Here is a 211266-nt window from a genome sequence, read left to right as displayed (position 1 = left end):
TCTACAGTTTCCAAGAAGTCATGTGTTTGCTACCTAAGCCACCCCCTGCAGATAAATTTCTTAGTAAGCCTTGTTAATTAATATAAAGGTTTAAAAAAATCTGACCTTGCTTATATTGCAGCTGAGTGGTGGGATAACAAGTAGAAAATGTTTTGTTCCATGTCAAAAGTCCTTCCCTGCATGCCCCAGTGTGGGCAGTTCTTTGTGCTATGAGGAAGGCGCGGGGGGGGGGGGGGAGTAAAAATGAAACAAGTTGTAAAAGAAACCTGATAGGCCGTAAACTCTAGATTAATGAAATTATTGTGGAAAGGAGAAAGACTCAGTTGGTCAGCAACCAGGTATTGGGATGATCACAGATGCCTGTGCGGTTAGGAGCGCAAGTAAGGGGGAGCTGTGCGTGCAAAATAGCCAGCCTTGCAGTTGAGATTACTGAGGTTTCACCCTGGTCAAGGAGGATCAATCCTCCTCCCTGTAAATCTCTGGCACTAGAAGGACTAGGGGCAGTGGTGAGCTGGAGCGGGTTCCCACAGGTTCCCAAGAACCGGTTGCTAAAATTAGACCTCTGTGGAGAACTGGTTGTTAAAGGGCCGGGGGGTGGGCAAAGAACTCTGGTCCACGGGCCGGACCATCCTGTTGCTCCCAGGATTCCCAGTTGGGGAGGCTGAGGCTCCCCCGGCCCTTTCCCTGCTTCCCCCCAGCTGCAGCATGGCCAGTTGCCGGCATCAGCTGGGCAGCTCAGCTGAGCTCCGGAGTCCTCTTGCTGCCGCTTTTTGAGAGGCCTGGCAAGGTGTGGGGGGGTTTCTGCTGCAAGCTCCAGGGCTGGCCAGAGGGGAGGGGGCAAGTGGGACCCCTGGCCCCAGGAGGATATCTCCCCCCAGCAGAGCTGCAGCATGGCCAGCAGCTGGGCAGCTCAGCTGAGCTCCTGAGTCATCCTGCTGCTTTGAGCTGTGGGCAAGGTAAGGGGGGAGGGGGCTGCAAGCTCTAGGGCTGCCAGGGGAAAAGTGGGGCAATTTGCCCCAGGCCCTGCAGGGACCCCCTGCCCCATGGGTATGTCTCCCCCCCCTGCTGAAATCAGAACTTTTTATAGGGAACCGGTTGTTAAGATTTTGGCAGCTCATCACTGACTAGGGGAGTATGTGAGAGGGAGTTGCGTGTGCCTGGGTCTGTTCTCTGAGGCTGTGATCTCTCCACTGATCCAGTTCTGCTAATTCAGGCTCTCTAGTGAGTGAGGTGTTCCCCTGTCTCCTTGCACCTTCCCCGGAGCAGCTGGACTGGCTGGAGCCCTGCTTGGCTCTCTCCCCAGAGGGGTACGTGCTGGCTATAAGGGTGCTGCAGGCAGCGCCTCGCACCCCCCAGTACCGTACACAGCGTCCGCTCTCAGCGCCCCCCTTATACAGCTTGTTCCAGCCCCTCTGTCAGCGTGAGAGCCGCGCCCCGGCCCCCGGCTCCCGCCCGCCTCCTTTTCGCGCCGTCTGAAAACTTTGGCGACGCTCCCCCGAGCGGCGGCCAGCGGTGCCGGGGCTGCAGCGCCCCGCGGTGACCGCCAGGGGGTGTCTGCCCGTCCCAGGCGCCGCAGGTCCCGGGCGTGTGTGGCTCTCGCGGCTCGGTGCACGCGGGGCTTTCCCGGGGGCCGGCGCGGCGCGTGGGTGGGAGCCGGGATCTCCGCTCCCCTCCCTGCACCCCAGCAGGAAGGAGCCTTGGAGAGCGCGGAGGCAGCGGGGCTCAGGGCTGGAAGGTAACTCCCCCCCCCCTGCGAATTGCTGTGCGATAGTGGGGCAGAAGTTGACAAAAGAGGAGGGGGGGATAGTTCTGCCGAGTGTGCAATGGGGTGTCCAGTCCCGGGGGCAGCTTTGCGGCTCCCAGTCCCTCTCCTCCTGCCTAACTTCCCTCCCGAAACGGCTCTGCTGCGTGATGGGCGAGAGGCGCTGGATCCTCGCTGCCCCCCAGCTGCGTTGCGGGTCCTGCGGGGCCGGACCTGAGGATGGGGTGGGCGATGCAAGCCGCGTGCTGCTGAAGCGTGGGCAGTAATGCACTGACTGGCTTCTGGTCCTGCTGCCGGGGGGGTGGGGGGGTTCTTGTGTGTAAAAGAGGAAAGTAACGTGGAGATTTCGCTTGATTTCTTTAGCCCCACCCTGTATTTAAAGAGACCCCCACTCCCCCCGACAGCTCCATTCCCACTAAATCCTGATTTTTCTTGGGGTGAGGGTGGGGGGTGACAAGGAAGGCTGCTCCAGCCGCTGGGCAACAACTGTCAAACATCTGGATTCGCAGCCCCTCCCTTCAATGCAGCGAAAGAGAATTTTTTTAATCGCTTTGCTCGTTTCCTTTGATGTTTTTCCTTTCTCTCCAGCAGCCCAAGCTAGCGAAACTATTAAACGGCAAATCTTTACCCTTATCCAAGCAAGTAGGGATCTGGGTGTCCTTTAAAGTCTCTGGCATTCGTAGTAAAAAGGGGGTGGGGGGAACCCACCAGAACAAAACAATGAATGGGCTTTTGTTTGCCTATTGTTTGAATCAGGGCCAGGCTGGGAGGCTGCGCTGGAGATTGGGAGCAAAAGGTTTGAAATAGCAAAAGCGAAATAACTAATTGGCTGTCCTTGGAACCCAAGGTATAATAGTAAATTATACTGAGGGCGATAAGCCAGTGGCAAAGCGTGTTTTCCTGCTCCCTGGATGCCATGGGAGTTTTTCTTGCTGTGCTGCTCAGCAGGGCAGGTCTTTTGTGTTGCTGAAGGATCATGACTCCTTCCTTCTGCGCCTGTGGGGAGTTTGCTTGGCTTCCCTTAGGGGAAGTGGCTGCCACTTTACTGCCTTCAGGAGATTGGGGGTTGGGGAATCAACTGGGTACATGGCTCGTGTGGGTTTGATCGATGCCTCTGAAAGCGAATGAAGTTGAAAATAAAAAACGGTCAACAAGTGTGTGCATCTGATCCTGTTGTTCCAGCCATGTGCAAAAAGGGGAGTGTCTGGTTCCACTCCAGGGGAGGATTTACAGGAAGACACAGTGGAATAAGAGAGCCAGGAGGAGGATAGCTAGCAAAGTGATCAGGTTTTTCCCCCCTCCGTGCTTAACCCTGGTTGGTGGTTTTCTCCCAGCCCTCTCTCCATGGATTGCTCTGAAATTGCAAGGCGGGAGTCTCAAATGAGTGAGCTCCTATTGTAGCTGCTCTGATGCTTTTGTGTTGACACTGACACTGAGAGGAAGGGAGTCCCAGAGCCAAAGCCTGGGGATTTGTGACCTACTTGTCACCCCCTCCTTGGCAGCTTTCAGGCACAACTCCTTACATCTTGAAGTTGCACAATACTTACTACCAGGGCTGAGTTTACTGCTTCAGCTTAGTCCAGACAGCCTGCCAAGTCTTACTCATTTGGAGACAGACTCCTTCTCCGAGTGGTGTTTTAAATGCTCTCTCAAGAAGAAAGATTTTTACTGAGTGATGGAATGAGGGATTTAAAACCTTCCTTATGAATCTTAGTGTGATGAGCCAGATGCGCAGGCTTTTTGGAGTCTGGATCACTAGCTGAGAGAGGAATAATCAGCATTTAATCCTGAATTCTATGGCCCAGTGGAGAGAGCAGGTTCAATCATCAGTTTTGATTATAAACCAGCCGGAAAAGTTCCTAATCAGATAATGATTGTTTGTATTCGGGTAGCACCCAAGATCAGGGCTCCATTGTGAAAAGCACGGTACAATCATTTCAATTTCTCAGTTTTTTTCATAATTCACAAATGCTTCTTAAGTTGGTTCTTGAATTTTAAAATAATTTTACCCACTTTTAAATGACATTTGAACAAAGGTGCTGCTGTTCCTGTTCACTGCTCTGGTAATAACTAAGCCTGTAGTAGCGTCTATTAGTATTAATAGAGCCCCAGGCACAGAGAGACTGAAGTGAGACTGCCGGTGTAGATGCTGTGCAGTGCAAGGAGCCAGCAGAGCCTAGAAGGGACCAGAGCTAGGTGGGGAGAGGGATAGGACAGCTGCCATGCGACGAGCAGCCTCTGCTGGCATGGCTCCTGTGAAGTCCTGACTGCAATTCACAGCTGCCCATCCCTGGTGACCACCTGCCTGTCCTCTGAGTGGGGCATAAAGAATCAGCTGGTGCTGGGAAGTGTCCTTTACACTTGGGTGCACAGTGTGGGTCATTTTAGCCCAGGATTATGAAAGCAGGCCAAGGGTAGCAATAAACAGCATGTTTCAAATAGTTCTAAGATACATCTCTAACCTAGTCACACCTTGGTAAAAATCACCAGCATAATTATAGCGTGGGGCAGAACTCGTCCTCTTGGTAGCAGAGGACGTTAATCTAACAGACAAAGGAAGAACAGGATCCAGTGGCTAGAAACTGAAATTCAGACTAGGAATAAGGTGCACATTTTTAACAGGGGGGTAATTAACTATTGGAATAATTTACTTAGAGAGGTAGTGGATTCTTCATCACCTAAAAGTTTTAAAATGAGGACTGGATGCCTTTCTAAAAGATTTGCTCGAGCTCATCCACAAGTTATTGGTCTTAATGCCGGAATCAGTGAGTGAAATTCTACGGACTGGTTAAAGCAGGAGGTTAGATTAGCTGGTCATAATGGTCCCCTCTTGCCTTAAAAGATGTCCCTCTCTACTGTAATAAGTTTTTTTTTTAAAAAGTAAAACCTTTTATTAACTTGTTTTGTTGTGTTCACAAACAAGTGAAGGTAGGCAAGTCCTAATGAGGTCTGTGACGTATCGGAATGAATATAAGCAGATATAAGGGTAGCGCAAACGCTAAATACTGAGAAAGTTGCAGTCCATTTGCGCCATCTCATGCAATACCTGGATCACTTTGAAATAACAAAAGAATTAAATTAATGTTTGTCATTATTGACCTGATACAGAATGGTCTAAATGTTAATAGTGAATAATCCAGATGTCTACCTTTTTCCTCACAAAAATACCTTATTGTATTCTTTCTTTCTGTCTTTCTGATCCAATAATCCAGCAAAACGCACTGGCAGTGTCATTGTTAAAGAGATACTGTCATCGGAAATGCGGTCAGTTTTTGGGGGAAAAAAAAGAGTTAAAAGATGTTTAAGCTGCTGGAATCCCCTGACCAATTGTGGTTTTGCATTCAAAAGTTCCCTTTTCTTTTTTTAAATAAATGTCCTCCTTTTCATGTTGCTGGGGGAAAAAGCCACACAAGCAACAAGGGGACATGACTGATGGAGGAATCAATGAAATGGTCAACACTCACAGCTGTCAAATACACAAAGGAAACAAACCCCTTAATAAACAGAAGTATGCATACTTCCACCTTTTCATGTTCTCTGTATGTATAAATATCCCCTGTCTGTGTGTTCCATCTTAAATAAATTTGTTAGTCTTGATACAGACTAACATGGCTGCTACTCTGAAACCTGAGAAATATTTTTGTGTCTCTGATTATGTTCATGTTTAGATGTTGTTTTTAACAGTAGCATTAAACACTTTTACTAGTATATGTGATATTTAAGTTGAAAGTGCTGCTTTAAAAATAAAAGTTGAAGAGTTACATTGTGTAACCTGAAATAAAAGAAATCCCCACACACTCCACTATCTCAGGCAATTAAACCCTCTCCATAGGAATGGACAGCTGCCTGTAAAGCCCCCATTGTGGATGAACTCTGAGTTTCAGAGAGGAGATCTTTAACATGGGTCTTGTAAAAAAACAATAGCGTAGACCTTATAACTCAAGGTAGCCAACATGTTTGTAAAGGCAGAAGTGGACATTTCACAAACATTTGTTCCAGGACACGTCTGCCTTTATGAACTCATAGTTACCTCAAGACACCTGACAATCCATTAACTCAACAGGAACAACTTCTAGTGTTGCTAAACTCTTAGTTCTTGTGCCAGTGTAAACCTAACTTGGCTTCTGAGTCTCATTGCCAGAATGAGAGCTATATCTTGCATACAGTGACCCAACCAAGTCCCACTTGGAGAGAAAACAGACTAGCAGGCAGAGCTGCTTTAAATCTCACAGAAGTATTTCTCCAAAATAGTAAATCTAATCTAACAGTCTCTAACAACAGTCTGTGGTCCCAGTGCTGCAGTCCATGCGCCGCCAACGTACCCATTGATTCAGTGAGGTTTCTGCCTAAGTAAATTTGGCAGGGTTGTACCCTGCAGTTTCTACAAAGTCCTTTGCATATTGCCTACTTTTCTGAGGCAAAAATACAGATGTCCTGCATAGTCTAAGTATAGATATATGTCCAGCATAAAGTCTAAGCATTTGAATATGAGTCCAGCATAAAGTCTAAGCACAGAGCTTTAGATATGTCCAGCATATATCTAAATATATAGATATGACCTGCATATATCTTGTATGGTACAATACACATGGGGAAATCTCAGGCACAGTTCAGTAAGGTACTTAAGCATGTGCTTATTTTTAAGCACATGAATAGTCTCATCGGATTGCTCATGTGCTTAAGTACTTTGCTGTTTTAAGGCTATAGAGCTGTTTAACAGTAGTTAATTAAAAAGAAAAAAAAATTATCATTTTAATCTGGAAAGGTTTTAATCTGCAGTGCATGTAATACTGAATTTTCCTTTGATCTTGCTGCTTTTAAGATGTGGTTCCTCGCTGCCATTCTGTCACACCTAGGCAGGCATAATCCTGTGCACAGAAGTGACACCCATCTTAATAGGCATTCTCTATCCAGAATTAAAGATTGAAATATTTTTTTTCAAAGCAGTGCATGTTTTTCATTAAGAGGAAGGGAAGATGAGTGACTAAACCCCTGCACTGCTTTGAAAATCTCCACAACTCTGCTCAGGTATGAAATAATAACAGCACTTCTGAACCTGACTGGCAGAAGATTTTAGATTTTTTCCCCTCCAGATTCTGTAAATTCATGGAAACTTTTAATTTTGTCCTGATTTTAATTTTCTTTTAGAACTGCATATTTAGAGATCTTTTGTTTTATAGTCAGAGGGGAAAAAATTGAGCAGATCTAAAAGCCATGTAGTCCTTACTTGAATACTGTGGCTGGGCTCTGAGGTCTCTTGAATGGCGAATAAGCTGACGGATGTTTGAAGACTATCATTTGTTTGATCTATGTAAGAAAAAAGGGGAGGGTGGGAGAGATTTGATTAGATTAGTGCCAATGTATGAACTGTTTAAAACTGCCATTGTCTTTATTTGTAAACTTGACAATATAAATAAAAACTTCCTTCTTAGGTGTTCTGTATTGGTGTAAACCAAAAATCCGTACCAATTGTTGAATGTAAACCATAGTAAATAGGGAGAAAACAACCCTAGAGATTACAGTGACAGGTGCATTTGAAAGTAGATGATCATAGCTGGAAACTAACCTTCTAGGTCAAAACCTCTGCTAGCCAATGCTCCTGAGCTTTTCTTAGCCCTGGTCTACACTGGGGGGTGGGGGTGGGAAGGAGGGATCGATCTATGTTATGCAACTTCAGCTACGTGAATAACGTAGCTGAAGTCGACGTACTTAGATCAACTTACCGTGTGTCTTCACGGTGGTGAGTCAACTGCTGCCGCTCCCCTGTCGACTCTACTTGCGCCTCTCGCAGCGCTGGAGTACAGGAGTCGACGGGAGAGCGCTCTGGGGTTGATTTATCATGTCTAGACTAGACACGATAAATCGGTCCCCGCTGGATTAATTGCTACCCACCAATCCGGTGGGCAGTGAAGATATACCCTTAATTTGTTTATGTTGTGCCCTTTTTAATCAATCAATTTAAGAAATTCTGGTACAGTGTCAGATCTTCTTATGTGACCTAGCTAAGATCTTGGTAACCCATACCAGAACTTTAGGAAGGGGTATTGTCTTCCTGACTCAGGCATGTGTGCCCCTGAGACTTCTTTTTTTATTAATGAAGAAATCCCTATATTTCTGAAAAGACCAAAATCAATGTAATGATAAAAGGCAACAATAAATAACTAAAAGCCATAAAACAGTTGATAGACCCAGTGAAATGGACATAAAACATTTTCCGAGCTCTGGGAGAGAATACAGGAGCGCTCTAAAAACTCTCCACCTATTTTTAGGGTAAATGTGTTAGGGCCAAATTTTCAAAAGAGCTCAGCTCCCACTGAGAGCAGTACGAACTGCTGCATGCTGAGTGCTTTTGAAATTCTGGCCTTTTCATTTTAGCTGCTGAAACAGAAGCTGAACTCTTGGAAAGCTAGCCCCAGGTATGGGGGCATGATATTTTTGAAAATCTGCCCCTAAACCTTTTACATTTTTTTTAAGCGGAAAATTGCTACTTTCTATCCAAGGGAGGAAAAAATTACCTTTAACGTCTAAGTGTTGTTGTTTTTTTAATGAAATGGTCAATAAACAGACTCTTCTCATTTCCATTTGAACTCTTTCCCGGGAACAGTTGGTGTAGTGCTTCTCTTTAGGAAATCTTTGATTCTTTGGAAGTATTTCTTCCTTTTTAGAGTGCTCTGTATGACCTCATTTCCTGAGTTGTCTATTGCCTTCTGCGTCTCTGCACCCAGACGTGTCCAGCTGCTCGATTTGCCAATGAAGTCAATTTTGGAATGTCTCTAACATAAGAAAGGCCGTACCGGGTCAGACCAAAGGTCCATCTAGCCCAGTATCTGTCTACCGACAGTGGCCCCCCCACCACCCAGAGAGAGAGTGAATAACACAGGCAATGATCAAGTGATCTCTCTCCTGCCATCCATCTCCATCCTCTGTGCATCTTGTATTCCAGGCAGCGTGAAGATTCTTGCTAAATAAATTGAAAGTCTGATGCAAGATCTTATGGGTTGTCACCACGATATTCACCTTCTCTCTAGGTTTGAGAATGGCCATGGGGAACCTAAGGTCTGTCCTTTCATTTAGACACTGCAGAGGAAATTGCCCACCCATTCTGCACAGGAGGTATCGTCGCTCTGGTTCATTTTGGCTTGTAGGAAGTGACAGTCTGGAGATGAGATTTTGGTGGAGGATAAGAATTTGATAGAAACGTCTTTGAGCCCAGATGATCATGACGATGAAGTTGTCAGTCTGTCTCTCCTTGTCTTTGTGCAGAACCTGTAAGCCGGGATAGAGTTTTGTTAAATGCCTTTTGTGGACTCCATTGTTGCTCTTCCATGACTCTAAATTTATTTATTCTGCATGAGACAGTTGTATTAATCATATTCGGAGAGTTGTGGTTTTCTCGCTTTTTAATGTCTTTGAGGCTTCTGGTTAATGAGTTCATTATCTGGCACTTTTATCACCACCTTTTTCCCCCTGTTAAAAAGTATGATATTAAGTAATATACTGTGGACATATAATATACACTATCCTATAACGGACTGATCAGATCCCAAACATGTCCCCTCCTCTCCTCCTCTCCCTCGGATGCTTGGAGTAAAGCATTTTCCATACCGTCTGCTCCCAGATCGTCAGTGGTTTCTTGCTCAGCGTGATGGTTGTGTTTTTCTTTTTGTCCCTCCCTCACCTTTGACCATGCTTCCAAGTGGTAATTGAAGCATTAATCTAATGTTTTTCTTCCCTTTGCTGCACACTCACATTCCTCTATAGAGGTTAATGGTGAAACTCCATTGGCATGAGCCAGGGCAGGATCAGCCTACTACAAATTTCCGGGCTGCCTTGATATTCTGAAAGTGAGAGAAATCTTCAATCAGCCGTTCAGAGCCTCACCCCAGTTTCTTTGGGTCACAAAGTCTGGCTTTAATTATTCTTCATGTGGGGACCAAGTGCCGAAGGCTGCACTATTGAAATCAGTGAGTGTTCTGGGTGCACAAGGAAGGCTGGATTAGACTCTTACACTTAACACTGTCTTAACTTGGCCATGTGAATGGCTTTTTCTTTCTAATATAGCAGTTTTTTAGAGCTCTCGGGCTGAACTGTTCTTTTTCAAACTTGTCTATTTTTTTACACTAAACATATTAAAAGTTTTTGATCAGGTCTCTGTTTATTGGTACCGAAAATCACTGGGCAGAAGTTAACCGAAACTTTAATAAAGCACAGATGGTTAACAGGATGAGGCATCTTATTGATTAGTCTCCACGGAGTTTGGTTACCAGCTATGGGAATTTATAGGTGTTAACTACAGGGGAGCATTCCGGGAACTCATTTAACTGAATGCTGTTGAAATTGAGTGGAGGGCAAGGAGAAAAATGAATATTTAATTGACTTTCAGGTCTGTTCCCTAGGGCCTAGTTCATCCCAAGATTGAGCTCCTGGAATGCTCCCCTGTAGTTAACAATTTAAGGCAAATCAAATAAATGTACTGTGTGTGTTTTCATGCCCAGAAATGTACACATGCCACTCCTGTTTGTTTCAACTGGAAATAAACATGAGTATTAGCAGGCAAGTTGGGATCCTGTGGGTTTAACATTTTTCACATGAATTTTTTTGTTGAAAATGGACCATTTTTTAAAACAAAATTATTCAGGAAAATTTGGCAACAATTTTCATTTGGGGGTGGAATTTGGAAATATTTGAATAGATTTAAAAAAAAATTACCTAAGCATTTACTGAAAATCAAGTTTTTAGTAAATAAACTTTCAATACTAATTTTAGCATTTTCAATAAAAAAATTACTATAAAATTTTGATAAAAATATTTTAAACCCCACAAACACCCCCCCTTTTTAAAAAAAAAAGAACCAAAAAACTATATTTCAGCCAGGGGTAGTGTTGTTTCTTCACTAAAAAGTGAGAAGAGGAAAATAAAAATATTTTACATGTTAGTTACCTAATTCTCCCGTATCTAGGCACCTATGAGAGCTCATTGGGACTTGGGTTTTTTTACCATGAAAATTTGTGATAGAAACTAAAATATTTGTTGCAGTTGCCTGAAAACCAAAAATAAAAAAAAGGATTTTTTTAAAAGAATTGTAATTTAAAAAAGTTTCAATGAAAAAATTCTGACCAGCTGTACCACTGATTGTTGTAATTGTACATGACATTAGAGTGAGCTTGTGCAAAAAGACAAAATAAAACTACAGCGGGAAGTAAGCTTCTGGGCCAGATTTTTCAATTCATGTACATTTGTGTAGTTCCACCAGTTCACACCGGCTGAGAACCTGCCTTTCTCTAGCTTTGTTTTGATAGGTCAGTGTCTCAAGTGTGGGCCTGTATGGAGTGTAATGGCAGGGCTTGGTTTGTAACATGGCTTGAGATACTATCCCTGTTTTAATTCCAGTCCATTGGAAAGATGAGCAGTGACGGCAGAGCTGCTTGATAGGATGGCATATGATCATGAGTTTCAGGAGATTCTTGTGGGGTCCTTTAGCCTCTCAGCAGACTCATTGTGTATTTGAACTTCTGTCTCTGAAGGCTCCAGCTCTGGGAGTTTTCAACAACTGGCTTGTAGCTTCTCTTACACTCTTACTGTCTAAACCCTTAGATACCTAGGAGAAAGGAAAGGTGAATAATTTCTTGTCTATATTCTCAAGCTGTTCTTGGATCGTTGTTACACAAAGAGATGCTGAATACCAAGCAGTAGAGCAGAACTTGCAGCACTGCCTCTGCCCATGTGGCCTGATGCTCGTTACTCTGATAAAACTCCCACTGATCTCAATGGAAGCTCTGTCTGAGTAGGGAATGGTTTGATTTGCTTAAAATACTTTTGTTACAGTCAACATACTGTTCAGTGATTAACACCCATTTCCAGATCTATTGATTACAAAGGATATCATGGCTAAGAACAGACTAAAGCATCATTTATAATTTTGTCCTTGGAACTAGTTCTTAAGTAATTGCCTTTAGTAAATCAATATTAACATGATGTATGTGCCTTTACATAAAAGATCAGGACTATTTAAGAGATGGTTCCTTCACCTCTGTATTTCCTATTACATCTTATCTTTCTCCATGTGGCTGTTTTTTAGCAGGCTGTATGCACTTTGGGGCAGGAACTGTCTATTTTTAGTGTATTGTCCAGCATTGAGCACATTTCCAGAGCTTGTATGAACAACAAGAATACTAGCATGAACAAATAAATCTTTACCTGCATGGTGCAAAAGAGGTATGAATATCTCTTAACACATTGCTAGTTAACAAGTGTTCAGATTTAAAATTTTGGGGCTATTTAAAAAAGCCGAAGAAAAGCTGTAGACAATGTCTCGTGATAGCAGATTTTAGAATCGAATGCAACATGGCAAAATGAATAACTACTCAGTGCTAACACTGTTGTTGACCATTTCCAGTGTCTGCATTTGTTTCACATGGGATGCATGTATTTAGGAGTGTGTGTTATTTTGGGGGTATGCCTGGCTTTCTGCATCTGATGCATATAATTGCATGTACCAGGCAAATCTTTCTGGAAATTGTATGTATGCGAAGACCACTGCACCCGATTTCTCCAAACTTGACTTCATGTTGCAGACTTGGCTCAAGGAAACGGTTAGATAGAGTCTGTCTTTCTTAAAGAGCTAATTGCGAATGACTGTATACTTTAAAGTGTTTTATTATTGTTTACATTTATGTATAAAAATACAGCCACTAATATTTTCCATTTCATAGAATTTTTACTTCCCTGTGTTTGAAAACCTTTTTGTGTTTATGCGTAAACCCTACTTACTATGATTGGACAAGAGCCATAAATGACATCACTGATATTTCTCCCCTTCCCTCCCCCCCCCATCACTTTGTCAACTTATATGGGGCAGGTGATTAACAATATACTAGACGTTATGAGATTGTGAAGATACAGACGAGACACTGTAACTCAGACATGTAGTGCTGATTACAGTACCTGGCCTCTGGCAACTGTGGGGAGAAGTATATTAGTGTTTAAGGAAGACAGCATTGTGATCTGGATTAGGAGTGAGACAGTTATCATTTGTTACTCATAATAGGCAGCCTCTTTTTTTGTCTGTGTGGTTTTTTTTTTGTTTGTTTTGTTTTGTTTGGTAAGTGTAGTGCTTCTGAGGGGACTGGATTGACCAGTTTGAATGGGGGAAATCCTCCATCCTCAACACACGGCAGAGTTGGTTTGAGTTTTCTCACACTGTCACTGTGCCTCAAAGGGACGAGATTCTAATGTTTGGCATGTCCTCGGAAACTGCTGAAAAAGGTGGCTGGTGCTAGTGATCATCTGCTAGAAACTAAACCAAAATCACCATCAACTTGCTGCATGTTGGTCACTGAACCCTGGCAAGATGCCATGGAAATGCTATGATAACTTTTTCAGCCACTACTGACCTGTGTCAAATTTGAACAGGTAACCTGTGGTTTAATGGTGGCTCTGTAGCCCATTATCAATTCCTTTTCCCACTAGTTCCTCCAGTAATATATATATATATATATAGAGAGAGAGAGAGAGAGAGAGAGAGTATGTAATATAGCTTGTGTTCTTGTAACAATCAGAAAAGACTCATGCAAAGATGCATCTTTTATAGTAGTTGTTTCAGGTTATCCCCCGGACAGTTACCCTCTGCAGGAAATCTCTGAATTGTGTAAGTCCTGAAATAGCTCTCTGCCATTGAATGGAGACTCAGATGTAGCATCATGCAGTATTCTTTCCATCCTTGCATCTCAGTAAAATTCTGTGATGCACCAAGTCATGACTCAAAACCAAAACCCTCTCATGGGATTGGCAATGGCACTTGCTCTCAAACTCTTTATCTTGGCAGTGCTGGTGAACTGGAGAATAAGTTGTATTGTGGTTTGGAGAACAGAATGCTACAGGAGTGTGGGGGAATCAGCTTTCACAGCAGAAGTACCTTAAAAGAAATTTGCAAAATCCTTGGGTAAGGAACTGTTTGAATTAAGCAGCAAAAGAAACCCACTAACACTCTTGGAAATGAAAAGTGACCAAGTGTAGATTTAATTTCGGAAAGGGCTGTTTGTTCTTACTGAAGGTTTTGGACAGGGGGGAAGATAGGCTGTTCTTCAGGTAGCAACGGGTTGGCTTAGTCATCTGGATATCAGGAGCCTGATGATTACAGTACTTAAAGCTCCTGTGGCCAGTCTGGTCTACCTGTTGCTGCTGCTGCTGATTCTGGTGCTCCTCCATTAGGAGGTGGTCATATGAAGGCAATGGCAAAGTGTACAGCACACTGGACTGGGGCTCAAGAGAGCTGGGTTCTGCTCCAGGCCTACAAGACACCTCACCTCTCTGTGCGTCAGTTTCTTCGTTTGTAAAATGGGACTAATGATACCGACCTCCTTTGTAAAGTGCTTTGAGATCCACTGATGAAAAGCCTAAGAGCTGGGTTTTGAGCATTCTTATCTATTATGCAGCACACTGTTAGTGTCCTGCAGGTGAAGGATGAGGTTTGGACACGGGCTCACCGTAGTCCCTCTCTTTTTCTCACCTGTTGGTAAGATATGCAGGGTCTTTAAAGCTGGAATAATCAAAATGCCGCAGTGAAACTAGAGAACAAAGATTTAGGTTTTTTTCTCCACTAGTAGATTAAAATTCCTCAAAGATAAATTGCAGCCTATTACAACAACTAACCCTAAGCCATAAATCAGGGGCGACTGATGGCTACAGTACCTTAAGGTGATGGTGACAGCTTTATTGTCTAATGGGATTATAAAGACAGTAACCATTATTCAAAAGCTGCTTAGTAGACAGTGGGGTACTGGCCGAACATGCTGTCATGCTGCATCTCTGAAGCTATAAAGACTTGTTACAATTTTTCTTCAAACTGTGAGGAAGCTGCCTTATTATTGCTATGGCGATGAGGCAGTGTTAAACTGATGGGAATGTCAATCTGAACTTTTTAAGTAATAAAAAGTAACTAAAGTTTATCTCAGAAGGACAGCAACTGAGTCCACTGACCTAGCATCCTTCCCAAAAGGGTCACAGGGGCCAATCTGATGAAACAGTCCACATTTATCAGTAGATAAGCACAGTTCAGAGCAGCTGCAAATATATTTATGTACTCTCCTTTGAAGGGAGCAGTATGAATGGTGGTAGGATGCCGCTTGTTATAATTGAGGGGGCATAATGGCAGAAAACTCTGGCTCTCATTGACACCAGATTATAATTGGGGCAGATGAAGTAACCAGCTGATTCAGATCTTCATACATGGCTAGGAGCATATGGTGAGAGAGTTTAGCTAAGTATGCTGGGCTGAATCAATTTGTACAGAGTATTAAAGCGAGTAAGATCTTGGTTACCTTGCCGTAAAGGCAGTGTAACTCCATGGAAGTATGCAGACTTCACACCCGTGCAACAGAAATCAGAATCTAGTGCAAGAGCTTTAACACAAAATGTGACAGGACTTCATTGTAAAGTTTCAGTCACACTATAGAGGGCCCAGATTCAGCCCTAGCATAAGCAGGTAGAACGCTGGTCAGTGAACAAGTGCCTGCTTGAATTTGGCTCAATAACTGTAATGGAACTCTCTGGGTTAGATTCTCATCTGCTGTAACTCTGCATAGCTCCATTGCAATTAGTGGAGCGGTTGTGTCAATTTATAACAGATGGGGATCAGCTCCTTACTCTTTTAAAAACAAACAAACCAAAAAAAACAGTTGAACCATCCCATGGTAAACTTGGGCCTGATTCAGCACTGTTGCTACATTTCTACCCCACTTCAACCCCAATGATTTCAATGTGGTGACAATGGCGTAAAACTGGAGTCACGCGGTAGTAAATCAGGGCCTTTATAGCTAGGAATAATTGAGACTGATTTTGCTGTCTCGTGTCTGTAAATGAGGAATTAATTCACTGATTTCAGTTTAATTTCACATGTGTAAGAGGAAAATCTGTCACAATTATGCTCATGGAACAAATGCTCTCCCTTCTCCTTTAAAACCTCCTTGAGGTTTGATTCTCCTCTCATCTATTGATACCAGTTGGAGAACAGAATCAGGCCCAAATTCTTTGTTCTGAAGAGTTTATGATGACCTTCCAGTGGTGTTGAGGGGTGTGTGTGTGTGTATAGAGGGGAGCAACACACGATTTCAAGTGAGGAACAAGCAGTAATAATAAAAATAACAATATTTAGCTCTGTTAGGAGCAGGTGAACTATTACAATTTTCCATAAGTGTTTATTAAAAGAAGTCCAAATACAAATGCAAAAAATATGTATTTGTTGCAGTTGCTCTGATCTGAGATCAGTGCCCCATGGAGTCCCTAGGCATTGTGCACACACCCATAGAGATCTACTTTACCCAAGAGAATGGTTTTGATTTGAAACTCTCCTCTCTTGAAAACACAGAGAAGGAGAGCGCTTCCTGACACATTTCTCCTTCAGTGATTTCTCTTCTAAAGTAAAGCGGCTAGGTAGAGGCTAGTCTCTACACACTGACCTTTCACTAACCTAGTGTCAGCTACACATCTGCTGTGACTGCATATGTGTAAGTACTTGCACCAGGGGACTGAGGGAAAATGACTCTGATGGGTTCCCCTCAGGGTGCCACCTGGAACTGGGGTACCACTGAGCCCACCTGACTCACCAGCCAGGGCTCCTTCTCACACTATACTGCTGTGACAAATTGCTAAGCTTTCCAAGCTTGTTTTTCCACCAGCATTCACACTGGAGGGACACACCCAGCTGTAGTAACATGCAAACAGGCTTTCTGACCAGGAAAGCTAAAGCTAAGGCACTTACCAGCTTCTCAGGCACACCCCTCCTCTGAAGGGTAAACCCAAAATTATCCCGCCTTGTGGTGCACAGGGAACTGTACAGCATAAGCTCATGAAATTTGCCTCCTCCCTCAATGTGGAGAGAGAGATGCAACAGCTTTTTGCCCCCTAGTTATTATTTTCACACACTGATTTTAGACAAAACAAAATAAGTTTATTAACTACCAAAGATAGATTTTAAGTGATCATGAGGGATAGCAAACAGATCAAAGCAGATTACCTAGCAAATACAACAAAAACGCAATCTAAGCTTAATATACTAAAGAAATTGAATATGTGTAGCAAATTTTCCCCCTAACTCTTGTTTTAGGCAGATTGCAGAGATTCTTGAAGGCAAGCTGCCCTTGCTTTCAGCTTAAAACTCCAGGGATTCCTTTTACAGGCTAGACATTTCTCTAACCTGGGTTCAGCCCTTCTCCCCCAGTTTAGCCCTTGTTTATCAGATGTGTTTAAGCTGTCATCTTGGGCGGGGAGCCAGTGAAGAAGAACCATGATGATGTCACTCACCTGCCTTAAAAAACTTTGGCGTAGGGCGGGAACCCTTTGTCTCCCAGTTTGATCCCCATGCCCAGTCAGTGGAAAAACAGTAGTATTCTAAGATGGAGTCCAGTACCAGGTGACTTGGTCACATGTCTCTGTAGGGCCATAGCAACCATGACTTGGAGGCAGCTTGTAGCATCCTCAGGAAGGCTCCCCAATGGGAGATTAGCATCTTCTAACACGTATTATTTTCCCTAATGGCCCTTCCCAGTTAGCCATCTAAACTGATTGCATTCTGGCTAGTGGGCGTTCCCCAGGTGTAAACACGTTTGTAATAGATACATAGACAATATTCCTAACTTCAGATACCAGAATGATACATGCATACAAGTAGGATAATCATATTCAATAAATTATAACCTTTTCAGTGACATCTCATATGCCTTATCTTGCACAAAGTACATCATAATTGTCATAATCATATCATATAACAATATATCTATGAAAAATATAGGGTGTAGTGTCACAGACTCCACTGATCAAATTAGAAACTGTGACGCTCTGTGATCTTTTAAAAATAAATAAATAAAACAAGTCCCACATTAATGCTTCACCTCTGAAAAAGCTCCCTGGAGTTTGGCAAGTGACTCATGTTCCATAAAAGAACTTGTTTACCATAAAATGAGAGAGAATGTGACTTTTTTAAAAAGATCTCACATTTTAGATCACATTTTTTTTTAAACAACAAATAGAGGAACAAAAGGACCTATTCACCTCATTATGTTGGTTTCACATTGAAGGAGGAATACCTAATCCCCTTCTGCTGTTGCGGTGGACTAGCAGTATGTGCTTCCATGTAGGATGTCTAGGAACTGGTCTTGGACCAGCCCTTTTATTCCCAGGGTCTCTGAGAGTGGTAATGTTGCGTAGGTCAAGAGTTCAGGCTTCACTAGTGGGAGACAAACTGCAGGGTTTGAAAACTGTGGAGACAGAGGTGTCTTGTGGTTAGACCTGGGGACTAAGCGTCCTGAAATGTGGGTTCTAAGCCCAAAACCGACATCATCTTGATGGTGACTAAGGGAACACCATTTAATGTATGTCTGTCTGAGTCACCCTTCTCTAAAATGGGCATAATAATAATTTCATCGCTATCTCATGTGGTCAGGATATCATGAAGTTCAATCAATGTTTCCCTTTGATATTGTTAGATGGAGGTGGTGTATTAGAATTATGCTGGTCAGAAGGCTGAAATTTGCTATATTAATTCCTGAACTGGTGGCCGAAAAATCATGATTAGTCTGAGGAAATAGTGATGGTTTTAAGATCTGATATTTTATGGATTACCAGGACTACAAATAAATGCTTTAGACTGTATCTTTGGATAGATGAGTGCTGTTTTTTTCATATTCGTTCATAGCCTTGGCAGACTATCTGATACTGGCCCATGAATTCACATCATTCTCATTCTTGACTCTTTCCCTGGTTTCTGTTATGGCATGAATTTAGTAGCCATTATCTCAAGAGTTATTAGAGCTAAAAATGAGATTTTATACTTTCTGAAACCTTGGGATCCCAGTTTTCAAATGGTACAAAGCATTCATCTCTGAAGTAGAGTGTTTCTTGAGATGTAAAAGCAGCAAAGAGTCCTGTGGCACCTTATAGACTAACAGACGTTTTGGAGCATGAGCTTTCGTGGGTGAATACCCACTTCGTCAGATGCATCTGACGAAGTGGGTATTCACCCACGAAAGCTCATGCTCCAGAACGTCTGTTAGTCTATAAGATGCCACAGGACTCTTTGCTGCTTTTATAGATCCAGACTAACACGGCTACCCCTCCGATACTTTTCTTGAGATGGGTAATCAGAATGATAGGATTCTGGATATTGCAGTCTGACTGAAATGCTTTCAGGACTGATAAACTTTATGAAGTCCTGGTTCTACACTGTTCATCAAAAAAGAAATGCTTTTGATTGTTGGAATGTCTTGTGCCTTTCAACAGGTTGAACCCCTTGTGGTTAGTTAAGTGGTAACATTGTTGGACTCTGAATGCAGTTCTCTTCATTTCCTCTCAGATGAAGGCCAGTGGTTGCAATATAAAACCTGTAAGTATTTATAAGGCAGCTGTCTCCTTTGTATATAAGCATTGTTGAGAGTGGGGTCGATTCAGTCAAGGAAAAAATTGGAGGGATAATCAAGATTTCATCTAGAGCATGGAGTATCTACAGAGGGGAAATAATAAGGTCTCAATAGATGGCACAAAAAGAAGGGACAAAATCTGTTTGAATTCCAAAAAGCATTTCAATTTGGTTTTATTAACAACTGTTTTGTGTGTTTTATCTGTCAACCTTCTCTTTCCCACAATCCTCTGAGCGGGTGCATGAGAAGTGGGTGGATGTTGGGTCCATCCTGCCAGCAGGACGGACCTGGTGGGCACAGGGGTCAAATTCATTGATATTGGTTAGACCCTTTGAGCAAGAAGGCCATCTGCTCCATATGCCAGAGTCCATACCAGCATGCCAGCTTTATGCATTTGTGCCAACAAAATCTGGATAGAGAAGACCTCTTGGATGGCCTGACAGGTGCTGGAGGGATGTCGTGGCTTCTGACCTCACCTGCCTCGGCCTTAATATAGAGCAGGCCTCCAAATTGGCAGGAGATTGGCCTCTCTGGAAACGGGGGATACAAAGTCTCCACTAGGAGGAGAATTAATGATTGTGAAAATAACAAGATATCAAGAAACCTGGGGCGTTCAAATGTCCACACTTAAAAACAAGATTGTGCTGGTCCCCAGAAATCTCCTTGCAGCCATACATGTCTGTGGACCACTCTGCTGCTGTGCCTTAGGCTGCCCTTGGCTTCAGTTACATAACATCTGTTAAACTCGTCATAAATCAGTTGTTATAAATAGTTGGGCTAACAGTATTGCTCTGTCTTTAAAGTGGTCATCTTGGCAGCCAGTAAAATTAGCACTCAGCAGAACATTGGTGGTGGTGATTTAGACTGGGAGTATAAGGTTCCAGATGCTTTCCTATTTGCACCAATTAGCGATATCTGCATTTTAGTCTTCTGTCTTTCTTTCATCTTTCTTTGGTGGGGGGCGGGAGGAGGAAGAGTCTAGCCTTATTAACATTGTGTACCTGTATGGTTAAATTATCCCCTAGCAGGTACAAAATCAAGATGTCCTCATAGATTCTGCAAGAGAAACATAATCTCTTGTAATTACTTTGCATACCAAGTGACTTTCCCTTCCCATAAACAAGCAACTTTGTTGTGTGTCTTTCTTCTCAAAGAGGTGGAAGGCCTGTGGACTTGAATCACAGGATCAAATAAGCTAGAGAGGGAATACACCGCTAAATAACCTTATCTATCCCCGGCCAGTGTAGAAGTGTTCTCTAAATTTATATTTTTTAGATCTTTGCCCAGTCAAACAATGGGGTGTCCACTACTTCCCTTGTGAGAGTGTTGAATACTTTAATAGGATTTTTGTAACTTCTGTATATTTAGGGATAGAAGCCTGAAGGTCGAAGTTTCAAACCCTGCTCGTGCCCTATAGGGGTTCTTAATGTGCGGGAAATATGGGCTAGCAATTAGAGCAGGGAGTTGAGCCTCTTGGCTTACATTCTTAGCTTAGCAGTGACTCTCTGGCCTTGAACGTGTCTCTTCGCCCCTGTGTGCTTCATTCAAAGGAGATACCAAACCAGGAGGCAGGAGACTTGGTATTTGGGTTCTGTGGCGTGTGTTATGCAAAAGGTCAGATTCAGTGGTTGCGATGGTCCCTACTGGCCTTGGAATCTATGAATCTCACCTTCAGGACGTTTTACTTAGAGCTATTGTAGAGTGGTGGTAGTACATCCTCCACCACGGCTCTTAACTGCCAGTGGATGGGCTTTTGCTTTACTGCAGAAGGTAGGACTGAACAAGCAAAACCTATTTAAGAAAGAAGAGCAATAAAGTAGAAATCCTGCTCCTTTAGTTCTTAAAGACAGAATCGTTACTTATTTGCATGTTTAGAGAAATGTTACTGGCTAGGGCTGAGATTGCAGCCTGTTGCGTGTGAGCTATAGTTCCTCTCTTACAGAGATAGGGGCCAGTTACCTACAAAGCAATGTAATATTAGTATTGTTATGTCCTATATTATTATGTCCTGTAATAATAGAAGATAGAATAAGGTCAATATATATTTATAGGCTGTGTTATATATAATATTAAAGCAATTTATGTTGTTACTATTGTTATCTTGTAATCTGTAATGTATAATACTCAATATAGTCCTGAGTTATCAAAAATATATGCATACAGTACCTCTGTGGTGCAATGGGGTTGCCTTATCTAGAAGAAATTTGTGCTGCTGACAAGCCCCTGCAGTTTTAATATGGGAATGGGTTTGGGTTCGAAAAGAGTTGGCCATCATGGTTGGAGAAAGAGGAGGGGACTGTTAAGTTTAGTGACATGCTGTTGCCCAGCTGAAATGACTTCAAGTCTGAATCAGCTAGCTAAATGAAATTTAAAAATTGTCGCTAGTAATTAATTCCACATATAACTAAGAAGTTAGTAGCAAATGCTATTTGGGATGTCTTTGTCAGTGAGTAAATATACAATACTGTTGTCCCAGTGTTGCTGCAAGAGCTGGGTATGTGTGGGCAAATAGGACATAAGGTGAGGAGGGAGTCCACTTTTGTGTAGTTTGACTTATCATTATGGGTGGTACCATCAGCTTGAGGTGCCAGATGGAGTTACATCCATTTACACCAGCTGAGGATCTGGTGCTGTGGCTCCAAGTTTATCAGGCCAGTTCCCACTGGACAGGTGTCCACATTGCATAAACAGCTTCCACCAGCAGTGCTAGTAGGTAACTTGGTTAATAATTTTGGCTAAAAAGCCAAAGATTGAATGGGCATGGATACATTATTCCTTTCTTGCTTGGGGGTGCCACACGCTGACGGTTGATTCACATTGGTAGAGTGACAAGGGATAACATGTGCCTTTGCTGTCCATCTTGTGGGCCAGATCCTCACCTGGTGCAAATCAGCATAGCTCTATTGACATTATTATTCTACTGTGATTCATCCCAGATTAGCACCGGGCCCTGGCTTGCTGTGTGCAAAACAAAGGACTGCAGTCTGAGTCTACCATTCTGGCATCTTGCACTAGCACTAAATTGGCTAATGCTCACGTACACAGGGCACAACCCTGCCCTGATTCTGGCACTGTTGGCCAATACGTGATGTATGTGATTGGCAGAGAAATAGAATCAGGGATCCAGCATGCTGATTTGGGACTTGCCTCCCCACTTTGCAACTCATTTGTATGGGAGTTAGAGCAGTGCTGTCCTAGACACACGCCGATCTAGCCACCCTCCGATTTCCTGAGCTGTTTGCAGATCTTTGTTCCTAAGGAGCTGGGTCTCAAGTGTTTTTATTGGAATCCATAAGAGGAAACTCTTTTGAAACAGGGAGGAGTTCATGGAGCAAGTACCTTTTCCATCGCAGTGAAGTCAGTGAGCAGCCCAAGCTTTTAGCTCTGAGGATTTATTTTGAAATGGCTCATCACAGCTTTTAATGTAGCCGAGTCAGCAGAGCAGGCTTCCATGCAACTTAGCGATATTTTGTACTGTGAGTGAACCAAGTAGCTGTGGACGTGCCAAAACAAGGCTGCAGACCAGCTTTTCATGAAGTTTGTTTCAAAGCCTACAATGCTGCCAGCTTTAAATCCCATGGTAGAGAAAGAAATATGGCAAAATATTGTTCTAGCTGGAAACCTGTACATCAGGCAAACAAGTGGGCTGTTGTGCGTCACTGGTGGGCTGCCAAAGCATGCCGCTCTGCTGTAAATTTCTTCATCCTGGTGTGCTTGATGCTTCCCAAAAGAGTATGAGCCTGAACCAAAGCCCATTGGTCCAATCACAGGCTTTCCACTGATGTCAGTGAGCTTTGGATCAGGCCCGGAATGAGCTGCACTTTTTAAGCTTGGCCCTTGGCTGTAACATAGGACAGTTGTAGTCTCGCTGGAAATAGGTTTGAATTACCACCAAGGAAAGGAAATTCTTTTCAGGCATTTAAGTAGCAAGCTGCTGGCACAGTTCCAAGAGTTTTCATTTCCATCTGCCTGCCCAGGCAACTGAGTGAAACTGTGACCGGTCTCAGTAGACCAGTGGTTCTCAACCTATTTACCACCGTGGGCTGCATATGCATCTCTCTGTGTGTTATATGGGCCATGTCCACACACGATATACAATACCTGTACATCTCCATGGGCTGCAGCCGTGTGCTGATTGGACCGCGGGCTGAGACAATTGACAGTGGGGAAAGGCCAACACAGCTCCTCTCGCGTGAGCTCTGAAGACACCACAGTGACGCATCTCCGAGCACGGTCAGGGAAGAAAAATGGGCTGTGCTAATGACCTGACAGTTACATTCAGTGAATCTAGTATTTAAATCACCACCAACTGTACTGATACACGTCAGAGGCTGCTCTTCAGAATGTTGAGCAGTGAATGCAGTAAGCAGAAATCTGAGAAAAATCAAAGTCGGTTGCTTCTCCACCCTAATGATTACATGTCTTGCTCTTCCCCAACGTGCTGTTGAATGTCATTGATGCTTTCTTTAGGGAGTTACAACAGAACCTTATTAATTAGTATTAATGATGAGGAGTCCAGTGCAAATTGCAATAGCTTTTAAATCAGAAAATTTTAAAAATTATCCTTTCTGTCACAGATACCATGCAAAAGTATATAGTATATACTATTTATGATTTAAAAAATCATAAGTTTAATGATTTCAGTTATTTAAACCTGACATTTCACTGTGTTGTAATTATAGGGGTCCTGACCCAATAAGGAGTTGTGGAAGGGTCACAAAGTTATTTGGGGGGGGGTGTTGCGGTACTGCTACCATTACTTCTGTGCTGCTGCTGGCAGCGGTGCTGCCTTCAGAACGGGGCAGTTGGAGAGTGGCGTCTGCTGGCGGGAGCCCAGCTCTGAAAGCAAAACCGCTGCCAGCAGCAGCACAGAAGTAAGATGGCATGATATAGTATTGCCACCGTAACTTCTGCGCTGGTGTCTGCAGAGCTGGGCCCTCAGTCAACAGCCGCCACTCTCCGGCCGCCCCGCTCTGAAGGCAGCAGTGAGAAGTAAGGGTGGCATGGTATGGTATTGCCACTCTTACTTCTGTGCTGCCCGGCCAACAGCTGCCGTTCTCCAGCCACCCAGCCCTGAAGGCAGCACAGAAGTAAGGGTGGCAATACTGCATCCCCCCTAAAATAACTTTGTGACCCCTCCATCAACTCCATTTTGGGTCAGGACCCCCTATTTGAGAAACGCTGGTCTTCCCTGTGAAATCTGTGTAGTATAGGGTAAAAGCACACACAAGACCAGATTTCACGGATGAGGGGGAGACCAGATTTCACAGTCCATGACACGTTTTTCATGGCCATGAATTTAGTAGCGCCCTAGTAATAGTATATCCTTTACATTTCTTTTGACAAGTGCAGTTTAGCGTTGATTTATTTTTTCTCACGCTTCATGCTAGACAAGTAGTTGGTTTGTAAAAGTAACTAAGTCTTAGGAGCATGAGTCCACACTACTGCACTTGGTTATGATGTCTTTATTGCTGGCTGGGTCTTCTGCAGAGATTGAAACTGGCACCTTTGGAACTGAAAGCATGTCAGAGCTCAAGGACTAGTTCGGAACTGTGGGAGGCAGTAGCGGACTCATAAACTGTTACACATGGTATAGCCACTCACGGGTGGGACAGAGAGCCTGTCCGTGCTAGCGTGGGTCATGCGAAGTGGGAGGTGACTGCATTGTTTGTGTATATGAGAATTATGAAGTGAAAGGAAAAGTAGTATGGTCAATAAATGCCACAGCGTCATCAGAACAGATCTGTTTCAACACCAACTCTTCAGAACGTTTTAGCTTCCCATTGTTGCTGCCAATGAAGGTGTTTGAAGCCACAGCCTGTCCTTGTTCTGGATGTAGAACTCCCAGTGAGGTTGCTGTTAGGTTTGCACGCAGACTGAGGACCTGATTCTCATAGACTTTAAGGTCAGAAGGGACCATTATGATCATCTAGTCTGACCTGCACAATGCAGGCCACAGAATCTCACCCATCCACTCCTGTAACAAACCCCTAACCTATGTCTGAGTTATTGAAGTCCTCAAATTGTGGTTTGAAGACCTCAAGCTGCAGAGACTCCTCCAGCAAGTGACCTGTGCCCTATGCTGCAGAGGAAGGTGAAAAAGCTCCAGGGCCTCTGCCAATCTTCCCTGGAGGAAAATTCCTTCCCGATCCCAAATATGGCGATCAGTTTAAACCCTGAGCATGTGGGCAAGACTCACCAGCCAGCACCCAGGAAAGAATTCTCTGTAGTAACTCAGATCCCATCCCATCTAACATCCCATCACAGACCACTGGGCATACTTACCTGCTGATAATCATTCTCCTCTCAGGTTAGTTTCATGCTGGTTCATTAACTTCAGTAGAGTTTACTTTTGATATAATGAGTGTGGGGGTAGCGTAATCCTTTGAGGTCCTCCCAGATCTTCTTGATTGGTTCTCAGTTTGAGGTGTAAGGACTTAAATGTCATTCATAGGGCAAACTCTAAAGAGTGTCATTCCCTCTTCAGTCTAGCGCTGCAACACTTTGGACTGGGCTACACTAGTGGGGAGGGTGGGGTGTGACACAGTTATGTGATTAATGGATTTGGTCATTTATTTTATTTTTCCACACATCTTCTTTATTTTTTTGAAGCAGGCAAGCAGTGCTTAATTAGTTACAAAATACACACAGCACTGCTATAACTAACTTTATAACAGTAGCATTATTTTGAACTTCTAATATATTTATATATTATTATGCCTGAGAGAGAGAGAAGTTGGCCAAACAACTCAAAACAAAACTTACAACTTAATTAACCCAACCTGGAAACCTAAACATTTTAGGCTTCCCACACTATCACCTAAAAACCTAAACATCTTAGCTTCCCACATTACCAGCTGCCAAGCTAACAAAATATTTCCAACAGTGGGGGCGGGCTGAAGTCGAAGTATCTTAATTCGACTTACCTGGCCGTCCTCACGGCGGCGAGTCAACTGCCGCAGCTCCCCCGTTGACTCCGCTTACTCCTCCTGCCACGATGGAGTATGGGCATCGATTTGCGGATCGATTTTTCGCGTCCAGACGAGACGCGGTAAATCGATCCCTGATACATCGAACACTACCCGCCGATCCGGCGGGTAGTACAGACGGATCCTTTGAGACCAGAGAGACAGACCCACCCCAATCTGTGGGAGAGAGAGGACAAAGTACATATTTCTCCACACACCCCACACCCACATCATGCCCCACCATCTCTCACTAATCTCTCCATTGAGAGCTGAAGTGGTTTCTCACTGAGGAGTGCACATCAGTTTCTGGGTCTCCAGGGAACTTGCACAGGTTAGCTGTGGGTAGGGCAGCGTGAGAACTGGTGTCTGCTAAGCAAAGCATGACAAGCAAACGGGGGCTTCTCCTGACTTGATCCTCCCTCCATGAATAAAGAGAAGGATTTGCTGATGCCTGACAGCAGCCCTTTCAGACTCTGCTCCCTCTTGCTCAGGGTCTGTGAGACCATCATTTCTCAGGCAAGGTAATACAGTAGCTGGTTTTTAAAGTTACGTTAAGCTTAAACCTCTGTTGCACTCCAGAGTTAGGCTTGTGTTTGAAGTGGTACTTCCATGGCTTGATTCCTATTGCAGTGTCCTTGTAACTACAGAATAATTGGCATTATCTGTGGAGTGAGAATCCCATTGCAGGTTTCCTAGCTCCTCTCCCTCTCCATGTTTGGTTTCTTTTATTCGGGAACTTTGTATTGGGGGCAGAGAGAAGTCCCATTAATTTGTATGATGAGTTCTTTTTGCTGTAGCCTAAGCAGCATCTTAATTAGGGTGTTCTATGGGATGGGTAGGGCAACTGCTGATGCCTAGCGAATAAATAATAATAATTATATGACACACCAGCTCTTCCCTAGCACTGGGTAGGCGTGGAGGGGTGTCTCCCAACTTCCAGATCTGAGTTCCTCACGCATGGCATCCTTATTATGGCTGGGACTTAATTGTGTCCTTGTTCCAATCGCTGAAGCACTGGGAGGGGGGTATGTGGGTAGAGCCACAGCTCTTGAGCAGAGGAGGTCTATGGTATTTTGCTGTGCACAATTAAATTCCTTACAATCACTATTAGAAAGGAGTAATACACAACATTTCTATTGAGAAGAGACTGGAAATAACTTTTTTAATTTGAGGGAATTTCCTTCTCATTTAGGTTCTGCCCTTCAGCTGACTTCTTTGCGCCAAATGCAAACGAGCTGCTTTCCCATATGTGCTCTCGGCAAGAGAGGTGTCATTCCTTTCCTCTCAGTAGTCTCAATCCACTATAAGAAGCCACATTTTATGACCAGACCCAGAGACCTTGGCTCCAGAAAATCTCTCACTAGAACAGAGCACTGACTGCTCCATGGCTGAGAGGATTATGAAAACCAGTCAAACAATTTTCTTGCACCACATTGGGTTGGGGGAAAGTAACAACTGCTTTGTGATTGATGTGAAAAGCAGGAAGAATTTTTTCGAGTGCTTAAGTAGTTTATTAATCATATGTGGTACAGATATTAAAAACAGGAGCCTGTTAATCTCCAGCATCCTGAGTGAGTGAGAACCACAACTTTCTGCATTAATCACAGAGCTGCCAAGGGATGCGAATGTGTGTGTAGGGGTGGCTGGGAGAGGGAAGTGGGTGGGAAATTGGAAACAATGCAAAGCTTTCCCTTTCATTCTCTTCCATTTGTCCAAGCTCTCCTCCCCCATCTGTTCAAATCTTTGGTTTCCCTCTCTTGACCATCCATCTCCCCACCTCATGGCAATTACTAGACAGTGCTGTTGGAGGGTATCCTGTCTCTGTTTGTCTGTCTGGTAATATGTATGCTTGTTAAGTCTGATTTTTCTTTGTAAACTGCTACAGCATAAAAGCCAAGGGGAAGGAAGATGAAAACCCCCCCACTCCACCCCAAGAAACTTGATTTCCTTACTGGCATTTATGCAATCATAGAGGTATAGAGAGAGGTCATGTAGGTTGTTCTGCCTGCAAATGCAAGATTGTTTTCTGTCAGTTATCTTCTAGTGCTTTGTATTGATAAGATACTGGCTACTTCAGGATCATTAATTGTATTTGATTTCAAAGGCAGTATGCATCCATTGGGGCAGAAATGGGTAATGGTTCCTTAGTTATCAATGCCAGGGGAATAATTAGGATTTTTTGTCTTGGGTAGTGTCAAAAGTTTTTGTGATCAGACACCTGCTATTAGACTGAACCTATCACAGAGCCAGACTGTTGTAAATTGTTAATGGTTCGTAGAGGGAGCTGTTCAGGCTGAGAAATCGACTGAGGCCTGTTGCCTCTGGAAACAAGGAAGAGCAGGGGGTCCACTGGAAAATGGACTGCAGTACACAGAGGACTGTATATGGGATTTATGATTTAAATCCATCTAGATTGTGAAGGCAGAGGGAATTAGCAGAAAGAAGCCTTTACAGCTGCAAGTCCATGGGAATTCTGCTGACCTTCCGGGCCAGGCAGCTGGGGAACCTGCACCCTATTCCAAGGAAGTATTTTTGGTAGCAGATCCTACATGCTGCTTTTGGCACTCTGTAGTATCACACCTCAGGGTATCATGAAGTTCTGCTTTTTAATTTTAATCTACCTAGTGCAGGTGCCAGCTGGTTTTTTTGGCTGAATTGCCAATTCAAAATCATTGTTAGGCCTGTGACTCATGATACAATCCTGAGCAGTAAAATGGAGCATTTGAGGTTGAATGCTCATATACCTGGGCTCTCCTTCCCTGAACAGATCGGGCAGCGCAGAGCAAGCATCCCAGGGCTAATGCGGCCTGGAAGTCAATGGGTGTTTTCTGCTGCATCATGCCCAAAGGTTGCAAAATCTGCATAGGACTGTTGATGAGATTACTCGGCAAAGAGGATATCCAGTAACAAGGCCGTCATAACAAGATTATCTTCTGAATAGATCATCCCTTGAAACAGGAAGTTCACTTGGCAACAGGACTGACTTCGCCACATAATAATGGCCTAGACTAGAGAGACAGCAGTACTAGTGCTCTGTGATGGAAGGAGACCAATCCAGCTTTTGTTTTTCTCACTCAGGCATAATCTTGTTCTCCATTTAGCAGTCTGGCTAGGATAAAAGATGCTGGCAGTCATGTTTGCTGGGCTTGAGGGTTGCTAGGAGAGAGTTGGGTATCTTATAGGTCAGGGGTCGGCAACCTTTCATAAGTGGTGTGCCAAGTCTTCATTTATTCACTCTGATTTAAGGTTTCGGGTGCCGGTAATACATTTTAATGTTTTTTAGGTCTCTCTCTGTAAGTCTAGGTATTATATAACTAAACTATTGTTGTATAGTAAAATAAACAAGGTTTTCAAAATGTTTAAGAAGCTTCTTTTAAAATTAAATTAAAATGTTGATCTTATGCTGCCGGCCCGCTCAGGCCGCTGCTGGTCTGGGGTTCTGTTCACCTAGGTCAGCAGTGGGCTGAGCGGGGCCTGCGGCCGGGACCCCGGCTGGCAAGGGTCCGGCAGCCAGAATCGCAGACCAGCAGCGGGCCATGCGGGGCCAGTGGCTAGGACCCCAGACCACCGCTCAGCCCACTGCTGCTCAGGGGTCCCGTCCGCCGGCTCCTGCCAGACGGGATCCCGGCTGCTCAGCCCGCTGCCTGTCTGGGGTCCCGGCCCTGCCCACATACAGTGGGTACCTACCTTCTCCCTGGTTCTGGCCCATTCTCTTCCTCTCTCTGCACTGAGCACAGGGCTGGGGGTGAAGGGTCTGGTCAGGAGCTAGAATGAGGGAGGGGGCTCAGGGTTGGGGCAAGAGGTTTGGGTGTGGGGGCACTTACCTGGGCAGCTCCCATCTGGTGTGAGGCGTGCAGGTGGGAATGTGTGGGGTGTGTGTGTGCAAGAGCTCCCATTTGGTGCTCAGGGTGGGGCTGTGGGGGGTGCAAGACTCCGGATGTGGGGGGTTCATGGGGGTGGGGATGGGTATGTGAGGGTGCAAGAGTCAGGGCAGAGGGCTGGGGGCATGTGAGGGGTGCAGGTGTCAGGGGCGGGGTGGGCTGGGTATGTGTGGGGTGCCAGAGTCAGGGCTGGGGTCGTGGGAGGCGGTGAAGGAGTCAAGCAGAGGGCTGAGTGTGTGTGAGGGGGGTACAGGGTTCAGGGCAGGGGCCTGGGGGGGGTGCGGTGCTGCGGGGCTCAGGGCAGAGGACTGGGTGTGGGGGGGGGTGGGGGTCAGGGCTCAGGGCAGAGGGCTGGGTGGGTGTGTGGCGGGGTCAGGGCTCAGGGCAGAGGCCCCCACACACACTCCTGCAGCCCCCAGCTGGCTCACCCACTCGGGGCCCCGCGGCGCACTGCATGAGCGCAACTAGCGCCCCCCGGCTGTGTCTGGAGGAGCCGCTCTGGGCGGCGCGTGACCCCGCGGTATGCGAGCTGCTTTCTCCAGGGCTCTCTGGCCACCACTGATTCCCACTCACCTGCACCTGCTACGTGCTCAGTGCCGCCGGGCCGCGGGGCTCTCCGCTCCTCCCAACTCACGAACAGCAGATACCGGTCCCTGGCCGCGGCCGGGTGCCTCCTCCTGGAGACGCTCAGCAGCTGGTGCTGCTGCCGCCGCCGGCCTCTCCCACCTCCACCGCCCCGCATCCTGCTGCCGGGAGTCAGGACTGGGTCCCGCAGCGAACCCGCTCCCCCGGCGTGCCGCCAATCTGCCATGGCCAGCTATACCAAGGCGGCCCAGGTGAGCGGGCCCCTCCGTGCCCCCGGGCAGGTCTCCTCGCCGGGTAAGGGGACGTGGGAGTCCACGGGCAGGCCGCTGAGGTGGCTCCTCTCTCGGGGGGCACGGGCTCTGCCCCTCACTGGCTGTGTGTCCTCGGGACTCCCGCAGGCAGCAGCGTGCCGTTAAAAATTGGCTCGCGTGCCGTCTTTGGCACGCGTGCCATAGGTTGCCGATCCCTGTTATAGGTGTTAATTACTACATGGCGCAAAAGGCTGCATATGCAGGTTTGAGAATAGGCAACAGATTTCTTTGGATCAGGATCCCAGCTGTGAAGTCTGAATTTTACAACTCAGATGTGAATTTCGTCTGCTACCCGGCAAAGACATTAAATTCAGCCTTTTAATGCCAGGTCAGGTTTCCTATTGGCATCATTCCAGATCGGGAGCAGAAAATGAAATTAAAAAAAAAAAAGATAGGATGGGATGGTTTGGAGTAGCTGAGTATACAGGTCTGGCGAATATGCCCTTTGTAGTGGGATGGGCGGCGGATGGAGTATTGTACACTTAGGGCCCAAACCCAGAGTCCTTAGTTGTGTTGTACACTATTTGATTTTGGTGGGCATTTTTTCCGGGGAAGGAATGCCGGCGTGGGCATACCATGTTGATGGCTGGTGTGGGGAAGCAGAGGAAAGTTGTGTTTGTCCAATTCTTTCGGTGAGACCCACATTTTCAAAGCATGGTGCCCGAGGTTCAGTTTCCAGATTCATATTTAGGAACCTAGATATAAGTGGCCTGGTTTTCAGGGTTGCTAAGTACCCATCAGCTCCAACTGAACTGGAGTTGTGGGTATCCCACACCGTTCAGAGCCAGGCCACTTTTATTTAAACACCAAAATATGGATTTAAGAGCCTAACTTTAGACATCCAGGTTTGAAAATTTTGGAGACTGTTACCCAGGGTTCTCTAAACCCAAAGCTCGGAGCTTTGCAAGGCGGTGTCAGGAAAAAATCAAAGGGGGTCACAGCGTATCCGTCTGATTTAATATTGGCACAAACCCAACATGCTTTCATCCAAACTTACTATTTTATTAGATCTCAAGCACACACAACTATGCAGAGCGCCCTCAAACAACAGCTACCCACAGTCTGACGGGGTCTTGAGTGGTCAAATGACAAGGTTCAAATGGCCAGCTACCCGCCTGTTGCTGGGGATTCCAAGAGATGGCCAGAAGGTCAAATCCAAATCACCCAGACCTCTTTCCCCTTTTGTACTCAAAATGTCACAGAGCTTGTCAATCACCAGTAATGGCTGAGCAACCAGTTTGTTGAGCAAGAAGTTTCAAGCCATTAGTTATACAGATGTGTTTTTGCAGAGTCTGCAGTCTATGGGCCCTGATGCACACACACCAGAAGTCAAATATAGATATACTTCTTGTCTTTCCAAAACTGCAAACTTCAGCAGTTTGTAAGAAGCAAGACAGGGTGGGGCAGCATCATGCTCAATTCTCGTGGTCAGTCCCTCTCACTGGTCATTCCCTCCTCTCCTCCTCTGGTCACTCTGTCCACTCTCCTCTCACCGGTCACTTACCTCTTCTCCTGTTATGCTAAAGCTGCTACAAAGGCCTTACCGCCGCTTTTGGCAATTAGCATAATAATCAATATTCTGATACTGGCAGGGGCCTAGCATTCTGCTGCACAGCCAGTGTCTCCACTAACAGAGGCCAGCACACTTCCATTTCTCTGGTCAGTGGTTCATTTTATATCTTGCTCTGTTGAACCAACCGAATTGCAATGTACTTATGATGAGTTAAATGACTGAGAAAGGGACAGTAAGACATCAAAGTGCCAGCACTATGTGTCTGTCTGAGTGCAGACAGGTTTGCTTTACATCATGAGACCTCCCTTTTATGGAGATGTCCAATGGAATTTAATAGAAACTGACAATATTTCTGGAAGCTTTTTGGGCTATCCTATAGAATTTAATAGAGAATTATATGCCTGCTGGATAATCCTATAAAATGGTTCATGAAACCTCTAGTAATGATATAATTCACTATTCAGTTCTGTAGGTTTTTGGTAATTTCTGTAGAAAATGTATTAATTTTCTATTGAACCCTATGTGTCATCCCCCCCTCCCCGTATACAGTATTCGAAAATATAATAAATATTCATTTCTCTCAGGATCTCAAAGCACTTTGCATGAGTAAATTAATTAAGCCTCACCTTAAATGCAGATAAGTATTATTATGCTTCATTTAGAGTTGGATAAACTGAAGTACAGAGAAGCAAAGGGACTTGGCCAAGGTCTCGCAGTGAGTCAATGGCAGAGGTTGGAATAGACACCAAGGGTCCTGACTACCTGGCTCTTACCACTGCAGTGCACTTCATCCCGACTGAATGTACCCAACGAAATCAGTTCCACAACTTTATGAACTTGACTATGGCATGGGACTTATTTGGATCATCCCCATGCATATTGTGGTGGTGATCTTGCTGGGTGAGACTGAAAGCAAGGGCTAAGGTTTCAAAAGGTAGTGGTTCTGGAATAAACAACTTCAAGGGACCTTATTTTCATAGAGTGGGTGCTCAATAATGTATGAAAATCAGGCACCTCTAAAGTGCCTTAAGTGGGCCACCCAGCACCCAAAAATCACTACTCGCTTCTGAAGATCTTGACCAAGGTATGTCTCTCCATATTCAATGCTAAGAGGGCAGAAAAAAAATCTTTGTACCATCTTTAGCATTAAGATCCAAATCTGAACGTATGACCCAGTTGCAGTGTCTGTACGTAGAGTTAATTGTCGCTGAGATGGTTTGCTTGTTCATTTGTGTGGTTTTATGTGTGTGATTCTTTATATTCGCTATAGGTCTAGATTCTGACCTTTCATCTAGAAATGTGAAATAGCTGAGTTTTAAATTTTGTTGATGTAATTATTGAATTTATAGCATAGTGCCATTAGCCGTTATTGATGTGAGGTTGTATTGTTAGTGCAGTAAACTAAGTTGATAGGCATTATAATTTGTCATGTTATTTGTAATGACCTGGTCACTTATACAGCCGTGTGTTTTAATTATGGTACAAATGCTGTGTTTATATCACTGCACTAATGCTGTCAGGCATTAGTATTAAAGCCAGCTACCATCTGTACCATTTTTAATGATCTGAGATAAGCTTCTGCTTAGACAGGGCAGTGTTGTTTGATTAGATTAGTGTAACTAACTGAAAGAATATGCAATAGTTCAGAATATCCAGTGTGAAAGCTGCCTTTCATAAGCATCTAGTGTCTAGAGTCAACCATCTTTTTTTTTTAATGTATTTTATGGAAAGCAGAACAAATTATCTTTTGGAGGCAAATTTTTGTCAGTGGCCTATTAAAAATCACACCTACAATTTCTCCTAACTAAGGGCCAGATCTTTGGTCTCCCCTCTGTGCCATTCCCATGCCAGGCAAAAGGGGCAGAGAGTTTCCTTAACAGGGCAACTAAGGATTCTCCTTGTGTACGACTTTGCACTCCAACAATCCCTACTTATGTAATGGTTTATTGGGGACAGTTGCAGATCTAGTAAGTTAAAGCATCCCGACGGCTCCTTTAAATTGTGCTGGAGGTTAAACCAATCCCCAACTCTTCCAGGATTGGGGTAGGTGGAGAGGTAGGTGTAAAAAGGTGTCTTTAAGCCATCTTTGATTCTCATCCTCCAACACAATAGGTTTCAGTACTACTTAAAGCTCAGCTGAACCTGAGGGTCTGGCCCTATGTCTCTGTGTATGCAGAAATTCAGAGCTGTGCACAAAAAAACTACTGAGTGCCCAATTCTGAGTTTTTGGCTGTACAAAAACTTAAGTGTAGAGAGTTACATGCACAGAAACTTTAACCTGAAGAATTGTGAGCACAGTCCCGGAAAAATGGAAGCCCCTTTGAAAATTTGCCCCTTTCTGTCCTGCAGAAGAGTTCTTTAATGTTCTGTTGTGTTTCATGCATGTGTACTCCTCTCTTTCCCCTTGGTAACGGCAATACAAATAGATGTTCCTACTATTGACCTTCCACTAGAAACAAAACCGGTATCACTCTCACTTAGTGAGAGCTACCAACCATGGACTACAGCTCTGTAAACCTGAGGACTGGTCTACACTGGGGGGAGGCGGGGGTGTCGATGTAAGATACGCAACTTCAGCTATGGGAATAGCATACCTGAAGTAAATGTATCTTATTTCGACTTACCTCCCATTCTCACAGCACGGGATCAATGGCCACGGCTTCCCCCATCAACTCCGCTACCGCCGCTCGCCCTGGTGGAGTTCTGGAGTCGACGGGAGCGCGTTCGGGGATCGATATATTGCGTGTAGACGAGACACGATATATCGATCTCCGATAAATCGATCGCTACTCGCCGATCTGGCGGGTAGTCTGGACGTACCCTGGGTGAACCTAGCTGTGACAACATATAAAGGTATGAAATGGAAGGAGACTGCTAGTCATTCTGCAAGTTCTGAACCTCTGAGTTTGGATATAGGAGCTCTGTTTGGAGCTCAGGCGTAAGTGAAAATAAGTTTATTTTATTACAGCAAAAGGGATCATTACATTGGTTTTGAAAATGAAAGGTCTTAATTTGACTGCAATGGAAGCTTAAGTCCTGGGAAGCTAATTTCCCTTACCTATGTGCTTCATCGCACACCCACCTCTAGGAAGGCAGAGAATGCCAGAGTGTGAATTTGTAGGTTTCTTTGTGCTGTCAGTACCTGATACAATTATTCTTAAAGGGGCAGGTGGGTGTGGGTGTGAGAGAGAGATATCAAAGTATTGAGTAAGAAACATACCGGTAGTGGGCTTGATTTTTGGAGATGCCGAACACCTGCATTTCTCATTGACTTGACTTCATTATGTTGTGTTGTAGATGCCTCTATTTCTCCCTCCCTCCTTCCGTATGTTTTAGCCTCAGGAGAGATATAACTGAGACAATATTGTACTTAGACAAAGTCCCTGCCCCCAGGAATTTACAGTCTAAATTGGAGGGGCACAGTACAGCTCCCATTGACTTCACTTGTGGTTGTGGGTGCTAAGCGTTAGGCCCAGTGTGCCCCAATTTGCAAAGTATTGTCTGATCTTAGCTAAGTGGCCCTCGCATACTCTGGTGCTGATGGGTGCCATAGGAATCTGTCTAATAATAATAATGATCAGTTTTGAGTGAGACACTGAGAGACAAAGAGAAATCAAATGATTTGAGAGAAGTGTCATCTATCTCAGCAAGGCCTGATGTTTCTGATGAGAACACTAGCTGCAGCGAATAGTGCTTTCATTCAGTATTGATGTTGTCATCTGATAGTGTCCTGGTAGCCAAGTCTGCATGAAGATTTAAACAGATGACAAATTAAATGCTTGAAATACAGTTTTCTGTGCCCTTTGGGTGAACATAACATCTGCCTGCTAATGGAAAAATGAAGTTCCAAGTGGAGTGATGCTAACAATTCTACTAACCCAGGGACGTGATAAATAAAAAAAGCAACGTAGGGTTATTCCTTATTCCCTAGTACCTGGCACTGATCTCTCCCAAGTTGTGTACCATGGAAGCAGGTATTGAATTGATATGTTGTAAACTAGTCACAGAGAGCCATGTTCTGCGCTCAGTTACACCCCTATTAAAAACAATGAGATTGCACAGATGTGTAACCCCCTTATGGGAAAGCCTTATAAAATTTAATGGAAGCAGATCCACTTTTCTAAATGCCTTTTTGACTAGCCCACAGAACTAAATGGAGAATTAAATCCCTGCTATAGAGTTCTACAGGCTGTTTCAAAATACTTTAGAAAGGCTCTCATTCTTTACTGTAAAACTGTATAGCTTTTAATAAATTTTGTAGAATGCTGTTACATTTCCATAGAACCTCTAGGTTTAATCCTTATTACATTCTATAAGACTTTTCAGCATTGGCCTGATTGAAAGCCCATTGAAGTTGATGGATTTTGGATTAGTCCCTAAGGGAATTATGTACAGAATTTGGCCTCCAAAGTCAAATCCAGTGATAAAAAAGTTAATATGAATATATCTGAATATTTGTTATTGCATATTTTCCATTGGCAGAGTGCAGACATTTCATGGCTGATTTTCGGAGATGTCAATTTGTTTGAGTCACTTCTGTTTTCAGAGTGTGCAGGAAGAAATAGCAGTTAGTACATTTGGGAGGGAAAAAAGTAGCTACTGAAAGGAATGGAACAGTAATGACACTTTCCAAAGTCTGGAAACTCCTGATTTCATTGAGATATAAGGTTATTCCATTATAGTTGTAGAGTAGATGGTTTTAATCTCTTTGTGCTTGCTGTTTTTTCCCCTTAGATCTTTTTCTTCTTCTTCTCTTAGCTCATTGTACCATGATATGCTCTAAATTCAGATATATAGAAACCTCTTCATGGTAGTAAGTCAGGGCCAGATTCTGCCATCGTTACTAACATTGATTTCATTGGGACTATGGAAAGAGTAAGGCTTTGCTCAGTGGACTTGTTTCTGATCTCACAGCATATCCACATTAGTGTGACGCTGTTGACTTCACTGAAGTTAACCTTGATTTGTACCGGAGTAAGTTAGCCTAGAATCAGCCTCAAAGTGGGTAAAGGAGTAAAAGTTGGCCTTTGAGGCCTATATAACATGAATGGTAATATGTTGTCCCATTATCGTAATAAATTTTCACTCTGAATACTTTTCTCTCTCATACACATGTGCTCATGCACATACATGCAAACACAATAACTGGATCTATATGCACATGATAAAAAAAGAAAGGAATGTTGTCAGGTTACATTTTATTGCAGATCTGCCCATGATGCACTTGCCTTCTCCCTCCCTGCCACCATCCCTTCCTGAAAGCTACGGCAAACAATCATTTTTGCGCCTAAGCCTGGGTTACTCATGTGGATGCCATAGCATGGCAAGCCTGGACCCTGCTCAGCTGTTCACTGTTGTTGTGAGCGTCACAACCACCTCACGCATCGTCCTGCATTATTTGCAGAGCCTAGCCAGAGCCACCATGCGGAAGATTGTGATACCACACAAATAGCCGTGCTGGAAGCCATGGAATGGAGCAATTTGTACATGCTGGCGGCGGCAGGTAGGCTTGTTGACACGGTGTAACGCCACTTCTGGCCCTGGGAAACAAGCACAGACTGGTGGGACTGCATAGTTATGCAGGTATGGGATGAGGAGCAGTGGCTGCATGATTTTCGAATGCGTAAGGCCACGTTCATGGAACTTTGCGAATTGCTTTCCCCAGCCCTGAAGCACATATATACCAAAATGAGATCTGCTCTGACAGTTGAGGAGCAAGTGGCGATAGCCCCGTGGAAGCTTGCAATGCCAGATTGCTACCGGTCAGTCAGTCAGGAATCAGTTTGGAGTGGGTAAATCTACCATGGGGGCTGCTATGATCCAAGTAGCCAAGACAATCTATTCATTTCTGCTAAGAAGGTTAGTGACTCTGGGAAACGTGCAGGACATAGTGGATGGCTTTGCCGTGATGGGGTTTCCTAACTGTGGTGGGGCGATAGATGGAACGCATATCCCCATCTCGGCACCGGACCACCTTGCCAAAGAGTACATAAACCGCAAGGGGTACTTCTCAATAGTGTTGCAAACGCTAGTGGATCACAGGGGCCATTTCACTGACATCAGTATGGGATTGTTGGGAAAGGTGTGTGACGCTCGCATCTTTAGGAACTCCGGTCTCTTCAGAAAGCTGCAAGAAGGAACTTTCTTCCCAGATGGGAAAATTACCATTGGTGATGTTGAAATGCTAATAGCTATCCTTGGAGACCCAGCCCTCCCGTGGCTTATGAAGCTGTACGCAGGCAGTCTGGACAGCAGTAAGGAACAGTTCAACCATAGGCTGAGCAAGTGCAGAATGTGCCTTTGGATGTTTAAAGGGGCGCTGGTGCAGTTTACTCACTAGGTTAGACCTCAGTGAAAGAAATATTCCCATTGTTGTTGCTGCTTGCTGTGTGCTCCATAATATCTGTGAAAGTAAGGGAGGAAAGTTTCTGGTGGGGTGGAGGGTTGAGGCAGATCGCTTGGCAGCCCATTTTGAGCAGCGAGACACCAGGGCAATAAGAAGAGCACATCGAGGCGCACTGCGTCTCCGAGAGGCTTTGAAAACCAGTTTCTTGAATGATCCAACACTGATGTGACAGTTATGTGTATTGTTCCTTACCAAGCTGCCCCTTTTTTTTTGCATGTACTGCCCTGTAAACTAAACCCCCACCAACCACAGTGTGCACAGTGAATAAAGAGCCTCTTGTCCTCAATCCATGCATTTTATTATGCTAACAAACGCTGAACAGAGACAGCAATGAATAGCAAAGATAACCCAGGTCTAAGGGCCTGATAACACGGGTCGGGGGGGAGGGATAAGGACACACAGCTTACTAAAGTTGCACTGTCTAGCAGTCAAAGCTGTGGGAATGAGAGCCTTCTGCTCCATGAACCATCCACTGGAGTTGAGTTCAAGGGATAATGTTGCTTCCCCACCTGCCGCCCTCATTCTAGGACATCTGGGAGAGGAGGATATGGAACTTGGAGAGGAGGGCAGCTGGTTCATTATTGGGTGCCGGGGGACTCTAAGGTATAGCTGCCTTTCCCGCACCTCAACCAGACACCTCAACATATCTGTTTGCTCCCCCATAAGCTGCAACATCTCTTGCGTATTATGCTCTTGTTCCCTGCATGCTTTCCTGCCCTCTTGGTCGATGCGCATGCACTGCGACAGTGTAAGCCTCCATGCATTCAGCTGGGCCCCGTCAGTCTCGGAGGAATACATCAAATCTTCCCTTGTCCACTTTTTTTGCCTTCTAATCTGGCCTTTATGCTGGTGTGGAGGAAGCACCCACAGACAAGGTTGCAGCTGCAAGGAAAAACATACATTGTTGAAAACAAAAGGTTAACTCTTGCAATGAATGAAATGCCTCACAGCAGTAAATGGCCACATTTTGTCTTTGAAAAGAAACGCCTACCAGTAAGGTACAACACACAGTAGAGCGCTGGGCAACACAAGAAAGGGTAGGCGGTGTCAGGGCACACCCGGGGACATTTTTTGGTGAGGAAACTCTTGGCACATAAGCAGGCTTTTCCGGGGAGCACCCTTTGCGTAGCTGGACTGGCCTCCACTGTATCCCAGTTATTTACCTCAGATTAAACATTAACCACAATTGCATTTAACCCCTGTAGTGTTATTACAAGTGTGCATTCACCAGAGGTGCCTTTCCTGCCATCACAGTCCTGCAACAGTAGATCCTGGGAGGGGATTGGCTCCAGAGTTAGGACAAGGTACTGGCTGTTGGGGAGAATGGATCCTCCACTTGTCTGCTGTGCATTCTCCTCCTCTTCCTCATCAACCCGCCTAGAATCGCATGCAGCTGCTCATAGAAGCGGCATGTTTGTGGCTCAGAACCAGAGCGACTGTTAGCCTCCCTTGTCTTCTGGTGCTCTTGCCTGAGCTCTTATTTTCACACGGCACTGCTGTGTGTCCCTAGACGGTGTAGCCTTTGTACCCCAGGCCCTGTGTGATTTTGGCATAGATGTCAGCATTTCGTCTGCTGGTTCAGAGCTCTGCCTGCACAGACTCTTCTCACCACACAGCAGTCAGATCCACTGTCTCCTGTATGCTTCACGAGCAGCCATGGTCAGCCGTGGTGGTGAGCTCTCCACGCTGATCAAACAGGAAATGAAATTCAAAAGTTCCCGAGACTTTTCTTGTGGAGTTGAAAGTGCTGTCCAGAGCGGTTGCATTGGAGCACTCTGGGACACTTTCTAGAGGCCAAACCTGCATGTGGATGCTACTGGCAGGGTTGCCAATTTTAGTTGGGCATATTCCTGGAGGTATCATCACATGACATAATGTTTAATTAAAAAGCAATCTTTAATTCCTGGAGACTCCAGGTCACTCCTGGAGGGTTGGCAACCTTAGCTACTAGAATTGAAGTTACTCCTTTGTTTCCACTAGGTGTTATGCACTTTCAAACTGGACTGTTGTCAGAGCTACTGAATTCACATTTTCCTGATCATCGTTTGTGCCTGTCTGTCACTGTTACTCTGAAGGAAGATGTTAATCCTGGAACAAATAGAAAACCACCTGTAGAGTTATATAGCACTTTCATGTGCACATACACATGAGCATAAATAGGAAGCCATGAGTTTCTTTTCTTGGTCAGGGATTGTGTGGGAGCTAGTGAAATTATGGTATGGAAAATTTGCAGCACAAACTAGTTCTGTGGGGCGAGGGTTTAGCCATCATTAAAACTCCCACTCTTAAATTTTGTCAGATTCACAGTTAAGATTTTAAATTAAAACAAGCAACTGCTTTTTAGCAAGGACTAAATTCATCTTCTCTGTTAGGAGGGAGCTGATTCCAGTTCAAACTGGCTTCAGTGAAATAGCACCCTCCTAAGCATTTATCATCTGCACTTACCCTGGCGGCTGGCTGCTGTGACCACAAAGACCACAAAGGGTAATCAGATATTATGCTTCAAGACATAAGCTGTTTACCACAAGGACAGGAAAGAACCCAGCTAACCTTCCTTCCGGATCAGTTTGTCAGAGTCATGTACATAATGGATTTTTTATTCCCTTCCTTCTGAATCATCAGGTACTGGGCATTGCTGGGGCAGATCCTCAGCTTGAAGTCAGTGGAGCTGTGCCAGTTTATCCCAGGTAAGCATCTGTCCCTTTGGCTCTAGTATGGCAAATCCTCTGTTCCAAGTGGCTAGAAAGGTTTGGATCCACCTGTGCAAACTGGTTTACAGAGACACATGAAACTGTTCTCAGATTGATGCTGGTGCTTGTGGGGCAAGGCACCTCTTTACTTACCCTTGCTGTGTTAAGTAGTATAGTGATTAAACAATGTGCAAACTAGAGAAGAGCCTTTGAAAGCTCGTTAAGCAACCTTAATTATTCAATCCAAATATTAAATAGAATTATGGACTTCCCCTTGAGCTTGGAGAGAGAAGAATGTCAATGCAGAGTTATTTCCCACAGTGTATTTTCTAATGCAGAGGTCCCAGAACCATGGTCTGGGAAGCCTGCCGGAGAGCTGGCTGGTTAAATGGTGCTGGCTTCTCTTCCTGCTTTCCAGCTGCTAAATTGAACTAAAAGCCAGCTGAACATATTTGTTACTTTTTCGGTGTGACTTCTACAAGTGATCATTCACTGTAGGTACAACAGTAATGTGACCAAATGGGAGGGAAGGTGAGGCTGTGTGAGATTGTGAATGGGAGGGGGTAGACAAGGGTTTCCACCTTCTTTCCTATGGTGATTGTGTTCAGTATGACTGGGTGGGAATGTAAGTGCAGGAAATGGAAGACATTTGTAGACGTTTCGTTGGGAGGGAGAGGTTGTAGGTTTTATTGGTGGGTGGGCACATGTGCTGGGACAGGGATCTGTCTGTATGTAGTATCAGAGGAGTAGCCGTGTTAGTCTGGATCTGTAAAAGCAGCAAAGAATCCTGACTTGCATCCGACAAAGTGGGTATTCACCCACGAAAGCTCATGCTGCAAAACGTCTGTTAGTCTATAAGGTGCCACAGGATTCTTTGCTGCTTTTGTCTGTATGTAGTTTCTCTGATCAGATTTCAGGTACAGCAAATGCTCTTGAAAGCTCTGTGTTAACAGGTGTGGTCCTGCAGATGGACCCAGCAAGACTTGGTATATTGATTTTAGGCTTTTAGAATGTAGGTGACTAACAAAATTCAGGTGCTATGTTTCTATCCTTATTTAAGGGGGTATATATTTAGCTTACTCACTGTTTTCCTCCTGCATAATACTAGGTCATTTCAACCAAATGATAAGGTTGAACATGATGAAATTACAGGGCGGTGATCAGAGAGGTTTTTGGAGGAAAATCTCTTCAGCGCTAGGGTTGGAATGTTTAGCTGTGCGTAGGAAGAGCAGGTTCTGAAGTGAGTTCTTTCAGACACTGTGGCAGCTTCATTTCACTGATTGTTGAAAGTACGGGGCACATGACCAGTCAGTCCCTTTGACCTCCCCACTGACTAGGGGCTGTCCCTGTAAGAGCTGTAAGCAAGCAGCTGGCCATGAAGGACAGTATTAGCATAGCTGCCCACTCTAGGGATCAAGTATATTACTGTGTTGTACCTAGCAACATTTAGAAGCTCCAGCTAAGATCACGGGCCCATTGTGTTAGGCACTGTACATAAACATAGTAAGAGACAGTCCATTCTGGGCAGAGTTTATAGTGTAAATAGGAAGGACATAGGAAGTAACATTACCTGGTTTTTACAGGTGGGGAAGAGGCACAGAGAGAGTGTGACATAAAAGGCGTCTTTGGCAAATCCAGAATCTGAACCCAGATCTCCTGGGTTCTAGTCTAGGGCCTTAAGTACAAGACAGCTATTCCAATCAGTACTTAGAAAGATAAATTCTCCCTTGGAATTCTGAAACGAATGCATCTTGCAGTAGTTTCTCTTTGGTCTGAGTCTGACATTCTTTGTGATACAGCGTATTACTGCAGCTCAGGACGATGCTGCCACGTATCATTTTGAGTATTTCTGACCAAACCCTTGGAAACAAGATTTCTGCCAGTACTGACAGTGTGGCATCCATTAGAAGATGTAGATTACAATTAAAGTCACCACATCCAGTCCTGCAGTGGTCCACACTGTGTTTCACTGAATAGTAATACGCAAGCATCAGAAAGTTTGGAATAACAGTAATTATCTTCTGCACTTACATTGCGCCTTTCATCTGTGGATTTTGCACTGTTTTACTAAGAGAGTTAAGTATTATGATCTCTGATGCACATATGTGGAAACTTCAGTCACCAGGTTAATTAACATTTTTAATCCATAAGCAGAGGAAAATTACAAGGTTTTTTAGTTAGCTTGCATTATTGCTGATATTTATTGGTAATTATTCATTTTCTTTCATACTTATTAATCTTGTAAGGAACTAGAAATTTTGCACTAGATTTGGCAAGCCCTGCATAGGTGCTTAATAGGAACAGGCAGAACGCATCTCCCACCTCTGTAAGTAGAAACCACATTCTTGGTCCTGCACTCCCAGACTGGGCTTGTCAAATTCTGACAGGTGCTATACACCTCTAAGTGGAAGGGCATCTGTCATTGAGCAGATAAGGCTGCAAGCTGGGACTCAGGAGACCTGGGTTCTGTTATCTCTGCTACTGACTCTCAGTGATTTTAGGGAAATCTGTTCCTTAGTCTTCCCATCTGTGACATGGGGTTAAAGATACTTGCTCCCCTATTAATGAAAAACACTATACAAGTGTTAAATGTTACAACATTCATTATAATGGGGCAGGCAGGCTGTGGCACCAACCCCTTCCATGCTGGCCATTGGAGCAGGGGCAGTTCATGCTGCACCCTTTAAAGGGTGCGGCAGCCCCCATGCTGGTGTGCACTTTCCAGCAGTCCCAGGATGCAGTCCAGCCCAGTAAGCTGCACCCGTGATCCAGAGCCAGTTTTGAGTCTATATTGAGAAGGGAACAAATCAAACTTGAAGGAAGTAAATATATTTAGTGGAAAACCATGTTTATAATTATTCTATTACCTGTTAATTTCAAAGCTGTTTGTGAATTCCCTTTCTCTCCTTTCACCTGCCCTGCCCTCCCATTGTTTAAAGAGTGAAAGGCAGGAATATAACAGCCCTTCATGTTTCCTTTTAAACAGTTACTGCAAATTCCAAATTCTGTGTAATGCAAAACACTTGAGAATCAAAAATTATTGTAGTGAGAACTACATCTGTAGCGATAGTTGGTAGAATTCTGGGACGGCAAGTCAGTTCCATTTCCACTCATACCGCAGTAACCAAGCCCAAGCATCAAATCAAATATAAAAACATTAACAACTTATAAAAGCAATGTTCATAAGAACAGCTTCCCAAACCATGCACACGCCACCATAATAGCCATATTTTATTAGCAGTGGAAGGAGGTGCCGGGTCACAAGGGCTTGGTAACTGAAAGCATATACTGTTCCTCTACTGTCAGGGCATGTTCTAATAACTGCAGCTGCTACTGGATTAATTACAATTGAGACCATTAAATGCCCAAAGAGAGTATGGAGAGAGAGGTGGATAGGACAGAATAGATAGCAAAATTGCAATGCTTAAAAGGACAGTGAGAAATTATAGGCTTCATGATGTGATCTGTTGTGGGTGTTATTAAAAATTCAGCATTTATTAACCGTCACTACACAGCTATGCAAGTAATCCCAATAAACTCCAATGGTGCTATTCCTATGCATTCATTTAACCATGTGTATGAATCTTTGCAGCGTCGGGGCATTAGGTTGTGAAAACACATAGCGGGCAAAGACTGAACTTTAATTTAACCCATCTATTTATATGGCCTCCTCCATGGTAGATGTCAGCATTATCTAATTCTGTGGGGTGTGTTGCATATTAGGACCCTGATCCTGAATGGGGGTCTCTGAGTGCTACTGTAATATAAATATTAAATAATAATGATAATCCATATTCCAAATACAGGAAAATACTGCAGGTATTGTGGGTACAGCTGTGTGGTAACTGTTGACATCTTAATCATGATCACTGTATCGTAATTATATTTTGTGAGAGTGTGTGAGAATTTAGAATCGGGGTAGCCATGTTAGTCTGTATCCACAAAAACAATGAGGAATCCGGTGGCACTTTAAAGACTGAACAGATTTATTTGGGCATAAGCTTTCATGGGTAAAAAACACTTCTTCAGATGCATGGAGTGAAAATTACAGATACAGGCATAAATATACTGGCACATGAAGAGAAGGGAGTTACCTCACAAGTGGAGAACCAGTAATGACAAGGCCAATTCAGTCAGGGTGGCTGTGGTCCACTCCCAGTAATTAATGAGGAGGTGTCAATACCAAGAGAGGGAAAATTGCTTTTGTAGTGAGCCAGCCACCCCCAGTCCTTATTCAAGCCCAAATTAATGGTGTTAAGTTTGCAAATGGATTGTAGCTCTGCAGTTTCTCTTTGAAGTCTATTTTTGAAGTTTTTTTTGTTCAAGTTTAGCTACTTTTAAATCTGTTATAGAATGTCCAGGGAGATTGAAGTGTTCTCCTACTGGCTTTTGTATGTTACCATTCCTGATGTCTGATTTGTGTCCATTTATTCTTTTACGTAGAGACTGTCCAGTTTGCCAATGTACATAGCAGAGGGGCATTGCTGGCACATGATGGCATATATCACATGAGTGGATGTGCAGGTGAATGAGCCCTTGATGGTGTGTCTGAAGTGGTTGGGTCCTCTGATGGTGTTGCTAGAGTAGATATGGGGACAGAGTAGGCAACGAAGTTTGCTACAGGGATTGGTTCCTAGGTTAGTGTTTCTGTGGTGTGGTGTGTAGTTGCTGGTGAGTATTTGCTTCAGGTTGGGGAGTTGTCTGTAAGGGAGGACTGGCCTGTCTCCCAAGGTCTGTGAGAGGGAGGGATCGTTTTCCAGGATAGGTTGTAGATCGCTGATGATGTGCTAGAGAGGTTTTAGGTGGGGGCTCTATGTGATGGCCAGTGGTGTTCTGTTATTTTCCTCGTTGGGCCTGTCCCGTAGTAGGTGATTTCTGGGTACCCGTCTCGCTCTGTCAATCTGTTTCCTCACTTCCCCAGGTGGGTATTGTAGTTTTAAGAATGCTTGATAAAGATCTTGTAGGTGTTTGTCTGAGTAAATGCGGTTGTATCTTAGGGCTTGTCTGTAGACAATGGATCGTGTGATGTGTCCTGGATGGAAGCTGGAGGCATGTAGGTAACTATAGTGGTCAGTAGGATTCCAGTATGGGGTGGTGGTTATGTGACCATCACTTATTTGCACTGTAATGTCCAAGAAGTGGATCCTTTGTGTGGACTGGTCCAAGCTGAGGTTGTTGGTGGGGTGGAAATAGTTGAAATCTAGGTGGAATTCTTCAAGGGCCTCCTTCCCGTGGGTCCATATGATGAAGGCGTCATGAATATGGCGCAAGTAGAGGAGGGACGCTAGGGGACAAGAGCTGAGGAAGCATCGTTCTAAGTCAGCCATAAAAATGTTGGCATACTGTGGGGCCATGCGGGTACCCATAGCAGTGCCACTGACTTGAAGGTATACGTTGTCCTCAAATCTGAAATGGTTGTGGGTGAGGACAAAGTTACAAAGATTAGCCACCAGGTGTGCCATGGCCTCATCAGGGATACTGTTCCTAACAGTTTGTAGTTAATCCTCATGTGGAATATTGGTGTAAAGAGCTTCTACATCCACGGTGGCCAGGATGGTGTTTTCAGGAAGATCACCAATGCATTATAGTTTCCTCAGGAAGTCGGTGGTGTCTCAAAGATAGCTGGGAGTGCTGGTAGCGTATGGTCTGAGGAGAGTCCAAATAGCCAGATAATCCTGCTGTAAGGGTGCCAATGCCTGAGCTGATGGAGCGTCCAGGATTTCCAGGTTTATGGATCTTGGGTAGCAGACAGAATACCTCTGGTTGGGGCTCTAAGGGTGTGTCTGTGCAGATTTTTTCCTGTGCTGTAGTAAAGAGTTTGCTGAACGGATGGTGTAGTTTCTTTTGGTTCTCCTCAGTAGGATCGGAGGATAGTGGCCTGTAGAATGTGGTGATGGAGAATTGCCTGGCAGCCTCCTGTTCATAATCCAACGTGTTCATGATGACTACAGCAGCAAACTCCCTGCTACAACAGAGACTTAAAACAACGCTTCCTCAGCTCTGTTGTGCTAGGTGCTGTACAAAGGCAAAACAAAAAGATGTCCCCTTCTACCGTTGAGAGTTTACAGTCAGAATAAATGGATTTATTGTCTCTTTGTTGGGCCGTATCTTGCTTACCTGATGTTTTCTAGCTATACTCCAGTCACATCCAATTTCTTCATACTGTATATTTGTATTTGGTCATTATTTGCCTTGGATTTATGTAATGTTTTTCCCCTTGTTTCTTCAGTAATCCACAGGGAGTGTAGGTTAATTAGGCTTTTGTATCAGGGTTTTGCATGTCATTTTTGAAACCCTGCTGCTCCCATTGTGCATGGGCTAGTAGTGGATCTAGTAGGCTACAGGACTGAGGACCTGATTTTACAAACACCTTTGAGTAACTTTAGTCAATGGGGTTACTCACATAAGTAAAGTTACTCATGTGGGTATTTGCAAGGTTGGGTCCATAGTAGATAAAATACTGGAGTTCTTGTACATTTCTCAATATTTTGTTCTACATATTGTGGCCCTATTTCTGATCTTACATCACTGGTCTCCTGGTTTTGCACTGGTGTAAATAAGATCAGACTCAAATCTTGTGTCATTTATATGAATTAATTTAATTCTCCACAGATCAATAGATTATCAAATATTTGGGCGGGGGGGGGGTTCTTGTGGTCCCTTACGCTGGGCATGATCCTACAACGTGGAACTAGTGGGGTAAGTCAGTAAAGTCAATTTTCCCATTTTTTTCCTTGCACAAATCGAATTGAATGCACATTATTGCTTGCTAATCAGATTTTGGTTTACATGGCAAACGCTTCTAAACATTTGGAAAAGCTTATTTCCAGTCAGCACTTTGATGAAGTGTTGATTTTTGTTGTTGTCATGTAAGGATTTAAAGTTAGCCTTCCAACAGCTATGAAGGAAGGGAAAAATGCAGGGTGAAAAAAACCCTGTAATCCCTTAATGAAAATAACTTTGAACCAAATCTGAACTCCGCTGGCTCCAGTGGGATTTACACTATGGGAAATGCCTGCAGAATCTGGCCCTGAAACCGCAGACAGCTTCCTTTCACTGGACGGATTAATCTTCCAGTGTTTATATTTTATGTATAGGCATATACTGGCTGCCAAGTAGTCACACAAATTGTGGACAAAGCAGTGGAGGAGCATAAAATAAAAAACATTTGAATCTGCCTGCTCCCAAACCCTCTCCCCACAAGACATGTAGAGGGGCCAGAGGTGCGGTCCGTGCATTTGTATGTATGCCTAGTCTGGCAATGGCAATGACGTACCTTTTACCATTGTTGCCAGGAGCTCAAATAATCTGGGTGGAAGGGGTGTGTGTGTCTGACGTGGGTGGGGAGGAAGAGAGGGGATGTTGCTGGTCAGAACCTGCATGCATGATTGAGCGCCACACATATTTGTGTGCCCATTTTAGGGCCCTTTCCCCAATGGATTAGGATTTCCTTTATGATTCTTGTTACCTACACAGTTTAATACAGACACAACCATGTCTGCTGTATGAATCTCTGTTGCCTGATCTACCCTGTAGATGAGTCGGGAATTTTCCCTGTGTTGAGTCTCATTCCCTGTGATGTAGTTACACTGATATAGATACGTGTGTCGTTTTTTGAGTGTAATTCAAATTGCACAATTTTACTTAAAAGTCTATAAATAAATGTCATGATATGTTTTAGTCTTTAGCTACTGAGACAACCTTCCCCTCCCCCCACCCGTTGTATAACCAGGAAAAGTTTATTCAGGACAGCGCTTTGTTTTTCTTATTTGTTAGGTTTGCTGCATTTAGATGTTTCGAACAGAGAATGCATTTTAGCTTGTGAAACCCTGTGGTTTTCAAATAGGAATCTGGTGATGCTATAAATGTGCACTTACACACTCGCTCGTGGGCCAAATTCTTTCTTGGTTTAACTCCATTACATCCTGGAATTACGCCAGGGATGAATGTAGCTCCTTGAACAGATAGGGAGGCAGGAGGCCGAACGTGAAAGGTGTATAAAGGGCATGTATTTCTGTTGACTTCCTTGGGCTTTGACTCAGGCCAGTAGAGTACTCAAGACAGAGAATGGCGTTTGGAACGGCAGAGGAGAGCGTTAGGACTGGCGATGAGAAATTTTCGAGTATATTGCCAACTCGGGTGCCAGCGGAGGCTCACTGTGTGACAGAGGCTAGACAAGTCACTTCGCCCTGCTCCAATTCCTTCCTCAGTCAAATGGGGATAATACTGCGCTGCCTCACAGGGGCATGATGAGGCTTAATGAAGGATTGTAGTGCGTTGTGACATCATTGTAGGAAAGGTATGTGTATAAACACTATGTGTATTCATAAGCACAATGTATCCTCTTTTTATTGACTGCAATTACAACTCAGTCGAATTGTGCAATTTTAATTAACAGTGTTTACACAAATGGCATGGTATGTTTTTGTCCTTAGTCACTCAGACAATATGTTTGCACGTGGATTTCTTTGTGGTGACTGGGTGGTTAAGAAGTGTGTTGTACTCCTTTGTGACCTTTATCCGTCTGATATTCTCACTAAATGCTGCTTCAAAGTTTGTCCAAATCCCGTATTTGAGTGGTAGATGCAGTGAGAGCAGCCTCTGTTTCCATAGTGCCACTGATGAAGCTGGTAGGGATCCCACCTCTTCTTTGTGAGGAGATTTCAGCATCTGCTTATCAAACACTAAGAGAGTTAGTGTCATCACCGATAGTGCTTGTCAACATGCAATGGGAGTTCACTGAACTGAATTATTCCTCAGATCCAAATCTACCCGGTAGCTGATGGTAACTGAGATGCATCTCTTTCAAAGGATGTTGCTATTAAAAATAATAGACCCGGTTCTGCTGCTGCTGACGCTAGTGTAAATTGGGAGTAACAGTGACGTCAATGCAGTTACAATGGTATAAGCGAGAGGAAAGCCAGGCTCAAAATGGCTTAAGTAATCTGTTACCAATACTTCAGACTATTAAAACTGAGAACTCCTCCTCAGCAGATGAAAACTGGCCTTGCGCTATTGACAGTAAACAGAGCCAGACTGATTTATACCAGCTGGGGATAGGACTTTAAATTTTATTTTAATATTACTTTTTGTGCTTCAAGCTGCCTGAAGTTAGACTGAGGGGTTTCCCTTTTGTTTATGGTGTCGGATTCTGAAGCACCAACAAGTTTTTATTTTGTTTGTATTCCCAACACTGTAGAGGGGATGTTGAACCTGCCATCGCTAGGTACCAGTGTAGTTCAGAAGTGGCTGAAATATGTTGCCATTTAATGGCTGTTGGGTAGCCTGTGTGAAATGGCTTGGTGGTCTCACTCCAATTTCATGTTGTACCTCACTCCTAACCCCCACCCCCACTAGCAGCCTTTGATGGCAGTCTGAGCAGTGACGCTGGGGGGTTTTAGTCTTGGACTGAGCCTAGAGACTATGGCTGGGATTTTCAACTTAAACCTAAAAGTGTTGCACGTCTCCATAAATCCCATTGAATCCCATTGAATTCCATTGCAAGTTGGGTGCCTCACTCCGTAGACTCCTATCTAAACTAAACTATCCACTCATCCATGGGACCATCCCTACAGGCTGGAGTTGAGGCAACCTGGCAAGCAGTGTGGGACGGCTTACGCTGCTCCTTCGATGTGAAAGCTTCATTCTCCCAGGCTGTTAAGGTTTTGCCTTTCATGAGCACTCAGTTTAAAAAAGTTAAATTCTGGAAACCAAATGGAGCTGGTTGCTTTAACGAGGGGGCAGGGGATGTAACGAACCTGGGTAAGCTGGCTGTTTCACAAGAGGAAAACGCTCTCCTTTCTGTGCTGCTGTTTGGGTCAAGAGGCTGTTTAATAAGCTGGCAGAAACCCACAGCAGGCAGGGCTCACAGAATTATCTCAGATGGGTTGGTTCACCACAGGATCCCATGGAAGTCAGATGATGCTCTTTCCCATGCACTTCCACATGAGGGAGGAAAAAAGAGAGAAAATGAGTCTTTTTACTGAAAATAGCCTTTTCTGCCTTTTGCACATTCCTTGCTTCAGTCACATTTAGCAGAGATCAAAATCACCTTTCGCTGAACATGAACCATGAATCTGACATGCAGAGTCTGGCCTTGCAAAGGCAGTGAATAGTTATACTTTTTAATATTGAATCAAGGGGCAGGGAGATGAATGAAGAACCACCTGGGTTTATATCACATAATACTGAGCACTAAATTCTGCGCTTAGGATCTGTGCAGGCATCTCTCGCATGTTTAAATTCTGCCTTTAGCTATTCATATACAACTTCCTCCAGCAGCATGCGTGTATCTGAGGGCAGAGTTTGGCCCATTGAGTTTAGTGGGAGTTGTGTAAGTTGGACTGGAGTTTGGCCTAGTGGGAATCAGAAGTGCATTTCCAAGGGCAGAATTTAACTGTACCTCTTGGTACACAGAAGACTACCGAAGATCAGAGATGACAGATACAGATGAATTTTATTTCTGTCTATGCTGAATAATTTGGACCTTTTTCTCCACTCCGCTACACCAGTTTTACACCAATGTAAATTCACTGATTTTGCTACTTGTGCGCATGTTTTACTACAATCAATAACATTTGCATTTGGAATACAAAGGCGTTGTCAGAAAAATTCCTCTGATCTCTCTCATAGAAATATAAGCCCGTTGAGAATTGTCTCAGCTCGTGTCCCGGCCTGATTTTTTTCAGCCTGTATTTTAAATAGATCAAGAGCCTCATCCAGCTCTTATTGAAGTCAGTGGCCAGACTCCTACTGCTGTGAGTGAGAGCAGGACTGGGCCTGAGGTTTGTAAAACATTTTGAGTATGAGTAGTTGCTTAGCAGTGTATGTAACAGATCAGAAAGGAAAACTGAATATCGGAATGGAAATGCCAGGGGCGTTTAGGTGGGTGTGATATAATAACCTGAGTTGGAATGAGCTAGGACGCCAGGGTTTAGCATACCTACTCTTGCAGAAAGCACAATGGGCTCCTTGAAGTGGCTGTAACCTTGATTTTGCTTTTCACCCAAAAGTTGGCGCACAGCTGGTAGCACATCACTCCCTAACTCTGTGCTGGGATACTGGCTCAGTGCTGGCTCAGAGGGGAGCATGTCATCAAATGAATTATTAACACAGCTTCCCACAGCACTTGACTCTTCCTTGAGAGTCTCCCATCAAAATACCGACACAGCCCAATGCTGCTTAGCATGGGTGAGCTGCAGCTGATGTGGCTTAGCATCATTAAACTGTGTTGGGAAGCTGTTTTCTAAACTTCCATAGCTTTGTGCTTAGCTAAAGAGTTACAAAGCCAGTTGCATTTAGCTTTCTTTTTTCCTTACCCTGCCTGGAGGCTTATCTGGGTCTTGATTTAACATCGCTTCAAGAAGCGTGTTGGGCATGAACCCTGGACAGTTTTATCCATCACTCTCCACTGACTTGGATGCCACTGGGAAAGTGTCTGTCAACCCATGATCCATGTATCATAGACTCTTAGGACTGGAAGGGGCCTCCAGAAGTCCTCTAGTTCAGTCCCCCGCAGGACTAAGTATTATCTAGACCGTTCCTGACAGGTGTTTGTCTAACCTGCTCTTAAAAATCTCCAGTGATGGAGATTCCACAATCTTCCTAGGCAATTTATTCCAGTGCTTAACCACCCTGACAGGAAGTTTTTCCTAATGTCCAACCTAAACCTCCCTTGCTGCAATTTAAGCCCATTTCTGCTTGTCCTATCCTCAGAGGTCAAGAAGAACAATTAGTCTTCCTCCTCTTTGTAACAACTTTTTATGTACTTGAAAACTGTTATCATGTCCCCTCTGTCTTTTCTTTTTCAGACTAAACAAACCCAATTTTTTCAATCTTCCCTCATAATTTATGTTTTCTAGACCTTTAATAATTTTTGTTGCTCTTCTCTGGACTTTCTGCAATTTGTCCACATGTTTCCTGAAATGTGGCACCCAGAACTGGACACAATACTCCAGTTGAGGCCTAATCAGCCTGGAGTAGAGTGGAAGAATTACTTCTCATGTCTTGCTTACAGTACTCCTGCTAATACATCCCAGAACGATGTTTGCTTTTTTGCAATAGTGTTACACTGTTGGCTCATATTTAGCTTGTGATCCACTGTGACCCCCCAGATTCCTTTCCACAGTACTCTTTCCTAGGCAGTCATTTCCCATTTTGTATGTGTGCAACTGATTGTTCCTTCCTAAGTGGAGTACTTTGCATTTGTCCTTATTGAATTTCATCCTATTTACTTCAGACCATTTCTCCAGTTTGTCCAGATCATTTTGAATTTTAATCCTATCCTCCAAAACACTTGCAACCCCTTCGAGCTTGGTATCGTCCGCAAACTTTATAAGTGTACTCTCTATGCCATTATCTAAATAATTGATGAAGATATTGAATAGAACCCCACTCATTATGCTCTTCCAGCATGACTGTGAACCATTGATAACTACTCTCTGGGAATGGTTTCCAACCAGTTTTACACCCACCTTATAGTAGCTCCATCTAGGTTGCATTTCCCTAGTTTGTTTATGAGAAGGTCATGCGAGACAATATCAAAAGCTTCACGAAAGTCAAGATATATGATATACCACGTCTGTCGCCTCCCCCTTATCCACAAGGCTTGTTATCCTGTCAAAGAAAGCTATCAGGTTGGTTTGACAAGGTTTGTTCTTGACAAATCCATGCTGATTGTTACTTATCACCTTATTATCTTCTAGATGTTTGCAAATCGATTGCTTAATTATTGGCTCCATTATCTTTCCGGGTACAGAAGTTAAGATGACTGGTCTGTAATTCCCTGGGTTGTCCTTATTTCCCTTTTTATAGATTGGCACTATATTTGCCCTTTTCCAGTCTACTGGAATCTCTCCCATCTTCCCTGACTTTTCAAAGATAATCGCTAATGGCTCAGATATCTCCTCAGTCAGCTCCTTGAGTATTCTAGGATGCATTTCAGCAGGCCCTGGTGACGTGAAGACATCTAATTTGTCTAAGTAATTTTTAACTTGTTCTTTCCTTATTTTAGCCTCTGATCCTATCTCATTTTCACCGGCCTTCACTATGTTAGACGTCAAATCGCCACCAATCTTCTTGGTGAAAACCGAAACAAAGAAGTCATTAAACACCTCTGCCATTTCCATGTTTTCTGTAATTTTGCCCTCCTCATTGAGTTAACGGGCCTACCCTGTCCTTGGTCTTCCTCATGCTTCTAATGTATTTGTAGAATGTTTTCTTGTTACCCTTTACTTCTCTAGCTAGTTTGATCTCGTTTTGTGCCTTGGCCTTTCTAATTTTGTCCCTACATACTTGTGTTATTGGTTTATACTCATCCTTTGTAATTTGATCTAGTTTCCACTGTCTGTAGGACTCTTTTTTTATTTTTAGATTATTGAAGATCTGATTAAGCCAGGGTGGCCTCTTGCCTTACTTCCTGACTTTCCTACACAGTGGGATAGTTTGCTCTTGTGCCCTTAATAATGTCTCTTTGAAAAACTGCCAACTGTCTTCAATTGTTTTCCCCCTAGACTTGCTTCCCATGGGATCTTATTACCAACTCCCTGAGTTTGCTAAAATCTGCCTTCTTGATAGCCATTGTCTTTATTTTGCTGTTCGCCCTCCTACCATTCCTTAGAATCGTGAACTGTATCATTTCATGATCTCTTTCACCCAAGCTGCCTTCCACTTTCAAATTCTCAACCATTTCCTCCCTATTTGTCAAAATCAAATCTAGAACAGCCTCTCCCCTAGTAGCTTTCTCCACCTTCTGAAATAAAAAATGGTCTCCAATATATTCCAAGAACTTGTTGGATAATTTGTGCCCTGGTGTGTTATTTTCCCAACAGAGGGCTGAGTAGTTGAAGTCCCCCATCACCACCAAATCCTGGGCTTTTGATGATTTTGTTAGTTGTTAAAAAAAAAAAAAAAAAAAAAAAGCCTTATCCACCTCTTCTTCCTGGTTAGGTGGTCTGTAGTAGACCTCTACCATGACATCACCATTGGTTTTTATCCTTACCCAGAGACTTTTAACAAGTCTGTCTCCTATTTCCATCTTAACCTCAGTCCAAGTATATACATTTTTAATATATAAGGCAACACCTACTCCCTTTTTTCCCTGCCTATCCTTCCTGAGCAAGCTGTACCCTTCTATATCAATATTCCAGTCATGGGTATTATCCCACCAAGTCTGTGACGCCAACTATGCCATAGTTGTGTTTATTTACTAGCATTTCGAGTTCTTCCTGCTTATTCCCCATACTTCTCGCATTAGTATAAAGACATCTAAGATACTGATTTGATTTCCTCCCCCAATACTGTCTTCTCTCCTTTATTCCTGCTATAACAGCCCATGCTCCTCCCAAATTCCAACCTTTCTCCCACATCTCCATGTTTTTGACTTATCTGTGGGCTTTGGTCACCTGCCCCCTTCAAACCTGGTTTAGAGCCCTCCTCGCTAGGTTAGTATCCAAATATGCTTTTCCTCTTCCTCGATAGATGGACCCCATCTCTGTTTAGCAGTCCTTCTTCCTGGAACAGCATTCCGTGGTCAAGGAAGCTGAAGCCCTCCTGGTGACACCATCTTTGCAGCCAGGCATTCACCTCCAGGATGTATCTGTCTCTGCCTGGGCCTCTACCCTTGACTGGCAGAATTGAAGAGAACACCACCTGAGCTCCCAACTCCCTCACCCTTACTCCCAGAGCCCTGTAGTCACTTGTGGGAGTGGTGGCTGCGATCCTCCCAGCCTTGGGGGTACATGGCTTCTCCTCATCCACCTCTTGGGAGTAATTCTTCATTGCTCGTTGCCAGGGCAACATATCAGTTTTCCATCACCATGGTGGGTGGGTTAGGAATAGGGGTGGAGCACTGCCTGCTGCCGGGAGTAACCAGCGGCCAGTGTCCTTCCTGTGACTGAGACATAGCCTCCTCTCCTAGTAGTGTAACAGCAGTCCTCTCTAGCTGGATAGCTCCATCAGCCTTGGATGTCTCCATATGAATGTTCTCAAGGAATTCCTCGTGGGCACGGATGCTCCGCAGCCTAGCCACCTCCTCCTGTAGCTCTCCCACCTGCTTCCTGAGAGATTCCACCAGCAGGCACCTTTCACACTGGATGGTCCCCCAGCCTTCCTTTTTGTGAGTGGGAAATGCAGACCACAGACTCCACAAATCCACACCAGGATCTGGGTAGAGGCATCCATGGTCAGGCTGTCTGGCTGGATACAGGTGGAGGAGACAGGAGCAGTGTTGGCACTGGCGATGCGGCCCTTCCTAACCATAGGGATTATATTAGGACTCCCTCCCACAAACACCCTCTCAAACTCCCCTGTTTGTGGTCCCCTGTCCCACTGCAGTGCAAGGATGTGCCAGCAGCAGCACAAGGGTGTGCCAGTGTTGCTTAGCTGCTCTTGCTGACAAATTGGCAGGATGCCAATCTCTGACTTTTTATTTTCTTTATGCGTATAAATGCTCTATTATGGAGAGGATGCCTTGCACACCACATTACTGTCTGTCGAGGTCTGTGTTGGTATCTTGTGTTGATAGAAAGTGGGGGGAGGGTATTTCCTTTCTCCTCCTACCCAGTTGGCAAAAGCCTGGGAGATAATTTTCAGAAGAATGTAGATTTAGAGCTTTGCACGTGTGGTCTAGCAAAATTTTCGTGTGTGTGTGTCTGTGTCTTGAGGAAAACAGTGGAGCAGCATAATCCCCTAAAGAGAGTTCATTAGAAGTTAATGGTATAAGATTTTTGTAGTTCTATGCATATTTTAAACCTTTTATTGTATTTGAATAACACACTGCATGAAATGCCCCCTCTCTAGAGATTTATTCGTAAAGCCCTTACTTGTTTCTCAAGAAAAACTCCCATTAAACTAGCCACTAACCACCACATCAGCTGTTAGTATGCTTCATTTACTTATGATGATAATCCCTGGGCACACATACATAGAACGCAGTTATGGAAGGAATAATTTCTCCCTCAGACAGACTAACTATGAAAACCATAAATGGTGTCCTGTCAGACCTATTCAAAAAACACACCACAAACTCTTGGGGACCAATATGCGTAGCATTCCCATGTGGAGAAGTCCTATAGAATTTTCTAGAAAGTGACAATCTTTTCATAGATGTTTTTTTTTAAACCACACTATAGAATTTAATAGAAAATTAAGACTGTGCTATAGAATTACACAGAATGGTTCAAAGTAGCAATATAAAGGATGTTATTCTCCATTTATTCTACACATTTTAAGAATTATTTCTATACAGTTGTATAGGTTTCATCCCATTAAATCCTATAGGATATGTACAATGATTAGGTTCACTAATTAAAAATACAGAGTTCAGCAAATACTGCAAAAACATACTTGTAATCTATAGACACAGAAAGGAGAGTGTGGATTTATAATTAAGATATTGTATCAATACTGTGTGTTGTTTATGAACAGACACCACAGCTGAGATGCAGTATTACTCTTGGTTAAATTTATAAATAAAGGAGACTTGATCACTGTAAAATTAAGCACAACTGAAAGGGATGTTCCCAAATTATGGATGCAATAAGAGCCTGGGAATATATTATAAATGACATGTTTTGTTCCCCTTTTGCTAGTGACTAGTGATTTTGAGGGCCTCAGGATTTGGGTGCCCAACTTGAGACATTTTAAAGTGGCCGGGTATTCAGGGCATGCTGAAGATCAGGCCCTTTTAAGGGTTCTCACAATGGGCACTAAAAAATGGAGGCACCCAAAATCCCTGGTCACTTTTGAAAATTTTGGCTGATATCTTTTGGAAATTTGCTTTTCAGTTCCCTAAAAATATGTTTCCCGTGGTTGTGAGCGTGATGATAAAACAGTAGCAAATTGACAAGGCCAGAACTGGGCTTAACACTAACATACCTTTCTATGTCTTTAGGAACATGAGGTCTTTTGGGCTTTCAAGAGGAAGAACTGGTGGACTGCATAGACATTGACAACAATTTGTGTGACGAGAGTGGGACCTGCGACAGGAAAGTCTTCGCTTTGGATATATACGTTAAATCTTCACCAGTTGCTAGAGGGCAGAAAATTACCAGACATGTCCATAGCCCTCAAGCAAGTTTTTAATAAGGACAAGACCTTCCGTCCCAAACGCAAATTTGAACCTGGGACCCAGAGGTTTGAGCTCCATAAGCGAGCACAGGCCTCGCTGAACTCAGGAGTGGACATGAAAGCAGCCGTGCAGCTGCCCAATGGAGAAGACCTAAATGATTGGGTGGCAGTTCACGTGGTTGACTTTTTCAACAGGATCAACCTGATCTATGGAACTATCTGTGAGTTCTGCACAGAGAGGACCTGCCCGGTGATGTCTGGGGGCCCTAAGTATGAATACCGGTGGCAGGATGACTTGAAGTACAAGAAGCCCACTGCACTGCCAGCACCCCAGTATATGAACCTTCTCATGGACTGGATCGAGGTGCAGATCAACAATGAGGACATATTCCCTACTAGTGTGGGTGAGTCCAAGCAAAGCCTAGAGCCACAAACCGTATTTCACTCTGTGTGCCTGGAATGCTCCATTTCTTTTCCTAATAGTAATGGCTCTTGAATTCAGAGTGTTGGACACTGGAGTGCTGCTGAGGAGGTGTCAGGCATTCCACAGGAGTAGCACGTCAAAAGATGAAAAGTTAGCTTGCTTTTAAAAAAAAAAATATTTAAAATCTTTTCCGCCCAGCCACTCATCCCTGGTAAGAAACTTAGCTTAATTATTTAGGGGTGGCAACAGCAAGGGCAGCAATACCATAGTAGCCTATCTGAACCTTCCCTCCCTTGCACCTTAAGTAGCCATTGACACCTATACAAAGTGAGCATAAAAAGCTACCTAATCAGAATAGTGTCATTTTATATCCACTTCGCTAAGGTGGAAATGGCTGTGCACAGTGCAAGACAGTGGAGAATCAGGATCACAGTGTGGACTGTTATCCATGGTCCCTTTGCCCCCTCTCCTATCTCCTATGAAAAGAAGAAGAGAGGGGAAAAGCAAGCAACTATTCTCTGGAAGCAAAAAAATCCAAATCGTGTCTGTGCCCAAGTCTTTATGACGGCGACTGCTGCTGCTAACTGTGGATGCTACATTTTTCCTTAGTCGCTTTTCAAGGTAGAACTGCACTTTAGAGGAGTTTTGATTTAACAGTTTCTTTTTATTATTTCTAACTTCTTGCAAATCTCAAAGCTGTGTGATTATCCTAAGGGATAAGGGAACGTTGTGTTTATCAGCGTGAGGTTCAGAAACGGTCTGGCTTGATTGAGGTAAAGAGTAGCAACGGGAGGGCGACACTGAAATCAAGTGGTTAGAAGATTACTCAGGCTGGCTTAGTTTAGAAGGGTTTGTTGGGAGGTGAGAGCATGCAGCGACATTGCAAATATCAGTAAGCTCTGCTGACCTTTGGATTGCCTACTGCCCAGCTCTGATCATCATGTGGGTGGGCAGACTTGTTGTGGGTTTGTGTTCCAGAGACTTGTCCCTATTCCTTTCCTCTCGTTGCACATCAGTATGAAAGGTGGTGGTTACAGGCTGTAACCTAAACTCCTCCAGTTCATCGCACAGCAGGAAGAAGGCAGGTTTCAAAGGAAGCTGTGCCTCATTTTATGGGCAGCCGGAAGTGGTTTTGATTTCTCCAGGTCTCCTTGATTTTTGAACTGTCACTGAAATGTATGTGGGCTTTGTTGTACCGTGGTTGTGTGACGGCCCGTCGCAGTGTTTCACTTCCCTTTGGTAATATCAGTGACTTTGTTCATATGTGCAGAAAATATTTATGGTCAATTCTGTGGCTTTGGGAGAGGCAGATAACATGTTGACAGCTTTATTGAACCAACATAAAATCTATAATACCCCATCTTTCAGCTCTAATAATCCCCTTCTTTGGAAGAGGTGACTGGAGGAAATTTTTGTCCTGAAAGCTTGTGAATTATGAATTATTTGTTAGTCCAATGAGAGGAATCATCTTGTTATCCTCGTCTACTTTGTTGTTAAATTCCCAAAGCCTCTTTGTTAATAAAAACAGTTAGCTGGTGTCTGGGAGGTGGATTCCCCACTGCCTAGTCCAGGGTGAACCTCTCAGAGCTCTGTGGGAAAGTGCCAAGTCCTGTCATTTTCAGTCCATTCCAGAATGAAAGTCAAACAAAACAAGTATCAGAGGGTAGTAGTGTTAGTCTCTGAAAAAAAAAAAAAAAAAATCTGCACTCATGCAGATTACTAACAAGAACAGAGCTGCATGAGCTTTCGTGGGTGAATACCACGGGGTATTCTTGCATCTGAAGAAGTGGGTATTCACCCACGAAAGCTCATGCTGCAGAACGTCTGTTAGTCTATAAGGTGCCACAGGAAACAAAACAAGGGGATCCATAATACCCCTCTGCCAGCTTCCTCCTCCCAGCAGCCGACTCCTGTTTGTGTATTGCATCAGGTGAAGAGAAAGATCTGGGAAGGGGAAGAGGCTGCCGCCCATTGCATCGCTCTGAAAATCTGAGGTGCCAAGCACAGCTCTGATAGAAGTGGGACTGGCCAGTGCTCAGTCTCTCTCTCGGTCCTAGTGGCGTCATGGGAGCACAGCACAAAATGCACCTGTTCGCTTCACTATCGACTGAGTGGGATGGTGAAAGTCAATGAGGATTTAACACGTGCTGCTGCTCCTCTGGTGGGTCTGCACTTTGGCCAAGTGTGAAAGGTAGAGGGCAGGAGGCAGTGGTGATCAGAGGGAGAAGGGAGCGATGGCAGTAGGTAGCCCTCCCACACCACTGGGAGGTGAGGAAAGAGAGGGTAGGTCAGGACTGGTTGATGTTTGTCAGAAGTAAGGATGGTGGAATGACGCTGACGTCACTGTGCTTGTGCAGCCTAGAACTTTCATCAGTAACGTGAGCTGGGGGACCTGACCTGCTTCTTGCCCCATAGCACTGGGCATGGAATTTCAGATAACGGTGGAGCAGCTCCATGTCATCTGGATCTTGATAATTTGGCCAGGAATGCCGACCACTTGTGGGGCGAGTTATAAGGAGCACAGTGCCAATTCACAGACTAATTTCCATCACTCATTCTCACAATTGACTCTTTTCTGCTTCTACACATGGTTACATGCCTCTGAGACGTAGGCACTTCAGGAGGAGATTTTATGGATACCCAACTGAAGCATTATTGCATAATAATGCCTTTTTCTTAGTTTACCAGAAATGTCTCCTGCTCTGAGTACATCTGTACGCAAGTACCACGCAGTATTTACTGCAGGCACTAGTTTCTGGTTTGGATTGGTTGTTAAGGTTCAGATTTTGGATGCCCAACGTGAGTGAACTTAGGTGCTGACATTTAGAAATGCAGAGCATCAGTTGACTTCGGCAAGAGTTACAGATGCTTGCCACCTCTGCAAATCAGGCCCTACGCATCCCAAGTTAGGGACCCCAGGTTCATAGCCCAGTGAAAGTTTGGACCTAAATGTTGCTATGTGAGTCAGTTTTGCCTTAGAGTTTAGAGCTGATGCCCAGGCATCAGAACTTCTAGGTTCCATTTCAAGATCAGTTAGTGACTCCTTGGGAAACTTTGGGAAACTTTTCTGTGCCTCAGTTTCTACATATGGAAAATGGAGAACATTGCCACCCAACAATTAACGTATTGCTTGGAAAGCTCTTGGAATAATAGCTGTGCTTAGCTGGCACATTCCATCCATGTTCTGCCTTTCACTGTCCCCACTGTATGAGACAGAAGCTTTGGGACTGTGCTGTGCCATGGTTGCTACCGGAGCTGGCCCTGGACCAAATTGTGCCCCAGGCAAGGAGTGTTTTTGGCGCCTCCTCCTTCCATTTGTTAAACTTTTGAATACCTTACAGCACCCCAGGCGGGTCGCCTGCCCCTAAATCTGGCCCTGGTTGCTACTGTCTGAGTCGCAGCCCCCCTGTGCATGTTTTCTTTTCTATTATCTCGATTCTCCTTATTTTCATTCTGAAAAATTAATCACAGTGAAATGCCAAATGCTCATTCCTTGAAGCAACTGAAATTGATTACAAACGGATATCTGAGCAAAAGAGGTTTATCTTGTGCCATGCACTATTGTTGCTACCGCAGTAGTTTTAAAGCATAGTGAGCATTGTTATACCTCTTTTTAGGCTGTCTTTACGCTGCGGCTACCTCTGTGATCATAAAAAGGAGGGAGAAAAGGGTCTGCAAAAAGAAACTCTGCATCATAAAAGTCTGGCTATTAATGGAGGGATTAATTTACTACTGTGCATCTCTGCAGTGCACAGTCCCCCATTCCTTTAAAAAAGACATGTGTCCTTTGTACAGGATTTGAGCTGCCGTTTCCATTAGCAAATGAATTTACCTAAGGGAGTCCAGGGAGAGATTTGTAATGGCAATCCCATAGAAACTGTACACATTTCCAAAACTAATCCTATTAAATAACGCCCTCTTTAATTTTATATACATCATGCAGACTATTTAGAGTAGGATTTCCATAATTGCTATTAAACACAGCTTTTACTGAAGAGCTACTTGAAGGGGTTGAAAAATAATTTCAGGAGGGCCAGTCCTGTTGGATTTCTTTTTGTTTCGGTTTTGGGTGTTTTTGTTTTCGTTTTCCTTTGTGGTTAAAAACCTGTAACTAGGAACTGTGTGAGTTAAAATGAGATTGTTCCTGATTTATAACACAGACATCTGTATATATTTACTCTCATCCCTGGGCCCCCATCAGGGTCAGTCTGTGTGTTTCCTGTGGTCTATGGCCATTTCCTTCTGTACTTTCTGCAGTCATTCTGAGCCGTTCATCTGCTGATCTCACAGTCTCTCTCTCTCTCCCTCCTGCTCGCATCTGCTGTTGCTAACACTACAGGAATGACTGGAGGATGAGAGCAGGACCTGGTATGGGAATGGAGGTGCTGATAGCAGAGTGGTGAGTGGCTAACAAAACCACTTGGCTGAAGATAAGGCACACGTCCTTCTGACAGTGTGAAGCCTTAAAGGGTCTCTTGTGGTGATAGCCTCTTGCTGTGAAGAGCGGTTTCCTTAATTTTTCCCCACTGTTCTCAGTTTGTTTGAATTTTGGTGAAGTGAGATTATAGCATGTCCGAGGCTAACAGTTCTAGAGACCAGGCCGCCCGGGGTGGGGGGCAAGTGGGGCAATTTGCCTCGGACCCCTCAGGGGCCCTGCGAGCCCTGGCCCGGCGGTGGTCCGGGTCTTTGGTGGCATTTCGGCGGCGAGGGGCCCTTCAGTCGCTCCGGCTCTTTGGCGGCATTTCGGCAGTGAGGGGCCCTTCAGTCGCTCTGGGTCTTTGGCAGCATTTTGGTGGCGAGTGGCCCTTCATTCGTTCTGGGTCTTTGGCAGCATTTCGGCGGCGAGGGGCCCTTCAGTCGCTCTGGCTCTTCGGCGGCGTTTCGGCGTTGGGGAGCCCTTCAGTGCTGCTGAAGACGCTAAGCGACAGAAGGGCCCCCCGCCACCGAAATGCTGATGAAGACCTGTACTGCCGCCGGGTGACTACAAGCGCCGCATCTCCCCCACTTTGCCCCAGGTCCCCTGAATCCTCTGGGCAGCTCTGCTAGAGACTGAAATTATATAGCCACAAATTTCAAGCTCCCTGCATTCCCCTGATCATATGCCTCAATCCTTGCCTATAGGATTTATATCTGTAGTGTGAAAGATAGTTCAATCTCTGTGCCCACTCAAGGCTACTGTGTTGAGGCCATCAACACTGGCTTTGGTGGTGGTTTTTTATTTTTTTGGTAATTTTTTGATTTTCCTAATTAAAAAAAAAACAGACAATGAAAAGTACAAAAAGCTAAATGGTTTCCAGCTTGTGTATGTTTCCAAATACCACACGTTGCATGGGATTGCCAGCAGAATTCTAGAATTATGCAATTTTATGACTTGTCAAAGCTGCAAGGCCAAACAACACAAAGCCAGACAACATAAACATAACATGTTAGGGGGGGAATAACAGTAATAAAATAGGAGACTACGGACATGAATAGGGAGGGTGGGAAGTCGGTGGAGGGAAAATGAGAAGAGGTTTGGTGGAATGGCTGGTTTGAACCATCTCAACTTTTTTATTATTAATATTTTTTATATACAACTGTATCCAGAAATGGGGTTCAAGTTTTGTAGACTTCATGTCATTGCTTTCTATGGCGATAAGTCAGACATGTCTGAATACCGCTGCTCTATTCTGGACATAAGCCTGTTCTTTCCTTTTGGTAAACTCGTGCTTGGCTGATTGCAGCCCTGAAGAACCAGTGTTTGTGATAGAGTTAAACCCAGGTTAGCATGTAGATAACCCAGGATATAATTTTCAGCTGAGGTTTGGCTGCTGAAGCCTATCACTATTGATGTGGACTCTTCTCCAGTAGAGACCAACTCATCATGTAGGCCCTCAAACAGCCTTCATGTGGCACCAACTTTCAGTGACTGTCTACCCAGGCTGGATTCAAATTGATGACTTAGCAACCAAAGACTCCATACCCTTTTATGTATCTCTTGAACCATCCAGTTTTTTTTCTTTTTCCCCCTCCCCTCTGTATGATCTTTGGTCAGCAGGTAAAAGGATCAGGAAATAGTAGATCCTGGGAACAATTGCAGTATTTGGTGAGTTGCAGTTTTCATCTTTGAGAGCAATTAATTACAATATGCTGTGTGTAGACAGTGCTGAGAGGGAAACTAGGTGATCTAACAGCAGTTTGATGATGTGCTCATTGTGTGCCCCGACTCCTGCACAAATTGAATTAAATTGCCGATGGTTCTTCTCCCCCACCCGGTGAAGCCTTACATTGGGCATAATTATTTTTCATTTAGATTTTGGTGGAGAAATGTTTCTCTTCGAAGAGTCACTGAAAAAAATATTCAGATTAATAGATTTTTAAGGCCAGAAGGGACAGTTATCATCTTGTCTGACTTCCTGCATAACAAAACCCAGAGAACTTCACCAAGTGACTTTGCATCAAGCACGTAACTTGAAATCAGAATTCCATATGAGAGATGGTATGTTCTGGTAGATTGAACACGGGCTGGGAGCCAAGAACTTCTGCATCATAGTTCCAGCACTGATAAGTTATTTAAGTGGTGGTGTAAGTTACACATAGGGTATAAATTGATCAGAAACTGAATAAGTACTAAAGGAGCACCAATTTGGCATTCAATGGAAGTACAAAGTTACTTATTCTTGAGGCCTTGTCTAAACTAGAGTTTGGAAGGTGTTAGCTAACACATGTTAACAGTCTATTGTAGCCAATGCCGTTTTAAAACTGAGGCTCCTCCCTAGGCTTTCACTTGATCAGTTTAACACATCTTAAAAGGTACACTGCCCTGTGTACACTAGAGTGTTAATGCATGGTAGCTAACACCTTCCAGATCCTGGCATCGATCAGGCCTGAGAGGTGAGGGAGTGGTGTAAGTGGGACTTCAGCAACCACTTCCTCCCCTCAGGCAGCTTCATCCGTTTCGCCGACTGGCGGTTCATACACCGCGCCCGGCTGAACTGTGTCCCTCTCAACGGAGCCGTCCGCCACGGGAACCCGGACAAACGCTGCCGGAAGTGTGGGTACGCCATGGAGACCTTGCCCCACATCCTGTGCAGCTGCAAGCCCCACGGCAGAGCCTGGCAGCTGCGCCACAACGCCGTCCAGGACCGCCTGGTGAAGGCCATCGCCCCGCACCTGGGAGAGATCGCTGTCAATTGCACCATCCCTGGCACCGACAGCCTGCTGCGCCCGGACATCGTCGTCACGGATGAGGACCGGAAAAAGATCATCCTCGTCGACGCGACGATCCCGTTTGAGAATAGGACCACGGCCTTCCACCAAGCCTGAGCCCGCAAACTCGAAAAGTACGCTCCCCTGGCTGACACCCTGCGAGCAAAGGGCTACGAGGTCCACACCGACGCTCTGATAGTTGGGGCCTAGGGCGCCTGGGACCCCCTTAATGAACGCGTATTGCGGACCTGTGGGATGGGCCGTCGCTATGCGCGGCTCATGAGATACCTAATAGTCTCGGACGCTATTCGGTGGTCCAGAGACATTTACACAAAGCACGTCACCGGCCACCGTCAATACCAAGAGTGAGCCGGCATGACTTCGTGCACCCACAAGGGGGAAGAGACCTGTAAACTTCCCCTGTTGGACTTTATCCCCTGAGCCCTGAACCAACCAAACTGAACTCTGCCCTGTGAGGGGCATCCTATCATCATTACCCAGTCAGCTCATTTATTCAAGCCCACGACTATCCATAAGCTGTTTGTATGAGTGATGTACCCTCACTGCTTGCTGGCTGTACCCTGAACTCCCCCACCGTATACCCCACATTGGGGACATGACAGACTGTGTATATGTATATGCCGTCCAATACCAAAACGTTAACATCCCCCTACAACCTGTATGTTACCCCCAATGACACAATAACTGACGCTTCAAACACTTTGTATCGTTTATTTTTAAATATTCTCTAATAAACTTTAAATCCTATGGGAAAAGTTCTGTAGAATGTCATAGGGATGAAACCGGGGATCCTAACAGACATTCAGTAGGGTTTGTATAGTTTCTTTTTAACCAACACCAGGAGCTGTATATGGCCTCTTTTGATCTAACCAAAGCCTCAACTCTGTCAGCTGTGAGGCTCTGTGGAAAATCATGTCAAAGTTTGGCTGCTCAAGCAAATTTATCACCATTGTAAGACTCCTCCACGACCAGATGACTGCCTCCATCCTGTGCAGTGTGTCTACCTCTGAGCCCTTTGTCATCCGAACTGGCATAAAACAAGGTTGTGTACTGGCACGCACCCTTTTCTCCATTTTTTTAGCAGCTATGAAAACATTAACCCAATACCGTCTACCACAGGGCATTGGCATCCAATATCGGATTGATGGCAACCTCTTCAACCTTTCTCATCTCTGTGCCAGAACTAAAGTAATATTGCCTACAATAACCAAACTCTGGTATGCAGATGATTGTGCTGTAGTTGAACACTCAAAGGAGGATCTTCAAACAGCCTTTAATTGCTTCTCTGAAGCTTACAAAAGCCTAGGGCTTACTCTGAACATCGGCAAAACACAAGTTCTCCACCAGCCTGTGCCTGGTCAATCATGAGACCCAGCAAGGAAGATCTACGTTCACAAAGAAGAACTGGAAAATGTAGAATACTTTGTCTATCTTGGCAGCCATCTCTCACAGAGGGCAGACGTAGATGTTGAGATTCAGCACAGAATCCGCTGTTCTCGCCTTGCTTCTGGCAGACTGTCTCGCCAGGTGGGTGTTCAACAATCACAATATCAGAACATACACTAGACTTTTAGTTTATAAAGTGGTGGTAACCTCAACTCTCCTCTGTGGCTGTGAGACTTGGGTAACCCACAGAAAACACCTGAAAAACCTAGAATGCCAGCACCAGCGCTTTCTTCGGAAGATCGCCAACATAAAGTGGGAGAGTCGTTGCACTAATGTCAGTGTCCTTACAGAGGCCAACATCTACAGTGTTGAGTCCCTGATTATCCAGCACCAACTGAGGTGCACTGTGTGCGCATGCCTGATGTACGCCTACCAAAACAACTGCTGTGCGCCCAACTCACCAAAGGAGAAAGGAAATGGGGAGACCAAAAGAAACGCTTTAAAAACACTCTCAAGATAAACATCAAGAGATGTGGCATTAACACCAGACACTGGGAGACAGCAGCCCAGGATAAGGATAACTGGTGAAGACTTGTCAGAGAAGAAACGTCCACTTTTGAGGAAAATTGCCTTGCCCTGGCTGCAGAAAAATGCCAGGAAAGAAAGGAAAGACCGTTGTCATGCAGCAATCACAGCCCAACCCTGTCTTCCACCACCACCTGCAGCATCTGCCAACGAGCCTGTGGCTCAAGGATCGGACTCCTCCGTCACCAAAGGACCCATGACAAATTAAACCTGTGAAAGAAATCGTCCTCGACCTCGAGGGATTGCTGAGGAGCATTTTAAGACAGGGATATGATTCTCTATTAAGTCACATAGAATGGTTCAAAAAGTCTGTAGAATAGTTACAATTGTCGATTACTTTTCCAGTAGTAATATAAGACTTTTCCAAATGAGCAGGAAAACAGCTAACAAGAGAGTATAAGTTAAAGTCCCTTGTACTTTAGCTCCTCATCTGCTTATGCCAAGGCTGGATTTGGTTTAAAGAAGAGCTTTGTTTCATAGTCCATTTCCTCCTCACCCTTTGATCTTCTTCCCACAATAACCCCTACACTCTCACTTGCACATACCCTTTTTTGGCCTCTGGGACAGCACAGTTGTTGTTATGGAAGTGACAACGATGTTAAGGCTGTTGGGTAATGTTAAAAAGAGTAATGATCCACATGATCAGTTAGCTCCAGTAACAACTTTTGAGGAAACGCGTATAGAATTAATATAAAAATCTTTGTTTTGCGGCCATCCTATACAGCTTAATAGAGAATTGTAACCCTACTATTGAATCCTACAAAAACAAAATAGCAAGGATTTAATTCTCAATTAAATTTGACTGGTTTTAAGGATAATTTCTATAGAAGCCAGTTCTTTTCTTCTTTAGGATCGCAAGAGAGGGGATTAGCAGCATTCAAATAACCAAGTCCAAATTAGTGATCCTATAAGTAGCTTCAGAAGAGGCTTGGTGTAAATCTGACACCACTGGCAAACAATCAAAGCAAACATACTAATTTATGGTGTAGTTCACAGTTTCCTGGTGGTGTCCACAGTCATATTGTGGGTTATCTGTTATCTTCCAGGGGTATATGAGATGACAGCATCTGCCACGCAGTGTTCTGAAATGGTTCAATATGGACCATTGTTTCCAGGGTTTCCTGAAAGGTCTTTTGTCGGGCTGGCAATCAGGTACTTGTTTGAGACGTTGGCTTATCCCAGGATTCTTTCCAGTGTGCCTCAGGGTTGAGTGAGAGAGCTTTAAGAGCTTTAGTCCTGTTAAATTTCATTAATACCTTATCAGTTTAATCCCTATTAAATTACATGGGAATTTCCATTAAGGAAGAATTGGCTTCTTTAAATAGAATTTATTAATTTAACAATTTCCATTTGGCTATAAAGGATAAACTAAAATGAAAGGCATAAACCATATTGTATGCCCTTGTCTCGTAGGATCTCACCCTATCCTGGTACTAGTTATTAATTAATGGCCTAAGTAAACAGCTGTGCCCTGGACTTTGGTGAACTACTAGGGGAAGCCAGTTCTATACCGCAGCAGAGTATCCTAACTCTCTGATCTGGGAAAGCATAGGTTTCTCCTCTGTTTGGGAAGTGAGATAGGTTAAAAGAGGGAGATTGCTTCTGCACTCTTTGCCCTGCATGAGTAATGAAATCAACAGGGCACAGAGAGGTGTGTGGTCATTGCATTTCTCCAGTCATCAAACCACATCAAGTTTGTGTGTGTGTGACAATTGCAGAACATTTCTGTTCTCAAGGAAGGTTTTGAGGCCCTGCCGACCTAGGTTATATGTCAAAGTCTCCACCACCCTGTTTTTTGTTCCTATTGTTCAGGAGCTAACAGATGTCTCTGCATAAAGATAAACTAACTCACAAACTTTAAAAAAAAAAAAAAAAAAGACAGTTGCCGCCTCCTCCAGCAGGGCTGAGAAGCATCCCACTAGCCCCCTCTGGATAATGAACAATGCAGTTTACAAGATAATTAGAAGCCTGGCCTTTCCACCACTTCAACGCCTATCTTGTGTAGCTGATTATTCCTGGGAGCAATTTGGGTCCTTGTTTTTACGTGTTACATAACATACGTTAACTACCTCAGGCTCTGTGCCTATGAAAGAATAAGGACCAAAGCATAGAAGTAGTCTGGACAAGCTCCAGGCCCAATCTCTCTTAATTTCTTTGGGGTAATAGTGATCACCACAGCTCCTTACTATCACCCATCCCATCTGTCATGCCATTTTAATCAGGAGCGATTGCACTGCTCTTTTAGTTAGTAGTTAATGCCAAAACTCAAAACACTGGCTAATTTAGAGTTTGTAAGTATCCAGTATGGAAACAGTGCAGTTCAGAACACATTGGATGTTCTGTAGGAATTGGATATTGTGAGTTTTAAGCGACTAGCTAATGTACAGGTACAAGGTCAGAAACAGGACAGCTTTGGCAAACTGTTGCTCTCATGTAGACTGGTGTAATTCTGACTTCAGTGGGACTGCTCTGGAGTTACTGAGAGCAGAAACAGCAAAGAGTCCTGTGGCACCTTATAGACTAACAGACGTTTTGCAGCATGAGCTTTCGTGGATGAATACCCACTTAAGCTCATGCTGCAAAACGTCTGTTAGTCTATAAGGTGCCACAGGACTCTTTGCTGCTTCTACAGAACCAGACTAACACGGCTACCCCTCTGATACTTGAGAGCAGAAATTGTCACTTGGACGCTCACTGTAAACGTTCCTTTGGAGGAGCTCTCAATACTTTTAAGTGCCAATATCATCATCGTTGGATCTTTCTCACAATGACATTGGGAGTCCCAGATTTATTCTCTCTCAGTGGCATTCATAGCAGCTTTGCCCCATTTCTAAGGTATGTTTTCGAACTGCCAGCCCTATACACTCAAGCTGAAATTTGAAAATCAGACTCTGCTTCCCACTTCTTAAATCGTGACCATTAACAATCCATCAGCAGGAGTGCCTGCTGCAGTCCCCGGATGAGCTGATTTGGGCTGAAGGGCAGTTAATTGCTATTGTTGAGGGGCAGTGTGTTGGAGTAAAGTGGAAGGAGGGAAGGAATAGTACCTCCGTACAGCTCGATTCCTTCCCTGTGCTGTCGCTGAGCCCCCCGCGCCCTCCACTTGCATAGAGCAGATTGGAAAACGACCGTGTTGCCCAAAATTAGGAATCAAAAGATCTCATATCCCTTCCACCCCCGCCATAAGTACAAATGCAGTAAACCTCAAATAAGCACATTTAGCGGTATAGTGTGTAAGACCTAATGATTTAAATGAAGAGAACCTTTTCCAAGCACAAGCTCCGCATTGACAAAAGGCTTTGTGGTTCACCAGAGTCCTCTTCCCCAGTGAATGCTGCTGGCTTGTTGCCATGTGTGCAGCTTAATGGAGGACAAAGTCTGCTTCCAGTTCAAACATGTAAATTACACCTTATCTCAGTCCTCTGTTGACAAGAGTCTGCAGCAGAAAACAACTGTTAGACCTTATTTCACAAGGGAATCCTTCACTCAGTTGGCATGAGGGTGGAATTGTTTCTCAACTGGAGAGTGACTATTACAAGACTGGCTCCCCATCTGTTTAGCTCCTTTATATCATGGCCATCACCATGGTATCTGAGAAAGTTTATTAAAATGAACCTAAAAAGGTTTCAGCTTTTCTCCATGCCACAAGGATTTTTTGTTAATCGGGGTGGGGTTAATGAAAGAAAGCTCAGGTTTAGGGCCAATAAGTGGGTTTGATATTTCATTCCAAAGGGGCTGAGACTTGTGCTCTGATCTCTCCTGGGAACGAGATGCAGATTTGTGGGCCAGTCACAGGGAGAGCTTTGTCTCCTGCATACATAGGTCTCACTCTTGAGCTTGCCAGTTCAGCTGTTCCACCCTAGTGGGCCCTGAGCACGTAAGGTCAGATGTCTCTTGCATTAACTAGGGCTGGTCACACGGAGGGCTCACAATCATACTCACAACCTGAACTCCAAACTCACCTAGACTAGGATCTATTGCATTGAGACATTTGTACAGCAGGGGTAAAGTCAGCAGTGTATTGTATGTACATGGTGCTGGAGTTCACATGGTCTGTTTTGAGTGTGAGGAACTGGATGCTTACGTGGGGGTTGGTTATCTATTAGAATAGAGAGCAAGTTTGTTAGTGAGCTGAAGCATCTGTGAGTGACTTTCTTCTGCAGAGCTAAATGACATTATTATGAATCAGGGGAATAACTCTTTGTGTGAAACCTTTGAAAAGTGGCTTATGTCTGAGATGTTATGAGACTTCAGATGTCTGTGACATTTTGGATTTGGTGTGTCTCTGGCTGTTTAGCAAGAAAGACCTGAAGAAAGTGAAACTCGCAGAGAAAATTTTCAACCAGGGTTCATTTTCCCATGTTTGCTCTGCAAAAGTTAGTAAATATTTTGCCATACAAATATTGTGGAAAATTTAGTTGTGCTCGGAGGAGTTATTTAGTGTGTTACATTAGGATACATGCTTTTGAGAGCAGTGACCATGTATGTCTTTGTGTGTTTGTGCAGAACCTATCCCAGTGGGGCCCTGATCATAAATGGGCCTTCAGTCATGCATTAATAATAGTCAGAATACAATTTAATCATTAAGGAATAAAGGAATTTTAATCCAGGGTTTGGTGCAAATCTCAATACAGTCTTCCCTATGGAGCTGCATAGCTGCCTCTGTCATATGCACTACAGCTCAAATTCCAAAGCTTTGTAAGTAGTATAACTTCATTGCACCTGTTTACACCACAGTTGCTCCGGCTACTCCAGGTCTGAACTTGGACCTGGTTTTTTATTTTTATTTGTTTGCAAACAAATGGTAGAATTAGAAATCAAACAGACAAAAGTCATTATTGGCTTACTTTAAGGCAACCCTCATGTCTTTATAGACATTTTTGGACTTAATTCAAGTATGTGCTTTAAAAGTAACTGGTTAAACACCACTTCTGATAATAAAAGCCATGTGTGATCCCTTATGCTTTAAAAAAAAAAAAAAAAAAAAACAGGGACCACATACTCAGATAGTTTAAAACATTAGTTCACACTACTCTTGGATTCCTCGGTGCTGCAGAGAATTATTCTGTATAGGTTCTTCTGTCATCATAATTCCCAGTGTATCTGAGAACCTTCTGGTAGTGCATTGAGTGATGTGACTAACATCTGTCACATGCGGCTTGTTCTTTAATCCTCTTCCCTTGGGGAGAATTGTGTGTGCAATGTAGTCTTTTAGTTTGGTTGTTCAATGTATACAGGCAAGTCTCATCTTACGCGCATTTAACATGAGCAAATTCAGCTTTGCGCAGTCGGCAAAAACAAAGAGAAAAATAACAATTCAAATACTGTACCTGTAGTGCTGGCGATTCCACCCGCCATTACACTCAATGTAATTTTGACTATAAGCGATTTTCGCTTTACGCGCTGACAGCAGAACGTAACCCCAGCGTAAGATGAGACTCGCCTGTAGGATGCTGTGCATTTATATTGGAGAAGACCGCTTGAAGGAGTGTGCCTTGCACTTGGAGTGGAAGGTAGTGAGCTTTGTTATGGTGGGTCCTCAGTTCCTGTGGGAGTCCCATAGTCTCAGACTAGCCCGCCAAGAAACCTCTGTCTCCTGCACATCGCGGTGCTTTATCCCGGTGCTAGAAAATTCCATTGTACCTGATGAGTGGAGTTATTGTTTTCAGTGTTCATCCCAGAGCTTTAGGTGATCTTTTAGATATACTGCGCCCTGGCTTGAAGATAAGGACCAGTGCAATTCAATTGCTAAACACCACTTTGGAAATTTCCGAGTGTGTGTGATAAGTCTAATAGCTTAACTGATGTACCGGTAGGTACGAAGTACTGAAGGAGCCATGTTGCCTGCATTTTTCTCCTAGATACGCAGTTGAGTTGCAGACCCAAATGTAAAAGCATTGTTGTGTGTTTAAAAAACACCGAGTTAGGTTAAGGGAACGCTGTTTAGGGAACATAGCAAAAGAAAAAATGAAGAAGAGCATGTCCTTTGTGACAGCCATTTCATAGGAATAACTCTTGTATGCCAGAGATGTACTCTGTCACTATCCGTTGTCTTCTGCTCTGCAGAGGTCAGTGGTTGTTCTAGCTATAGTTTCTGTTCTATGAGATTGTATTTCCCGTGCTAGATGTATTAGCCAGTAACTAAAGTGGAGAGCATGAGGCCGAGTGCATTTAATGACACCTAGGCGGCCTTTGGCCCTTGAAGAATGGTGCACAAATGAAAATGAGTGTGTGATGCCTTGTTTTCATGTGTCAGAACTACTGCACAGCTTAGCACTGTGCATCACAGAAGGCAGTCTCTGTTCAACAGTTGCCCAGCACTGGAACAGCCAAAGTTATTGCAGGTCTACAGCATTTAAGACAGTTCACACCAGAGCCTGCCTGCTCTGCACTGGGCTCAGGTCACTTCTTGTCAGCCCCTGATGAATGGGAGAGGCCTGATCCCGGGAAGTGGAGAGCATGTGGTAACTCCCATTTACTTCATTAAGAATGTGTTAAATGCTCAGCATTGGGCCCTAAATTCAGCCACAGATCAAGTGGAGAATACTCCTCTCATCTGCAAAAATTCTGGGTTCAGATGTGACACTCTCATAAATAAATGAACTATTAGGCATAAAAATCAACAGCATATCACATATTAAACCTTCCTAAAATTAGTGGATCAGATTCTTCTGTGTTACACAGATATAAATCTAGAGTAATGCCACTGCCACTTCCTAAAAAAATATCAGTGTAACTGAGAACAGACTTTGGCCTAATATCCAAGTGTTGATGTCAGATTCCCTCTTGTTAGGGTATGCTGTGCCAGGTTGGATATTATTTGATGGAGATCAAAATTAAAACACCATTCAGAAGCCTAAAAGATGATCAGATTCGGACCCACAGGTTTCTGGTAGGCAGGGGAACAATCTTGCACTCAAATTTGTTAAGAAGAAAAGACATTTGGAGAGACTAATGCGATACGTGAGATGGCGGCAGGACAGTGTGTGGTCTGTTGCTGATCCTAATTGCCTGCTGTCGCCTTGTGCATTGGGATCACTTTTACCTGTGTCTATGTAATTTTAATAGGCACTTGTCTCAAGTGACAAGTTGCTGTTTCTAAGTACCAGTTGGAAGGGGGAACCAGATATCGGCGGTTTCGTAGATGCCAGCAGTTAGAACAAAAACAATACAAACTCTGTGGCAGACAAGTTATTTTCATTTGCTTTTAACTGACCATCCACTGCTGTTCATTGTTCAGCAGCACACATAACACAGAGCCATCTGGCAAATGCTGAAATAAGGGAGAAAACATCCCAACCCTTCTTATTGGAGCCTCGACCTGTTTATCACTGAGAACTTTGATACTGGGCACACACATAGCTGAAAATAGGCTGGAATAGAGAGATGTGGACTTGAGAGACAAATGGAGCCCTAAAATGAGGTTTTCTGCCTGTAACTGCCCTGTCTGGGCCTAGCTGATTGACTTCTGGTTTCTCATACATCGAGTTTAAAGCCAGAAGAGACCCTTAGATCATCTAATGTGACCTTCTGTATATTACAGGCCATTAAATGTCACCCAGTTAATCCAGGGTTTTGTTGCTCATGAAGTCAAATTAACAAACAGTTTGTGTTCACCAGCAGCGTGTCAGACAAAGCAGTATTAGAGTGAGGAACGCTCCACTAAATGAGCTGGGTCATGTGTGTAAATATTTATCACCTGTAATGATTGAAATACGCATTTTCATTGTATGTTGCCAGTGAGGGTAAAACAATCAGTTCAGAAATCTCAAAATGACTGTTTAAAAGTGATGCTTTGTCAATCACAGTACCCTGCAGTGCTGTAGTATTTAAACATGCTCAGTTCTTTCAACCTTTCCTCAGAGGTCATGTTTTCTAAACCTGTTATTACTTTTGTTACTCTCTTCTGGATTCTCTCCAATTTGTTCACATCTTTCTTGGAGTGTGGTGCCCCAAACTGGTCCCAGTACTCCATGCTGAGCAGAGCAGTTACTGCTGTCCCGTGTCTGCTGTCTGAATGTAGCTTTGGCTATTTGCTCCAGAAAAGGAGAAGGAATTTAGCTTTACACACCTTGGGGCTGATGAAAAGAAAGTGTGTGATGGCTGAACAGTGTAAAGGGGGGACTCAGTGCTGTTACAGCTGAGTGGCTGGTTGGATTCTTAGTGTTGTTAGTCACTAAACCATACGATGCTGGTGCTTGCAAACCATCTGGCCACGTGAATGCGTAACCCTTACAGTTCTCAAGTTGAACAGATATTCAGCTTTTAGGATTCTACGTTTAGGGATGAGAACCAAGTCAATATGGCTGACTCATTTCACTGCTTTCTACCCCATCCCATTAGGAGCCCTGCTCCTAGCTCCTCTCCTGAGCCTGATGAGACTCCTCAAGATGTCTCTACTATCTTATGACCATCCCGATACTAGGAGAGACCCCTTCCCAAATCTGATGGAGAACCAGTCAGCCACCAGCCCTCTCTCCTCACTCTGACATACATGCTGCCTTCTGTGTGGTAGTTGATCCCTATTCCAGGTTTCAGCTGCTAGTCCAAGCCTGAATGAAAGGGAGGGACCATGGCAGTAACAGGGTCCTGAGTGCTCTGCCTTCTGCCTCAGTGTAGGTAAGTTGCCAACCTCAAACCCATTGTTGAGGTACTACACTACTATACCCTCTCTCCTGTGGGAAAGGGGCAGGACAAGGTGGGGTTTTTTTGTTGTTGTTTTTTTTAATGGACAGTTTGGGGCTTTCCATCTTGGTGATTTGGAAAGTTTACTTTCCCCCAAAGGCTTGGTCCCATTTCAAATGAATGTCTGTCCGTTCTATAAACAGAGCAGATCTCTCTTGTTCAATATAACCAAGGTCATAACACAGGCAAAATAATGTTAGTTATTATGTATGAGCTAATCAGAATTGCTAACCGCAAGCAATCAAAAATCATGGGTCAGGCCCTAAAAAATCAGGAGAGTGGCTTAAAAACCATGAGATGTAATAAATAATAAATCTGGGTTCTTTTTATTTTCCTTCAGGGTCCATGGTTTTCACTGAAACCATGAGGGCTAGATGCTTACTTTTAAACAAAAGCTAAGATTTTTGCAGAATCATCTTATTCTAGCAGCTGGGGCATTAAGAAAAATAGCAAATGTAGTAAAACTCATGATAAAATCAGTGACAACACTGGATAATTCAGCACACAAACCAGAAACTAATAAAGATGAAAGCTTGTGTTGCTTTATACAGAGATCACAAATGCACTCATCTGTAAAATGGGCATAATTATACTTACGTAATTCATGGGGTCCTCTGATGCTCGATTTATGAATATTTGTAATGTGTCTTAGCTCCAAACATGGAAAACACTATATACATTAAGTATAATACTGTACTATTGGGCTGGCTGAAAATTGTCTATCAAAACTGTTTTTCCATAGAAAATTAGGTTTTTGGTTGAATTAATTTTTTCACTAAAAGTATTTGCTTTCTGTGGGAAATTATCATTATTTTACTGTTTGTTGAAAACCTGACCACTGAAAAATATAAATCTTTTGAGTTTTTGACCCCAAACTCAAACATTTCTGCTGGAAAACATATTATTTTGATTTTGAAATGTCACCAGAGATTTTTAGGGCAGGCTAGAGCATTGTGGTGATATTTTGTCTTCAATTTTGTCAGGATGAAATACCTTTCCACCCACTCTAGAGAAAAAAGCAGCATGTATGGAATAGAGGGCAAAGGTAGGATTTAGGAGCCTTTCATATATTGCAGTGAAAAATTTGATATTAGCTCCTTTTCTGTCCCCCTGCCCCTCACCCACTCACCAACCTCTTCCAATCTGACATTTCCACTTTCCCAACACAAGTGTCAGCAGCAACAAAATGTGAGTGGCTGGATGGCGTTTTGCAGTGCAAAGGGGACTAACACCTTCCAGTCTCATGGTCAGTCAGTTTTCAGTTTCCAAGGGAAATAATCTCAACCTAAGAAATTGAGAAGCCCTTGATTTTTGTGCTTTTCATTCCCTTGATAAAGTCTGGTGGGGGAGAGAGGGCGTTATTTGTTTTTTGTGATACTCTCAATACACACCATTTATCACCCTTTGCCACGATAAACTAGAATGAACAAAGCAGCATGAAAAAAATATACTAACAGGAACAATCCTGATAGGATAGCTGCCTGGACTAGACCTGCTAGGTCTTTCACATCTCTGACTTCTATTGTTTTAAATTCTCATTGATTTCTGTGTCTCTGTGACGGGTTGGAACCCCCTTCTGGGGTGTCACCGGATGTACTGGGATTTCACTGAGCCTGCCTGCTCCACTAACCTGGGCTCCATTCCCCTGTTTTGCTGAATCAGGCTCTCCGGCCTCTGGCGGCATGCACACCCAGGTATGGACGCAACAGCTGTAGAATCACACAGGGGCTTCAAACAGCTCTCTATGGGAAGGTTCAGCGAGGAAGTTGCCCAGCACTCAAGTGCAGCTTCCCTCTGGAAAATACATCCAAGATAATATTGTCTTGCGCCGGATCGAAAGATCTGCACAGCCCAAGCTCATAAAAATTTGCCCTCTCCCTCGGTGTGAAGAGATATGCACAACTTCTTCCCCTCCAGCTCCCGCAGTTTAAATTGCACAAACTGGGTTATGTTATAAACAAGAAATAAGTTTAACAACCATAAAAGGTAAATTTTAAGTGATTATAAGGGATAGCAAACAGAACAAAGCAGATCACTAAACAAATACAACAAAACACGCATACTAAGCTTAAGACCTTAAAGAGACTGGTTCAAGAAGTAATTTTTCACCCTAAATGTTGTTTTAGGCGAGTTGCAGAGTTTCTGTACCTAAGAGTTCCAGTTTTCTCTTCTTACAGACTGGCCCCCTGTCTCAGTCTGGACTCATCCCTGCCTTTCCACTCGGGTTAGTTCCTTTGTCTCTTCAGGTATTTTCAGCAGTCTTTCTTCTTGGGTAGGCAATGGAGGAGAGAGTCCTGTTTGCCTTACTCCCCAGCCTTAAATAAGATTTACATGAGGTGGGAATCTTTTGTTTCCCAGTCTTCACCTCCCCCTCCTTTTAGTGGAAAATTACTAGAAGTCCAAGATAGTGTTGAGTACAGGTGACAGGACCACCTGACCTAGTAGTGTCACAGATATGTCCCAGGACCCCTCTGAGGAAGGAGAGAGATTAGTATCTTTAAAGTCTTATTGTTTCCTCCTAATGGCCTATCAAAGCTGATGGCCTCTTGTCTAGTGGGTGTCTCCCAAATACACACACAGTTGTAATTGTTACATAGTCAATATTTCTAACTTCAGATACAGAAGTGATACATGCATACAAATGGGATAATCACATTCAGTGAATCACAACCTTTCCAGTGATACCTTACATGAGCCATCTTGCATAAAGTACATCTTAGTTATGCCATATTCATATTCATATCAAAACCATATTTCTATGAAGAATATGGGGTGTAACGTCACAGCCCTTGCTCTGGGCACTTTAATATTGTGTGAGTTCTCACCAGATATCTCGATAGCAAGCCAGAATAATAGGTAAAGCAATGGGCTGCATCAGTGTAAATATAAGATCTGGCCGTTTTTCAGAGGATTTCAGTATATGATTATTTATTTATCATTTGTATAACAGTGGGGACCTGGAAGCCACAATGGAAATCAAGGCCCAGTTGATGTACACACACTTAGTAAGGATCCCTGATGTGAGGAACTAAGAGTCCAAACAGACGAGGCAGACAAAGTGTAGGAGAAAGGAAGTTCTGTCATCTTCATTTTACGGACAGGGAACCAAGGTAAAGAGATTATGACACCCAAGATCATACAGGGAGTTTGTGGTAGAGGAATTGATCCAGTTCTCCTGAATCCCAGTTCATTGACCACAAGACCATCATTCTTCCTTGTCATCATAATTCCTTTTCAATAATATTTACTTTTGTCCTAAGAGAAATCCAGCACACATGATACCCTCCCCCCAAGCCCCCCATTCGGTTCTGCGTTGATTCTTTCCCCGTGCCCATGACAATCGTATTGGAGTACCCAAGATGATGGTGTGTGATGTACAGAGTGAAAAGGACGCTGGTTGGACTGTGTGTTTAGTGATCTCCTTCCCATCCATATGTTCTCATGTTTCTTGACTGTCGTTGTTTTGTATGATTTAATGGGAATTTCTTGGCTTCTTTGACCTTTTATAGGGGAAAAAGAAAACTTTTTAAAAGACATTTGTACTTCCTGCAGCCAATGTGCCCTCTGCTCATCTCCCTGGAGCAAACATTGTGGATATGGGTTATAGAAGCATTACATTCCTGGCTTTTTCCAAGATCACTTTTGGAACATTGAGCTGCTGCCGGGAGATGGGGAAATTAGTTATCTCACATTTACAATTTGATATCAGCCCAAACAATTAAATATTTTTAAAGCTGGCCACTAACTTTTTGCCAGTGTTTGATGGCTGAACTATTGTCACCTGTGGCTGAATGACAGCTATGGGGATGGAGCAGAGTCACTGTCTGAAGGGCCTGAACATCACAAAGAGAAATTAATTGTTTGGGGTGATTAGAATTGTGATGGGATGAAAGAGGGAAATGTGGGTGGATATCAGGAAAAACTTCCTAATGATGAACCAACCCCCTATTAGGCTGTGCTGTGGAAGGGTATAAGCACCATCTCGAAAGGTGTTTAAAACTAACATAGCAACTAGATTATATATATAGAGAGAGAGCCTGTGTTTCCAGGGGGGACTAACTGACCCTTACTAGGTCCAGTCCATCTGTAACATCCAGCCGTCAGATCCTCAGTGGGTGTAAGTAGGCCTAGCCCCTTCGAAGTTAATGGAGCTGTATCGATGCACACCAGTTGTGGAGCTGGCCCTAAGTTTTTGTGACGTTAAGGCCTGATTCTCCTCTCTGTTATACTAGTTTTACACTGAGTGTGACTCCATTCTTCTTAGCATATGCACAACATGCCTCAGGTGGAACGTGACCAGGATTCATCACCAAATTTGTTCTGCTGGTTGGATCATTAGCTGCCCCGGGCCTGTCCGCGTACTGACTGAGAGCACGACATGAACGCTGACTCCATTGATTTCAGTGGTTTCATATTGCCGTATAATCAGGCTTGCCATCTCCTATGCATTACACTCGCTAAATTCTGCTTCTGCTTCCCATCCACTCCATCGTCCTGGTATATCACTGACTGCTACGTCCAAGCGTCTGTCTTCCTAAATTCTGCTGCTATTGGTTTTTCGTAGAAGGTGCTCAGGTACTGTGCAGCACTCACCACTGGGCAGCAGCGTAAAACCCAACGATAGATAAACGTTAGCCCTCTGTTCAGGGACTCCCTGCCCATCAATTCCTTTCTCTCACCACCCTCCTGTTCTGTCTCTTGATGATAATGAAGTCTTTACTGGACAGCACTGTCTGCTGAGTAAGAAGGCCGACCTCTGGGAAAAGCTTCTCCCATCTGTCTTCATTAACGTCCTGCAGCTCACGACACCATAGTCTTCATATGGGGTGCTGTTTAGCACAGCTGGCTGTCAGCATTTGAAAGCAGTGATGCAAATACCTCTTAAAAATGTCCACCATATGGAGCAGCCCCGTGGAGATAGACGACTGGTGATGAGCAAAAGGGTTGTTTTTCCTTTGATGCTTGTGTGCCATATTTCTTCAGTTCACTGCTGAACACAAGCCTTTTGTGTCTCTTGTTACTGTATGACTTGGGCCCTATAGAAAATGTGACCATGACAAATACACACAGACCCTTGAACTATTTCTCACCTTCACAACGCTCAGTGTCCCAAAGAGAGAGCACAGGAGGTGACACATTCTGTCCTTGGTTACATCTGTGCATCTTGATTACATCTGTGCAAAACCCAGTGACTGCAATGGAGTTGCACAAGTGTAACTAAGGCTGGGATTTGGCTGACTGTTCCCTTGCGTTCTGATTGCACACGGTTGTGTTTGTAAGCATCACTGAACTGACACAGCTCCTGGGAGCGCTTTTGTGCTTGGGCAGCTGTGACTGAAACTCACCAGCCAACACAATGGAGAAGCACAGGCAACAATGTGAGGCAAGAACCAGAATCTGTGTTCCGTCTATGCAGGTTGGTATTGGAAGCCTACAGATGGCACACAGTTGCAGCCGTGTGGCTGTGACAAAGCAAGCTCATTTAATTGCCGAGGAAGAGAGCTGATGGGTTGCTGAAATACTGTTTGGCTGTCATGCTGTCAAAATGAAATAATCCTCTCCCATTTCTTAAGTGCCAGAAGGTTTTCCCTCTGTATTAAGATTATCTTTATTTTCCCCATCCTGTTGCTGCCTGGGATAACCTTCTTTAGGTGTGCCCATTCAAGCACCAGACTTTCCCTTCCCGCTATTGCAGGGCAAAGCTGCCTCCATATGTCAAAGCAGAGTTAGAGGTAAGCCAGGTGCTAATAGACTGCAGCCCATGTTACTGTCTCACTTCCTGGAGGAGATCTATAGACAGTCTGACACAGTCACTGTTGAGCTGGACTGATAATTCGGTGCCACAAAGAGGAACTGAGCAGGCATCCCTCACAAGAGAGAGACCCCATAACCTTTTGGTTATTGTGGGTTTTCTTTTCCACCACAAAGCTTACTTATGCAGCAAGAGTAGGGAATTATCAGATCACTTTCCTTGTTTCAGATGCATTTGGTGGGAGACCCAGAGCCTTGTGGTTATGAATTGAACCTCAAAGAATTCTTTTTAGGTGAAGGAGACCATGAAGCCAAGCTGTGACTGCTTCTGTTTTCCAAAGGGCTGACAGAAGACACGCTCCTAACCACAAGAGTCAGTTCCTTCACAAGCAAATAAGCGATGGAAGTTTCTTAGAACACAGACCCTCGTTAGTCTGCAGAAGAGAAGAATGAGGGGAGATTTGATAGCTGCTTTCGACTACCTGATAGGGGGTTCCAAAAAGGATGGATCTAGACTGTTCTCAGTGGTAGCAGATGACAGAACAAGGAGTAATGGTCTCAAGTTGCAGTGAGGGAGATTTAGGTTGGATATTAGGAAAAACTTTTTCACTAGGAGGGTGGTAAAGCACTGGAATGGGTTATGTAGGGAGGTGGTGGAATCTCCTTCCTTAGAGGTTTTTAAGGTCAGGCTTGACAAAGCCCTGGCTGGGATGATTTAGTTGGGGATTGGTCCTGCTTTGAGCAGGGGGTTGGACTAGATGACCTCCTGAGGTCCCTTCCAACCCTGATAGTCTATGATTCTAAGAATAAAAGTGTCTCCTTTTTCAAAGGTGTCATCCTTCAGTTGGCTGATCCTCTGGGCATATTTAAAATCTCTGGAATGATGAGCAAATGAATGGCTGAGGTGACTGCCCGATGACTGTTGGATGTGACTTTGAATGAGAACCCACTTTCCAAGTGGGGAAAAAGAGATGACCACAAAAAAAAAAGAAGAGCCAAACATATCTGCAGCTTGATGTGAATCAGGTTTACCCCAACTCTGACACACACTGTTCCTTCCTCCTCGGGACTCACAGTTAGTCGCGTGCCTCAGGAGCGCTGGCACAGTCGTGGCTTTTCACAAAGCTACAGCAGAAGTTTTCAGCCCCTTCTTCCCATAACATGAATCAGCAGCACTCAGAATCAGGGCAAGGGAAGTAGACCCAGCACTGACGTACAAAGTCAGAAACACGCAGGATGAGAGAAATCTAACGCTTGACAATAGATGAAAGTTTTTTAAAAAGGGCATCTTGCTTTCTTTAAATGCCAAACTGTAATGTCGGTAAGGGAAAAACGTACTCTTTCAATAGCCAGATGGTCACCTGAGTCCAGATACTATATTATATAGTTTACCATAAAACGTGTATACCAATGTTAGATTAGTGTAATAAGGGGAAATAATGTTCAAATACTGTCAATCCTAATAAGCTTTAACACAAAGAAATTTGCCCAGTAATAGGCAAATCTATAAACTTGGAGCTATAATGCATAGCAATTGAGGACGATCCAAACCACATGCCTGGATGAGGTCAGGCCTTTTATAAAGTGTCAGCAAACTTTTAGGCATTAGAATAATAAGGCAATTTAAAATTTATACGCTTTAAGATTAGTTACATACCAGGCTGCCTTTATACGTAAACTGAAGTCATATAGGTTTTTTTTTTTAACTGCAATTCTCAAAGTGCGCTCTGCAAATGAAGGTAAGTATGATTATCCTTGTGTCACAGATAGGGAATTGGAGACGTAGATAATTTATAAGGCTAAAATTCTCTGCCTTAATTTTGGGTATCCAGCCTCTCTTGGTAATACGGGCCTAAGCCATTGCTCACAGTCACACAGTAAGTCAGTGGCAGAGCCAGGAATAAATGGTTACCAAACCTCATAATGTTTGGTATTTTTTAAAGTCCCGGCTCCTGGAGCTGTGTGAATACATGAGGGTCTCAACTTTCATTTAAAATAAAACTGTAAGTTTCTAGCCCTGGTTGCAGAGAGAAAACTGAAGATAAATAAAAAGAACCCCAGGTGTATTATTTTAAAAAAACAAAAACCCAAACACTCTCATATACCTCTCATGACTTTTGGTGCCAGATTCATGATTTTTGAATGCTTTTGGGGTTGGAAATACAGAATAGCACTAAGGTCTTTTGCCTTGTAGTCCCATGTTCTCTCTGCTAGAGCATGGTGCTTCCTTACCCTGACAAAACGCTCTTAGTGTTTTAGGAATCTCAGTTTTCAGCTGGTTTAGTTTCATCTTTTTGCAATGAGTGTCTCTGCCCAGGTGGTTCCCTGGAAATAATGCTGGTGAGGAAGGAGGCTGTCGGAGGCAGTGAGACATAGAACACTGGACTGGAACCGATTTGAAATGGACAGCTTCCTATTTGGGACAAATCAGTTCCTCTTTTCTTCTTCAACTGGACGACAACGATTTCAAGGCTTTGGCCCCAGTCCTGCTCTCCTTTACAGGACTGTAAGTGAAAAGCAAACTCCATTGACGTAAGCGGCATGTTATGGGTGTGAAACCAGCATAATGAGAGGAGATGCAGGCTCTTTCTGTTCTTCATAAATTGGCTCACTTCGACTAGTGGAGCTTTTAAGGCTCTCAAGGTAACCGCGCCTGTCATTTCCAGGTGGTGAGACACAAGGAGGGGTTGCAATAAACAGGCTACGTTAGAGTTTTTGGTCATGCTGTGACTCAAGCTAATAGACCACCCATAACTCAGGCTAACTAACACATTTGTAAATTCTAACGTAGATGTTCCACACACATTCCCATTCTGAGTTTCAGCATGACCAAAATCTCTGGTGGAGACAACCCCGAAGAAAACTGTGCAGCCCATGTAATTGTTTTCTGAGAGGAGAACTGAAAACAAATACATTGCAGCTTGGTGACACCAAAGAATCAGTCATTTGTGTAACGTAAAATATTTGTCAGCAGCAGCACGGTAAGACTCTGGCTTTGCAGGTTCCATGCCTTGTGCAGGCAGTTGGGTCACGGAGCGCTTGGGACTTCCCTTTGAAGAAGCAGCTGTCCTGCACAAGAGCTGGGAACCCTTACAGTGAAATAAGTGATGACATAAATGTTCAGGCAGAAAAAATCTTCCTGTGGAATGTAGCCTTCGGCTGAAATGAAGGATTTACTTGTTATCTCGCCTGTCATCTGCCTGAGCTGATCCTAGCATGCCTCCTATTATGGGATCTCAGCTGTTAACAGAGACAAAACTTCCTTTCATTCCTTTTTATTAATATGTGTCTTACCAGTTCTGTTTCTAAAACAAAAACAAAAATCTCTGTCCTTCCATTATCAAAGCTAACATGGGTAAGAATGATACTTCTTTTCAAGTGTTTACGCAGGCTTTGATTTACACCCGGAGTTCCCATAGGGGTTATTTACAAAAGATGTATTCATTCCATTTGGATTTTGTTGCTTGTATTTTCTCTCATCAATGTTTGCTATTTATTGTCAGAGTCACATAGGCTTCTTAGACGGAATAAAGAAATATGGGAGGGGGAGAATTTAAGAGTGCAGGACCCACAGAATTTCTGTGGGAGCTAGAGCACCTAAACCCCTTGGGCACTTTCAAAAATCTCCCCTAAAAACAAGTATTCCACGTATCATAATTTGGGGAAAGGTGAAAGGGAAGGGTGAGCTAATAATGATTTCTGTTCTTGCAAGAATCTCAGAATATGGAAGCAAAGTGCCAGGAGCAATTAGGACAGCATACATATATGGCTCAAAAATAGTGGCTGGTTTTGTGCCCCCACTCCCCCCATCTCTGTGACACTTGGGCAATGAGATGCAGGAGACCAGGGAGAATTTCCCCAGTGCATGAGTTGTGTAGGGCAGACAAAAGTGGCACTACACTGCCCCCTTGCAGACTCTGTCTTACGAGAGACTCTGTCAGAGGAAGAGAGATTAGCTGCATCACTCAGCTCTGCTGAGCATTCTGGGTCGTAGGCAGCCCTGGGGAAGCTGCCATAAATTAGAGCAGCCCTGGGGGCCATTTTAGGCGCTGTAATAGACCTTACTGCTCCTTTGTAATGCTCTCAGTGCCAGAGAGAGGAGCTGCTGTTGAGGTTATTTGTGCAGTTAGTGATCTAGTTAGTATTCCTGTGTCAGAGATTGCAGTGTGGTGTTATTTTTTCCCCAGGGTAGAGTCTCCCTTATCCCACATTGGGGTGTTTGGGGTACACTTTCAAAGTGGTTCTTTAGCTTAGCTACATTGCTAAAACCCCTGTGCTGTATTGTGGAAATGGCCCCTATGTCTCCACTACTTGCCATGCTGTTGGCCCAAGAGGATTGAGTAGGGACTCGCTTTCTGAGCCTTTCAAAAAGTCCCTAGTGTCCATTGACTTCCATCTTCATTTTCCGATAGCTGTAACGGCCTTAAAGAAACTGTACAGTCCAAGAGTCAGATTCTGCCCTTGGTCAGGCACAGCTCTCCCCGAGCTCATGGTGAGGGTTATGCACAGGTCTGAGGTTAGCATTTGGGTCTACGCTTTTGTTTGCTTGCTTCTTTTTGAGGCTATGTCTCTTACCTGGTCTACACTACGAGGGGGGCGGGGTCGAACTAAGGTACGCGACTTCAGCTACGCTATTCGCATAGCTGAAGTCGAACTACCTTAGTTCGACTGACTTACCCGTCCAGACGCGGCGGGGTCGAACTCCGCGGCTCTAAGGTCGACTCCGCCACCGCCGTTCGCGGTGGTGGAGTTCCGGAGTCGACCGGAGCGCGTGAGGAGTTCAAACTATCGCGTCTTGATTAGACGCGATAGTTCGAACTCCGAGAAGTAGAACTCACCGCGTCGACCCGCGGGGTAAGTATGGACCTACCCTTATTCTGGTAAGACCCCTGATTTTAGCTGTGTGTTAGCCTAATGATTCCTGCCATGCCCTGGGATGGGTGGCACCTGCATGGGTGAGAGGCTATACCTCCCACCTTATCTTTGCCCATGAGAAGATATTTTACCCCTTCTTCTAACCAGCTCCCACTGCTGCTTCAGGGTAGGCCATAAGCCCAGACCCCCCATGCCTTGAACCTGCTTCCATTCCTGCTGTACAGCCTGGGTCTCTGCAGTGGAAATATGTGCACTGTGTGTGTTTTCTCTCTCCGCTTCCGCATGCACCTAGATCCATCTTTGCTGAGCCAGCACTAGCTCCCATGCCCAGAATTGTCTCCAGGGTCTAGTTCCGAAAAGAAAAGAAATATGTTTTTAAAAACGTTTGAGCAGATATGGTGACCAACCTCCCCAGTTAGTATGTAGCAGGGTCACTGGTCTCTGTGTCACAAAGGATAGCGGATAATGTCTTTCTACCAGCACCAGGGCAGGGTGAAAACGTTTTCATTAGGGACAATGGGCTTGATCCTGCAAGGTATTGAGCATTCTGGCCCTAATCCAGCAAAGCACTTGTGTGCTCAAAGTGAAGCACAGGCTTAAGTGTTCTGGTGGATCAGGGCCACAGTGTCTGTACCTTGCAGGACTGAGTCCTATCATACCTTCACTTAAAGCTAGTATTATAGTCACTACTGTGATTATAGTTACTTCTCTTTATTGATTTTTTTTTGCCAGTATAACAGTGTAATCTCACCTGGCAAACTAGCCTGCTCATGACACTGTACAGTTAAAAACTAGGGTTGCTACATGGCACAACCGCTGTATTGGGATCTCTCTAAGTCTTCTAGAATATTATTAATTTTCATTCCAGATGTACTGGATAGTGAAGCAGAAAGGCTATGAGCATTGTTAGGAAGCACATTCATGGGAATCATTGGCAGGGTACTGTAATGGGTTCCCCCCATGTACTATTTGGAACTGGGGTACCACTGAGCCCACCGGACCCACCAGCCTGGGCTCCCTTTTACACTGTGGTGCTGTGATAAATTGCCAGGCTCTCCAAGCCTGCTCTTTCACCAGCATATATACAGACAGAGACACACCCAGCTGCAGCTTCACACACACATGCTGAGGTCAGCTTTGCATGGGAAGGCTCAGCTAAGGCACCTCCCAGTTGCTAAGGCTCACACCCCTCTCTGGAGTGTAAACCCAAAGTTGTACCGTCTTGCGCAGCACAGAGAACTGTACAGCATAAGCTCATGAAATTCCTCAATGTGGAGGAAGCTATGCAACAGCTTTCCGCCCCAAGTATGATTCCCACACTGGTTTTAGACAAAACAAAAACAAGTTTATTAACTACAAAAGGATAGATTTGAAGTGATTGTAGCGATAGCAAACAGATCCAAGCAGATTACCTTAGTAAATAAACAAAACTGCAAACTGATCTTAACACACTAAATGGTAGGATATGAAATAGCAAATTCTCACCCTGAGACATAAATAGGCTGGCAGATTCTTAAGGCACAAGCTGCCTTGGCTTTCCCAGATTTTCATACACAGGCTACAAATCCCTCTAGCCTAGGACCATCACTTCCCCCAGTTCAGTCCTTGCCCCTCAGGGGTTTCCAGGTGTGATGTTGCAGGGAGAGTGAGGTACCATCATGATGTCATTGTCCCCCTTTTCTATCCTCTCCCCACTTGCTGGAAAGCTCTTTTGCTGTGACCTGGGTCAATCCGTTCCCATTGTGTAGTGGTATCACTGAGAGGTTTCTATTGTGCACAGTCCCCGGGGTAATCCTTGTACTTGTGTGCATTTCCTCAGTAAGCCATTAACATTGTTTGGCCTTTTTACTGTTGTACCTGAAATGCTGCTTGTGGGTGTTTTCAGCCTCACAACACGTTTCAGTAACACATACATAGCTAAACTTCCTAACGTCACATACAACGATAGCACATACCATCCAATGAGATATTACTGTCTAGCAGATCAAGACTTTTAGAATGATACCTCACAAGACATACTTTGTACCAAACATATCCTAATTACATGACAGTGGTGAAGATTGGGGTGCCAGGGTGTCTCATAAGATGTAGCCAAGAGTATAAGGATCTGTAAAATCCCTCCAGTGTACAATTAGTTCTATGCCCATGTTTTGCAAACAGAGAGAGAAAAAGACAGGATGAAGACAAATTAAATGTATCTTGATGTAACTAAACTCCTGATCGTTCAATGCTCAGTAACCATGTAATGCAACAGGGACAACAGATCACAAATCATTGAAGCCAACAGTTCTTCGCCATTAGCACTAGCTGACAGCAACAGTAAGGTCCATTTTAATTTAAACCGATAGGGTTTGAGCAGAGTCCAGAACCCAGAAATTCATTCTGTAGCATTTTATATTTTAGTACAAAAGAGGCCAACTACACGCGCTCTATAAATCATTTTCATGTTCTCAGCCTCCCTCTATTGGGGCGTTCTGCTGCTTCCCTTTTGCCAGAAATCATGTGTCAGTTTCTCTGTTGCGCAGAGCCCTGTGTAATCATTTACACCAGTGGAAAATGGTATCAAATGCTACTTAATCAGAATAATGGTAGTTTAAATTACTTTGCACTGGTGTAAGTGACTACACAAAATGCAGGGCAATGGAGATAAAGCCCATTGATTATTTTTTGCTGATTTTTTTTCATAGAGATGGATATGTTGAAAATTAATTTACAGCAAGAATTTTTAGGTCAATGGTATTTTATCCTTAAAAGTGAAATGGAAAAATGTTTCCAGCTTTTGGCTGTGGAGTCAGCTCTTTTCTTGATCAGCTCCAAATTCTCTTAGGGCTCTATGTCTTGCACACATTTTTGTTTTTGAGAGTTGACAAGCATTCACGTTCACCTGGAGCAGTTTTAAACCAGCAAATCAGAGGCACAGTGCTCCATATCCTGTTACAAATCCCATTCTCCCTGGCTGAAATATTTTATTTGTAACCTATTTGTCAGTTTATATGCACTGAGAGGCAAGTTGATCTTTCCATATGATTTTCCAGGATACTCTGCTAAGCCAAGGGGCACTGCTTTCTTTTAAACTCTCCATAGTGATTCCCAGTGACTGAAGACAGACTAAGAACGTAAAGACTATTAGCTGCAGACTCCAGCTGCTGAACTCTTGCCTACAGACCTCTGTTGGCTTCAGCAGATGTTTCTTCTTTTTAGCGCTGGGTCTTTAATGAGCTACTTCCCCTCCCCTACCAGGGACAAACATCAACTGTAAAATCATCTGAAGATATTTAAAGATACCTATAAAGCTTTCCATCTGCTTACCACATTTGAAATCAGTTTACTGCCACATACCAACAGGATTATTACCACCAGAGAGACAAGCGTAAAGAGCTCCAAATCCACGTTTCCAGGTGTCTACTTTGTCTTGGACAGTGCATATCTTTTTGTTTGTTTTAGTATTTTTGATTTTTTCCCCCCTAAGTAAATTAGAGTGCAAAGACACAAACATTGAGAAATTGTCTTTAGCTTTAACCTCAGAGAAAATCAAAGGCTTAACTTTTGTATTGTATTGTATTGTAGCTATTGTAGCTTTTAAAATCTCTGTACTGTAATCATTTGGGCCAAGATTTTCAAAAGTGATTCGTGATTTGGGTGCTACAGTTTTTGGGTTTCCAGTTGTGTCAACTTTTTAGAGGGCCCTGATTTTTATATATTTGCACAGGTACAAATGACTGCACATGGTGCATTGCAATGGAAAGTCAGGCCCATGCTCTCTCCTCTACTGCTCTTGGTAGCTATACAGATACTTTAAATATTAACTGCATTTTTTCATGCTTTGTCTCCAGCTCTTTTTGTCTCCCAACTCAGACATCTGATTGCCATCTGACCATCTCCAGAATAATTTTTCCTGATGACATGGTTATTTTTATGGCCAACAGAGGGGGTTTGGAAGGGCAGAAAATACCCAGATTGTGCCTAGTCCCTCTTGGGGTCATTTTGCTCCTGCTGCACATTCACCCCTCCTTCTCTGAAAGGTTTGCCTGAGGGATATTTGATGTCATGCCTCTCTTTCCTGGCCTTGAACTCATTGTATTGATTTACCTCCTGACTTTATAGTCCCCTTTTTTAATGGGACCATTGACGAGTCCAGAGCAAATGAATGGTATTCCAAAGCATAGAAGTGCTTTCACCTTTCCACTTCTTGCCCCTGATTGTGATGGATCCCTCCTGTAAAATTGTCCTCTTGATTTTCAACCTCTGTGGAGTCAGATGGATGCAGTCAAGCAAATTCAAAAGCTAGTGTTGCAAAGCTATAGAACCAAAGAGGTGCAGGCTAAGAAAATCTCTTAAATCTCTCAGCAAGTCCTGAGGACAGGATGTGTCTCATTTCTAGATAAGATTCAGAGAAGAGAATTTTGGTCATGGGCTTCAAGCTGAGAGCTCTCCACTGAGTTAGGAAACCTATTATTACACCTCTCAAGGTATTGGTGTAATTACTAATCCTGACCACATATTGGCCATTTTCTCTCTCTCTAATGTAGGTGATGACAGTAGTTAGTGCTTATTTTATATCTTCAAAGAATTGCCCAGACAGCTAACAGATCCCTACAACACCTTGGTGAGATATGTCAGCAGCACTGGACCGGGTCCTGCTTGACTTCTGTTGGTCTCCAGTTGTTGTGCACTGAGATCTTTTAAGACACTTCATAGTTCTGCAGTAGATAAGGGAGGTATCTGTATGACAGTCATTGCATGGCTAGTTGTTCCTCCTGTTCTGCAGGAGGCAATCTGACAGCCACAGAAGAGAAGCATTGAAGCTTTACTCTGAAAACCTTTTGAGTCACTTGCCTCACTGGAAGTATTAAACCAGGTGTTGGGTTTTACTAGACTATTTTTGACTGATGAAGAGAGCAAGGTCGTTCTCTTTTGATGTTCAGACACTTTCCAGGACACCCTGAGGAGGTGCTAGGCAGTCTGGTCTGCAGCCAGGGTGTGTGATGCAACCTTTGTCCTCCTCTTATTACATTCTAATGTAATCACTAGAGAAACTCTGGCTTCATCCTTCTAGGGCAGGAGAAAGAGGTTTCTCACAGGTGCTTTCTGGAGTACTGGAACCAACGTTCTACAAAGGCTTGGTGGAAGCTTTTTAAACAAAATCTCTCAATGGGTCTTAATTTTTTGAAACTGCTTATCCCATTCCTAGCTCTTCCTTCTCCTTCTCATGACACATCCCAAATGGATGCAGCCTCCTCGCAGATTGAATGCCACCCGGATCAATCTCTAGCTAGGCCCTTAGACAGTCTGGCAGGATGTTCAGTCTGGCTGTCTTTGGCAAGTTCTGAACCAGAATTCCATTGTTCTTTTCCCGAATGTTTTATTAGAGCCACCTCATTTTCCTACTTCCAGTCTGGAGCAGTGTTCATTCATTTAAGCAGGTTGCCCTAAAAACAGAGACTTTCTGTGGTCACTTGACTTTAATAGAAATTAAAAAATATTCATGCTTTAGACAGCATTAACAAATTCAGGATGTGTAGCGATAACGGTTTGATTCAGGCCCCTTGCAGGTCAGGAAGATTCTGGGGATAGTTTTATTAAGTTAGTTAGCAGTATTGCCAATTCCAAGCATTCAGAAACCATGAATCAGGCCTCAAAACTGTGAGAAACAACGAATGGGATGTTTTTATTTGCCTTCTGGTTTTTGATCCTTTAGTGTTCACATTTGTAGGCTTTGCTTGTTAACTATAAAAGGCAAAAAAATTACTTTAAAAAAAAAAGAGAAGAAAGCAGAGATTCTCAAAAACACCAAATATTGCAAGACTTCTGGTAAAATCGTGAGACCTGTCAGTACTGTCGGTCCCACATCAAACAAATTGACATGTTAGGAGCACTTTGTCGCTAAAGTTCTTCTTCAAGAAAAATGGAGGAGTGGGCTTCATGGGAGAAGGGCCAACTTGAAAGAAGACAGGATGGCAGAGCAGGTCAGTAAGGGAGTTCCAGGTGCCAGGGCCATGTGACGTAAGGTCTGGAAGTGAGAGCATGAGAAGGAAACAAAGGGAGCAGAGCAAAAAACGTTGAGGAGGAAAGTGAAAAGCGAAAGCAGAGAGGTAGACAGGAGCTAAACCTCTGATTCTGCAAGGCACAGAAGCATGTGCTTGACGTTAAGCATAAGCTGAAATCCATCCCTCTTCAGAACAAGATCCAAATCAAAACCCACTGAAGTCAGTGGAAATTTCTCTGTTGACTTAAGAGAGATTTTAATCAGGCCTTTAAGCATTCTGTTAATGTCAGTGGGACCTAAGGACATGCTTAAATGTTTTGCTCGAAATGGGTGGAGTTAAGCACGTGTTTAAGTGCTTTGCTGAATGGGGACCTAAGCTGAGTAGGTTCTTATGGGTAAGGATGTGGAAATACGGTATGGCCAGACCAACTTAAGGTTCAAACTTTAGCTCAGAAAGGCAGAAAAACTCAATAGGTAAGATATTAAACCTTTCCTGAAATGCAGAATTTTTTTTGTCAGTGAAATTAAGGAAAATCTTTTAGGTGTGTGACTTCAACTAGGACAGCTCAAGTATAGTAGAAGGTGATTATTACTTGAGCTGTTCAGAAAGGACAACTGCTTTTGGAAGCTTGTTTTTGGTTATGTGTTTTGGCAAGGGAAGATTTGTGTATTGAATAACCAGGCTGTGCATTTGCCCTTAGTTGTTGTTGTGGGTTTTTTTTTAAACATATATATAATTCTAAGCTGCGTTTGGAGGTGCCTCATGTAGTCATTTCTGCAGCATGCAGCTCACTGTGGAGTAGGGTGACCAGACAGCAAGTGTAAAAAATCAGGACAAGGGGTGGAGGGGTAATAGGAACCTATATAAGAAAAAGACCCCCAAAATTGGGACTGTCCCTATACAATAGGGACATCTGGTCACCCTACTGTGGAGCTAGCAGGGCTGTTGGCTAGAGTAGTGATGTAGCAGGACAGCCTGAAAAACATCTGTGCTGTAGACAGGTCCGTGAGATTGGCGAGGTGCCATGGATGTCTCACGGTTCAGGGATTGGTGCAGTTTTCATTTTAATCCAAAGTTTCCTGCTAGGAAGGAAGAGAAAGTGTTGCAGACTATACACACGGTTCATCATCTCCAACAGCATGGGCTTTTTTACATTCGTCCTTCTCTTTTACTGGGTGTGAAGAGACATCCCCCACAGCAAAAGCCACGCTTCTGAGCTCGGAGCCTTGTGAACACTTCAGTGAGGATTACGGATGACCTGCAGGCTCTCTCGGTAAAAGTGTAGCAAATTTTTTGAAAATGGATGATCCCAAAGATTCCACAGATGAATAAACACAACATAGGAGGACTGATACCTTACAATGATTTTGCACTTTGTGTGCATCTGGAAGCACAGCATAAAAAGTGTCTTCAGTCACCATAAATCTGTAATAGGAACAACCCCCAAAATGTGTGCTACCAACAGCAAGAGAGTTGGCAATATGGCAGTACACTCTAACTCAGGGGTTGGCAACCTTTCAAAATTGGTGTGCCGAGTCTTTATTTATTTACTCTGATTTAAGGTTTCGCGCGCCAGTAATACATTTTAACATTTTTAGACGGTCTGTTTCTCTAAGTCTATAATATAGAACTAAACTATTGTTGTATGTAAAGTAAATAAGGTTTTTAAAATGTTTAAGAAGCTTCATTTAAAATTAAATTAAAATGCAGAGCCCCTCAGACCAGTGGCCGGGACCCAGGCAGTGTGAGTGCCACTGAAAATCAGCTCGCATGCCGCCTTCGACACCCGTGCCATAGGTTGCCTACTCCTGCTCTAACTGTTCAAAATCATGAGATTGGCTTAAAAATAATGAGCTTTTAAAAAGTGACATTTGGGTTCTTTCTGGGGTCTTCTGGTTTCTGGTTCACGTTTTCAAGCTTTCATCTGCAATTATGAGATTTAGAACCTTACTTTAAAAAAAAAAGCTGAAATTCTCACAATCACATGAGTCCAGAGGCTGGGGCTTTTCAAGAAAAACACCAAATATCACAAGACTCCAGATAAAATTGTGAGAGTTGGAAATACTGGATGGGCACTGAAACATCATGGCCCAATATGCACCCCTGCTCCATCACCCCACCACCCAATTCCTAATTCAACCTCCGTTCTGTATCTCTGCACAGGTTTTTTCACCTCTACTTCAACTTTTTCATCTTTAAGATGGAGATAATAACAGCGATTTAACTATCTCACGGCGGTTTTGGGAAGATTCAGTTATTGTGAAATGTTTGTGCAGACTTTACACTGCTAGTGAAAGCTTGCACAGGTGTTAAAGATGAGCACATACATGAGTAGTTGTGACCTTTGTGTGAATAAGTGCTCACCATCATGAGTAAGGGTTACAGAACAGAACCATTGTTATTTATTCAAAGAGAAAACCACTAGCCTGATTTTAGCCCTGAGGTGGTAAGCGGTCACAAGTCCATTGAAGGCAATAGAGTTAACTTAGGCTGAATTCAGCTCACTTTCTTCAACTAAAATGATTGGAGGACATTTACCTGTCTGATGAGACTGTATTGTCCACGTAGATGTGTTGCTTCTGGAGTGCTGTAATATTGGGTTATTTGTCAACCTCGTTACAAAGGGAGGTACGCTTTTGATCAGTGGGCGAATGACTTGATGAAATTTCTTGATGCAAAAATCTAAACCGTTATTGAAATCACTCTTTTCGAACAGCCCCGCTTTGTCCTTTACTTTTGCCAACAGAACTACAGCTGCTGTTGCTTATAGCTCTCAAACAGGAAGACGAGAGCATATCATGGGCATGTGTGTTGTGGAGTCTCTCTACATCTTGCATCTGTGGTAGAGTGCTCCTTTGAAAACACATTTGTAGCATATTACACCTCATTAGGCATTATTTCCATGGTGTTTGGCTAGAGGAAATGTGTGTCAGGTTGGGGTCTTTATTGTCCGGGAGATCTAATGTTTTCTGGCAGGTTAAACTGAGAACATTTGGAAGGTAAAGGGGGTAAGAGCCCCTAGTTTGTAATTATCCTGTAATGAAGATTTTAGCAAGTTATATCTGGAAATGAGCAGGGGGAGGCTGTGGTTTGTGCAGAAAGGCATCTTGTTTTATTGTGGCAAATTAAATCTTTATGAGGATTTACTTATATTTGCTTGCTCTTGGGAATGAAGGGTCAGGTTTTCAACAGAGTCCTACCTTTGAAAAGTAGGAAATGGATGCCCCTGAAAATCTGGTCCCTACGTGTGGGTAGCCTTTCGAAACTTGGGCACTAAATTGACATTTCTCTTCTAGCAAGTTGAGTAACTTGATTTTAGTTACTCAAATCCTTCCATTTGTACAGGTCTCTCGCAACTTACGTGCATTTAACATGCGCAATTTCAACTTTACGCGTACGGCTGGAGTGGGGGGGAGCGTGGCCTCAAGATTTAAAGGTCCTGGAGCACCAGCTGTGGCTGGGAGTCCCACGGCCTTTAAATCATGCAGGGGGCTCCCAGCTGCAGAGGTGGCTGGTAGCCCCTGTGGCGAACTAAAGGGCCCGAGGCTCCAGCCACCGTGGAGCTCCGGGCCCTTTAAATGCCAGCCCCAAAGCTGCGGATGGGATTTAAAGGGCTCCTCTGGGTTCCCCACCATGGCGGGAAGCTCGGCGGAGCCCTTTAAATCCTGCCCGCAGCTCGGCGGCTGGGCCAGGGGGGCATTTCAAGGGCTCCACTGGGCTCCCTGCCGTGGTGGGAAGCCCGGCAAAGCCCTTTAAATCCCGCCCACAGCTCCAGCAGCAGGGCCGGGGAGGGGCATTTAAAGGGAAGCCCGGTGGAGCCCTTTAAACCCCTCCGGTGGCCGGGCCGGGGGGGGCATTTAAAGGGAGGCGGGGAGCCCGGTGTAGCCCTTTAAATGCCGCCCTGGCCCGGCTGCCGGGGCTGCGGGCGGGGTTTAAAGGGTGGGGATATAATTTCAACTGTACGCGGTTTTTGCTTTACGCGATAACCGCAGAACGGAACCCCCACCTAAGATAAGACTTGCCTGTATTGTATAACAAAAAATCATCGATTCTTACGTTCCAAGGCCCAAAGGGACCACTGTGATCATCTAGTCTGACCTCCTGTCTAACACAGGCTTTCTCCCCAATAATTCCTACAGCAGATCTTTTAGCAAAACATCCAATCTTGACTTAAAAATTGTTGGTGAGGGAGAATCCACAACAACCTTTGCTAAATGGTTCCAGTGGTTAATCACCCTCACTGTTAAAAATGTACACCTTATTTTCTACTCTGAATGTTTCTATCTTCAACTTCCAGCCACTGAATCATGTTACACCTTTTTCTGCTAGACTGAAGAGCCCATTATCAAATATTTGTTCCCATGTAGGAACTTATAGACTGATCAAATCACCCCTTAACCTTCTCTTTCTTAAGCTAAATAGTTTGAGCTCCTTGAATTGTCTTCCTTTTCTACGGTATATCAGATAATACCACCCTGGGATCTAGTTCCTCCCTCAGCAGTGTTAGACGCAGCTGCTAGCTCCTTCTGGGAAGGGTACTAGTGCACCATTGCTGCACTCTGTTGTCTTCACTGCATTAGGGATTAAGTTTTGTTATAACAAACAGAAAGAGCGCTCAGTGACTCAGCTAGTCAAGACACTTGTCATTTTTTGTCTTTGAATGCCTCAGTTCCGGTCTGGTTTAGAACACAAATGAAACAGGTTTAAGAGGTCTCAATCTGATCTACAGTGAAGACTTGTTCAAATCCATGATTGTTATTTATCACATAATTCCGCATATTTTGCTTTGATCAGGAGAGATTCAGGGCTGCAATAGTGAAGGGTTAGGTTAAGAATTCAAAGTATGTTAGCAGGCCGGGATTTTGGTTATTTGAAACATTAAACTCATTAAACCAATAACAGTTAATAATATTTAGCACATAATTTCACAAGGAAAAGATGTTGTTGCTTATAATATAGGCGATGACCCAGCAAAACACTTAAACATCTGCATAACTTTAAGCAGGGGTTTAAATCAATCCCTATTCAACAAGTATTTAAGCATGTGATTTAGTCTATTGCTGAACTGAAGCAATGTCATCTCTAGCATAGTGGTGCCTTTAGCTAGACCAGAGGTGGGAAAATTACGGCCCGCAGGCCACATTCGGCCCGCAGGACCGTCCTGCCCGGCCCCCCAAGCTCCTGCCCCAGGAGGCTTGCCCCCGGCCCCTGCTGTCCCCTGTCCTCCGCAGCCTCAGCTCACTCACTCCGCCACCGGCGCAATGCTCTGGGCGGTGGGACTGTGAGTTCCTGGGGTAGCGCAGCTGCAGAGTCCAGCCTGACCCCGTGCTCTGTGCTGCATGGTGGCGGTGGCAGCAGCATGGCCCGGCTCCAGCGGGGCGGGGCGGCTGTAGTGCCGCCAGCCACCGGTGCTCCAGGCAGCGCGGTAAAGGGGCAGGGAACTGGGGGGGTTGGATAGAGGGCAGGGGAGTTCGGAGTGGTGGTCAGCGGGTGGGGGTGTGGATGGTGGTCGGGGGGGGGGTGGATGGGGTGGCAGGGGAGCAGTCAGGGGCAGGGGTTCCAGGGGCAGTCAGGGGACCAGGAGAAGCGGTGGTTGTATGGGGCAGGGGTTGGTCAGGAATGAGAGGAGGGGTTGGATGGGGCGACGGCAGTCAGGGGACAGGGAGCGGGGGGTGGTGGATGGGGCAGGAGTCCGGGGGGGGGGATATAGGAGGCGGGGACCGGGCCATTACCCCCTCCCCCAACCAGCCCTCCGTACAATTTACGAAACCCAATGCGGCCCTCAGGCCAAAAAGTTTGCCCTCCCCTAAGCTAGACTGTTGATCTCAAACAGTGTATTAATAAACAGGCCTGGTAAGGAACAGAGAACACCTTCCTGTAGCATATGTAAATAAGGTTGCCCCAGAGTAATTTTTGAAATGGTATGCTGGAGAGCAGGTTTCCATTTAAGATTTCAGGAAAGGGGGATGGGGATGGGGATGATGGTGGCAAGCTAGCAAAATGTCTCTGGTTGTGTGTAAGGGTGGGAATGTGTTACATGATAGAAACATTAAGAAAAAAATACAGCTACACCTCTACCCCGATATAACGCGACCCGAGATAACACGAATTCAGATATAACGCAGTAAAGCAGTGCTCCGGGCGGGCTGCGCACTCCGGTGGATCAAAGCAAGTTCAATATAATGCGGTTTCAGCTATAACGCGGTAAGATGTTTTGGCTCCCGAGGACAGCGTTATATCGGGGTAGAGGTGTACTTTGTCTATCTAGAGCTTACTGGATTTCTCACCACCACCCCCCCACAGAAAATTATGGCAAATATTAAAATAAATCAGATTTTCAGCCTCAAATTTTGAATGTTCATCAAAAACAAATTGTGCTGAAAAAGCAAAAAACAAAACAAAACACCAAACAACAACAAAACAACCCTTTGATTATGCTGACCAAAAGTATCCTGAGGAAAATCAGACATTTTACCTCAAAATTTCTGTTTAGTCAAAAACCTAATTTTCCATTGAGAAGTTTCAAAGGGAACTTTTCAACCTGCCCTGCTCTTTTTGACATGATACCAGTGTTAGTTAAAAGTGAAGAGAAAAAGCTGTCAGCCTAGTGAATGCATATGGGTGTGAGGGTAAGGGGAAAAATCTAAGCTATTCCAGTACTGTCTCCCACCATTAAGGATTTGGGGGGACGCCTGGTTGGGTCTAGTCGCCTCTGACTCCGGTGACCAAGTGAGAGCAGGTTTCTCTCATTACAATTGGTTTACATTTTAAACAGTTGTTCTTTGCTCACTGCGTTGTAGTGAGGGTTTACAGTACTGTCACCTTTCAAAAACTGAGAGTCAGGCCCCCAAAACTGAGATTTTTTTGTAAAAAATGCTGGGCTCTTTTTACTTGTCTTCTGCTCTTTGAGTCCTTGGAGTTCACATTTTCAAGCTTATCTGTCTGTAACACCAACAGACCCCGGTCATCGGTGGTTGGGATCGAATCTGGGGCTTCTGGAGCTTAGTGCATGAGCCTCTAATGCATGAGCTAAAAGCCATATGGCTGTTAGCAGACTGATTAATCTCTCTCTTTAAGTGATCTCGATGCCATTAGATGGGACAGAGCACCACACCCGGGAGGTGTGTGGGTTACACCTGCAGCCATGAGGGCTAGAAACTTCACTTTGTTTTATTTTTAATGAAAACTTAGTTTCTTCTTTAATCTCATGACTCCAGGAGCTGGGGCTTTTAGAAAAAAACAATCACTTGAAGACTCATGATAGCTTTTAGACTAAGACTAAGTTTAAAAGCACTCCACCCCCCACCCCCTTTCTTTTCCCTTGAGATCTGCCATGTTTGATAGGAATTACAATACAGGTTTCTAAGGGTACGTCCATACTTACTGCCGGGTCGACGGGTAGCGTTCGACTTCTCGGAGTTCGAACTAGCGCGTCTAATCTAGATGCGATAGTTCGAACTCCGAACACACTCCCGTCGACTCCGGAACTCCACCACCGTGAACGGCGGTGGCGGAGTCGATGGGGGAGCCGTGGACTTCGATCCCACGGCATCTGGACAGGTAAGAAGTTCGAACTAAGGTAGTTCGACTTCAGCTACGCTATTTGCGTAGCTGAAGTCGCGTACCTTAGTTCGACCCCCCCACCCTAGTGTAGACCAGGCCTAAGTGGGTTTTGTGAGAACTTGAGTGGAGAGACATCAAGCAACTGAACCTCTTACATAACTGTTGCCATACAGAAATATTTTTTTCTTAATAATTAAAATAACTTGTGATGACATGACCCGTTTTTGGATGCTGCTGAGCCACCTCCATTTAGCACAGGCCAAGAAATTTCTACTTGAAAGCAGCAATCAAGGCTCTCAGGAATTCGAAGGTCCCCAGGCAATTAAATGGTATTTATGTTTTTGTGGAAGCCAGAAATTATTCTGCTTATTATTACGGAGGAATTTTCCATTTAGATGTGCTATTGATGACTTTTCGGCGCCAGGCGCATTCCACATACTGTAGACATTTTGTGCCTTTGTTAGATAATCCAGGTGATACTTCAAAAGTCTTTTCCTTGTTGCTGGGTAGAGAGCTGAAGGAAAGACAGAAAAGAAGCATTCCCATTTTCACATCTAGTATTCAAAGTACTTTAAGGATGAAATTTTTTACCTTGGGTTGAGCAGGACCACTCCATTTCTTTCAGGGCTCGATTCGGCTCTAGGGCTCAAAATTCCATGCTAATTGGGTGCTACAGGCAAGTAACTTGGTTTTGTTAATTATAATTGTATTTATTTACATATATTGTTTCTGAAATTCACTTGACCTGTGGATCACCTAACTCAGCTGGGCTACCCCTTCCTTGAGCGACCCTTAAATATAGTGTAGGGTTATTTATCTGGTAAAAATCATTGGTTAAGGTCAGTCTAATACAGCATTGGAAATTAGTTGCAATTGTCCTTTTTCTAGAGATTTTAAAATAAAGAAATTCCACTCAGAGCCATTATATTTTAACCCATGACAATAAAGATGATGCTCTGTTGCTTGATGACTTTCAGGGCCGGCTTCCAATTAAATCCATTTAAAAGCTTGTGTTGACTTTCAGGAGCCTTTAGTATTGCAAGTTAGAGGCTTTCCTTGTAGATGTATATCGCACCAATGTATCAAAATTGTCACCACACCTTTGAGTGGGCACTCTTACATCGCTTTCAGTGCACTATATTGACGCCTAAGATGGTAAGGCGTCAGCAGGGAAAGCTTACAAATCTGAAGGTGATTTTCAATAGCTATCAGAACTGAAAACAGAACTGAGTGATCTCAGCACGAAATATGCACTTCACACTTCAGATCATTTTTCACCTGCTACTTCATCACCTTATTTAGCTCCTACGTTTTGTCTCTCAGTATTTTAGCGCAATCCAAAGTCTTTCCATTGACTTCACTGTGTTTTGGATCAGACCCTTAGTTCTTCAGGTTTAAGTAGGTCCACTTGGAGACCACTATACGTTTGCAATGGTGTTTTCTCAATGTTGTGGATGTGCAAAAAATGTCTGATGCAATGAAACAGGTCACAGCACCCTCTCTTCCTCCAGCTAGTTTGATTGCTTCGGGGTTTTTATCTGACTCTCAGTCTGTGCCCCAGAGGTATCACGAGAGACAGGTAGGCTAGCACCCTGAATACTCATCATCTGGGGATAATGCACTTGCAGCAGGGAGGAGGTCTTTAAATATAAATGGAAGCACTGTTCACTTGAATACAATTTAAAGACAGTTGTCTGATACTTTAAGTTGTTTGTTTTTTCTTCAGCTGGTGGATTCATTCAGTTTTATGGTCTCTTCCACTGGATGATTTTTAATGTTTTGCTTTTACAGAAAACATTCATTGTGTTACACCTAATCCCAATGCTATTATCAGGCTACTATAAAAACACAGAGAGTTAAACAGTGATATAAAGTTTTAAAAGCCTTTGGTAGCCTCACCCTTGAGGCCTGAGGCAGCCTGTAGAATTATTCTCTGCTGTCAGACATCATACTGACAAACCCATGGGCCAGATCGTGGTCTCAGTTGCGCCAGTTAAATCCACCAAAATCAGTGACCCAGATTCTGCTCTCATTTCCACCTGTGTATATTTCGATTAACCACACTTCTGGTTCTGAACTTGCTGGGTACTGTTAAACAGCTGTCTCTTCCACTTCAAGAAGTGGTTGCATTTCAGGGGAGAGTGAATTGATTCCTCTGTCATTTGCAATGTGCCTTTTGATCGTTCCTGAGAAACTGCCCAGGTAGATCTAAGATGTTATGTTTGCACAAGTAAGATTCTGTCCAACTCAACAGAGAAACTAAAGGAGTTATTGGAGCTAGACCCACCACAAGGGGGACACCTGATCTATGATACTGAATCAGTTACTAAAACTATTTGGTCATATTTCATAATTGCTCACTGAAAATCAACCTAAACTGAGTATGTATCCTAAGAGTAAAAATCAAGTGTTGGGAACATTTCATTTCATCTGTAGTGATATCTCCTTTTTCCTGTTCTGTGACCTGTATTTTTAATTGCTTTTGTGAAATTAAGAATCTAAATGAAATTGCCAGTATCAGTGTCACAGAATGGATTTTGGCTGGTGTAAGAATCTAGGTACTAATTGTTAATTACCAGCTAAGTGCATCTCAGAGAGAGCAGAATGTTTTTCCTGGCTTTGAGCACATCTGCAGTCATGTAATAATGGTGCAGGTACCTACTTGTTTCCTCTGATATTATTGTTTCTCTCCATCTGGGACAGGCCCAAGAGACACTGAGACTGTGAAAGCCTATTAATGTCACCCATTATTTTGGGAGATAATTCGGAAAGCGGTGACGCTTCTCAACTGCTCAAACGGTTCTTTGGCCTTTTCCCCACAAATAATGGGTTTCTGGTAAAGTGTCATGAAAACATGCAAGAGCTTGATCTGAAGCGTGTTGAAGTCAATGGGAATCTTTCCAATGATTTCAGTGGGCTTAGGAGCAGGACTTTGCCATCTTCCCTTTATTCTTGCCCTGCCATTCACTTTGGGGAAGCAATGTTCACCTATTTTAACAAGGGGTTCCCAGCAAAATCATTTTCCTTTAATGTCTGATTAAACCCCACATTCTAGGGGCATGAATGTCTGGAAGAGTGGGGAACTATTTAAATGAAACCTCTTCCTCATAACCAAGCAAGAGGATAATAGCTATTAAACTGTGTGTCTGCCAGAGAAATTTACTTGGTTTCTGAGCATATTGACAGTATGGTGCAGTACTCCATTTCTGTAATTTGAAACAAGGGTGAAGACCTCATAGACAGAACAAGATTTTTTTTTTTTGGTACAGCTGTTGTTGGATGCAATCTGATCCTCTCAGGAAGCGTTTTGATGCGCCCTGGGGGTAGCGATGATTGAGCTGTATCTACAAAGGTAGGGAAAATACTAAAGGTGCGAAGGTCATCTCAACTGTCCCTTCAGTTTGGTGGCAGAGTTTTAACAAGGCCCTCAAAGGAGATCACTCAGACACACTCCATTTTGAGCATAAGATTGTTGGAAGTAAACCATGTTAATGAAGTAAATAAAGTAGAACACGATTGTCCAGTCAGCTCCCCGTCAGCTAAGGCATCATCTTGATTGATTTTCAACTCCTGTCTGACAAGCTACGTATATATCCCCTTTTGCACCTGATTCCTCTCCCCTCCTCCAGCCTTTCCCCCCTAAAACATTGAGACACACTTCAGACTGTAAAATTGTATACACACCTCACATATAAGTCAAAGTTTGTTCATGTGACTGTGATAGGGAACGTGAAAGTAATTCAGATAAATGGGACTTGGGATAAGCTCAGAAGCCAGAAGATGCCACGATCATCATTTTCTCTCACCCATTTTCTTCTAGTCTCTGCAGGTAAGGTAAAGAGATCTGTTTTCACCCCTCTTACAACCCCTCCTTAATCACAGGGTTATGTGTGTTCTACAATATCTCAAGAACTAATGGGATAACAACAATTCTTACATTTTTAAGGCTAAAAGGAACACTGTGATCATCCAGTCCAACCTCTTGCCCAGTATGTGTGGAGTGTTTTTCCTCGCCATGTAAGTGACCACTATCAAATTTAGTAATGTGTGGCTGAACTCGAGCAGATCTTCCAGAAAGGCATCCAGCAGCAATTTAAAAAGACACCAAGTGATGACGAGTTTACCACTTTCCTTGGTAAGCTTTTTCCAACGATGCGCTACCCTAACTGGCAAGAATTTTCATCTTATTTCCAACTGGATTTTTTCTAACTTCAGCTTCTAGCCATAGGATCAGGTTATGGCTCTTGTACTAGATACGGCCTAGATTAAAGGATCCAAGAATGTAAAATATCTTCTTCCTATGTAGGTATTACAGATTAGTGATCCCCAACCTGTGGGGCATGCCCCCGTAGTGGGGCACAGAGGAATGTTCGGGGTGGGGTGGAGCCCTGGCCCACCTCCGCGGGAGGGTGGGGAGCAGAATGCCACCCAGCCTTGCTCAGCCCTCAGCTCCGCTCAGCCCCATCCCCAGCCACAGTCCCCCGCAGCCGCAGCCCCGGCCCAGCTTCTGGCCATGGCTCTGCTCCTGGCCCCAGCTGCGGCTCAGCTCCCTGCCGCATCTTCTCTTTCATAGGCTAAATTGGTTGAGCTCCTTCAGTCTCTCTTTGTGGGACATATTTTCCAGACCTCAAATTATTTTTATAGTTGTCTTCTGATAAGCAAAGTTTGATTGTGTGTGCGCGCACCACCAGGCTATGATGGGTTATAACATGTCATTCTATAAGGTAACATTGGCAAGAGAAGTACATCTTTTTTTTTTTTTATCTCATTAGTAAATAGCAATTTGTTGCTAAGGGTTTTCTACTTTTTCATGGTAAACCAGAGATCTGGAAAAAATCTATGAGAAAAATCATATCTATTTAGAGAGTAATATGGCAGATCATAAAATTTACTATGCAGCAAAGATGAGATGTGAGTAAGTAACAATGTAATAATTCATACAATTGAGTTAGCGAGAAAGGTGACTGATCATAGCTCCATGGCCATCTAACGTATTTAGGTGTAATTTAGCTGGGCTGCAGTAGTAATTCTTTTCCCGCTGATTTATGGCTTTGAGCCACATTGCTCCATGAGGGAGTGGAGAGCTCATGCTACTTAATTAATTTTCATACAGTTTATCCTTAATACTACAGCACCCTGTGACAGCAGCACCTATAAGTAGGATCAGCCTTGGAGGGCAAAAAAGAAAATATCCCGTGAAAGTAAATACAGCATTCCTTATGAATTCTATCTGTAACACAGAGCATTGTAGGAGACTGATGAATCCACTCTTACAGAATGCCCATAAATAAAATAATCACCATATGGATGTTTCTGGAGGAGAAAACCTCTGCATACAGCTTGTCTGATTCTTTCGTATTGCTGCCGTAAAATGCAATAAAAATATTTCATGTGAAAGTTGGTAGAGTTGCTTCCCGACAGAATGTATCTAAAAGCATCTCCATTACCCTGCAATGAAATGTCTTCATTGTCTTTTATGACCATAAGAAAAAATCTGCGTGTAGCAAATACTGCACACAGTAAATCAAAATTAAAGCTGCTTTCTTTCCCATTAGTAGTAGCTAGAGATGCCACTGCTTTGGAAAATGAAATTGATCGGAATACTCCACACAGAAGACAAGATAAGCCAAGCACTCGAATAACCAATATACTGTTTATGCATACTAGAAATTTCTCCTGTGCTTTAGTCCACAGTGAAAATTTGATAACACATGGCCTCTTGTCTGCCCTTTTTCATGTATCTAAATATTGCCATTTGCACTTGCAATAGACGATTGGTTCAAAATTAGAGACTACTTCAACACAATACATCAGTACATCACCTCCCTTTTCTTACTTTCTGCATACTGGAGGCTTGCACTCACGTGGTTTTGATAGAGGAAAGCGTCAGAGAACATTGGTTGTGTCGAATTCAAACCTAGCATGACTTTTCTACACAGTCCAATTTGGCTTTCTGTCTGAAGGCCCCATGGCTGCTACATCCATGGTGAGTGATCATTCTGGAAGTTCCTTTAGTCTATCATGCCAGACAGCTTTTTAAGACTTCATTAGGTGCCACAAAGAGCTAATAAAATATGTCAGAGAGCATCTGATAAGTTGTAAAAACAATTCCAGAGGTCACTGTCAACCCTTAGGCCTGAGATGGCTTTAGAAAAATAAATGAAACACTGTTTCCAATGACAGATCTGTACCTCCTGCATAACTGCAGTGAGAAGTAATCCCAAATAAACTGTTAAGAATATTTGCTTTTGCAGCAAACTGTCCAGGGGGGAATGGGACGGGAGGGGACAGGGGAAAAGATTTGTATGAATCATTAACTTTTCTGTGAAATCTTTAACTTGTGGTTTGCTTTAGTTGATCTCTTCCTGAATAAGTTACATATGAACGATTTACTAGATCAAATCATTGGTTCATTAAAGGCAATATCCTGCAGCTAATAGCTGATGCATAATACCCCCATAATGCACATAGCAGATTATGGCAAACTGACTACAGTTGTTACCCCATGACTCTCACAGCCACAAGAATTGCAGAGTAGCTACAAAAAAGAAGCCTAAAATAACATGCAGTTGCCTTGGAGCTTGTGTAGTGAGTAGTTCTCCTTCCATGCGCGTACTCTACTACTTCCCCTGATTTGTCATATGTCCCCCTCCACCTCTGTTAAAGATGACACATCGGGTGTGTCTACCTGGGGATGATAAAGCACAGAGTCTCAGAGCCTGGGTCAGCTGACTTGAGCTCACAGGGCTCAGGCTGGGAGGCTATAAAATTGCAGTGTAAATGTTTGGGCTTGGACTGGAACCCAGGCTCTAAGACAGCCCTGTCCCCGCCCTTGCTGGGTTTCAGAGCCCAGCCTCCAGCCTGAGCCCGCCTGTCTACACTGCTATGTTTAGTCCCACAGCCCAAGCCCCGCAAGCCGACTCAGTTGACCTGGGCTCTGAGACTCAATGCTGTGGGTCTTTTATTGCAGTGTAGACATACCCTTAATTGATAAAATAATGCAGACGATACTGCTCTGGTGTGGTTCCCTTTGAAATTGATGGGAATAGCACCTGCATTATACCAGAATTTAATTTGGCCCCATAATCCACCATCCTGTTTCCTTAATTTAAATAAAGGAAAATGCTTCCAAACTCCTGTAAAACCAAGATCTCCGCCCTTTTCTCTCAGGAAGTTGTAGTGCACCCTTCATGAGCGAGATGGTCTATAACTATGTCCTGCTTACTTTCCACCCATTTTGTATCAGCTGTAGTAGGCTAACAAGGAAAGCCTGTATGTCCCAGCGGTACATCACTGGCTTTTGGAAACTAATAATTAATGTTAATTATTTAAAAAAAAATTATTTAGCTTGTTTTACAAATAGTGGAAACTTTCAAAGGGTACATTGGTTTTTTATCAAATATCTTTTGCCATATATGTAGAGATTTTTGGTGTTTTAGGAGTTTTTAGCTCTGTCTAGTAATTATTTTGAAATTTCAGAAATAATTTTCTAGTATCAGTGTGTGGTGGGAATTTCTCCCAGTGTCATCAGACAGAGAATCTCTTCTGGGTCTACCCTTTGAAAAGCAGGACATATTGGTATATTCAGAGAACAGGCCAGACCTTGATATTCAGTAACACACCTATGATTGTGATAGCAGCGTTCTCCATCACCTGATAGGCAGTGGGGTCCCACTGGCATGCTATTACTGTCGGAGACATAGGCATGTCTCTTGTGATGCCGTGAGAAGTATGTCCAGGGGCAGTTAATTTTGCAAACAAACTGTGTACAAATTTAGTGATGGTGAAAGGAATTGGCCGTATAGCCCTGAAGATTCAAGTCCTCTGTTTATCCACAGAAGCAGGTGCGGCATGGGCAGCTGCAGTGAAACTGTCTCCCCGCTGCACTGCCTTACTCCTCGTCTGGAGAGAACACCTCCAGCAATGAGAGGGAAGATCATTCTCCATGCCCATTTGTTCTCTGGCCTCTGCTTAGACTGCCACTTGTGATAGTAGATTTTCCTGCTGTGAACACAGGTCCCCTGGGAACGAGACAGAGACCAGTGAACAGTAAGCTCATCAGTGCAGCCAAGGATACACAGGTTCATGCAAAACGTAGGAGGAAACTAGACAACTTTTTTCAACTGCCTTAATAAAACCGTTCGCAATTTCCACTCTTGGGGGATGATGATGATGGGTGGATAGATAGAATGTAACTGAGCAAAGCAAAAATAATCCTGTAGCAGAAGCATATTTTAATCCTTTCTGTGATGATAAAAAATAACACAGCCCACATGCATTACTGATGTTTAGTGCTGCTCTTTAAAAGTCATTATTCCAGTGGGTCATTAGCAGTGCAAACACAGCATAATCTGACAAGCGGAACAGCACTGGGGCTGCCTTTTGCCACATGAATCTAGTACTTTAATGGGTAATAAATAAAAAATGTGGACCTGTTGAGTCGTGCCAGTGTTTACATTTGGCTTGTGGTTCTATATATGACCTTGGAGACTTGGGGGTTTAATATCCCTCTGATATAGGAGGGTTTCACATATGGAACCATCTATATTAAGTGGCCAGCTCTCTTTGTATAGCTATTACCACGTTTCCTCGGTGGTGGTGCTGTACTGTAATGTGAAGTAGACAGAACAAGCTGCTAGACAGTCTAGTGTTCTAACTCAGTCACAGATGTCAAGCATGACCCTAAGGGATAAGACAGATCTGTGTAAACAAGGATAGAAATGAACTGAACTGAGAGAATCTGCTTAAAGGTAGGAATATTGAAGAAAATAAAATGAAAGACGATGGCTAGAGTAGTTGGCTGGGGTTGTGTGCTTTAAGGCTGGGATCGATATAACAGGATATATTCTGCTGCCTTTAGGGGACCTGAGTTGAACATGACCTGCACAGATCAGATGGAGAGAAACTGCTCAGTGCACCATACAAAAGTTACATAATTGTCATTTTTTGTTTTTTTTTAAAAGCCTATATACAAAACAAAAAAGCCCTTCTACATGTGGAAAATGTCCCACTGTGCAAAGTGATGATTCATACCAAACGTGAGAAGATCTCACCATTCTCCGATGTGGAGCTTGTTTATGCCCACTTAATAGGCTCAGTATAGGTTCCTATGGCATGTAGTTTTAGTATGTATGGTGCTCTAATTAGCAAAGCCTAGGATGTTTACATCTAATGATGTAACAGGACTGATGATGTAATGTCTAGTGGTGGTGCCCACAGTGAAAATCTCAGCGGGGAAGGGACACAAAGCATTCTGCTTGGAGGGTGGAACTCTTTCCTGGGAGAGACAAGAATGCAAAACAGAAAAATAGAAGCAAAACCCCTGTGCAGTGATGAAGACTGAAGAGTGGGGACACTGGATGGAAACAAGTAACAGTAGCTGATCATAGGCAGGTAGTGTGATTTAGCCTAAGGTTGTCCACCCAGCAAGACTTTGGGGTTTGATGACTGATGTAACTCATCTTGCCCTAGGCCCATCAGTGCTGGACCCGGGGCACATGTTTATTGTCTCAAGTTATGTGCTTGATGCAGAAATCCTTGGGTGAAATGCTATACCTTGAATTATGGAGGAGGTCAGACTAGATGAACAGAACGGTCCCTTTCTGGCCTTAGTGGGAGAGAGAGAAACAATATATGGACAGTGCAGGATTCTTTCTTGACTGTTGGTTCCCAGTTTTGGCCCAACCCTCTCCCCGAAGACAAAGAGCCAGATCCTCACCTCATGCCTGTAGATTTCAGTAGTGCTGTGCTCACCAGCTGGCCCTTTCTTCTTTGATACTCACAGCAGATAGTTAATAGAATAATAATATTGGTGAAAGAAAAATCCTAATTATTCCCTTCTCTTGGCTTCCAAGTGCTATGGCAACAGTGTGTCTTGTTTAGATTATAGGTGAACAGACTGTCCTCTGTCTTGTACATGGCCAAACACATTGTCATCGCTTAACACAGCAGTTCTCAACCAGGGGTCCGGGGCTCCTTGGGGGGCCGTGAGCAGGTTGCAGTGGGGTCCACCAAGCAGGGCCAGGGTTAGACTCACTGGAGCCCAGAGCAGAAAGTCAAAGCCCTGCTGTGCAGAGTTGAAGTTGGGCCCTGATCTCTGCCTCCTGGGGCTGAAATTGAAGCCTGGACAACGTAGCTTTGCGGGGGCCCACTGTGGCGTGGGGTCCCCAGGCAATTGGCCTGCTTTCTACCCCCTAATGCCAGCCCTGGCTTGTATATGCAGGTGGTGACACAGGTGGACCATGGGGTTTTCATAGCATTTGCAAGGGGGGGAGGGGGGCTCTGAAAGAAAAAGATTGAGACCCCCTGGCTTAACAAATATTACTAAAGTGACTCTTCAGGTATGTCTACGCTGCAAAGAATAACCCATGGCATCAAGTCTCAGAGCCAGGGATAACTGAGTCGGGCTTGCAGGGCTCGGACTGCAAGGCTAAAAACGAAGCAGTGCAGAAGACATTTGGGCTGGAGCCCAGCAAGGGGGAAGGGTCTCGGAACATCTGCGCTGTTTTTTTTTTAGCCCCGCAGTGCAGAGCTCAAGTCAGCTGACTTGAACTCTGAGACTTGGTGCAGCTGCTTTTTCTTTGCAGTATAGGTATACCCTTAACTTTCTGTTTGGTATGTAAATATTGTGGTGATGGCTGCACTAGAAATACCCAGGTTAGGTAGATGATGTAAACACATTAAAAGGCTAAATATTAGTCTATGGTATCTTTAAGAGGGTTAATCCCCTTTTACTGCAAATCCATCCTGGCCTGCTGAGGTTTGCTCTTCTCTGTATGCGTTTTAAAGTGTTTGGGTTTTTTTTACATTCAAAGAAGTTGGCATCACAATAGGTTTGCCTTCTGAAAGCGCCACTCAGAAGCCAGATGTGGCCCATGGTCCCCTTTCCTCTAACTGCAGGATGAAAATAGCTGATCAACAGTGTGTTTTTTAACACCGGGGAACTCAAGCAATTTCTTTTCTTCCTTTAAGGCAGATATAAGTACAAACAAATGTTAAGACTACATACGTGCGTGTGTGCAGCTTTTTAAAATATATTTGCAGAAGTCTAGCCCTTTCCCTCTTGGTGTGGTTTGTCTGCATTGTGCTCGTCATCATGGTTTCCGAGTACTGACAAGTGAGTTCCCACAGCATCTCTTGGTGTCATGGAAGTTTGGGTACGCCTGCCTTAGTAGTTCGAGTTCTGTGGTGCAAATTTTGCACTCTGAAGTGTCCCCAAACACAAAGCCTCTTGTGTGAGTGTACTTCCCCAGTCACATGTTGGGAGCGAGACAGGACAGCCCAAGAGGGCACATTAAACTTTTGTCTTCCATCTGACCGTTTCCCCTCCCTTTAATTTTCCCAAAATGAGACCAATTCTAAGAGGCTGCTGACTGAGTGAGTTCATGTTTGGGCACTGGCCCCAACCACCCTGTGGATGAAGATTATAGATTCACTCCCTGTTATGACTGTTTTATAAACACTAGAGGTTGGACACATTTTATATCCACCAGCTGTCTTTGACAGAGTCTGTCAGAGTGGTGAATTCTTCAGGGACTGTTTCTGACAGATAAAATTGAGAGGAGGGGAATGGCTTCCCAAAGACATATGCCTCCATCCATGGTTTCAACAGTAGGGTACCTGCAGGCTGCCTCACAATGCTGTCCCAGAGTAGTTAGCACAATCTGGTATCACGGCAGGGCCTGAGGTAATCCTTCCTGACTCCCTCCCCCAAGACAGCATTCGAATTCATAGTGACAGTTGTACCATCACAAACCTCAGTGTAGTACCAGGGAAGAGACAGGTTTATGAAAATAAACATCTGTCATTTTATAATTATGATATGCTTTTTTTATTATTTTTAAAAAGGGCTGTTGAAATGGCTTCATTTTCTAGTCTGCATATGCAATAAACGGAAAACCAGAATGTGTGTTTCTAAATATACGGAGTGTTACTAACAAAAATAAAGACTCTGCTGACGAAGGATACAACCACAGAGGAACGTCGAGGCAGTCTTACTGCTCGCAGTGCCAGGACAAGCATTTTGAGGACAAAGTTATTTAATGAACCTATGGCTCCTCATGCAGTGGGGGATGTTAATCTCGATGTCTTGCCCAAAGACCTCCGTGGGGCAGTTACATTCTGCTTACCTAAATTCCCTCTGTAGGTTCATCTGAAGATGGTGTTCTTTTCTTCATGTGCTAAACTCTTATGTTGGATGCTGCTAAATGGTTGCTGCATTTCTCCTCCAAGGTGGCTGCATTTCAGTAGTGAGTGATTCAGGTGTAGAGGTGTGTGTGTGTGTGTGTGTGTGTGTTTGTGTGTGTGTGTGAGAGAGAGAGAGAGAAAAATATTTTGGGACTAAGAGGAATAATATATTAATGCTGTGCAAAGGTGCTCAAATGCAGAGTGCCACAGAATTCCATCGTGTCACCCTGCTTAGTTAATATGCATCCAGAGGCTGCTTGTGGAGGCTAAGGCGTTATGATTTTCAGTGTCCTGGATACATGGCTCTGTCCTTCCTTTTCATTGCACTCAGTGCCTTCACCATGCTAAGGTCCACAGATCCATTACAATGGGTACTTAAGCCTGTTTACAGCTTGGGGGCAGAACCAGACTTGTCAGTCACTGGTAGCCTGGAAATACCCTTCTTTCTCAAGTTTCAGAGTAGCACCTGTGTTAGTCTGTATCCACAAAAATAACAGGAGTACTTGTGGCACCTTAGACACTAACAAATTTATTTGAGCATAAGCTTTCGTGGGCTACAGCCCACTTCTTCAGATGCATGCCATGCATACCTGCATCCGATGAAGTGGGCTGTAGCCCGCGAAAGCTTATGCCCAAATAAATTTGTTAGTGTCTAAGGTGCCACAAGTACTCCCTCCTTCTCAAGTTCCCTTCAATTTTTCTGCTTCCACAGTGGCTACAGGCTCAGCTACGACCCTGCCCCCCGCCTTGCTGCAAGCTTTTGCAGATCCCTCCCTATATACATACAGTGTCGTTGAAATGTGGCCAGGTCTCAGTTGAGAGGGCAGCAACCAACTGGCACAGAGCACAACTGGGAGAAGGTGAAATCTTGGCCAAGGACACCAGGTTAAATTTGCTTAGGAAAACAGCCAGCGAATCTTCAGAGCGCGCACACAGCCAAGAGGATTTAAGCTCTGATTCCAGTGACCTCAGTGGGATTTGTGTTTTTAGGTCTTACCCAGAAGACACCTCCTCTGGCTAGATTGTTGTTAAGCTAGTTGAACAAGCGAAAGAAAAGTACATCATTCTCTTCCTGACTTGTGGCAGCAGAGTAGTCTTCAAATCTACTGTAACACCAAACAAGGTAGCTATATAGGGAAGATGGTTGGATATAGACAGGTTTCATTTAACGGAGTTCTGACCTTTTTGTTCTTTTATCTGAGACAGCAGAACAAAATCCATCTGTCTAATGTACTTATGTTTGTGTAGCCCATCAATGTGGTATCTGAGCATCATTAGAGTACGGGAGTACACAGTAGCCCAACTAGTCATTTCATTCATTGAAGGCACATCAGATGTAACTTGAGAGCAGCAGCATTTTCATCTGCCTGCTAATAGCATTCCTGTAAAAATAATAAGTAATAATTATTGATCACAGATTAGTCTGTTTTTCTTTGTTCTGGCCCAGCTGCAGTGATAACAGGCAGGAGGGCAACATCGAGAAGGATGCAAGTACATAGTAGCCTGGTTTATCTCTAACCACTTGCAGCTGTCAGCTTATTTTGGGGAGGAACAAAGTCCCGCAACACTGGGGTTGTTTTCCTTGGCACTTGGGGCAGACGCTTCCTTGAGTAACACACGGATAACATGAAACATCTGCTTGGAAGGATTGATGCTTTGCAGAAGAGTTTCCAGGAGCAATAGCTTAGGGCATCTTTCACAAGACTCTTGTTTAGGGCTGAGGGTAGGAGGAGAGGGGAGGGGGAATATTATTCCTTGCTCCTTATTACAAAGCTGAGGTTTAGTTTTGAAATGGCATGTTCTCAGTCTCTTTGCCAAGGGGCGTCTGTTTTCTTTTCCCATATGTACTTTTTAAGTGAAGTATTGAGAATGAATGAATGATTTCCACGACTTGTGGAAGAATTTTCACATATCCAGTGTTATTTCTGTGCACAATCACCAAGGGACTCACCAAACTCTCCCAGATAGAACTAGAATGAAAACAAAACAACAAACCCAGAAACAGACATTTTTGATCATTGCGAACATACCATTAGGATCCCAGAAGACTTCACTGGAATGGGGTTTTATTTTCATTCCATGTCATGTGGCAGGTGTAAATCATTAAGGAACCTTACACATCTATGTAACAAGTCTGAAATGTACTGCCGGCTTCCTCAAAAACAAAAATTTCAGATCGTATTGAGGGTGGCTCTTTTCCCCATTTAGACATAGGACTGTGTAGACCTTTGGAGTTGACATTCTGCAGGCCCTTTGGGAGTTCTGCATATGTTGAGACAGGGAGAAGAGTCAGAAGGTCTAGTCTCTGCATTTTTAAAACTGAACCCCTTCCCAGGACGTCTATTCACCCTCTCTTACTCTGGCTACATTTGGTCTTGTGAAGAGCAATTGTATTACAACCCCCCTTGGGTGACACCAGCAATGGTTGAACCCAGACTCTTCCTCACAACAGCACATACCTCTACCATGTGAACTAACAGACCATTCGTTGGTGGGAGTAATAGGCTGCTATCCTCTAGTTGACCACCCATTGGCAAGGGACGTGTCACACACTAATCTGAGGTACCACTTATTTCATTAGCTGGTAGCAGAACTAGGCTGTTATCCTCTAGTCTTTATGATTAGATGGGCAAAGTGTACGGAAATTTTTGTTGTTGTAACATGAGGTCACAATTTGGAAAAGCCTGAAGACCAGCCACTAGAAAGAGGGGGTGTCACTCCCTTTACTTTATTAAATAATTAAATAATCTGGGGGGTCAGGTGTGGGTGCACTCACCCAGCCTGGCTACAAGATCAAAGTAACTTTGTGCAAAGTGCGAAGTCATGTCCTGTTTCGGATAAAACCTGTAGAGATAATGAGAGATGAGGCTGTTTTTGCAAAGAAGAAAATAACTCTTTTCAAAGTAAAAAGAAAGACAGAAGCAGTGCTCTTACTCTGTACTTCAGTAAATCAGGCTCTGAAGTTCTTACAAAGCCTCTCTGAAGTTAGTGGGAGCTTTTCAGATCAGGCCCTTCTCAGTGCAAGCAAACAGCAACAGAAAAATGGGGGAGTATGGACAAGTGAGAGGAGGTATAAAATAAAACTATCTTGATTTTATGCTGCACCCATCACCGGGGTATCCGAGAGCCTCTGATATACTTGACCTTTGTATCCCCAGAGAATTGTTTATGGGTTATGTGTGTATCCGTGCAAGGACAGAACCAAAGGAGCTTGAACTGCATGGCTGGAATGCTTGAGAGCCGTTTGCATAACTTGGCATATTTTTGGGACATAATCGGGAGCCCTGGGACTCTGAACTCCAGGTTAACAGAGAGAATCTTTCTGGCGCTCCCCTTCTCACACAGCACTGAGCCCTGGCTCAGTTTGGAGTTGAATTGAGGCCAGTTAGCTCATCCAAAAGTCTCCCTTTTTTCATTTTCTTCAGCAAGTAGCAGCTAGCTCAGAAGTTCCACGGTCATCTTTTTGTTCTGCTTTTTAATATCCATAGCTCAACAATTTAATCCAATGCCTTTGTGCCTCCTTTGCCTCCAATATCCTTTCACTTGCATTAAGACAGTAATCTCCTCTTTTGGAATTTATTATATTAAAAAATAGTGTCCAACTGTTTAAATAAATTATTTTATTTTATTTTTTACTACAAAGTGCCAGAAAAGGAAGGATTGAATTTGGGCTGTGTGTCAGATAGAGGATTGTGGAGGAGAGGGAGGTAAATAGTGTTGTTGGTAAGACAAGTTAGTGAAAAATGGTGATTTACCAAGTCAGAGATCTAAGTGAAATCAGTACAAGTGACTCCTGAGAACTAATAGTGTTCCACAGCTGGTTTACATCTAAACAATGGGTGCTGCAATGGGATCAAAACATTCAGCCAAATTCTGATCTCATACATCCCAATTTAAATCTGGAGTAACTCCACTGACTTTTTAATGTTGATGTTAATGTAGTTACTCTGGGTTTACCCCAGTGTAACTGAGCCTATCTTCAAATTTAGGCAGATGCTGAAACCTGGGAGCGTTCATTTTTTTTGCTGATTTGGATAAAACAGAGCAGGAAGGACGTTGACATTTGTTCAGCGTAAAGCCGCAACCACTGAGTGTTTACATTGGTATGTGCCAAATCCTGAGGTCCTACTCAATGGTTCAGCCCTCAGTCAGGCAAAATCCCAAGGAGTAAGGACCTCAGGACTAAAAGCACAATTAATGGCCCATAAAATAGCAAGAAATATATTTAACATGCTAGTATTACATGTCAACATGCAAAGGATTTAGAGGGAGGGAGTCTAGCCATAAAACTGCCGGCTAGATAAAAGCAAGCTTACGCCAGTGATTTGATCATATAGTACAAACCAAAACACAGACCTGTGGCCTGGCAAGTGGAATTCAAATGATTTCACTTTCTAATATACAGGGTTGTGAATTCCGTAACTCTCTGGAAATGGATGAATAATACCAATGTGTTAATCTGTGATGGAAATTAGATGCCTCAGTCCATTTTACATCTACAGTAAGTGCAATGGATTTTGCAGGCAGCCTGATTTCCAGAGGTACTGAGCATCCACAACTGAAGTCCAGAGGAGCTGTAGGTGTCTCCGGGCTGTGAAAATTGGTCTCATGTAGGTAGTTATGGTAACAGTGAATGTGTGCAACTTTATGGCCTGAGTCTCTACTGCCCAACCCCCTGATTGTCATTTACACCTCTACAAAATGAGTGCAAAGTGCATGTAAAATCCTACCAACAGGAATTCTCCACTCACCCCAGCGGTAGGGTTATACACCCACTTTGCACATCTGTAAATCGGCACACAGGGTGCAAGGCAGTAGAGAATCAGGCCCTTTGCCTTCGTGGGTTTGATTTATTAAACTAATGGTAGCTAATTAATAATGGCCTACGAGTTTCTTCCTTCATTTTGACAGTACGCTAGCAATGACATGTCACTCAATCCCAGGGAAATGGGAACTAATTACTCTCTATTATGGAGCATGTCGAAACAACAGAATATGGGGCCGTGGAGAATTCACGCTTTATCCATCTGAGTAACCCTGTAGTGTAACAAATCAATCCTAGGTGATTTCCTATTCAGACCTTAACATTTCTTAAATATATTTTAAACCATTTTCTTTTGGAGATCCTTGTTTGTTTTTTTTAATTTTTAGAGCACAGTAGTGGGGCAGTCATTCATGGAGTTAGGCAACACTCCAAAGGCTGAAATTTGATCTGCCTTATTAGCAAGTGGCCAATTGATGCCCTCGTCATTTCCTGATATATTGTATTCACTTGGCCTGAGAAGATAAGTAATTGGGATCATTTGAAATAACCATGGCTGTTTTTAAAGGCCCTGGGATAATTCTACCCATTTGGATTCAGATATTGCTGAGGCAAGCCATTTCCTCGAAATCTCAGTTTTGTGGGGTTGGAATTCACAGCTCCAGCACTGCATGCTCTGTGCCCTGGGAGTCCAGCACTTTTTACAGAAGGATAGCAGTTATGATTGGATAAACCTATTGTAGCCACCTCTATGCCCCCTGCCTTTGGCACTGTGTGTGTGTGTGTCTGTCTGTCTGTCTGTCTGTCTGTCTGTCTGTCTCAGAAGTGGAGTAAAGGACTGTGATCTTTGGCAATTGCCGCAAGCTGCTGGCCTTTTTTAAAAGTTATTTACATCCCTAATCAGCGGGCATTTTGGCTTTCCACTGGTCTAGGATAGTGGGGAGTGGAAAGGTGATGTGGAACCCCCTCCTCAGCTGTGCCAAGTGTAAACTCGGCACAACTAAAGATTGAGCATCATGGGTACATTTTAGTTAGGTGCGTGGGGAATTATAATGGGAGGTAAGGGAGCTCTCCACCTCCACCACCTTGTAGAATCCGGCTTTATCTCTCATTCCCAATCCCTAGCGCTCTCACTTGTGATGGTTTTTTGGTTTTTTTTTCACGAACACTGATGTAAACCATTCCTGTCCTGCCAGATTTGGTGATGAGACAAAATACGGAGGGCCTCACTGGTGGTTTTGTTTGCCATTGATTTAATGCAGCTAGATCTTGTTAATCCAGGTTTATCCACAGCCTGGTGATCCAAAAGCTTTCTGCAGTTATCAGTTTCATACCACAGGCGTACTACTGAGTCGTTAATCTGAAAAGTTTTGTTCCATTTAAATTTGAACAAACATGACATTTTGACAAATGATTTGGATTAACCATTTCTGAGTGTAAGTCACCAATGCATACGGTAGGAAGGGAATATGTTATAGTGGTCATAGCAGTGTATTGGAAGACAAGATCCCTTCTAGGTTCTATTCCTAGATATTGGCCTCATTCTGTGGCCTTGGACAAGTTACTTAAACCTGTCTGCTCCCTCATTCATGTGACATGCAGGGTAACAGATGGGCATTAATTTACACAGCGAAGGGCCAGAGAAGGTAGCTGTGAAAGAAAAACGCAGCTATACAACCATAACATAGACTACATAGCCACTGTTAAGAGCTTCATGTAAATAGCTGCATACACCAGGTTTTTTGAGTTCTGCAAAACCTTGGAGCTATACTGCATATTCTTGAGCACCGACTAATGGCACTTTATCTATTAACTATTTACATACACCAAGATAAAGCTCTCTTGTAACAGCTGCCACCAACTCCTCTCCATTTACATGAATGAGAAATGCTGCAAACACTATGCTGTGTATCTGGCAGAAGTGGAGAAGGCCTTAGGGAGCAGCCACTTTATGCTGTTTTCCAAGGTAGTAGAAATTAGGTGCAATTTTCCCTGAAAATTAACGCTGATTACAGCAGCATTAACTAACATGGAGCAGCCTGTGCATTGGGATTCAAGCATTTGAAAATGGCTCCAGTTGTTGTGGAGTCTCAGTATGACTTGATGAGTTGCTACAGACCAGGGCCTGCCATTATGAGCTCCATCAGAAGGGGAACTAGTCCACCCCCTTCTCTTTTCAAACAGTGGATTGGCTGGCCATGTGCCTTCACTTGTTTCCTGCAGGATATCTATATTTTTCCCATCTGTTTGGTGGATTTATGTGGCCATGTCCCTTCTCTCTCCACAAGCTTGAAATTTCCTCTTGTAGGGGTGGTTTCTGCTTTCTGGATTTGCGTATGTTCTTATGCTTCCTATACTCTTCCGTACTTATTTATTTGGCAGTCCTTAGCCTCTGTGTGCCTCAATTTACTCATCTGTAAAGTTGGGATAATATACTTCCTTGTAGCACTCTCACAAGGCTGATGTGAGGATTGAGTAATATTTTAAAGGAGAACAGATGCTTTCAACTAATATTAAATGTAAGTAGGTGGCACCATTACTGAGAGTGCTGTCTGGACACTGGTGTTTGGAAGTGGAGGAGAGAGATCCTGAACATGGCCTTTTCCCTATTTGGTTTTGTCGGCCTCGTGTTTGAGTTACTTATAGAGAAGACATATTTTGTATTGCCAAATATTTAAAAAGGAGTAAATCTCCTTATATAAATGCCTGGTTGGTTTCTCACTGCCCAGATGAATCATTTGGTAATAAATTATGCAAAGGAAAAAGATTAAGGTTTTCTCCCTTTTGAAATAATTTGTAACATATACAGCTGCCACCTTCACATCAGCTGCTGTATTGTATAAGTTCAAGTGTAACTATAAAGCACTTCAGAAGGGGTAGTAAGGAAAATTCTATCGCAGTTGGAACAAAAGACTGTGAGGGGAGCTGCGGAGTTTCTGATTACAGCTGTGCAAAACCTTCATGACACAACCCCAAGCCCAGGTGAGTGTTCACCTGGTGTTAACTTTCATTCTGAACTTGAAACTTGGGCCACGCATTTGTGTACCTTTAGAGGGAACATGTATCAAGTTTCAGATGAGCCCCGGCCAAGTTTGAATGGAACCTGGCCAGTGGGTGATATCTCTGCAAAACACGGTGAATATAACTTTTGCTGTTGGATCGGATCAAACCCCGTTATCCAAGCAAAAATCAGGAGGGCGCACAAAGCCATGCAAAGTGACTATGTGATAAAGTTCACACTAAAACACTTTGCAAAGCTGGATGGAGGTCAGAATTTTAGATGGGGGTGCTAGTAAATTGTATTATCTCTACATCTGCTCATTGAAGAGCTGAAGGCCTTCAACTTTTACAGAAGTCCAATGACAATTGAAGATACAGAGCACTTTGCAAGATCAGGTTTTGTTTAAGAGAATTTTGAAGTGCTCTTCAGCGCTGTGTTGTGGATGTGTGGCTGTTCCCTTGCCAGTAGCAGCAATGCTTACTTTGGAGTGTGCACCTATTCATTACAGTGCATGGGACACTGGGACAGCGGCCCCAAATTTGTAGGAGACATTCTATTAAAATAACAATTGTAAAAGGTGCATAGGATAGGGATGAAGGTTAAAAAGTGACTGGAGCAGTCTCTTCCACCTTAGACTTTGTATAAAGATGGTAACACAGTCAATAAGATCCATCCCCAGGAACCAACCTCATCATGTGTATCTCATAGCACAAGGAACCGTAGTCCTGGAGGTGAAAGTGATTTATGTAAGGGCATGGCTACACTTGCAGATGTAGAGCGCTTTGAGTTAAACCAGCCTTCGTAGCGCACAGTAGGGAAAGCGCAGCAATCTGTCCACACTGACAGCTGACAGCGCACTGGTGTGGCCACATTAGCAGCTCTTGCAACGGCCACAGGGAGCAGTGCATTGTGGTAGCTATCCCAGTATGCAAGTGGCTGCAACGTGCTTTTCAAATGGGGGTGGGGTGGAGTGTGACAGGGAGTGTGTTGTGTGTATGTGTGGGGGGAGAGTGGGTTTTTGGGGAGCTGAAAGCATATCATCATGCTGTCTTGTAAATTCAGACAGCAGCAGACCTCCCCCATCCCTCGCCTCTCTCTCTCACTCGCAGCATTCCACAGTAACAGTTGCTTTGTCCCGGAGCAGATAAGCAGCCGGCTGTCAAATGGAGCTTTCAAGGGGCATATCCAAAACAATGACCAGAGTGGCCACTTGACTCATGGGGATTATGGGTCATTTCCGGAGGCTGATCAGAGTGCAGTAATGCAACACCTCGTTCACACTGATGCTGGGGCGCTCCAGCAGGGGCGCAGCAAATGTTATTCTACTCGCCAAGATGGAGTACCAGCAGCGCTGTAGCCGCGGAGTCAAAGCGCTCTACATGCCTTGCCAGTGTGGACGGGGACTGAGCTAGTGCGCCTGGGGCTCCTTTATTGCGCTGTAACTCGCAAGTTCCCAGGGGAACCCCCTTTCTCCACCTTGCTTCAGTGGCTACTGCCCATCTCCATTTAGCCCCCACTCACTGGGGCAGACAGCAGTCTGTAAACCACTCATCATCAGCAAGGGGGGTTGGACCAGCTGCCTCTGCCTATATCTGGGCTGCCCTAGTACTGTTGTGGGCCCTTAACTCGGCCTGCAGCCTGGGGCTTTGCTAGGCTGGAGCTCCCCAGCTCCCTCTGCCCTTCCCCAGAACTGTGCCACCCTAGATACCCTCCTCAGCTTCCCAGGCAGCCAGGTCCTTCTCTCTCAAAAAGTTAGAGTGTCTTCTCAGCCTCTGGCTCTCAGCCCTCTTATAGAGCTAGCCGTGGCCTGATTGGGGCGTGGCATCACCCGTGGCTGCTTCCCCAATCAGCCTTTCTTTTCCCAGCTGTAGCCCTCCCCAGGTCTGTTTTAACCCCTCCGGGCAGGAGCGGGGTAGCCACCCTGCTACAGTGAGTAATCACAGTACCGTAGGTAAAAAGATAAGCACAGGCATAAATAGAGCCCTGCAAATCTGAAGATCTCCACTCTGGATCCGCAGATGCAGATATCCATGGACCATGTTTGCGAATCGTGGATGGATGAGGATCCAGATTTTATATCTAGAGCCCTGCATATCTGCGGATACAAATTTTGTACGTGCACAGGGCTCTAGGCGTAAGTGCTTTGCTGGATTGGAGCCTATGTCTGAATCTGCCGAACTCCCTTTCAGAAAGCAGTGATCTAATCTAAGCAATTATCCTCCCTTCTTTGTTCACAGGTGTTCCCTTTCCAAAGAACTTCCTTCAGATCTGCAAGAAGATCCTGTGCAGGCTGTTCCGGGTATTCGTTCACGTCTACATTCATCACTTCGACCGCATCATCATCATGGGAGCTGAGGCCCACGTCAATACCTGTTACAAGCACTTTTATTACTTTGTAACAGAGCTCAACCTCATAGACCGCAAGGAGCTAGAGCCTTTGGTAAGTGGGAATCTACAGCCTAACGTTGTGGAGAATTCTCCTTTTTCTTTCCCTTAACTGAGCCTTTTCCAAACCTGTCACAGTCGATTTCCGCTAGGAATGAAATGTCTGTGTTTCAAGACAGACCATTTAAATAAATGAACTCGTGCCTCTGTCAATAGGCCAATTCCCTCTACTGCAGCATTTACAATTGGGGAGGTAGTAAGAATAGAGTGCAGTGTGAGGGAGGGGAGATGGAGGTGACCTGTATAACAGTAAACTAGGATTTCCTTTGTAATAATTATGTAGGTGTTGGTGAAAGTAGTGGGTGTGCTGCACTTGGATTTATTCACTTTCAGTCAGAGATTCAGACAATTAATAGCGCAACAAAACCAGACACTTCCCTTGACTTAGGAAACTTGGCTTTAGATAGATCAATGTTTAACTTATTGTCTCCAAAGATTAGATTCCAGAAATGGGAAATACTTTCACTGTTTCCTGAAGGGTTAAAAACATCTTAGAGAGAAGAGGGGAGGTTCAATTTGGAAAGGGCTCTCTGGGCAAATGTTAGCACCGGGCCCAGGGGCACGTTTAGAATGGATGGGGCTCAGGGTTCTCCACAAGTCCAAAGTCGCAATTCTGTATCCTACAAGTTATTAATGAAGTTTTGGCACTGTTCTGCTTTATTAATGGTTAAATGCACATTATGAGCATGGCTGACCAGAAATGCGTCCCTGTGTGTGAAGAAAGCAGATGTTTGCCTCAGTGTCTGTCCCTCTGTGTGCCTGCATGCACATGTGCAAAAAGTAGACGCCTTTGTGTGTATTTGTGTGTAAAGCAGATGCCTCCGTTTGTGTGTGGAGGAAGGGTTATTTGTTTATCTTGACTGGAGCAGGAAATGTGGAGTGAGACAAAGGAGACGAGAGTTTCCCAGTGGTCCCCAGAAAGGAATGACCAGTTAAGAAATTTCCTTTTACGATATTAATTAATCCACAACATCCCTTTGTTGTAGGTACCTGTTATGCCAATGTTACAGATGGGAAAACTTAAGCACAGAGGGGATGATTCCCTGTTGCACTGTGGCCCCTTTACACCACACTGGCAGCATAAAGGGATGAAGAGAGGCCCTTGAGGATACGGCTACAGAAAAGAGGCTTTCCCACTGGCATAGAGATGCTAAAGCAGCTCTACTTCACCCCCCATCTCTGTGCCCAGCATGGGGGACATGTCAGAGGCAGGAGATATGAGAGGTAGACCAGGGCGTGTTTGGAGAACGCTGCTCCACAAGTTAGAGCAGCCCTGAGGTCTCTGCTGGCCCCAGAATACAGAGAGAGTACAGACGGTTTCAGTTGTTAACCCCCTTATTCCTGAATTGGGCCAGAGTGACGAAGGAGCTTGCCCAAGTCCAGAGTGAGTCAGTTGCAGAGCGAGGAATGTAATCCAGCTGGTGAGGTGTCCATTGTGTGCGAGTCCTCTTGCATGCCAGCAGTCTGTTCCTGGGAATGGAAATTCTGTTTAGAATTCGGATGGAATTCAGCAGCTTCAAAGAGGTTATGTCCCTGACCTGCATCAGGAAGTACCATGTCAGCAGGCTGATGGAGCCCCACCTGCTCTCGCCGCCTTGCTTCCAGAATCTTCTTGGCATCCATCAGCCTAGACCACAGCATGAAAATGCATAAAAACATATGTCTGTATCTTCCTCTTCTTCTGGGCAGAGAGGAGGGAACTGATTGCCAAAGTGAACACAGACATGACAAATCATCTCAAACGTTAATGCAACCGCTAAGGATGAGCTGTGCCCCAGCAAGTTCACCGTTGCAGGAAATGAGCCAAAATTATCCCACTAAATTAGAAAATGGGCCAAGCTCTGATTAAATAAACCGATTGCCATGCACTCTGTAAACCAAAAGCTGGCCGATGAATCAAAGTATTTTTGAAAAAGGGAAACAACTCCAAATCCTGGTACTGGATTAATAATAATAAAGCTGACAAAGACTAGCCTGGAGGCAGGATGCTGGCTTTTTAAAATGGGGCTTATCTGACTTTTAAATCCCTGTACAGCAGTTGTTTAAAAAAAAAGAGAGCAAATTGGGGTTGTACATAGATGATTTCCTTTAGGCACTTACCTGATTAGCTCCTTGAGTCAACCAAAAGATGGGGGCTGTATTTTTAAGCCCTGCTGAATAGTGCGTCATTCCCCTCCACCCCCGACACCTGGTTATTTTGACAGAGTTCTAAAAGTTCTTTGTAGAAAGTTCTTTGTCCCATGTGGCAAGAGGGAGAGCTGACTCACTTGCTAGAACTGCAGACAGTTCTAAGGAGAAATACATGGGCGGATCATAGGGAAAGTCTTTGAAAACATGCCCTTCAGAACAGCTGATAAGCAGGACGCCCTGAGACATTACTGTAAATATTTTGACATTTAAATTTGATTCTTGGAAAAAATTCTAACGGGACTCCAGAGAGATTGCAATATACTGAGCAGCCCTGCTGCATGTCTAATGCCTCATTCCCGATGCTCGTTCTCTTTTCCTGCAGCGAACCAAGTGCCATTCGTAATAAATAACAGGTAACTGTATAGTGCATTACATCTTTAGAGTGACTTACAGGCGTTAATTTGAGTCATTCATGGTCTTGTGGTTCAAGCCCAATCTTGTTAAATGAATTGCACTCTGTTGCCACAGATTTCCTGTGTGACATTGGGGAAGCCAATTAACATCTCTATCATCAGCTCCTCATCTATAAAACCAATATAATAATACCAGCTTTTCAGGGGGGTTGTGAGGCTAAATTCATGTATACTTGCAAAATGTTTTGTGATCCTTGAATGGAAGGTGCTGTAAAAGTGCAAAATGCCATAGTGGTGGTTGTATGACGATCATCCCCTCTTCCTCCACAGAGGAGACCCTGAAATTGGCACACTGCACTTGAGCCTTCAGCTCAAGTTAGCTCTGTTGACATCCAAAAAAAATACAAAGAACTGTTGGCCTTTTAGCAAGGCCTTTTTGGATTTGTATAAATCACCCCCCGAGAGACATAAGGTACACGGATATAAGCGCCAGTGTGGACAGCGCTGTGTTGGAGGAAGAGCTTCTCACTTGTGCTCCTGAAATCTTTCCTGTCTGGGGATTGGTGTGGCTGGAGCAGGGTCTCCTGAAAAAAAAAGACTGCTCTAGATGGCTGCCTACAAGAATTATATCTAATGGCAGCCCTGTACCTCAAGATTTTTTCTCTTGGAGAACAGTGGGAGTTGCACGTGGTAAGTACACCTTAAAATGGTGAGCTGTAGTAAGAGTGTCAGTTCAGTCACTTTCTAGCTGTCAGATGTAGATGCTGTGAGCTTTGAGGGTCTGTTCCCAGTACGTTGCATTTTGTTGGATAACAGTGACTTGGGAGTGTAATACAATCTGTTTCTGAAAAACCGTGACTTCTGAGCACAGTCCTCGATGCACTGCAGTGTTCTTCTTTTTTTTTTTTTTTAAACTCAATGCATTGAGCTGGCCTGCAACTTACAGGCAGGGCTGTCTCCTGCTCTTTAGATTTATTAGCATTTTTAAAGGAATTTGTTTTAAATGGTGGGAGTTTAAGGCTAAATTTAGCTTCAGAATATGGTGGAGTTCATCTGAAGGAACAAGGATCACAAAGGCAGAAGAGTTTTTAAAAGCACACTTTCTGGTTACAGAACATTACTGATTAACATGCAGTTACATTATATCTCATTAAGAGGAGAGATTAATCAAAAAATATATCCAATCTCCTTGCTGTGGAACCCTGTGCAAGGTCACAGAGAGGGTGAGAACATATGCTGGGATTGGGCACCCAAAGTGTACTTTGAAACCAGCGTTTTAATCTAAAGGTTCAAGTTACCTGAGCAAAACTACTCAAGCTTTCCATTGGCACAGTGTCATAGAGCTGTGTGCAGATCCAGGGCTCCCATGAGTTCCTGCATTACAAGTTACACTAGAGCAGGGATTGGCAACCTTTGGCACGTGGCCCGCCAGGGTAAGTCCCCTGGCAGGCCGGGCCGGTTTGTTTACCCGCCGCGTCTGCAGGTTCAGCCGATTGCGACTCCCACTTGCCAGGGTTTGCAGCTCCAGGCCAATGGGGGCTGTGGGAAGCAGCGCGGGCCGAGGGATGTGCTGGCTGCGGCTTCCTACAGGCCCCATTGGCCTGGAGCATCGAACCGCGGCCAGTGGGAGCCGTGATCGGCCAAACCTGCAGAAGCGGCAGGTAAACAAACCGGCCTGGCCTGCCAGGGGGCTTACCCTGGGGGGGCCACGTGCCAAAGGTTGCCGATCCCTGCACTAGAGGTTCATGGGAGTGATGGATGGCGATGAACAAAGTGATTCTTCCGCTCCTGCTATCTCTGATTCTCCCGTCATGTGCTAGGAGCTGGGAAATCCCAGCACACACATGAGCTTATATTCAAATCTAGATAAAATTCTATTGAAATGTAAACATACCTATACTGGTGCTGGCAACCTATTGGCCATAGGTAGCAGTATATTTCAATGTGCGTATTCTTGTGTTTTAATAAGCATAGCAATGTTTGACATTGTGCTTTTCATACAGGACAGGACTATGCTACAATGTTTGGTGGCATGACTGTGTCACTCGGGTGTGAAAAAAATCCGCACCCTTTATCCAACATAGCTATGCCAGCAAAACCCTCTAGGGGTATATTGGCAAAAGTGTCCTTGAGCTTATGTTGTTCAGGGAATTGCTTTAACTAAGCAGGCAAAAGATCTCTTTATGCCGGCATAAGCTGCAAGATAGGGGGCTCTACCAGTGTAGCTGTGCCAATATAGCTATAGCAACAATGCCTTTTTAGGGTAGTCTAGCCCATGAAAGATCCTAAAGTGCCTTACAAACTATGGGTCTGATTCTGATCTCTTACACTGATGTAACTTCACTGGCGTCATTGGAGTTACTCCTGATTTGCATTGGTGTAAGTGATAGCAGACGTTGGCTCTCTGCTTCACTTTTCCTCCTGATGTGGCTTCTGCTTCTCCTCCTCCCTCAGGAAATCTGTGCTTTCTCCCAGAAGTCATTTCTTACAAGTATTTTGTTTTATGAGAACAAAAAGTAATAAAATGGGACATAGATGAAGCAAATTAAAGCAAGATATTTTCTAAATGTCTGCTTACCATATGTATTAAAAACAGTTTCTCATTTAAAGATACAGCGACACATTCAGCCTTAGTGTAAGCGATTGCTACTCCAGTAGAATCAGTGGAGTTGTATTAATGGAATGACTCCAGTGGAGTTGGTACCATCTCATGCTAGGACTAAATTTGTCCCCCAGTGATCAAATATAAAATGTCCTTATCCCGCTCCATTATATTCAGTATTAAACTGCCATTGATTTCAAAACAGACAGGGGCTCCAATAAGTTTTCACTTAACTGTTGATGCAATTAAAAATAAGCATCTAAAATTGCTGAAAGAGAATGGTTTTACATTCTTCTATAGAAAACTCTATTTACTGAATACAAGTCTAAGAATTTGAGTAGACAAACCAAAGAGTAAGGTGATGGCTTTTTATTACATTAACCTAATCAGAATATCTGTATGTCCTGTTGATTTACAGTAAGCAATGCTATATATTACATCAAAAAACTTGCACTATAGTGGGTAGCATTAACGTTTCACAGTTGCACACAGGGGTGCTGGAACAATTTTTATAGTGGGGGTGCTGAGAGCCCCTGAACCAAAGTGTAAACCATCTATATAATGGAAACCACTTCAAGCCAGGGGGTGCACTAGCACCCCCAGCACCTATAGTTGCGCACTTTTACATCAGGAAGTTCCACAGTTCAGACTGAGTAACTTGGCCTTATCTCTGTCCCTTGTGTGTGATGATACAGGGCCAGATTTTATTCATATTTCCACTGATGTGAATGCAGAGTATTTCTTTTGTAGTCAATGTCATTACTTTTAGATTTACACAGGTATAACTTAGAGTGAAGTCTAGCCTCACTGTTTTTGAAGTACATGATCATTTCTCAAATAACGCTAATATAACATCATGCACTATTGTGTATTCCTTTGTAAAGTGCGCTTTGTCCGATGCATGTTAATTAGCGTTAATTGGTAGACTTTTTGGAGGAGCAACCAGAGATTTGAACAGGCAGGGGAACTGAAGAGATGTTCTCTCCAAGTCCTCCAGCACGGTTGCAGCTCCTAGACAGGAAGCAGGAGTTGCTGCTGTTCATGCCATAACTTGTTCTGTGGACAGAGTATTTTAGTCTCCAGTGCTGTCAGGCCAACATCTTCCTTACACTAAAAAACCCAACCCCACAGAAAGTGTAGTTCTTTCCCCAAACACTGTAGAAATGGACGTCTGTGTTCGCATAGGGTTTTATGTTTGTATTTGCAGGTTTTGCATATGCCAGTTAAAAAATGTATTGAGGGAACCGGCAGCCCAATGAAGTCATGATCAGGATTCACGATACTGAGTCAATATTTCTCCATGTGTCTTTGTCTGTTCAACTGCACTTTTGATGCCAGTCCCTGTTTATTACGGAGTATTAATTAGAGAGGTATTCTGGGCAAACAATGCACATTAAACACTAAGATTTCTCTTTGCCCATTGTTGGCTTACCCATGGCATGACTAGCGTGATCCCCAGACTGCAGCAGTGCATAGCAAGTACCACTTTGCTTTTATATCACACAACACTGTTGTCGCTGAGCCTGAGCCACAAGCAGCTACTGTTACTATCCAGTTTACAGCAAACAGTTCATCCTTTCACAAAACAATTGGCCGTTTTGCTCTGTGTTTATCTATGTAACATAAAATGTTTATTCATCATGCAGCTTACTGACAGACTGCTCCTATTCAGAAATCCTAAAAATATATCTCCTCCGTTGATCTGTTATTAGCCCCATCTGAAATTTGCACCAGCAAGCTCTTTGGGGATGTTTTGTTTTTGTTTTAAAAAAAGAGCAGTCCCAGCCAGTGAAGTTAGTTACATTTGTCCAGCTACATTAAACTGAAAGGTATATTGGTTAAAACCAATGATTAAACAAGATTGTCATCTTGGGGAATTTTCAAAAACAGAAATATTATTGCATTGCCAGTGCAGCAGTAGGGGAATCTGGCCTGCAGGATGAGAAAACCACTTCATTTCACTCAAGCCACCATGTTCTCATTATCCAAATCCTTTATATCTATCCTATCCCCTCTCTCTGTATATTTTGATTTTATAAAACCATCATCATGGTATCTCCATGTCCTCACTTAGATCCTCCCTGAAGACTCATTCCTCCTCCTCTGCCCACAAGAAGTGAGTCAACAATAACATTAAGATACTGGTTTTAAAACATCCTCTTCGTTCCCTCTTCTGTGTCCTGTACTCTCTCTGCTTTGTTTAGCCTGTAAGCTGTTTGGGGAGAGACAGCCTGTATTTTGGGGTTGTATGGGTCCAAGTACATCGTTGGTGCTTAATGATGATAAATGATATGTACAAACTGTCTTCATTCCATAACCTGCCTCAGAAATATCCTCCGTACCTTTTGGCCCAGAACAATCTCAAACCAAGATCTGTTGACACAGTCAGCCAAGAGGATATGAGCACCATCATTGCTAGGAGGCGTTGGCGATGGATTGGCCATGTGCTTCAGATGGAAATTGATTCCATCACCAGAGTAGCAATAAGATGGACACATGAAGGCAAGTGAAAACAAGGCCACCCGAAAACAACATGGCAAAGAGCTGTGGAAGTCAAGCTGAAAAACCGGGGGCACAGCTGAGGAACCATTGAAAGACTTGGTAGAAACAGACAGGAGTGGAGGAGCTTCATCACTGCCCTAGCTGCCACAGGCGTAATGGGAACATGATGATGGTGATGAATGATGATCAATAATTTACAGTCAACAACTTCAAACTCTAAAATCTGTTCAAGAAACTGGAAACTTTTCTCTACCTCCTTCCCTAATGCATCAAATGTTGGTCATTCAAAGAAAACAGAATCTGAAGTGCCCTAGTTAGGGGTGTGCCAACCCAACACCCAACTCGTTATTTTTGAAAAACTGAAATCTTGATTCCTTGGCCCTTCTCTAACATATCTTTGTCTACCCTCTCACAAAATTGGGTACCTCTGCTGGATGGAATGCACCATTCACAGGCTGATCATTTCAGATTGGTCCACTAAAGACCTATCACTTCTTTTTAGAAGAAATTTGCTATGTATTTGAATGTACAATTACACACCTAATTTGCATACACCATCATAGTACTCTGGCATGCAAATATTTTAATTGTGTGTGCAACTGGCTAATAATGGTTATTTGACTGCAATCGGGCATATAAATTAGACATCCACTTGCACTTGTAATTTGTTAAGAGTCAGGCACATATGCTATAATGTTACTATGCAAGCTTACAATACTGACCTCTCAAAAGTGTTCCTCTTAGTGCCTGTTGCATATAGTGGATATAAGTCCTAATATTAATACAAAAGTGGAAGAATAGAATATTGTTAGTCTGAAATACTACCCAAGAGAATATAAATGACTAGGTGTTTTTATGTGTAAATTTTGCTTTTTCATTCATGTATGTTCCAGTACCAGACTCCTTGCTGTTAACTCAGCTGTTCTTCTTTTTAGAAGAATCTCCTTCTTAAAAATCTTTTTCATAGAGCTCATCTTTTGTGAGCACTAGTCATATTGACCAGTATTTTATTTTACATGTTGTCAAAGTGACCAGAGAATTTGACAGTTACAAATTTTCTCCAGCCCATGTAAAAAATAAACAAAAATTAGCATTCTAGGACTTGTGTGGCTGACAAATTTTACTCTCAGCTGTGATGAACAGAAAAGGTCAGGCCCGAGCCACAGAATGGTGCCAGAGTTTTCAAAATTGTCATCTTCCGCATACATATTTTATTGATTATTGTTAGCGCATCAGATGATTAGATTGCTCAGTGTCCAAATATGTAATGGTAAGGACAGGAAACATCAAAAATGTTCCTGTTGATGATCTCCTTTGTCTAATTAAACCAGGCCAGGTTTTGGGTGGTACAGTTTGTGGTTTTGATAATGTTTTGGACAAACTTCCAAGCTAACTTGTATTAAGCTGTGACGCAGTTTGTCTCTTTCTTGTGGGTGCATAAATGTATGTTTCAGTTTCTTGTGGGGAGCGTACTAAATAGGTCCTGCCTTAAAGCTTGCTCCATTAACATTTGAATAGCAGACTGCTGTGGAACTTGTCCTTTAAAATGAATCCACGTTTCACAAATTGTTAAAAAATAAATACATCTGCTTCAAAGGCAATCATTAAGACATGATAAAAGCGAGAGTTACAATTTCCCAGTCTAATAAAGATAACTAGAGGCAGTAGGAATCAGTGGGAAACTTCAGACAAATCTGCAGGGATTTTATTCCTCCAAATACATGAAATGCTGAGGAGCTTTAAAAGGGCACAGTCATATTAAAAATAGCACCTCTGGGGCAGCAGAAAACCTGGAGCCGGCCCTGATTCCACTGGCGAATTGCAGCTCCACATCTCTAATCAGCAGGTACTGCTACAACATATGCGGTGCAGTGGTGAATTTTGCGGCGCTGATGCCTCAGGACTCCCGCAACGAGTTTTTGGCTCTGGTGAAGGAGAGGAAGCTCATTTTGTGAGCTTTGCTACAAGCCGCACTGGATAGAGTGGATGCGGCTACCTGCGTGATGGCTATGGGCATAGCCCTGGCTCCAGGTCTCAGGCCTGCTGTGTGAAGTCCAACAGACTATTCTGAATCTCCCATTCGAGGGTTGGGCTCTCTTTTCTGAGAAAACAGACAAAAGGCTACATAGCCTAGAGGACTTAAAAGCCACTGTCAAATCATTGGGCCCCATACTCCCGCTACGTGGTAGAAGCATTTTAGACCATAACCTCCCCCGCACTTCTACCAGCAGAACTGTCAGGATGGTTCCCAGAGAAGGAACAGGAGTGGCAGGAAAAGGCCACACCCATCATCAGACCAGGGCTCTGGCCAATCCAAGCCACCTTTTGGCCCGAAACAAGCCTTTTGAAGGTGCAGTTGAGGATGGCGCAGCAGAACAAAAACTGGATCTATCCTGCCTTAACCTTTTTGTCCCGACTGTCCCTTTTCTACCGTGCTTGGTCCCATATTACTTTGGATCACTGGGTGCGCCATGCGATACAGAGGGAATACTCCATCCAATTCTGTGCCTTCCCGCCCTTCCACCCCCTTTCCCTGTCCCTCTTCAGGGACCCCTCTCACGAGCAACTCCTTATTCAGGAGGTGCACTCGCTCCTTTCGCTAGGGGCAGTGGAAGAGGTTCCTTAGGAGCAGAAGGGCAATGGTTTTTATTCTTGGTTTTCCTAATACCAAAAGCCAAAGGTGGGCTAAGAACTCAACAAGTTCATGAAGAAGCTCAGTTTCCGTGTGGTCTCTTTGGCCTCCATCATCCCTTCATTGGATCCAGGAGATTGGTATGCCGCCCTCGACTTGAAGGACGCATACTTTCACATAACAATAACTCAGTTCCACCGATAATACCTCAGGTTTGTGGTAAACAAAACCCACTGCCAGTTCGCAGTCCTCCTGTTCAGCCTGTCAGTAGCACCTCAAGTATTCACCAAGTGCATGGCAGTCATGGCCGCGGTCCTGCGCAAGAGCAGGTACAGGTCTTCCCGTACCTTGACGACTGGCTGATGAAGGGCCAATCCAGGACTGAAGTAAAGATGCAGGTCGCCTTCATAAGAGCTTCTTTCGGCGAACTGGGCCTGCTACTGAATGAGGGGAAATCAACACTGTCCCTGGTTCAGAGGATAGAATTTGTAGGGGCAGTACTGGACTCGACACAAACCAGGGCATTCCTTCCCGAAGCGAGATTTCGAGCCCTAGGCAATATTATTTGAGGTCTCTGACAGTTCCCCACCACCTCAGCATGGAACTGCCTGAAACTTCTAGGACACATGGCAGCTTGTACCTATGTGGTACAGACTTTGACCTCTTCAGTCATGGCTGGTGTCAATGTGGCTGGCATCAGTATATCGGCCAGCTGAAAACAGTTTGCACAGGATTGTAACCCTGCCTCACCCGGTACTCGACTCCTTCCTGTGGAGGCTTGACCCGCAGGTAGTATGTGCAATGGTCCCTTTCACCAGCCCCCAGCCATCCCTCTCACTAGTGATAGACGTGTCAGACTTGGACTGGGGGGCACATTTGGGAGACCTCAGAACACAAGGTCTCAGGTGTATCTCGCTCTACACATCAGTGTCAAAGAACTGAGAGCGGTGCGCTTGGCATGCCAAACTTTCCAAGCCCACCTAACAGAGAGATGTGTATCCGTTCTGACAGACAACACCAAGGCGATGTTCTGTATCAACAAACAGGGATGCACGCTCCTCTCCTCTGTGTTAGGAAGCCCTCATGCTATGGGACTTCTGTGAAGAGCACGCGATACACCTGCAAGCATCGTACCTTCCTGGGATACAGAACGAGTTGGCGGACCATCTCAGCAGGTCGTTCCACGGCCGCGAGTGGTCCCGTCACCTGGATGTCATGAACTCAGTCTTCCATCAGTGGGTTTTTCCCCAGATAGACCTGTTCGCCAACACTCCAGCAGCAGGGAGAAGAGGGTGCACTCTCTGGATGTCTGCAGCGCGCTAACCTTCTACGTCGAGAGAATGAAACCATTCTGAAACTCAGTCCAGTTATTCGTGGCGGACAGAATGAAAGGTCTTCCTGTCTCTTCTCAATGGATTTCGTTGTGGATCACGTGCTGCGTCCAGGAGTGCTACAACCTGGCAGAGGTGCCTGTTCCTTTGATCACCGCGCATGCCACCAGGCACAGGCTTCAACAACAGCGTCCCTGACTCAGGTTCCCACCCAGGAAAACTGCAGGGCGGCAACATGGTCCTCCATCCACACTTTCGCCATGCACTATGCAATCACCCAGCAAGCCAGAGCGATGCTCCAGTCAGTGGATGACTCCAACCCCACCTCCTGAACTTGGGCTTGTGAGTCACCTGATTGGAATGGACATGAACAAGCACTCGAAGAAGAAAAAACGTTACTCACCATCTTGTAACTGTTCTTCAAGATGTTACTCGTGTCCATTCCAGTCGGAGTAGCCAGCAAGAAGGATCTGAGTGGGTGGTGGGTTGACAGAGCTCCATATTGAGCACGACTCCAGGGGGCACCCAGACTGACCCGACGGATGCTGCTATGGGAAAATCTGGCTACCGTGCACATACATGTGCACACGCCTGATTGGAATGGATATGAACAACACATCTCAAAGAACAACAGTTACGAAGTGAGTCACCATTTTCTCCTGTGCCCTTTCCTCCCTTCCCTCAGTAGCACCCCTGTGTTGGGGGAGCCATAGTTGTCTCTTACTGTCCTTTCCAGAGCCAGGGCAGTTATCAAAGGATGGTGAAGAGGAGCAGTTTGCCCCCATGATTTAACCAGCAGCTGTAGCATCATGTAAGGGGAAAATGTGGCCAAGCCACCTCCTGTGCTGGTGTTTGTCAGTAGACACCCTGGGTCTGACATGATTGTGAAATTACAGGGGGAGTGAATGAGGATTTGAATCTCTGCAGGAGTCCCAGTGTTTCTGAAGGGGATTATTTTTTAATTGTTTTTCCTGTGAGATTTTATAGCATTTGCCAAGTTTTTTAAATCATCCCTGACACTTAGCCTAGTTTCCCGTTAGCTTCGTTCTAAGACAGAAACTTAGATCTATGCCTCCATCAAGTACCCAGATTGAGCTAAAATCTCAGTTCTCATTTTGTAAATTTTCCATGCATCATTGAGATTACAGAGGCATAATCTCCTGCATTTAGGTGGGATTTTTGCATTGACCTAAATGGAACCGGGCTTTGGCTTTATATTTCTTAGTGCCTACCAGAGTTGGTGAGACAGTTTGTTGTGTTAAAACGGTGGTTTTTAATCTGTGGTCCACGGATCCCTGGGAATCTGTAATCTATGTCTAAGGAGTCTGCAAAAGGTTGCCATTTCCATAGGACTGTGGCTTTCAGCCTGTGGTCCGCAGACCCCTGGGGGTTCGCAGACTCTGTCTAAGATTTCCGAAGGCGTCTGCACTGCCATTTGAAATTTTGTAGGTGTCCATAAATGAATAAAGATTTAAAACCACTGTGTTAAAAGAGTTGAAGGAAAGATAATCATTTTGCTTTTTTGAAGACAGTGCTGTGAATTTGACAAGAAAAAGCTGACTGCTGTGGAAAGCATGAAAAACAAAAGGCTTTAATTGTTTCCACATTTTATAATAGAATACTCCACATTGCTCCTACAAGAAGTCATCTCTAGTCACATTCCTTTCGTGCAGCCCTTCCTCTCAAAAAACACCCCGTCGAAAACATGACTGGGGAGAACATATTTTGCCGCCTTCAGAATAATTTCTATTGCTATTGTAGAAACCATTTCCTGGTTATTTTTCTTTCCTATTGTAAATTTCCCTTAAGGGAAACAAGTAGAAATAGAAAATAAGGTTCCCCCTCTTTCTCACGTGCAGACAGAGACACACACACACAAGTTCACAATTACCCCATCTAAAGAAAATAATCTGTATCTTCAATTTGTTGCTATCACTCCGAGGTCAGTTGAAGTCAATAGAACCTGTACCTATGCATAGGATGGAATTTAGCCCTGCTTGTCTCTTTGAACATTTCTCTGTTGTTAACTTCCTGGGAACAGTGTGTATCCGTTTAGAAACGGCTTCTTCTCTGCTTCAGCAATGGCGATATTGTCAGCCTGAGTGTCGTTTTCTGAATCTCTGACTCCCACAAACATTTCCAACACCAATGCCAAACAGGTGTTGGAACAGAAGGCCATTTAAATAAGTGTGTGAAGGCAAGGATGGAACTGCAGAGCAGCTTGCAGCAACACAGCCAAGTGGAGGATGGAGGAAAGGCACAGGATGGATGGGACCATGAAACTAATTATGCAGCCAGACAAAACCCTACATATTTTATGATACAAGATGAGATATTTTTTTCATTAACGTAGAGGAAAAATTCTGCCTCAGCAAAAACCTGAGACCTTGTAATGCAGGCTTACACTCCATGAATACTTTAGAGATGAAGCATCCACAGTTGTGCTTTGCAAATGCTACATTTCAGGTATTACCATGGGGAGTGTTTTAAAAACCTTCAGTAGACGCACTGTGCATAAATTCCATATCTCATAGGGTCCCCTTGCTGCCTGTTGGACTGTTTCTAATGATCCCCTTGCTATGGTATCTGAACTCTGGTTTTTCTTGAGTAGGGAACAGGAAGTTTGAGTTTCAAATTGTTGCTTTTTCTGCTCACTACTGATCTGGGCGGGAAGAGTTTGCCGCCCTCTGATCCTGCAAAATGGGCAGATTTACTGACACTAATCCTCTGCTTCTGCAAAATTACTTTCTTGTCTTCCTGAAAAACATAGACTGTTGGCTGACTCCTCTAGTAGCTGTGTGGAAGCAGCAGCAGGAGGGGTGTCTGTCTGCCTGTCCATGTATCGGACTTACAGAGGGCCCATTGCTATGGTATCTAGGCTCCAAATACATAAATTAAGCATCTGCAGCTATTAACACTGCTTCAGGAACCATCAACAGTTTGCTGACGGGGGAAACAACACCAGGGCTGGCTGAAGCCAGGATGAAGACATTGACATTGCAGCAGTAAGCTGCTAAGAAGTTGTTCGATAGTCTTTTTCCTGAGTACGTGTGGGTGAATTTCTGAATGTGCAAGATTTTCAGATTTTCAGAGGATGATGTTGTACAATTGGAAAAACTAAGTTCTAGAATTTACTCTGCTAGTTTAATATCAGTGTGTTTGGCTCCACCCAGTGGAGATGACTCAGAATGCGAAGTGGCCTGGAAGGGCCTGTAGCAGCACTGAGCCACTTGAATGTCCATTCATTCTTTTAACAGCGTTGTCTGGAAAAATCGAGTTTTATGAACTCATGGTTCTTCCTAGTAGACTTCTGAGACTTAGCAAAGCTGATCGGTATTTTCAACGACTTTTGACTGTCCCCACCAAGAATTGGTGCTTTTGTGATCCGTTAAAATAAATAAATAAACGATGCTGCAGAATTCCCCTCAGGCCCTAAAATCTGTTCTTTCAGGAAACAATGTGCAGCAAGAGAGCATGATAGTAATATGCTGTAAATTACTTATGCTTATTTGTGTCTCTGCTGGTAGAAATTTCTGTTGACCTTCCAAGGTAGTAAGATTACAGGGATCACACTCGTGTGCGAGAAAGCAAACAGCTGTGTAGTGAATTGTATTGAATGTGGCTTTTTAGTTTTCATTGTTCTGGAGGAAAAACCCAGTGTTGAAAAATTGCAGGTTTTTTTCATGAAAATATTCATGAATCATTCATCCTGGTTTTTTAACCACCTCTAATATCGATAGCAAAACAGCATATTCCATTCTTACTCTCTGCTAGTTACAATTTGCTTTTAAGCAGCCTTGAATGACAGCATTTCATATTTTATGCAGTGTAGTTGTAGCTGTGTTGGTCCCAGGATATTAGAGACAAAGATGGGTGAGGTAATATCTTTTATTGGACCAGCTTCTGTACTGTTACTTTTATCATCCAACATTTTGACTCAGAGCAACATATTGGATGTTATAGAAATTCCAAAACAAGCTGATGTAGAAGCTGATTACAGATGTGGAAGGCATAAAATCTGTGCAGTGCTACAGAACAAAGATGCATCCTGAAGGAATGAGCTATAAAGTACAAGATGAATTTTCAGTTACAGGATTGCCAGGAAACCTTTTATTTTGGGAAGTAATCAGCATGTTAATGTTATTAAACAAATGATAAAATAAGGTGAATTTTAGGAACTCATAAGAAGCTTTGTTTTATTTTAATGCAATTTACATTTTCCAGACAATGGATGGACTTAAGAGGCTGATGTAAATAATCTCTTGTCTACATGCCAGAATTTTAATTTGATGTGTATTTGCTGATTGAGAGTTGGACATGAATAAAAACAGTAGATATGATCACATCCCCTCAATCCGTGTGTGGAGGCGCCTTCTGAATATGGATCCCCGGGTTTCTCATTGTGGTGGTGATTCCTCAGCTGAGTTGTTTTTATAGAAGGAAGTAAAGAATAAAGAAAATTCCACCATGGAGGAAGGTTCTCAAGCTAAAATCTTTAGTTTGCGGGGTCCTTTAGCAGAGTTGGGGTGCCATGAATTTAGCTTATACATATAGAAATATGACTACATTCAGCACAGCTTCCCAACAGCGCCTTAAAGTGGATTGGATGACCTTTATTTACATTATGATTAGAGTCATCTACATGGCATCTGCTCGAATACCTCTTGGCTCTGCTGTGCTGCTCCCCCAGCTCCTGCTAGCCCTTGGAAACACAGCTCAGCCACATTTCCAAGGAGCTTGATGTGTTCCACAACTCAGAGGGTGAAGCAAGAAGAGTTACTATGATATCAGGCTCTATTCACATGCAAAATTAGTTCTCCACAGGTTGGGAGGAGAATCTGCAGGGGCCCAGATGGCTTGATGGAGCTGGAAACTGTGGAAAGGCATCCACAGGTTTGAGGAGGAAGGTGGAACATTTCACAGCTCTGGAACTCCCTACCTCAGAAGGGTGCTGGTTCCACTCTGCAGGAAGACATAGAAGACGTATCCTTAGATATTATTTAAATACCAAAAGCCACCCATGCAAGTTGAGGGCTAGTGTCCCTGATCCAGACAAGCAGTTGCCGGTGTAACAAGATTACTAGTTGGTCCAGTTTTATTAAGTGAATTTAATGCATGCTGTGAAAGGTGCTATAGTGATAGATTACAGTCTGCTGCTTATCCAGAGACTAGGTACACGCAGGCAGTGACTATACCAATGTGCCTCAGCCCTGAGCAAGAGAAAGTCCTGTTAGGGCTGAGAGGGCAACTTAATTTCCAAATCTAGTCAATCCTTGGCCTTTTTGCTAACACTGCTACTTGTGATATGAATCCGGCCTTCTAGGAATTGAACTGAGACTACCAAACTCCTTTCAGATAGGCTCCAAAGAGTGGTCACATGATAGTGGGTGCTACCAAAGTGGGCTCGATATGAAGCAGTGCTCTGGAGATGAGATGCCATAATTCATTTCCAAACCCTATGCTATCCACTTCCCCAGTGAGGTGTTCAATTGACATGGTTGCGAGTGAGATGTTACATTTACATTCCAGCAGTGTTATTTAATCTTATGTAGAATTAATTTATATTCTTGCACAATATACTTTAGCGCGTGTGAACACTTAGATCCCTAGTTACATAGGTATAAACCAATAATATCATGAGTCATTAAAAACTGCTGGCCAGTGTGGATAGCTAGTGATATGAGCCTCAGCTTTGCAACAGCTAGCTTCTCTGGCCACTCGAATTCAGATCTAAGTAGTGTTAGCTCAGTCCTTGATATTTCAGAGGTAGATTAGTTGAGGACCATACAGTTCATTTATTAATGTATGTACTATGATTTAGCTGTATAATAAAAAATACCTGTGATCACTCGTGGAATCTTTTTTTGGATGCAACCTTATAATCTGAGATCCTGTGTGCTCTATATTGACGCAGAAGATCCTGCAGCAATTTCAATGGGTAATAGTTTGTCTTTCGCCATAATTTTCCTCTCACTGTACTTTGTTTTATCAGTTGACTGTCACCCTCCACCTGGCTACATTTCACTAGTGCTGGCCCTCGGTAGAGCCGCACCTTGGAAACATTACTTAATACTTACTGTCGTGTATAGTGACCCCACTATAGTCAGTGTCCTTGCAGCACACTGCATAGACGTTCGTATGTTGAAGTCAATGAGACTGTTCGTAGCAGTAATAACTATACCTGGTAGCAAGAGTTTGCAGGATAGGACTGATGGGATAGAATTAGAGGTACTTCCACACCACAACCATGTACCAGAATACTATTAAAGTCCAGATCCAAACTTCATGGCTTGGATCCACCTCTATAATGGACTGAACCAAATCCCACATCAGAACACTGCTGAAGTTTGGGAAATTTCCCAGATCCAATTCTGAATCCAAACTCGGCTGCTCTGGCCTAAATCTAGAGAAGATCTAACATTTGTGTTTCTCTGTGTGTAACTAGCTAGAATATTTACCTTTATATTTCAGAATTGAGGATTATTCTTCTTGCCTTCAAATTCAATGACAAATTGGAATCCCATTTCTTACATTAACTTAAAATGCTTTCAGCGTGATAGCTGAAGAGGACTTTTGCAGGTGATTTATCTCCTTTATGTAGGACACAGTGCCATTTAGCTGGCATAGTCAGGGAATTAAGATAGTATTAAAGATGTCAGAAATGATAAAAGATTTTATGCTAATTGCCAATTATGTGCACTGTCCTTGAAGATAACACAGAATAGCACAGACACATGACATATGAAGCTACACGGCTGTTTCTGGTGTGGTGAAATTTGCAAATAATAAATGTGCAGAAGCTGTGAGCATATTGTAAAACCAGCGACCTTTTGATTTTTAATTCCCTCTTTTGTTTTACAGAAAGAGATGACAACCAGGATGTGTCACTAAAGAGCCACCCGTCGAACAGAAGAGAAACCCAGTTTCCTCCTTATTGCAAAGCTAGAGCTCATGAGAGACCTCCTGGGCTGAACCTGCCTGTTAATTCCCAGGGGTGGGAAAGTGAAGGACAGAAGGTTACGTTCACAGATGCTTCTCAACATTATGTGTGCTCTTAACCCTGAAAATGCTGCTAGGAGCCTCCTCTGAATGATGTGGAATACCAAGTGAGAAAGAATTGTCTTGGAATTTTTTTCTGGTTCCTGAATTATTGAGGAGGAATTCTTCAGTCACAATGACGTTCCATGTTCCTGCTGTTCAAGCTTTACTGGAACTCAGGTTTTTAGGCTGGCCTGCATATTTGTAATTTTGAAATGAACCTGTATTGTTAGTTGAAAAGATTTTGTATACTTTGATTTTGTGTATTTTGTTTTCCAAGTTCTGCACAATATTAAGAATTCTGGAACTTCAGCAAGATTTTCAGATGGAGCCTTCTGTGTCTGCATAGGACTTTAGATGCCAGCCAAGGTTTGTGCGTAAATATTCCAAAATGCCACTGAGCCTCAACGTCCATAGGAACACAGCTGCATTCCCCAGCAGATCTGGCAGTGTGTACATTGCTTGTTGTCTTGCTTCAACTCTCAGTCAGGTGATGATGGGCCAGATTCTGATCTCAGCTACATCAGTGTAAACCCAGAGTAATGTCAGTGATTTCAGTGGAGTCGCCCTGGTCTTACACCAGTGTGACTGACGGCACAGTCTGGCCCGGTATCTGTACAAAGAAGGGTGGTGGTAATTAGAATTGAATGAAATGCCCTATGTACCGGTGACCACAGAGGTTTGGTGCATGCATGTAATTTTAGCTCTGTCCTATTTCTTTTTCTTCCCCACCTCGTTCTTTCCAAGGTGAGGATATTCCGTTTGGGGGGGAAAGGGGTTGTAAATTAACGAAGACTATTAGGGAGAAGGTGAGGTCAAAACCATAATGCATGACTGCATTGTCTGTAAATAGTGTCTAGTAAGACGGGCTGTCTTCCACACTACAAAGATATAGTCAAGTTCCCAGTATACAGTCTAATTTAAATCAGTGACCTCAACATCTGGCCTAAGGTATTCATCGTAAACTCATTAACTTATGTACAGTGTGCCTGGTGCCATGGGGATGGGCCCATTGGAAATATTTATAATAGTATTTACTGAGAGAAGGTCTCTAGAGACACATTTTAACAAGTGGAATATATACAGACTAGTCCCATATATTCTGTGCCTTCTAAGGAATTTGGCATGGACCTTTTGTTCAATAATAAAGATGATTCTTTCAGATCATGTGCTGATTCCTGCTTCCCCTAAGCATCTATTTCCACCAAAGTGATTTTAACAGTCTCTGCTTCTTCTGAGGTAGTATTGGAAGCAAACTTCATAGAGTATCCAGTGATGGAGTACTAGTGATGATATATGATAGACTGAAATATAGCAGACACTAAAGAATAACAACAAGCATCTGAGCTCATATTGTTGCACATAATGATAATGTCTTATTCCCCTGCTTGATTTAATAGGCTCTGCAGCAGAGGTGCAGAAGTCAATGATCACATATATGTAGGGACAAAGGGTTTGATCTATGAAAATTCAGTGTTGCTAAGTTGGAAAGTTTTCCATATCTTTAGAATTATGCAAATAGAGTTAACCCTTGCCTTCAAGGAATGTTCAACTTTCAGTTTGTTACATTGAACTAAAGTACTCCTTCCTCTTTCACTGCTCTTTTGCAATCAAGCTACCTCTTGAGTGCACTACAGGGACTATGTTACACATCATCTTCTTGACATTCATTTGGCTGGTGCTTACCCACTGCGTAATTGTGGAACTCATTGCCACAAGATATCACTGAGGCCAAGAGCTTAGTAGGATTGTTTAATAAAATAGTTATATAGTTAGAGAGAATATTAATAATTATCCATCACATGATTTCTTGTACCTTCCTCTGAAGCATCTAATTCTAGCCACTGTCAGAGACAGAACTGCTGGTCTGGTGTGGCATATCCTGTATTGTTAATTTCTAGCATTTCGAGACAAATGACGGTTCACTACCAATATTCCACAGCTTTGCCATATGCAATGAAAGTTTATATAAAGAAGATGTGAATCTGTGGAATCTTTAGGTAAAAAATCAAACCGTGACTACATAAAATTGAAAAGCCTAATATTTTATCTACAAAGTCATTTTTATTCTACCTTTCACTAAAGCCACTTACTATATACTGTCTGGGTCTAATTAACATAGTGCAATTCTAAAATGTGCAGGAATTTGTTTTGATTAACTTTTTTTGTGATTGTGATAATGTCACTGAATTTGAAAAACTGTGTTTTAATGTTTTTTTTGTTTTGTTTTTAAATTAGGTCCCAGTTCAGTTTAATAACTATTGTGCTCTCCCTAATGGCTGTTATAGATTCTGCAGCAGAGAGAGACCCCAGGGACATCATGGCTGTCTCAGCCAGAATTCCTATTGGGTGGCACTAGGAGAGTCCATTGCAAAACAGGAGTGGCACCAGCCGTTGAAAGGTGTAGTGTGTGCTTGCCGCCTACACTGGACCATGTAGAAAAGGGATGCAGACATAGACCCACACTTGGCCCATTCTGTTTGGGCACAGTCCTGCTGCTGCTAATACTAGTCTTATCCTTGTGCTGAGGGAACACCAGGACTGGATCGTGCCTGACCCCCGTACAGGGGTACAAGAGATAAGGAACGGCTCTTTGAGTTCCCTTCTCTTTGTTCTCATGCGCAAGGCTAAGCACATTTTGGCCCAAAGCGCAATTATGAAATGGGCATCTCACAGCACCCCAAGTAAGTTTGTTATTACAAAAAATCCATGCAAATCTTCATCCCTAAAGCTAACAATGCTAGGAAATAATGAAATGTTTGTTACTGCATGACCATTTTGGATGTACACCTCTACCCCGATATAACGCTGTCCTCAGGAGCCAAAAAATCTTACCGCGTTATAGGTGAAACTGTTATATCGAACTTGCTTTGATCCGCCAGAGTGCTCAGCCATTCCCCCCCTCCCCCCCGAGCACTGCTTTAACCACGTTATATCCAAATTTGTGTTACGTCGGGTCACATTATATCAGGGTAGAGGTGTACCTGTCATTTCTGGGGTTTGACTTGGCGGATTATTTCCCAACAAGAGTCCTCTATATCTTTCTGCAGATAGTATAAGTGTTTAATTCAGCACTGGCCTGGGTGCCTCAAACAATGTGGCATGGCTCATTTTCCTCCCTCCCCATCTCTGTTGTGACGTTTAACAGCCCAACAGTAGCAAAGGGTGGAGTGTGGAGTATTGTCAGACTTACAAGCTTTAAATTAATCCCTGCATTAGAGAGCAGAGTCAGGGTGCTGTAAACATTAGTCCAGGAGATTCTAATTTCACCCTTGATAATCCACCCAGCGTCAGAGATAAATATAATCTTATTTCAATTGTTAATCACAGGCCCTGTTTTACACAGACTCATCGGCATACTTAACAAGAGAGTAGCTAAAACTTCAGTGGATGTAAATCTAACTAATCCACTTAACCTAAGAGGGGAAGTCCACCCACTAGACTTCACTGATAGGCAGAATTTGTAAAGGTCTTCTGGGCTCAACTTCAAATATGTGTGCTTCTGTTCTTTTGCCATTAACTCCCTAAATACTTCAACCAGGTTTTAGCCGTTGTGTCTTCTGTTTCTTGCCTTCTAAAAAAAGGATTAATCTTTATTTCAGTGCTTACCTTATCTTAATGCTAAAGATAACAGACAGTTTCAGGCGAATCCAACAAGAGAAACCTGCTTTTGTTGGTCAAGCATATTGCTAGCTTTATGCCAGGATTTGGGATGCTGCTGTGTGACCAAAACACCCCAAAACACACAGTGATGAGGAATTTTGGGAAGGGCTCTTCTTTTGGGTGTAATACATGCACTACTCTTTGACACACAAAATGACAATGCGGCCAAATGCTAACGTCCTCCCTTGGTTCTTACTCCGGGAAAAGTCCCATTGACCTTCAGTGGGAGTTTTGCCTTAGTGACAGCTAAAAGCCAAATCATGTGCTCCCATGGGAAGGCTAAGAAACTGCACATGGGAAACTGAGTTTCCTTCCAAGTTATCCCACGGTAGGCAGGAAGCCTTGCACAATGTGGGGTGTGCGGCTGTCTTGACCCAGGGATACCTCAAGATCTGTGGGGTAAGCCCACGGGGATTTACAAAGAGCTAGTACATTCATGCAAAGGCCCAGTGCCCACATATTGTCATGATTATCCTATATGGGGAAATTCCTCTGGGTTTGGAGGATGCTGCTGCCATGGATTTCTTCCCCAGCTCCACCGAGCTATGCCTCCCCAAACCAAACAGCCTCCATTCCTGCCCTTTGACAACATTTAGCTCCAAGAGCTTGGTTTTTGTTCCTTTCGTTCGCTCAGTAAAGGAAAAGAAGGTGAAGGCTGTGAGTAAGAACTACAGAATTGGATCAAATGTGTATAACATAGGAATTTATCTGCTGCCACATACAGTGCTTTAGGAATGGGATTATGCAGCAGGTATCACACAGTACTAGCAAGCTGTCAGTAATGGGGCAGTGCATATATCAGAAGGAAGAATGGGATTTTCCTACTGGTTCCAAAGGCAAAATAAACCAAGAGTGGTCTCTGAATCACTAATTGATACCTTGTAGTTTTGTTAATGTAAATTTAATGTGATCCAATTTATCTTTGTGTTTCTTAATGGGAGAGAGGCAGTTAGCCAAACAAAGTAAGAGCTTTGAAATGGGGAGATTGTTTCTTTTCTGTGTAACAGATTTTCCTGTTTTTAAATGGATATATTATAATAAAGTTTTATAACAGAATATTCTCCCTGGTAAGAAATGAATTTGTTATCTGAGCTTGTGTGTGTGCCTGTGTGTGCATTTGTGGTTCACCCACACACACACACACACAGGGTACGTCTAGACGCGATTGATTTCTCGGGGATCGATATATCGCGTCTCATCTAGACGCGATATATCGATCCCCGAACGTGCTCCTGTCGACTCCGGAACTCCACCAGCGCAAACGGCGGTAGCGGAGTCGACAGGAGGAGCCGCAGACGTCGATCCCGCGCCGTGAGGACGAGAGGTAAATCGATCTAAGATACTTCAACTTCAGCTATGCTGTTCATGTAGCTGAAGTTGCGTATCTTAGATCGATTCCCCTCCCCCCCAGTGTAGACCAACCCACACACACTAAATAGATACAGAGGATTTTTTGTTTCATAATTTTTAGGGGAAATGCTTTTTTCTAACAAATGATTTGAATATACTGTTCCATTTTTTCCTTCCATGCACCAGTGCTGTTCAACATGTTAATTTTTTTAAGCAATATCCAAGAAATTTTTAGACTATTTTAGTTCTGTTTGTGATTAAATGAAGGGTTCAGCTGTATGAAAAGCGAGACCGACACTAACTGTTAAAGTCATATAACAAAAAACAGGATAAAATGGAAGACTACTTGTCAAATCAATCCTAGTTTGTGAACCTGAGGAATTCAAACATCACAAATAAAAGATACATAACCCTGCTTACGTGGCCTATAGTTGTTTTGTATGTAACTCTTTTTGGCAAGAAATGCGCACATCGTTTTCATACTGCAAGATACAATCCATCAGGATCACAGGAATGAGAGATGGACAAGACCCGTTAGATAACTGTGTCAGTCCCGCTGCATATAGGCCCCTGAGAACTGACACAACACTTATCATAGAATCATAGAATCTCAGGGCTGGAAGGGACCTCAGGAGGTCAACCCAAAATGCCATTGGATTCTTCTCCCGCTGAAAGCAATAGCCAGCCTCTCATTGACTGCAGTGGGAGCTGAACAGTAGGCCTTACTCAAGCAAGTAGTCCCACAGGATTATGGATTGTATTGTCACTTTGTGATCTGCCCAGTGGAAGGGGCCCAGATCCTCAAAGTTAGTTAGGTACTTAATTCCCATTGATTTCAGTGGGAGTTGGGCACCTAAATAAGTATCTTTGAGGATTGTGTCTCAGTCTCCCTGCTGCTTTAGAGAAGTCTCCTAGGCTTTTTTTTATACCGCACCCGCCATACTTCCCTTGCAGTGCCAGAAAAGCCATGCTTGCTGGTGTGTTGGGCGATACAGCGCAGGCTCTGCCCAGTTTCCGCACCCTCATTTGCTCACAGCTACTCATGGTTTGGGTAGCCAAGGTAAGGGGATGCCTTATACTTATTTGCTCCCTTGTGTTAACGTGAGCAGGGCCATTTTGCCTTGTGTGACTACAAGATCAGGCCGCAAATCTCGCTTTAGTCACTCAAGCATTGACTTGGGTGGGACTCATCATGTGAGTAAGATGAAAAAGATTGACCCTGGATCTGAATGAAAAAAGACAGAAAGATGTCGGGGGGTGAGGGAAACAGCTACTTGCATGTTAAGAAATATAGACAAGATTGATTCTGAAAACCAAACCAAACCCTTGTAGCAGAAGTTTCCCTCTATAACATGAGCCCTTATATTGTACTTTGATTAAGGACCATTAGCTGAATGGATAGTGAAGAATAGTCATGAACAAGTTTCAGGTTATCTGCCAAAATAATCCAGAGAGCAGGGCCAGCGTTAGACTTGCTGGAGCACAGGCCAGAAAACCGAAGCCCAAGTCCCACTGCCCAGGACTGAAGCCGAAGCCTGAACAATTTACCTTCATAGGGCCTCCTGCTTGCCACCCCCTAATACCAGCCCCAGCTTTTAATCTACTGGATATACAGAAAAAACAGTTGTTGTGGCACAAGTGGGCTGTGGAATTATTATAGCCTGTCGCATGGGTCTCAGAAAAAAGAAGGTTGAGAACTGCTGCCGACGGATACAGTTTGAAAAGGTAAATTTTATGTCTGTGTCTAAAGATTCCATTGTAGCAATGTCCATAGCAGAAGGAAACCTGCTCAAACCTGGAGCCACAAAAAGCAATTCTCTACATAACCACGACACAAGCACACAATCAATCCAGAGCAACACATGGAGGTAGATATGTTAGAGGAGTATGGTACCACGAAGGATAAACATCAAGGAACAGGTGCTCAGCTGCTGCAAATAGAGCCCTGTCCGCAGTTGAGATTTACACCCTGTAAACATCGGTACATTTCATGGATGACTTACATTGCAGTGGAAATTCTCTGCACTGTATTTAGCAATACAAATGGAGGAAAATCCCTTTGTATATCAATATTAGGCACCCTCTGCATAACTTATACTACACAATCAGATGTAGAAAGTGGGCATAGCAAACCGGAGCAATCTGGTTTGAGGGCAAGAGCATATATCCTGGGTTTTCACACGATTAAAGAAAATCAAATGCTGTCTCCCAAGAGCTGAATTAATGAAGCAGGTTATTATACATTTCCAAACGTCCTGTAGTAATGTACTGGGCTCTGAAATAAACTGAAATGTCTGGACTGCTGGCTAGCCTAAAAGTACATTTCCTTTTGTGACTCATAGTGGAGAGGAGTCTGTGCTTTGTGCTTCCTTTAGAAGATCATCTCTATTTAAGTTATTTGATCTTGAAATTTTTAAGAAAAGAGAATCATAGGTTTTGCACCTGACTGGAAACCTTACTCACTTGGGGCAGAGCCTCAGCTGAGGTAAACGGTCACAGCTGCAAATGGAGCTGTGATAGTTAACACCAGCTGAGGATCTGCTCCTGTGGTTCCGAATAGTGAAACCCTGAAGTGGGATTTCAGTGATGCACAGGCCTAGGGTGGGATCCACAAAGGTGCACTGGTGCTTAAGTCCCATTTTTAGGTACCATTGTGAGCTACACAACTCCTGCTCGACTGTCACCTAACCTGGTAGGTTCCTAAGCTCACTTTGACACCACCGTTTTCCCTCGGCATGCACGCTGCAGCCTCGCTGCAGGTGCCTATCTCCTGTCTGAGAATGCGCGTTGCTAGGTGTCTGGGTGCCTGTCTCTTGCCTAAGCCCCAGAATCATTCACAAACCAGGAAAGATAGGTGCACAGCCAAGCTGTGTGCAGGGACCCGGTCCAGCAGGTGGGCTCTGGCCACACTTACCAGCTTGGGGCCCTCAGGCAAGTTCACACAATACAAGGGGGGTGGACCTCCCTTATAATCTTTATCCTAATGCAGAGGTATCCAAACTGAGGTGTATCCCCACAATGAGGTTGTTGGTGGGGAGTGCAAGAATCTGACAGGGCCCCACTGGAGGGCTGGGGTAAGGAGCGGGCTCTGTCCAGCAGGGGAAGTGGATAGGGCTCCGTTGTGGGGAATCAGGCTCCCAACCTTGCCCCCCTCCTAGCCACAGCTACCAATGAGCAGTTACCGCCCCCTCCTGGGGAGGATGTTCTCGGGCACTCTGCGAATGGAGTCAGAGGCTGCACCCTGTGAGTACTGACCACACCTCCAGAGTCCCCTCCTGACTCCAGCCCTTCAGCACGGCCCTAGGGCATGGAGCCCCGGCCACTGCCCTTGCCAGACAGCCCATGGAGGGGAAGAAAATGGGACTGTGCTGAAGGGCCGGGGTTAGGAAGGGGCTGTATCTGGCAGGGGTCCAATACTTAAGGGGTGCAGCTTTCTGCTCTCCTGACCCTGCTCCTTCAGCACCACCCTCTTTGCTTCTCCTGCACAGGCAGCCGAGACCGCCCGACCGCTGCAGGGAGCAGAAGGCTTCCTCAACTGCCACATGGTGAGTTCCCCCCATGGGTACTGCACAGCCTCTCTTGGCCCTGATGCGTACTTGGCACCCCAGACCTCATGAAGCTGGCATGCATGTGACATGACTCTCCGAAGGGCAACTGAGGGGGAAAAAAAAGTTTGGGAACCTCGGGTCAAGTGGATAGGTTACTCAGCCATGGATATGGGAGACAAATGGTTCAATTGGCCCTTCCATCTTCAAATCCCTCCTCTGTCCTCAGGAGGATCGGCCACCCCTCAGGCAAGTGTCCTAATCACTAAGCTATAGTCAGTCTAACGCTTTCTCTGGCCTAATTAATATGTAAGTGTTCCCAAACCCCTACTAAACATGTTTCTTCTGCTCTAAATGAAATATCGGGGGGTCGAGGGCAAGTGTTAATCAAAAGAATGGGTGTTATAAGTGAAGGTTCTTAGGACTTGAGCCTTTAGGGACTGATGAATGAATAGGGCTGGTCCAAAAATACTAATTATTATCTCCCTGCCAGCGCAAGTGGCCAGGCAGCAGAGACAGAGGGAAAGAATATTCCCCAACCCTGCAATAAGTGTAGATTCCTGTAGGATTTGCACTGCGGTAGGTCCTCTGGCCCTACCCTCTACTCCAGCTTTCACCTGTGCACTAATGAGCAGGGTGCTCTGTAAGAGGAGCTGCACCATTTCCACTAGTGGGGAGGAGGAGGCTCTTATTTCACCCACTCTTCAAGTGAAAGATTTGCAGGCCATGTTTAATTGCTATACAGGATTGAGCCCATATTCTGCTAAAGTTCTGGGATCTTAGTTCTTTTACAAATAAAAGATTTGTGCTTTGTAAGCCCCGGTGCACGAATGACACTCAGCAAACGCACGGGGCAGGGGGAATTAACTGTAAATCTGCAGCGGGGGGGGACCTGGATAAAAAGGTAAGTTTTATCATCCACTTACTGTAATTGCAAATAGTGATTAAAAATCCATCTAATCTTATTCTCTTTAGCCATGCGCTATTATATATAGCTAGAACTACGTGTGTGCCAGAATAGCAAGCAAGCCGTTTCCAAAGAACCATCCTCTTTCATTTTATATTTCTATACAAAGTAAAGTGTATCTATTGCTGTGTGTGTCTGTTGGTGGCAGACACAAGTGAGGGAAAGAGGACAGACTCACTTTTGGGTTTCAGATTCATTCAGACTTTCTTCTCGGGACCAGCTGAACTGTCTCCATCGATATGCACAAGAAAGCAGGTGGCCCTTCCGTTTGTGTACATATTGGGTCCCTCATTGCCATGCTTTCTTCTGGCCTTCTCTGCATTCTGAAGGGGATCTCCTTTGGGCTCTTCACCTGGTGGTACATCGTTGGCGCTTCTTCCATTGTCGCTGCTGCCTTCACCTCCTTCCGCATCTATGAAGTCTGCATCCTGGAGGTGCGCCAAGAGTCTGCCTCGGAGCTCAGCCCACACCCGTGAACAGGATCACACAGGAGAGAGAGGCAGCACAACCTATAGGTCTCTCCATCCAGGGATTCCCCCCACAGCACATCTCACTCCAGCAGGGAAGAGCAATGAGACAGCTAGTCCAAGAACTGTGGCTTTTCAATCTGCTTTATCTGCAAACATTGAGAAAGATCAACATCATTTGTGGTGCATGAGACCATTTGACATGAACCTGCAGGGTTGAACACTTGAGTCATTACTGTGGCTCCATCTTAAAGTCCAGAGAAGCAAAAGAATGGGGACATCAGGTACAGCAATAGCACTTGGTGGAATTTGGGGTAGGAGTGAGTTTGATTCTCTACTATCTCTCCCCTTGCAGAGTCCTTTATACTACTAAAAAATGAGTGTGAGACACTACTAGTCAGCTGTAGGATCATTTTACACCAGCTTTGCACTGATGTGAAAGATTGCACAGGATGCAAGGCAGTGCTGAATCAGGTCCTTAATTTTTCCTTTGTTTGCAGCAAAAGTACAGTTACTCACCTTTGTAACTGTTGTTCTTCAAGATGTGTTGCTCATATCCATTCCAATTAGGTGTACGCGCGCTGCGTGCACATCGTCAGAAGATTTCTACCCTAGCAACACTCAGGTCGGCTGAGGCACCCCCTGGAGTGGCGCCGGATATATACCCCAATCGACTCTGTGCACCCTCAGTTCCTTCTTGCTGGCTACTCCGACAGTGGGGAAGGAGGATGGATTTGGAATGGATATGAGCAACACATCTCAAAGAACAACAGTTACAAAGGTGAGTAACTGTCTTTTCTTCTTCAAGTGCTTGCTCATATCAATTCCAATTAGGTGACCCCCAAGCCTTACCTAGGCGGGTCGGAGTGAGACGTTGCAGAGTGGAGAACCACTGAGCCAAATGCCACTTCACCCCTTGACTGTTGGACAGTCGCGTAGTGGGAAGCAAAGGTATGCACCGATGACCAGGTTGCTGCTCTACATATCTCCTATATGAGTATATAAGCCAGGAAGGCGGCGGAGGAAGCTTGAGCCTGGGTGGAGTGGGCAGTAAGGTGCATAGTTGGCACACCAGCCAAGTTATAGCACGCACGGATGCAAGATGTGATCCAGGACAAGATGCACTGTGTGGAGACCAGGAGGCCCTTCATCCGGTCTGCCACAGCTACGAACAGCTGGATCGTCATTCTAAAAGGTTTTGTTTGTTCGATGTAAAAGGTGAGGGCCCTGCGAACGTCTAGGGAGTGCAGCTGTTGTTCTCGTTGAGAAGTGTGCGGCTTCGGATAGAAGACCGGAAGGAAGATGTCTTGGTTGACATGGAAGGCAGACAACACCTTAGGAAGGAAGGCAGGGTGCGGTCGCAGCTGTACCTTGTCCTTATGAAACACCTTATACAGTGGGTCCGATGTAAGGACCCTAAGCTCCGTCACACGTCTCGCCAAGGTGATAGCGACGAGGAAATCTGTTTTCCAGGCAAGGTACAGGAGCGAGCAAGTGGCCATCGGCTCGAACGGGACACCTATGAGTCTGGATAGGACCAGATTGAGGTCCCACGTAGGGGCCGGATGCTGAATTTGGGGGTAAAGATGTTCCAATCCCTTGAGGAACCTGCTGACCATGGGGTTGGAGAAGACCGGGCACACGTTTTCGCCCAGGTGGAAGGCCGAAATTGTTGCTAGGTGTACTCTGATGGATGAAACTGCTGACCCTGCTGTTTCAAGGACAAGAGATAGTCTAAGATCGTAGGTACTGGCACCTCCAGAGGGGCAGCATTGCTCAGAGCACACCAGCAGGAGAAACGTCCACTTGGCCAAATACGTGGACCTAGTAGAGGGCTTTCTGCTACCCAAAAGTACCCGCTGCACTGAGCAGGAGCAACGTAGCTCAGATTGAGTTAGCACTTCAAACAGGAGTCGTGGGAGTCTCCCGTAGGCATCGGTTTAAGGCAGGCCGAGCACGGTTTGAAACCTGGAGACCTAGACATGAGCCCAGGTACCAGGAGGGAGGGAAGGGGAGAAGCCCCTTACCCCCCCAATTACTATTACTATTTACTATTACAACACTAACAACAACAACTACTGTTAACTACAACTAGAAACTAATAACAACTACTCTATAAAAACTATCTACAACTATAAATGAGCTAGAAGCTAGGGAAGGGGAGATCAGTTCCAACGACCGTCATGGGTGGTAAGAAGGAACTGAGAGGGCGCTGGGTCGGCTGGGGCATATATCTGGAGCCATAATGGCACCACTCCAGGGGGCGCCTCAGCCGACCCACTGAGTGTTGCTAGGGGAAAAATCTTCCCACGATCGTGCACACGGCACACGCACACTTAATTGGAATCAATATGAGCAGCACATCTCGAAGAAGAACCTGTGTTGTGGAAGACATGGACTGTATCTCATTTCCTGGACCTCAAGCTAGTAATACTAAATTTTATTTTAGACATTTAATTTAAGCAAGTTTGCTTTTCAGCTTTAAAACTTGTACAGATATCTACAGGGAAAGTGAAGGATGCAGTAAGGGATAGTATTCAGGACTGAAAGAGTTACAGCTGATCAAGGTCTCTAATAACGTAAATTTCCAAAAGGCACTGGATTTATGTTTTATTACAACAATCTGTAACCAGCTAATCCCACCTTTTTGTCCTATGACAGCAAACGTGTTAACTTCCCACTTCACCTTGAATGATTTCTTACAATGTGTGTTAACTACTTGTTTTTAGCTGTGACACTCTGAATATCTTTCCCAAACCTGAAGAAGAGCTCTGTGTAGATCGAAAGCTTGTGTCTCTCACCAGCAGAAGTTGGTCCAATAAAAGATATTATCTGACCCACCTTGTCTCTCTAATATCCTGGGTTCAACGCAGCTACAACAACACTACCAACAAGGTCACAATGGCAACTTAAAACCGAAAGAAGTGAAATACATTTCCTTGATGTGCGCAAGCACAGCCCCTGTATAGACTCTGATGCGACAAGTTCAAATAAGGAGCAGAACACCATCTGTGTGGAGCTGAGCGTCCTCAACTCCCATTGAGTGTGCTCAGTGCCTTACATGATTGAACCCTTACGTTGATTGTACAGAATGTCTAAAGATCAAGAGCCAAGCTGACTGCTTTTTGCCAAAAGCGCTCTGCTACAGATTTGCTGGTACACACTGTAAGTCCTTACGAAATTAGCTGCTGTGTGCACAGTAGCCAATTTATGTGTATTTATTTTACAGATTGCACAGCAATGCCTGCCCATTTAACTGTGATTACGGTCAAATCCACAACAGGGTGCATGCTAGTCTTTGACGGGGGCCCTTCCAGAAGAAGTCTCTTATAAAGAAGTCATTTTTCATAGGAAAGCTTCATTGTGAGCCAAAACCAGGGCTGAGCCCAAATAAGCAGGCTATGAAATGGAGATTCCCCCTGGGAGTGAATGCACCTGCAGACAGCAGAGAGGCAGCTCTGGATATCACATCATGAATGTAATAGTCATAATGAAAATCGCTCTTTCATTGTAAAAGTTGTTACTGTTGTGTTATGCTAAAGCATTTACTAGTATAAGATACATAAAACAAAAGCACATGCTGGAAACTTATTGCAGTGAAAACAAATGTCATCTGATAAACCCATGATCCCTGCTATGTATATCCAAATGTAAAGCCAAGTAAACAGAGATTGGAAAAAAATTAATGCATTGGGCTGGATCTCTTTCTTCCACAGGAAAGAGCTAAGAGAGGAAAATTCCATAACTGGGGTTAGGATCGGAGCGGGAGAGGGACTCTATTTCAGTGGAAATGGAGGATCTGGGGCGTACAGGCTACCCACAAAAGTTCCACAAAGCCCCTCTAGTAGGGAATATCCCTTTAGTGGGGTGGTCCCAACATAGCTGAAGCCAGGGGAGTTCATGACAATGTGCTTTACTGGCTCTGTGCTGCCTGAGTGGTGCTCTGGGGGAACAGGACCCTGCCTTCCTAAACATTCCAAAGGGATCCACATGGACCCCATGGCATCCTCTAGGGGGCTCATTCCAGATGGAAGCAAACCTCCGCATTCAGATGCAACAGTCAGGCAGGAACTCCACAAGGATGATGCATTATGGGCCACAGAACAACTCAGTGGCAGCTCCATGTGGTCAGGTCCCAAACAACCTGCTTATGAGGAGGTAGGGAGCTCATACAATTAGTTCCCACAACCCTCCACCAAAAGTGTATCATTGGTTTGGTGGTGAGTGACTCCTGTGCTAGGCACCTGCCAATCCACAAGGCAGGAACAGGTCATGTGATTCGCAGTCCGGGTATATAAGCCCCACAAGGGGACGAGTAGCTCAGTCTGTTCAGTGTCGCTCCAGGGCTTGGAACTCTCTTCTGCCTCATGGGGGCAACAGACTCCCCAGGTCTTAGCCTGCTCCTGCCTTGTTCTTGCCCTTGCCCTGCTCCTAGTCCTGCTCCAGTCTCACTCCAATCCCACCCTGGACTCCTGATTCTGGCTCTGACCATTAGGCATGACCAGATCCAGCCCAGTTTCTGATATTTACACTCTTTTTAATAGGGTGATAAGATAATTGATGCTTCCTTTTTCTAAAATTAAAAAAATTAGCATGCAGGCGAGCCATTTCCAGTGATGTCATGGGAAGAAAGCAATGAGTTAACATTGTCGTTTGAGGAAGAAATTGTACAGAGACTCAATTACCATTCTTAAAAATTGATCCTTTGTGGGTCAAGGATACATCTGGTGACACCGTAGTATTGTTATCATGGTTGACTCAAAACTCACTTTTGAATTCAAATTCATATCTGTGGAAGTTTTTTCCACTCTTGTTATTGCTTTTGTAAATGTCAATAGCACCAGCTCATTCACATACAGATTCAAGTGGAGTTGGTCAAAACAAATTAAAAATCACCCTAAAAAAATGAAATTTCGAGGTAGATTGTAGTTTTCTAGGGTTCAAAATAGATCAGTTGTTTTCAAAATGTTATTAATTTTCATAAATCATTAACTATTTTGATGACGTTTTGATAAAAATGTAGACAGAAAATTTCCACATAAGTTTGAAAATAGGCCCCAGTTTGAATGCTGCAAAATGGAAACAACTTTGAAATATTTTGCAAACATTTGTGGTGTTAGCAGTGAAAATGCTATCAAAATAACTTGATATTTTTACAGTAGAAATGATTACAATAGAAACATAACTTAAACTACGCTTTTATTTTGGTTAGCCAAAGCACTTTGCAACCTCTGGTTAACAATCTGCTCTGATGACATGGAAAGAAAATTAGGTAGGCCTTCCTGAGCCCTCGCTCGCTTTTTGTTAAGTCAAGGTAGATGTCAATATGATCTGAGTGTAAATTTACTAGCTCAGAAGTTAATGAACCATTTCCTAGTTAGCAAAACCCAAATTGATCTGCTTTCATTTTCAAGTAAACCTACGCTGAAGAGCCAACTACAAACCTCACTGGATGGACTTTTCTGAAAATGTGCTAAGTAATTGCTGTCTATCTTTCCAGTTTCAAGGCAAAAATATTATATTCACGTTCAAAGTTTCAGGTTACTTCCTGTTAACATTGATGAAAGGTGGCAGGTGAAAGCCATCAATCAAACTGAAACTGTATTGCAGCATCTTAGTGCTCCTTTAATAGCAAATAGTGCATTTTTTTTGTTTGTGACTTTTATTTTAATGTTCACATCTAACACATCAATATTGGTAATACTTAAGGTCAATGGTACATTTGCTTAGGCACTGATACTGAGTGTCCTTTGGAACTTCCAGTGTAGCTTTGGTTTGGTTTCTCCATTGGAGCTGGGACAAAGGATGAACCAGATAGGGACTGCAATCTATTGTCTCATTGCCCACTCTGGGAATTATTGAGTATTTTCTGGGAGCTAAGACTGGCTTACAACACTTTCTTAGTAGTCTTCAGGTTTCCTGCACATTTCCCCATCTGTGCAGTCTCTAAGGTGAGTTGCTCAATATTGCCAAACCCAAATGTTCAAAAATCTTGAGGCATGTCAACCAAAATCATTAGATTGGCTTAAAAATCATGAGATTATTAAAAAGTAATACATTCTGGTTTTTGTTTGTTTGTTGAGCCTTTAGGTCTCTCTGCAAGCACGAGGGCGAGAAACTTCCATTTTTTTAAGTAAAGGTAAGAATCTCACAGAATCACACAATTCCAGGAGCTGGAGCTTTACAAAAACATCAGACTATCGTGAGAATCCTTATTAAATGGTCTGAGTTGACAAGACTGGTTGCAAAGATGTTTGGCAGTCACTCTTCCACAATATGGTTGTTTTCTAGAACGAGTGAATTGTGGCTGGTAGATTAAATATATGTGCACATTTTCCTGCTTGACAGGAAAAGTGAGCCAGCCACAAAGGTTTCTGGGGACAGATGTCTACACTCATTCAATGAGATTCCTTGGGTTATTTCTCCCTTTCAGACTGGTTGTCATTTCCCATCTATATTCATTGTTACCACCCTAAAACAAACGTAATTATTCCATATCTCCTGGGCACCCCAAGGGCTCCATTTGCTGCAGAATGGAGATGTGCTGTGGGATAGGTTAGGAGAGGGCTGCAGGTGTGATTGGTAGCTCTACAACCATACAGATCTTCTTGTCAAAGACACACACCCCGGGGAGAGGCACAGCAAATGTGGTAGGTACTGCAGCTTTGAGTCATACTGTCATCCAGAATGACCTGAGTGGGGGAGAATGCTATTCCCATGGAATACTGCTGTGCAAACCCATTCACTCAGGGGCTTGGTCCAGGGGAGAAGAGTTGGCCCTAAATAAAATAAATGTAGAATAATTGTAATATGCAGAATGTCCAAATTCCATAACAGAAAAATGAGCATGATAGATCTCATTAGGGTCCATCTTTCATGGGTGCCTAGTCATTAGAAGAGCGGGCAAACTAATTATTTCCTGAAAGCGGGGGGGAGATCAATGATTTATGGCAAAATGAGACACATAATTAATGACAAGACAATTAATAAGTCCACTGCAGATACATTGCAAGATAGTTAATTAATATGCTATGAGATGATAAACCTGCTATAGATGAGGTTCAGGAAAGCAGAAATAAGTAGACTATTTAGATAGAGAGATGTATTTTCAAGCTGCAAAACTCAGACCCAGTTTCAAATACTCTGAAGTTAGAGCTGTTCTAATCTGGGGGTTGGTTTAGTGCATTAAAAAGCTAAGGGCTATTTGCCAGAATTAGACCCCGATTTGTATTTCAAACACAATGGGTGTTTACATCCAGGTTTTTGACCCATCTCTGGACTCAACTGCTACACATTATTGTACTGCCCCTGGAGCAGATGTAAAGCCTGATTGTGACTCTGAGCCTGCATCTGACACTGAGAATCACAGTCTGCCTTCTGAGTACCCCCTTGCTCCGAGGGACAAATACCCTGCAGGACCTGCACCTGGTCTATGGTGTTCTTCGTGTGGAAGCTGCTCTCCTTCCTGTGCTAATACCCATGATCCTGGCAGCTGGTGCAAGAAACAAGGAAACAACCTACACTCCTTTTGTCCCTCCATGGGTATGCAAGCCAGGCCACAATCTGGCCCTATATAAGCAATACAATCAGAAAATCACTGCTATTTACTACATTTCCGGATGGGGCTCCATCCTGGTTGATCTTTAGGGGCTATGGCAATATCCATATTAAATAATATTAGGCAGGTGTCACTACGTGTCACTGTTACAGAGTTCCTTTTAATGTGAAAGCAAATGTTCAGTCTTGGGAAGATGCTGTGGTGGTGTTAGGTATTTTGATATGTTACTTTCTGTGTAGAGGTATGGGTCCTTGATGTGGAGCTGTGTGAGCAGCCAGAGAGTTTGCTTTCTGCCTTGGTGTCTGATTAGAGTCAGTTCCTGAAACAGAATTGCTCCCTAGGAACCAGGTGCAGGTATTGGGCTGAGATTCCTGGCACAATCTTCCCTTCTGTTTATCTATATAAAGGCCAATATAGGCTTTACATTTTATAGTATGCAAATGAATTAAAGCTAACTCTATGATGATTGGCTGAATAACCATAGATGTCATAATTCCACCATCAAAAGAGTTCTAGAACTCTCTTGAATGAAACTGTAAATAAATGTCTTCTGGTATGATTTTATTTCCAAAACATATTTTTTCCAAAACTTAAACAGACCAAAAAAAAGACATTTTTCTATATTAAAAAAGCATCTTGTTTTTTTTAACTAAATCGTGTAACAGGCAAAGACTGAAAAACACCCTGTGAATAAGGTTCTGTTTACAAATTCTAATGACATCACAAATCAACAGAATGCCATTAATGTAGTTACCATGTCATCAGAATCCTGTTTTGTTTGTGCAGGGTTTGTTGTTTGTACCTCTCCTCATAGCAGGCATAGCTCCAGGAGTCAGATCTCCATGTCACAGCTAGCACCAACAGCATTATTCCACGTGTGATAAGTTACCAGCAAAAACCTATCCACCCTGCAAAATATAGAAGAGACTCCCATGGGTGCATGTCACTTGTTTGATAAACTAATTTTGAAACAGAATTTATATAGATCCCATACTTGCAGACATACAAAACTAGCATACCAAAAAGCCACTCCACAGTGTGCATTAATGTAGCAATAACCCACCACAGAGTGTCCATTAACATAGCAATAAGTCACTTCAAGGTGTGCATTAGCATAGCAATAACCCACAACAGAACGGGAATTAGTAAGCTAACAATGGATACCTTTGGTGCACTCAAGGACATTCAACCACCAGTACTCAATTAATATACCCCATAAGGTGACTTATTTCTTCCAGAGTATGGCTTATTCAGTTTATATATTATTCTTTTAAAAAATGCTTTTTTCCCCTCTCTAGACAGTTAAGTGATTTTCATGCAATGTATCTTTCCATTATGAAAAGTAGTTCCTAGTATAGTGAGAAGCTAAATAATAAGGGAAAGGTTACAAATTCTACTCTACACGTTTCCCTCTTCTACTTTGAAAGCACCTGTTGTTTGTTCATTTGTCCTAAAACAACCCTTCCCCCCCCCGCTTTTTTTTTTAAAAGGTTCCCTGGGCCATTTGGCCCCCTTATTCCACCTTCCTGTCCCCAGAGGCTCAACTGCCCTTTTGGCAGAAGTTTGCGGCTTAGCAGCCATTGTTGATTTAGTTTCCTCTATGAAAGTTGCCTGGGATTGTTGAACAGCTCCTTGAAATGGAACTGAAAATGGCTGAAAGCGCAATGTGGGTAAGGGTAGTTTGCCCCCAATCTCACAAAGTGGCAATTTAAAGCTTTTTTCTCCCTTTAACGTCTCACTCGCCTGTCGCCCCTCCCCTTCACCTTCATATCCACAGGGTATATTATTATTTCTTCTCCTCCCTTCAGCGCTCTGCCTCCTCTCTCCCCAAGTATAGCATAAGTGTGTGGGGGGGAGGGGAGGAGTAGCATAAGATAGAAGGTATGTGTGATTCACTAAAGAGATTTCCTGCTGGTGCACTACTGAGGGAGTTGATGCACAGCTAAGACATAATAGTGTCACTCCCTGACATACGCATTATCCCCCTTCAGTCTATAACAGTAACATTATCTTCCTTGTCCGTTGCTTTGATCTGGGGACTCACCACTCAAACACCTCTTTTTGCTCCCCAGCTGGTATCGCATCCAATCTAAGCTTTGTGTCACCTTTCAAAGCTGTCTCTCCCTCTCCCTATTTATTTCGCTTTATGTTGTCCCTCACTATCTCTGCTCCACCAATGTTTCCATCATAGGCTACCCATATCTCAGCTTCTCATTCAGTCATCTCTATGTCTTCTTACATGTGGACCCTAGGCATAGTATGGCTGCCTTGAACTCATATGTGAGGCCCCTACACACGTCCACATATCAGTCCTCATAGACCCACTTTTGCCATTGTGCCTACAGGGAATCTAGTTAACTTGTATAAAAATTACCTATTTGTTGTTTTCCTTCCCCTAACCTCTATCTCCTTCTCCTAGACTGTGATCTGCTTGGACAGGGACTGAAACTTCTTGAAGCTCTGGAAAGCACCTAGCACATTGTGGGATACCATAAACAATAATCAACCTCAAAAAGGTTCAAGTGGCCAGTCCGAATGTGTTGGTTTTTTTTGTTTTTTTGAAGAATCAGTGTCTGCAGCCAAACTCTAATGCTTCTTGGAAGGGCAATTAACAAGATCATTATGGACATATCTTAGGGTTGTATGGTCAGGGAGTGTTTGCTGTACAGATCACTGACCTGCCAATATCTTCCAGCTATGGAACAGTGTTCTTCATAGCTCTTCTCATACTCCTTTGCTTTTTCATGTTCTTTTTCTAACAATTTTAGGACCCAGACCTGCAACCCTCACTCACTTACTGATTTCAGTGCGACAATTCCTGAGTAATGATTACTCATTTAATAAGGGCTATCAGGATCAACCTTTAATTTTCCCTATGCTATTATGTTTTTCTCAGTCTTTGTTCTTGCTGTGTCTTTTTATTTCTCATCACTTTTATTTTTCCTTTCCCCAGAAGCTCTCATACTTACTATTTTACTTTAACTAAAGGCAAAATTACTGTTTCCCAGCATATCCATAAGAGGGGGCCCTTTCATTTCTTTACAATTTATTTGTAATACAGTACCGGTCTGTGTATTGTAAATAACAATATCATTATGATAATGGAGATCAGCAGTTGCAATGTGATAAGCACAGAGGAAAAGCACTACAATAAAATATATTGTGCATTTGTGTTTCCTTTAATTCCTAAGATTCAGTGACACATCTTCCACCCTCTAATTTCTCCTTTTTTATCTCTGTTCTCTATCTGTTATACTTCTCACACTCTAGGTTTTCTTAGTCTTTAAGAGGTATTTTAAAATTAAAGAGGATCTACAGTGCTGACCATTAAACAGGCACTTCGGGCCAACAATTATTATACATCGGTATCTGAGATAGCAGTGTTTTACCTTAGAATAAAATAGACCTGTAGTAACAATTGGCCCATGTTGATATTTAATACACCTTGTATAGAAACTTTTTTTTTAAAACTAAGAGGATTACATTCTGATGCATCAGAGACTAATAAGTTTGGGTCATCTTTGTTTTCATTCAGATGCTGTGTTTTTTGAACCTGTATCACTATAAAGCATGCAGTCTAGTGAAAAATATTAAATATTTAAATTTGCATTGATTGTAAGATGGGGACACATCTTCTCATGGCCTGAAGAGGTATGAAAATGTGCACTAGCTGGGTCTCTGCCCCACAGAGCTTTTTTAAAATAAAAGAAGCTGTAATGTAATTAATCACTGAGGAAACTTTTTCAGAGAAAAGTTTATTTCTTCTTATCTACCCAAAGACAGTTCCATTTCTAACATTAAAAAACATATTATTCAAAGATAAAGTGTCATTTTAAAAATCTCAGAAGTTATCTGTGGTATCTCTTTCCAGAAATTCAGATGCATATTCTTCTCTGATTGGTCTGTGCTGGTTCTAAAAGAGATGGTGATGTCACAATGATCTACTTTGGAATGTGACACTGATGACTGTAAGACGAAACTGTGAGACAGATCCAGGATAATGACTGGAGATGCACAACAGTTTTCCCTATGAATCCCATACTTTTTCTCTTTGTATCTCTGCTTATTTCTGCAGGGACTACCAAAAAGCTAATTTCATCTTCTAAAGGTATGATCTCATCAAAACCTCTATATGGTGAGAATGGTTAAGGAAGTCTATTGTTACTTCTAGGAATAGATTGAATGCATTTTCCCTTAACCTGTTGGGGGCTGGGGGGGAGGGGGCAGGAGTTGATTGTTTGTTGTTTTTGTTTAAACTACTATAGTTTTTTTCCCTCCAGAAATCTTAAGGAATCTGTTCCCCTCGGTGGCACTTTTAGCAGTGTCTGCTTGAAAATATACAACTAAATTCTGCTTAGTCATCCCTTGGGGTGCTGGAGGGTAGAAAGGAAGTGTGCAGAGCGTCTCCAACATCCCACTTTTGCACCTCTGCAGAACCTAGTCAGAATGCTGTTGCTAAAGGCAGTCATGGGGTAAGGAAGGACAGACTAGTATGCTCAGCAGACCACAAAGGGTCTGTTGAGTTGATACATATGGTACAAGGCCTGCCCCTGAACCTCCCTGCTCTCCACTCCACTACTCTTTTCATGACACAAACAACAGAATTTGGTCCTTAGGAACTTTGGATCTGCCATACTGAATGAGCATCTATCAGTACTCTGCTGGGGTGATGCCAATCCCTGCTGCTTCAGAGGAAGGTGAACGCATTTTTATTGCACATAGTCTGCCATGTAATGCTGAACGCAAGGGAATAATTCCTTCGTGACCCTGGCAACAATTATCTTATGCTCTGAAGCATGAGGTTGGATGACTCTTCTCTGACCATGCATAATTATAAGAATTATTTTTTAACATAAAGTTATCCAACTTTTTAAAAATCCAGACACAGTATTTGACCTGATGATCCCCTGGAGCAGTCATTTCCATTGGCTGACTACACCCTGCATGAAGTAATATTTTTCTTTTGTTTGCTCTATGTTAACTGTAATATCAGTGTATGACCACTTTTCCTGCACTATTGGATGGCAAGGTTGGTGTGATTTTCCCCAACCTGAAAAAATAACTTGTCCCAGAAAAATAAAACAAAACTCTGAAACTATCCAAAGATCTGACATACGATTTACTAAAGGAAATACCAAAGCCATATCATATTATTCACTTCACAAGATACACACATTGTCCAATCTGAAAAGCATGCAATTCTATAAGTGAAATATAAACACAATAATTGAGTCCCTAATCTACTAAATCGTTAGCCCTACAGTAGGCCTTTTGTATCTGCCCTTAGGTACTGATATACACCAGACCCTCGCTAGAATGCGCGTCTATCTAGCGCGGATTCGCATATAATGTGGTCGCGGCCATGGATCCCAAATTTAATTACTGTACTTTAATTACTTTAATTACACTTCATTTTAAGGCGGTCCCGCGCATGGATCCCAAATCCTGCGTTCTAGCGAGGGTCCGGTGTAATTTTACCAACTTGTTTGCTTCTTCAGCACTTAACCAATCAGAATGTGCTAAAACTGAGCTGACTGGTCAGAGCTGCAGGTCTTTTAAAAAATTGACAAAATTGATAATTCAACTGTCTTGACTTCCATGAATTTACTTCCACAATTTCCTATAATTTTGATGTTACACGATTGTTACACGATCTCATTCAAAACCATAGATTCTTGAGGGTAAAAAATCTGGTTCTTATATTTTAAACCTAAAAGAGAAGGAAGAACCTCAGAATTGCATTCCACCTGTCATTTTCAGATGTTACTTATTCTTCTGGGCTTACCTAATATGATTGATTCCATATGTTAAGTCATAGAAAGGTTACGTAGCTTCTCTGCATCATTTCTTGATTTTGTCCTTGTGTGGTTCCAGGCTTCTGTTTTCAAGCTGGGTTTCCACTGGCACTATGACTGTGTCATCCAGCCTGCAATTTGTCAGCTGAAACATTCCTCAAATGCTCTTGCGAGTTTAATGTCTCTATGTAGAGTCCCTTGTATGTGTGCTATGTATTGATTCAAGTACTTGCTGTGTTCAAGGCAAATTTCAACATAATTAGGGTAGCAGGATGCAAATGTGACACAGATCAATTCTCTAGTTTTCCCAAATTATGCTCAGTTCATCACCAAAGTGGAGGGAGCAAAAGTTGGGTTTAGGTTACCTTTGCAGTCCTCTGCTACTGGGTTGGCTATTCTTCCAGTGCAGATCAGAGGGATAGCTCAGTGGTTTGAACATTGGCCTGCTAAACCCAAGGTTGTGAGTTCAATTCTTGAGAGGGCCATTTAGGGATCTGGGGCAAAAATCTGTCTGGGGATTGGTCCTGCTTTGAGCAGGGGGTTGGACTAGATGACCTCCTGAGGTCCCTTCCAACCCTGATATTCTATGATTCTGGCTGTTCTATACTGCACTAGCTGTCAAGAGTCCCTAAGGACCATTTCAAGCAGTCATAGCTTGCTATGGTGTAGGTATGCCTTGAACATGTTCCCTGCTGGAGCAGCTGGAGGGGGAGGGGGGTTGAGTAGGAACCATGATGACAGTTCTGTACCATTAAATGATTAACCTGAGGAAGGGGGGGTGGCGCAAAGTGGAGGCCACAAGTAATACGATTTACAAGCTCTTCTGCACCTAAATACCATACGGTAAGAAGTCCTTTAGAAATGCTGGGACAAGACTAGTTTATACCAGTAAAAATAAATGGCTTCTGGCTTCCGGTAGATAAGAGGATGGGTTGAGAGATTTTCCCCCTATGATCCCTCTCCCTCTCCCTGCTACTTGGAAAGATTGAAATGGGTACAAATTTTTCTGTACAGCATTCCTTGTGCCAAGCAGCGTGAAAGCCACTCCTTGACCAAATTGAGGAATGCTCTGAGCAGCGTGTTGTGCCCAGAGGAGTTGCCGATGAAGTAGAAAGCTGCACCTGAGTTTCTCTGGACTACAGGATGCAATTTCTAAGTATCAATATTTTACACCCTGGGTGCAGAAAAATATGCAAGATTTAGAAATACATACAATTTACATTATGACCATCAATCTTTGCCAAAGAAAGTCTGTCAGCATTTTTAGAGCCCATGGAATTGTATTGTTTTTAGATCAATTTGTCGCAGCAAATAAAATTCACAGCATGTCTCTGATTGTCAGCAAATATAGTAAGAAAAATAATCACAGTTTTGACAACTAATTTGCCCCATTTTTCTAGACTACCATAACTTACCTGTCAATGACTTGGAGGAAGAGGAGGAGGAGGAAGATGATAATAACTACGTTGTACAAAGTCCTGAGGACCATGAGATCTTTTTAGAAACAGGTGAAGTAAGGTTTTAAGACTCCAAAATATAGATCTAACAGCAGAAATATACCAGCAATGGCAGTACAATCATCTACAAATTGCAGCTTTAAAAATGTTCTCCTATAGTGAAGTTCTCCCTGTTTTTATATCATATGAATTGTTCCATGTAAATTTATGCTCACAATTAATCAAGAACCCTTTGTTCTCTATAATCCTCTAGCATGCAAAAGAACTCACCCTACAGAGTCCTGCTGAATGAGATGCTATATAGGCATAGGAATTCCTTTGCAGTGAATCCCTTTGCAGATTAGGACTATATAAATATACATATATTATGAGTTATATTCTAGCAACAGAAATCTGTAGTTCCATGGTGGTGCAATATTCCTAGTTCTTATGCATAGGATGGAAATAGAATGTTTGCATCACCATTATACAAAAGATGCATGAAAGAATGCAACACAGTACATAGCCTGAGGTACCAAACATAATCAGTCACGATGTGCGTGAATCATGGCAGGAGAGTGGCCACAACACTAGCCGAAGAGAAGATGTGCAGCAAAGCACGGTCGGGGGAAAAACCACCTTTAATCAAAATAATAATGCAAACAGACAACAAACGGCCAACATTTCAATCCAGGAATGAATTGAAGTCACTTCCAAAGGAACCAAACACACTCCACTCTGGATGCTCATAGACTGTCACTTTCCCTCATTTGTCAGGCTTTCAAAGAACTAGTAAATGCCCAACAGAGGAGGAAATAAGCCTTCTACAGCAGTTCTCCAGTTTTTTTCCTTATCCCTGGGGTACCTGTCCTACTGCTAGTAAAATTTAAGCATTGACTAAAGCTACGTCCATATTACCCGCCCAGGTCGGCGGGTAGCGATCGACTTCTCGGAGTTTGATATATCGCGTCTCATCTAGACGCGATATATCGAACTCCAAACATGCTCCCGTCGACTCCGGAACTCCACCACCACGAACGGCGGTGGCGGAGTCGACGGGGGAGCCGCGGACTTCGATCCCGCGCCATCAGGATGGGTAAGTAGTTCGAACTAAGGTAGTTCGAGTTCAGCTACGCTATTTGCGTAGCTGAACTTGCGTACCTTAGTTCGACCCCCGCCCCCAGTGTAGACCAGGCCTAAATTAGTACCATCATAGCTTAGATAAGGTAGCATTGCTCTGACCCTAAAAACATTTTAAATACATGAATTTGTAATGCAGTGGACAAAGAACTGTATAGATTTATATAGATTTATAAAATGGTTGCTAGACTTGTATAGATTTCCTTTAAACTAGTTCTTTCTGTAATTTTTTTAAATAAATCATGCAGCACTTAATAGGCAGCAAAACTACCATAATTAAAATCTCTGCTATTAAATTAATATCTGTACTACAGAATGGAACAAAACAGATTACGAAGGCTAAAGAAGGCTAAGCAAAGAAGGGGAATTATAAATTTGAATCGTTAAAACATATATCTTAATTGTACTGTAGGCTGTTAAAAAACAGTAAAAACCAAATTTCCAAAAGAGAGTACCGTGGCTGCACCCAAAAACGATACACCTATTGTGCCTCAACAAATGCACACTTGCATCCATAAATCAGAGAGTTGCATGCACAACTTGGTAGCTAGATATACATTAACCAAATTTGCAAGTGTGCGGGGGGTGTTTTTCAGAATTACATGCATTATACTCTCCTTTGAAAATGTGGCCTTATATGTCAAAAATAAGAATTTAACTGATTTTTTTTAAATTTATTTAGATATTTCTACAAATCCGCCTGTGTCTAAAGATGTGTTAATGCTGAAGGACAGTATGCAGAATTTACGGGAGTACTGTAAGTGGCCAAAGTCACCATTTAAGAACCTACATGCAGGCACTTGAATAATTTTTAAGCACTTTAGGAGTAGTGGGGCAGGAGGGAAGATAGAACCATGCAGTAATGAAAAAAAACAGTTTATTTCCTTGCATGACACTCAGATACCACTGACGTGACTGTGATGTAAGTACCTGATAGATGGATGGATGTTAAAACAAGAAATCCTAATGTAGCCTCAAACTATTAACATATTCTTGGGCTGTGTGGATAGAACGGAAGGGATTCTATTGCCATTCTATTTTTTAAGTACAATATTTTGTGTCAAAGGCAAGTGTACAGAAATCATTTGTGGTACAGTGTGACTTGTGGGGAGAAGAGAAAAGCAATCGAATCTCACAGGTTTCCCATTCATTTAACTGAGAAACTCAGAAGATTCCTCTTCCCTGCTAATTTAGAGAGATCAGCATTGTTGGTGGCTGATGCTTAAAAGGAATTTAAATCCAGTACATTTACCATTCGGAATCCACACCCCCTGATCCATATTTAATTATAAGAATGTAAGAGAACTTTGTGGAGCTAGAACATGTTGTTACTTTTACATTTTATTTTTCATTTCTCACAAAACAAACATTGCTGCTAAGAAACTACTCTCTGTTTTGTGTTAATTTTCTCATTTATTTGTACAATAATTTCTTGTCAACACACAAGACAGTATGTGCACATGGTTACAAAATCTTTCCAATTTTGATCAAAATTGTTTCTTTAGTACATTCTTTTACAATCCAATCCTGAACCACTGAAGTTAATGAGAATTTGTGCTGGAATGTAGTAACATAGTGCTTCTGGAGCCTGAGCTACTTCACACAAAGGGTGATGGACCAGTGCTAACCCTCAAAACGTATCAGCATCCCCACCAGCTGATACTGGAGAAACATTAAAGATGATCTCAGTTAAAAGCCATGTTGTCCCTCCCTCCCCCCCCATTCAGACCAGGGGCATGAGTCATATTGTCTTCTGTTACGTGGCTGCCAAAGCTACAAATGGGAATACAGAATCAGTAAGAATAGGTTGGCAAAAACCTATAGCTGGATGTTGGAATTTTTTCAAGTGTCCATTCCTATAGTAACTCCATACCTTTAAAAGATCCTATTGTACTCAAACCTATTTGTTATTTAAACTTCTAGTGAAATTGCTCTCCATCAAAAAAGCTGAAGAGGAACAACTAGAGAGTTCTGAAGCAGAGCCTTCAGAAGGTAAGAATACACTGGAAGGTTTTATTGTGAGTATTGCTCTTGTAATGATTTACTGTAATATGCTAAAAACAAAAAGAACTTTAAGACACTGCTCTGACATGATTTTCTAGTTGTATTCATTGGTGCCATGACTTGAACTTGACTCTCTGGCAGCCCAGGAGAAGTGCCCTAACCAGTGGGTTAACAAGTCAGTCTCTCTCTCTGGCCCAGTGAATATTTATGTATGCAAAGTGAAGCAGCTTCAGTAGGAGAGATTGAGAGAGTCCCTTCCTTTACCCCAAATACCCAATAGCCTGGTGATTAGGGGACTCTCTTGAGTTCAACTCCCTACTCTAAATCACGCAGAGAGGGGATCTGCCCTGGGCAGCCCATATTCTGATTGAGTGCACTGCACTACAGGGCTGCCTTGGCTTAGCATCTAACTCCAGGAGGAGGTTCACTGCTGTGAACCTCAGGCTAAGAGAGGCGCCTCCCCTTTTCCCAAAAGAAGGTAGCATCTAGATCACATGTTGTCGGTTCTGCAAAGGCACACATTTGGAATAGGAGACATCAGTAACATACAAGTATTTTGCACTGAACTGGACAGCAATAAATAGAAACGGGACCTGAATTAGAGGATTCAAGTCAGTACTTGACTTCAAGAACTCACAGATTCAGCTAGCTAAAAACAAAAGAAAGAATTGATGACAAAATGATGGGCAAGGAGGTTGATAAAAAAGTCATGCCTAATACAAGGACAATAACTTCTTTTTACTGTTTGAAGAGCTATGTATATCATTGTACCAGCACAAAGGTCTTGACTTACAGACAACGGAATGTAATACATTAAAACCGAAAGTTCTGACAGTGCTAATATGTAACTGAATGATTCTTAGATTTTTCTTTCATTAAATATGGCTACTAGTGATACATTGTGCTATCCTGTCAAGAGATATTGGAGTGCTGCTTCAACATTTCCCATTTTGTCATGAATAAGGACAAGCACAACTTTTTTGCTGTTAGTGACAAGGCTGTGTTGAACTGTAAATAGTCTTTGCAACTCTTTTTTCTAGAATCCAAATTTGGACCTCATTATCACAACATTATCACTCAAGGCCCAGTCGAGGAATCACTTAGTGGAGGTATGGTATGATGAAATCATCAAAACATCTTTTCACAGTTAAAATGGCCAAATTAAAACTTAAAATAATTGTAATCATAAATTACACAAGAAAACAATGCTGACTTCTCAAAATATTCTGGATGCAATTGACAAAAGTGAAATTAACAAAGAAAACTGAATTAAAGAGACTGTAATTCTACATCTGCATTGACTCCAAAATATCTACATTGACTCTAAGATAGTTGATAACCATACCCAGATTTTATAAAAATGTTTTGCACTTATGGTAGCCCCTTTCATCCAAGGATTTCCAAGCAGTGTAAAGGGTTAAATAAGCCTCACAACACTCCCAGGAAGTATGCAAGTATTATTGTCCCTATTTTAAAAATGGGGAAACTGTGGTCTGAAAAGGTTATGATTTACCCAAGCAAGTCAGAGAAAGGAACCGAACCAAGGTTTCCTGAAACCCTGTCATGTGCTTTAAACCCTAGAACATGCGCTCACACCAAATTCTTGAAGAATTCTCTAGTCTGTATCTCTGGCATTAATTTTTTTCCTTCTATGAACAACCAAAGATTATTACCATTTTGGAACTGGGCTGACCACGAAAGAACATATTACCCTTTATCCCAAAGGTCTACGTGGGGCTTTCACTGAAGTAAATAAGACTCACTTGTGTATGCAAAGGCATAATTTGGCTTTTCGAGTCATATATTCTTTTTCTGTTTGGGCTCACTTGCAAAGTTCCTAATAATAACATAAGAATTGATGCCTTTGGCAAGGCAAATTACCATGTGTCTAAATTGTCATTTGTTTCTCCTGAGTGTTTCTGAAAAATAAGCTTAACTTCCTTTGTTTCCATGTAAAGAACATCTTAGCAAAAATATTTTTAAAGACCAAATTTAATCCAACTCATAAGGAAAGAAATGGCTCTACAACATGTTTATTTATTATGAACTTGTATATCAGACCTAAACAGATGAAAATAAGTTACTTGCTATTGGTTTTGTTGTGCAATGACTGAAGTACTACTGACAGATTCTTGTCATCTTTTTACAGATCTAAGAGCAAAACCTGTGAACATTTACAAGGACCCAATTTTGAAAGACCTATCTGCTGGTAAAAGTCTACAGACAGGGAATTTCTGGCTGATTTATGCAAATAGTTTTGTTGCCCCTTTGAAAATACTTATGGCAGGAAATTAATTGGCTTTTAGAAACTGCGTATGCGCTAAAAGACAATTAAATATGTGTTAATCTGATTGCTATTGCTTATTAGAACATATTGCAATCAAGAAATAAAAGAGAATCCAGATGCAACTAGATCTTAAAAAAATCAATGCAAGCAAAAAACAGACTGCACAACAACTAAAGGCCAAAGTGAAATTCTGGCCCCATTGAAGTCAATGGCCCAAATCTCCAGCTAATGTAAATCAGCATAGCTCCATTGACTTAAACAAAGTTACACCAATTTACAACAGCTGAGAATCTGGCCCTAAATTTTTACATACAAAAGGATATAACCAAAATCAAGATCTATTATAATAGTTGCAATTAAATAATTTATAATATGGTCAACTGCTTGCAGATTACATTACTGTGTGCAATGTTGTTATAGCAATGTTGGTCCCAGGGTATTAGAGAGACAAGGTGGATCGGAAGCAGGGCCGGCTCTAGACCCCAGCACGCCAAGCGCGCGCTTGGGGCGGCATGCCGGCGGGAGGGCGGCAGGCGGCTGCGGTGGACCTCCCGCAGGCATGCCTGCAGAGGGTCTGCTGGTCCCGCGGCTCGGGTGGACCTCCCACAGACGTGCCTGCGGATGCTTCCCCGAAGCCGCGGGACCAGCGGACCCTCCGCAGGCACGTCTGCAGGAGGTCCACCCGAGCCGCGGGACCGGCAACTGCCAGAGCGCCTCCCGCGGCATGCCGCCCTGCTTGGGGCGGCCCAATTCCTAGAGCCGCCCCTGGTCGGAAGAGCTTTGGGTAAGCTCGAAAGCTTTCCTCTCACCAGCAGACGTTGATCCAATAAAAGATATTATCTCACTCACCTTGCCTCTTCAGATTACATTGTCTTTGTTTCCATTCTGAAGCAAAAGAATTAACTTCATATGTCAGGGGGTAGGGAAACAGGGCACATTACATCACCTGTGTTTTCACTGCCTCACAGGTTTTTTTGCTTTCCAGCAGAACTGGATAACCAAACTCCTGAGTTCAATGAGACAGAATATCACCCAAGAAACATGTTTTTTAAACCAGTACCAAGTAAGAACACAGTACAGTACTTACTATAATCTTATTGATTTCCCAGACAATAATCTTCTGGGATCATGGAGATGATAGAGCTCAAGAATACTCACTAACACAAGGTCATATTTGTTTGGGGGGTGGAGGGGAAGTATTTTGATTAAACTAAAAATAATCATAGATCTCTGTACTCCATGGGGGCTGTTAAACTTCTACCAGAACGTCCTCTGGGACAGATCTGGATGTGGCAGTGATTTGAAGATCTTCACTTTGGGCTAAATTGTGGTTGTGTATGCAAAGGTCAAATAAACAGGCCTCAAGCATGGGATCTATACAGAGGCACGTCTAGCCTTTTTATCAGTCTGCTCATTTGTTGATGTATAATCTTTTTTAAAAAATCATCATTTCTATGTACATGGCATTCATTGTTTGAATTTGATTGGTCTGGTTTGTTTTATTTTTCTAGTGTCGGATAAGGGTGATCTTATTCAAAAGAAGGCAGCAAATGTAGGAAGAAAAAAAGATGTAAGGGAAATACTAATGCTTGCTGTATCATCTACAACTCTTATCATTTTAATAATATTTATGATATGCTGTGGTGTGACTCTCAGCCAGTTCAGCAGACAAAAAAAGTAAGTCTTCCTATCACATGGAGTCTGAGTCCTGGGAGGAGGCTATGATGAAAATACCTGTTCTGTACAGACCTCCCCATTGCACCTCTGACCTCCCATATGGGATAGCTGAGTTTGTCTTTGGTGTATTGCTGGAGACAACATCCAGGTTAAGAGACCTCAGTTATTTCTACTTCCCATAAGACAATGGCTCTTTTGTGTTGCCTCAAGAGCTCAGGATTTTACCCTAGGAAGTATAAGGCAGACTTATGCATAAGCCTATTGTTTCTAATTATCCGCAACAGTGCTGCCTAATGCACCATGTATATGGAGCAGGGATGTACTGCTAGACCCCAGAATGCCCCCCACACCTGATATGTTTCTGTTAAGGTATTCATATTCTAATAGAATATTAACTCTTAAAAGAAAACTACTGCTCTTCTCCAGTGCACAGAAGTGGTAAAGCAGTTTAACAGTGAAGGGTAATATTCTTATATTGAAAATAATTACATGTTGAAATACATATGCTTTAAGAAAAGAATTACGTGTTGAAATGCATAAAGGTTTTAAGATGTAAGGTTGCTATTGTTAACATTTAAGTGATACTACAATTTTATGTAGAACTGTGCAAAATCTTTAGCAACCAAATAAAAACAAATCCAACTTTAATTTTCTCTCCTGTTTGGGAAAAGGCACACATACATTCAATCACTTTGGTAACATTTTCCCCTTCAGGCGAAAAGCAAGAAAATCACCAACAAATGCTCAAACAAATGTTGAATCTAGGAAGTCTATGTACTACAGCGTTCTTATCAAATACATTAACTTTTCCTGCTTAGTTGTTAAAATCTTGAAAAGTGGAAGCTTGGTAATTTATATGCAACTCCAAGAATGTCTAGGGTGTTTGTTCTCAACATAATATTTAACAAATAAAATGTTTTTTCTTTTTGTGTTTCAGGGGTTTTAGTAATGCCTCCACCACTCATGCTGAGCAACAGAGACTGGCATATCTATCTTATTTTCAACCTTTGGAAGGAGTATCTGATTCTTCTTTTTCTAAGACTGCAGACAGTAGTATGTGGGATGAAAAAACACTGTCGGAGATAAGGAGCAATTCACAGTCTAGACATTCAAAAACAAGAACATTATCCAATATAAAGTCAGTAGATGATGTCTCATCAATTTCTGATGAATCAACTCGCAGTGGAGCTACTTCATATAAAGCCTCAAAAACAAGCGAAAATGAGCTATAAACCAATCAGCTGAGTGCATGATTGACAAAACCTTTGAACCCTGATGCTGCTGGTATAAAAACAAACAAAAAATGCTGCAGCTACTTTTATAAAAATAGCATGCATTTGTGATTCATTAAAGTTTACAACTTGCAATTACATGAAGGAGGCAGAGCTAACTTTAAATTCTGATAGAAAAGGGAGAAGGGAAAGGGACTTGAAATTAAATCTGGATCACAAATGTTTGCAGGCATACTATACTCTAAGTGCTTCAGAATCAAGGGTGAAAGGAACAGAACAGAATTGGCTTTTAAATACCGTCATCTACACAACGCTACATGTACGCAAAAGGAAGACCTAAGAAGTCTTTCCCAGGAACTCTGTTATTGCGATTTACTATAGTGACCTTGTGAAGTGAAGTAAATTCAAGGCCACATAAGCCAATACCAGGGGCATATACAGTATAGATTTGTAATGATGTAATCTCTAAGCAATAAATCACCTTTTTGAAATATTTTTTCAATAATAGCTATCTTGTATCAAAAAAGATATTAGCATTAAACTATTTTCTGAAATAGACACTGAGAATTTCAGTGAGAATAGCCTTTCAAGTCTGAGAAAGACAAATAAGAATACCTGTGTGACAGGTTTGGTCACAGAGACCGCCCTGGGGACTGTCACCTGTTGTGCTGAGACTATCTCTGACCCCATTTTCTCTGCCACTTTGAGACTCCAGAACCCTGTCTTGTTGAGCCAGACACAGAAGCCTGCTGCAACACAGACTCAGGGTCTGAACCACGACACCAAAGCTGAAGACTTAACTGAAAACAGCTTTGCAAGTATTCCTGTCTCCAGCACCCAGACACCCAGTTCCCAGTGGGATCCAAACACCAAATAAATCAGTTTTTCTCTGTATAAAGCTTATACAGTGTAAACTCATAAACTGTCCGCCCTCTATGACATCGATAGAGAGATGTGCACAGCTGTTTTGCTCCCCCAGGTATTAATCACTTACTCTGGGATAATTAATAAACAAAAGTGATTTTATTAAGTATACAAAATAGGATTAAGTGGCTTCAAGTAATAACAGACAGAACAAAGTAAGTTACCAAGCAAAATAAAACACACAAGTCTAAGCCTAATACATTAAGAAATTGAGTGCAAGTAAATCTCACCCTCAGAGATGTTCCAATAAGCTTCTTTCACAGACTAGATTCCTACCTGGTCTAGGCCCAATCCTTTCCCCTGGCACAAACCTTGTTAGGTCCAGCTCAGCTGGTAACTAGGGCATTTCTTCATAACTGGTCCACACATATGCAGTGGAGACTTGCAGGTAATCAGAACCATCTACAGTCAATTGTCCTAGACAATGGGCGCCATCAAGATTCTAAACCATCATTAATGGCCCACACTTTGCATAATTATAATAGGCCCTCAGAGTTATACTTCATATTTCTAGTTTTAGATACAAGAATGATACATACATACAAAGAGAATGAACACACTCAGTAGATCATAAGCTTTGTAATGATACTTCACAAGAGAACTTTTGCATAAAGCATATTCCAGTTACATCATATCCACACGTATGAACATATTTTTATTAAACATATGGAGTGCAATGTCACAACCTAGGTTTAATGAATGTTTTTGTAAGTAATGGCTGCATTTCAGCAGAAGTATTGCCTTTATCTTACGCTATATTCAATATATTAACTTTCTTGGTGACTGACAAAACAAGCTGTTTCTCTCAAGGTTTACTGCTACCAACAATTAAACCAGCATTCACGTTTTTTTGTTATTCCGTTATCTTAATCGATTAAAAATGTTTTGAAACTTCTGACTGTCCCAAATCTCCCACTGACACAGGGTAAAGAATTCACGACTGAAAAGTGCATATTTTATAAACCCTGTTAACCCAGAGCCAGGTTCTTTCATTTTATTCACTTTGATTAGTATCTTATGCCCAGATCCACACAGGTATCCAGGCTTCTAACTTCCAATGAAATCAACTCTGTTCGCACACTGTTTCCTCCATTAAAAATTACATGGCAAGAGGGACCCCTGCTGCCCGTGGCCCTTGCACACCCACTATGGATCGCCCCCCGCTGCCCCGTGGCTCTACGCCACACGCCGCAACGGGGCACCCTAGGTTTGCAGGCCCGCGGCTTCCACGCGCAGCGGGCAGCCTAACAGCCGCGGGCGCGCGAGGCTCGGCGAAGTTTGCGAACGTTCCTTTCGCGGGAGACTCCGCCCCGCTCTGGTTCCAGCGGTTCAGCGGGGACTCGGGGCCCCGCCCCCGCTCTCTATAAGTACGGAGGCGGCTGACTCGTCCCGCCCAACTGCCGCCGCGGGAAGAGGGCGTAGCCGGGGTGGGGCAGTTACTGCGGGCGCCGGCCTCCTGCCTCCGCGCGCCGCGGGGGGAGCGCGTGGCTGTGGCCGTGCCGCCCCCAACGGCCGACTCCGCGCGCGGGAGTCTGGCTGGGCCGCGCGCGCGCGCGCTGGCTGAGGGCAGGGCGGGGCGGGGATGCTGCGCTCCGCGGGTTACTTCAGTGGCTTTTCCTGCCCGTTCGATGGCGCCCCGGGCGCCGGCTGCCCGCGGCCTCACTGCCAGTATAGGCACGAGGCGGGGCGGAGCGGGGGGCAGCAGCCGCTGAGCGACGCCCCTGCCATGGGTGAGGACGGGGGCGCTGCCCACGTTGTTAGAGGGCTGAGGGAGCCGGGGACCCCTCTGAGCTCCCCCTTGGGGGATGCTGTGAGGCAGGGGGTGCCTGGACCGCCTGCCCCCCCCCAGTCTGCGCTGGCTGCCATTCATCCCCTAACTTCATCCCCCTCCCCCAGCCTTTCTGGGGGTTCTGCAGCCTGCTGCTCCCCGCTGTGTGGGGCACCCCCCCTGGGGCTGTGCCTCCTGACTGCACTGGGGCCCGCCAGTGGCGCTATGGGGGGGGGCTTTCCTTGGTACCAGTGTGTCTCTGACTGCCACCCCCGCCCTGTGGTGACGGGTAGCCCATGGCGCTGGTTCCACCCCAACACCAGCATAGCAGTGCCGCGTGGCCACTAGCCGGGCCTTAGGGGATGGCTGCCACGGCCTCAGTTGCAGCCCTGTGGCCACCCCACCCCCCATAGAGACCTGGCTGTTAACTGTAGGTGTTGCTGGATATAGGTACCCCATAAAGCTGTTTACTCAAGGCTTAGGTTAGGGTAAGTAAGTTAGGCATTGTAAGCTGTGGCATGTGGGGCGCAATGTGGCACACAGTGTTTCCAAGCCTGCATTTGAGTGTCCACGCTGCATTTTGAGCCTGGGTTTGTACTTGCTGGGCCTGTGTCTTGCAGCCGTGCTAATGTGTCTGTATTGAGCAATGCCACCCTTGCTCAAGTCCATGCTGCAAAACAACAGGGCTAGGGCTTGGAAGTGAGTCTCAGTGGAAGTTGTGCTCTGACCCAGCCTGTGGCACGGTCCTAGGGCCTAAATCCTGAATGTTTGTTGCTCTGTGTCAGACTGATTTGTGTTTGGACAAAAGAGGGGCGTGTGCTCAAACCTGAGTCAGAGCCTTGGCTTCAGTATGCAGGTTAGGTATAGAAAAGTGTCATCTGGTGGCTTCATAAATAAATTACTGGTGGTAGCATAGCCTCTCTTCTTGCCTCTTTCTCAGAATTTTAAATGTAGCCCCAGCAAGAGAAATAGAAATGTTTCAATTATACTATTAAAAAAATAGAAACTAAAATAAAATGCAGTTCTCTGCAGAGTCTCTGCTGCAATATTGTTGTAGTGGTGAATGAAAACCAGGCAGTGAATTGCCTAAAAATTAAGTATAAAATGATTAGTGTTTCTAGCATTTATTCTTGCATTTCTCCCAGTTTTGATTCACAACATAGAAAATGTGAGGGCTGATTTTGAGAGATGTTGAACCCCTGTAACTCCCTGTGGCATAAATAGAAGTTGGAGATGCTTCCTGGACTCAAAACTTGGTTTTTAAGTGTGTAGGTTTTTTTTAAACTTTAGCTATTCCTGTGAGCAATAGTCTTTCTGAGGAAGAGTAGAGGTGTATTGTAAATATTTACAGCTTTTCTGAAGGTGAGCACTGCTTTTCAGGTAGGAGTATGTCAGTTCATGAAGAGCCTAGTAGAACTTCATAGGGAATGTGATGAAGGTGGCATAAAACCCATCTGGAACATCACTGTAGTATCTGAGTGCCTTTCAGTAGTGCATTAAGCAGTGTGACTAACATCTGTCACATCTGGTTTGTTTTTACTCTCACTGATGACTTTTCTGCGAGGGACTTTGTTCCTCTTATGAATTGTCATTTTCAGACACTTGTGTGTCAGTTTGAGTTGATTGTTGCATGACAAATGGTAGTGTGTAACTTGGTGGGAAATCTGGGCTGTTAGTACAGTAGTGGGCTAAGTTCATTTAACGGTGTAGAGCAAAACTTGATCTTAACCACTCTAATATCCCCAAATAACAAAAGAATGCTGTAAATGTAGGTTTTAAAAACCTGAATTGCATTTCAGATACTTAAAAAATAAAAACGTAGTTTCTTTTTCATTTGATTTACTAATTTTTTTCTTCTGAAATCTATTTCCCTTGAAAGAATTGATAACCTTAATTAGTGCTTAAAGACAATAGGGAGTGTAGCTGGATGTTCCCAGTTTTATTTTAGATGTGTACAGTTTTAAGCATATGGTCTGTTATTAATTTGGGGTTGTAAATGATTGCGCTTCTTACTGATCCTTTGCCGTTTCACCTTTGTAGGACAATTGTGTTATATGTGAGAGCCATGAGTGACTCTTACCCCATGAAGTCTTTATCTTGCCTCCATGATGGAAGACTTAACTTCCAGATTAGTGCAACTGAATTTCCATGTTTTACAGTTGAATTATGATTAGTGGAGATTGTAGTTTTTCAACCCATGGGAGTTCAAGCTCATGGGTGTTACAAAGGGGTCACAGGCTAAGCAGCACTTCTGCTAAGAAAAATTAGCAGAATCCAGTTGTCACTAGCACCAACCGGAGACAGGGAATGAGTTGATCCTTCATTCTCTTCCTTCTGTATCTACTGCTTACTCAATTGCAGTAGAGCACTCCCCTTCCCTGGATACACAGCAGCAGCACCACTTTAAGAAGCTCGCCTTAGAGCTGAGGTTTCAGTGTACTTTGTGCTCCACTGAAATGCAGTTAAAAAACAAAAAACAGTATTTGTAATAGTTTAAAAAGATTGGTATACCAAATGATGTTTAAGTACAATATTAATTGGAGTTTCAAGCCGTCTTAGAGCTGATACTGAGCTTACAGATGATAATATGCTTGTCTTGAAACTTATAAAGGTTATGAATATAACAGCTTAAAAACATAATTTAAGTGACTGACTAACAAAACTGATGTCTGGACCATAAACCTGTATATTTGTAGAGCTTTGCCACAGACTGCAATATTTATTACGCAGAAGATATTTTTCAGCTGAACTCTGTGAAATCATAACTTAATACTTGTAGTATTTAAGAGAGATCAGTGAATGACATGATTTTCTTCCATCAACAGAGCTAGGTAAAAGTATACAAGAATTGGAAAGAATCAAAAAAGCAATTGAGTCAGTCAAGACTGAAGTTGAAGCAGGGCAGAAGAAACTCTCGCAGTATAATTTGCAAGATGAAATACCTAAAAACTCTTTGACATCTAAAACAAATGATGTTAAAGGAAATAAAACTTCCCCAGATGATGATGGTCTGCGTAGCTCTCTTACAAAAGACAAATGTCTTGTAGCTCCAGTCTCTAAGTACTCTAGCAAAGGCTGTCATTTGGTATCCAGTAAATATGTCATTGACCATAGTTGTCCAGCAACTGACCTTGAATATGATCCACTGCTAAATTATTCTGCAGGCCTACTCAGCTCTTCCATAATGAAAGAGCAGGAAAATGACACACAGCAATTTAAGCAGGTGAAAATGCCTCTTGCTGATTTTCACATGGAGTCTCCAAAAATGTCTCCATGTGGAAATCGGCATGGATCCCCAAAGAAGAGATCAAGAAGCTATTCACCAATCAAGCTTGAAATAAAGCTCCAAGAATCTGATGATGATGATATTCTGGTTATTGATGCTCCACCATTGACTGTCACTAAGAAGCCAAGAATAAGTAGGAGCTTTAAAAACTGGAATAGAGAAGAAAACAAACAAGTTGCTGTAACATGTGCAGAAAATCTGCACAATAGTAACATAGGAGAAGATCCTCTTAAGTGTATTGAGGAAAAACGAGCAGAAGTTACTGTAACTCTGCAAAAGGATGACAACACAGATGTAAGCAACCCTGAAAAATCACTGAAAACGCCACCAAAAACTCAAAGTGCATATTTGCCTGATGTGAAAATTAATGCTTTGAAGTCTTTAAATAACCTTTGTGAACAAAGAAAACCTTTTACTATCTCTAAGGAAAAGAATATATCTTCAATTTCTCATATTAAGGCACAGATGCAGAATGAAACTTTGAAGAAAGAAGATCCAAAGAGTGAAATATCAGTGAAAACATCTGGTGAAGAATTGAGTACTAATAAAGATAAAAACATACCGAGTTGCAAGAGAGAGGCCCAAACTAGCCTGTATTTTGAAGCCAGCTCAAAAGACAAAACTGTGCTAACTGCACAAGGGACTTCTAAAAAATTACCTGGAAATATAGGAAAAATTCAGATCATACATGAAAATGGAAAAAATGAAGTGTTGGGAAATGCACCCATTCATCCCAGCACTCCCTTGAATTTGGGTGAGAAAATTTGTCATGATGTAGATCTCTTGACTAAAAACCGTAGTGGAGAAAATAATAGTAATACTGTGAACACTACCATCCAAGAAAGTGAAATAATTATATTAGATTCTTCTTCAGAAGAAGAGATGGAGTGTAGTGAAGAGGATACTGAACTCTCTGAATCGGATGACCCTATAGAGGAATGCCGGAAAATTTTCAATGAGTTTGTTGAAAGCGAAGCACAGAAGCAAGAAATTGCTAAGCAGGTGCAGTACATTTTGTTGTACATCTGCACTTCCCTCCTTCATGGGGATGGAAAGAGCGAGAAGTGTTCCATACATTCTGTAATACTTTTTACTAGTGTTTTCTCTAATCATATAGATCCACATTTTGGAAAATGTCCACTAATATTGCGTGCTCAGATTGGGACACAGGGCCAAATACTCAAAACTGTTGAGCACAGTCAACCCCAATTCAAGTAATTGGGAGCTTTCCCTGCTCAGCATATTTGAAGATCATACACTAAATGCTTGAGTTGGGCATCCAAAATTAGTGGACACTCTTAAAAACATTTTTGGCAATAGTTTTATCTTTAGAAGTGGCCAGATGCAATGCATGGGAAGTCTAAAATGTGTTAGGCTTAGTAAATTTTGGATTAACTACATAACCTCTTTATTTGATGTTTCTCGAGTTTGGTACTTTTACTAAACAGACCGACTTGTAGGAGACTCTATTTTGAAAAATCTACTTATGCTATTAAAATTATTTCTAATAATGAAAATATACCATCTTTTTTCATGTGAAAATAAAGATGAAGTCCTTGTAGCTTAATCTTGGTGAAGGTATATACTTTAGTTGTTGTAACTTTAGATTGGAAATGTTTGGATTTCTTCCATTAGTTGGAACAGTTGAAAGCCTAACTAGTGAATTATGACATTTAGTCAAAGCAGTTTGTACATTGTGTAGCTAATAAAAGAAAAAACCTGTATTGTCTTTTATTCTTAATTTTAATAGGTTCTTGGAGCTCATGTTGAAGTAGATACATTGGATACCAAGACAAATATGGTTTCTGGGCAGAAGAAAAGAATTGCGCACACTGCAAAATTTGATGTGAGTTTTCTTCTGGGAATTTTTGAGAAATATGCCTATATAATATCAACAATTAAATAACTAGTATTTTTTACTAATCTTCAGCTTAAAGTTAATTCCTTTTGAGGCTCATCTTAAATGAGGTATGTTAAACTAAAAGTTCGTGTTCAGTTTTAGTGAAAACTTCTTACTTGTAAATCCTTTCTTTAACCTTTATAAATTACAATTAACATTAGCAAGCCCCAAGACTACTAGTGACTGAACTGTAGGCCTGCAAATTGAGATGTATATTTCTGCTTCACTGAGCTCTCAAACAGTGAACCTACCACCACAATGCAGATCAGGCTGTTAGAATAAATTGAAGGAAGTATTAAATGTAGGGTGCCATTGACTCCAATGTGTAATTTTGCTCACAACTTGTTCTAATTTAGGAAAGGGGTGGCCCATTTTGAGCTGGCAGACACTAGCCATTCTACCAAACTGTTGCAGTACAAATATACCTAAATGCTGTGTTCATAAGTTCCAATTACAGCATCAACTTGGAAACAGTAGCAAAACTATTTGTTGTTGAACACCCTAGTTGAAAGCTTGCATTACCTGCTAGAGATCCTGCTATACGCCTCTACCCCAATACAATGCGGTCCTCGAGAGACCAAAAAAAAAATCTCACTGCATTATAGGTGAGACGGCGTTATATCGAACTTACTTTGCCCTCCCGCCCCAGTTCCTTGTTCCCTGAATGCACCCTCCAGAGACCCCGTCCCTAATCACCCCCAGGACCCCAACCCCCTGCTCCCTGTCCCCTGACTGCTCCAACCCCTATCCACACCCCCTGCCCCCTGACAGGCACTCACCGGCAGCGGCAGGAAGCGCAGCAATGTGGCCCCAGCCAACTCCACTCCGCCAGCTACTAGCCGCGGTGCTCCGCTTCCTGCTGCTGGTGAGTGCAGGGAGGTTGGGGAAAGGACACTTACCTTGCCCTGGCCCAAGCTGTGTTGCTGGGGTGGGGTTGGGGAAAGGTCCCACACTCATCTGCTGCAGGAAGCTGAGCACTGCAGCTGGGAGCTGGTGGAGTAGAGCGGGCTGGGGCCGGGCTGCTCCGCATCTGTCGCTGCCAGTGGGTGCAGGGGGGAATCCCTTCCCCCAAGTCCCCTCCCTTGAGGGACACAGCTGGGCCTGGGGCGAGGAGAGGGAGCCCCTGACCATCCCCGAGACCCTCTGCCCCTTATCCGGCTCCTCAACCCTGGCCCAGCACCCTTAACACGCTGCTCAGAGCAGCATGTAAGAGCTTTACTGCATTGTATGCGAACCCGTGTTCTATCGGGTCGCCTTCTATCGGGGTAGAGATGTATTATGTTATATATGGACACTTCTTTTCTCTTTTGAATTGCATTCGAACAATTGCTTAATAATAAACAGTGAGTATAGTTCCACTGAAGGTCATTGGGACTACTTGCTTGCTTATTAAGCATGTCCTGAGGTGACTGTTGAAAACACAACACTTAATTATACTTCATTGAGCTCTCTGACTTATGAATGAACCTCCTTCAGCTGAAAGTGTCCTGATGCGCAGTGCATGATCTTTTTTAAAAAGAAGTTGTATTTTATATACACAGGATGAGCAAGCAGTACCATACATTTCTTTTCAACAGTTCTTCTTCTTCTTTTAATTACAAAATATTTTAAGGCCTGTATCTGCATTGTAGTATTTGGAATGTTCCTGTTTCTAGAACTAAGATATGCTAGAACTCTTCAGTTGAGGCCTACATTACAAGACTGGAGGATTTATCCTGCTACTGTTGTCATACCCATTATGGGGAACTGCCTTCAGATGTTAATGATATCAGCCACAGGAGAAACAAAGTTCTGAGCTTGATTCTTAGTATGAAATGTAAAACATAAAGTACAAATTAGTGTGTGTGGCAGAGTCTCAACATCTAGTCTCTTACTGACTTATATTCTTCAGTACTGTGTACTGTACTATACACCTGACTCCACTGATAACCTTGAATCAGATTACATTTATGTGTAAAAGGTTAATTATCCTTATCTTCTAGGGATGAAACGTACTGTATTTCACATTTAATCTGATATTCTGCTTAGGGTGTCCAGATGTCCTGATTTTATAGGGACAGTCCCGATTTTTGGGTCTTTCTTATATAGGCTCCTATTTATGGCCCCCCCCCATCCCCGTCCTGATTTTTCACACTTGCTATCTGGTCACCCTAATTCTGCTTGACATCTATGGTATCCCAGGCCAACTGTGCCATCTCTCTATATATAATATATACTTGTGTGTATAATTTTTTTTTTAATTGAATAGATTCAAATAAAATCCTGTAACATTTTTCACCAAGTGTGAGTTTGCATATGGATGACTGCAGGGTCAGGCCTTGTTGGTTTAAGGGTGTCTTGTGAGGATTTTGTCAGTATTGTGCATGGTGTTTTTTGCTTTCTGTTTGAGTTACTGGTCATATGCTCTCTACAGGTCTTTATCTGAAGATTATTGGGAAACATGCAAACTGTGATTTACTGCTTACTTTCATATAGGAGGCATGTTGTGCCTCTTCTCCAAAAGCTGCCATTCAGTTTGTATTTAGATGGCCTATAAAATGGTGACTTGAATTTCTAAAGTCCTTTGTTGTTTCAGTCCTAGGTATCTTAGAGACTATTCTCTCTCTCTCTCTCCTTCCTCCCCCCCTTTCCTTATCCTGGTGTTTGATATCAGCTAGGTTACTTTGCAGTTGCTTGGATGAGTAATGTGGGATTAAAAAAAAAAATAGACTATACGGCCTGAACCTCAGCTGGTGTGAATTAGTTGAGCTCCATTGCCTTCAGTGGAGTTCTGTTGACTTATGCCTGCTGAGAATCTGGCCCTGTAGCTTGTCTTGTTGGAAAATAAATTCTTTGAGAAGGAATGTAGAAGAGATAGTGGAAGTATATGTTTGGATGCAGTCTTCTATCATAAAATACACTGTAAATGTATTCTACGACTGTTAGCTTGTAAATTTGGAAGTGTATTTTGACAAATGTGTAATTGGCTGAACATTCTAATTTTCATGCCCATTAGGTACAGACCAACAAAGAAATACTGGTGCCTTTTAAGGCACCTCTTCCACAGCAATCTTGTCCTACCAGAATCCTGCATGCACAGCAACAGGCAGTGCAGATAACAGCTGCTGTTAAAAGTGGACAGGCTTTTGTTGCTGCAACTTCTGGACAGAAGAAAACTGTACCTGTATTGTCAACTACTCAGATTCAAAACGTAGGACCAATGGGTATGAGATCTCGCTTCGCAAAGTGGGATAAACCAGGTTTTTTAAATAAATTTTGGTCTTTGGATTACTTTAAAATATTTGATCAGTTTGTTTTTGTTCCAAATGTGAGCATTCTTAAATATTTTGGATGCCTGAGTGAACCTTTAATTCATTTTATTATTCTAAGTATCCTGGCTGAGTCAACATTTTAATGTCAGTTTACATTAATGCAGTTAGTTTTGTGTTTTGGTTTTGGGTGAAGTTCTCTCTAAAATGTTTGGAGGCAGTTCTGGGGGGGCTGGAATGAAACAACTTTCAACGTCTATAATTGTTTCAAGTTACTGTCAAGTATGTAGGGTTTCTCAGAAGCCCTAAAGCATGGCAATCACTGTCTTTCTTTCCTGCATTTATGTATTTGCTTTCCTGAAAGCCTTCCTCCAGTTCAGTGGTTCTCAAACTGTGGGTCAGGATCCCATTTTAATGGGGTCGCCAGGGCCAGTGTTAGATTTGCTGGGGCCCAAGCCTAAGCCCTGCCACTCAGGGCTGATGCCAAAGCCTGAGGGCTTTAACCTGGGGCAGTGAGGCTTAGGCTCCAGACCCCTTTTCTCCCAGATCATGTAGTGATTTTTGTTGTCAGAAGGGGGTCTCAGTTTGAGAACTGCTGCTTTAGTTTGAAAGAAAATACCAATAACTTAACATTTGGATATCTCTATTTTCATGCTGACATTAAAACCATCATGGCGCTATTATAATTTTAAAAGTATACCTCCTTTAACTCTAATAATGTAATTTTTAAAAGAATGAGTACTCCCTGCCAGTTGTGCTGTTAAAATTTTTTTTAAAGTTCTTTCTTTGCTATGTGAAAGCTTCCCTACTTTGAGTGGGTCTATGTATTCAGTGTTGTCAAATGCCCAAAGTGTGTGTGTGTTAATATACCTATTTATTTTTTTCTCTTAATTTTTCAGCTAGTAATTTTAAGTATTTACTAACAAGGCCTTTGGGCAAAAATATTCCATGTAGTAACTCCACTGATGTCAAGAATTGCACTAGGGATTAATTTAGTACTTTATACGTAGCCTGAAGGCTTTTTGGTTGTACAAGCCTGGCTTTTCAGTTCATTCATTTCAAGTGAGCACATGTAACTTAGAATGTAATTGAGTGAGTGAGTGTTTCTCAAACTGTATAATTGTCTTCTCACTTTCTAGTCCCTTCAACAGTGTGGTAGAAATTGGTGCTGAGAGGATCTATTTAGCAAACCAGTGGGCAGCCTGTCAGGGTAATCTGCTGATGGGCCACGACACAGTTTGTTTACATCAACTGTCCACAGGCCCGGCCACCTACAGCTCCCAGTGGCCGCAGTTTGCTGTTCCCATTCCTGACCAATGGGACGGTCAATGTAAACAAACTGTCACGGCCCACCAGCAGATAACCCTGATGGGCCGCAGGTTGCCCACCACTGATTTAGCATAATAGCTATAATCCATACACTGTACCCTGGTCTTGGGCCTATTTCTAAACTTTGTTTATTTATTTACTTGTGGTTTGTTGCCCATTTTTGGAGTTAGATTTTACTTACACGCCTCAAAGGTTTGTTCTGGTAAAGCACTTGGAGAGCTCAAACTAAAGTTTTGTATCAAGTTTTTATAAGTTTACCTGAATAAGTATTTTACTTTTACCATCCTGCTGCCCATCCCTGTAATATGAGTGCCTTCCACATAAAGTAGATTAGTAAAGTGAAGTTACTGGTGTGCTTTTTGGAGTCTTTAGCTATTGTCCTAAAGTTCAGCTAACTTTGAATGTGGTTACCAAAATACAATTGTACAGAATGTGTCTCCCATGTGGCAGGGGTGGTGAGTTCTGTGTGCCCGTGGTACCTGTGCTCCAGGAATTTTCAGAGCACAGGGGCCCGGATCCACCAATGTTCGGGGCCAGGTCTCTCCCCTGGCACTGCCTGTCACCCAAGCGTGCCTCCCTTGGAGCATCTTCTGGCCCCGCCAGCCACACCCGGGCGATTTAAAAGGGCCCGGGGGCCACCATTGGCAGCACAGCGAGGCTAAAGTGACTTCCTGCTTGCCCTCGCTCTGAATGGCGTGCCACTCTCGGAAGCGGCCGGCACATCCTTGTGGCCCCATGGGGGTGGGGGATGTCTCTGCATGCTTCCCCTTCCCCAAGCACCGACTGCCATTGGAATTGTGGCCAATGGGAGCTGCGGGGGCAGTGGCTGTGGGCTGTGGCACCCAGAGACACACCCCACCCTACCCTGCCTAGGAACTGCTGCCAGAGGGGTGGGAGCTACCCAAGGTAAGCATCACACCCCTCATCCCCTCCCTTTCCCAGCCCAGAGTCTGCACCCAATGTCCTTCCAGAGCCCGCACTCCATCCTGCATCCAAACTCCTTCCCAGAGCCTTAGGTGAGGGGGGAAGGGATGGGGGCTTGGACCCATTCTGGGCACCACCAAAAATTATACAAACCTGCCATTTGGTGAAAGGGGATTGAGCAGTAAAACTTCATTCTTAATGAATAACTATATGTAATAACTACCTTCTGTTGTTTCAGTATGTTTAAATTTGCTTGAAGTTCAACCTGTTGCAACCAGCAGTGGTCAACTGAATGTATTCCTTCAAGGAAATGCTGTAACAGCAATGCCATGCAGACCTTCTAATATTTCAGTAAAAAGGATTGCTCCCATGCCTATTAAGGTACTATAATAGTAGTAAAATATGTGCCCAAATACTGCAGTTATCTGGAAAAACTCCTATTGATTTTATACAGAGGCTTGCTTGCTAAGCACTGCAGGGTATGTAAATATTAAATGTTAACTTTTTTCTGAATATTTCATAATCACATCATACAGTAAGTACTGCTTTCGAGTCCATCTAATAATACTAACAATTGGTGGTGTTCTGTGTGGTTACAAGTGGTCAGATTTCAGTGGTCAGTATTGTATTCTAGCAGAACTGTAGCTCACTCTCCTGCCTTCTCATAACTATCAACCTTCTGCTGAGAAGTTGCAGACATTGGGGCATTGCAGGTGGTTTCATGTGGGAATAGGTAGCAGTGATTAGGTGTCTGGATATTATTGTTGCATGTTTTACTTACACTAAATACAGCAGACCTTTAATAGAGGTGGTCAGACAGCATGTAGGCAATTCTTTATTTCAGGACCCAGTGGTAGGTTTCAAGAAGCAACTCTGCCCCAAGAATTTACTAGTTAGAGATTAAGGCAGAGAGCAAAATATCCTGCTGGTAACTGCTCTTCCAAAAAGAAAATCTCACAACTAACAATGCAGCATTTCTTAAAAGGCTGAGCAGTGCTTGCACAGTAAACTTGTTAAACTGTAATACTATCATCTAACTCCCACCATGGTAGAACTTCAGATCAATCTAAAGGTAATTAATGATGGTGTTACTGTGTTTCATGGCTTAATTTAGTCTAGTCAGGCCAAATAAAATTATTGTAAAATAGTTATCTTATAGTTGTACTGGCTAGAGTTAATAAAGACAAGTGCATCTGAAATTATTTGTACATATGATATTGTGACATAACTTAGCATGATAGCAGGTTTGTTGGCATAGAAATATTTTATACAAGATCTGAAGGGGATGGCTTGTCTGGCTTTATTCAATAAAGTATTTTTCCTCTTCTAGAAAGCAGAAGTTGAAAGGTTTATAGAAACTCCTTTTAATGTGAGTCCAAGTAGTAGTGCTTGGTTGCAGTAGGTTTATAGTGTGTTAGCACAGAAGTGCTCTGTCATCTTGAGCAACCAGCTTCTGTGTAGAGTACCATTGGTCTTGCTTACTTTCAAAGATTCCTCTAATCTTGATTTACTGACAGAAGGCATGAAAGTTTGGGGGATAAAGTAAAATTCACTTATGAGAGTGTACTTTAAAGCTCTAAGTTTCAGAGTAGGCTAGGTAAATCTACATGTCAAGCAGAACTTCAATAATTGAGTTTTAATTAAAAAAAACATAACCCAGAGTGAATAAATCAGTACAGTAATAGCATAGTAGCTGAGCATGCCACCCCATATCTTTTGTAGGCTATTAAACACAATTTTCAATTAAAACTGCTTACTAGATTGCTTCTTCAGTGTTGCTGAAGTAGTTTCAAATTGATTAAAACATACATTTTTGAAGATTTTTAAAGACCAAATTCATTTACACTTCAATGATGGTCTGTCCCAAGTAGCAGATTGTTTATGCCTGGTTCTCAAACTTGCTTTTTTGATCTCACTCAAAACTACTTTCTGGAAGGCATTGTGGCTAACGTGTTCTCTAGAAAGAGACTGACAAAATCAGAGGGTGATGAGAGTATCCTTATCTTTCTTTCTCTTCTACCAAAACTTACTCCTAGATGTTGGTAAATATCATTTAGATGGTGATGATCATTCAGTATCACTACATAAAAGCCAACCATTCTGTGAGAATAAGTGGGACTAACGTGTTATAAGTAAACAGCTTGTTTAATAGCGACCCTGTTCGGACAAAAAAATTTAAAATAAGGCATATTATCACACCAGACTTCTGGATTTGACTGATTTACCCTCAATTTCTTATTAAACAAATTTAAATGCTATTATGGGAAGCCTTGAGAAATTTTACATCTAATTACAAACTTTTTTTCTAAATGACAAAGCTCGTAGATTGTACCAAATTAATTAACTCCTGCAGTGTGCCTTCAGTCTGTGTTCTGAATGAAAAATATTTAGACACAGGCCAAAAATAGAAACTGACTATTAGATGATAGCTGGAGCTGGTAACTCTTCGTGAGGGTAACACTGTATTCTGTCTAACTCTGCTTTTTGTTTGCTCTTGACTTTTTGAAACTTTTTTAGCTGAATTTTTATACTTCATTCTGTACTAAATTATTATTTTTTAGTTTGAGTAAAAACTGAATTATTTATATTCAGCTCCTTGTTATAACATATGAACTGAATATTGAATGTTCTCTCTAAGGTTTCTAGTCGGAGAAGGCTTTCTATAATTCCAGAATCTGGATCCAAAGTTCCACATGACACAAGACAACGATATGTCAACTTTTTTGTTGAAGAATATTTGAAAGTTTGTAGAACAGTAAATGAAGCTTTTGATAAGGTTTGTATTGGTTATGAAGAAAAGCTTTAAAGATGTTTAACACTTAAACTTTTCAAGTAAATGAACACGCTTCTTGCTATACATGGTTGGGGAAAAATGTTAGACTGTTGAGAAAAGACCCATTAAAATCAAGTATGTGTATAAGCCATTTGAAAATAGTCTAGTCATTAGCAGACAAAAACTAGCAATTTACTTGGTTTTTCTCTTCTTCCTTACCCCGTTCATTTCTCTCATGTTGTCCAAGTGTAAAATATGCTTGGAAGCTATCATAAAGTAAATAAGTTCCCTTTAAAATATGACATCATTTACATCTTTTATGAGAGAAATTAATACCTTAGTGCTATTCGTGTTTGTGGTCACCTGTTTGGCAACAATCCTCATTCAAAAAGCAGCCACAATGGTCCAGGCCATTGTTTTCCCTGGAGATTCTATTATACTGTCCACCCCACCCCAAGTAAATACAAATATACTCTAGCAGCCTGGGCAACATCTTCAGTGTGATCCAAATTTCTTGATTATTGCAAATTTGAGGGTGTTCTGTGAAGCTGTTCTGCTAGGGTCCCAGGTAAATGTTTTGTAATTCCTGTTTCTGTGCTCCATAGTCTCTAATGTCTTTCCTTTATTCTTAAACTTGTTTTATCCTTTCATTTTCCTGTCCTGAGGGTTGGCCTTCACTACAGGGAGATTGACACTGCTGCAATCTATTCAGCAGGAGTTTATTTAATTTAGCAGATCTAGTGAAGACCCACTAAATCGATGGCAGAGTGCTCTCCTGTTGACTGATACTCCACCTCTCTGAGAAGATTAAGGGAAGTCGACTTACCCCAGTGTCTTCACTGTGCTGCAAGTCGACCTAAGCTATGTCAACTCAGCTGGTGGAGTGTAACTTAGGTCGATTTATCCCGGTAGTGAAGACAAGCCCTTAGTCTCTAATTATCCCTCTCAGTTTGCCACATGTAAAACCAAGGAGAGGAGAAGTAACTGTTGCCTCTGAGAGAAAGGAACAAATTTTTGCTATCAAGTGTTCTCCAAAACAGAAAGCCAGGTTCGCTGCAGCAGGTTCAATCTACAAACCTATCTCATTAACTCTTTCCTCTTCAGTCAAATTGCTTCATGTCCTTCAACTTCTTCCACTACGCCTTTACAGGAAGAAGCTTGGGGAAATTTTCCTAGCCCTAAAAATGTTATAGCAGCTACTGACTTCTGGGATGTTCTGTGGTATTGCTTATATCTGTCCCCAAGTGTTGTAGTACTAAATTGCCTTGAAATAGCACATGCAGAATCTGCCAGGCAATAATAAAATAAAAACATAAAATAAGACAGATCAGACTTTACTGCTTAGGGCTTCAAAAAATGGGAGTGGAAATATCTACCCTCCAAAGGAAGGCCTGACCATTATTTTCCTTCTATACAAGAAAATCTTCAGACTTTAATGTTACACTAATTGTGTTTTACGTAGTTGTATAATGATGCTCTTCATATCATTCAATTTCATCTATTTGCAAGACAAGATTCCCGTAATCCCTATCTATAAATTTATATTTAGGATTTATTTAAAGTATCACTCTTATTTTCACTCAGATATGTGTTTACTTTCTAGTTCCTGAAATGGAGTTTTTTCTAAATATTACTTACAAATATTTGTACAACTTATTAAAATATGATAGTCTATGGTTAACGTAGCACTTAAGTGTTTAGGACACTACAGCTTAGAACTGAAGACATTTTTGACTGCAAAACTTTCTTAGACGCTGACTAACAAAGCTCTGCAAAATTTACAATAAGCTATATGCCCTTAAATTTTGGTCTTACTCTTTTAAATGTAGGCATTGGTAGAAGAAAAAGCAATTTATGATCGTTGTGGCAGTAAAAATATGTATCTGAACATAGCTGTGAACACCCTTAAAAAGCTGAGGGATCAAGGTAGTCTCTCTCCAAATGGTAAGAAATTATGTAGGGAAATGGGGGGAAAGAAAGAAGTGATGCTGTCTGACACAGATAAAGATCATTCCGTTTTGCCTCATTAATGATTTTATTTAAATTATGTTGGTGTAAACATGCTTCTAAAAGGTTACCAATGAGATGCAATGTTTTAATTCTTAAAGACTTCACTAACTGAAACAGGAAGTCTGAAGTTTGGAAGATGCATTTAAAAGTGTTTTTTCTATTTTTAGGGCAGTCTTGTGGTAGCAGATGTACTAATACAACTGGATCTAGAAAATCGGAAGAGAAGAATGGTAAAACAATCTGATAGTTCTTACCTAAAATATGTAGCTTCTCCCATTTACATATAAACTGGGGCAACTTTTTTCAACGTGAAATGAATTTTCATACCCAGTTTCCTGGTCCTTATTCCTATTGTTAGATTTTAGATCTCAGCCCCAAATGCCGCCCAGGACCAACATATGACCAACTTCTAAAACAGATTGAGGATGCTATTTTTCAAATCACTGATCTTTCTAAAGACAAGGAAAGAATTGAATTTCTGTATGAAGCAAGAATGCATTTCAGAATTGTGGTTTTGCAACCTTTTGTTAGTGTTAAGTAGTAACTTGTTGGAAGTCATTTTAATATCTTACTCTATGTAGGGTTTTGGTTTTTGTTAATTTTGTTTGCTGTCAGATGCGACAAGTATATAATTTCTGAGAGTGATCAGGTAAACAAACTGTAAGATGATTCAGTATAACTGAATCAAAACCTTAAATGTGCATCTAAGATGTAAAATGTTTGTTTTGAAATTCATTGTCATATCTGCTCTAACCTGTCTTTAAATGCTATTAGATTTTTCAGGAATTGTTCTCTATAGAATTCTAAAAGACTATGTTCTGACTGAGGAACAATTGCATGAGAATGGCTACCCACAACCAAATCCTGAAAAACCTGGCAGTGCTATGTTGAGTAATGGCATTACAAAAACAGCTGTATCTGATGGTAAGTAAATGAAACCAGGATTTGTAAATGTATATCTATAACAGTTGATATGGAAAAAAATGATTTGTTTAAAAAAAAAAAACCCCCAAAAAAACCCTTTCTCTTAAACTTAACTTTCTTTTGGCATCTGGTATATATTGTATTGAAATTGTGTACAATAGTGTTACATAACTACTTGGGCCCTGATTGTTGCAAACTGTTACAAAATTCTTTAGGTTAGTAAAACTATTTGCGAGTGAAATTCTTGCCCAGAATTGCATATTCTGTCCACAGTGCAGTATTAGTAAACCAAAAATGTTTGAGAGTCTTTGACTTAAGTAATTGGATTAATAAAAGATAATACTTCAAGAATTTAATTTGTGAGTTTTAAAATAAAAAGCCTTAAGAATTCTTTAAATTCTTATAACTGAAGCATATATCAGAATTATGCTACAGGAATTGATACTATTTTAGTGCTTAAAAAAATAACTTGACCAGCCTCAGAAAACTTGTCATAAAAATGTATTTACTTAGCTAGGCAACTAGTTACTATGCCTATTACTTCTCTGATAATTGAAAAGGAAGAAGGTCTTGTATTGTTTCATTTGTCCAGAGTAGGGCAAGTAGGATTTTTTCAAGGCTGAATTTTAATTAGTCATTGAACTATCATACTACTTTCAGCTTCCAAAAGAGTATGTTGTAGATGTGGAGAAATATACACTGTTACTGCTTCAGGAAAGCACATTCGTAAAGAAGAATGCAACTACCATTCTGGTAGAGTACTAAGACAAAAAGGTTAGTATAGTTCGTGTTCACTCTTGATGTAAGCCACTATCAAAAATCATTTAAAATAACTTTTTAATTGCTAATGTTTCATATTACGATCTTGTTTACCACCTTGAAGTGTGCTTGGATCGGGATGCAGATAAAACTAGAAATATCTGCTGTGCCCTGAGGATTGTGGATACCTAGCAACATATCAAATGTCCATGTGTAAGAAGCCTGGGTTCTGCTAACCTAGACACACCATCATGAAGTCAAGTATAGGTGCATTAAAACATGTCCCTTGCTTGAGGAAAGTAAAACAAGTACTGATTTGTTTCAGTTGTTTGACTGCTTTTTGAATTTTCCTTTTATGGCAGTTCCTGGTGGCTTGGAAACACGGTATAGCTGTTGTGAGGGAGTAGTTGGGTCTCCTGGATGCCAGGTTGCAAAGGTAGGAACATGTTGTTAGCATCGCTTCTCAAACTTTTTCACAGTGGGGATCACATCTTAAGAAACAGTGTCTCGGACCCACTTTCCACTCCAATAGCAGGGGCTGTATACTTATGATCACAAAATAGCCCTGTGGCTATTTTCATGGAAATAAAATAGGAAAGTAATTGTATTGTTTCAGCTATTTCTAATATAATTAGGGTTATTTTTTCCAAGAAAGAACCACATCTAATTTTGCTTATTTTTATGTGTCTTTTTCCTCCATTCATTTCTCTCTTCAGGAAAAAGGGGAGCCAGCACCTTGTGACCAGCCAGTTACCCATGACCCACCAGTTGTCATATTGCTTCATAAACTTGACATCTATCTTTACAGAAACGTTGGTTTCTGTACTAAGATTTAGTAGGTTGAGTGGAGAATGTTAAATAAAAGGGTCCCCTGTTTAACTCTAGTTAGTCTGTATCAAAGATAACTTACTCTCTCAGCAATTGAATAACACCTGGTCTGCACTTAAAATGTAGATTGACAGACTTGCGTTGTTCAGAGGTATAAAAAAATCTGTGCCACTGAATGAAATAGCTATGCTAATCTAACCACCCAGTGTGGATGCAGCTAGGTCAATGGAAAAAAAGGTTTCCCTTGATCTAGCTACATTTGGATGGGGAGATGGTGGCCATACACTGATACTAAAATCCCCTTCCATCAGCGTAGGCTGTGTATCTATCTATGGAGTTATGCTGGCATAGCAATAAGATGCTTATTAATCACATTTTAATGCTAATGGAAACTTCACAGCTCCATGTCCATGATGGCCGAAAGGAGAACCTGGAAGGCTTTGTGAAGACATTTATCAAACTAACTCCAGCTGATGGAAATCATGGTGTATTTGCACTCGACTGTGAGATGGTATGGTTAACTTTAGGCTTCTTGAAATATTCAGCTCAAACCAAACATTTGTCAGCTACTTTTGAATGTTGCTTCATAGGAAATACTGTGTATAATTTTGTTCTAGGAATAAAAAGTGGTGGAATGGGATTCCATTAAGATTTAGGCTAAACTGGATGCATTTTATCTATGAAGAATGATACAGAATTGGAGGCTGTTTAGTATGAGCTAAATAAAACGTGACTGCTGTTATTACATCCAGAGACTACGTCTCAGTCTTTCCTTAAGGAGCAATCGATATAAAGAAACTTAACTGTTGCGGCAATCTGTGTTGGGTTTTTCGGAAGGGAAACAAAACTACTTAAGTGTGGTTACAGGAAAGGGTAGGTAACACGATTATTTGGACTCCACAGTACCTGTGTGGTTCTTTTATGTTACATATCTTGTACAAAGAGCAAAAAGCACAGAGGTGACTGACACATTCTAAATTCTCATTTAATACTTGTTTTGTTTTTCTTTTTAGTGTTATACAACACAAGGTCTGGAACTTACTAGAGTGACCGTGGTTGATTCCAACCTACAGGTTGCCTATGATACACTTGTTAAACCAGATAATGAAATCATAGACTATAATACTAGGTATGCATATCGTTAAAAAACACTAACATTTGAAGATGATAGTGCCTTAATTCGTGAACTGTTCATTTTAATTCAATAAAAACTCAGTTCTGAGAAGTTCCATATATATTTTCTATATTTACTTTTGTTAAACTTTCTTCTGCCTATTGGAGGTAAATTTGGATACAAAACAATTGGCTACCCCCTTTAAGTTAAACAAAAACCTCTTTTCTACATTATGTAAATTTTCCCTGTTTCTCCCCAAATGAATAGTTGCATTTTCATGTGACTTTACTTACACATTTAGAGATGTTGGTGTTTGTGATCCCTGTCTGAAGCATGACAACTTTTAAATAACAAACTTAAAAACTTACTGGAGTAAGATTTGATGAATGTGGCTGCTATTAATGCAGTTTCTGTGCATGTCCTATCTCCCTGTCAGTCAGGCAAGAGGCATCCATCCTGGATGCAAAAGCTTTTTCGCTTCAACCTCCTCGGGATCCTCATGCATTCTGTTCCGAAGTCTTGATTTTTGCCTTTGCTGAAGTAGCAGCAAATGTCTTAAGGCAAGACAACCTTTTTAGAGGTGTTGGCTTTTTACCTGCTCTGATCCCCTGTCAAAGGGGAGGAGGAGGAAGAAGCCCAGCAAATGCCAAGTCTGTGGTTCTTGCCTCAATCTGTCAATAGCGGGACCTGTGTCCTTGCAGTACCCCAAATCCTCCTTCATTCTAAGCTTACGTGGACCATCTGCAGCCAGCTGTCAGTAGTTTTTCTGAAAGCAGAGCCAAAGCCAGTAACCTCATTATCCTGGCAGCTATGCTGGAGAGGAGAATAAAAATTGTTCTACTGTCACAGTTCAGTGTTCTATGTCTAACTCTACCCAGTTTTGGAATTTGAATGCTACAAAAAGGAATCCAGAGGCTATATTTCTCACTTACTGAAGCTCTTTTAAATCTATCTTAGATTTTCTGGAGTGACAGAAGAGGACTTGAAGAACACATCCTCATCTATTCGGGATGTGCAGGCAATATTGCTAAACTTGTTCAGTGCAGATACTATTTTAATTGGACACAGCTTAGAAAATGATTTATTTGCTCTTAAGGTAAAACATTTAAGCATTAGTTCCATGAAATTTCTACAAGATTTTTTGTAAACCTGTGCTGTCACTAACTTTAATTTCAGAGCAACTGGTCTTCGGGAGAATATCTTTAGAATAGAACTGAACTTATTGCAGGATATAATGGTGCCCAGTTAAAGTAATGAAATAGGAAATAAAAGTTAAGATTTTGGCAGATTAATTTGTCAGCATTATACATGCTGTGGTTCATCGTACATATTATGACATAGATTAAATGAATAGCTTTTATACTTAGATATAGAATAGAAAAAGGTATCCATACATAGGTATCAATACATAGATACAACACAAGCAAGCAAATGTCAATGAACATTTTTTTCTTTTGATTTTTTTGTGTGCTTTTAACTATGCATTTTCACATCACCCTTGCATTATATTTTCCTTGTTGTTAAATGGGGGGTGGGGGAGAAATCTGCCACTATTTGCCTTTTTAGCATAAACTCTAATGAATTCACCAACTGCTTATAATTGCCTTAAAACAGTGGGTGCACATTTAAATAATTGAGCATATATTTGTACTCAATTACTGCTGAAGCAAGCATCGTTAAACACAAAACTTCTTGCTGTATGTATTCAGTACTCAGGTTTCTAACGGTCAGAATTTATTGGACTGACACTAGTTATTTTTAAACCTGTGAAAGGCACTAGTACTCAATGGAAGATTTCAGCCAAATGTAAAAAAGAAACAAGCATTTGGCAATCCTAGTAGGGAGTCCCTGCCATTGATTGATATTCAGAAGCTACAACTGTGAATTTTTTTCATACGACATATGAATTTATCAGGGTGCTTTTCACATAGTTTTCTGGCAAGAATAAAAAGTGGTAAAATATTAGCTTGTGGCCTAAAAATAGTTGATAGTTGTTGACTGTACATCAAATTAGCAAACTTCTAGATTGTGGAAGTAATATACATAACACTTTTCAGAACATATAAAGACAGCCCCTGCCCTTAAGAATTTACAATCTAATAAGACCAGATGAAACAGGAATAGTATGAAGAAATCAAGGGTGAGACCAGTTGAAGGAAGTGGGTTATAAAAAGGTATTTATAGGTGACAGAGGTAGTGCTTTAACCATGAGAATTTTTAAGTTTTATTTTATTAAAGGAAAAATGTAATTGGACTTGTGATCATGGATTGTACTTAATACAGACCACTGTAATTTTTTTTTTAACAGCTGATTCATAACACTGTTGTGGACACAGCAGTGGTGTTTCCTCATCGGCTAGGCTTGCCTCATAAAAGAGCACTTAGAAATCTAATGGCTGATTACCTCAGACGAATTATTCAAGATGATGGTAGGCGCTTATTTTAGTTTCTATATAATCCATTGGTGATTTGCATAATAAAAGGAAAAGCACCAAGCAACAACCAATCTCATAATACGATTGTTGCCATTTAAAAACTTGCTAACTTTGTCTTAGATGAAATTACCTCAGTATTTGCAGTGTTCATTGTAGTATATACATAAAATACTGCAAGTGTAGATGTGGAAGTATTTAAGGCAAAATTGTCACCCTTTAACTTGCCAACTCTTTTTTTTTGTGTGTGGGGGGGGAATGACGCTCTTAATTTCACTAATTAAGGCATAGAATCTTGTGTAAGATTGCCTTTTACATTAGTTGCACTTTAACATTTCTTTACTTTTGAGACTCTCTTCTCCATTTTCTCTCCCATGAGTAAAGTGAGTAATATCTCTCAAAGCAGAATTAACTTTCAAAGTGCAAGTTGTGTACCTATGTTTCAGCCATTTTCATTTATGCACATGTCAATTATTTTGGAGGATTACTTTTAGTCCACTTTTCAAATGCAATATTCAGTGTTTTTAATATTTTTTTCTCTCCTAGAGGCAAAAGTTCTAATAGTGACTTCATTTTTTAAAAATAAAATTCTTTATGCAAAACCGATGTGTATATATCAAATGTATAGAAACATATGAGCAAGGAAATCATATTGTCTACAAGTAGCACTAATGGGGAAAACCAATTTGAGGGAGTCAGAAATAAATATCTGAGAATCAAAATGGAAAACATAATGGGTTATGGCTGATAAATATTTTACATGCATATTTTAAACACACATCACACATGCTAGCAGCTAGAGACATGACACAGAAGGTTTTTTGTTAGGATACAAAATACCATCCTTAAAATTTTATTGGATTTCAGTTTTAAAATAATAAAAATGAATTGCTTAGTTGGGCTTAAAAGAAAAATCAGTAAAACTACATACACGGTATACATGTACAATTACTTCTATAGACTAAAATGAGACATGCTGTACATTATTAGTCATCTAATTGAAAGCACTATTTTAATGAGTTCCTAGACACACACTTTTTTGAGTCTTGGGGAGAAAAAAATGGAAACTGTACTTCAGATTAGCACTTCTGTAGTTAGCTCTTTGTTAACACAGTTCTTCAAATACTGTCTTGATTGACAATCAGTTCTCGCTTTCAGAGTGCTTCTATTTGTATGGCTGTCCAACCGAATGAGACATAAGGGTGCTTGGGGAGGAAAAGGGGCAAAAAGGGGATTCCAAGGAAGAGCAGGAACAACCTTTAAGTTATACAAGTTTTGAACACAACTTGTATCTGAATGCATTTGTACTCAAACTCCAGGTCTACGAGGCTCCTAATTGGCAACTGTCTATGATCATGTGGTCTAGATGATTAGTTGAAGGCTTCCTTTCAATAAACATTTAGTTTGTATAAAGTTAAATATTCTCCAAAGACACCCTGGCTCTGTGATCTCACATTCCTTGGCTTCTAAATTCTACATAATACACAAGTTTAAATTATGAAATTGTTGTTAGGCATAGTTTCCTTGAAACTTAGAATTTCTATGGTGCCTACAAAATGTGAATTAATACCTGATGTTAATAGGCTTTTCAATAATGGCTAATCAAACAGAAAACGTCCGCACATAAGTAACCAAAGTAATGGCATGATCTTGTTGCTTTTACTTGACTCCTTCCTCACCTGAATCCCTTGCTACTATTCTGGCCACTCTCTCATGCCCAGTGTTAGATTATAATCACTTCAGGGGCAGGGAACATTCTGATATGAGGTGCGTAGCGTGCTTTTTGATATTGTAAAACAAGTGGTGGTGTCCAGAGCTAATGTGGAAATGTTCAGTTATATCCTGAACTACTTTCTCTGTAGTCAACAATATTTGTCTTCCATTTAATAGTTTTAATCAATAAAGTCTTTAAAAAAAATAAGTATTCTACTTCTGATCTCTCTAAGCAAATATCTGACACAAGATGACTTGTACCTTTTGAACTTCTGTGTTTGAATCTTTCTTGGCTACTGCCTTGTCTTAGAGCTTTGTAATTACAGAGGTACGATAGCATCTTTACATTAAGCCTGGATTCAGTTTTTCACTTAAAGCAGAGATTCAGAGAATGCAGAATAGTCTCTCTTCCCCAGACTGGCAGGACACAATCTGTGGGTGATGTTTGAACTTCTAGGAATTTTCAACTAAATCTGTTAAGTTGGATTTAAATCAGACTTTTTAAAAATGGAAACTGTTTTTTCCAGTGTTTGTTGGGGTGTTTTTGTGCAGGGTGGGGAGAGGAATTCTTTTAGCGAACAGTTGTGTTATCACCTAAACTCCTTACAAATCTTCCTAGAACATACATTTTAAAGAAATGTACATCTAATTAAGATATATATGAGAGAGAGGTCTCAATAAATTAGGTAAGTGATGCATTTACAAGGATTCTTCACTTTCAGATCTCAGTCTCCAAGTTTTTAAGTGTATCAGCATCCTGGCTAAAGGATGTCTGAGATCCTTTCTGAATGTCTGAGAATTTCAGTAATAGTCAATAAATATATAATTAAACAGGTAACCAGCAATGCAGACTTTTATACCAGCTAGAACTAAATTCATGAAGTTAAAGCCTCCTGTTTGCTTTCTGATGGAAGAAACTTGCCATATGACGACAACTTTAAATTTTTTTGTGTAGGATACAAAAGGTCATTGAAAGACCTCCATATTATGAGATAGGAATTTGTTTGGAGATGACACAGTACTTAATACAACATATTAAGTATTTACAGAGCTGGTACTTTGTTGTATTTTATTATCTTAACTTGTGCAAATTATATTTCTTCTAATGAATCTGGAAAGTACAATATTCAGGATTTCAGTACCTCTGTTGTTGGGCCCTGCTTCCTGTGAGTTAATGGAAATTTTGCCATTTCAGTGACTTGAGCAGATTTTATGCAAAAAAAACCCTAGATCATGTTCTTAAATGGTATTAACTCCTTTTGTTTGTACTCATATCACTCTTCCTTATAGATGTAGTTTGTATATGGTATATGTGATGGCACCATATTCTATATTTTTAAAAAGGTGGTTTAAAGCTTGTTTCTAGCCTTTGAACACCACTGTTTTATATGGGGACTTATTTTAATAGCTTCTGGGCTAGTTGTTCTGTTGTCTATAAATCTTGCATATCTCATGAAGCAGAACACCAAACAGTTCTGTCTGCTTTGGACAACATTCCCCATCAACCACCTCACCTCATGTTACCAGATGGAAATGCCCACCATTAGCTCAAAGATAAGGGAAAAGAATGGCTGCCTGCAGGTTCTGAAGGACAAATGGGAAATGAGTTCTGCAGGTTTAAATGCTTCAAGGAAGACTGGAAAAGGAATAGATTTTTACAGCCTCCTAAACTTTCTGAAATCTTATTGCCAGCCACTGAAGATGCATCACTTTTTTTAAAAAAATGTTAATGACAAAACAGGCATGTAACAACTTGTATTTAAGTCAATAGGAGCTGCAAATGTGTAGCGGGAGGGGAAAAACCTTTTCACTCCAGATTATTCCTCTTAACTTTTATAGAACTTCGACAATAGCTAGAGCTAAATCTAAAATTAGAAGTTCAGTTTTCCCAGCAGGATGTTCTATCAGGTGCTCTCATACCAAAGGCCAGGTGTTGAACTTCTCATTCTGTGTGGGGCAGAGGCAGATAGGTCTAGTTTTACTATAAAAGCAGTGCATTACTATCTTTCCTTCCCAGCTGGGTGTTTTCATTTTAAAGTAGACTTGCAAAAACATAAATTAACTGTAAGCTAAACAGACGCTTTGCAGCATCCTTCTTCATGGGGAGAATGACTGAAATTTGAAGTGAGTGAGGTGAAGCAGATGCAAGTGCAAGCAGAGATAATGAGGTTAGTGCATAGCATGAGGAGGAGCAGGAGAGCAAGGGAGGTGGAGTGAACCTTGAGTAGCAGGAGGTATTGAAAACCAAGGGAGGAGAAACTGGAGGAACTGGTTCCTTGATTTTCTGAGCATGATTGGCTGTTGAACTGCTGGATTTTGCATGTGACTGAGCTTTGCAGTTTTTGTTTTTTCAGAAGTGTCTCTTTTTTTTCTAAGTTTTGTTTTTTCTAGGGAGCAGAAGGTGTATTGTCCATTTTAAAGGAGGCTGTCTGTTTTTCCAGTTTTCATATTATTTTGTTCATTTTCTTGCATGATTTTTGATGTTTCCTTTCCAGGGGCACTGCTGGTTTTTGATGCATATATTACATGTGGGTGGATGCATTATGGTGATGTGATGGCATTGTGTGGTTAGGGGTGGTGTGGTGTGGCTGGTTGTTGGTGTTGGGGTTTGTTGGTGTGCTGCTGTATGAGCTTGGTGGCAGAGCTTGTGCAGAGGGTTGGTTCTGGTGGTTGGTGCAGTTGCTGGTTGCTGGGTGGGTCTGTGTGTGTGTGGTGGGTGTGATTACTGGAGGGAAGGCCTGTGAGTTGTTGGTGGGCTGAGGGGACTGCCCTGCCACCTGTGGGATCATGGATGGGTTGGTTCTGGGGACTGAAATGTGATTGATGATGTGATGCTGGCTGTTTGGTTCTTTTCCTGGTTTGTGAGTGTGGGGGGTGGTTCTTGTTCTTTTTTCTGTTCTGTTTGGTTCTCTGGGTCTTCTGGCTGGTTGTAGTCTCTCTGCCTCCTGGTTGTTTGTTTTTTGTTGTGGTGGGTGTGTATTGTTAGAGGGGCTTAGCTGTTGGTCTCTCTGGTGTTGTTCTCTGTTGGTCTTGTTCTGTGCCTGTCTGTGCATGGCTGTTGAAGCTGAGCATGTGGGCAGGAAGGGTGGGGTAGACTGTAGGCATAGGGTTGATGTGACACGGGATTATTTGCATGAGGAGTGGTGGGTTTAGACACCGTGTTGGTGTTGGCATTGTGGTGGTGTGGGTGGTGGGGTGGAAGCTGTTGAGTTTGGTGGTGGAATTTTGCAGGAGGTGGGTGATGTCCCAGGGTGAGAATTTTTCCGGAGGGGAAGAAGAAGGCAGAGAGGACGAAGGAGAGGAGAAGGTAGGGAGAGCATTGTTCCAGGTCAGCCATAAAAATATGAGCATATTGTGGAGCCATGGTGGTGTCCATGTTGAGAGATATATATTGTATATTTAGTTGAAATAGTTCTGTCTGGATTGTGTCTGGTGAGGATGTTAAGCCATGTCAGCAATCTCAGCAACTGAATGGTGTGCCAGCAATACTGTTCCAGTGTGGCAGCATGTGGGAGAGAGATGATGCACATCCATGGTGTGGGTCAGCATGGATGGTGTGAAGTGGATGGTAGAGATAGTTTGGTGTATTGGTGTGTAGTGGTGTCACAGATGCATTGTGTGATCCAGATATATAGTGGTGTGCTGAGATGGCTGGGAGAAGCCAGCAGTCCCAGTATCAGTAGAGATGTTTCAAGAGAGCCAGGTCCCCAGGAGAGTGTGGTTTGTGGATTAGAGAAGGTATTTAGATTTTTTCAGGGTGGATAGCCATAGATTTGGTAGATGGTGGAGGGCTGTGCTGGTTGTGTCAGTGTTAGTGTAGAGTGTTAGTGAGGTGGTGTAGTTCATGGTCAGTGAGTGGAGGTGGGAAGTGTTAGTGTGGATTTGAGGTTTTGGGTCCCTAGGTAGTTGAGTTTGGAGAGTTGTCCTGTTGGTGTTGATTTTGATAGTTAGACCTGTCAGCCATTGACTTGTTAGATTATCTGAGGATTCTTTTGCTGCTGTGGTAGGATTTTGTTGTTGTGGTGTGGCTGCATTGTTTTTCCAGTGGATGTTGTTTTTCATGTCAATCTGCCTGTGTTTTTCTGCATTTCCTCATCTGCAGTTGGAGAGGTCTTCATAGTGTAGATGGAGATTTGCATGGTGGAGACCTTCAGGCAGTTCTGTTTCGTTGTGCTGTTGTTCTGTGCGTGGAGTTGTTTTGTGTATCAAGTGTATGTTTAGTATTGTGTTGAAATGGAGTTTGTGTAAGAGTGGGCGCTGTTTGTCCAGTGTTGAGTTTGGTGGTGGGTGTTGTGGGCAGAATAGAGTGTGTAGAGACAGGACAGGGGCTTGACCTGGGGCTGAGGTGTAGCTTGGATAGATTGATGGAGGGGAACCTGATCCCTGACACAGCCTGGATTGATGCCCACACACAGCTGGTTGCTGAGCTCTGTGCATTCATCCTCAGACACACAACAGATTCAAATTACATTGTAATATATAATGATCAGTGGTGGCACATGTATGGCCCACACTATGCCAATATTGCCTACAATAATTTATGGCTCAGCCTGGAACAACGCGCTCAGCTTCTCACCTCTTCCTCCATTCTCTCTTCACTACATGCTGGACTCTTCCACCATCTCTTCCATGGGAAGGAGACTCTTAAATTCCACCACCATTCCACACCTTCCCACCCTCCCCCACACCCCTTGATCACCTTCCACACCACCCCACTCCTAGCCACTCTGAACACCAAAATAATTGGTCACATACACACCATCCTACACACCCCACCTACTACCGACCAGCTCTACACCATGCCCCTCCCCCTGCCCCCCCCTCCCATCTGCCACACCCTTTCTGCTCCCACACCAGCATCAACACACCAACCACATCTCTACTCACTCACCCAACAGAGACCAACAACTACAAAAAAATCTACACCACATTCAACTCCGGACTACCGGCGAGAGGGAAATAAGGAGACAGAGACAGACAGAGCCAGCACTGCACCCAGAAACCTCCTAAAGAACCAAAAAACCACCAGGAAGCCACTGGCCATCAGCCCCCCAGCCTTCATCCCCAGCTCAAAACCATCATCAGCCATCCATCAGGATCTACAACCCATCCTGGAAATGATCCACGCTTTCACAGGCCAGTGGCAGCAGGCCAGTCCTCGCCCACTCACAGGCCCAGTAAGCCCATCACCACCAGTAACGCACCATAGCTCACCTAACTCAGCAACAAACCCAAACCACCCCAACAACTCCTCATGCCACCAACTCACAACACACACAACACCAGCAACACCCATCACAGGACCTAACACATCACCCACACCATCCACCACACGTTCACCACGCCCACCCCACCCATATATATCGTATGCTGCTACAGCAATGCATGCTCTGCTTCTAACATCTGCCAAACACAGGCTCTCTGAAAAAATCTAAGGAAAGGATAAATGGGCACATCAGAAATTAGGACAAAAAACAAATACTTCAACCTCCAACCCACACAAATAGCAGATCTTAAGGTGGCCATCCTGCAGCAAAAAAAAAGAAAAACTGCTGAAAAGAAAACTGCTGAGCTCTGTTGCAACCATCATTTGACACAATCACAATGACATTATCAAAAAAGGAAATGACAAGAATTTACAATTACAACCACAGAACCCCTCTTCCTCTTTCTCGCACAACAAAACTGCTAGAACACAGCCCTCCTCCTCCTGATTGAAACAACTCTATGCTTCTATCTTGGCTTGCATATTGCCCTATATACCTGCCCTGCTCCACCACACTTGCATCCTGAGAAGTGGGTATGTATTCACCCAAGCTCATGCTGCAAAAACGTCTGTAGTCTATAAGGTGCCACAGGATTCTTTGTTGCTTTTACAGATTCAGACTAACACTGCTACCCCTCTGATACATAAATTAACTGAACTGTGCAATGAGACAGTCAGGATATAATAGATGCATGTGGACTGGTGAATGCCAGCCTTGATCATTTTTCCTGTGTAGGGTACATGCCAAACATTTTTCTGTTCTACTAAAATCAAGGATAAGTACACCTGGCAGACAGTCAGGGAATGCTCACTTCAATTTAGCTACTCCGCACGAGGTAGTTCTACCCTTTCTTAGTGAAATATCAATAAAAATGCGTATTTGTACCTATTACTGCTGAAGAGTTTGGTACTCCTTATATGTTGCTATGGAAGTGATTTTGCAAATTCCTGTCATATCAGTCTAAATACTGAATTTCAACTTTGTCACCTGTTTCCTGCAAGATATTCAGGTTTGGTCCTGATGTTTGATAGGATGTTTGTGAACAACACAGGAGCCATAACAAACTGCATATGGAAAAGTATTACATAGTAACAAGCAAACTTACCTTGCAGTTTTTTTTCAAGACTCTATACTTAATATCATTGAAAAATCAATTCTTTTCTTGTTTGTCCATATGCAGGGATGCTTTATCTCACAAATGATGGGCAAATAAGTGTCTGACATAGATCATGCCACTAACCCTCCCACTTTCAGTTATTGCCCCTCCTCCTTCCCATTCCTGAATTAATTTTACTGCTGTACGCCAGTTATGTTCTGCAACACCACCGTTCTTGTAAGATTTTTTTCTTTACTTCTGTTTCTCTTCCTTCCACTGCATCTCATCCATCCTCTACTTTCTCATGTCACTAAATTAGTTTTAAATGCAATACCTATATACGCAGTACGCTCACAGATGTCCCAGGTTCATGTAAATATTATTTGGTAGGTTGCTGGTTTTCCATCCTATAGTTCACTAGCCAGTAGTGAAGCTGGACCCTCTACATCAGTCAGTTTGAGAATAATTGACTCTTCTGAATGCTATGTTTTTCCTCTTTGTGATGGACACTACCTAATGGGAAAATGTTGCTGTTTACTACTACTTAAATATGAATCTATTTTGTTCCTTCATAGTTGGTGGCCATGATTCTAGTGAAGATGCTGCTGCTTGTATGGAACTGATGCTTTGGAAAGTAAAGGAGGATACTAAGGGGAGAAAATGGTGATTTTCTTCAAGAACATCATAATCAACATGGAACCACTTCCTTTTCCATAATATTTCAGTATTAATCACATTTTGTGTATGTTGCAGACAATGGGCGCTATTACTAATAGCGCTAGTGTAAAAGTATATCAACCCCCCTGTAATTACAGTCTGTAAGGATTTTTGTACAAGAATTATTTAATTTTGAATGTTTGCTATTCAGTGTATAATTGTTGTTCAGTGTAAAAATGTGGTTAGGTGAGGGGAGTTGGTTCTGTAGCTTCTACTTAACAGCTTTGCACTGCTGATGATCTAAACAGTAAGAAACAAGAACTTGGTTTTTCAATTTTTAAAACTTGTACTAAATTATCTTACAATACTAAACAAAGAACTAATCTACCTGACTGCCTTTAAGGTGCCACTGCTGCTGTCTGCAAATCACACGCGGAAAGTAAATTTCTCTCCTCCTTCTCTTCGACCCTGTGCCTCTCCTTCTCTTCTCTCCCCCCCTCCCCCCCGAAAGAGTGGTATAGAAAAACAATAAAGTGGAGAAACACTACAATCTTCTCACCTATGCCAGTTTTCCCCAATAAATGTATGTTAAGAAGTAAAATGCAGCTAAAACAGAAAGAAGTTAGGCTATCTGTAATCTGTACTCTTGTTTATGGAGAACCTAATGATTTATATCTTTTATTTTGACCTGTTTTTGTTAAACTTGCTTTATAAAGGTGTTTTAGCATGGTCACCTTTTTTTTTTTTAAATGAAGAATAGTTAAAAAGCAATAAGCTGTCAGTTACAATCATCAACCTACCAAAAAAAAATCCAAATTAAAGGTGTTACTCTTTACTGCAAAGGACATGTTGGCCACTTATTTCTCTCAAAGCTACAATGTTTTTCTTCATAGACCCTTATGCGCTTCCAGAATCTGATCCATAATTTATACTGTAGCACTAGCTACAGATTTTGGAAGTGTTAATGCACAAAATATTGAACTTGTGCAGTCTATGTGGTGTGATTTCTCTTGTGGTAGAGAGCAGATGGAGTGCACTGAAATCCTTCCAGTATTATCGCTCAGCCTGGACACCTGTGCCATGTAGAGTACACAACATTTATGCACTTTCTTGTTAAAGATTAATGAAATAATGTAAAGGAAAAAATGACACCAAATTTGGAGGTGCTAGTGCAGAGAGGGTGGAGTAAACAACTGTATTCCAAATCAGTGCCAGGTTAAGCACCTGCTCGAAATAACCATGTGGTAGAATGCTATGCAACAGTACAGCATGACAGAAGGTTCTTTGCACAAAGTACACTTAGCTAATGAAAACATGAGAGGCTGCCTGTAGAAGAGCCCAATTTCATTATTCCCCTTTCAGGGATGTGTCGTTTCCTCACATAGATTGTATTACAAGTTAAGCTTGACCTAAATTAGGAGACATATACTACTACCAAGATGTAGATGGGTTGATTTTTTTTTTTTCCTTTCAAATATTGACTTTACAAGACTTAGGATGGGTGCTTGCCACATCCAAAAGAAACTCGTTACTCAGCTCTGTAAAGGCCACAGCTAGCACTAATCAACCTTTTGTTTACAGAACTCTCAAATAGCAAAGACACAAGTGCCAAAAATCTTTCTATCACAGCAAAGTAGTCAAAACTTTCTCTAAAAATGACCTGAAATAGGGCTGTATCTAAAAACTCTGCTCGTGGGTGTGTTATTGTGTAAGGAGAGAGAGACTGCAGTGAAAGGGGGGTGCTTGTTTTGGGGTTTTTTTTAAATTGGTGGTTGTGTGAGCTGGCCAAGGAGACACAATGTTTAATCCAAACTTCTCCGCCCCAGGAAGAAGGCTGAATGCAAATATGGCTAAAAACAATCAAATGAGTTAATATACACATAGCTCTGAAATTTGTCTTGGACATGATTAATTTATAAAACATGATGGTGTATGTACAGAGCTACGGCTATATGTTTACATATAGCTACATAAAGACTTTTAATAGGCAGCCTGTGGACTGATATAGCCATTATACCATCTAATGGGGTAGCTACAAATGCAGGCCCCCCCTTAGCGCCCCCAGTCTGGAATAAAGTACCTCTTTAGGATCGGTGTGGGGAAAAAAGCTCATGCCAGCACCAGGCCTGTAGTGCTAGAGTCCTTTGCAGAACTGGGGGAGGGGCAGGGTGAGGGAGGTCTTAACAGTGTATTGTAAAATGTGATTGATCAAAATGTTAACTTGCATGATTATGGCTTGAGCAGGTACTTTCATACACTGATATAAATGTTTGGTTGTTTTGTTTTGTTTGTTTCTTTGTTGTTGTTGTTTTTTGGGGGGTGGAATGTGTGGTACCTTGAACATACCACTTTAAAGTCTTTTCCCCCCACCAGGTTTCATATAGTTGTCCTTGATATATCTGGGAACACGAGAATCTGTCTAGGTTTTGCATTTACAAGGCATTTTGAAAAAGTAAATGGATGCCCCGCCCCCCCGACCAACTGCAAATTTGTGCCCCCAAAAGGTGCGATGTAAATAGCATTACACATAGGTGCCTTAACAAGCCAACTGGTGTGCAGAGTGTGACCCTGAGGTAGGGGTATTGGTCTGTTATAATTTGTCTGAACAGCTTTAACATTCTTCAGCAATTATTTTTAAAAATATTACAGCTGTGACATTATATAAACTGATCTGCACTTTAGGCAAGCACATCTTAACTGACAATGGACCATGAGCACGCCCATCTACACTTAATGGAATTTCCTGCCGTGACTAGGCAAAATGCAGGGACATATGACTTGCCAATGTGATGCCAAACTCCATCTTGTTGCTGTAATTTTCCACAGTAAGAACAATGGGATTCGCTCCACATGGCAAAAGCTGCAACAGGGCCTGGAAACCTCTCCATTTTGTCTTCAATCTGGCTTCTTACTTCTGGAGGAGCTTTGGTACACACTGAAGCTCTGAATGACTCATCCACGCTGCGGCTATATTCCAGACACTTGCCTTAACCTAGCAGTTTATTCCAACACTGCTACAATCCTGAACCAAGAGCTTTGTAATGACTGTATATAGTTGAGGCTTTTAACCAATTTTAACACTCACCTTTCTT

The 211266-nt window shown here is 42.9% G+C and overlaps 3 protein-coding genes across 19 annotated transcripts; all 3 read left to right on the top strand.

Annotated features, from left to right (window-relative positions):
- Window positions 1-1165: 1165 nt before the first annotated feature.
- Window positions 1166-144934, top strand: MOB3B (MOB kinase activator 3B). Of its 5 annotated transcripts, XM_039545582.1 has the most exons (5): window positions 1577-1735; window positions 19037-19139; window positions 58419-58998; window positions 123246-123448; window positions 124440-125360. In XM_039545582.1, the coding sequence occupies exons 3-5, from the start codon at window positions 58581-58583 to the stop codon at window positions 124557-124559; spliced, it is 741 nt and encodes a 246-aa protein (XP_039401516.1). In that variant the 5' UTR covers window positions 1577-1735; window positions 19037-19139; window positions 58419-58580; the 3' UTR covers window positions 124560-125360. The 5 variants fall into 5 exon arrangements, with proteins under 5 accessions (XP_039401517.1, XP_039401518.1, XP_039401516.1 ...); XM_039545583.1 differs by lacking the exons at window positions 1577-1735; window positions 19037-19139 and adding an exon at window positions 1166-1221; XM_039545584.1 differs by lacking the exons at window positions 1577-1735; window positions 19037-19139 and adding an exon at window positions 1287-1307.
- Window positions 144935-163522: 18588 nt separating this feature from the next.
- EQTN (equatorin) lies at window positions 163523-175715 on the top strand. 11 transcript variants are annotated; one of them, XM_039545572.1, is made up of 10 exons: window positions 163729-163759; window positions 164268-164348; window positions 166847-166954; window positions 168705-168779; window positions 169946-170014; window positions 171067-171135; window positions 172176-172235; window positions 173299-173376; window positions 173825-173990; window positions 174928-175715. In XM_039545572.1, exons 2-10 carry the CDS (start codon window positions 164291-164293, stop codon window positions 175220-175222), a joined length of 978 nt encoding a protein of 325 aa, XP_039401506.1. In that variant the 5' UTR covers window positions 163729-163759; window positions 164268-164290; the 3' UTR covers window positions 175223-175715. The 11 variants fall into 11 exon arrangements, with proteins under 11 accessions (XP_039401502.1, XP_039401512.1, XP_039401511.1 ...); XM_039545568.1 differs by lacking the exon at window positions 164268-164348 and having other exon boundaries at window positions 163523-163786; XM_039545578.1 differs by lacking the exon at window positions 164268-164348 and having other exon boundaries at window positions 163523-163786; window positions 173825-173883; window positions 174928-175064.
- A 1977-nt stretch (window positions 175716-177692) lies between these two features.
- On the top strand, window positions 177693-209583 carry LOC120408708 (RNA exonuclease 1 homolog). 3 transcript variants are annotated; one of them, XM_039545899.1, is made up of 16 exons: window positions 177695-177876; window positions 180740-182202; window positions 182951-183046; window positions 186096-186339; window positions 188840-188982; window positions 191240-191377; window positions 193204-193318; window positions 193552-193614; window positions 194159-194308; window positions 194969-195082; window positions 195430-195503; window positions 196296-196406; window positions 196909-197024; window positions 197967-198105; window positions 199318-199438; window positions 208093-209583. In XM_039545899.1, exons 1-16 carry the CDS (start codon window positions 177729-177731, stop codon window positions 208182-208184), a joined length of 3327 nt encoding a protein of 1108 aa, XP_039401833.1. In that variant the 5' UTR covers window positions 177695-177728; the 3' UTR covers window positions 208185-209583. The 3 variants fall into 3 exon arrangements, with proteins under 3 accessions (XP_039401835.1, XP_039401833.1, XP_039401834.1); XM_039545900.1 differs by having other exon boundaries at window positions 177696-177876; window positions 186096-186303; XM_039545901.1 differs by lacking the exon at window positions 196296-196406 and having other exon boundaries at window positions 177693-177876.
- Window positions 209584-211266: the final 1683 nt, after the last annotated feature.

This window comes from Mauremys reevesii, linkage group 6 (assembly GCF_016161935.1).
Source record: "Mauremys reevesii isolate NIE-2019 linkage group 6, ASM1616193v1, whole genome shotgun sequence".
In the NCBI taxonomy this organism is placed as follows: Eukaryota; Metazoa; Chordata; order Testudines; family Geoemydidae; genus Mauremys; species Mauremys reevesii.
This window is presented reverse-complemented; position numbering and strand designations above follow the sequence as displayed.

Excerpts from the sequence above, each read along its gene's own strand:
- EQTN (XM_039545568.1), top strand. The coding sequence starts at position 163,681 with ATGAATCCCATACTTTTTCTCTTTGTATCTCTGCTTATTTCTGCAGGG. Across the intron at positions 170,015-171,066 it reads TGAAGCAGAGCCTTCAGAAG|AATCCAAATTTGGACCTCAT; the intron begins GTAAGAATACAC and ends TCTTTTTTCTAG. Across the intron at positions 171,136-172,175 it reads CGAGGAATCACTTAGTGGAG|ATCTAAGAGCAAAACCTGTG; the intron begins GTATGGTATGAT and ends ATCTTTTTACAG.
- MOB3B (XM_039545583.1), top strand. The coding sequence starts at position 58,581 with ATGTCCATAGCCCTCAAGCAAGTTTTTAATAAGGACAAGACCTTCCGT. Across the intron at positions 58,999-123,245 it reads CATATTCCCTACTAGTGTGG|GTGTTCCCTTTCCAAAGAAC; the intron begins GTGAGTCCAAGC and ends CTTTGTTCACAG. Across the intron at positions 123,449-124,439 it reads GCAAGGAGCTAGAGCCTTTG|GTACCTGTTATGCCAATGTT; the intron begins GTAAGTGGGAAT and ends CCTTTGTTGTAG.
- LOC120408708 (XM_039545899.1), top strand. The coding sequence starts at position 177,729 with ATGCTGCGCTCCGCGGGTTACTTCAGTGGCTTTTCCTGCCCGTTCGAT. Across the intron at positions 193,319-193,551 it reads AGGTAGTCTCTCTCCAAATG|GGCAGTCTTGTGGTAGCAGA; the intron begins GTAAGAAATTAT and ends TTCTATTTTTAG. Across the intron at positions 194,309-194,968 it reads AAAAACAGCTGTATCTGATG|CTTCCAAAAGAGTATGTTGT; the intron begins GTAAGTAAATGA and ends TACTACTTTCAG.